General features: G+C 38.2%; 4 protein-coding genes across 4 annotated transcripts; 3 read left to right on the plus strand and 1 right to left on the minus strand.

Annotated features, from left to right (window-relative positions):
• The first annotated feature begins 35208 nt into the window (after positions 1–35208).
• Positions 35209–171894, plus strand: LOC118793670 (phospholipid-transporting ATPase ABCA1-like). The gene is made up of 49 exons (XM_036551898.1): positions 35209–35274; positions 38655–38748; positions 39593–39734; positions 40915–41042; positions 42210–42337; positions 44332–44517; positions 45383–45469; positions 46570–46786; positions 57197–57336; positions 58696–58812; positions 64307–64504; positions 68073–68278; positions 68678–68854; positions 78075–78297; positions 78807–79028; positions 80846–81050; positions 81323–81439; positions 82200–82371; positions 86253–86384; positions 87239–87378; positions 88663–88800; positions 94270–94490; positions 97778–97853; positions 99580–99782; positions 100423–100471; positions 100614–100721; positions 100936–100968; positions 102267–102391; positions 105449–105576; positions 108335–108433; positions 108662–108851; positions 119065–119159; positions 119508–119613; positions 122625–122699; positions 125058–125227; positions 128542–128719; positions 130236–130351; positions 130680–130824; positions 134744–134867; positions 136508–136637; positions 136838–136958; positions 140663–140725; positions 144718–144824; positions 147802–147943; positions 150170–150304; positions 151902–152005; positions 154061–154153; positions 168402–168645; positions 171686–171894. Exons 1-49 carry the CDS (start codon positions 35209–35211, stop codon positions 171815–171817), a joined length of 6747 nt encoding a protein of 2248 aa, XP_036407791.1. The 3' UTR covers positions 171818–171894.
• A 2038-nt stretch (positions 171895–173932) lies between these two features.
• Positions 173933–200309, minus strand: LOC118793599 (trans-2,3-enoyl-CoA reductase-like). Its single transcript, XM_036551826.1, has 12 exons — positions 200145–200309; positions 192838–192889; positions 189183–189227; positions 186072–186175; positions 185631–185740; positions 185110–185215; positions 181688–181760; positions 179874–179917; positions 175984–176041; positions 174457–174539; positions 174146–174191; positions 173933–174063 (listed from the first exon to the last, which is right to left on the minus strand). The coding sequence occupies exons 1-12, from the start codon at positions 200307–200309 to the stop codon at positions 173933–173935; spliced, it is 1017 nt and encodes a 338-aa protein (XP_036407719.1).
• A 4733-nt stretch (positions 200310–205042) lies between these two features.
• LOC118793431 (dynactin subunit 6) lies at positions 205043–208418 on the plus strand. Its single transcript, XM_036551609.1, has 8 exons — positions 205043–205109; positions 205368–205444; positions 206070–206134; positions 206405–206510; positions 206594–206682; positions 206913–206960; positions 207478–207620; positions 208076–208418. The coding sequence occupies exons 1-8, from the start codon at positions 205107–205109 to the stop codon at positions 208172–208174; spliced, it is 630 nt and encodes a 209-aa protein (XP_036407502.1). The 5' UTR covers positions 205043–205106; the 3' UTR covers positions 208175–208418.
• Positions 208419–217597: 9179 nt separating this feature from the next.
• LOC118793365 (RNA-binding protein with multiple splicing-like) lies at positions 217598–240772 on the plus strand. The gene is made up of 9 exons (XM_036551516.1): positions 217598–218065; positions 226603–226680; positions 227386–227424; positions 229185–229247; positions 232287–232437; positions 234237–234364; positions 236402–236471; positions 240171–240276; positions 240695–240772. Exons 1-7 carry the CDS (start codon positions 218003–218005, stop codon positions 236462–236464), a joined length of 585 nt encoding a protein of 194 aa, XP_036407409.1. The 5' UTR covers positions 217598–218002; the 3' UTR covers positions 236465–236471; positions 240171–240276; positions 240695–240772.
• The last annotated feature ends 9385 nt before the right edge of the window (positions 240773–250157 follow it).

Genomic DNA, 250157 nt, shown 5'->3' on the forward strand with positions numbered 1-250157 from the left:
GCATACAGTTCAGCTGCAGTGTGTAAAAGAGCCAAGGCCCTTGGCCATACAGGATTCCTTGTGCATGCCAAGAATACAGGAGAGGATATTGACTTGTTCAAAGTCAGCTGCTTTAATAAATAAAAAAGACTGCTGATGATGTGAAAGTCTACTCTTCAGAAATTGGAGAAATGGTTGAAATCTTATACTGCATTAAAGATTGAGCTGGGCACTAGGGTTCAACCCAGTGAACTTTACATTTTTATTGGGTATGAACTGCAATAAGGGGGAATGCATTGATTAGAAATTTATGGCCAGTATTATTGCCTCTGAAAATGTTTTTGTTTCCAGGCTACATGGCAGAAATATCAGTTCATCTAACCAGTGTTGTATTTGTCACAAGTAATTAATTTTTGCTATAAAAGAGCTCTCGATTGCAATGGGATGGTGGCTTCATTAAGCCTGGCGCAATGGTTTTTCAGGATATTTTACTGTGTAATGATATTTGGTCTCGGCTACCGCAGGCTAAAAATGCACTGAAATGTGACTGTTCACATCAGGATTGCTGCACTATCAGAGGAAAAGTGTGATGAAATAGTAGATGGAAAGAACCGATTACCCCGGATGGTGAGCCTTGAATATCTAAGTGCCTTACTTACCCACACTGTCATTTCTTGCATTCAACAAATACCTCTGTGCCTCTTTTCTGACATGTAGGGATGTCTTCTCTGTTTTCCTCTTCCTCACCTTCCCCCATACTTATCCTCAACTTGGCTATTTGCCTCACTTGGACCAGATCTATTGCTTTTGCAGTTTATTCCAAATTGACATTTCATACACTTTAATCTCTTGGGAACAATGGGCATATTCCATCTCACAGAAAGATATGAAAGCCTGGGCTGCATGAATGAAAAAAATATATGTATTTCTCAGAGTGACCCTGAAAGACTGTAATAGCAGCAGTCCCCGCACATCTTACACTGAGTACTTCAATTGTCAGCCACAATGCCTCCATGAAAATGAAAACTGGCTGCATGATGAAGCATTATTCACAAACCGGGTAGTGTGCTTAAAAGGCTGGCCTCTGGGAATCTGTAGAGATTGACGTATTGAAACAGCACTGAAAGTGAAATTTTCCACCCCTTTGTCCTATCAACCACTTCTTCCATCCATCTTTATGCTCAAATACTTTTTGTGTTTAATTAGTTGTACACACACACACACACACACACACACTCATATGTATGTGTATATATCATCTACAGCTACATCATGTTTAATCCTCTCATTTTTCACTGTCTAAAGTCTTTGAGACTTTGCATCCACCAAAAAGAAAACTGTAACTATGATTGATAAAAAGGTAGAAAGGTATAAAATGGTAGAAATACACATTTCTGTGTCGATTGCATTAAAGAAGCAGTGTTTTTGTGCCAGTGGTGGTATTTGATTATAGATTTATTCATCTTGTTTTCTTGCAATTATTTCAGTCCTCCAACATCAAGAGGTCTGTGTCACGTGTTTAACAATTATCCCATTGCAGTACCTCAGTCATCTCAGAGAATTTAATTACCACAAATTATGTATATAGGCAAGAAGACTGACAGCAGTTTTTTTATGTTATAACATTATGCGTTTGATTCAATCTTATTTTTTTTTAGCAAAGTAGACAATGTGGCAATAACTTCGAATTTTCACCAGGAATGGGTTGATAGAATATTTTTTATTTGTTTGAAGGGGGTGGGAAAATACTGACTTAAGAAAATGAAATGAACAAATAACATACAGCATGTGAATGCCATGTCTGTAGTTCAGTGAAAGAAAGTCCAGTGTTCTAAATTTTTTGGTTAAAATGAATCATTGCCAACTGGTTTACAGTTTTTCTTTCATGGATTGTGAAAGTTTGCCCATACGAGGATACACCTCTCTCAGCATTTATAGAATTGGTAACAACCCACAAATATTGCTTAGCCCTCTGTGCTACACAATATTTTAGGAAATTCCACACACTCAGAATTCATCCAAAGATATTGCATTGCTGTTTCTTTTCCATACAGTTTTGCATTTGTCCAGCTCAGATCTGCAGTCCTCTGCAGTTCTCAAAAGAGAAGGTAAGGTTTCCACATTCAAACTGCAATTTACCAAGGGGTAAAAATCCTGGCAGCCTTAAGAAATGTGTGATAGTGATGACTAAAACTTGGTCTCTTGGTCTCTTCCTCTTCCTCAAGGTTGTAATGTGCTATCACCTTTTCTGCAACCTAACCGAATGCTTTAATATACTGGCGGTTTATTGTTCTGTCTATGCAGCAAACCTGTGGTGCCAGTGTTTGATATTCATTCGCCAACTCCTCAGGTTTATTGGTGGATTCTGACATCATTCCGGCAACAGACCGAGGAGGATGTTATTGTAAGCCTTGAATATGTAGTTTGCAACACAAAGGCAGTCACATTTTCAGAATTTAGATACATTGTATTAGCCAGAATAACTCTCTACTCAGCTATAATTTATTGTTCTTGCAGAATGTTTTTTTTTTTCAGATACAAGTTGTATGAAAAATAAAACACTGGATTGCATTGTTTTGAAAAACAGCTTATCGAATTTGTGTGAGCTGATAAAATATAAATTGTTAACTGTAAAATGGTTTCATTTTAATATCAAAATTGTTTATTGTCTTACAGAGGCTGCCATTCACTGGCATTTTTATGCATTTTTTGAGAGTTAAATAACTACACACTATGACCTCCTCATAACTACCATTTACCATAGAGTAACTAAACAAAAGTTACTGACAAAAGAAAAAAGTCTCCTTACAAAACACAATAATACTGTCTTGATCCTGACTAGTTCTGAGGTGGAAAATGGTACATTAGTTCAAGGAGAAAAAGGGCAGGTGAAATGGTACGAGGATAATATAAAGTAAAACAATCATACTGACATTTGTTACAGAAACAAAAATACACAACAAATAAATAGGACTGAATAGGAAGAAAGAAATAAAACCATACTATAAACTAAGTCTTTAGCTCTGACTATTGGTCTGACACAGTTTTTAGTGTTTTAAGGCTGTAACCCACATTTATGCTTTACTGTGACATACTGTCAAGGGCTGACACTTTACAATGGTACTTACATCAATACTGCATTTTATTATATGATTTCAGAATGGAAACAAGAATTTTATTTCATAGCAGTTAGAGGCTCCCCATTTCATCCGCTGCAGGCATTTGCCACTTGACTCAGGCACTCAACCCATCAAAATGTTTTGGCTATATATCCCTTTTGGATATTTGTTACTTTCCCAACACATTTCTAAGTCTAACAGCTAAATGAAGCAAATCGAATCTGTCTCCAAAGGTGTGCTGTTATATATTCCAAAGGTGTGCTGTTTTACACATATATAATCATAAATTGTTTTAACAGAATGTCAACATGTCCATGTTGAATATAGAAGTACAGTACATGTTTTTATGGAAATACTGTAATAAAAGCAGGGTGGAGTTTAATTTATTTCATTCATTCATTTTCCCTACTATCTCCAATCAGAAGTCAATCACAATTTTTTTTACAATTTTTTAGAATTTTTTTTTCAAAAGGAAACAGAAACCACAGGATTTAACATTTAATAATTCCCCTTGCTCCTGGCACATTGGCTCTGTCTGAGGCCTAACAGATAATAATTATAAACAGACACACTGTCTGCTGTAGGATCTGCTGTTCTTAAGCATTCCTAGTTTCACCCCACACATACTGTAGTAAAAAGCCTCCCGCTTCACCTCCACAGCTATGAGCCCTGTGCACAGCTTGCACTCAGACAGTATGAAGATTCCAGCTGCTAAACTCAATAACAATTCAGTGCCAGATAAATAATTGATGCCTTAAATATGTTTATGTTCTTCCGTATTGTGCAGTGAGCTACCTATAGGAATAATTGTCATCATGCTTTATGAGAAGCATCTCAGACATAAATTTTATACCTGATCTCATGACCTTTGGAAAACCATTGGAGTTCAGGATCCTTTTTTTTTCAAAAATGTAGTGTTGTAATATTTAATGATTTTAATGGCACAGGGAACCAATTGCTTTAATCCCCTTTGTTTGAATTGTTTGTTAGAATTTCTTTCCAAAGATTTGGAAAAGAATTTTCAATACATAATTTTCAGTCAAACTGTGAATAATGGCAAGGTATACTTTGTAAACAAAAACCTCAGTATAACAAACATAATGTATCGCAAATGTAATGCTTTCCTATTACATTTTATATGTTATTGCTGTCATTTATTCAAAAATAGTTTGGGTAGATTACTTTAATTACTGTAGTTACACTACTGCAATGACATATACTGTGGGATGAGAAGGAATTGCAGGAGATTGTGGTGTTTATATTTGCATTTATTCATTTGGCAGATGCTTTTATCCAACACGACTTACAAGTGAGGTAGAGTACAACACAAGGTGAGATGCTTAAGAATGTAATGCATGAATATGAATATAATCAAGAACATAGTGAAAGGAAAAATCAAATTTAAAAATGTTGAATACATTATTCTACGTACCCTGTCGTAACACACTTTAACTCCTGAAATCATTTCTTAATTTTGTTTTCCAGATTACTGCCAGGTGCCGGTTAGATGTTAAAATTTACATTCTATATTCATTTTCTGATCAATTTTGCAGTTTGCTGCAGTTCATCTTGAATTGTATCAGCCAGCCACATTATTAATTTGCAGGTTGCTTAACCAAGATTCAATTTGTATTGTTTGACATTGCTGTAGTGAGGAAAGGTTGGAAAGATGCACTTCTTACACTCTTATGGTAGCTACAGTATCTTGGTATTTGGGATAGAAACAGAAGCAACTCTATTCTATATTGTTTTATATCTGACCTGTGTAGCCAAGCTAGCTAGCTGTGTTTTTGAGCAAAAGAGTAGCAAGTTGTTCACTTGTGATTGGTGTACTGTACTTTTACCCAGATATTTGCAAGGCAGTTGCTAGCCTCCCTTGGCAGACAGTCATATCTTTACCAGTTTTATTTCCTAAATGGGACTGTGTCACTGAAGGTGGTAGTGTAGTATTCATATACATTACATAAAATAATTAGTTAATACAAATGAATAGAAATAATAATAATAGAAGAAGAAGAAGAAGAAGAAAAGGAAATTTGATAGAGGTTCTGGATACCTATCCTTATAGTTGACATCAGATTTAACAGAATGTCATTTTTAATTTACATAATACTTATTCTTTGGCCATCTATGAAGACAAAAATAGGAAAGAGAACAATCAGTTTTAGTACATCCATGCTATTCACAGTGAAAAATCAAATGGTTTATTTGATCAATCGCTATTAATGATAATGTGTACCATGACCTTTCTCAGTATATCAGCTTGTTGCAGCTTGTTCAGTGCCTTGCACCAGATGTTTTGTTGGGGCCCCCAATTCCACAGCACCACACAATTATAAACACATTTATACAATAGATAAAGAAAGAGTTAAGCACTTTTTATTATTATGGAGAAGTTAAACTCTACAACCCTGTAGCTGCAAATTGCAGCCATATAAATGAGCTTATGTCATTTTCTGTAGAAAACTCAATTTTTCTATGAGAAACTTAATTTTGCTGTGGCCAGGAGGCCTGTTACTTTCAATGTGTTGAATGTATCCGTAGATATGTGAGCCAGACCAAGCGCAAGTGACTGCTCATCTTGATTCTACAAGCAGGCTATCAACTTAATGTGACTTAATGTCTCATATTTGTGCCCACATCTGCAGAGTCATAAATGTCAATAAATAAGTATCATTAAAATGTTTCAGAGGTGGTACACAAGAGTATCTGTTCAACATTAGGCCCATTGTAACCCATTTCCAGTTTGCAGGAGCCATCACCATAATCATTTTATTCTGCTGGGTAATGATCAACTGAATAATTCAATGTCTGTGTCTGGAAAGGACATGAATTAGAAAGACAGGATCAGGGACCTTAGTGCAGTGGTAATTGGTGAGGAGACTATTGTGCTCTCTTGCAATACTACCCTGTGTCCAAAATAATTGAAGAATATTAAACATATACTTATTCCTGGCATACATATTGCATGTGATGCCATTAAACTGAGTTAATCACCTTTTACAGGAAACATTTTGCCACCTGCTTCAGGTGCATTTTTAAATGTTTCTTATCATCTGAACCTGGTGTCTCACAGAGAATTTTAAGGTTTTCATGTATGCAGATTTTTGTATGTATGATACCCTCTTTGCATAATGGTAAGCGCATGAGTGAAATAACCTGAGAGATTCAATACTGGTTTCTGAGCTAAAGAGCTGTGGCTGACAATGGTCCATTCATCATCTCTTATCACTGAATGCCTTCCCCTGGGGTTTACAGAAGAGGCAGTGCTTCAGGATGGGGGTAGTGAGCCACTGTTATCTAAATGTATAATGTATTATGTTAAAGTGAAAACTGTCATTCTAAATATTTCCTCTGACATTTCCTGTAGAGTTCTATGCCTGTGTGAAATGGCATTTTCTAACTTGTACTGGGATGTTTTGTTATACTTTTTGCTTTTTTTTTTTTTGGTAGAGTCACTTTACTTTTCTTACAAGGGGGCATTCCTCAGAGGTTTCATACCTCTCTTCTGCATCTCCCCTTTGTCTTGCTTTTGGAGGCCTGAGATTACTACTGTATAGTACAATGATCCTCAGCATAATTTAACTACAGGCTTAAATTTGGCCTCATCAGAGAATAGAAGACAATAAGCTTATGATGATTAATAACTTAATCATAATTGGCAGACCTCCTATATAAACCATGTGAACTATTTACATACAATTAATTTCTGCATAAGGTGTGTGTGTGTGGCCATTTCATTAACAACATGGTAACACATTAATATACTGTTCGCAAAAAGCAGTGGTGGAAAAATCTTACTCAATTACAAAGTACTGTTACTTCAGAAATGATTTACTTGAGCAGCAGCAAAAGTATTCTGATAATATTGAAAAGGTTGCTTATTAAAATATTAAAATACTGAAAATACTTTAGTGTTACATTTTTGTAACTATTCACCTCATGTAAATTACATGTATGTACTCATTTCTGTAATCTTACCTGAGATGTTCTGTACAATGTGCATTCATCAAAAAGGAAGTGCATAAAGGCCTACAGCAACTGACTGCTTAGACTTTATGAATCAGTTACATTTGTAAAATACTTTTTAGTATTATCAAGTATTATCCTGAAATATTTAAAACAGTTAATAAATTGTGTTTGCAAGCTACCTATAGCAGCTATTATCATCATAATATTATCTAACTAGCAAGTGGTATTTAACTATTGTGCCGTCTCTCAAGAAAATATTAATGAAACTGTCCTGATGAGGCAGAGCTAACACTAACAATACTGCTGCACCAATCTGCTGACACTATGACTGCCGGGATTTCTCTGTGTCCTCCATTACTCTATCTGTTAATTAGCTAGCTCTGTCTTTGGCTAGTTTGGCTGATTGTCTCTTTCACTCAGTTTTTGTGGGGTTTGATTTGATTGACCTGCGACGAGATGACAGAGCAGTGGGAGCAGTAATGAGCACAGTGCAAGAGTTATAGTCCATACCACTACCAAGATTTATTTTCCCCAAGAAATACAAGAAAAAAAATGCCGGAAGAAATTCCAAATGAGAAAAAGAAAAAAAAAAAAAAACACTTTGGAAATAAACAAACAACTACTTTGCTTCTCAATTAACACAACCCTATTACATCTCTTCCGATCAAAACGCTTACAATTTTTGGACCAGCTTTGCATATGTTCCACATTTAAGCTCCTCCCAGAACATACCAACTATGGGAAAATCAATTGTCGTCATGAGTTACAATATTTACAAGAATTTTATCATTAATATTACTAATTATTAATATTACGGACATTGCTCCAAGAATACAATCAGCAATTGCACTGTAACATTTCACAGGTCGATATAATATTATCGTTATCCTCCCCCCACATTAGTACGACTTTTGTCATGCTCCCGCAAATCAATTAAGTTTCGCATAAAGAGCCAGTCCAATCTTTACCATCACCTGTTGCTGCTAATGCCACCCCAAACCCGCCAAACAATGTGGTAAGTTATATTATCTTTTCATACTATTCATAAAGTACTTTTAGCTCTGCACATTTCTCCATTATATTCCCATATACATGTAACAATATTTTCACTCACTTGCTTTAGACCCTCCATTAATATTATTGGTAATAATGCACGTAGTTAGCATACTTGCGGAACATAGACCGTGGCGCACCGACTATGAACCTGCATTTTAAACTTCGGTGCTGCTTCTGCCTTTTGCTTCCCTTATGACAGAACTACAGGAGGAGAAACGATATTAGTTCATCGTTTACATTACAGCGAAGTCAAAACCTTTTTCTTCAACTACAGATTGTCGTGTATGTACCATAGCAAACCCAGTACGCAAATTACTGTGTTCAGGAACACTACGACACATGGCCACTGACTTGTCACAGTGATTAGCAAGTTGAGCAACTACTCAATAAAATTGACTGCTGGTCTCGTAATGAGATGGACTGCCCATTAAGTGATTCTATTCATTTTATTTGTCCTATATCCATCTACAATGTATTTATTTTAAAAATTAATTTGATAAGCATTTGGATAATGATAGACTTGATCTCCATATATACTAGGCTAGCATACCCGTGTGGTGCACTCAGATGTGGAGAAGAGTACATACGGTCACATGATGTCAAACCCTCATATGAAACGTGGTAGACATTGTATGGGTTTTTTAGAAGACGAAAAAAAGTGGTAAAATGAGTTTGTCACTAGCCCAGAGCACGGGCAATGGAGGGTGACATATCCAATATCTTGAGACTGGCAGGGCTAAATATTCTTGTCAGGCCAGAGGCTTTATTCCAAAGCAAGGTGAATGAAGGGTTCATTTATTGCAAGATTTGACCATCGCTATTCAGAGGCACAACTGCAGACCCCTCTGAATGAAAGAGTGATCGGTAAACTATCTTTTGTTTTTCTTCATAATCTCAGGAAGACATAGGTGATATTGGGGGAGCGTTTGGGCAAAAAGCAAATCACTGGAAAATGCATCAGCCCTACAGAGGGCATAAGCATTGTATTAGATTTTTATCACACTATTTGTATTCTTTTTATTGTTGCCATTGTCATTATGAAAGCAGAGGTTACAGACAGGCGTCACCTACTGCTCAGTACCCATGCTATTTAAGATTCAAGTAGAACTAACGAAACTACAGACTAGAAATGTCTAATGCAATGATTAGTTGACATTGCATACTGCAACTACGCTGTGCATAAATCAAATGGGCTGTGTAGGAATGTGGTAGGTGATAGAACATAACGCAGTGTCATGGTGAATGACTTTTTTTTTTTTCATAATCATGAATGGTATGTGCAATCCTTTTCATCAGATTGGGTTAGTATTAAATGAACTGATACTTTGTCAAATTGGAGATAAATGTATTTTTTTTTTTTGCTAGATGGTGGGTGAGCTTCACTTTTTGGTCTTGCATGCAAAACAGTGAGTCCTTTCTTTTGTCAGTGTGTTGTCAGACTGTTCAGGATGTTTGCATCATAGATAAAAAATTATTGTACAGCTAGTACACATTAAGTATGCTTCTTCATCACTGTTAATGGAGCACCTGTACTGTGTGAAAAAGGAACTGTTCAGTTTTTAGTTCCATCTCAGTGGAATCAAGTTGGAATTTGTGCGAGCTGCTTGACTTGGGTTGAACATGATTGGTTAACCCAGGGGGTTGCAGTATGAAAAGTTGCCAGTGGATGCAGAGCGGCAATGAGTGTCTCAAGTGTAAAAACCCGTTCATTCCGCCCTGCTCAATCCTTAGCAGGGACAGCAGTGATAATTAAGAACTGCAGTGGTATTCAGCATAAATATGCAAGCCTTTTAGACACAAGATACAGTAAGGCTCAATGTGTGATTTCTGCTTAATTTTGTAGTATTGTCAGTGGTACCATCCTGTGCCTGATCTAAGGTCTAGCCTTTATACGATGAAATACTGCACAAATTGTAAATGAGGCAACAGGGCACCATAATGGTTGGGAGCTAAGCTTGTAACCACAAGGTTAAAACTTCATATCTTTAGCGGTAGTAGTAAATGTAGCCTCTGTAATTTTCCTTGAATAAGTAAAATAATACTTACAGTAGATGTTTTCATTGTAGCTTCCATTGATGAATATGTTTTCCTCAGTGTCTGGATTTGTAGGATGCATATGGGTGTACAGTATATCAGCTTGCTGTAGCTTGTTCAGTGCTTTGCACCAGATGTTTTGTTGGGGGCCCCCAATTCCACAGCACCACACAATTATAAACACATTTATACAATAGATAAAGAAAGAGTTAAGCACTTTTTATTATTATGGAGAAGTTAAACTCTACAACCCTGTAGCTGCAGATTGCAGCCATATAAATGAGCTTATGTCATTTTCTGTAGAAAACTCAATTTTTCTATGAGAAACTTAATTTTGCTGTGGCCAGGAGGCCTGTTACTTTCAATGTGTTGAATGTATCCGTAGGAAACATAGAATTTGCTCTGCAATAGCAGTGCAAAGTCAGAAAAATATGGCAGGACGTATAGAGTGTGAAATCATCATAGAACATGAAATACAATTCATTGAGTGCAATAATTTTCTGTAAACTACATCACTTTTCTTGAGGTAAAGTCATCAATGACGGATGTGACAGATGCGGCCAAGCCACATGACTGATGCTGATTGTCTTTACAGAAATAATGATTTATTTTTATTTTGGCTTACCGTTTGAGTCTCAAGTCAATCAAGTGTCCTTTTTTAGCTATTAATCTGTTTTTACAGAGTAGCATTGTATTTGAATGCCTTAGCAAGATAAAATGAAAGCCAGCACAGTTAGCTACAGTAGCTAGCTACTTATCTCTTATGGTTGTGCTTTTTGATTAATAGCTTTTCTGCAAACATTAACGGTTGTATGATAAATTTAAAGAAAACAAAATGGGCTAGAATAACTTTGTAATTTACCACTGAGTACACATTTTCTCCTTTTTTTCTTTTTTTCAGTGTTGGAAAAATTCAGCCATAGTTCAGTGTCTGTCCCTCTGTCTCAAAGATTGTGCACTGGGTGTCATGCCAGTCTTATCTTTTTTTAATAACTTGTCCACTTTTTAACTGCTTTATTGTAACTGGCTTGCTCACATAATGACGTGGAGTGGCCCTGTGCTCAGATGCTATGGTCAGGCTATGCTATTTTGTAGTGGAAGTAAACAAAAATGTAGCACAGGGGTGTTTTTTATAGCTGACAGTTTGTAACAGTTCAAGTTCAAGCTGGTAATAGGACAGCTGATCTGAGGTTGGTTGTCAATGGCAAAAACTCAAAGCACTTTGTTAGCTTGGGAGGGGTCATTTTTTGAAAAGTAAATAAAGTTTTGCGCTTAATTAGAAAAAAATTGCCATCAAGGATCTTTCTGGCTCTAAATACCCTCTATATGAGCTGAACATGCTATATGCTATTTATTAATATCAGGCTAGCCTTTTTAGTATGTGTAACAAGGCTGGTAACAATGTGGTTTTTATACTTATTTAGCCTTCAGTAACTCAGACTATTTTCTATTTATTTAACAAGAAAACAATGTTGCCTTCATGACCTTTGCTATGAGGAAGCTTATTTCTCTTGTGTATATTTTGTGCATTATTGGATTCAAGATTTGTAGTACATTCATGTCACCATTGCATTAATGGGATAATTTAGAGGAGTGCATTTGCAGCAGATTAACAGGGTGTAAAGGGACCTGACCTCACACATTTTATGAGAGAGGTTATTTGGATATAAAAGCCAGGCTTAAAAGGCTAAGCAAGACTAATTCACAGGAGTGTTAAACTCAACAGAGGAAATGTATCAGAGGTAGCTTCACATTAGGTCAAAGTAATATGTATCCTAGAAGCTGGAGGACCGTGTTCATTAGGGTCCTTCAGTTTGCATTCTACAGGTGGCATCTCAACATGCAAAAATTGCAAAAAGAGCAGTATATTCAGCAATGTATTCCTTTCCTTTCAGCCAGCAAATATGGTAGAAGTACAGTGCAACTTGCTGATCTACTAACACACATCTCAGCAGTTCCAGCTGCTCAGGCAAGCTAGGTCTCCTCTAAACATGTATTTTTAATATTCCAGTTTTCTTCACATAATCCAAAATAATTTTGTAAATATAAAGCATCATGGCATGTGCATACAGCTGTCAGTTTGAGTTGAAATTTTTGTTGAAATGCCTTCATCTATTGAACATCTTAATACCCTCTCTTGTCCAGTTTTTGATGGCCCGTGGAAGTCAGGCTTCCCATTGAAGTTTGTTAGAAAAATTGATTTCCACTGAGGTCATGCTCACATGCTTTGTCTGGCTCTGATTGGATGATATTTTGATGAGATTTTAGTAGTAGTTGTGGGAGTCATTCAAGAATGTTTCATTTTTTTTTTTTTTTAACCTTTTGGATGGTTGTGATACTTAGGCAGTATTTACTTTTGTGGATGCATCATTCGCTTTATTTTATACATTATATGTAATATTTGTTTTCTTGGCAGCAGGCAGTTTGCAGTGAGAGGACACCATGCAGTACAAGAAAGATACAATGGAAAGCAGCGTGAGACAGACCCCGTAACAAGAGTAGGACACAGGGAAGCCCAGAAAGCTGGACTGTCCTCAAATGGTTAACACTTTGAATGCGTATCAAATTCTCAGATTGTTACCTAATAAATGTGAAATTAAGTAATATCCCCCTTACAGAAGTCGCCAAGCCTGACATTTTCTTTTGGAGAGCCGCAAATGAATGTTAAGGCTTACGCAAATATGTTTTTGCAGTGTAACAGTCATTGCGGTGTAACATGCATTATTGATGTACATTTCTGTTTGTGGATGAACTGGACCTTTGTCGATTGGGAAGTGGAATGTGAGCATAGCATCAACATGCCCAGCTGAAAGAACAGAAGAAAAACAAGATAGAAAAACTTTGTGTAGTCAACGTCCATTGACAGAATCCTGCAAATAGCCTGCAATGAATATTTATCATAATGTCCACACAATCTTTTACAATACAAACACATGAATGTAGCAGAGCTTTACTATTGAAAGGTTGAGAGGTGCTGCTTATGTAAGGTGTTTTATTACATAACTATATCAAAAGACTTTTAGTTCTCTTGGCAAGAAGGCTTAATGTTTTGTTCAAACAAATTATCTTTTCAGCATACAAAAATGTCAGGCTACTTGTTTACAAAGCAGTAACTGTCAATAATGCCAATAAAGAGTAAAACATTTGCAAAAATTAGTCTGCCATTATACCTATTGATGAACCTATATTGAAGTTACAGCAGCAAGTTATAAACAATTGGCAACTACAGTATGTGTAGCATTTAAGAGTGAGAAAGTATTAGCAGAAGCTACTTGCAATACTTGAAACCAGTTTTTGACTGGTGAGCACTGGTGTGATTCAAAGACTTATGTCCTGCTATGAGTGTGGACATCTCACACTTTTAATGTTAAGCATAGAGTGGTTTTACAATGTGTATTTGGTCACATGCCTGTTAGCAAATAGGGCCCTGCCTCTTACATTTAGGTTTTGACACAAAATATAATTAGCTGGTTTGTGGTTTTTAACATACAAAGCCAAATTCATAACATGCATCTAATGAGCAATAATATATAGTAGCATGACACTGCATGAGGATGAGTGTGTACCATGGAGCAGTGCAGTCTGAGACAGCTACGCAGTTTTAATATACCAAAATATTTATCAAAAAGAAAAAAAAGTTCCAACATAGAATTGTTGCATGTAAACAGAATTACCACTACAAAAGAGGTAAAAATAAGTAAATGACTGTCACTATCCAACATAAAAAAACTGTATCTGTGGGGATGCTACTCTTTGACTCCAAATCTCCATCACAGTATGTATTATAAGATGTAAGCTGAGTTAGTCACTCTGTCTAAGAGCATATGCTAAGCAGTTGGAATATTGTAATACTGTTTCCTAAATGCAAGTGGCAGCAGTGTAATGTATGGATGCAGGCCTGTAACCCAAAGGTTGCTGATTCAGTTCCCAGCTGGTTCACAGTTGTTGTACCCGTGGGCAAGGTACTTAACCCAAATTGCCTCAGTAAATATTCAGTTGTATAAAATGGATAGCAATATGTAAAAAATGGAAGCTATGGGAGTCACTCTGTGTAAGTTCAGAGGAGTGATTTTGCTAAGCAATGGATTGTACTTAGTTTTTGTCTACTTTTTTGTTTTCGTATTTTTTTTTTTTTAAAGACACATGAACACATTAGCTGTGCAATTGCTTCAGTTTCACAGTAAGATTCGATTACATGTTTAAAAGTTGTGGTTGGATTTGAGTGTGGTCATAAATTCAGAATGACATCTGAGGAGACTGTTATATAGTTCTGTTAACTACTCCTGTAATATTTTATAGGCTTCTGATTTACCGTAATTCTACATGCCAACATGAATATGAAAAATATCTGGAAAATAAAACAGTTGATGAGACCATTGAGTGGAAAATGTGTTCTGTGTGGTTCTCCTGTTGTGAACTACAGTAGTCAATCAAAAAATTATATAAAAATACGGATATTAAGTATGTCCACTTCTTTGCTGGGTTATGTCCCACAAGGACACGAATTTATGAAACCGTAGAAAATAAGGATTTAAAGAATGAATCCATGAACGACACACAGTGGTAAACTTAATTCACATTATTTGTTTCATTATGAATCTGTGTTGATTTATATTTATATGGGACAATTTGTCAAGATTCAATAATGCTTTTGTGAGAAAGAATTAACTGTGATGCCAAATGCAAGTGCAATTGTACAGTTGCATAAATCTAAGAGGACTGATGCTTGTAATATATGAAATTACCTTAGTATTCTAAATGTCAGTCTTCGTTAACAAAGGTACAATACATTGGGTGGGTTGTCTCATATTGTGCGAGCAGAAGACATTAACAGTATATTGAATGTCAGACATTAGCTGCCACAATCTGTCATGTCATATGCATGTTACACAGGGAGAAACGGACAGTTGAGATTGGTATTCAGATACACAGGTAATCTCCCTTGGATATTTAGTTTCATATGGAACGACTCAGAAATGAACCACATCTCAGTTGGCGGGACTTCAACACTAGCACTGCTTGAAAAGAACTGTTAATTATGAAATCCACCTGAATGTGATCATGCTAGGATGGATTTGCCTTTGTGGTGACCTGTGTGAGCAGACGGGTACCACAGACAGGGCCACCACCCATGAACGGGGCATATCATTCATATCATTTTAATTTGTTTAATTTGCGGATAGTTAGATGGACTGGAGGGGTGAAGTAGAAGGGGTGGTTGATTGTAGAAGATCTACACCCATGCAACAATATATGAAAGTGATTTTTAGTGGGGGAGGCACTGTTGGGTGGTGATGCACAAGGGCACTGCGACGTTTTAATCTGGACTTGTGATCGTGAATAACTCCATTCAAACAATATTAAACCAAACTTTCATGTTAATGAAAATTTTTAATCTCCATCAATACTTTTTTTTTTTTTTTTGCATTGAATGGCCATGCGTTTTAAAGTTTATAATTCTTTTGGACCTGGTAGTTGTGGTAGGCTAAAATATGTTCTGTATAATTTCACTTGGAGACACTATGACAGCCTTCTTTGTCTATCTACCAGGAAACCAAGAGAGAAAATGATGAATGCAGTTTGGTAAAGCTGGATGGAAATTGATGTAGTTATAGCAAAATCATGGTATCATGGGATTTCTTTGTATTTGTTCCATAATGAGCTCTTTGTGCTGATGCATATACCTGATAGTTTCATTCATACATCAGTCTCACAACAATATTGCATTATTGTTGTTTTATTTATATATTGTTTTAATATTGAAAATAAATGATAAACAAATGTAAGTACACCACTCATTTGAGAATGCATTCATGCTTCCTTTCATTACCTGAAACAGAATTCCCTACTAAAGAAGAAAGCTGCATGTATGAATAAAAGAAAATATGTTCCTGTTCATGAAAGAATAAGAACAACCCATTTACTAGAATTGCATTTGCAGCAAACTGTTTAATTAATTGTTTGCTTTCAATGCATAGTCTTGCATACAGATTGACATTGGAGGTAAATGTATGTGTGACATACGCATTTATAGATGAATAGTCAGGGCTTTCCTTGCACATATTTTTCTCCTTGAATGCATTTTTTATTCCATATTTTCATGCTTTTTTTCCATTTGTGTCTGCAGCTGGAGGTTAGCGACCTCATGAATAGCCATGGCAGGGAAGGTGAGCTTCTGATAAAGACAAAAAAACAAAAATAAATTTACAGTCCAACTTTGTGAGATGGACAATTACAGTCCTAACATTGTCAAATCGATTACATTAAGCCAGACACCTAACTGGTGAGCTGGATTCCAGTTGGGTAGAAACACAGACAGGGGTTATGCATTTTTTAAATGACACAATCAAATTACGATCTTAAACTATAGAGTACATCCAAAAAGTAGAAAGTCTCCCACATAAAACTAAAACAACACATTGGAATAGACAAATGACATATGTTTCTGTATATTAAATATTGGCAGTGTCAGAGATGTGGGGAGGAATTGAAATTAATTGAAGACAGGGAATGTAGACAGTTCTGAAGCTTAATTATTGGAATGCACTGTACCCTTTCTTTTCCTCTCTATCCCTTTTCCTATTCATGCTCTTTTTTTAATGCAGCTAGAGGTTAGTGACCTAATGAATAGCCAGGGCAGGGATCTCCACAGCCCTGGTTTCAGTGTGTGATAGCAATGAGGAGGAACAGGGTACTCAAGGGATTCAGATGCTGTGTCCAGGAAGTGACAAGGACCAAGACAGGATGCCTTTGACTGAAAGTGAGCTCCTGAGAAAGCTCGGTGTGAGAGAAACATGTATCCCAAAACATTCGCAGGTTTAGATTAGGTTTAGATTAGATTAACTCATGAAAGACGGTGCGTTTTAAAAATGTTTTTGAGTTATGACTACAATGTTTGGGAAACAGCTGTGTGTAAAAACTAGGAACTCATTATGTCTTTAAAGTTTTTTGGCACAAAGTGCTTTGGGGAATGGAGGACTTAGTTGTCCTAAATTCATTTTCATTTAAGGAATCACCTTGGAACAATAATCTTAACATCAAAATTGATTGAACCAAAGGTAAAATAAAGCACAGTTCTCTAATTCAACTGAAACAGAGGACATTGTAAACAATATAATTTGCCCTTAATATAGCATTAATAGCCCAAGGAAATATTAAAAACAAACATGTCGTGATAATAGATTGCTACTCATTGGTGGTGCAGAGCAGAACTTATCAGCACCCAGGGGAAGAGAATGTACTTGAGGTAGGTAGGTACTTGATGCATACATTTTACAGTACAAATGCTGATCTTTATATGATTGACTACACATCCCTCAACCTGGGAAGCTGCCAGCATTCTTTGGATCTGTAGCATTATGCATTGGCTGCAAATCTAAGATATTATTTTCACCGCATTCAATATCCATGCTGTTAAGCCTTTTGAACTATCAAGCATGACAAGCGTCATCAATTAGTTTGGAGAGCGCTGTGAAATGACAACAGAGAAGATCACACATTGAGCTGAGGTAACTCCAGTCACTGCCAGGATGCACACAAGGGGGGCTTAACCACAGTCACGTGATACTTAACAAGAGCGTAAGCCCTCAGAAGGGATGTGCTGCAATGAAACCACAACTGGAAAAGTGTATTGCAGTATTCAGTTTGTAATAATCAAAGCCAGCCCAAGAAGAAGTTTTGTTGTCCTTGGCAAGGTTATCCAACATATTGGATAGACATGTTTAACTTTACCATTTCATGCAGGCATATTTAAAACATTGCTTATCTTGGCTCTAGAAGCACTTCCATGTTTTGGCTCAGCTGTCATAATTAAGCTGCGAGTGCCTTGCGACTGAACTCTGCAATGAGTAAAAGTGGCTGTAATGGAACTCTGAGTGTATGTAACGGCCGTCCCAGGGGAGGTCCGGTTTTCCAGGGTAAAGTACATTTATTCAGGGTGTGCGACTGTGCAGCTTTGTACCTCCCATTTTAAGAAATGTGTGTCTGTGTAAGGTAAACGTGATTACCAAAATACAAAATTTGGTAGTGAAAGTAAAAAAAAAGTTAAAAAAAAAAAATGCTCAGTGTTAAGTCAGCCTCTTAAAGTTCCCTTAAAGCTAAAGTTTTTAGGAGAGAATAGCAGAACTCTCCAGGCATATCTGCAAAATCTCAGATCTTTATAAAAAATCTTATGCTGTATTAACTTTTTAACAAATTCACTATAGTGTGCTCGTAGTCCCATTAATAATCTTGGCATTGATTCAAATGCCAAGTGTTTGAATTGCATCACTATGATCTGAGTGGCCTCTGGATTGTAAATATCTGAAATTGTGTGATTTATTAAATTCCTCCCAAGCATCTGTTATGATCCAGTTTCACTCTTTACCACTCTATCTCTTCTATCTAAATGTGCCCTGTGTCTCTGGTGTGAAATGTTATGTTGGATTCCACTGTTCACAGAATGCTTTCTGTGATCACACAGTCATTGAACTGGTACTCTTAAAATACCATAGACAAACATGCAAAAAATCACATTTTCCTTTAATTTATGGCTTCATTCATTCTGTCATCATTGTAGTACCTTGAGTTCCTTAGCTGATCAATCAGAAGCTTATCATGTAGTAACGTATTAAAATATATTGCCTTTTTAAAGGAAGACGCTGCAGTGGGAAGTGTAAATCTGTGTATAAACTGTAAAATTGTTTTGGTTTTTTTAATAGTTGGTGAATTGTTTGGTAAGCAGCAGATTCTTAATGTCCGTAAGAGAGACATATTTTATACCTGTTGTTTCATCCATGTTTATACTTTTCAAATACTGTATAAAATGAATTTTAATGTTGACAGGAAGACACTCCTCTTTATCCTCCTAATTATATGCTACAACCAGATGTACAATATTTTTAGGTTAGTCATCACATCAAATTAGTCATTCATGCACTGAAAGAAATCATAATCATGTTTTTTTTAATCTACCTTATATTCAGATTTAGAATGTTTTCCATAGGACATAAAATCTGGGCCTCTCTACTTCTAAATCGATATTGAAGACATAATTGAATATTGACCCATTGCAGACGCATTAAAAAGCAAGAGAAAAGGGTGAAAAAGTAAACAATCCATTTGGTTTGCTGTATAGCAGCTGTGGGAGATTTCATTATCTGATTTGATCTTTTAATGTGGAAAAAAAGGTATGGATTAGCGATTTGAAATTCAGCTCTTTCAGTTCGAGTTTTGTCTGTTGCAGCTCCTGCAGAAGTAAGATCACTGAAAGCGGAGTGCCGCTGTCAGCCAATTCAGCCTTCATGGAACGGACTCATTTGAAAAGTCCACACTGCTCCATGAGTGACACTGGCAAAATCGGGCTCTGTCACATCTTATTCGCACCATCTGTCTCTCAGAATCTTTCCTGTCACCCGTAATTTATCAATCCCCCCCCCCTTACCATTGCTGAATGTAGAAGTACAATCTATGTATATCTGTTACCCATTTGCACCTTATTATCTCCATGTATGGGAACTCTTTCCAGTGAGAATATTAGACTCCACAGCATTCATAATATTGCTGATAGTGGTTCCAAGTGAATGGATTAGATGAGTTTTAGACATGTGCTGAATGTGCTGAAAGAACATAAAATTCATGGTTTTTATATTTAATTTTTGCATTTTTTATTTGCTTTGATTGTGATAGAAATGACAGTCTTGGCAAAAAGAGGCAATTGAGAATGTTACTGGTAAGAATAGTAGTGAATTAGGATAGTGGTGTTAATCAGTCTAGATCCATCCATCCTCAGAAGTGAACACTAATGAACACATCTGAACAACATGTACATCAGTATGTTTTGGTCAGAATCTATGTTTATCATGAAATGTAATGTTTTGTGCATCCATGCATCACGTTGTTATACTGTGGTTTTTGCAATAGATTGGTAAAAGTCAAAGAATGCCAGCAAATCAAAATAAGAGAACCACAGTACTTGTCCAATGTTATCGCAGTGCTTTGAAGTAATTTGTTTCATGCTACTGTACTGTATGTGGCTGAATTTCAGGATACAAATGATCACCATTAAGCATGACAGTAATGTGGATTGAAAATGTACCTTACTCATACCGCAGAAGAGACATATAACATTTTGTACTGAAACGTGACCGGCATAGATTTGATGTCATTGAGTGTAATTGCATGCAACAGGCTATTTTGCCTGGACAAAGAGAGGGAACATACAGATGTACAGAATGGTGATTATAATAGCCACTGCTGTTAACACATACGCATCATGAGAATTAATACACCATGCCATGGTGTACTCATTTCACAGGCTCTCATATCTAGAGTGACTTACAAAAATGCATTCAATAAGTGTTATGCAAATAATGAATTCAAACAGTAGCCATACTGATGCTGAATCATTTATGCCATCCTTGAAATGTAGTCCTATTGTGGGAGAACACTGCTGTAATAAACTGCACAACTGTAAACTACTGCCACCATATTCCAGCCCATAAGCTTGTATTGCCAGCAGATTGTATCACCTCATACTGAGCTTTTGCCCCTGTGAAAGCCTGAACTGCCACCATGCTTTTTCCTTTATGCTAGGAGAGTGATGGAGTCAAGATGTTGCCTGAATTGGTGGGTTTTGAGTCTGTGCTGGAAAACGGACAGTAATTCCATTGTCCTGACAGATGTTGGGGCCAAAGTAGAGAAGGGATGTGATCAAAATGAGTGATCCTTCCAGGAAAGGACTAATAGGCAAACAGAGGTAGAAAAGCAGAATGATCTTGGGGAACTGGAACCATAATTTTAAAGCTTTTTTTTCTGATTCATAACAGGTAGCTATTGTAGAGGGATGAGGAGAGGTATGATGTGGCAATATTTTGGTTGTTTGTGGATCAGTCAAGCAGCTGCATTCCCAATCAACTCAAGATGACTGATGGTGCTTTCTGGGAGGACAGCAGTAAGAGAATTGCAGTCTGTGAAATACCTGCACCAAGAATTGTATTGAGTAGTCAGAAATTATCTGATTTTTTCAGATGTTATTCTTCAGGAATCTGTGGCTCCCTGTCACTACTACTGTATTGTCTGTGACAGGCAATTAGATTCAAAGATTGTACCTTATTGAATGAAGCTATTTGGTCACTCGTGCTGTGAACAGATGCAATATTGACTTGTCTGGGTCTTATTCATCGTAGGTAACATGGCAACAGTGTGTACCCATTCTGCACATTCCTGGAGTGTCCCTGGCTACCCAAAATACATTCCATATCTCTCACTAACATTAAACTACATTAAATGCAGGTTTTTACATCCTTACCACCATGACACCTGTATCTATATCCAGGGAACACTTCCTGTAACATTTTTAGGAGAGTTAGGAAAGACTTGCAGTTTGAGGTTGCTCCTCCCTACTCCCCAATATAGTAATCTCAGAATTTGTCTTTTATAGCATTTAAATCACTTTCTATTTAGTTTCTTCAGTTGCTTAAGTCTGCCTTATCCAATCACCACTCAGCACATTAGCCTTTCTGGGCACTGTGTCACAGTGATTACATTGAATTCATTTTGTTCATTTCAGGGCGTTCCAAATCCAGTCTGTGAAGACAAGTTCCAAGAAAGAAAGTAACAGTAACTCAAAGTTAATAAGTGGCAAGTGAATGCAGGGGTAAGTCCACAGATCGACATGCAGTAAAAATAAATATGAAGTTGTCTCCTTAAGTGATAACTCAAGTAATGGATTCACGAGAAATGGACAGCAGAATGGTATTTCCACCATCAACACATTTCCCAAACTTTCAACAAGAGGAAAGCAGAGTGCTTGGATGACAGGCAGTGGAGCTGAAACCTACTGTTCCTGCTTGCGGGAAGTAACATTTAAAGTCCAGCAATCTAAGCACAAAATTATCAGTTTAAATTATGTTTATATGTGTTAATCTGTCATAATATAAGTCTGAATTGTCTTGGCGCATCCGGAATTCATTTCTCCGGACAGCAAGTACAGGTTGGGGATCAGAGCCAGATTTGTTTCATGTCAATATATCTGATTTAGCTATTCCTCCACCAGAGCTCAAGGGCCTTGTTAACAGTCTCTTTGCAAATCTGCTTCGTTTTCTTTCCTTGAGGGTCTTTCTCTTTGAGCTCAGCTTATTGTTCTTGTCAGTGCTCCTCCTGCTACAGATGGTATCAGTCCTAACTTTGGCTCCATTGATGTTCTCAACCACCACAAACAGGGGCGTAGGGGGTGGTTAATGCTCTTATCTTGTCCTCAGCCAGTCTTTTGAGACATCTGTCATTCCTGGCAGTTCTCTTTTCTCTAATAATCCACAGAAATGATAGATTTAGCTTTTTTTTTTTTTTAACTATATGTACTGTAGTTTTAATATTGAATTATTAGCAGTATGTATTAGTGTGTGTGTCTATCTATCTATATATATATATATATATATATATATATATATATATATATATATATATATATAATGAACTGACTATATAAGTATAGCATTAGCATATGTAGCAGTGTAATTGTGATCTCAAGTGAGGAAAGAATCAAGCAATGTGTATGGCCACATGCTGTTCTGAGCAGGTCTGCTTATGCTTATATGGCTTTTATCACTGCGGTAGAACCTTTGTGTGAAGAATCACTATGATCAGTGTTAACATGTTATGAGCAAGGCAGTCATCATTAGCTAAGATAAAGCCACTTTAATTAGCATATTATCAAATTAGCATATTTTCATATGAACATGGGTATGTATGGAAATTAAACAAATGAATTAACTCACTTTGTGAAGTTACAAATCTGATCTTAAGGGGCTTTGATTTGTCACTAGATGCAGGTAAAATGGTGCTCGTAGGTCACAAAATGTAATCACAAAATCCTGTATGTTTTCAGTTCTGTTCATATAATAAAAATTATGTTAGCATTAGGCAATTCTGTTTTGTGATATCAGAAACATCAACACCCTATTTTCAATGAACAGTCATTGGAAAATAAAAGGGGTTTGGTCAATGTTTTTGTTTTTCTTTCCCGTCTTTTTCACTAAAATAACATATTACCAGAAAAGAAGCCAGGGAATTATAAAAGACTGGTGTATATCAATTTATAGCCTGCACAGTGTCCATCACCTGTCTGCCCTTCTCCTTGATAAGTAAGCTAACAAGTACCTCTGTCCATGTTACCCTCTCTAGCAACACTAAAAGAACAGAAATGAATGGGAAGCAACACAAGTCTGACTTCCAGGGTATGTCTCCCTGGTGCTCCTTTTTCAAGCCTCTCTGACTGAAATCAACACTGTCTTTAGACAGATTCAGTGCCTGGCGTTGTTTTATTTTCAGTTTCATAAACTTGGTAATGGAAGTTCTCGATACTGCAGGACTTGTGAACAAGACTCATAATCAAAATATTGCATCAGGATACAAACATTTTGCCTGCCCTGCAAAGACTAATTAAAAAGTTTCTTTCCAGCACATCCAGACAGCAAAAGGAATATGACTCCTTTGAAAAGTAGGGCAGGGAAGTATCATCCCTCTAGTGTTGTGACTGCAGTTACAGAAATTGTACCATGTAAGATTTTCTTTCAGCCACAATGACCTAATTAGTTTGGATCCATGTTTTGATTCTAATAGAGCTTCCAACAAGACCTGTCATTTGTTTTCAGGTTTTGAATTAAGATGGCTGTTGAAAGTTGGATAAGTCACTGGGTAACTTGAATACATTTACTAAAAATTCCCCATGGCCACCTTTTCAGAATCTGCTCACTCTCTGGTTCAATAGTGTATAATTACTATATGTGTGGATTCACTGATATTTACAGTGCTGTATATGGATCAAGTGATCCAAAAAAATCTATCTGTATGTGACAAGACCAAACATCCTGATAAAATGGCATCATATTTAGCAGATTCTAAAACTTTTATAGTATCTATTTGGAAAATTTTAAATATTGTCAGTGGTTGCTTTTCGGGTGCTGACATAATTCTTATGGACATATGTTTCCTTGTAGGGTTACCAGGTATGATAGATTTTTTATGGTTATGAAATATAGTTCACCATGATATTTATCAATAGACATCTTTCAATAAGAAAAAAACACTTTGCATAGTATGCATTACAAGAAACTTTGTGAAAATAAAGCACTAACCATAAAACTTACTTTTTGGTTGAATGTGGTTTTATTCACAGGAAACCACTCTGCAAATATTGTTGCAGTCAAATACAGTTGCAGTTGTAGTCAATAAGGGCAGTTTATCGGAGTTGTCAGATCAACAAGGGTGGAAAAACGAACTTCAGTTTATCTACTTAAAGAAACTGCAGTAGTTGATTCAATGAGCAGTGTCTGTACAGCTAACGCTTAAATAAAGAAAAAATTAGATGCAGACAGCAATTGCAGTTCTCAGACTCCATTTTTTTCTTTTAATAAACCAAGCAATCAGGATGTTTTATGGTGATAGACTATGCCAGAACCTGCTGTTTTGTCCAACAGAGAACCCCACTGTCAACCAGCTTAAAACTTATGAAGAGAAACAAAACCAAGTGAATGGATTTCTTCATAGTCCTTTGACATTAAAGGCCACCCCAGAACCCCCACTGACATACCAACCAACCCCAAGGACACGCGGCAACATGCAGGGTCACGATGTAATGGTTGAGAAACACTGCTGTGGAACAATGTGTGAAAGTCATATCCAAGCCTTGAGTATTGTTATGGGCTAATGAACAGGAGAAAGTCTAGCCCTGATTGCTTTTATATATCTCACATGAGAGTCACAAACATCGCTCACTTAACACATCGGTTAAGAAATGTAGCTCAGTAATGTCACACTTCCTGATACACTTCTTCCTTGGGAAAACGAAGCATTTTGATTTCAGGCAGCAACTTTATTCCAGGTTGTAGGGCACAACCAATCACCGAGCAACACGGTCCTTGTGTTAATTTTGACATCTTGAAACAAACAACTGCTAGCTATTATAGCTAGTAAGTAGCCAACTCAAGATATCTTGGATTTTCAGTTCTGTTGTTTATGATCACTAAGGTAAGTCTTCAAGGACTGTTATGATCATGCCCTCAGCTGTTGAGAAGGCCTATGTCTGTATTTTTTGTTGGTTTTGCAGTCGGCATGCATATGTTGTAATAAAAATAATAACTGAAGCAAAGATTTTAAACCAGCAGATGAACTGAATTCAGAAGAACTTGACACACAAGAAAATGTAAAATACATTAAATTAATGTCAAGTTGTGGACTGTCAAATGAATTCATAATATTTATTATATGTATATAATAAACATGATATATAATTACATAATTAATATAGATTATCATATCATCATATCGTGCAAATTATTATAATTTACATAATATATGTTACATTATCATATGTAATATTCAAAGCGGAAACAGATTTACCAAACATGAATGCCGTATTTACTAATTTCAAGGTAGTTTTCATATGAATCAGCCCGAGATCTTATTCCAGAAACTGGTGAAAAAAGTGCAATTGCAAAAGAAATTATGACACTCTGAGCACGTGTTTATTGTCACGCTTCGGGAGCCTGTTGTGTAATTTACACCACCTGCATGTTACCTGAGTTTATTACCGTGGGCTCTGTCTCCAAGGCAGTCTCTCCAGAGGTCATTTGCATACTTTATAGCATCAGGCGAGGAGGAGAACAGAGAGAAGGGAAGAGTTCACAGGGGGAGGCAGGCTGAGTCATACCGAACAAATGGGCCTGATTCATGAAGAGCAATGAGGGCAAGCTGACGTTAAAGACCCCACAAAGCTTACAGGTAAGTGAATGGAAGCCATTACGTTTCTACCCATTTCATTCTCAGGCCGCTGTTTTAGCTCAGCTTTTGTTTGTCATGTGGCGATAGGGCTTCACCTGACCCAGGAAGCAGTGTGCTTCCTGCCGGGGCTGAGAGAACACATTGCAGGGTTCAGGGACAGGGGAGGAGAGCGGTTACAGCAGGTATGCGTAAACTAGGGGAAAGTTTGTGAAGACGTTTATGCATTATTCACACGTTTTTCCCTCTGAGAACTGCGAGATAAAATACATTCAATACATACATGGATTTCAAAGGCATTTAATGCTTCGTGTTTTGCATAAAAACATTAGGATGGCCACTTTTGTAACTAATAAGAAAATGGACAGGTATTTTAGCTTGCCACATTACACTCTCATGATGGCAAATTAGAAATTATGCAAACAACACAGGATACACATTTTATCATTCTGGGCTGTAATGTATCTACTTTTAGAATGAAAGCAAAAGTGGCAAATGTAAGATCACGTTTAGGTGTAAAAAGTCGTTTCCTCAGATGTTGAATCACCCTACCGACTTTGATGAACATTTGATAATTGTGCTTAAACACATAGTATAGTGCCAAAGTAAATCAATCAATTCATCAATATTCACCAAGAAATACAAATAAAATAAAAATAAAAAATGCTTTAAAACCTTCCTGCTGCACATCTGATAAAACAAATTGTTTCTGAAGTTTTCTGAACGTTTTACAGCTATGTGGAGGGAGATTGGGGAGTCAAGAAAAGTAAATAAATGAAAATGGACCTTGAACTTCAGAACAGAATTGCAGCATCTGTCATTTGGAATGATTTACCTACACTCCCCAAGTTAGTGCTGTCTGAGTACACATACCTGTTAAGATAAGTTATATCACTTTCTATATATTGGTATGTGTGAGTAAATGTACACTGACAGAGCTGGTGAGTTTATGTACTGACGTGTTGTAGTGAATTTTGTGCTCTTGCCTGGTGTCTCTACAAGTCATTAATTTCTGTTTTATATTTCTGCCTCAGTTTGCTGTGATCACTGCTGTCCACCACAAATTACTTTCTCACAGCCTAAAATTAAATCCGTGATGATTTTGCAGAACAAAGAACCTTTACTAAGCTCACACAACAATATAGACTATATGCTTCCAAAATGACTGATTTTTGAGTTGTTTACACTTTTATAAGGTGTCATACAGTGTCACTGCGTGACTGTATGGAATAAGCCTGATCAGATAAATAATTAACTCTCATATTATGAATGCTGATATTGTTTATGTTGAAAAATCAGCCTTTGAAACTCCTGTTAAAAGAATGTAATAATAAGATACAATGAGATGGTCTTGAGATACCCATAAGTTGGTCTGTCTGTCAGTTTTATTATTTAGCACAGTGTGCTGAAATAATGCTCTCGTTAATCTTTGGTAATGTGTGATACATAGTGTAGAGTCGGAGCTCAAAAATGATCAAAAAGTAGTATTGGAATGTCAGAATTTGTGTTTTCTCTGCCATTGTAGGGAAGTGGGGTATGTGGCTGTCCAACATTTCCCATAGACCATACTACTTTGGAAGAAACTCTCAAACAGACCATTGAGTCCACAGGTTAAGAGTGAAACATGACTTATAAATAGAAGATTGACTTTTGCATATTTTATGTTTGACTTCCATCCTGAGATTTTATTTCCGTGTACTGCTCTGCACAATGCTTAATGAAATATTTAAAGTAATGAGAGACTATTACATGGCCTACACAGACACTCAGCGCACAGGTGTCCACAGGCTCCAACGAATGGCCTTTCTGTCCTTATCTAGGTCAGAGATGAAAATGCAGACAGTCTTTGTATGGTGCAAAATAGAGTACTCTTTTAAAGGTGAAATACAGCTTATGACTGACTTGTTTCTCCTTGGCATTGTTGCAGAAAGCAGATTATAGTTTATGGTCTCATTGATTTCTGGGGACAGCAGAGCAGAGTAATCGTTACTTTTGTTGAAAATGGATTTTGAATGTTCTTAGCCATCTGAAATAACTGTCAACAGCTGCTCAGCATGTATGTGTGTGAGAAAAACCAGATCAGTGAAGCGCCTGCATTCTTGTCTGTATTCCAGCAGTCAGAAACTTATGGGAAATGCTTTACTTCATTTAAAAATCAGTTATTTGTACTGCTGACATTTACATTGAGCTTTTCGATGGACTAAAAGTGTATTTTTAAGTTGTCAGTACCTTTCTAGTTCATGACCAACGGGACGCTTTTTACATCTGTGAATCAGCTGATAATTGTCACCTGGTGTTCAGTTCAAAATGTCCGTTAAACATATTTACCAGAACTTGTGTGTCTGGTTAGGAGCCCTGTGGCTCAGGGGGTTAGAGCTTATAGCAATTTCATTGGTGTGAAGCGGCTGATGTACAAGTACACCCCTAGGGGAGGAACCAGTCTGTAGCAGGGCTCTTCATTTTAATGCTGAGTGCCAAGTAGAGAGGTAATGGGTACCATTTTAAATCCTTTAATATGGCCTGGATTGAACTTCTAAAAATCTGTTTACAGAAACAACACTAACCACACAGCTCTTGAGCTGCAGTGGCTGTTTTAGGCCAGTTAGGAAAGTGTGTCTTATTGGTTACAGAACTCAGCTTATAACTAAGCTGATCTTAGCTTAGCTTAGTTTATAAGATTTCACATTCAAATCAGAGGTATGACACTGCTGTTGAGAAAGAAGAAGCAAGCTGAGCAACCTTCAGCACAGTTTTAGGCTCACCCCTCAGTAAACATTAGGCTATATAAATAGATAATATGTAACTTATGTATGTCTTCAAATAAAATAATATGCAAGTCATCTTGCATAAGGGTGTTTGTTAAACAAGTATGAAATGCATTGTCTGCAATTAGCTTTCAGGCCTTGATTTTAAAATATGGGAAGAGTACCCCAAACTATCACAAAGAACAATGTTTCTGCCCAGGGACATACAATAGCCTGAGATTTTGTTTCCTTAAGACATGGCAACGTGCACGTACACACACACATACACACACACATATACACACACACACACACACACACACACACACACACACACACACACACACACACACACACACACACACACACACACACACACACACACACTCCTTTTCTTCTGCATATTCGTACTTGGTGAGATATTGTATATCAGGTAAAGATATTTCAGATACCCATTTGTCAGGCAAATTTTTATTTTAAAAACTAACTTTAACAAGTGTGTGTGTGTGTGTGTGTGTGTGTGTGTGTGTTTTATATGTAAGGAAATAGTCATGATCAGCTATGCTGTTGTATTAAATAAAGCACAATGGGGTTGTGTGATGCTGTCCCAAGTCAGCGCTGAGCACCACAGAGTGCTGTAATTGAAACAACAGCATAGTTTGAAGAGGGTTATTTTGGTTATACCACTGCTACTTGCCAGTTTTTTTTTTCTTCAGGAAAGAAAACCAAACTAACTAGGTAGCTGCTGTAGCTTGTATGTATAATAACACCTTCATCGCTCCTCCGTGGTACAGCCAGGTAGCTAGTAGCAACAAAAAAACAGCACCAGTTTTACACATTTAAAATGTGAGTAACGTTAACCCATGGTGTAAACATGTGTACAATCCTGTGGTGGAAATGTATGTAAAGGAGATAGGTTGACAGCCTCTACTATTTTGCAGATAGCACAGAGTTGTCTTCTGGGATATCTTTCTGCTGCAGGCTGTATTCATTGTCTCTGGCACATGGCGGACAGGTCAGCTGCTGACTCTCCTCTCTTGCACTCTCTCTTATTGTCCTCTTTTTAATTGAAGAATACAGCAGTGTCACCTTCTCTACCAAGAAAAAAAAAACTGGTACTTTACAGGTTACTGAACATTTAATTGTCTTTCAGGTGAAACAGAATTCATGCTTGAAACTTTATTGACTATACATATTAATTTCATTTTATGCACATCCGTGCAGTTGGCCATAGCTCCTGATTCGATGTCTGTGTTGACATCTGTTCCAAGACAGGGAGGAAATAACTTGGAAATGCAAAGGTATATGTGAAAAGGTCTCGTAAAAAGGCATAATACATATATTTGTAGTCTGGACTGAAATGGCAACTGACCACATACAAATACCACTATACATGGAAGAAAAATCATTTTTTATATATAGGGTGTGTGCGTGCATGCATGCGTGTGTATCTGTGTGCGTGCGTGTGTGTACAGATGAGGCAGTGTGTTAAACTTCATTAACCTTTCCTTCTTTATAATTGGCAATGGCATTGGTTGTGACACTTGGGCAGAGAATGGATTTGCATGAATTATATCTGTATATGTTTGTTATGATAATTTCTAGAGTTGAAGGGAGGAAATGAATCAGCCCAACTTTCAATCCTGTCAGCCACATTAATTAGTTATCAAGCCAGCATCAAATCAGTGTAGTTGTATTAATTGTTAATGGGAACACTGAAGTAATGCATCTAGGTCGTCAAGTCAGCCCCTGCCTGCAAGTCAAGGCCCAAAACCTTCAGCAAAACATAGCAATGGGAAATGTGCCTAATCAAATAAAAAAAAAAAAAAGAAAATTAAATCCCTCATTCTAGTTAAACTGTAAACAAGAACATCAAATTCTGTTGCTTGAACAAGTTCCTGCTTTTGATGCACACAATTTTATTATGGATTACAAATACATTGTTATTTTTGCCTACATAACTGATGAACAAACAATATGTGTAAAATTGATTATAAACCTGTCATTGGGTTCCTTGTACAGTATGTTAGATGCTGGTGGAGCACAGAGGCTAGCAGCATGTTATAACAGTAGAGAACTGAACTTACGATCAGTGTCACAGAGGTGAATCCCAGGTGGGTCATATCGGCTGTTTTAATTGATACAGTGTACAGTCTACACTGTAAATCCGTGTGAATAATTTCGTCTGCATATGGAAAGGAGAGCATTGAATAAGATGCGTCACAACTAATACAACCATCCTCAATGGCTGAGGTTTCTGACAGAGAAGCAACTCTATGTATTAAATAAGAAATACACTTTAAGCAAGCATTATTGGTGTTTTTAAGCAAGCTAATTCACCCCAGTTTAGTCAATGTAAGACTTACTCACAGGATGCCAAAAAAACCAATGAGTTAAATGCATCTGTGCTATCCTTCAGGTCAATCTAAAACTTAGCCCAGGTAAGAGCAAGCAATTAAGGATTCATGCAGTATGACCCAGAGAATCACCTTTCCCTAAAGTACCAATTAAAATTTACCATACCATAAGCCATCCCCTTTAACTGCCTTCAAAGACTAAATGATTCCCACATGCCCTTTGCATGAGAGACAGCATCTGGTCTTTGGAAGCTGCTGAGCCATGTTGATGACAATATGTGTTTATCTGTGTGGTGAATTCTGTTTATGTGTAAGCTGTAATAAAACAGCATTGTAATGAAGTACTTGATAGCAGGCATGTCTCAATACTTTCAACAAAGATTCCTATTTTTCTGCACTGTGCGCAGAAGTGTACTTTGGATTAGATGACACCACTGAGACAGATTATGAGTGCAAAGCGACATGACAACATTTTTTCAATTATTCAAAATTTGCAGAACTACATAAGTATCCAAAATGAAGAACAGGGTACCAGGAACATTCTCAGGAGAGCTGATGTGTTCACGCAGCTCTCTTGATGCGATATAACTCTGAGTCCCCATTTCCAGCTCACCCATTTGCTTTTATTTTCAGCTTTGCATTAAAAGACCTACGTGTCTCTGTTGTCCAAAATATTCAGTGACTTATGTGCATTGCTTACTCACTCTCAGAGCTGACATGATTCCTCTATTGATGTATTAAAGGCTATGTTTTTCATACATTTATGTTTTCTTATATGTGAATTTCTCTCAAAAAGGGCTTCAAAGACCTGGGCTTGAAAGCTGTACAGGCAAATGGTGCATGTATTCAATTCTACAAGCACTTGAGATGTAAAGAGCCAGTCACATACTGAAAGTTGTTCTTCCTCCTTCCTTCCTTTTTTGTTCTTATGTCTGAGAAAGTTGTTGCTTGTAAATACAACTCAGGGACATGGTTTGAGGACAAATCTATTAGCTATCAGCTGCTTTCCCAACCTGAATTTGGAGGTCAGGCCAGCACAGGGATTTGATATATTTCTATATTTAAATGTATAGATTTCCCTCCTCCCCCAAAATCTTTTTCCAAACCAAAGACTGAATCTGAACTGGGTTGGGCTTTGATTATCAGTTAGATGGGGACCACCTGTTTTGTTGCTGCTTTCTTTAAAGTGACATGGAATTGCACATTAGAACCAGATTTCAAAATTTAGCTTGTCTATGATGGTTACACAATCCAATACTCTTTAGCAATTTAAAAAGTGGCCTGTACTCTTTGGGTGTACTAGGAAGGATCAGGGTGTATTTTGTCCCTATTGATGAATGAACCATCAGGTCATGTTTTGGATATATACTGCTGAAAGTAAAATAGATAGCAAAACATAGGCCTAGTATTCAAATCTTGATGTCATTAACTTATTCAAATCATGCTTTAGAGACATGTTGCCTAGTTGATATGGCATATGCAAAGATGCAACATGCTTTGATATACAGCACCAGTATAAAACCAGTTTTGTAATTCAAATGAGATTCCACCACACTAACCCACTCTTGCTTGTTGTGCATTGGAATATGAGGTGTATTTTACAAGAAGACCATTTGCTGACACTATACAATTGTTATGTGTGCTAGCTGAGATGTTCGTCAGTGTTAATGCTCAAGTTTTTTTATTCCTGTCCACAAAGTGCCAGCTATTGAAGTCCATGGTTTTTTGAAAGACAGAAGAAAAAAACATGGGATTTAGGAGCTTCCCTAACTGCAGTTATTATGAAACATTCAGAAGCACTGTAAGTCTGTGTTGGTAATGAGGGATGCCACTTTGCTGTAAGACACAGACAGTATTTTTTCTTGCATGTTCTTCCTCATTGGGGAATGCATTGTAGGTACGTTCTGGGAACACCCATCACTTCCACCATCATCAGGGAGTTGTATTTATACAACTCCCTGTCATCTCATTTGTACTGATGAAAGGAGGCATGATTCTGGTGATTAGTTGTTTAGGTGGTTCAGTCTAAATAGTCATATAGCATTATAAAGATGTCCACCATTTTAAAGAGGAAGGCAGAAGAGACACCCCCGCCCACTAAGGGTTATTATAGAGTAATCACACAATAACATAATTTTCCCCATGAGTGAAAACAGATTTAGCAACTACTATAGAAAATTAAAGACCAAACTAGTGTCATTTTTTTCCCAAAGGGAGAGTGCTTATTACCTAATTGGTTATTTAATGTATTAATCATGTGGGCGATGAGGACCAACATTGAATGTGTCTGCATGTAAGCATGTTACTTGTGTCATTCATGATAGATAGAAATCACTAAAATGTACTTATGGTAGCACTTCTAGAAGGTGCATATAATTTACAAATATTCAAACACAATATAGGCTTACACAAAGATAATTGCTGTAAAGTATTTATTAGTCGTATCTGTCCTCCATAGCCTTTTGGAGAGGGAAAACATGTGCTGGGGTACTGGTTAAAAAACTGCCGTCATGTCTCAAACCAAAGAATTCTATTTTGAGTGCTAAACATTTAAAATAACTTGGGAAAGCAGTCATGTCTTTTCTGTTTAAGCCATAAAATATTGATATAGCTGTGCTAAATAATGGAAATACATAAGAGGGAAAGAGAACATTGAAAACCAGTACACGTTTGTCACGGATTACCTCAAAAATGCCCATGTGTTTACTGTTAGTCTAAAAATAAATATAATGTCAAAAAAGCTAAGGTCTGCTTTCAGCCTCACAATCATCAAGAACATCATTACACAAAGAATTAGAGTCACTGACAGATAAAATGTTCAAATGTTCATAGAATTGTGTTCCTCTACCTGTTATAATTCGTATAATTATAGCAGACAACAGACTTAAACAAATGTGATATAGCTTTGCATAAATCTCAATTAGACTGGTGATACAATCATACAGAAAGAAAAACAAACATTTTACTTCGTGGTTTAAATGGTTTTATATGCTCATATTAATATTGACATAATAGAAGATAAAAATGCTGATTGAACATCTTATATGTATGATCACATGATTGATTAAATTTTTAAATTGAATATGAAGTCATCATTATTCATGGTGTTTTTTTAATTTAATTTGGTAGTTGGTAGTAGTGATTTAATTCCGTAACCCACTCATAAAGATGTTTACCTGATACACACAGTTCTCAGACATACAATGCAAAGCATATCATTTCTCATTTCACTCATCAGTAATAGAACTTGATTAGATAACAGCCTGCTTGCGTTATATCTGACAGCGAGTGTTTTTATTTCCTTATCATGATTTTGTCCAGGTGTGGATCACATATGTCTGTCTGTATTCTCAAATTTAGAATATGCTGGGTAGTGGGGAAAAATAAAAAAAAAAGTGCTTGAAAAGCAAAGTAAACACTAAAAACAGAAATGATTAACCTTTGAGTGAACATTTATTGATTTTACAATTAGTGCAAGGTTAACAATGTCTTGTGAAATGGCCATAAAAATACAGTATGCTGGCTTGGCTTCATAAAAGCTAACAGCATAAGCAAATGTTTTGATTTGTGCCAGTCATAACAAGGACAACAATCCTGCATCATGACCATCAGTATTTCATATAAATCATTTTAGAACTTTGATCCTATCCCATTGGAAATACTGTTAAATGAGGTGGAGTTTAGCTAAGGTCCTAAGTAAGGCCTATAGTAATTGATATATGTATATATTATTATGCAAAATTACAACCTTATGTGTGTACTTTATGGTACATATAACACCCTGTGTTGTTAACACAAAAAATAATTTAATGCCAGTTTCTGAAATAGTGTTTAAATATTATTAAATCATGAAAGATGATGTTGTATGTGAAGTCTATGCAAAACTGTCTAATTCTTTCCTATGCTTAAGAAACTCTGAACAAAGTGCAGTTGCAAATGAAGACGTCTCTGTTTAGCACTGCCTTTCATCTCCTGCCAAGCGGAGAGAGAAAACTCTTGTGTGTTTTAGATCACTAATTTACTCTGGTGGTTAACAGATCCTTTGTATTATTTGATTTTTATTATTATTATTATTATTATTATTGTTATAATAATTATTATTATTATTAAATAACTCTTCCCTTGTATTCCCTCCAGGATTTATTAAGACGCAGTTGCCGTAGCAACGTATTGGTAGACGGATAAACTGTAATGGGTCTCCTGGCACAGCTTGGGCTTCTCCTGTGGAAGAACTTCCTTCTCCGAAAGAGACAAAAGGTACTCCCTCACTCCCTCCTCCCTCCCTCCTCTCTCCCTCCCTCGCATTCTAGAAATGAGGGAATATCTGTAATGTTGGCAAAAAAGGCGAAAGTATAAATATATTCTGAGCCTGTATTAGAAGGGAGAGCTGAGTTGTTTGTGAAGGAGAAGGAAAGGGCACCTGACCCGGAGCAGGTTAATACCGGTGCAGCGGCCGTAATTCCGCTGCCTTGAAAGAAGACTCCTTTCTCCTTGACATGTGCTGCAAGGAAATGTCACCTTCAATTTCCAAAGATTTATTACTTTCAAATGTTTTCTTACATGGCTGAATTTAAACTATAACAAACCTAGGCTGGCCTATGGAGAAAGGAAAAAAAATATTTTGAAGGCCAAATGTCTTTGTAAATTGCCTCTTCCCCTTTTTCCAACAACTAAATATCACAGCTGCTCTGAGAGCCAAGGCCCGTGGTAGAATTAAACATGTAACACTTGGGTGAAAGATTCTTAATTGCCTAGTTCCATTGATTGAATCATCGGTATGGACTAGATCCCAAAACATAATGTGAATGTTTCACAGGTGCTGGTACTATACTGTTTGAGGTATCTGATTAAAGGATGTAAATGAGGGAAATTTACAGTACCAGTCAAAAGTTTGGACACACCTTTCCTTCTTTGTATACCATTTTCCACATTTTAGAATAACAGTAAAGACATACAACAAAACAAAACAAATGGAATTATGCACTGACCAAAAAAGTGTTATAGACAATTCAAAACTATCATATATTTTAGATTCTTCAAAATAGCTAAATATTTTTAAATTATTTTTTTATACATACAAGTCATACATAGGTATCAACTTCACGATTTATATTTGTCTAAGAAAAAAATTTAAGCGGAAGGCTTTAGCTCAAAATGTCTTTGAATGCAAATTTCCCATTATCTTAATCAGGTGTGTCCAAACCTTTTACTGGTACTGTAAACATATTGAAAACATGTGCCACCATTTTCCAAAGCAGTCATTTGCACTCAAAGAATTGATCTGGATATGGCTATCATGAAGATATATTACCTGGGTTGCAAGACAAAATGAAGGCTGCACTCACACTTCACTCACACTCTTCAGTATATCGGTGTATATTCAGGTGTCTTATTATTAGCACATTGCAGAACATAATTCCCATGGTTTCACTCGTTAGCTCCTTGACTACCTCTTATTACTAATAATCACCTCTCACTCACTTGCCTATTGCACCCGTTAATGATTGAATTAACGTGTGTGTGTGAGATGTAACCAGCCCCAGGGTGACAAAACTGCAATAATTCAATGATGAGGTGAACAATAGGATTTCAGAGCTTTTTAGAAACATAAGCATTTTCAGTTGTCCACAGACATGTAAATAAAGAAAAGCTGAGAAACTGGTGTGGGGGAGTGATGCCTAAGTAATTTGACTACCAATTTTTTTAGCACAAGGTGAAACATAATAATGAGGTAAGAATTATCTGCGCATAACTATGTTTTTTCTTTATCTCTTCAGTACACCACCAACATTTTTATTGTCATGCTTTTTGAAACAGTTCCTACAGACATTTTACACATTCTGTGTAAAATAACCATTTTATTTGACAGTGTTAAAGGTGGCCTCAACAAAGCACACTGTTAAGAAAAATACATTTAAAATGGAAAATGGGTATTAACGGTGAATGAGTGAATGGCTCACTGAATTTAAAGAAAACTATGCTCCTCCTCCGTTTTCCCGTCATACCATAAAACAAAATTTTCTAAATGGACATCCTCAATATCGTATTATAATTGTGGGGTCAAGAGAGTGTCTGAGAACGTACCGCAGCCATGTCTGGGAATGCATGCTCTGATTTCAGAACTGAATCTTTTCCACTGAGGAGGTGCAGGTAGAAGGTAGAGGGACTGTGAGCATGATCATATAAAGGCTGAGAGGAGATGCAAGGTAAACGGCCAAAAAAATGTCTTTTTTTCCAAGTTGTTGTGGGAAGTGTTACCCGTGTATTTACCAGCTGGTTCAAAAGCTGAAATGCTCAATTGAAACATAGTGAGGTGTCAGTTTGGTGAGGTTTAGAACCATAAGTGAGCACGTAAACATCAGCTACAGAGGGGGAAGTCACCTCCTAGAGACCTTGCATGATGCAGTCCGAGTTGCTCACTTTTCAGGGAAAGAATGTGAATGCCTCTCTTTTGCTGCCGCAGAGCAAAGAATTGCCACAAGTGTTGTTTTCCTAGAGTGGAACGGCGGTACGGAATGACATTTGCTGAAGGGTAGAAAGAAAATGAACCAGGGAAAATGCTCCGTGCAATCAGCTCCATTTAGAAGAGGGTCTGTAAGCCTCTCTGAGGTGTAGCATCTGCCTTCTATCTTGTGTCCAGTTACTCCCTGGGGTAATTTGAAATAAACGATGGAGACTTTCAGTGTGGTGGGGGACCAGAGCTGCGGTATTAAAAGGGGTAGGAGGGCTTGAACGCTCAAGCCGAGCCGATTTATCGGTTAAATGAAAATGACTCAATGACCTGAGTGCCAGCCTTAGAGAGCCCAGGGTAACCGGGAAAGGCAGTGGAGCATGCGGCTTGCTTTGATAAACTCTCCGTAACCCTGCTCGAGGTCGCGCTGACACACACTCGAGATGTTCATTCACCCTCTCTTCCAGCTTCCAGGCATCCACAGCTCCTTGATTAAGGTGGGCTGTGGGCACTTTCCTTTGGACGCGAGTTTGAAAGCAACATCATCTGTTTTGCATTCATAAACAGACCACAATGTTATTTATGCATTTATTGGAAAATTAAGATGCAGTCATTTAAAGAACAACAAACAAAAAATTAAAAATAAATAAATAATAGATGGTGGATTTTTTTTCTGGGTTATTGAACTCATGTAAATGATCGTTTTCATTTTTACATTTGAAATGCTGTAAATTCCCTGAATACTTAATGTTAACAACAATAGACATGTATATGTAGACATTTGTTTTGCATGATGTGCAGTTTCAAGCAAAGAGCGTATGCAGGTTTTGTAATTGAATTCCTTTGCTTGTCTTATAACATTCATTCCTTTCAGCAAAGCAGTTGGTTGTCAAATATTTACTTACTTTGCAGTCTTAGTTTGCCCAGGGTAAGTACAGCAGCAACTATGATCAATATAAATGTATTATTCCTGTAGAACAGCACTGGTTCTTTGAGAATTCATGGGCCTTATTTTCGAACAGTTATCTACAAAAACCTATTGGTTATTTAATTAGAAATGTTAAAATGTCAAGGTTAAATAGTCTCAAAGAATATCGGTCCAGTTTATATAACCAATACAGAGATGTGAAAAAGCATCTGTGGTGAATGAGGTTTTTATTCATAGAGCTCTACATTTATCTTGCAGGTTCGATTGGTTATTGAATTGATATGGCCTCTCTTCCTGTTTTTTATTCTTGTCTGGGTTCGTTCAACAAATCGACCTATCTATCAAGGACAATGTAAGTAAGGAGATATACATTCATTTAGAATATATTTTATCAAAGAACACTTTTAAATATTAGTGGTTTATTAGTTGTGTTTTCTGTACAGCAAAAAAAAATGGAAAATATGTGTGTGCACTGTAATGATAGTCTTGTTTATAACCCATATAACCCATTATTAACATTTACATTGTAGTTCCTACCAAATGAGATACAGCTAATTATAGTGCAAACAGTGGCTCAGGATAAGATAAATAAATGAACTGATCAACTTGGCAAATAATTGATTAAATGAATAAATAAACATGATCTTATGAACTATACATTATCTTGTATTATGTTGTACAGCAGTTATGAAGAAAGGTGTAAGGAAAACAAAAGGCCTGTTTTAATTAAATGGTGTTGTTTATGCTATTCATGATGGAAATTTATGAGATGCATAAATTTGCCTTACAACTGACAAGTGCCCTTGCAGTTTGAGATTCTGCCCTGACACAAAGAGGTTTGGGGTTCAGTTCCCTCCTGACTCATAATAAAAAACTTAAATTAAGAATTGTGTCTGCAATTTGGCTGCTTGGCACTGAGCATTACAAAGAGAGAGTGAGGGTATAGTTTTTGATTTTGACTGGAATCTTCTGTCAGGGGTGCGCTTTTGCATCATGCTGCTACAGCAGTCAGAGTCCTCTCTGGGCTCCCAGTGACACCCCAGTGTCATTTTTTTGCCATATAATTTATATATAACATTGCCAGAGGTGTTACCCACTTGGCTAATGACAGCATCCCACCTGTCTGCACTGCTTATAATTGTCAGATTGTTCTGTGTTGTTTCATTTCCTTTGCTAACTTTCACCTTTTCCCCCAGGTCATTATCCAAACAAGGCTATGCCCTCAGCTGGTGTATTGCCATGGTTACAAGGCATGATGTGCAATATTGACAACCCCTGTGTAAATTACCCAACCCCAGGAGAAACACCTGGACAAGTCAACAATTTCAATTCATCCACGTAAGTGTTCTGGTAGCCTTGCCAAACTCCCTTTTCATCATTTTCAGTTCCAATATTTACGTCCCGGAATTTTCCTTTTAAACCAATATCAGTATAAGGTCATATTACTGCACATAACAAGTATTGATGTAGAAACCAATAGTAAAAATTGCTCTGTTATATATTGCTCACAGTACAACATGTCTGTACACTGTACGCGGTACATACTCAAACAGTACTAGAAAAACTTTTTTCTTGTGAATTGAGAAAACAACTCTAAGTAAAATGGTAAAAAGATGTTTTGGTTTTTTTTTTAACTCCTTGGTAAACAAATCTTAAAGACTTAATAACATTATGACCTGCCAGCTTGGATGTTTTTCGTCTTTTTCAGTGTAATATTTCTGTGTACACATTACTGAGGCTTGTGCTTGTTTTTCATTGCAAGTACTAAGTGAAATAATTTCCCTGACATTATGCAGGGCTGTCATTATTTACGCTGCTAGCTTATACTTAGACTTAAAATAGAATGAAAATTCCTGAAAATGTGCTCTTTCACAAAATATTTGTACACCACAAAAGGAAAAAAAAAAAAACATTTGTTTTACTTGCTCACAGGAAAAGCCATTTCAGGACTGAAACAAACTATTAAAATATTAAAATATTCATTTTAAAGGAAAAGAGAGAGCTTTACATTCCTGCCAGCCCCCACATAATAATAAAAAAACAGTGCAAGATGTTATCCTGTCTGTTTTGGCAGAGCCAGTTGCTGAGACATGGTAGCGTTCTTTGAGTGGGGGTTATATCGCTGAGTGAGGACTGCCATTTTCACTGCACACTTCTGTTTTCTTTGAATCTTCTAGAATGTTGCCCTATTATTAGTAGTAATCCACTTCACAAAGTTATTTAAGAACAAATAAATATTTAACACGTAAGTTACAGCAGAGTAGTTGTTCCAGTGATGCTGAAATTTCAGTGATCTTGGAATTTCTGTCAGGCAGTATGTAAAAGTAGCCTTGTTATTGTACAGAGAATAATCTTTTTTTGGTAATAATCTTTCCATTCAACACTCCAGTTCTTTGTATCGTTCTGTGTCAGCTGTGTTGCCTCCTCAGAGGCAAAGCTTCCACAGTCCCTCACTTGGCAACAAACCGGCTGACATTGACTTCCCCATTTGTCTTTTTTACACTCTTTTTAAATGTAGGATTGCTGGAGTGCTGATTGAACTGCAGTCAGTGATGGCAAACAGATCTGTCCTTAACAAATATACGCAGCTTTCAGATGATGTCAACCAGTTGGCTTTGATGCTGCAGAATTCCAACCCAGAGAATGGTATGTACATATTTCTACTGACATGCAAACACGCACACACCGCTAAACATACAAATACACATGCACCCACACACATATGCACACACAAAGACACAGAACCCACACACAGGCAATCATGTAGTCAGCAGTTGGCTACAAGCATGATAGAGGGTGACTGTCAGGAAAGCTGGTGCTACATAATATTCAACAAACACAACATTTTTGTTTAGATTTTGAGTTCTCCTTCATAAGCAACAACAGTGCCATTGAGGTTGAATATGTGGTGAATGTCTGTTGTTGTTTATGGAACCCTGAAAACAAAAGCACCTGATTATTTATGGCTTCATTTGCATTATGGAGTGGCAGATCGTTTATCTTCATAGTTTGTAGTTCTGCAGAACGCCCATTTAGCATGATGATATTCAAATTTTCATAAGGAACCTAATTTACAAATAGGCAAAAGCATCCTACATTTTTGAAACCTGACAACACTCACTGTGAATTTGCATTTTGAGGTCATTGTGCCTGTAGTTTACAAGATTAAATCCTTCACAATATCTGTGGTAAAGAATAATTAATGAGGGACGTTGTCTCAGCTGTGAGACCCATAAAGGTCATTATGCAAAGGCAATTCATTAGGAGAGAAAAGTACATGATAGGAATAGTTAATTTATTGTTGCAACAGGTAAATAATTACATTTTAAATATTTCATATATATTTTTTATATTTTGTTGTGGAACAACAACCAAGAATGTACAATAAAATATACTTTTCCATATGTTGCATATATACAGCAACCATCTGATTTATATTTAGTCTATATAAGTTGGGAACAGGTCTGAAAAGAACTGCAAATGTGCTAAACAGTGAAACTTCAGAATATTTGCAGGATTAAGGAAAAATGACATTGTAGGAACCCCAAACCTGTAAAGAATTACCCTATGTAGTATCTTTTCTTGTGTGAATGCTTGTGATTGTATGCTTTACTTGAAGCTTCTGGATAAAGTTGTTTTTCATTTGTATGCATTCAGGATGTATGTACATATACAGTATCTACAATTAATTATCAAAAGTTTACCCACAGCTTGAATTTAACTTACCTTGAACAAAGTGTTTCCTGACCAACTGACCAGTGGAAAATTCTTTCTTCTTTCCCATCATCTTCTATTTCCCTTTTATTGTTAAAGGTAAGCCCATTCCTCTAAGAAGAATTTTGAATGACGATGAAACCTTTACCACATATCTGATGGAGAATCTTTCACTCACACCATCTGACGCAGAGAGAGTGATGACTGCAAAAATCCCCCTCAGTAAGGTAGGTCACAGTTGAAGCTATCATTACCATATCGATACAGTGTACAAATATATATCTATTTGTCCAGCCTTTTATGGTGCTTAAGTATACGTATTTAGTAATGACAAAGAATCCCCATACCATTATTTGATATAGTGAGTTCCACATTCCATAAATCAATCACGCACTGTGGCCTGATTTTGAATACTTATATTTTTAATACATCACTCCGAGCACAAAATTCCTAACCCATGATACAGTACATCCTAATTCTAGTTAATTACAAAACATTACTTTTGTCCAGAGAAGTTATCCACATCTTCCTGATGGCTGTACATTATTGTAATCACATTTTATTTAATTCATAATAAAATTACTTGATTCATCTACATAAAGCACACCTGTTACAATGTGATGATGTGGAAATTACTTAGCATCCATACAAAATCAATCTACCGGATTCAGTAATGAGGATGAAATTACTTTAGATGGACAGCCAGAGGATGCTAAGAGTTATTGGATATCCCAATTACATTGAAGCATTCAATAAATTTTTATGTAGATAAAAACATGAAAAATATGTGAAAATTATTGTAATCTCCTGTCTGAAAAATAAACACAACATGTAACATACATACAAGTTGTTTCCCCTCGGGTATATTTTGCATAGGTCTTGCACCTCTACTATTACCAAAAAAAAAAAATTAGCAGTCATCATAATCAGCAGGCTAACCATCCCTCAGATAATTTCCATTGATTCCCAGCCATACTTTCAGTGATATGGGAAAAGTCTGTGGAAAACAATTAAGCACACTAGACACAAGGAAGGGCATTTAAAAGGAATGTTCTATAATTAGAGAGAGAAGAGGACTGCATAACAGCTCTTATAAGCTCATCTGTGAAATATTTTCCCTGCTGGGCTACTTGTCCAAAATGAAAAATGCAATTTTAGAGCTAAACCTACTAACAGGCACACAGTCGAAGTGGGGACGGACTGCTGAGCTCAGGCTTAAGTTGGGAGTTACCTTTTTCTTCTGTGTTGGCTTTTATGTTTAAGACCATACGTCCAAAGTGCTCTCTTGGGCGTACTGCACAATATCCATGTTTCTGTAAACAAAATAGTGGACAAAACCAAATGTAAATTGAGGTGCATTACTATTGTTTGTGGTGAAAGTGAGACACATGGCTATGGGATTATGCTAAAATTATAAAATGGGGGTGCATTATTATTCTGTGGCCTAAAACTAAGACTGAAGCTCCTTTCTGAGGATGTCCTAATATGCCCTCTATGTGGACATCTTTGCTATTCCCTCCACCACCAACTAACATTATAAAATTACCTGTCTGTTTGTGTGCTCAATGCTTCTGAGTGTGTAGAGGGTATCATAAAAGGTTATGTATGGATTTGAAAGAAACTTGCATAAAATTTTTGCCTATGGGAGAGGAAAATGGTAGAGGTTTATGCTCAAATGACTTGCCCTATAATTTCCGTATAAATGTACATCATATGAATGTGACACCATATGAATTTCACACCAATTAAGAAATATTTCTTAATCTATTAATATTTCTTATTATAAGTTATATCTTGAATGCATAGTGTGCTCGTACACAGTGATTATTGTGCAGTGCATCGAACATTATATCATTACTAAGAGGATAGACTGTTTTTTCCTCTTTGAACATGTAATGGAAAGTTGTGATCTTGTAAGCATTTTGATTTAGCAGCTGCACAATAACCTTTCAGAAAATTCAGTAATCACGTAATTGGAGATTGGAGCTATGTAATTGGAGACATAGCTACTAGCTAACAATTTTTGCTCTGCGTAAAATATTTTTTACCTGAGGATATATGATTTATACACACATTTGCTGCAAGCCACCCCCTCTAGCAAAGGCGATCTCAGTACATGGCATGAGAGATGCATTTCTATAGTACATACATCTTTGGAAAATAGACCATTGTAATGAATGGTCTCCTGTTGTTTCATATTTAAATCTCCTTTATTGTCAAGGTAATGAGCCTTCCAAGGGATGATTATCTGAAGACCGTTCTTTGCAATGGGACACTCCTGGAATTTAACTCAGCAGCTGACAAAGAAACCTTTGAAAACATCAGCTGTTCCCTCACACCAGAGGAGCTGAGGAAAACCAGGGAAGTTTTTCAGCAAAACCTGAATGCACAAAAGTTAGCCTCAGAAGTAAGTTTTAACTGCTTATGAAGTAATGTTAACTGCTTCAGTTGAAACTACTGTATGATATACCAAATCAAATGGCTTACAGTTATATTCCTGACTGACAAGAAAATAAGCATAAGCAACACATTGCATGCACTGAACTGGTTGGTATTGGTGTGAAAGACCCTGGTTAGTTTCTGTTAGGATTCATCCACACGTTGCTCTGCTTATTGTATGTTGAAGTTTATATAGCCATTTCAAACAGGGTGATGGAGGATTTGCATGGTGAGAAACCAATGCTTTCTCCATCACGTCCTGTTAAGCTCCTCATGTGTTGATGCCTAGGGTGAGGTTAGACTGGAATTAATGCACCCCGCAGTTAATAAGAGTTGGGCCTTTGCCAAAGTTTCACTTTGACTTTATAAAGGCAGAGGTTTTTATACAGCAGGGGATTCTTTTTTTTCCAAATAACCTGTGTACTACTTTTTGGTCTAAGCAAGGTTAGCGGGGCTTTTAGCACTCTCTCAAAATTTAAACATAAACGTGCAGGAAAATAAATCCATAAATGCTGCACACTCACAATATGATGAGCATTTCAGTGTTCCCTTAAATAAGCAAAAATTGTGATTTTTTTGTATGGTCATATAGCTTACATTTGCACCATCTGTAAAGATTTTTTGAAAGCAGTAAGCAACAGTAAAGACACTGTTTAATGCACTTTTCCACACTTTAGGCATTGTAGTGCATTTGCGCAATACTTATGAAAATTAAACATTGGACATTGAAGAGTACTGTATGCCATCTCCATCATGCTTTTGCCCTGTTACATTTGTCATTCTGGATGGAGTATCAGATGCAGGTTATAGTAACTGACTGTGCCTCTGCTTAGCTTCCTCAGGCTCTGAATCTGAATCCTGTTGAAACATTTGGATTAATGGAAAAAACAGCAGCAGATGCTGTTCCAGTGATTGAACAGGTTGGTTTGGTTATCCTTTTTGTGTACACAAACTGAGGCTTTGCAATAAGGAGCAGTAATGCCTTTCAGAGCATGTTGGGATGGCAGGTATGCCATTCAGTAAGTGATAGGTTGATGTAATTAGACTATTTAAACTCAAAGAGTATGAATACAGATGTGTATGGCTACACAGTAACATCCAAAACTTGGACCATTTTGCACTTCAACTCAGCTGCTTAGTATAATTCTTCCTTTTGTGTGAGGCAATCTACATTTTTGTTGCAACTTGAACCTTCATTTTGACATCAATTATTTTATTGACTAAGCAATGGCCATACTTGGAAAGAATAGAACATTTGTTTTGAATATATGAGTAAGTTTATATATGAGTAAACTTTTTGTTGATCTTACCACAACTGTACCTGCTAGAGACTGAACATAAATCTGATCAACCTCAAGAATTGTATTTGCTGCACCGTGAATGTAAAGATGTTTTAATTAGTGAGCAAACCACTTAATATAACTTGAAATCTGAAATAATGTTACATTACTAAGATGGCATGTTCTCATTAAAAGGAACATAATTACATTTCAAAGGATATAGTGCTGTTATCACAGAACACATCACAGAATGCATTTTATATAAACAAGTACTTTGAGAAAGAGAGCAATGATCGTTGGACAACAGAAATATTTTCCCAACAGTGACATGTAATGTGATCAAGTTGTGCTTCAGCAGAAGGGTATCTTAATGAAATGTCTAATAGTTGTACACACCAGAACATATTGAGAAAGCATTTTTCTCCTGAGAAAATAATGACAACACAATGAGAGAGGGAGAAAAATTCATATGATATGGTAATGTGGCACAGTGGAGTACATTTCCCCTCTGCCCACTCACAGCCACCACAGCTCCATCTTGTTTCGGTAGATCCCAGAACTGATGTTTTTCAAAAAAAAAAAAACAATGTTACATGCAGCTTATGCACACAGTTCACAGCATTATCAGATATTAATAGCTGAAACTGGCACAAGTCTCATAGTGGAAAAGGCCCTCTACACTGATCAGGATGAATGCAAAGAAGTATTCTAACTTGCTGATTTTGTTTGTTTTCCTCCAGATTTCTAAGCTTCAGAATTCAGCACTGTTAAATGCAGCAAGTTCACTTGATTTCAGATCAGATATGATTGGCAGTCTGAACATGTTGCTGTGCGGTGAAGATCCAGCAGCAAATTCTACAAACTCCAGAAATCTAACTTTCACTCGCCCTACCTCTGGAATGCCAATGAACTCCTCAAGGAATGAGACGCAGATGAACTTCATGAACAGCAATTCCAGTAAGTATTTAAAGGGGAATGAAACCTTTTTGCAGGTGAAGTTGTGTAACTTAAATAATCTTTAATTCTAGCCCGTTGCAGTTCATAAATCTGCTGTTACTCTGTTGTTTTTGCTTGATAGATTGATTGATTGATTGCCGGTGCCTGATTCTTTCGCTCTCGGAGTAAATGCATTTGTGCACTATTTGTTCTGAATATCATATAATCGGGTTGGTGTTTGTAGATCTGCTGTAAGATAGACAAGCTACTGGAAGGTGAAGGTTGATTTCAGGATGAAATGATTTGCTTTTCCCAGAGTCAATACAGGGTAGTAATAATGATAACAACAACAACAACTAATAGGCTCCCAAAGTGGCTGATTTAGTAAACGTGCTTGCTTGAAGCACAGGCTGGCTATGCTGTTTGCTGACAATGAGTTGACTATGAGTTACTCAACATCAGGAAGATGCCCTTATCTTCTGATGCTGTTAGCCTACTGGTGCACTGTGGGACTTGTGTGAAAAGTTGTGGTAGGTGTGAAAAGTTGTGGTAGGTGTACATATGTGTCTGATAATAGCGCTTGCCACACTCTCTGTTCTTATATCAAAATAAATCATTCTTGTTGAAGGGTTTGTTTATTTGTTTATTTACTTGATAATCATAAGAATTCATTGAAATTATGACTTTTTTGAGTCATTAATACACATATTCTACATTTTATAATACTCATGTTATTTTAAACATTTCATTTTATTTGGTTAAACTATGAAAAGGTATTATTTCCATTTCTGTTCCCCATGCTTAGAAAAATCATTTTTAAAAATCTTTCTATTGCTCAGATTTGTTTGCCTGCTGGGTTTTGTCAGAGCAACACTCCTCATGTGTACTTTTTTATGGAACAGGCTAATTAAAGGCCATAGTATCCTGCACCGTTAATTGCCTGCTCTTTGAAACTGTGCAGAAGGTTATCAAAAGCAGCCTCCCCCAGAAAAAAGCTATATTCCAGATGATTTACCCTGTGTCAGCATTATAATTCAGTAAAACCATCCACCATCCATGTTGCCTCAGTGGATGTTTTCCTCAGCAAAGGAGAGTTATATTACCAATGTTCTTAATTTGAGTGAAATGTTTCTTTCATTTTCATGATCATACAGGTGCTGAAAGGCACATGGTACAAATATCTCCATTTTAAATGTGCTTTTGCTCCTCTTTCACTTTTGTTACAGTGTCATTAAATAATGTGGCTGTAACTGTCCGTAACTGAAGTTTGATTCAAGAAGTACAAAAAATGAAGAAGTGGAATTTTTTATGCTTTAAGCTGAATGAATTTGTCTTAAATAAAAAAAATCAACTGTTTGCATTGGTTAGGTGGTGATTGTGTTAAAGACAAACAAACATGATCCTACAGTTTATCTTAGGTACAGGGATTTTGCAGTCTTTCTAGCAGTTGAAAGAGAGTGAGAGACAGAGAATGAGAATACAGCTCACACATGTGGTGAAAAAACTTTATTGAACAACTCAGTGGAGTACACAGGATGTAGATTTTTTTCCCCTGTCATATTCTTAATAATACTGACTAAGGCAGCTGGTGATGAGCATTCATTAGCTTGCTGGAAGCATTGGTATAATGCACACTGGAGCTTACATAAGGAGAGAATGATGTTTACAATTACACCTGGAGGAGGAAGTACAGAGCACAGTTTTTATGATTAATGAAGCTTGCATATAATGTACAGTACCAGATGGAGTCCTATGGGACAAATACACTACTGCAGTTTTCATTGCCTTATTGTACTATTAATGATGGATTTCGCTGTTGATGTTTAACCAATCGTATATAGATTTGAATATATATTTTTTATTTAGGAAGGGACTGCAAGCCTAACTGTGTCACACAAGACAAAATCTTGGCAATACTGTAGGGGGAGTGAGACTTTTTCAAGTCGAATATTAATGATGACAGATAAAAGAAGTAACTGAGTGACCCACCAGCCCCACCGTGAGTGTTACACTAGTGAATTGTGAAACATGTCACATTGCACCCTGGAGGTACAGCTCATGGGTTCATATTTTATTTAGCAAGCTAGGATGGGAAAATGCTGGTGAAAATAGAGACATACACAGTGTGCATCATAAATGATGTTGGTGAGTACAAAATATGGAAGGTGAAATCATTATTAAATTAACATACATATTCTGTTAAATTTAGCTGATTTCAAGGCAAAGAAAGCATGAGTTCTCTGGTTATTTTTCCCCTTAAGAATAGATCTAATAATTAGATTGCCGACAACAATCATTTAGGGACGGATTCAGACTTGAGATATGTGCTTGTAAACGCCACGTAAGTGCTCCCCAGGAGAGTTCCCTGGCTCTTTTACATTATGTCAGTTCAGACAAGGGGACTTAAACAGCCCATGCAGAAGAGGACTTTGGGTTGGATTTGTTCAGACGGATGGTGCGCTTTATTTATTACAAAAATGCATGTATTTGTATTCTGTCCTGATACTTCCAGTAAGTCAGATTTTTTTTGTCTCCACAATCCTTACGGTCACAAAAATTTGCAATGAGAGACAAGCACGTAGAACATGGACTGTTTTTAATTGGATGAGATAATTGCATTTAGCAAAGAATAAATAAAAGGAAATGTAGTTTCTATTTGACAAATAATTTTTCCACATTTGGTAATCCTGTACAGTTGTAAATTTTACATGCGTAATTTATTAAACAATACCATATTCTCTCAGAGGTCTGAAATGTGTTGGCACAGACGGCACACAGAATGCATCAGTGAGATGTGCTCCATCACCCCAAAGAATGTACAAAAAGTAACTCAACCAGTGTCCATCTAATCTCAGCCACATCCATTATCTTAACTTCCATAACATTGGTCATATGTGGTATGACACACACACACATGTAAAAGATCAAATAATGTTTCATATGTTGTTCTATAAGAACACCTAATGGTAGTTAGTTAGATAGCTAACCAGCTAGGCTACTTTGAATAAATTTCACAGACCCATTCACAATGAAGATCACTAAAGTACCATTGTATGAATGCGGCTGCAAACAGAAAATTCCTGCTGTTGGATTTGGCATTTTATTAAGACAATAAGTAGTATTTACTTATTTAGATAGTTAAACTTGGAAATTTTTATTTAAGCAACATGTGAGAACCAAATAGAAATTGCATAATGTACTGTATCTATCATCAGTTACTATGGTAACTTTCAGCATTGCTAACATTATGTGTACAGTCTTGGAAATCTAGTTGTATCCAACAGAGTTGGGTTTAGATATGTGAAAGACATCCCATGTGGATCGATGTCAGACATCTTTGACATCCTGGTTATGTGCGTTTTTGTCTGTATCAAAGGTGGATTAAGGGTTGAATGGCAGTGTTGATTTTTGGCCAACCTCAGCTGCTTTCCAGTATTGTTTCTTAGGTGTAGGAAAGTTTGTCTTTTATGGGGTCCTCATCTTGTACACTGTCTTTATATCAAAATTTCTACACAGGCTGTTCAGTTTGCCTTGTCCAGAGTATTATGTCAATGTATCGTTTATCAAAACGACTGAAATATGAGATTTTTTAGTCGGACACTCTGACTTAAAGTATGTAACTGGATAAAAAGATGTATCAAAGGAATCAGTCATATCCTGACGAGGGGACATGATGTGAACAACTCGATGAGATGACAGTTACTCAGTGTGTTGATTTATGGATTTAAGATTTTAGGATGATTGAGGTACTTACAAAACTTGCAAACCTATCTGTTCATCAGGTAAAACCAAACATTGAAATTTACCATTTCCAATCAAATGAATTATCGAAATTTGAATTTGAATGTTATAAAGGATATTTAAGAACAGATTATTAGAAATAATTAAAAATAATTTGGGTTCACTTACCCTCTCCATGATGAGTACAGCATACTGTTTATTTTGCCCCTTCATTTCCAGTTACTTTAAGATATATTATACATGAATTTTTCATATGGTCAAAACAATCCTCTCAGTTAAGTGATATGGAAATCCTATTAATAATTCAAAACAATAAAGAGCATCACAGAGGGAAATAACTGTGCATCTTAGGTGTTAACTGCCCAAAGACATAAATAATTACTACTGTCTTGTGTTTTTAAATATATAACCATAAGCACTGTTCAAAAATGTTCAATATTATATTGTGTGATTATACAGTATGTGCCTGTATGCCTTTTCATCTGCATAACATCTGTTTAATTCATCAATTTAATGTACAGTCTTATGAACATTGAAAATGCTCTGTGGTAAACAGTCAAGAAAATGGCCCTGTGGGTCCTTGTGTGGCAAATAAATTGTGTGTTTTATTTAACGAATTCATTGAACAGAGAAAGCAGAGCTACTTGGCAGTGGTGCAGGCTCACTTTGATGTCATAGGCAATAACAGTACACAATGACAAAGAATCCAGTGAGGACCCTTTAAGTTTCTCAGACAACCTGCTAGGGCTTTTGAGAACAGTTCTGTTTGATGGCTTCAAGGACTGTGACTCCTCCACTTGGATCTATGGTTTGGAACATTTCAGTTGAACCAAGGGTTAACTCTGTTTCCATTACATTACATTACATTCAGCGGAAGCTCTTATCCAGAGCGACTTCCAGTACAAAAGAACAGAAGTGTATCCATTCAAGTTGATAGAGCGATAGTGTCAGGCCAGGCTGACAACACACCAAGACCAGTGATTGTGAGCATAACACTATTCAAGCCCTACCACAAGCTGACTTGTGCAGTGTGACTAGCTAAAGGGAACCAAGTATACTGCCATACACCTCAGTCAGCAGATCACAGAATCCAATCCCCTTGTGGGGAGTTTGTTCTAAGCTGAGTGACCAGTGCAGGCAGGCGCTGTGTCTGAGTGGAGCAACCCTGTCAGGAGGGGACAGTTGGTTACCACCTGGTTGCAGAGTGTAGTGATGTTGGCGGAACATATGGTTTGAAGACCGATTGTAGGTATGAGGGGGCTGTCCCATTCATTGTCATGTATGCCAGCACCAAGGTTCTGAACTTGATGTGAGCGATAACAGAAAACCAATGAAGTGAGGTGATGAGGGGTGTGACTTGACTATGTTTAGTGAGGTTGTATACAAGTCGTGCAGCTGCATTCTGGATTAGTTGCAGGGGTTTGATGGCACCGGCAGGAAGACGAGCAAAGAGCCTGAACTAGGCCCTGGTCCTCACAGCATATTTATTTTGCATCAATGTTGCTGAAGTTTTCAAATTTGATCTGAATGGAGCAACCTGTCCTAATTTAGCCATGTGTTTGTGAAATAGTTGCAATAGTACTTGAAAGGCTGATTCTGATGCCAGACGTGGTTAGGGTATTAAGCAATCCTTACCGATAAATTCTGGCAGCTTACACACATGAAGACTAGGGAAAACCTACCACACTGTTTACATTTCGTTTTCCGTTAGCAAGTATGTACACAGGGGATTGCACTGACGAAGGCAGAAGCCAGACTTTTATTTTGTCCTCGTTTAGCCTCTGTGCTTTTGCACAAGATAAAAAAGAATAATAAAATGAATGCAAATAATAAAAAAAGTCCTTCAAGTGTTTTGACAAGGAATGCAAACCTTTTTCTTTTTGAAGTATATTATACTTAGACAAATTATGCCCCTTCGTTGGGGCAAAAACCCTGTCATGTTTTGCATTTTGATCCAAATAAAACCTTAATTACTTAGTATTCTGCTATTTCCCAATATTACAAGTAAAAAAGGATGTAGCCATGACATAGTTATTGTATGGGGAAGGCTCAGTGTTTGAAATAGGATAATTAATGCTTCAAAGTACTCGGAAGAAATGCTTAAGTACTTCCATTGTGATCACAGGTGCTGTAGAAGGGACATTTTGATTCTAATCAAACTGTTGCCTGTAATTTTTAGTTGGAGCGACACTCCATCTAGAAATTAGTCTAAATGTGTATATTTAGACAGCGTGCGTAGCTTTGATGATTGTAAGCTATGATTGCTTGATCATTTGTCATGCTAGCTTGCTAAAAATATATAATGCCTTATTTATACCACACTTAAATATTTCCCACATTTTCGGTCACCACAGTATCAGAAATGTTTAGAAGCTGCAAGGCCAGACATCTGCAAAAAGACTGGTCTCAAGTCTTAAACAGAACTCTAGCAATATAAGGATAAACTTAAGCCTGCATGAAAATGTATTTGTTACAGCCCATTTTTGCAAGTGAATTGTGTCAGAAGGCAGTGACCAGTGTATTTTTCAGAGGAAACTGAAACACCAGGAAAAAAAGAATATTCTCTGACCATAGGAAAAGGTGGATAAAATACATGTGGAAAATAGCGGGAAATGAAACAGACAACAGAATAGAGAACCTGAAATGTTTCAATAAATGAAAATATTCATCAGCTCGCAGGTACGACTAGAAACTGCTAGGTGGCCTGAGAGATGGCTATTGGTGGGCTCTGGGTAGGGCTCTCTATCTAAATGTGGCCAGGGCAAGAATATCGTATGTTTTCCAGTATCATAATGGCCCAGTCCCCTTATCCAGTAGGGCAGGGTCAGTGCTGATCTTTCTAATGTCTTGGAAGGAGCAGGGTGGTATATGGGAGCACGTGTTGCTTGGATGGCATGAGTGGTAGAAAGAGAGATGAAAGAGAGAAGTGCTGATCAGAAAAGGAGAGCCGGTACAGTAAGCAGTGGGGAAATGCAACACGTTGTAGCCTCAGCTGAGATACAACAGCATACAAAAGGTGTGAGAAGCAAGGTAATGCGTTTTCTCCACAGGGCCATTGAGTGGCCTGTCTTACCCAGGCCGCACAGACTCATTTAGTAAGACAGGTTAGGTGACCATCTATACTGTAAATTGGTGTTCATCTGAAATAGGTCGGCTTTTCATTACATAGCGCTGAGGTTGTTCTTTACTTGCCTTTTCTCCCAGCTGTTTTTGTTCATTCTCACTATGGAATACATCCGATATGTCATGTTTCAGTGTATATATATTAGATGACTTCAAAGAGAGCATTTTATCAATAAGTGGTACAGTCTGCAGTCAGGCCACAGTGAACTGCTTCAACAATGTCAAAAACTGATAAATTCTTTAATTTTCTTTAAATCTCTTCTAAATTGTACTGTAGGGTAACTGGGTAGCTTGTTAGCTGCTTGTTAGTCCCCATTTGGCATTTTCACAGTTGTCATCTGATCGAGAACACATTGTATTGTGTTGTAGCCTATATACTGTATATAACTGTTAGACTGAGACTGACAAATCTATTTATAAACTTAAAGGTTTGGGTATAGGGTCAGGTGTGTGTAGCTATTTTCACAACCAACATTAGTATTGTCATACAATATGGCTAACTGGTAATTCTTCATTATATATTTAAATGAACACATCTATTGGTTGCTTATGCTGCTTCTACCACAGCTAATTGAAGCAGGAATAATTCAGCACTGTTGCTGTTAACTAGTAACTTTTGCTGTTATATTTGGTTTAATTGAATGTTTAATTGAAATAGAAGGTTTAACACGCAGTATATTATTTGGAAAGTGATAAGGCCACTTTATCTGGAACCAAGCATGGTCCATACTGTACCACAATACCGTATTTTATTTTACAGAGATGTGTTATAGTATAAACGTGCATGACATACAGAAAGCCATTCACACTTTCATTATGTCATCACTGACGAGCCCCCTCAGACAGGTTTGTTTGAGGAACTTATTACTGACATTACAGACAGGTTTGGACAGGCTTGAGTCACAATGGACATGCTCACAATTTGTCAGCTTGTTCAGAGGCAACCTATAACCTGGCCAGGGGAGACGAGGCATAACGTGCTGGATATTGAAGTTCTATGAATAAAAGAGAACTTGGTATATGTCAGGAAATTGTGAAATTAAGTCAGAGCATCTCAGATTGTTGAAGTATTATTTTCCCTCTCATTGACAGTGATCAGCACCCAGGTGCCTTTATCCCTCTATTCTGTCATGTCTCAGTGGCTCTTTTATGTGCCTGGTGGGAAAGTAAGCATACTGCAGTCTCTTCACAGTCAACTTGCTACAATTTCCAGTACAAAACAAAAAAGTTCAGCTTCTGAATGTATCAGTAGTTTCCTACAGAGTGATTGAAATGAAGCTCTTGCATGCATGTCCCATGAAATTATTTGCATTTCTGACAGGCTTTGTTATATCAAATATCCGAGCAATGTGAAAGTATAGAATATTTGTGCCAAGATTTGCATGACAAGGTCAAAAGCTGTGTAGGCTGTCATTCCAAAAGGAAAACTGTATAAAAAAGAAGATGATAATTATCAGGGATGAAACTGCAAAAACAGTGCAGTTTTAAATAATTACTTGGTTATGAATACATTTTTATTTAACACTATTTAAATAGCAATGGTAACTATGATACCCTGAAACACAAACCTTTGTCCAGCTGTGGATTTATGAGATTTTGCAAAAATAATAATAATAATAATAATAATAATAATAATAATAATAATAATAGAGGTAATGTCATTCCCATCTTTGGAAAGTCCTATTTCCTTGATCTCTTCTCCAGGGCACAACACACATCATTAAATTCACCTTAACTGAGGGGCTGTATTGGGTCTATATACAATTATTTGTCTAGTATCCAGTTTAAAATAGGAATGGGAGTGGACACCATGTGGCACAACTATATGTTCCAATAGCCAAATCGAAATGTGTAACATTGTCCAGGGGAAATAATACATTTACAAATTGCAAAAAAACACAAATGGAGGAAAAGTGTTGCTATGTTTTTTTTTATTTTTATATTTAATGGAAAAATTGTTTTGGTAGACCATTTGGCAGGCCATTGACTATTACCATTAATTCAGTGGTTTATTCTCTGTGCATGATCACAGGGTTTGGTATCTTTGCCACAGTTAAGAAACAGCTGGCAAAGCCAGTCAATGCATGCATTAAATCAAATTTTGTATGTTGAGGAGCAAAAGAAAATATGTTCCTCCTTTATATATTATAGTACAGTAAAAAATAATGTAAAACAAAAATAGAGATACGTACAATATATATCTTAGGAATTTCATGAAGTCAGTGCAAGGCGGAGAACCTCAATCTCATGTCCTGTGGTAAAACTCCAGGTAGACATGAATAATACATTTCTCCTCTTTGTTGAAAAGGTGCCCTTAACATTTGCTTTTCTTACTGAGTGAACTGTGAACAGAGTATCCCTTAGCTCACCTGGAACTTTGTTCCAGGTGTGGTATTTAACTTGACTGCCATGTGAGCAAGAGGGAGAGACATTAATATTAATACACGTTTGGGAGAGAGAACAAGCTGGTTTGGTCTGCATACCATGTTATCAGAATTAACCTGCCATGTGCAACATGGCATGTTTCCAACATGGAAATAGAAAGTTTTATTGCACACGTATATTTAGGGGAACATCCCCCAAATATGACGTGACTGAGGAAATTGGTTTAAAATAACTAATTGTACTCTTATTTCATGCACACTGTGAAATAGCATTTTATGTAGTTTCTGTGTGTGATATCCTTGGTATAATCTGGCTTTCACATTGCTAATTAACACCTAAACAAATACAGCATTTTTATATAATAAATAACCTCCTTCCTTTAGCTGCTTCCTGGCCTAATAAACAGAGATAACCCAAGTAATGAGTTGTTATTTTACTATTTTTTTAAATGATAACTACTACAACATATGATTATTATGTGATAAATGCTTTACTAAAATGCTTAGTCCATATTGACAGAATCTGTGCAAATGAAGAGCAAATGAAACCAAGGAGAGGAAATGAGAAAGTTTATAATAGAAGCTGGAGATGTGTTCATTTGTTCACTTGTTGGTTATTTAATCGTGAATAATTTGTTGTCTGTCTCAGAGCTTGCATCTTGGCTCTTGATTAACAGTGTATGATCAGCCATTTGACCATCTGAGACTTTTTTGAAAAATCAAAAAAGGGGTGGCATGAGGTTTTCCTACTGAGCTTACAGTATGTAACACTTTTCTTAAATTCCTACTGCCCTTGATGGTGTGACCAGATTTCATCGACTTAAAATATATTTTTGTCACTGGAAAACTTAAAATTAATTTTCAAAAATGCACTAATCTGGCCAGAGAAAATTTTTGTAATTGAGCACGTCCAATGTAAAGTATTTTCTAATGTGTGGCTTATTAAATTGGATTGATCGTGTGAATATACGAAGGGTAATTCACAATGGAGTATTTGAGGAACTAGCAGCAGAAAATGAATTCAGTGAAAAATATGAATCGATCTTGCTCGTCTACAGTCATCACTCATCAACATTATTTATCATGAATTGCTAAGTTTGTTTCTGCTACTAGAATTGGCTTGCAGCATGCTCATTTTGCAACACATATTAAGAGTCATATTATTATTTTTTTCTCCCTGTAGGTGACTTTTGTCAGTCACTTATTGCCACTCTGGAAGGAACACCTGGACTACGTTATGTGTGGAGCACATTTCGCCCACTACTGCAAGGGAAGGTTCTCTACACTCCTGACACTCCAGCCACCAAGCTGATGGTGAAGGAGGTAAACCGAAGCTTTTTTCCATCTGTCCTGAGACCAGGCTCAGTTATAAGTTCACTTTAAAAGTAGTGAAGATAGGTAGCATGTCAAGGAAACTGCAGAAGTGCTAGAGGCATTACTCCCTCTAGCTGCTGAGAAATCAATCAAGCGTGAAGGCTTGGTAAATGTATCCGTTTTAATCCTTGCCCCAGCCAATCATTTGTAGACAAGTCATTCTCTTGCCAAAGTCAGTTGTGTCCATGTTAGGCTTGTGTCGGTATAGATATTTAATCACATTTGGTAGATGATTTTTTTCTTACAAACACAAAGAGACAAAAATGTTCAAAGCAGCTAGGGATAAATATCATCATGTTTTATGAATACTGAAAAACGTGAATGAAAGATTAAAACATACTAGTTAGCATCACAGGAATTCCAATGAATACCAGCACTGTGATGTGTCATGTGTTATAAATATACAGATGTTAAAAAACTGAAAAAAAAACACAGCAGAGATCATATATGATATGAAATCCCATGTAGAGAACACATTGCTGCTGAAGAAGAAACTGTAGAGAGCTGTTGAATGTGAGATATGTATAACTGATACATGTATTTTTCATAAGTCTCACAAAATATTTAGCTCATGTGGGTTACTTGGTAAACAAAATAAACAAGCATTTAACTGTTTGGGGATGAGGGTATTAATATAAACAAGTGAACAAGTATACTCCAGCACAGTGCAGTCTCTAAACATATTAGATAGTGAGCTAAATCTCATCATTATTATTTATAGTAACCCCAACAGAGGCAGGCAAAGTTTCAAGTGATAGAACGTGTTCACAGTCAGTTGACAAGTAATGCAACTGTAAGCACACTGCACATTTTTACCACTTTCAAAATGTGTTGCACTGAAGATTAGACCTTTAGATGTAAGGCTGACAGCTCGAATGTTGAAGTGGTGTGAAATGCATTCCTTGTGTATTATTTTTAATTTAGACTTTATTACTTCTTTGTACAGTTCAGAGCCAGGTCATGATCAGTTAAATCTGGAAGGTCACTTTCTTATCAGAAATGTTGCTACCAAAGACTTGGATGACATGGCATATCTAAGGATGTGTTCCAGGACTTTAGAACATGGGTGTGATTAGCAAAATATTGTTAACTGACAAAAAAGTAACATCAAATGCAGATTGACTGTGAAATATACATGGGTAGTGATCTGACTAAGGTGATCAGTCATATTGATATAACAGGAATGCACATTATGAAAGCTGTACTTTTCTGTGCTCATAGTATTCGTCTGAGCTCCATTTGTTTGATTTTATTGCTGTATGTCAGTGGTAATATTGTTCTCACAGTTCATCTTATTTCTTTTTTAAGGCAAACAATACATTCAGAGCATTAGCTATGCTAAAAGAACTTGGTGATGCCTGGGAAGTTCATGGACCCAAGATCTGGGATTTCATGCAAGACAGCACCCAAATGAACACTCTGCGGGTAAGACTGCACTTGCATTTTTAAATGAAATTCGGTGCACTAAAGTCAGCTTAATATTACCAGGTCATTCCATCTGGAATCTATCACCAGATGGACTCTACAACTTTTGCTTTTGAGAATCTCTCCACGAATGATTATCACAGGAAAGTAAGAAGTCATGGTAAAAGTGCACACAGAGTGACCCATGACACCTTTGAAAGCAGTTACACTGTCAACTTGCCAAATGAGATTCAAGGCAAAACCATGGCTTACATATGAAGGGTCAGGACCTGTTTTGTCCAAAGCATACTTTGCCATGCTTACGTTTTCCCCCCCTTTGGATGATGCATTATCAGCTTCATGTTCAGTTTTCCAACAATTCACTGCCTAAAGAACTTGCTGGGTATCATTAGGAGATAGATCTAGCTTTTTAAAAAAAGTAACAACGCTTACAAATCTAGATACCAAATTTAACTAACTATATATGGCTATCATCATAACTGTGGAGAAAATTAATGATATTATACAACTGACATTACAAATTATGCAAAGTAATATACAAAAACGAGATCATGTAAGATATAAGCTTATATTGTCTTACCTTATCTCTTCAGCTTCCCAAAATTAAGTGGGCAATTTCCCATTGTGATCCAAGAAAATAGTGACAAAAAGAGAGTCTATCACAAATTATATAATTAACATTCAATACAAAGATTTCTTATCCTTGAACGTAATGAGAACCAGACACTAACGAGCTATATAAAAGTAGGCCTGTTCCTGGACCTTTCAATCTCCCTCTGCTCCGCCACTGTCTTGACAGTTCTTACTTGCATATATATACTTGCAGGTTCCGTATTGATACTTCATAGCACAATACAGCACACACAGGTTTCCTCACTATAATATCACATGTGGAGATTTTCAAACAGCACTAGCTATATGCCATTCTACACCTCATTATGAGTACCAATCAGTATACATTCTTTAGAAAAACGGGCACATTTTCACACGTTTGCTCTTCACGCACGATAAGGAGAATGAAAAAAGTAATTACTGCAAAGTGCGGGATAATTTTCACATAGGCAGGCAGGAAAGGATTAGCCCAGAACAGTGGGAGTGCACACCTTTCCCGCAACACTTCCCCTCGACGCTGACATTGTTCCAGTGTCACTTCAAATGAGCTTATTGGCAGCTGGAGGAGAGAGACCTGCATATCCTGAGTATTCATTAGCCCAGCCCTAACCTTTACAAAAATGTGCCAAGCCATTTTATTTTCTCCTTATTCTCTCAGCCAAGATTGCCGGATCCCATCAGTGTATTGTGCATGTATATCGGTGGACAGCGCTCGAGTTTTAAATAGAACAGCGACACAGCTTCGTATCTCTTGTCCAAAAGCGTAGCTACACCCATTGTGACCACCTGGGAAACATGCTAAGTTTGTTGTTTGAAAAAGAGATATCTCAAAAGATGATGTGCTGCTCGATCACTGCTCAGTGTAGGTAAAAGCCCATTGCAGCCTCATTGTGAATTTCACCCCTACACCGACCACAATGCACATACAGTCTCCTCAGTTCATTGTAATAGGGAGTATTCAATGGCAATAGGCCTAACATATCACATTACTCCAATTACAAAACTACTATAGAACACAGGAACAGTATTACTGTTGAAAGGTGCTACAAATACATCCACTACAGATTGCATTATGTTATGTGTGAGGTCAACAAACAGCATCCATGTTTTAATACATGTGGTTGCTAAATTTAGTGACGTTATCCATGTCTATTTATGTAAATATTTATTGAAAACATATTTAAGATTCATGTTTTAAAACTTGTACATATTATTACATTATTATGCATATTATACAATGCTGAAATTGGTCTACTCAGAGTTTGGAAAGATTCTTCGTTTACATTCAAAATAATCCCACAATTTATCAAGATTATTGTCCATTCAGGTTCTGACATATTGTTACACTGGCATCTTGACTGTATCACTGTCATTTTTAGTTCACTGTGACATGACAGCAAAGTGCTGTCTTGTTGAGCTAATACTTTTCTCCAACGTGATATCTCCGCTCCATGAAAAGACAATTGCTTCAATCCCAGTACAGGTACTAGAGTCTTAACAGATTAAGGTAGTCAAATCTTCAATATCCTTTGCGCTCTAGCAAGCCCTCACTGGAGCAGATCCATTGCACGAAGCCATTAACACATCATGCTGCAAGGCCTATTCCTCATGCTCAGAGAGCTTCAGAATTGGCTTTCAGACGTCCTGTCTGTTACACAGGCTGGGTGGCAATACAAAGTAGCCTCCACAGATGCCTTAGGGGCAGGGTTCAGAGAAAACAGAAGGCTTCATGGCTCTATGAAGGTATAAACAGGTTGCTTCATTGCTGATCGGAGGCAATATCAATTGCCAAAAAATAAGTACTTTAGGAAGTTTATTTTCAGTAAATATTTCGACCATGGTAAATCACTTCATCAGATTTTGACAGAAGCTTAATTAAAAGGTAAAAAAAGGTTAAGACCGCTACTGTATTTTGATCACTGATATGTGATGTCAGTCTTGCTTACATAGTACCCATATTTAAATTTAATGTAAGAGCATGTGTGCATATGCATATGAAAGAAAGTGTATGCATATGGCACAAGCACCAGCATAGTTCCAGTATCAAAAGCAGGAGGAGGTGTGCAACAGTTTTTTCTATGGCTTTTATCTTTATAAACATATTTTATTTTGACATCATTCCTTGTATTTCAGTCAAATAACTAAAAAAGACAGATGAAATAAAGGTATTAAGCAAGCATTTTCCCTTACTGCCCTTGGCATCTGTCTGTGATCTAATAACACTAAAAATCATATTTACAATAATAATTAATTAGTGTAACTTACATGATAATGACCTTTCTCCATAACAAACTTTATTAAAATGCTTAATGAACAAGTGAATGAGTTTAATGACCCAACACTAACTTGCTTGCTTTTAGATAACATGGCTAGGCTTTTAGCTATCTAAATGTGATAGCCAGTGAGTTAGTAATCACGTTAGCACAAGGAATCTGATTTAGTTAGACTCTATTGCTTAAAAGTGGTTAATAGTTTATAATGGATTGCATTTATATGCACCTTCCGGATGTGCTTTTACAGCGAAGGAGGTGCTCACTTAACCAATATTAATATGTACCTCCTATGTGGGTGATACACGGCAACCATTTTGTACCACAATGTTCACCACACATCAGCTGAGGTGGAGAGGAGGAGAATGAAATAGCCAGTTAGACTTGGGGCATTATGAGATGACCAGATTGAAAGAGTGTGATTGGGAATTTAGCCAGGACACCAGGGAGCCCTGAAAGTATAGAGAAAAGTGCCATAGAATCGTTAATGACCAGTGAGTCAGGACCTTGGTTTAACGTCTGATCTAAAAGATGGCATCTGCTAGAGTACAGTGTCACTGCACTGGTTTCCTGTAAGGTCCAGAGCTGGCTAGATGCTTTGAACTTCAGTATTTCTTTTCACCTTGTTAACATCCAACCAGAAATAATTTTTCCTACATATTTCATTTGGATTGCACTGCAAAACCTTTTTGTATTGTTAATGGTTGCGCTGTGTCCTTAGACCGACTTAAGACTTATAAAGTACACAACACTAACTAAGGAAGTAGACTGTGGATCACAGCACACTGTGTTCTATAATGCATTATAAAACAGTGGTAGCTTAGTTGTGGGAAAATACTGATTAATCTATTGAAAGTATTATCATCATTTAATTTGCATATCTTCCACTTGATAATGTTCAGAAATTAAGACAATGGGTTCTTAACAGTTGTGTAGATTTATATGTCAATTTGTGTATGATGTCATGTCCAAACTTGCACAAAGGTTCAAATTCAAGAGTAACTTTTGAAAAGAGAAATTAAGTTCATTTAAGCCCTGCCTGGCCTTTACAAACACCTGCATTTTGAGTGTTTAAAGTCACAATTTAAAAATGTGACTTAAGATGTGAGATCACTTGACTTATGGTCAACCCTTTAGAGCTTACCGCATACATGTTCATGAATTATTTATACAGATGTTATATGATGGTAATAAAGGTGTTATACATGCTTCATGGCGGCTTTACGAATGTGTACTCCATGTACAGTATGAACGCGCTAGCTTTTATTCAATACTAAATACAAATGTCATTTGATTAAAAATAGGGAAAGATGACGTTCCCAATGTGCAGGACCTGAGATTCAAGTCATGGGGAGTTTTTCCTCTTTATTCTCTCACCCATTGCCACTTCAGCCCAGCCCATGACAGGCTTTCCTAAAGGCCAAGAAAGTGTGTGTTTCCCAGAATATCCAGTTTTAATGGATTGTCTTCTTTGACATTAGGACCCAGGGTTAAATGAAATATCAGTAACAATCTATTGCAAAATGCCACTGAACACAAAGAGAATGACTGTTGGTTGTCTGTTACAAAACAATACCCCTTAAATGTACTAAATATACAACAGGAAATTCTAAGGTAAAGCACCTATAAATCGTGCACACCTTCATAATTATTGTCAGCATATACATTTGCAAAAGTAACAAATATTTATATATATATGATTGTTGAAAACATGAAAGTGTGGTTCTAAATAGGCAAATAAATGAATCACGCACACATGTATATATTTTAACGGTGTCAGAACACTATTATTTTTTATTACTGCAGTGTATAGACATATATACATATCACAATACTACACTAAAAAAATGAGTGGTAAAAGAAAAATTCCTTTTGGCTAATTAAATTGCACATTAATTCAACACATAGTGAAGAAGGCAACCTCTGTGTGAAGCACAGTTATATAACGCAGCATTTTTCTGAGGGTTTCTCCACATCTCCTCAATGGGATGGGCCTGCGTTCACTTTTGGATAGCCCACAACAGAAGGCTGTAACAGCAAGTGCATTTGCATTTAGATTAACATATCATTTTAGTATTTACATTTATACATATAATTTATGAATACAGCGAGTGTCTGGTTTAACAGCCATGTGCCTTTATGCATATCTGTGACTCTGGCTACAAGTACACATTCAGCCACTGCTTCTGTCCCTGCAGCAAATCGAGGAGGCACATAAAGGAAGAGGGAGAAGGGAGTAAGGATTCACAGTGATGGAATGTTGTGGTGGTGGTGGTGATGGTGGGGGCTGGTGGTAATCGCCCACAAGGCTGTAGTACAACAGTGCCATCTAGCTTGAAGCTTTTAATTGGTTCGATGAGAAAAATATGTTTGCAATGCCAAGAAAAAAAAAAAAAAAAATATATATATATATATATATATATATATATATATATATATATATATATATATATATATATATATATATATTAAGGACACAGTATGGAGGAGATGTGGGAAGACTCTGGTGGTGCAGTTGAAATTTTGTATTCATGCTATCATTTGAGAACATTTTGATTGCTGTCATCCTAATCTGATTGCCTTACCTTTCCGTGTCTCTCTGCTTTGTACAGGCCATGCTGAATAATCCGGTGTTTGCAGCTGTTCTGAATTCGCAGTTAAGACAGACAGGGGGGACAGCCAAGCAACTAGCCAACTTTCTGTACAACGGTCCCCCCGAGGACCGGCCCCCTGGAATGAAGGCGTATGACTGGAGAGATGCCTACAACACCACCAGTGAAATCCTTGGAATGCTATCCAGTTTTATAGGGGTTTGTTCCACTTTTCACTTAATTGCATACTTTCAAAAATTCAAGCAAATTGTGGCGTGTCTTATGCTCCTAATGTCAAGACTTTTATTGTGTAGTACTGAGCACTGCCATCTAGTGCAGGACATGAAAGTACATGATACAAATGTAGAACATTGTCCTAAATTTTTATTGGCCTTTTGTGCAGGTGGATCTAATTAATATATAAAATGACAAATTTGAATAAATATTACCAATACTGACAAAAATTGTATGTTTACATGTTGAGCCCTTTCCTATTTTGTTCAGAATTGCCAAGAATTCCGTCAGTATGTTTGAAATTTAAAGGAAGTGTTAATTGATTAAAGTCAGTTTTAAATGGGTTACCAGATTATAACTGATCATTCGTCAGTGAAATGGACTTGTGAAAAGTCCTGTATGTAGTTATGTACCAGATTGATGAGGAAGTGGGCCCACTCCCTGTGGTATCAGAAACCCTCTACAGTGTGGAAGAAAAGAAAATCTAAAATATACATGCATAAACAACTCCTTCTCTTGACATATGCGTCTGTAAATTAGTATGACAGGAATTAAACTGAGAGTCACCCTGACGTTATAGGCTTTCCTTTGCCGTTATGAATCCAGAACTATGCAGATTTACCTTAGCTAAGTAACAAGGTACAATAAGGGCTGCTGGCTGGGGGTTTAGAGTGGCCAATAAAAACTAACAGACAGTTACGCTTAAAGATTGTAAAATGTGTCCCTCATTGATGCATGATGTGTCATGGCGTCTTGATCTGCTGCCAGAAGCTATGAACACTCTCTTGCCATACAATGCCATTCAGTCTTAATCTGATGCATATCAGTTTTCAGCACATGCATTTTCTCTGTTACCATGCCCAATTTCATTTCACATCATGGACGAAGTAGAAGAGGCTATGGGAACGGCAAGGGTAATATCAAGGAACGGGCCACAGTATTTCACTCCTAATTACATAGCCATCATTGATTTCATTCTCCATTTCAGTATCCATTATTTTTTCTGTCTTGCTATACGTTGGACCTGATAGTTTATATGTAGTGTAATTATATAGCAAACACGTATATGGATTTTTTTTTTTTTCCATTTTGGTGAGGGGTAGCAATATTGCTGAACACCCTGTTCCTCATCTGACCGTGGATCGGATGATTAAAATAAAGATACTTGTTTCAGTGACTGGCACACTGTAGCAAAAGGAAAGTGGTGCCTGTTCTAAAAATGAAATCCTTCATTTTTGTCATCTTAGTAAAGAGTAGGTAACAATATTGATGACACATACTCAACTGGTCATAAAAATAGTTATGTGATGTCTGTGATGGGTATGATGTAGACATGTTCAAAATTTCTGTTTACACAAAAGTTCATTAATTGACATAGCATGAACTGAATCTGTGACTGTATGTACACACATTCTGTTTATTATTATTGTTGTGTATGCACAAATTTAAACATTTGAGAATTTAACAAAGAATTTACCAAATATGAATGTAGTCTTTTCCCCCCTTCTTCCATGCCATGATTTTTCCATTAATAACTGAAGGAGACTGTCCAGTGATTTGTGCTTTCCTTCTGTGGTCTCCCATTTATTTACCAGATCCAAACCTCTTTAGTGTTGGAAGGTAGACTAGACATCAATGTGTTCAGGGTATGATGCCTGTAAATGAGGTCTGTAGTATTCAGCTTCTTTACAGTGTAGTCCAATTTACAAGACTGTTGCAGGGAATAAAAAGGGAATGTATTAAACATGCAATATAACAACTTAGCTTCCTTCAAGTACAAACAGGTCAAAATCCTACTTATAAATTCTACGATCAAGATCTCTGGACAGCAGGGTAATGATTTTTTTGGTTTTTCTGAAATGATTAAAAGCATATAAAGAAAAAAAAATGACTGCCAACAAATTACTTATCAGTCAATTTTAGAGTTTCTGCCAGTGGAAAACAAGTTCACTCTTCATTTTATCTTAATGAATCCACACAATGCTTAAAACAAACGTTTTGCATGCATTAAAAGCACACAGTGGACCCTAACAAAATCACAGTTCTGGCTGATGCTATGGATTAGATTTCGACACATTAAATATCCATCTATAAATGTCATATTCACTCCAGGCCTGACCAGATTTACTGTTGCTCAAAGTTCAGCAGCTGTGTTTGCCAACACACTTATGGATGATAACCTGAAATGAAACATAAAAATGGAGTAGTGATTTTGTGTTAAGGACACAATGTTTCATGGCAAGTCAGTGGATCATGAATGCAGCATGAGGGACATCAAGACAGAATACAAAAGAATATTTCGAGGATCTGGTTGTACTGTGCAGCATGTAAATTTACCATGGTAAAAAAACAGGTTCTGATGCAAATTAGCTTTATAGGTAAACCTGGTGAAATTTGTTTTCCATGGTCCCAGCTAAATAGACTATTAAACTTAAACACAGTTATAAAATATATTATTAATAGTTATTACATTATAAAAGTATACTTGCATCAGCACAACCACTGCAATTTATTTAGCACTCCACTTAGCAAACTTATAATGATGTAAATGTAACACAGTTAATTATAACTGCCTATCTGGTTCGCGATCATACATGGGCTTGAATGCTTAAAAAATGACAACTGGATCTGTTATTATACATCTTATGACATTCTGCATCTAAGTGGTGGTGAAAAAAATAACATGTCATAGGACATGTACAGTTATTTGTTCACTCTTGAATCACAGACCTTAACACATGGAAATTTCATAAACAGTAAAGGAAAGACAGTCATTCAGCAGGAAGTGAGCGTATTCTCCCTCCTAGTCAGCTCAACTGTCTGTTAGACAGCTGTCTAATGTTAGCCAGTTGGCTACCTAGCTAACGCACGGTAGTTTGCAATTTAGCTGTTACATTAAAAAGTTCAACTACGCTAACTACTGCAGCTAATATAAAGGCTAGTAAGTTAGCTACCTGATTGCCTGCTCGTTAAATGCTAGTAATTGAAATGAAAATAGCTTGCTGGTAAAATGTTGGCTAGCTAGTATACTAGCTGCTATAATGTTAGTCATCCAGCCAGCTCTTTTTCAAGAAAACATAATACATATAAATGGATATTGCCTACATTCATTTCTAAAAGTTGTAGCTGAAAGTCTACCTTTGACCTACGTAGTGGTCACCAGTAAGGTATGGGTTTAAATATGAAAATAATCTCAATGTTGGCTTTCCCTGTAGCGCCAACACTTCTTCATTGGCTTGCTGGGTACACTCGTTTTGAAAACCTTTGCAGTATCTGCCTATTATATTATGGTATAGACACAGACAAGTATCTAGCTAAATAGCACACTTGCAAGATCTATTTTGTATGGCAGTTTTAAAAATGAAATGTTTCATGTGACAAATTATTACTAATGCTTAGTTGTATACCATCATCCACATTTACATTGCATGCAGTTTTAATTTGTAATTATTTAAACCTCTCAAGTTCATGGTAAGGTCCAGCTGAATGGAAGAAATGCTGAATTTGTTGTAAGCAGTGAACTTGTTTGACTGGGGTTCTGTATGTGTTATAGTGTCTTGACCTTGATAAGTTTGAAGCTGTCCCCACGGAAGGAAGTCTGGTAGAGAAATCCCGAAGGCTTCTTGAGGAAAACAAGTTCTGGGCTGGAATTGTTTTCCAAGACCTGGACCCCCAAGCTCAGCACCCTCCACCATTTGTGAAATATAAAATCAGGATGGACATTGATGAAGTTGAACGGACAAATAAAGCGAAAGACAGGTAAGAATAGGAACAGGGCGTGGATGCACTGCATTCTGCAGTAGTAGATAATGGTGTCATAAAAATGATTTGATAAATGTAACATACTACTTATTCACCGTAGTTGACATTGCTTCCAAAACTCAGTGAGAAATTACCTTTGCAAGACCTGTGTTCTAAAGATACTATGCATAGCCTTTCTCGCACATTCCATCTCTCTCAAGAAACACTTTGAAAACTAGTGCAACACATCTTTCATCTAGCCATGATTTTTCATTGGACATGTGTTGCTCGTAAGTTGCATACAATTTGTCACTTGTGGGGCAAACAAACGTGCCTTTGTTGTGTAACTTAAAGAACACCTTCCACAGAGTCTAACATTTGCCAGTCTCTGACAGTGAGTTGTGTTTCTTTAATAAGGTCATGGGCTCCAGGGGCTCGCGACAATTCTTATAACGACATGCGCTATGTATGGGGAGGATTCGGCTATCTTCAGGACATGATGGACCATGGCATTATACGAGTGCACACGTCCAAATCTCAGCCTCTCGGAGTATTTGTTCAGCAAATGCCATATCCCTGCTACGTGAATGATGCGTGAGTACAAGGCTTTTATCTGTCTGAGTGGGACACGAAGAGGAAGAAGGTATTATTGCAATAAAAATCTTCTCCATCAAGGAATTGCCACTCAGAAGCACTAGGGACCATAGTAATATTTTTATCACTGGCTTTTTGGGATCAATTTCTTTTTAATCTTTTGTTTTAGTTTAGTTTACCTGTGGTACCTAGTATTGTGACTGCTCAACAGGAAAATAAAAAGGCCTTACGTCATTAAAATAGTCTCACCGCATTAAATTTTTAAGCCCCATTATTTGCGGTTAAAGGACTCTAATTAGGGAAAATACAGGTATGTTAGGGAAAATGTTAGACAAAACTCCTAAAACAAAATATGAAAATAGAGATAAAAACAAAGATTGTGCCAACATTCTTATTGGCCAGTGTTTCATATCCTTAAATTTTAAGATTCATATAATAGAGTATTTTTTTGTCACAGGAGGATGTCATTGGAAACGTATCTCAACTCAACCTGTGGTTCTGTGTGTCCTGCACTACATTTGTTAGTGTTCTACACTTCCAATTTAACTGGATTTTAGGGAAGATTGTTTTTGTGTTTTATTTTTTCCTATTTAAGGCACATGGTTGAATCTTTTGAGTTATACCTAAATGCAGTCTGTTGTGTTCTAAAGCTGAAGTACTTGTGCCTAAATGTTTGTTGCAAATACGGCTTTCTCTGACTAAAACCAAAAGATTAATAAGCACATAAGATGAAAGAGAGCCATAAAAATCTCAATACCTCTGGTCCTTTTGCCATTTGCTCAGTTCCCTACATAGCCATTTGGGCATTGCCGTAAATTATTAACACTTGAAAACTGTTATTTCATTCATAAATAATTGAAAGTGGAATTGGTAGGGAAGATAGCAGAGATGCAGAGAGGCGTGATACAGAAAGCCTTTCTGGTAATTATTTTGATCAAGAGTTGTCTGCACAAACCAGCCAAGAGAAAGCGAATCATTGTGCATTCAGATGTTCAGTTTGTAAACAGTCATGCACATTTGTCAGGTTTGAGAAGACCTAATCTGAATTTAAAATGTAATTTAAGAACCAGGGAATTTTAAATGTTAAATCCTGGCTCATTAACAATTTAAAAACATGCAATTCATTGTGAGAAAGAAAAAAAAAATAGAACAAATGCAACTATTACGTGAAAGCAACAAAATATCATCAACACATTTTCATCGGGATATAAGCATACCTTAACAATGCTCATTTATACTGCTGTGGTAGTAGCAGAAACTAATTTGTTATTATAAACTAATACGTGTGTTAGTCTATGTGTAACAGATAAAATAACATACAGAGAGTATGGTGTACCTTATACATTACACAGTACATATCAAAGTGAAGAAATGCGGATGTTCATTTGTATACCATTCTGCAGCATGTATATATTTCACAGAATGTACCTGGGCATATCTCTCAGAGTTTAGGTTTTGTAGTTTTTTTTTTTTTTGTACACTCAAGCCATGCAATGTGAGGGTGAGTGATCACAAAATCTAGGCTCTATATGGACAAATGCACAGTCCTCGCTACAGACAACTGCAAAAACTGCAAATGTGAATGCAGTCACGTCAGTGCAGCTCTACCAGTCTTTGCAGCCTGAAGCATGATACATGCAGCCAGTGTCAATCAGTGAAAGGGATGAAACTAAAATAAAGGTGTGTATGTCATAGGAAAAGAGATTTGTCTTTGTTTGAGCTTAAAAGATAAAAATATAAAATATTGCTGCCTTATTTGATTATATATAGAATAGCTTCGCTAAATGCTCTGTATGTTTGATTTCTCTTTCATGTGTATCACAGAGGAAGTGTTTGCAAACATTTAATTTTTTACTTGCTTTTTAGCAGTCGTTCCACCCGAAATCATACTTCCTTAGTAAGAGTCTTTATAGTCTTTCTCTCTCAGATAATGCAAATGGGCATCTGGAAAATAATCACAGCTGTGGCCAAATACAAACTCAGACCTATTGATGATAGCTAGGAAGCCTGTGTAAATCTGTAGATCAACAGGAGATATCCCGAAATATCCATCCAAAGTGTTATTGTTTATAGGAATGTTAAAGGATATTTAAAGATATTTTTGTGCTCAAGTAAGAATATGTAAGCTACAAATCTCTGAAGATGCACTGATGCAGGTTGTTACTGAGAACATATTTAAACAGTACATTATGAAGAGCACATTTTTTTTCAACTTAGAAGGTTTGAGATGCTGTTTATTTATCAAGGGCTGTTGGTCAAATACTTTGATTCTAGCATGACTGGCAAAAATCTGCTAATTATTATTCCTTACATGGTTTCTTCCTCAAGTGACCATTTTACTGTAGCTACCCACACAATCAGCAAACCTTCTCTACCAGCCATCTGTACCACAAGATATAATAAAAATGCACATTTGTCTGATTGTTTTTCTCCCTCTGAAAATAGAGGTTGCTTTCTTTTTCCTTCAAGTGGTGATCTTGAAATTACCACCACTGTCCTTTGAGACCAGGCAGTTTTACCTCCAACCAGGATTCTCCTGTTTCAGAACAATAAACCAGCCATTACTAATGGATCCCTCTGTGCCTAACACGTCTGACTGCACAGAGAGGGTATTTCATAGGTTATCGTTTGGATGTGGTCCTGGTCCCTACAGACATTATGGGAAATCTCTCTCCAATATTGGTAAATCAGCTTGGGGGCGACCCATCGGCTGACCTCCACATCTTCTACGAAGCAGAGCCTGCTAGCAGTATGCTTCCTGCTGCCTCTCACTTTCATGTCTTCCTCAGATTGTTTTTACTCTATCTGTATGGTGTAATTAACAGCTACAGATTACTCTTAGAAATGATCTTGCAGTGAAGAATAGACTCTGGCATTTGCAGCTCAACAAACCAGACTATCATCTTGTGGGTGTTCACCTATTCAATGAATATGAGCCAAGAAAGGCTCCATTGATCTGGTTTTATCTTCTGATTATTCTTTAAAAAAAAAACAACTGGTACACACACTATGGCTTTTACATCCAACAGAGCTCTCTTAATCGCCTTATGCCACATGTTTACCATAATTCTAGGAGAAATTTGTTGATCGCATGCTGAAATTGTACCTCATCTTAACACCAAAGATTGTGTTGTCAGGTCCTGAGTGTGACGATAATTGCTGTTCTGTGCACATTTATGAACTGGAAGTGAAAATGAAGCAGTCTTGTTATTTTTGTTTATTTCAGTTCACAGCAGTGTTTGTGCATGAGCCGTGACTGCCAACAGCCAATGAAAAACAACCCTTCATATGCTAAAAAAAGATGTTTTCTTTAAACTGTTAGTGTTTGCAGAAAAAAATGTAATGAACGGGACATGAAATAAGCAAGATATAATGCAAGAGGTATTGCCAAGCCAAAAATATACACAGAAGATGAGGAATTCATTAGAGCAACTCTAAACTGCAGGACAAATATGCTTAGCTGTTCTTTAGCTTTATATTTAGTGGGGTTCCAAGTAGACATAACATCTCCCATAGCTGAGACCTTCCCATGTCATTTCTAAACTTGATTATATTTTACATGATTGCATTTCTCCTCCCCATTGGAATAAAGACAAATGAGTACATTTCCCTTACACAAAATTTGCTTTACATGGATTCAGCAGTTACGCACACGTTTCTCCAAATAATCGGGAGAAACACTTGCAAAGATTTAACTCCCACTAAACTGATTAATTCTAAAATAAAGGCAAGGTTCACTTATTTCAAAGTGAACCTACCCAAGGTTCCCTAAATTCTCTACTGACTTAGAGAATGGCATTTAATATGTGGTGACTCTCTTCAATGTGGAGGCCTGGCTCTTTAATACATTAATAAAGTCGTATCCTGACCTTTATTAATGAAATGGGCATCTCTGTGCAGTATAACTACACAACCCAATATCCTACAGCTAGCAAGCTAGCTACCTGGTAGAAAACTAAATGAGATAACATGCTTGCTGGCAACTTAATTCATATTATTATTATTATTATTATTATTATAAAAAAAAAACTGTAAGAAATGTTAAAAGGCACAAGACTTAGTGCCACAGCTCATGACAGGTGATTTTGTATCCTTCCATTGAGCATGCTCTGTAAGGCTGTTGACCAAAGCAATATTACCATATGCACATCCAACAAAGCTGGATGTGTGGATTAACCAACAGCAATGTAGCTCCATTTGAGTTGAGTACAGCTGGTCAATTTGAAAAATAGCATCAAACTGTATGAATATGAACCTGCATTGGCTTTAGTACTTTAGTATTACTGGGGGATCCATGATAACAGTATGGCCATTTTAACTGGATGATCATAGAGAGGCAACAGTAATTTCACTGAATTGCAATTATAAAAAGGTGGTCATAACTTTGAAAACATTATGCATGACACAGTAGTAGAATGTCATGTCCTAAGCAAAGTAACAATCAAGGAAATTTGCATGCATTTAAAGTCCTGTGGAGCAAGAGCAAAGAGCAAGCCAGAAAATGGCTCCAAACTGAGCGAGGTGTGTGGTATGAAAAAATGGAAGCACACAACAATGTGAGCATGAAAAAGAGCTGGCCTTTCAATCCACAAACACCTGGTCAAGACGTTTCCCACAGAGTTGCGAAATGAAAGTCGCTCATGCAAGGAGCAGTGGGAAGAAAAGGGCTACTTGCTTGTAATCCCTGCATCCACCTACTGAAAGCTCTAGGGAGGAGCAAGCAGAAACCAGAAAGAGTGAAAGAGAGATTCTAGTGTCCTGTTCCTCACACATGTCCCAAGTGGGAAGCAGTGGAAGTGTGCTCTCACCCACAAACCAACAGAAGAGGTATCTTAATTTATATGACCAATCAGTAAATAAAGGACAGAGGAGAGTCAGTCTCCTAGTCTCCCTAACAGTGGTGGAAGCATTAGAGGTTGGCATCATGAAGGGCTGCAGGGGAAGCTTAGCACCAGTCTGATGAAACTGATTGAGGTTGTGTTATATAACAGTTATTTGTCACAAATCATCATATTCATTTTCATTTGAACCATGATATGTCCATACAATGTACATAGTGACTGTACAGTTCTACCACAGAGAACATGTGTAACCTCACAGAGTAATTGCTCAGTGCACTAATTTTGTAAAACTTTACAGTATTTAAGAGTTCCTTAAAGGTAAAATGCATAATCTCATGCATGCTGGCAATAAGGTTTATAGCTGTAGTGTTTTTGTTGCTTATAATACATACTGTCGATCCCTAAATTATTGATGTGCACAGGTCCTGCTGGTGTTCAGTTTCCCAACCAAAGGAGAAACCCCCCACGGCAGCAAATGTGTGCAAACCTGATCTGTCTGCTGCCTGTGAGACATTGTCACACGGCCACTGCAATCTCATTTTCACAGTGACCAAAAAAGTGGAGTTTCTGTGGGCACTGAAGCCAGAAATGTAGAATCCTGTCAGAGAGTTATATTCTGACCCCGAGCGACAAGCTGCCACAGTAATCCCAATCTGTCCAGTTTGTGAGCAGCTTTTCCTCGTCTGTGAAGGGATGCAAATGCCATGCTGCTTCTCTGTGGCAACCTGTCAGCGAAGCCCACAGCTGAAGTTGTTAATCCTCTGTCAACAGCGAGCTGCGAGAGCCTTTTGTGCATATAGTGGGTCTTCTTAACTCTGGAAAGTGCAGCATTGTCTGTAAATTGATTCAGGCATGCTTCACCTTGACTGAGTATAGTTCAGCAAGTGTTTGGCCTTTCTGAATGCGACATTATTTTTTTTTTTCCACTTTCTTCACTTTTTTTTCTTTCCATTAAAGTAAACATAACATGTCACCATGCTTATGCAGTAAGCAGATGGAACTTTTCTCTATTAAATGGCAAGCGCGTATGATCTTGGCGTGAGATGGCACCTGTAAAGACAAGGACTGTGGTGGGTCAGTTCAGATCCAGTTGTTAATTTCCTAGGGTTTGGTGGACTTTGAGACAATGATGTGAGACAGTAGTACTGTTATAAAAATGACAGAAAATGTAATGCAAATGTAATGTAACTCAGGTTTTAAAAAAGGCACTCAGAACAGTGTGAAGAGAACATCGGATGCATCTTCCTTTTTTCCAAATTATAAGAGGAGGCATTTTTCCTGATATTCATTTCCAAAAATCCATATTTCCGAAAATCCAATACACAGGAGGGCTATGTGTATGGACACAGCAGGATATAGAAAATATTTTGATGCATAATATATTAGCTCTCCTCTGATAGTTCTCCCTGCCAGAGTCTTGGTTGTCAATATCTGGGCCAGCTGTTTCCTGACCTCTTCGATTGCCTCCTGTAACAGCTTCATCCAGAGTATCGGGAGCATCCTGCCCATGTTCCTGGTGCTGGCGTTCATGTATTCCGTCTGCCTGACCATAAAGGGGCTAGTGCTGGAGAAGGAGCTTCGGCTCAAGGAGGTCTTGAGGGCAGTGGGCGTGGGCAACGGAGCTCTCTGGTTTGCATGGTTCATCGAAAACTTCGTCCTGCTCGCTGTCCCGTGTGCACTCATAAGCGTGATGGTGAAGGTCAGTGCTGACCCGATAATGTGGTCCAGCAATCTGCTTGCTCTTCAGATCACTAAGCACTGCAATCATTTGTCCAATCATTGCCATTTTATTAGAAGGACCGTCCACTGGGATTGTAGAAGGACTCAGTCTCTGATTTGCCGAAATGGGATTACATTATTGCTATGTGAGTGCTGTTCAAACTTTGTAGAAAAGGTCATAGATTGTGGATTCAATGATAAGAGAATCAAATTTTGCAAACTGTATCCTTGGTTGGAAGCGAAGCTACAGTTTCCTCAGAACTGTACTTCCGCTCATTATCGGTTTGAACCAGAACAAGTAATTGAACTGAAGGTGAGTGGCCACATATTAAAAAAGAGACTGATTCTTTATGATATGATGATCTTGCTTTCAATAATCACAGCCATCAGTACTGAAGTAATCTCAAATTCAAATAAACTCACAGTCATGGGAAAAATCATAATCAGAAATTGATTGCATTTCAAATTGTGCTGATTTAATGTTGAATGACAATTTGAGTAATATTTTATGTGCATTTATTAATCTCTTATGTGCAGTGTGACTGAAAATATCTGTTGACTTTCACCAGGAGAGTTATTAATCTTTATTTGTTTGAGGCTGCATTTGTAAGAAGTGTCACTTGGAAGTTTTTGATGTCACTTTTTTAAAAGAGAATAATTCAGCAGAAGACTTCAATCTTCAGTTGTGGTTGCATTCAGTCCTCTGAGTGTTATGATGAAAATGGAGCTATGGTTTCAAAAATAAGGGTAGATGTCTACACCTAAGGGATTGTGGTGTTCCATGATCCATAGTGACAGTAATTTTTTGTCTCATTTTTGATTGTCATTCCCATAGAATCTGGCCCTCTAGGTTATGGTTATGGCATGACTGAAGAACAGTCGGAAAGAAGGACTACAAGCAGGCACTTGTTAATTTGAGTTTGCAGCTGTGGCAGTCCAGTGTCAATGCTCTGTGTATCATGGAATTCAGAGTGTGTCAAAAGTTGGGCTGTGGTAGAAAGGTCCAGGAGTAAATTGTTAGACCATGCTGATCTTTTATTTGCTGTAAATTTATCCATCATCTAGTTTCAGTTAAATAAATTAATCCAAGACATAGGGTGTTACCGATGGCAACCACAGTCTCTTTGTATCTGTAGTAGCAAGGCACTGATGTTACAAATTTCAGTGACCCACTTTTTTTTTTTTTTTTTCCAACAAAGCAGCAGAGAGTTCACAGTAGCTTTCTCAGAAGAGTCCCTGCTCCATTGTATTTTAAACTCCACACTCAAAACACCCTTGTGAAGGTTTAACTGCCATACAACCATTCATCACTCTCAGGTTAATACCAATGCACAAGAGCACTCCCATAAACCTGTTTAATCATATATTTTCGTATGTATGCGCTATAATAAAAAAAATGTTCCATAGAAATTCTGAACCCATTTTAACATGAAGGAAAGAAAGATATGTCTAATCAGCTGATTAGCCTCATAATCATTGGACACCCAGGCAAAATAACAATAACACCAAGCAATAATCAGTGTTTTTTACAATTGGTTAGCTGCAATACATTTACTTCGTCATTTTCCACTTGCACTATAATATTAATTTTCCATATTAGAGCTGTCTCCTGGTTCATGCTCATCACCATCAATCATGACACACAGAGCCATAGCATTAGTATTACCTAAAAAATAAGAAAAAAATCCCACTCCTACCAAAACAATCATTCACAGTCCATGGAATGAGAAGCATTATTAAGATCAGCAAATTAATTTCATATGTAGTCAGATATACATCCAGATAAATAACTTTGTATTGGTTAGATGTGTACAGACTAATTAAATTCAGACTAATTAAATTTAGTTAGGTGGAGTCCTCAAAGGAGGACAGGGCATGATTTGTACTGAGGGTGCAAACACATTCTAAATGATAATGTTATGTAGTTTTTTTTTTAACACATTAAGAATGCTGCAAAGCAAAAGGTAATTATAACTCATAAATGGATTAGGTCTAATGGATATACATTAAGGGCTATTCTGTATTTATTTGGGTGAATCATTAGCAATGCAGTACATATGCATCAGTGTCATTCTAAATTTCCTATTTCAGCTTGGGTGGAAAAAGATATAAGGCTTATTGTATTATCTTGAGATGAATTTTAATTTATTGTCTGTTGATCAGTTATTCTTAGTCACGCTTTTTTTGTAGTGTGTCAAACAATATATAATATATAATATAATATAAAATAGTATATACTATTGTTAACTATATTTTATTTTCAGTATTCAATCCTTTATAAATTTTGAAGTGGATAAGATCAACCTTCTGCATTTGAGCTAGTAAAAGCTACTGTTTAAGAAAGTATGTATTCTTTATTCATTGTGACTTTTTGCCTTTTCAAGATAACACTAGCCAGAAATAATTTTGCCGACTTGCATTCATCTAGCCTACTAAGTAGGCAAAGTTAAGGTGAATATGCATCGGCATTGTCGTGAACCAAAGCAATTGTATTCTGAGCATGTCATTGGCAGAAACACATCAGAAATGAATTCTGGTTTGAGACAAGAAGAACAAAATCAAGTACAGGCAAGGGAGGACGATGGCTTCTGTCAATAGTAATTTGTTATAATATAATCGTGCTCTCTCTGTGCATTGCCTGTTCTTGTTCTGGGTCTCAGGTTCCTCCGTTCCCTGTCACGCTCCCTGCCACTTTACATGACCCTGGCCTGGATCTACTCCGTGGCCATGATCGTGAAAGGCATTGTGCAGGAGAAGGAGGCCCGCCTTAAGGAGACGGTGAGGATGATGGGTCTTAAACACGGCACCTACTGGCTCAGCTGGCTTATCAGCAGCGTGGTCCCACTGAGCGTCAGTGCCTTCCTCCTGACCCTCATCCTCAAGGTGATTCCATTTTTAATTAACGCTAATCCCTCACAGCAGCGGCCTTACGGTGGGGGATTTGTTCCATGCTATGAGATATTACACAAACACATGCTCGGCTATCATCTGAAGTGCTGGTTTCTTTAAAATGCAGATCTTCACGTTCCGTTTTCTAAATTCAGGCATCCAGTGTACACAGTGTTGAGTAGCTGCAGGCAACAGTGTATATAAACACAGTAAAAGCACAGAATATTTTCAGTCGTTGCGTAAGGCATGCATTGTGATTATCAGGAGGGAGCTGCAATGAACAGTTGCCTCTGCTGAATCATCCACTGAGCATAAAAATCAATGCTGCTTGTAATAATTTCTTGTGTATTGTAAAAGTGGGTCAATCAATGCATATTCCTGATTACACAAATGCCTGATTGTGAGATTCAATCAATCTTTAATTTTTCATTGATTGTTGTTGAAAATGATCATTTTTGAGTGAATGATGTTTTATGTAATGTCTTTATCTTGTTTTTGCACAGTATGGGAAAGTCCTGCGGTACAGTGACCCCTCGGTCATCTTTGTCTTTCTCCTAATCTTCTGTATTTCGACGATCATGGAGTGCTTCTTCATCAGTGTCTTCTTCTCCAAAGCCAACCTTGCCGCGGCCTGTGGCGGCCTAATCTATTTCGTTCTGTACCTGCCCCACATCCTGTGCTACGCCTGGCGTGATGTCATGACCTTCAGAGCAAAGATAGCTGTGGTGCGTCTTGCAAGGCCTTGCAACAAACACACCTGTTTCTGTGGCACAAACAACTTAACATGGAAGTCTAGTTGACAGCAGCAGGCTCCAGAAGCAACCTGCAGAAGAGAATAATAAGAGTTACAGTTCACATATGTGAAATGCAATATGTATGGGCTTCTTCAGACTCCCGTTCTGACCATGTGAATGTTCTTTTTGTGAGGATGTACACCATTTTAGAATATTTAGACATTTCACTGTGGAAAAAAAGACATTCTTGGCAACCTGTTATCTACCCATTATATACTATACCTACTAGGTATGTCTCTTTCTCTCTCTATACACAAATCTATCTATCGAGATATAGACATATCTCGAAACACATATACACACACACACACACACACACACACACACGTCTTGTAATGTCCGACACTCGTACTTTGTGCCACACAAAGTACCTTTGCTGAACATCCTGCCCTTGACATTCAGACTGTACCGTTTCATGCAGATGGATGGGCTCGTGTCCTCATTTGCATGAGCAATGTGCCTCTAACCAAAATGACATCTAGTTTATCATCTATGTATGAATTTATTAGGAATGCGTATGCATTGTTGGAAAATTTACACTCCATAATATTTACCAAAATAATTGTGCAATTTTTTTAGCACAGCATTCATAAAGAAGGATTATGAATTATAAAGACTCATTACATAAGATTTATAAAGTCATATGTATGTTATGTGATATAAGTTTTTGATCACATTTTGATCACAAAGGCTTCTGACACCTGTTCCTTCTCCCCACCACACATCTGCCACCTCAGTCTTTTTTGTTTTCCTCATTTCTATTGAAATCCTAGTTCAGGGTCTTGTTTTCTTTACCTTTTCAAAGCCCTCATGATCAGACATCTCATCCTCAGAATTTGTGGTTGACATACTAGTTGTAGCCCTTCTCAATGTCAGGATGGCCAGCACAACACTGCTCAGTGCCCCTGTCACACAGAGGTCACAGAGTGGCCAGAGGACGAGGCACGGCCCCACTGACTCCTGCATTGTGGTTGGCTGAGGGGCATTTGGCAGATAACCGTAGGGAGTTTGGCACAGCTCAATGATGCTTGTGGGAGACCTCAGTTTGATAGACAGACAATGTGTGGGTCAGGGCTGTGGTACGCCAGCAGGCGATTAATGCCTTTAAATAGTGTGTGTCATTGCTCCTCACCTTCATTAAAGTGGTACTAAACCGAAAAAAGTAAAAGGAGAATCCTTAAACCCATCGACTTACATTGTGTGATTCCTGTGAGATTTGTTTTCATGAATTTCATGCTTTATTTTGTAACCATATCCAAACTCTGTTTCATCTTTTTTGTTTGGGGTAAATTTATATGTCTGACCTCAGCAGAAATATTCATGAAAGTATATCAGTAAGCCAGTGCAATGGTAGAATTCTGACCTGTTTTTCTCATAGTTCAGTTAAGTGGCAACAATACAGTGATGACATTGTTATCATATCATGGTAAGTTTGATTTGAGCGGAATTAATCTTGCAAGAAAAGCAGATTGAAATGTCAAAAAGAATCAAAAAGAGCGTTTAGAATATTTACCCTGGTGGGACAGTAATCTGTCATTTAAAATGATTTTACAAACAAAAAGGAGAAACTCCATAGTTTGGATATCTTTTTACATTTGAGATGTTTAATTTTCAGTTAAAATACAACCCCCCACCATTTAGTTTCTATTTGAATTCCACTATGAATGAATTTTCACAAACCTTTTAATTTTCACTGTTGCTTTCAAACTTGATTAAGGGAAAAAAAAACTCTCAATTGCTTGTACCAGAGTTTCCTGTCCAGTGTGGCTTTTGGTTATGGCTGCGAGAACTTCTCTCGTTATGAAGAGCAAGGTCTGGGAATTCAGTGGAGCAACATTGGGAAGAGTCCAGAGGAGGGGGATCGCTACAGCTTTGTGGTTTCCATCATCATGATGCTTATCGACTCCTTTATCTACTGGCTGCTCACCTGGTACATCGAGAATGTATTTCCAGGTACTTACCATAAGTCAAGTTTCATGTATGAGGACAGAATTCAGTGACGGGTAGCCAAGCAGCATACAAATGGCAATGAAAATTGTGCTTACAGAGTTCAGGCAAGTATGCGGTTTTGCTAAAAACCCATAAAACACTGCGGTAATTCAGTTCAATCTTGTTCAGATCAGGCTACATGTGATCTCAGTTGAATTTCAGGATACAACCTCTCACAGAAGTAGAGTTTCTTGCTTTACTAATGTGTGTCTGATGTCACTTATTCTTCACCGCAGGCCAGTATGGGATAGCCAAACCCTGGTACTTTCCGTTCACTGCAACTTATTGGTGTGGGACGTCAGCAGCTCCTCACGCTGACCCAGATTTGCTGAAGGGCTCAACAGATAAGAATTGTAAGTGATTTCTTTAAATTCTTAGCAATGACCATCATGTGTGCATGGTTAATTGGTCACATTTTCATAGGTTAATTGCATCGCTTAGGAAACAAAACCTGTACCTTGGGTTAATATCTGGAGCACTCTGCAGATCTGCTAGGAACAAGAATACTTTGGTTAACATTGATTTCTCATTCTGTGCTTCCTTTTGTACTGATCATCTGTTTATCTAGCTATGTATCTATTGAGCTATCTTGGATAGATGGATGGATGGATGGATGGATAGATAGAAAATCAGCTCAAAAGGAAGCATAGAGCGGGAGAGACTTCATTCCCAGTCACACTAGAAGTTAATGGCGTGCAGCACAGGGAATCTGGAACACTATAAAAAATACTGAAGAGAAGACAGCTCCATTTTGCTGATGAGAGCATGGAAACAATGCAGAGAGAGAAGTGAAAAGCTGCACTGACTCTGAGTAATTGCACTAACCTGCCACTAAATCAAGTTGTTTTCCATGAAAGGAGACCAAACTTCTTGCCTTATTAAGGATGTGTTTAATAAAATTACATGCAAACCTGAGATGTGAGACAGAAAGTCAAGCCTACGAAAGTTGTAACCGGTACCTAGGGTATTCCTGTGAACAAAAAAAAAAAAATCGTACTGCTGTGCCTTAAATATATATGGTGTGCCAACCAGACACATTTATAACAATTTTTCTACATATGTCTGTACGTGTGTAGTACATGTGTATATATTTGTGAAACTGCTTTGATTTAGGTTACATGGAACCACCACCACCTAATATGAAAGCAGGAGTTTCCATCAGGAATCTTGTGAAAATCTATAAGACTGGAAAGAAGGTGGCAGTAGATGGACTGAGTGTCGACTTCTACGAAGACCAGATAACATCTTTTCTTGGTCATAATGGAGCAGGGAAAACAACTACAATGTAAGTTATACCAGTATCATTGAAAATATTCTGTATCATACTTTAAATACTCATTAGTCCATGGATTATATTAGGACCATTGAGCCCAACAGGTCTGATCGCTCTTCTGTTCCAAGAAAACACACCTAAGATGTATTATATGATGTAGTATTGTGAATAAATGATTAATTGATACCTTATTGGAGAGGACTTATGCAGACTTTGTAAATAGTTAACAAATGCATGGTAATGAATACTGTGCACTTTATGCCAAATGTTCCAAAACTAGGTTGATGCTTTACACCATTACACTGCATTAGAAGCTTTCATGGCTCATTAATTAGACGCTGATGTGAATTAGACGTTAATTATACACACAGGTGTGTCTTGTTGCCACTCTACTACAGATGCACAAAGAGGATGAATTCACGATGAAGCACCATGAGTTAGTGCTTAACAACTGTCATCATTCGTTATTTAGTTGTTGGTAAAGGTGTGAATGACACTACATTAGTTAACATGAACTGATACATTAGTCCTTGTTTATGTATGTAACCTTAATTTCATACAGAGAACTAGAGTGTTGCATGTGGTCTGTGTATGGCAAAACAAAACAAAGAAACAGTATTAGAAATCAGCAGACGAGAGGATTGAATATGACATGGTATCACAGATTGCACAGAAGAGTCACTTTCTGCATCATATATTTTTCTGATGTTTAATGCATGGCATTGGCTTTTTGAAATTATCAGAAAGTATGGTATGAATCATCTGGTATCTGGTTGTCATACATTTTGCTGCAGGAATCGGCCTGAGCATTGTAGCTTTGAGTAAAACGTCCACTGTGCCAGAGAATCGGAAAGCAAGAATATTGAAAAGATTTACAAATTGAAATTCACTAGCATTCCCTTTTCACAGGGGAGTTATTTCCAACAACGGCATGTATGAAAAATTCTTTTCTCTTTATGCTTTCTAGTTGCATTCTATTGTACTGATATGAGTGTGCTGTCCAAAAAATCTCTTTCACTGCTGACTACCTTCAGTCCTGAAAGGTATATTGCACACACTGTTACTGTAAATTATTGTAAGGTTTGATTATATGCTTTACTTTGTAAATTATGTTTTGCAACCACAGTGTAGTAAATATGTACCATACAGCAAACATGTATTAACCCCAAATGTTTTATTCAGGAATGTTAAATGGCTATTTGTAAAGGATTGCTGTAGGGAAAGGTCTTTTTTCGCTATCTGTATCCATTCAGACAATGAGTGCAGCACCCCTGCTGTTCGGATCAGATAAAAAGTTGTTTACTTCTGCAAGTCACTGCTTGCATGACCCTGCAAGTGATTTTCCAGTGTCCTCAGGGTTCTAATGCTCTGTAGGTTCATTGTCCACCCATGTCTCCAGGAGCCCACCTCCTCCTGAGAATACAGAGCTGGGTAGCCACTCTTTATCACTGCTCCATCTTTGCTTCAAAGACAGCTGGTATGCTGTATGTAATTATCATAATCATGAGTTTTGTTCTTTTTCATGTTCTTGCAGTTAAATGTTAAAATGAAACATTGTGCAGGAGGGAAAATATTTTACAAACATGTTCCTATGAACTCAATGTTGTTTATTCAGGTTTTGTGCTAAAATTGCTGGATTGTTGATGTTATACAATTTCCCATTTAATTGGATAGGTGAATGGGTGAGAATAATGTAGACCTGGTAAGGTTAGAGTAATTTCAGTAAATTTAGTGTGAAAAGTATAGGCATCCATTTTGGCCAGATGAGAAGGATTTGTGCCATGTGTCTCTAGTTAGACGATTTTTTTGGTGGTGCTAATTATATTTCACTCTGCAGATACCAGAGCTATATTGTACTCACTGTAAAAACCTGTTGAGAGCACAGTTCCAGACTGATAATGAGGAAAGAGTTGAAAATGTTGTAGGAAAAATGTGATAAGAGACTAGACAATATTTTTAGCTCACTCATTCACATGTAGACACATGTATGAACACAATATCACAGTCAGATTTTGTTTTTAGTTTTGGTGGTGTTGTGGAAGGAAATATTTAAAGTGGGGCAACATTAACAGCAGATCCTTGTAATAATTTTTTCCCCATTTCTAAGTTAAATATATTTATTTTATCAAATTATTCTTTTTATTTTTCACATGCCACTGGATAGCTCCTATTTTTTTGTACACATAAAATGCACATTTTGATCAATATTAAAATACTTTATTTCTAAATAACATACATGAAAACAAACTAGGAATGCAGGAACACCCTTAATTGAGAGAGACTGACAAGTACCAGTCTCTGGTTGGTCAAGCATACAACTTCAGTTAGGGAGCATTCTTGCTAATATATACAACATTGTAGTACATGGAGAATGACGGAGAGAGTAAATGATACCAATTTTCCACCTTCCCATTGGAGTTGCGCTGTGCCAGGGTGATTTTGGGACTTTTTCCACTGGCTCCAGCTTGGATTGAGTCATGGTGAGGGGAGGAGAAGCAGCCTGACTTCATTGCTCATGCTTGGTCATGACAATATCTGTACATCATCCACGTTTTGCTTTGTTTTTCTCACTCCACCATCTTTAAACCTCAGAAATAAACAGAAATGCTTTGCAGCAGTGCATAGCATTTGTTTTGTGACAAAACCACAAGGAACGACAGCAAAGTGGTGCTTTGGTCTTGTAATGAATTTCAGGCTATAAAATGACATTCAGGCTCTCTTATATACAGTATTTGGGCTGAAGCTGCCATGGAGGAACAGCTGCTGTCTTCACAGTGGAATGAGCGACTGTTTGCCTGCAATAGCTCTGAGCTGGCTAAGGCTGGCTACATGACAGCTGCACTGCAGTGTTGGGAGGAAATTAAACAAAAAAAAGAAGATACAGCACATATCTTGCATGTCTTGCAAAAGCACACCTATTTCTCCGGCAGCTTGATTTTCAGTGGAGTTTTCTTGGTGACAGGGTCAAATGTCAGCTACACAGGTGTCTACTCCTTGACTGAGCTGCCATTTTTCTGACAAAGAACATGTGACCAAAAACAGAGGGAGAAAATGAAGTACAGTCAGTTATATTCCTGTAGAAGCTCATGTTGCAAATAGCAACAGTTTTATACAAAGAAACTGTAGTGGTTAATAGTAATAGTGGTTCAGTGGTGTAGTGGTCTGAACTTCAGGGTTAAAACCCCGCAAAGACAGTTTCATTTGGCACTTGGTTTCTTTCCTCGTCTATGCCCCTCTCACTACATCTTGTTGATTTGGATCCAAAATGTTTTACCAGCACATGTCACAGTCAAATGGTAAATTTTCCATTTCGCTGTTGACAGCCTTCCCAAAACCTTAGCTTGTGAAGCCACCATGTGTTTATACAAACTATTAGAGATAAAGTCCTTTCCACATAGTGGTTTTGTATTGCTGCATTGTTTAATATGGTCATGAAACTGAAGTGTAACAGTTTCCATGTGGAAATTGAACTGCCATGACATATTGAATCAAGCCACTCAGGAACATTTTAGGCAGAGTTGACAGTAAAGTCAAGTGATCCATATGGCAAAAGGAAGTGAGGAGGTCTGGAAGGATTATATAACAGCAGAGAAAGGACACTACAGCGGGACGAAAGAATTCAGTCACAGAAGAGATGTTTCAGCTGAGTCACCTGAATGAAAGCCATATGGAGTGAATGAATGAAGCTGAAAGTCATGGAGGCTTGAAAAATACTCAATTTTGTGTGTACCTCCAGTTATGTGTGCGTTTGTGTCTATGATTTAGTTTTGATTATTTAGTCTTTGCTGTCATATCATGTGGGTATTTGTAGAAATGAAGGTCAGCATTAAGAGCTGAGGTTCCAAATTAATGTTTTAATAATGATTTTTATTTTAACATTTGATTGCTTTTAGGTCAATTCTGACAGGACTTTTTGCACCAACTTCAGGAACAGCTTTTATCAATGGGAAAGATATCCGCACAGATATGGATGCCATCAGGAAGGATTTGGGAATGTGCCCCCAACACAACGTTTTATTTAATGAGTAAATATAAATTCACCTTATCTGAATTTCATTATTTTGCTCATACGTTAGTGTCAGAGTGAGTGCATTAGCTTAGCATTTTCTGATGCTTAATATGTTTGTAATGATATTTTATTGTGTGTCTGTGTTGCATAGATTAGAGTGAGTGTATTATAAGACTAATGTCCTCATTATGCAACCCAGATTTCTCCTACAAGTTACAGTGGAAACGAAAGAAAATAAAGCATTTTGTCATTTATCATCTGTGCACTTAATCCATATATGTAATGGATAATGCGGTCCAGTTTCCAGCCTCCATTATGAGATAATATCTCTTTTGATGCATGTATTTTCTTTGACTATGTGGCTGTCACTGACTTTATCTCCTCTGCATCCATTGTACAACATTCATAATATTTATCATTAATAATATCTATGTACATCATAACAAAGTGGAAGACTGTCCCATTGTGCTATTGTGCACATGCAATGACATACTGTATATGCTGTGATCTTATTGTATCACCAGTATAAACTAATAATGTACACTGTTATAGTAGTGTTCCTGGCTCATGCTATGTAGAATGTACAGAATATTCGGTTTTGTGTATACACACTGTAGTGCTTTGGTGTGAGTCACTTGGTACCACAGCATATGGTAAACCCTCTTATCTGCTTGGATTTAGCTGTTGTCTGCTGCTTTCATGCTACATCTATAAGCACTGCTTTTACCATTGGCTTATATTTGTGCTGCCACAATGGATTAGACCAACTATGTCTAGCATCTTAGAATTTCTCTGTATTAAGCTTTATGGTTTGGTAATAATGATTATATTTTATGTGTTATCATTGTTATTAATCTTACTTTATTTAAGCCTGACAGTGGAGGAGCACATATACTTCTATGCACGTTTAAAAGGGAGAAGCTCAAAAGAAGTGAAAGTTGAGATGGACCAAATGATTAAAGATGTTGGATTGCCGCACAAACGGAAAGACCTCTCCAAAAATCTGTCAGGTGTGTTCCGTGTATGTTTGGCTGCTTTCACATAGCATTTAATGAAGCCTTTATCTTGTCTTATGATGACAGTCTCCTCTCAAGTGTTAACCTTTATGCAACAAGCAACCCCCACTGTGTGTGTAATCATTTGCAAGAAAAATGTGTCTGATGAAGTGGCATCTATCCAATTCACTGGATTTGAACAATAATAATCTGTGAAATTTGACTTTTAAGGTCTGGTTGTGTTATGGGTGAGCTAATATGACATTTACACCGCATTAACGGTACAAAGTGCATGTGCACTTTCAAAGTTTGGCGTGTGCAGTCAGTCAGGACCACATGATTTGTTCTGTATTCCAATCTATTTGGGTCTGTTTTGGGTATTAAATGCCATGAATCGCATAGAATAGTTTCCAAGATGCTGTTATTTTGTCATAATGCAAATTAAATATGCTGTTTGTAAAATGTTTTTTTCTCCCTCAGATAGTGTTTCTTTATATGCACACATGGATAATGTTATTTATATAGATGCGTTTGCAGCTGTTGTATGATTGTTTTATATGAAACTATTATGTCCTTGGTTTGACATTGCACGCTGTCTTAGCAGTTGATCTTAGAAGTCAGTCAGGGGCTCCTAATCTAGAGCAGCGTTTCCCAGATCTCTCCTGGAGGACCCCTGGAGGTTTTAGATCAGCTGATTCAAGTGATCAGTTTGTTATTAAGCAGCTTCAGGAGTTCATAATGAGATTATCATTTGAATCAGCTGTGTTTGTGCAGGGAGTGATCTAAAACATGCAGGACAAGAGGTCCTCCAGGAGAGGTTTGGGAAACGCTAGTCTACAGCATTTGCTCATGAAAGCGCCTACAAGCTGCAAATCAATATCCACCAAGTCTGAACTGTTAACAGAATCACATCATGTTAGGTTGAGGATTCTGTTGGCCTCTAGGGAGAACATGATGGTTGGTTCCATGCATAGACATGAGGAGAGACCTAGCTAACTCTAACTACTAAAATAGTAGCGCAGCATATGCTAATAAACAGGTTATGGATTGACAGAGTTGGTGACTGGGTGATTTTGTATGTTACCAAGGTATGTTTTGTACTTGAAAACCTCTGAACAAGCTAGCAAAAATATCAGCAGGTAACAAGCATAGTACTAGTTTCTGAGGTATTTGTTAGAAACTAATTCGCAGAGTTTTATTTTTTTTTTCTCTGCAATAAAGGAACAGTAGTTTGGGTGAAATGTCATATTGCTATCAAAATATCACACATGATAAAAAATGGAATGTTTTTGTTGATAGGCGGAATGCAGAGAAAACTGTCTGTGGCCATAGCGTTCGTGGGAGGGTCAAAAACGGTCATCCTGGATGAGCCCACTGCAGGTGTGGATCCATATGCCAGAAGAGGAATATGGGAACTCCTGTTAAAATACAAACAAGGTATGTCATGATCGTACAATGGAAGGTAGGTTTATTGCAATTATGCGGGTTAATGAGCAGAAAAGACGATACACAGGCAAAACATGGATCCATTTTTATGATTTGTTATCAAGAAACCTGTCCAGGCTTTTAACATGACTTGTAAATTCTCAAAGTGAGTGCTTATTTGGTTGATATGCTTTTTTTTTCTGTTGTGGAGAAACATTTCATCTCCTAATACTCCATCTAGCACTTTTTTTATTCTTTTTTTTTTACCTTGATTCAATTGCATTCCTTTCAGCACATTTCTGCTGTGTTTAAAGGCAGTTTTTCATCAATGTAAAGTCTCGCGTAGTGTAACATCACAAGAATACCATGGGGAACCCTTTGTAATACGCCTGTTCAGAGCAAAATGCCTGTGGTTTAGATGTCAGATATAATAATGTGTCTTCACGTTTCATTTCAAAATACATTTACCACGTTGGTGTTTTTCAGCCATTCAGCTGCTTGACACTTTAAGGTTTGATTTGTTTATGTGAATTGTGATGAATTAACATGGGCCATTATATGAATTTATTTTCCAAAGATGTCTCTATGGGTAGTTTTAATTAAGTGACATTTTATCTCCATTTGCCATTAGTTTTGCCCTCAATGATTAAGTGCCTTCCGTCCTCTCTCAAGCTTGAGATAATTGTCCTATCATGTGCTCCTACATCCCTACAAATGAAGTGAATATAAGCATGTAAGTGATGTTTTGACACCTCCATTGATGTCCAGTTTCCAGATTATCTTCAAAAGACTTCAATGGGAATTACATGGTGAACATTTTTGTTCCGTTTCTAAGTATTCTTTGCTCTGCTTGGATCATTGAAGGTATTGCTATTTTAGGTTGAAATGTATGTATAGTTCTCCTCTTGCTGGCACATTGCTTGGATTGGTTGAAGTTTGTTTGACATTAAGGTTCAACAACAGAGAGTCTGTCAGTAAGTTTTTTTTTTTTTCTTTTTTTACTTATCCTCCTATTTTATTGATAGAAGTTGATCTAGGGAATAATTGCATATTTAATTCAAAAGAAAGCATGTAAAGTGGTATGTGTGTTTTGTCCTCTAAAAAATGGAAATCTCAAAATATTGTGCAGTATCTGTCAGGGGTCAGCTAAAAGCGTAACCTGAGCATTATCCACAACCTGTTATTACAGCTTTAATTACTTTCAGTAAATAGAAAAAACTAATAAATGGATGTCCTAATTTGAGCCTAGTAATTGCATCCACAAATTGGGTGTGGTATTTGATTTGATTCTGTGTGGCAATCATGACACAAACTGTAAGCCTAAAAGACCACAGTGCTGAAATAGGGAACTCAGTGTGATGAATGAAACTTTGGTAAAAGTGCTTTGAGATTCTTCTGCTTATCATTAGTCCATAAGAGATAATAATGAGCTGTTAAGAGGAAGGGAAAATGGTGTTAATTCAATCAAATTGAAACACTGTTAAGAAAGCAATCTGCAGTGTATTGGGGAAAAAAGTCAATGAGTGCTAATTAGGATTTTTTTTTAGCAATACCGAGAGCAATACATTCACAAGCTCGTTTTCCCACTATCTAGTCAGAAAATTGGCCACCACAACGTGGTTGCCATCATCCGTCCCTCTGGCCAACTTTCCTGCTCCTCTCCTCTTTCCTTCTCAGGAAATCCAGTTACTAATTGCAGTGCCTTATCTGAGGGGTTCACATCAGCATGGCTTATGTGATTATATCAGGAAATGTGTTTGCAGCTTGCATGGAATGGGAAGCTTCACTTGTAGCTTTTGAAGAAGGGGACTGCCAACTGGCAAGATATTCTGCAGTACGCTGACCTACCCTGGAAGACAGCCACCATGCAGGGCATGAAGGGATCAAGTACCTGCTTTGCTGTACTTTACTGAGACGACAGTCTTTTCATTGTAATGCCCATGTGTATGATGGTCTGAAGATCTGATATATTAAACGCAAGCTTAGATCCAAAGGCTTTGAATGCAGGGAAGATATTTTAGATTCATTATAAAAATTCTCAAGATTTTTTTTTTTTCCCCCCCTTTCTACTCATCTGATACCAAGTGCACATTAGTAAACCTACCAGCACAATAATAACTAGATTGAAAGTACTGTCCACTTTGATTTGAGGTTCACTGCCTATTCTGAGTGCTGCAGACTATTTTTTTAAACAGATCAATGCATTATTTACATAACTGCAGCTTCATGAGATATTCAGTTACACGCAGTGTAAACGTACCACATGGGGTTTATTTTAGAAATCTGAACATGTAAAAGGCTTCAAGTAAAATCTTCAACATAGGTGATTTCCAGTGCCTTCAACATGTGCAGGCAACATTGGTAGTTATAATAAATAAATAAATAAAAGCCTAATGAGAAGTGGAAAATGAATTCTGTACCCCAGTGACCTGACCTTTCGGAGTGGAAAAAAAGGAAAGCACGCTGTGATTAATCTTCAGGTTCATAACATCATCTCCAATCACTCAACCGTTACATTCCTCACTCTGTACTTTACCCTTAGTGTTTCCTTTCTGTTTCATTATTTATAAAGCTGCTCCTTCCAATGCATTTTTTTCGCTAAATGGCTTGCATTCAGGTATATGTTTCACAACCGTTCTTAGCATCTTTTCACAAAGTTATTAAAAACTCTTTTTTCAGTTTTAAGAAATAAAAAAACTCCACGCAGTGGTACTATATCACCACAATGATTCCCTTTGAAACCTCCCAAAAAACTAGCCCAAAGATGTGTGGTTTCAGGTTCATAGCATGACAGATATGACCTTACAGTTCCAAACATACCTTCATCAAGTTTTTAATGAAAGTAAAGCTGTTGCTGTTATCCATATAATAAAAATGTAAAATTAAAAGATGTGAGGTACTGTATGTCAGTGATTAAGAGCAAATTATGTGTTAAGGACAACAATGATACATCACTAAATTTGAGCTACATTCTTTGACAACTTCCTTGTCAAAGTCTTGTCAATTTACAGTTTGTTTCAAGAAATAATAATGTTGCCAGATTTACCTCTGCTTATGCTTGTTAGTTAGCTTTGGTGAAGTGGCAGGTAAACAGTACAATTTAACTGATGTGTACTTAAAATTGTTAGGCTGCAGTGTGGTATGAAGAGACTTAACACTTGACATAATGTCATACTGTAACCATTTCTGAATGATATTGGTGGGCTGGAATAGACTGGTTGTGTATTGTTTATGAATGCGTCAGTGTTGTATTGGACATTTCCTGGCAATGTTTTTAATATTTCTGAAACATATTCACCTGGAAAGTATGGGTATTGCTAGATTGTTTGTGTATGCTTAGGAACTTACTGACTTCAGCAGGAATTCATTTTGGTGAGACTTCAATAATGTGTTGAATATTCTTGCTAGTCCTCTACTTTTAAAGAACAATTCACCAGTTATCCATTGAGATGTGAGCAGATTCAGGTCCTTAAACCATATTCAGTGTGTTCAAAAGCAGAGCACTACAATAGTGGCTCAACAGGAGTACATTTAGCTGTCGAAGAGGGTTAAGGGGTACGAAGGAAAAAGGTTTAGCTTTCCAAATTGAAGAGCAGAGCACTGTGTGAAACACGCGCTAATGACCTCTTTGCGTGTCCTTATCCAGCCAATATTGTGACCTAAGGGGGTGTGAGACTTACTAGCTCTCAGAGAAAACCACACTTCTCAACAAAGCCTGAGCTCTTTTCAAAATAATGGTCCCGTTTTGAACAAAAGTCCACATGGTTAGTGGTTTTGGCAGAAGTTCTTCCAAAGATGCACGTGAAACACCCATCTTGATAGGGGCTGTCATGTCTGTTTCATGTCTCTGCATTTGCATGATCAATGTACTGTATGTACGTAATTATGCTCTGTCTCTCTTACAACACCAGTCCCATCAAGATCACTATATACTTGTTGGAATGCATTTTTCAAATGATGTCTCTACAGCTCGCATTACTAATACTGTAAGTCAATGCAGTTCATTTTAACATTTAAAAATATGGACCATGCTTGCTTTGCAGGATTACAGCCCCATTTGGGATCTTGTGCTTTGGTGAGCCTTTGCAAAGCTATAAAGCACTGCATCAAGGGAAAGCTCAAGGTGATAAACTGCTTGAGTCATAATTAGCTCATTAAAATGTAGTCAGCTTGAGGGGGGTAAAAATGCACTTTATTGTATTCATTGGAAATTCAGTTTTAACAGTATGGCTGTCAAGTTCTGAGTTACTGTTTGAGGACAGACTTTGCTGGGTTTTGCAGCATTGTCAAGATCAATGAAATGCTTACTAGTGCCTTCCACCTGCTGCTGCCATAGAACAGGACAAGACAGCACACAATGACAAGAGAACATCAGCAACTCATTTAGAGTTGTAATGCAAAACTAAGGTTTTTCACCTGTACTGTAATTAGCTTAGGGTACCAAAAGTATGGTCACAGTAGCAATCCTAATTTTTCTTTGAATTTGTTTCAGATTTTTTCAACCTGAAACAAGATTGAAAAGTTACATTTATCTCACAACTCAAATACAAAGTCCCATAGAATGGAAAGATCAACATCAAAACATTAAATTGAATGCAAAATAATTCTATAGCCTGTGAAGGGAATGCTGAGAGCAAATATGACTGTCTATGGACATTAACACTTAAAGCTCCACCACCTGAACATGTTTCCTTATTACTCCAGTCTATCTAAAGATAGAGGAGAAATTTCTTTAAGACTTCTCAAATTGGTTATCAAATATCAAACTCTGACATGAGTTAAATCGGAGCCATGTAGAACTTCCGTTGACGCGACTCTGTCTACATGGCTCTGAGTTAAATGAGTTATCTCCAAATATAAAATACTATCATAGGAAGGTTTTTTTTTTGATAAACCTCAATCTAGTCTAAATCTATGCTCAGCAACAGTCATAAAATAATCATGGTGGTCAAGATTTTTTCAGAATCTCACAACATTAGTTAATATAGGGCTATAAACTGTTTTTTTTTTTCTTTACTTTCCTCTTATTTTTTCCTCTAAAACAACAATTGTTCATTATTCACTGTGTGTTAGAGGTTCTTGTCAGCTGAGCTTATAAGCTTTGACACTGAATATGATACTGGCAGAGACTGACTGGCAAAAAGAAACTATAACCCATCACCACTGGAAATGTAGTTGTTTACAGTAGTGCTGTTTTCTTATGATTTACTTCCAAAGAATGGCTGTTGACCGAACTTTCTAAACCTTTTGATCCATTTTTATCAATAAAGTTGAAATACTGAGAATTTGTCCTCTGTTCTTGCCAGCTGATATGCTCTCTCTCTTCTTTACAGAATTGGAGCTTACAAAAACACAATGTATCAGTGTGCTAATGGAATAACATCAAAGCACAGCACCAGACATCATGGTGCTTTGATATGAAGGATATGAGATACATTGGTGTTTACAATGAATCGTTCCTGTATTATCTCATTTTGGTAGGTCGCACCATCATACTCTCCACTCATCACATGGATGAAGCTGATATCCTTGGGGATCGCATTGCCATCATTTCCCATGGGAAGATGTGCTGCAGCGGCTCCTCCCTCTTCCTAAAGAAGTGTTTTGGGAGTGGATATTACCTCACTCTGGTCAAAGGGGGAGCTGAGAAAATGTCCACACAACGGAGTGGCATTGCAAAGACCCAGGCTGTGGAGGTAAAAGTTTACTCTCTGTGTACTACTCTAAGGAATGGAAAAACAAGATTTAATATTGCTTGTATAAGTAGCTTGTATATATGTACAGACAGACAGACACACACACAAACACATACACATAAAACAATGCTGTTGCTGAACCAACCTAAATCATTTGGGTTCTAGCTAATAATTTGGTTCTTGCTAGTAATGACAGCTGGCTCAGTGTGACCACACTCATTTCGCTTAGTATGATGAACCCACCTCTCCTTATTGTTATCTGTTGAGATGCTACTGTGCCATAATTTTGATTTTTTTTATGTTGCTAATCGATTATCTAGCTTTCAAATAACGCAGAGATGAGCTACAATGGTAAGCTCATGCTTAGTTGTTACCTATGAAAAATTTTTTGCGCAGATGATACCTCAAAGGTATCTACTGTAGCTAGCTATGGCCAACTATGAAAACAGAGTACATATATTTTACTTGAGATGAGACAGGTAAGCAGCTAAATGTGTCCGGCTAATATTAACAACAATGTTACAATTCCCAAATCAAGTGTTGTTTTGGGTTGCTATGTTGTTTCAGAACAAATGTGTCACTGCAGAATAAATTAAAATGAAATTTCATTGAGCTGTTTGATGTAAGCTGTATGTAATTATCCAGTTAACATTATTTAGACAGTAAATTTCAAAGGGTTAAGCCCTCCAACTGTTAGAGCCTTGGCCAAATGTATCCATATGTTGTGTGCATATACTATCCCAATAATTTTTACTAAGGACCTGTTTTTAAATGTCTGCATGTTCCAATATATTTGCTAAGTTGGATATACAGTATGTCATTTCCCATGAAGAAGGCGATGAAAAACATATTTTTGTCTTTTTGTCTAACAATACTGACTCTCACTTAACGGATAGCTTGTTGGAATGCTTTTAAAAGATTGCAAAAAACAGAACAAAATCCATCATGATCACTGAATTCAGAATGTCACGCAGAACAGCAAGGGGGTTATCATTGCCATGAGATGGCAAGGTATAGCATCCCATAGGACTGCCTAAAAACATGTCCTCTAACATCACAGTGAATGGTTATTTCATCAAATGTGAATGCATACAAATTATCATAATATATGGTGGTTTAATTTTAAACTTTGTAGGTTTTAATTTTAAAAATTGCAGGTTGAAATGGTAAGAATCTCCTTTTCCAATAAATATAGTTCTTTTTGTCAGAAAATTCAATTAAGTATAAAAAATTTCATCAGTCTTAGTTTTCCATTTTGTTGAAAGGGAGGTTTTTCATGAATGCAAGAACACATTTAATCTAGATGGACCTCATTCAGCCGCAGACAGATTTGTTTAATTTGAATATTCTGTAATTGTTTCTATATTTGATATGCGCAGTGGCGCTCCGCTCTCACATGATTGTTTCTGTTTAGTGGGCGTCCTTCCCAGCATGATAACTGTCTGAAACCATTTTTCTGCATGACTCTAATAGTTATGACGAAAATACTCAAGCCAATTACTTGCAAAGCTTTACACGCCTAATTTTAATCAGTTACAGCAAATGAATGTACTGCATAGAAGTCAGCAGGGCTGCAGCAATTGCCCATTAATTTAATGCTGTTTTTGGGTGTTATTTGTTCATATAAAACAGTCATTTAGCAGCAAAACTTTGCATGCTACCAGTCCAGCTGTGACCAGTTCTCATGGCTCTCCATATACAGGTAAAGTGTGCAGAAACATTTTGTAGTCCATCAGTTTAAGATCTAGACAGGCTTTGTTTAACTGATGATTGAACTGGATTGATATGACGGGCAACCATTTAAGATTGATGTTGACATTGCTCTTATTCTGAATAAACGCCAAAATTGGGCAAAGAAACACCGCATTAAATGTGGCATGGTGAGTTTATTATAATTTGCTAATACATGTCATGATTCAGCCTTAAGGCTAGATTATGTAAGTGTCAGATGATCAGTAACTTTATGGATTAGTTGGCAACAGATTATGCATCATAACTGAAATGCCTGGCGTCATTAAAGCTCATGATAAGGGATTAATGAATATTAAGAGAGGATCCAGTGGTATCAAGGGCATGTTTCGGCTGCCTGTGAAGGGCACTTTTGGGACAATGGTGAGATCAGCCAACCAAATCCTTTTCTGATGAAATGTTAAATAAATAAAAGAATCATCATTCAAGAATGTAACAATCAGACAGCAGCTGGATTGATTTTTGTAATACCTTACAAAGAATTAATATAACCTCACTCCCAAATGCGGAGACTGTTGGACAGTCCCACATCATGCAAGTGAAAGTACCAGGGGCTCCTTGGGAGCAAAGTGAGCATGCAGAACCAGGGGCCAGTCAGTTCAAATCAGCTCCCAGAGTACTTCAAATGCCCATAGCTCATAAAGATGTACTACTACCACTACTACTGCAACCACTGCTGATACTATCATTTTAATAAAGTCTATTTTTTTAGTCAGAATCTGAAATAATAAATCATGTCATTTTTCATCGTATTGCATCAATTCCCATAGTACATCATATGCCCATAGCTCATGTAGATGCTGTAGTACCCTTACTACTACTGGTAGTAATGTAATTTTAATAATATCAGATTTTTTTTAAATGTCAAAATCTTACACAATAAACTATCTCATTTTTCAACTTGAACTTTTCCTGTCAATGTTTTAAAAGTACAGAAGTTTAAAATATTTGATTTAAATAATAAAAGAATTAGAGGGATGGAATAAAGAACAGTGCACACCCTGTCTCTCCTTGAGTCTGATATCATAAGCACTGAATCCAAATCAACTCTTGAATATCGAGAACCCCTTGGGGTTCTTTTTATGTCTTGAAATTGATCCAGTGAAATAAAGCAGTAATTCCTGGTCTGCCTGCCTTTAAGGAGTACCTTCCAAAAATCCAAGAGATATTTTTGTGAGACAGAAGGCAATGAATAATACACTGCCTAAATAGCATCTTCAAACAAATGGTTATCAGGCTGAAAACAGAAGTTAAAGATTAGGTATATCAAATGAGTGATGTACTAATCATTGTCGAATGCATTGTGTGTGGGTGTGTGCTTGTGTAAATTTGAAGGGGAGAGGTCAGTTGTTTTTAACCATTTTAAACAATTATCCAAATCAAACCTTTCTCATGTCATTCAATCATTGGTAGGTGCAGTAACAGCTGCGGTTTGATTACACTGAAAACAAATGAAAAGGACAATGGTGTGAGTTGTATGTTGTGTATCATCACTTGGTATGAGCTGTCATGATATTACTTCCTTTTACCTCTCGAATAAACAGAGGGAGGACTCATCTCAGAGATCCAGTCCAGATGAAGGCATTGGAAGCCGGTGTGGGAGTGACCCAGACCTCTCAGGTATGAAGATTTTGTATCCAGGAGAAGAGTGTTCGATATTTTGAAACCTGGAACCCTTCCCGGCTAACGCCAAGCATTAGCAAGGAGACACATATTACCTCATATTACTCAAGTACATTAGTGTCCATTCCTTGTTTAATGACTGCAATTACCTATTATAGACTAAAATCAATAGTCTGGGATGTATTCTTCTGAACAGCAGCCTGATAGATTAAAAGCAAAAGGCTGCTCGATTTGGGATTATCTTATATATATTTACTGATCTCAGGGGACACAGTTAGTATAAATCAGATTAACAGTTTACTGCCCAGTTATTACTTCACTCTGAAAATGATTTTTTTTTCACTGGCACTGGTTATACTATAGTAGATAATCCGGTCATTTTTACCACAGTTTACTTCGTGTGAAGAAACTGGATATAGATTGTTGAACATAATGTGCATTATTGGTCACAATATATGTTTAGGTGTAACTTAATAAGACCTCTGTAAAGCGTACATAACACCTTCAAGGGCATGGTATAAGCATTTAGTTGCAATTAAGTATTCATCAACTGCAGTGCTTCAAGATGTAAATAATAGGTCATGACCAGCTCTGCTGTCATATTAAAATAATGCACAACGGTCCCAAGGCACAAATGGCACCACTGCAGTGTGCTGTATTTTAATACAACAGCTTCCAGTGGGTTATTTGGTTTAGACCATGGCTAATTTCCATCTGAATAAATACTCACACATTAGATAGAGACGTTGTATTTCTGTTTGCATTGCCATTTGCTTGATAACTTAAACTTCACTTTCCTGTTGCTGTAAAAATTTCACATTGGAAAAAACCCAAAAAACTTCTCAGTTCAGCAAATTTAAAAAAAATGTTGATAAAGTAAAATTATGGTAGGAATACAGGTACTATTAGCTAGATAATTAGGTAAGAGGACCACACTTTTACATCTTCTACAGCATGATAGCTTGCATGAGTCCCATATTAACACCAATGTTATGCCTCCTTGTTGTAACTAGCTAGCAGCATCTCGAAACACCGCCTAATTCTACAGTTATAGGTGCGGTATAGCTAGGCATTAAAGTGTTTCAGCTGTCCCATTGTTGGAAATTAATATAGAACCTCTTAATCAGTGACAACCTTTTCTTTGTCTGAGCTGAGGTATAAAATTATTTAGTACACACTATTAAAAAAAAGCATTGAAATGAATGTGTTATATCACCACACCATGCTTATTAAAGTGTTATGTATGTTTCATCAACTCCTTGAAGTAAGACTTTGAAAGCATGACCGAATATATATGCCTAGTGTTGTAGTGCAGAATGAAATTAATGTAGTTGAACATTTTGTTTCGTTGGCTTCACAGAAAGAGGCTTTGTGTCATGTTTGTCTTTGTTATTTGCTGTTTGCTCCTTTTTATTGGGTAAATCTTTATTTTCATTTGCACACTCTAGGCAACAATTTCTACTTTTGTTTGCTAATGATAGCTGGTAGTTTTGTAAAATGGACAGCTAGTTTGGCCAAATACTGGCAAGCATAGAAAAATTAAACTGATTTTCTGTGGAAGTGCAAACTTTCTAGTGCATGTATTCACTGTAATAGGTAACAATGCGCAATGCTACAGCACAGCTATATTTTATCCTACTATATTCTCCTTCATTCTTCTACTGTATAGCTTTCAAAAATTCACATAACCTTTTCCCACCCTATAATCTTGCTCTCCCATCAGGCATAAAAGCTGTCAGTGTTCTTCTGTGGAGGCATGTGCCTGAGGCTGTTTTCCTAGAGAGCATTGGCCAAGAAATCACCTACATCCTGCCCTACATAGGAGCCCAGGATGGCACATTTGCCCAGCTCTTCAAGGAGCTGGACTTGGAAATGTCAAATTTAGGCATAACAAGCTATGGGATTTCAGACACCACTCTGGAGGAGGTAACAGATGGTCAAGTTTTGTTTCTTAAATGCGTATTCATAAAACATTTACCACCGCTGTGAGTCTACAAGTAATGTGGGTACAGCTAAATGAAAATTGTAAAACTAATAAAAATGTCTGGTTTTTAAGTGAAGAATTATTGCTTGCTTTAACTTTTTGGTTGCTTGACATTCAATGGCAAAGGCAACTTTTTAAATTGTATTTTAAGTTACAGTATGGACAGCGTGATGAAAGCTGGTGTTGTAAAGGAATGTGAAATGGGATTTTGAATTTATTTCTGGCAGGCATACAAATATCTTTTTTTAAAGATCTATAGTTACTTGTGCTGAACAGTTGCTGCTGTGAGCAGTTTGTGCTATTTGAATGTGTGTGTCGTTATATTTCTATACATATTTTTTATTGTGTTGGTAGCTTTGTTTGATAACGTTTCACATGTTGAATTCTTTCATAAATAACATTTTGAAAGAGAAAATTCAAAAAGGTCTCCATTTACTTGCAGACTTTTTATCACTGTTAATTTACAAGTCAATTTAAATGTAAATATGTCAATATATTCTGTTGTTGATATATCATTTTGACAGAAAGTATGTTTAATATATAATTTGTAACAGTAACAAATCTACCATTTTATTTCAACAGATTTTTCTGAAAGTGGCAGAAGACACAGGTGTAGATGTGGAAATATCAGGTAATATAATATGAAAGTTAATCCCAGGATGTTAATCTTGTTCTTGCTCTTAGTCTTTTTTTTACATTTTTATTTTATAGCCTCTTTGCTGGTATACTAAAGTGATAATACACTGAAACGATTTCATTTGTCTTCTATTCAGATCAAAAGGACACATTATTAAGAGACTGGAAGAGAAGTTCAAGAGAATTCAAACGTCACAGTATAGCCAATATTGGTTCGAGTTCTGAGAACTTAATCTCTGGAAGTGGTATGTACTTTTCATTGCTTGTTGTCTCTGTAGAAATGGACTTTGTACAGAAGAAAAAAATCTCCTTTTGCAAGCCTTCTTAAGTAAATTGACACATTGACTCTCTCCTGCTCATGTCTTAAGTATCTTGGTGTGGCGCAGCACAAACTATTCTGAACTAAGCCATGGTGTATTTTTTTCTTGTGTGTCCTTTTGCATATGCCATTGGGATTAGAAGCAAAAGGGAAGTTTGCAAATCGTGTTGAAGGTATGTGTCTTGAAACATAGTCTGTCGTTTTCAATGAGCTGCCCCAGCATCCAGGAAATTGCTGTGTTTCCTGAAGCTATTGATCTTCCTGTTGGTTGTTTCATGTTGTTTCATAGTAATACGTCACCCTGTAAGCCCTGTAAAGGTCAGTCACCAGCTCCTTTCACATCAAGATTCATCAAACACACTGGTGATTTGCTATTGTTAAAAACCTGGCTTTACTGTTAGCTGACTATTCACACAAGACACAAGACAGACATTGCCAAACCACTGGAGTATTGCTAGTGCAGAACAATTTGCATTGCATTCGGCAAAGCTTCTTTTAACCAAATGTGACATTTTATATGTGCTGTATCATTCTATTTCAAAATAGTGGCCGGTAATGGTGACTGACACTTTCTCTTCTTTTATGTAAGTTTTCTGTGCATTTATCATGCTGCAGCAGTAACAGTTGATATTATTTTTCAGAATATGCAGATATTGCTTGTGAGACTTCATGCGTATGGGTATGATGTAATAGGAGAGAGAATGCCGTAGCAGTTTCAATGACTGTAAATAAGTGTGTTTTCAACTAAATGTTAACAGGGTAGCTAAGTATGAAGGGACAATTTTCTGCGGGTCAGTGATTTGTTAAGCTCAGCACAGTTATAATTGTGATGTATGGTTGCCAACCCAACAACACAATAATCACTATCTGTATTTACACTGCTTGAAGCTGGCTTCAGAACCACCTCAAGGTCATGCAGCCACTATTTGTTTGAAGCCAACCTTGGTGCAGGTGGACTCCTTTCACACCAAAATGAAGGTGTCCACTGTTCAACAATTGAAATATGCCAATACATTGGCTAGTTTACCATCACATTTGTTTTTCATTTTAGCATAACATTTTACATTTTGAAGAGAACCTCTTAAATCTCCATTAATAATGAAAATATTATTTTTGGTCCTTCACATTACAGCAATCAGAGTTCAGACTCTACCACAACCTTCTAATTACGTATTCCAATTTTAAGTTGTCATGATTTGTGAGCTGTTCTCTCTTCTCTGTTCTCTCTCTTCTCTGAATAATGACAGTATTTTCAATTAACCATTCTACCACCCTATTTTTTTTTTGTTTTGTTTGGTTTGTTTGTGGGGGGTGGAAGGATATACAGAAAGAAAAATCAGTTGTATTTCAGAACAAGCACTGTACAGTAAATGTCCACTTGTCTAAAAACATATACCAAACTCTAGAAAACAAAATTTCCAAATGTTGTAACTTCTCATAATGCCGTATATTGTAGATGTAGAGTGCGCAGATAAAACGAATGGAAAGGGCTCCAGAGTAATCACAGGATGGGAGCTGATCAGAAGGCAGTTCCTGGCTCTCTTCATTAAAAGATTCCACCATGCTCGCCGAAGCCGCAAAGGACTAATTGCGCAGGTACTGTACAGACAGACCAGCAACGAACAATTTTCACTTCGACATACACTCTGTGACTGCTCTTAATTAAACATATCACTTTAAAATGGTTTCTTTATCACTCAAGGGTTAGTTTGCTTCACCCTTTTAAGGGCGGTTAGGAGGCGAGTTTACAGGGTATGCATGTTGGGATTTGTTCTTCTGCTGTTTATGTAGTCAACAACACTGAACTCTTTTGTGCATTCATGTGTGAATTTAATACTGTTACAACATGGTAAATTCATGGTAAATACTAAGCAGAGGCTCACACATTTAGACTTTGGGGAAATGTATATTGAACCAGAAAAATCTGTCTGTTGAAATCCACCTTCAGCAGCTATTGGAAGACTGCTGTCTGAGATTTTTATAGGGCTATAAAAACACCAGAGAGCTAACGCTTGAGATTTGATGGCTTTTGGTAGGTTGTTCATTGCATGGACTTTGTCACATGAAATGGATTCATAAAACTTTGTTCTGAAAACTTAACCATAATATTCTTCATTTGTAGGAGAAAACCTCAGCCCCAGTATCATGTTTCCTGTCTGCATGCTGCATGTTTAGAATGAATTATCAGGACCTCAACTGTGCTGAATGTTTTATCTCATCATAAGCTTTAGCAGCCCCTAGTTGCCAAGGAGACAGTAATCGGTGTAAATTCTCGAAAAGCTGCACAAACTTCAGCAGCGCCAGTCTCCTTATCACTGGCTAGCCTCCTCATTCACCGCGGTGTATGAGCCAAAGGCATGCAAGTGAAATAGATAAGGTTCTAGTGATCATGAAAAGCAGCTCAGTGAACCTATTAGGCTTTATTGCTTACAATGAGTACCCTCAAAGCACAGGTGATGTTACCAGAATCAACACTATTTCGATGGGCATTCAGCTCAGACTCAAGGAGTGTTAACCTCTCTTTATCACACTTGTTTTTTAACATACCATTAAGGTTTCGTTACACTTTAGACTTCTGTAGTAGATTACGTTTGCTATTTATTATATGGAGCTGAAGTATCAGGGAATAGGTCATTCATGATATGTTTCAGAAGCAGTCAGAAGTTCTTAAATGGACAGGTACAAATACACATAAAAATCGTACTGAAAATCATATAATTCTGATGTCATACTGGATAGCATCCTACCAGTGGAAACACATATGCTTGTTAAATCATAGTGTATGAATTCATTTTTTCTAAAAAAAAAAAAAAAAAGGAATATTTCTTCTTGCCTTCAACATTAGTGAACTGAAATCTGAGTAAATGCTCCCTCTACATGGTGTACTGTACATGTGTCACGCTGTGGTGCCGTTTCTTTGTTAACTCAAAACTATAGTAATTACTCAATGTCAGTTCTATGCTTCCTTGATATTGTTTTAATGGGGAAAAATACTGGTGTTTCTCATCTTCTTCCCCCACTATATTCAAGCCACCACTGTTGGGCTGACAAAGGACTTTAACATCATGTAAACAGCCCACATTGTCAGCAGATATGATTGTGGTAACATAATCTCTTCAAACAGAGCTATGGGGAACACAAAACAGATTATGGCACCTAAATTGGAAGCACTGATTTATGGGGAAAAGTTGGAATTGCCAAGGATGTCTACTTCCAGACAACACAGCTCTGTGATTGTCGTCGTTTTGTTCTCAAGCGAAATGAGCTTTGGCACCTGCAGTTTGGTGTGTGGGCCTGGGATTGGAGGCACTGCTTTCTCAGCAGGGTTCCAGGTGCCACTTACATGAAACATTATTTCACTATAACTGTTGGATTTCAAAGAGTGTTGCCTGCTCTGAAGGTGGCCTCATTTTCCCGCAAGATCTGTGTGCTCAACCCTTTGCCAGAACATACCCATTTGATCCCACAAACAATAGGAACGCAAAGTCTCAAACGTCTTCTTTCACTGTAATGGTGCAGCTGGTGAAATTGGACAGAATTGGACAAAAAAAATCAATGTATTCTCCCTTTGAGAACTGTTTTGTGGAATGCATTGAAGCACTGTTATGGGCTGTTGTTATTGATGCAGTTACTGTAGGTTCCAGTATGAAAGTATTGGTAGAGCAGAGCGGCTTTCTTTACACAGTGCCAGTATCCAGTCTCAGATAATTACAGAAAAGACTACAGCATGAATATCTGAGGTACACAGTGAAAATTTGCCCCTTTTCTGTACTTTATTCTCCGGGACTGGTAATCTTGACACAACTGAATAGGAATCATGTGATTTTGTGATTGTATGAGGAAGAGGACATACATACAGGACATACTGCAAAAACTTAAAGCAAAACTTCAAAATTTCCTTGGCAATGATTGATCTTCACTTATCCCTGTTTTCTTCCACATATTTACAGTTATTGTTAATATTATAACAATATCATTTGTCACACAAAGCATGCATTCCTAGAGGCATTAAAGTGCTATTTACGTATGTGAACAAGGGATGTGACGACTTGAGTTTGACTCTGTAAATAAAATTCATTTGCACATATTCTCATTAATATCTGTAAAGATATTATGCTTTGCTTATGCATTCTTCATTAATTATGTTTTTGTTTTCCATTTCTGCTACATGTAACCGCAATCAAGCAAAAATGTTGGAAAATTGTTATTATGATATTATGATGTATACCATTAGGAATAGAACTATTGATATGAAATATTTAAATTTCATCTTCTTTTACAACTAAAATAATGAAAAGAATGTTTTTTAAAAAATGCAAAAAAGTATATTAGTGATGCAGTATAGCACATTTTCAGTTGCTAAGATATCATCTTCCCCACCTTGATTTTTGTAGTTAAAAAATTAAATTGTAAATAGCTCAGCTCTATCCCACAATCAAGGACATATTTTTTCAGCACTGTTGTCTTGTAACTTTGTTCACTCTGATCTTTTATATTTTGCTGAGTTTTAGAGTGGTTATTTCATAAACCTATATATAAATGTGTATTCATGTATTTTTGTTTTTCATGTTTAATCAAATTCAAGAAACTTTGGCATTTCCAAAATGGTCTAAAAGAGGTACACATTTTGTTTTACTTTCTCCAACATACCAGGTGGTGTTGCCCGCTGTGTTTGTGTGCTTGTCTCTCATCTTCTCACTGATTGTTCCACCATTTATGGAGTATCCCAGTCTGGAGCTACAGCCATGGATGTACGGGACCCCACAATACACATTCTACAGGTAAGTGCCAGAAATTAAGAAGCACACCCGATATAATATAGTTGCAAGGCAAACTAACGCATTTTCATAGATTTGTTCACATTTAGCCGTGCCACATCAATGAATCAAGCACTAGCCTGATGTTTTTGCAGGTCATCTTTCTATAGTGCTCTCAAACAATTGTCTTGATACTACTGTTCTCATATGTTCTTTATATTGATAACGCCTCTCAAGAGCCCCAGTGTTGTCCTTTGTGAGTGTTACTAGAGCTACAGTATAACGCAGGGCAAACTTTCAGGATGTGAGCTCTCCCTCTAAGTATCAAGTATCAGTGGTGTAGCCTTTGCAGGCCCCGAGTTATGCTTCCACATCATTTGTACTCATTAGGATGATAATTATAAACCTGCCATATCACATTGTGTAATCCTAAATGTATTTTCCAATAATATATTTATTTCACCATTCATAACACTGCCTCATGTTTATTAGCATGTCGCAACATTGTAAATAATAGATAAGATGATTTATGTGGGATGCACATGGTTCTGATGCTGCAGGACTTCAGAATAAAGCCACAAGTGGAGGGCCTTTTTGCAGGCAGTTTCTTAAGCCCTTGAAAGTGTCATATCTGATATCACTCCACATTGAATGTTTTGTTCAAGTTGTATGATCATTTGATGCCTGATCACTGACATTTATAAAAGTATTATTAAAAAAAGTAATTCTTGCATGCATTTACTGATCAAAGTCAAGGACACAGCACAAAGCACAATAACAGGATGGAATATCCCCGGTCTGTCTCCATAGAATTGACAGATCTCTAAAGCACAATCTCTATCCGATATATGTGATATTGTGCACAGCAGGATGCTTAGGATTAAATATTCATCAAGGATTTCACTGCCAATAAACTGCCTTTGCATGACATCTGTGTACCTCTCTTCAGTATCATTCGTCTCGTTTAGTACGTTTCTGCTGGTCTGACCTTTTGGATGGGGTTTACGATTCTACAGGTGCATACCCTAACTGGCCCAGCTTTTTGAAACTTAATCTCAACAGTCAGAATAGTGAAATTTTATTATACTTTTTTTTGAAAAATAAGTGCTCTCTCATTGGTGTATTCATTTATTTTTTGTACACTGTCTCATTCAAAAGCTGTCATAATTAAGCATCCCATATGCCTGCCAGCTAAGCAGCATGTGATATCACAGAGGCAAGAGGTTTCCTTATTGAGCTTAGTGATGAGTGTAATGCCTCTACTTTTTAAACATTGGAATCAAATTCCCACAAGTCATACAGCTAAACTCAAACTGTAGCTGGTTACAGTGATCTGTGATATCAGAGCATGTGTGCATTTTTACGGACATAAGCTTTTCCTCACACCTTCTGTCAATTAGACACCTGCTGATATGCAAGAGAAGGTCATGTATTGAGAATGAGCTTTAAAATCTTTAAAGCTTAAATTGTTTTTTCATAGCTCTTTTCTGAGGCATTTTGTCAGTTGGTCTTTGCGGTGCATCTTACAGTTTCTCACATCCTTAGGTATGAGTTGTCATATCTCCCACAGGATGCGTACTGCCACTCATGAGCAGAAAACTGAGACTGATACTGAACCAGTCTAATATTATAAAGAGTCAGAATAGCAAATGGTTACTCTTCAGATAAGTAATGTAGATTGAGCCTGTTTTACTAAACATGAGCTTTTTTAAACAAAACTAGTACTACTGCAAGTGTGTTGTGATAACATTAAGTCTTGCCAATGGTTACAATTGACCACTTGAAGTGTGCAGAAGCTCCTGATAACTTCACATGTGAAATTATGGCCTGGCCTTTATGAAGGGGTCTCTAAATTGATGTCATAAGTGAGAAATTTTTGCCAGTGCCTCAGTGACCAGTGTCAGGATGAATGTGCTCTTCTGATTAAATACAATGTCATGGCAGAGTTGAATGAATTTGCAGAACATTGTTTTGAGAGGGAAACTGGAGATTTGGGGTGGTAATCAAGAGTATAAATTGATCATAAGATGCAGATGTGAAGGGAAGGGTACAGAGAGTAATTTCACCAAGATGGAGAAGGTAGCTAAGGATGAAAAGTAAAAGTAAACCATTATATGGAGGAAGCCACAGTTGTCCTGACATCAAATATTTGAGTGATTTCACCTAGTCTAATGATTTTGTGAAGGTTGTAACATTTTTTTCTTATATGTTTTCATTCAAAAAGACATTGATAGAAGGCAATCTGAATATATCCATACTTAGAATAAAAGAAAGCACACTGGCCAATGTGATTAAACTGGAAGTAGCAACATAATAAAAAGGTTACACAATATTTTATCCCTAAACTTTAATAAAGGCCTAAAATCAATAGTAGAAAAGGTGTTCCTTCACCTATTATTTTGTTGCATAGTATATATTATATTAAAAGCAGCAGAGGGAATTATAATTATATATAATTATAATATTTTCATAAACAATGATCTATACATTTTGACACTTTGAACATTAATTTAAACTTTCAAAGTTTAAAGCATGAGGACCAGACTCTTGGGATGGCAGTTTGCCTCTTTAATCTATTTACTGTTCTCTGGGACATTTGCCTTCAGTTGGGCTAAATCTCCCAATGCCCTGAGTATTTGAACAATCTGGTATGCTTCTTGGATGCTTGTTGGTCTTAGATAGCCTGTAATTAAAAGATTAGAGTATTGAATTGGATTATGGACGTGATTAGACCTCCTAAATAAATAACGTTGATCTACAACAAGGCCATATCTCATTACAGCAATGATGCTCCTGATAACGTGGAAGTGTCTCGTGTGGTGGACTCCTTGGTGAACAACCCAGGATTTGGCACACGGTGCATGGCAAATAACCCCATACCGTAAGTATGACAGGCTGTTTGCATTCGGCTACACATACCATATTTGTTGTCATCTACAAATGAATTGTGGTATTGAAGATGTATGTAATTTAGTTTAACTTGTTCGATCAATTCAAAAGATGTTTTTTTTTTTTTCGTTTTTATTGCATTTGGTGCTTACATAGGAAGGTTCATTTGTTCAAGAAAGATGTAGGCCGTTTGAAGTATAACATCACAAAAATTTTACAGAAAACTTCCCTGTGCCTCCAATGGGTCGGACTGGGTCACTCCCTCTGTGCCTCCCTCGATTTCCGACATCTTCACCAATGGTAACTGGACAATGGCCAACCCATCTCCTTCCTGTCAGTGCAGTACTCCACATAGGACCATCATGCTCCCAGATTGTCTCCCTGGGGCTGGAGGCCTGCCTCCCCCTCAGGTAAGTGTTGTCTTGAAATGGCAGTCTTTATTTGGACTTAACGTATTAAAATTCAACAAGTGGTGGGCTTCTGCCCCTGCATTACACAGTAAAACTGGGATGGACAAAAGAAATTCAGGGCAAATCTCCTGTGCAGTGTTTTTGTTATTAATTTGTGTGTGTGTGTGTGTGTGTGTGGGGGGGGGGGGTGGATGTTTTTCTGAGTGTGTCTCAGCGCTGAACTATTGTTGATGGTGAGTGTCATTCTCCTGTTTTTCATAATGTAAAAAGTCGTACAGACACATAAATTAAAAAAAAATCAGTTCTAGTCTAATTCAAAGCTTTGAGATGGATGTGTTACATTAGCGTTAAGGTGCTAGTTACTTGACATTCCAAGTTCTCCATTACAGGGAAGAGCATATGGATCAAAACTTAAGGTCAGCAGATAAGCAGTTATCCCTCTATTATGCTACTCCAAGTCTGAAGTCTTGTTTTGTCTAGTATTTGTAATGTGGGTCTCTTTGGTGCCTTGTTGGATACTTAGAGAAACAAGGTCAATTTATAAAGTTGAAGTTAAACAAATGTATCCAATTGGTGGATTTTCCCTTGTGTCAGAATTTTATTTTCCTTTATAAATAAAATACAGCATTTTTCCCCTTTTGTTGGTACAACCAAGCATAGCATATATGTGGCATAATTTAAAAATGTCCAAATTAAATTTAGGATTTGGAATATTACCAGCTTCACAGTTTATGATGTGTGTTCGTATGTAGAACTTCATTGAAAACAGGACTATAAAATCTGGTCAGAATCAACCATTAGCGCACAGGTTTGGCCTTTTAGTAGGAAACTATAATCTATCCCTGGATAGAATCAAGTGAGATCGTATTTTGACCTTAGGTAATGCCTTTGATTAGATGGGTAGAATGGTTCATGAATGCATACAGAATGGTGCTGAGACGGATGTCATGGATGAATTTCTCTGTAGTGAATCAAGGAGGATGTTTCATAATCCATTACAGTAACAACATACATGTGTGAAGCACTGAAAGTGCTTCAGTGTTGCAGGCGCCAGAGTCTTTGTCACCACAATGAATGAAATAGTGGCCTTTGGACACAAGGGCAAATTGTTGAAATTCAGTGTCAGTGCAGGACATGCTAATATTGAAAAGATAAGGTTAAGTAAATATTACATTAGCATGTCTCTTTTTTGTTGGTGATGCTTATTCATTCATAAATTGATTTTGTGATCATTAATATAATACCCAGAAGGAAGCCTTGCCAAGCATATTGCACAACCTAAGAAACATTTGGGTCATTTTTAGCCTTACAGTAAAAAGGCTACCATTCTCTCTATCTCTCTCTCTTGCTCTCTCTCTCTCTCACACACACACACACACACACACACACACTAATTAATATATAACTAATATAACTAATAATTAACATTAATAAAACACCCACGTACTTGCCCCCATTTTGTCAAAGGTATTCTTTAGAGTCTTATTTTAAATTATTTTGTTAGGTGACTGGCACAAATAATTTGAATTTAATATGTTGGTTGTAAACAAATTTTAAAACGATAGTGTACTTATCACTTTTGTCAACCTTCTCTCGGGGCTGAGAGATTTTATGGTGATCCTCACCTTTGTAGTGGTGACATACTGTAAAAACATTCTGTTGTACAAAGGAATTCTATTGTAATATTGTTCCATTAATACAAAAGGGGAACAATATAACTAATGCAGAGAAACTTGAGTCAGAATAGCTCCAGGGTAGGAGTGCTTTTTGATGACAGGTTCCTACAATGTACCATAATTAGGTCCTTCTCAGGGCTTTTGACAGCAATAACCTAAATGACCCAAAGGTACCAATCCTTATGTACATTTTTAGCTCAAACACACACTACCTAACTTCATTGTACAGATGTCGACTAACACTTTATAGCTGTTTTTTTTTCTTTTTTCTTTGCTTCCAATGCTAAGAACTCAGCTCAAGGTGTGATATATTGAGCATAACCAGGTAGCTGGTCAACAACAGTAAAGAATTATCAACATCAGACAGCTGACATTGGAGTCCCACAGTGACCTTTTAAGGGGGTTATATTTTATAGGTTGAATATGTCATGGTTAAATACTTAAATGAAGAAAAGTGAATTCAAACTAAAAAGTTCAGTTAAACTAAAAAAAGGAAAAAATCTGTTGAAGCTCCAAGAACTGCAAAGTGTTATTGAATGTGTTGCCTTGCATCTTTCTTACCACTGTTATGGGATGAAACCTCATATAATTCATGAGCTAGGCAGTTTATTGAGCCAAATAGTATACCAGCAATAGCATTGAAATAGGATAAAGAAACAATAATGGCATGCATTTCATCCAGATTCTCTTGTTTCCTTGATTTTGGTTTGTTGATTGGTTGATAGTTGATTGATTGAATCTTTATTGGTTGTCTAAGGTCAGCTTTATTCCAGGTGACAGTCTTTGTAATGGACTGTGAATACATTTCTAGTTGTAAGTTTTAATGACAGAAAAAGGCAATTTCAGGCAAAGCTGTCATTCCAATGTTTTTTTCTGTACTACTTGCCTTTTTTTTGATAGAACTGCTGTCTACAACTGTGGATATCAAATTCCTTCTCAACAAGCAGCCCAAACAATTTTTGAGCACCACAGCCTGAAGATGATTATTTATTTATTTTATTTCCCCAGTACAATTGACAGATGGTGTTTCATGTCTGTTCGCTTTTATTTTTTGAGGAGAAGGATGTGGTCTTGCATATCATTGCTATCTGGCTACCCCAGAGAGGGGAAGCGCAGGGCCATATAGGAGTCTCTGTGGGTTTGTTTGAGAGGTAGTCTGTGAATTTGTAAGGTGTTAAATGGATTTGTTACCAGCTTCTACCATCTGATACATGATATGTGAGAATGTTGACAGCTGCTACAACCGTTAAACTGCATCAAACAAAAATTGTTTTACTTTCCATATCTGATGCGCAGTCCTATATGGTAGATACTTTTGTCGGTATGTACATTAATTGCAATGTTTGCTCCGCGAGTAGTATTACATCATCAGTCCAAATGCTTGTTAAGCCATAACAGATGAACAACATTCCTTGAAAATAAATAAAATTAATATTGTCACGTTCTTTCACTTCTTTGTAGTACATTTTTATTTATTTATATAAATCATCAAATTCTGCACGTAGAATGATCACATTTTTCATTTGCTTTGCTGTGGCTCTGACTCTGTCTCTATTTCATTACAACCTGCCACTCACATTCTACAAAATCCCCATGTAATCATTTTTTAATTCCTTTTTTTTCCATTTTGACAGGCCAGAAATGCAGCTATTAAGTTTGTACACCTGCCAAAGTGTTGTTGTATCAGTACAATATGTCATCTCTGTTGGTATTTAAACATTGATACATTGCTTTTGTTTTATGACAAGCAATTATGAAATTCCTTTGTTACTCGTGATCATTATTACCATCTTGTAATCTTTCAGGATTTTTTGTTTATTTGTTTATTTATTTGATCATTTTATGTCTCTAGGTTTCCAAAGGAAAGAGGTGAAATTGTACAGTAACATAAATTTGATTGATTGATAGGAACCCATATTATTGCAAAATGCAATGTCTTGTACTAACATGTTAGCACAAGTCACATTCACCCAATTTAAAAAAAAAAAAGTTTAAAAGAACAAGAATAAGTCTTGTGAGCAGATATAAAGCTGGCCCAGTTTGCAAACACTAACTGTAACAGTTGGACAGTGACTTTGCTTCTATGAAGCAAGAGGAGGATTTTTATTTTTATTTTTTTTTTTTTTTTTTCCCTGAGCTCTTGATACTGAACTGTATTTCTCCTCAAAAAGTTTACTCCATGAAGCTTTTGAATATTCATTTAAAATCAGTAATTGGGGCACATCACCAAACTTGGAAACTCAAACATCTTGATACAGAGAAAAACAGCATGTATACAACCAGATTGGAAGTATACAGCAACTAGTTTCAGCTGCAGTATATTCCTATTTATAAGTTTATTAACAACGCAGAGGAAAGTATATCTACTGAATGTAAAATGAGATGAATGTCTGCCATAATGAGGGAGGGAATTGTAAATTATCTCTTATCAGCTCTGACATCAGCTCACCCCAGTCTTAAAGCATTGTGCTTTCTGGTGCACACGTTGGGGAGTGGTGGGAACTGTGAAGGTGCTTGAGGCCAGAGGACAGGAGCTCATCATTGTAAAAGGAGTGCACCAGTAACTCAATGGTGAAGGGAAATGTAAGAGAGTTTGATTCTCTCTGGTTTAAACAGGGCAGGGGAGGAACAGAACAGAACAGAAATCAAACGGATAAGGAGGCGTGAAAGAAATGATAGCAGTTTTCATTCTTGTCCACAGATATGCCTCCAACATTTCCTGTTCTCAAAGAGCACCTCTGCATAAGGGACGTATCACATACCAAGTGATTGTGAGGCTTGTGTGGGCTCATTGAGAATGTAAAAGCTTTGCTGTGTGCTCCATCTAGTGACAAGTACACAAAGGGGGGAAAAAATCACTGCAGGGTGGTTGTCAAGGTGACCTGACAAAAGAAAGTGCCCTTTACAACGCCTGTGCTGAGACGCAATCTTCCCCCTCAATGACATTGTCAAAATGTCTTATCTGTGCCAGTATTCAAGAGCAAGTGTTTCCTTGTACAAGTATGCTATCTGTCCTCTTGCCTGGCATGCACCTAAATGCTCTTTCCAGTGCCGGTGGATGACAACCAGATTCTCTCTGCATTTTTTCACCTTTTCACCCTAGTGCCCCCACCTCCCCGCTCCTGTTCGAGTCACTTGCTGTTCGAGGGAATTATCTAGTACTATTTTAATTTTCATGTAATTTTTTCCCCCAGTGGAGTAGTATCTTACAATTATTACGGCTGTTTTTATTCAAAGTGTTAGGTCACAGAAACCAATTACAATTCTAATTTCTTTAGTATAGGACTCTCAGGTGGAATTCTAAACTGTCACTTTGTGGCTGTGTTGACAGATGGTGATCTTGTCTGGTCATTAACACACATCAGAAAGATTTTATCACTTTTATCTTGTTTAAATTAGTGCTTTTAATGTTTTTTTAATTTTTTTTTTCCAATAAGTGTTTAAATAATGCAGTGATTTAGTTGTGTGATAGAATCATATAATGCTGAAAGACCGTTAAGTGCCATACAGTCAATCCACTGCCCCAGCAGACAGCCATGGCTTTATTCGTAAATGAACATTATTACATGATGATATATATATGATTATACTTTTGTAATGAACAACCTAGGACTTTAGCACTTTGTCAATAATGCATGTTTATGTAACTATACAGGATTGAATGACGTTTTATTAATTATTCCTCCGTTGAGTTGCATCTGCATCTGAGCAGTTGATTTCAATGATGGCCTAACTCCCATAACCATTACACACTGATCTATGATTATTGTGTGCCCATGTTAAATTCCCTACCTTTCCTTTCATTGTAGAGAGGGGCTTTCAGTCACCTGACCGATGACAGACAGCATCACCCTGTAGTGATGTGACATACAGTTTATACATAGTATTGCTCGATGTGTAAAATTTTTAGTCTAGCAAACATAAAGGTAAATGGCGTCACTGTGAAGCTGAGGATCATATTGAAAAGGCCTTATCTTTGAGATGCGAACCATAGCATCCATTTGTCAAGTGATGAACAGGTGATATGTAACATGTGTGACATGCCCTTGCATTTGGCTTCAAAACTGATGTAAGGCAGACCACCTATGAGTGCCTTCCAAGAATTTTTGTTTGACCTCAAAAGGGTCAGTATTTAATAAACCATGGCATTGCATGGCAGCACTGGGGAAGATTCTTTTATCTTTTATCCTTGATTTCCTGCAATGTGCCCTTCAAACCATTGAAAAGGGGGAAAAAAAATAAAGGGATGCAAAGAGAACTTGCTTCACAGATGAGCAAAAACATTGTTTCCATGGAAACTGCATGCATCATTACTCCTATTATCAAATCTTTAATATTGACCGTTTCAATTATCTCTTGATATTTAACCTTCATAGCTGAATAGCTTTTTATTATTTATACAAAAGCATGGATAAGCCATTGCTTTCTCTATTAGGACTGATTACTTTTGCCAGTGTAGACCATGCATGAAAACCTCTGTATACCGTGCATGACGTACAGCTCTTGTGTAATGCTATTTCTCAGGTGAGTCATGGTGAGCAGTGATTTTGTATTGATTATATATGTGATGGAAGGGAAGAGCAAACAGGAACATGTTTAAAACATGTTTAAAAACATGTTTAAGAACATGTTTAAAAAGTATCACCTTGATTTTGATTTATATATGATATACTGTGGTACCAGATGACTATGAAAAACTAAACCAAGCAGTGTATGATTGGAGAGGTTTCCCTCATTTCACACAAATAAGGGACACATACAGTGGCAAATTTGGGTGCTGTCTGTCACATAAAAAGACAATGTGTTATGCAGTCAAACTTTCAAATATGGAGCTTTATGAACCCCACCCCAAGGACACACAGAAAGATCACAACCACTAAGGTGGTATTGCAGACGCATTTATAGGTATGTGTGCTGTGATTAAAAACTCATCTGCATGTACAGTTTCAGAAAGCAGTGCATAATGTACTTCCCAGTGTTTATATTGTTTGAGTGATAATGTTTGTTTCTAATCTATGTTTCTAAGGCAAACCAATTTGTACTATGTATTTTAAGGATTACCTTCATTTATACAAATTTCCATGGCAGGAACCATCTTGTTTTAGGGATTATGCATAATCTCAGATTTCATTTTGCTTCAGTTATGCTCCTACAAATGTCTAGACATAGCATGAAACTTGTAGAGAGAATCATTAAGGATTATTTTCATTTTAATTACCACCACACTTGATGTCTTGCAATTTTCCTAATTAATGTTCTTGTTGAGGACAAAAAAAAGATGCGCCAGCCACAAAAGTAAACTAAAGAAAGAGAATTTACATGTTGATTCTAAATGGAATATTGCAAATTAAGTGAAGTACTCACCCAGTCTTCACGTCGTAATTTCCAGAAATTAACACAGAATTATAATTATATTAATTGCTTATTATTCATTATGGATGTCCATTGTTGCATTTTCCCATTCAGGGTGAGGATTATCAAGTTCAACAACTTTGTATATTGATCCTTTTGCAATATGCGTATGAGTGATAATGTTGTCCAAAGGAATAACGGCAACTCCTGCAAGCCTCAGGCCATAACCAGAAATAACATACTTACCCTCTTCAGAAAAAGAAAACTTGTCAGTTTAATTTCAAAATGACTTGTCTTGTGCTATTATGTCCTTGGTGGTGGTATGATTATAAAAATATATAAATAAATTGATATTTGATGAGGTGATATCAGGCCATGGTTGCTAAATGACAAAATTAATGTGTTTTGTTTGATATAGCAAACATAACAGCTGGGGCCTTGCTTATAATATTCAAAACAAATTAAACAAGTTTGACATCGCAATATATGACACAGTCACGGGACATCTAGAATTAGCATGACTGTCATATTAACCAGGTAAACACATAACAGGGCCAAATGTGTCAACGTCACTTTCACTTTGTGTGTGTGTGATTACTTTAATTGTTTTGAGTACATACTTGTTAATTTGTTGCTATATTGGGATGTCTCATTTTTCTTGTTTTTACCTGGATTCTGATATGATCTGTTGAATTTATGTTTTATATTGAACAGAATTTATATAAGGAAGGGTAGTCTTCCTCCCATATTGTGGTTGTTTGTACAGGAAGGAAGGATGTAAACAGCTGAAAATACGAGAGGAAAGTGGAGACTTTTACCTTCCAAATATTAAAATCTCATATGTGAAATATGAAATTATGAAATATGACATATGTTTATTGCTTCTCTGCAAAAAATAATGGGGTGTACTTGTCCTGAGGCTAGTAGTGTGCTACCAGGGCTGAAGAAAAAGCACAAATTAATTGGTAATCTGAATATAGTTTTTTTTTTTTTTTTTTCCAACAAGTACATGTCTTTTCGGCTTTTAGCTTTTTCAATTTGTATATTTACTGCATTTATTTTGATAATGCAGTTTTTAAATGCATGCCCACGGTAAATGTGCACATGTGAATCATGTGAAATCAGTGGTACAGAAAGTGCCACTATCCACTTTACCCTCTTTGCATGTGCAATTGCTATAATAAGAGCGTCAGAGAATACCTGTGTAATGTGTGTGTGTGTGTGTGTGTGTGTGTGTGTGTGTGTGTGTGTGTGTGTGTATGTATGGGGCTATGTCTTCCACAACCGCACGCTGAACTGTGAGGGTCAAGCCCTTCCTTCGTGGTAAATCAATGATTCAAAGCACTATTATTCTGTTGCCCTGTTCCCTAAAATAATTATATGTAATACCTGTAAATGCCACATGAACATGCTCTGCATGCTAATAGTCTCACCAAGGGATGAATTTAATGAAACCTATCTTGATTTAAGCTTGGGTCATAATGATAATTTAATGGCAGTGTGCCGTTTGTCAGCATAATAGAAGAAAACATCCTGCCAGGCCTAAAGGTGAATCTAATTTAACCCCTAGGCAACTGTTGAATGCAACACAGTCGTACATTACACATCAGTATACAAGCATCAGCATCAGCATCTTCAGAAAGTCAGAAAAGTTGGATCGAGTGAGACACCCTCTTCTTCCTTACTTTTTAAACTCACGGTCTAATATGGGCAAAAGGGTGTACTTGGAACATTTTAAAGCATCTCCTCCTTGTATAAATTGTCAGTAGTGAAGTACTGACACATCAAGGGAGTGCACACTGTAACCTTAAACCAACTCAAGATTTGCATAACATCTAGTCCTGTGAAAACAGTGGCATCTTTGAGAAAGTCATGCTATTTTTGAAATTACATGCATGCTTTATGATTTTACACCATTATATTTGCGTGCAATTAATTGGGTGGAAAAACATGGAATACAGCCAATGTAATTAAACACATACTGACTTGTGATTTAGAACACAGAATAATCATGCATAGAAATAAATAATAATTCATCTGTGGCACATTAGCTTTGTAAACTCCAGAATGATTCCAGTTTCAGCTGTGAAGGAGTACTTCCCTTTTCTTCAATGTGCTATCTTGATTTAAGGTTTTGAATACTGAAACTACCTAGATGATATGGTTATCATATGGATCATGTTAGGAGCCAATGTGGCATTTTGTAAAGAAAAAAAATGTAAGCACTGTGTATATCCATGTCATTGTATAATGACAAAAATGGAATGTTTTCAGACATAGTTAAGCATCTTCCAAACATTTACCTCAGGTCCCTGCATTGGCATAAAACAACTTCAGTAATCCAGACAATCCAGACTGGAAAAGAGACAGCTAGGATTAATAAATAGATTTCATTATGTTAGCTGAAACTTAATTTTAATCATCTTTATGTATCCTCAGTATGGATCAGACTGGGGTGTTGCATTTAAATTGGCCTGTCACGTCAATGTTGTGTTTCGTAATTATGTGTCTGAATGTGTCTAGTTGTGCATATCATGCTCAATTAAAGGTCTTTGACACCATGGCCTTATTCAGGATGGTACATAAAGTTTTCAACTAACAGAAATCTAATTGACAATTATGATGAGACCAGAGTTGCATATGATGACAAGAAATTAGTGGCCAATTTGTAGCGCCTTAAATGTGTATTGTATTTTCTGTTGTCTGTGCAATTTTAAGATGCACACAGTGTGGGTTAGAAATATGTTTAGATTTCTCACATTGCCTCTGTGCTGGTAAATTACCAACATGGCTGCTATATGCCAAGGTGTGAGAATCACATGATATTTAGCAGCAGTTTTGGAAAAACCTCAAATTGGTGTCTTAATGTGGATAATCTTCCTCCAGTGCTTTATTATTCCACACTTGGCCATCTGACACTCTCACATGCGAAGCTGGAACGATAAGTCTATTTTAGTCACTGTTTGAATCAGGAAAGAGAAACTCAGAATTGCAGTCTGGAATTGAATAATGAAACGCAGCATTAACGTTGAAAATGTGTTAAAATTAGATTTTATAGTGTACATTAGTGTTCAGCATGGTGTCGCAATGTCAGCAATAATATCCCAATCCATCTATACATTGCTGTGAGTCAGTGGCTACCATTTTATATTGTTTCACTAACTGATTTTTTTTTTTTCCTCCAGAGGATACAGAACACAACAGATACTCTCCAGGACCTAACTGGGAGGAATATGACTGACTTTCTGTTGAAGACATATGAGAAACAGGGAAAAACAAGGTACTTGGATCACTATAATGAAGTGTTGATGCAGAATTATGAGAAAGAAACATTGCACATATGTGTATGCTCTTAGCAGATACTGTAGAGGACCATCTAGTTTAAAACTATTATAAATAGCATAAACTATAGTATAAACTATTTATTAACTTACTTGCTCTGCATAGAGTATACTTCTGTAGGTCACCATGTTATGTCACTTCTCACTGACATTTTCATGTGAAGAGAAACATTAAAGATGAATTTTTGTAACCTTGAATTTGTGTTCAGTGATTAGTTTTGTTTTTGTTGTTCCACCCTGTCTTGTGTTTCACTCCTGTGGACATGCCCTCTCCTCATCTCTTGAAGGTACGGAGGGATATCTGTTGGAGGAGTCAACTCTCAAGTCAAAATGAATGAAAGTGAAATTACAGCGATTCTCGGGGAGTTGAAAAATCTATTCAGTTCCTTCCAGGTATGGTTTTGAAAACATGACATGGGAACCGTTTGGCACTGTAATGTGGCTTGACATTTGAAGTAAATGCATTGCATTCAGTACAAATAGAATGATCTATGTTTGCTGAGGCAAAAGATGAGAAGAGTTCATAGAGCCTAATAATGTATCCACGACATAATTTATGTATCTTGATGTATGCAATTACATCAGCCTCTTTCTATTAATAAAATTGTCCAATCTCCTTTTTAAAAAAATAATCCAAACTTTATATATTAGGTGTTCATTGAACTGGCTATAATTTTTGAAGACCACAAAACAACTAAATATTTCATATTTAGTTATGTGATCTGTTAGAACACAGACCGCATGTGAGTAGTCACTAACCAGTAGGCACTTTGAAAAAGTTTGCTTGCACACAATGTGTTTTGGTTTGACTTAAATCCTCAGAGCAATGGTGATGTAACACTAATAGTTGGGTATTTGTCATTCAGTCTCTCAAGCCTGCTCATTAAAGTGGCAAATTTTCCATGGGACCTGTCTCTCTCAGCTTGGATTGCCTCTGAAGAGCATATACATGACATGGCAGAGAAGCATGCCTTTGACTTCAGATTAGATTGCTTTTCATCTACTTCAGAACCATAGTTTTGCTTACAAAATGAATCAGACAGTCATACTCCCACAAAGGGGAACATCAGGGGAATGTGAAAATTCAGAACCAAGGCCAGCGCCATCTCCTTTTTTAAAGATCAGAAACCTCATTAAGATGGCCCAAAGTTACCTTGTGTCCATGCTGCAAATGGCTTCTCAGAACTAATGTCCAGTTCATTCATGTTAATATAAACTCAGCTCAACAGCACTCTTGTTTGAATATAAATTCTCGTTCATGGTCATCAGCTTAAAGGTTATTTCATATAGGAGCAATCCCCACGGCATGTTCCAGTTGTATCTTTAATCATGCAATTGATTTCATATTTTATGATGTCGTACATATTCTTGTGAGCTTTATGTTAAAAGGAATTTCTTCAGCATTAATTGTTGTAGCTGGCATATCAAAAAGCAGAGAATTGTAAGGAGAAACAGAAATAATCTTGCAAGTTCTAATCGACAAGCATGCTTTGTTATCTGAAGGCTTCCATCCAGTTTTGCCCTTAACTTTCCCTTAACATTTAAGATATTTAAGCAAATGTTTCTTTTTTCTGAACTTTAACATAAGTTGCTGAAATATGTGAAAAAACCCTGATATAAATGAAAGGCTCTTAACACGTCTCTGAATATATTACACACTGATAAGGAAATCACATTTCAGGTTAGACTGTCCTTGTCTGCTTTGTTGTAGTGATAAAAACAACCCTTATTTGATGAGCTGACTTCAAAAGGCAGGGTTTGCAGTTGGTGGGCATAAGAGATGTCCATATACAATGTCCCTGGATCTCTCAAATCACTCTGTTCACTGGACATTTGAGAGAAGACCATTATCTTTGAGGGAGAGAATACCTTGAGGAATGTATTAGCTTGTGTAACAGCTCTCTTTATTTCCTGTACTTGCTCGTAACAGCATGTTTAGCTCAGGAATGCATCCAGTTTTAAAGTTAATCCTAAGGTAGCCTGGCTGCCAGGATGCTAACGTCAATTCCAAGCTGTGGCAAGCTTTGTTTTATTCCTGCCATAAATAGAAGAAATGACACAAATCACAACATGAAAAAAAATAAAACAAAACTATGTTTTCTGAAATTCTAGAAAAATTACACGAAAACGTCTGATGGCAAGAGTGGACGTGGGCTGATTGGTGAACTTTCCTCATAAATATTGAAATAAAGATGACTTGGCCATTATTTAACACACATTCATCTTATATTATTCATGCATTCTTGAAGCTCACGGTAATAAGAAGCTTTTGCTAATGTACTCTAAGACAAGAGCATAATCAAGTCTCATTAACATTAAGTCTGAGGTTAGGCAGGAGTTGAACAGAATGTGTAATCTGCAACCTCACTTTTCATTAAAATCAGCAATGACTGCACAAAGATTAAAGCAAATATTCTAAAGTAATTTCCCTGTGCCCTACTTTTGTAGGGCTATTCAATGTGAAATAAGTTGTCTGAGATGTCCTTAAGACAAACTGATGCATCCGTAGCGTTTCTTACCTTTCAAAGCTGGCCCTAGAATTGATCTAAGCTCAGTTTTAAATGCAATCCAATTTAATTTTTTCTGATGGGCATCTTGGAAGAAAAATGTTCATCTCACAATGAGGTATGAAATAAAGATAATGTTTTTAATTATTTTTACCTAAACAAAATGCAATTATGATGATATAGTGAGTCACTAACACATTTCCTGCTGCACCTGTAATAGTCAGTTATCTTAACCTGTCAGTCCTGCTTCCATTTACACCCTCTTGCTTGGTGACATAAGGTGGTGGATTTGAGTGACCTCATTGTCTCTTGGCAGACTCCACTGCCACCTGCCCCTGCCCTGTGGGTCTTGCTGGGTCCTCCAGTATTCATTTCTTTCCCACGTACAACGAATACTTATGGAAGCGGGATCTGAAGTATTTGCATTTATATCACCTGTGAGGTCTGAAGCATTATGTGGCAGGATGATGGCTAGCACATTGCAAATCACAAGAAATAGTGCTTTCGGCAATACTCATCTCAAGCTCCATTTCTTGTAAAACTTTGCAGCTATAACAGAACTATGGGTAACAAGAACTGGATTTGAATTTACCTCGTGGCTTCACCAGAACCTCCCATCTTGACTGAACCATTCCAGAGTGTACTGCAATGCCATGGGCTGTTTATTTCCTGTGGAGTAATTTCTGAGAATGCACAAATAAGTTATGGTATTGTATGGCCAGGATAACAGGGAACATACTTCTGAAAGACATGAAAGACCAGACTCTCAGCAGCACAGAAATAACAGAGATTTTTCCTGCCATTATCCTTGTTTTGCTTTTCAAGGAGCAGCTGTGTTTTCCCAAGTGTGGCCAATTAAAATGTTTCTTTTCTTTCTTTCTTCTTTCTTTCTTTTAGGGAAACGAATCAGATCAGATATCGCAGAATGCGAAAACATTCATGACAGAACTTGGGACAAGGGATAATGTCAAGGTATTAAACAATTAAACTTATACACTCTGCTTGGATTTATCCGAGTTCCCTTGGACATCTTTGTTGTTAATAGCTTGCACAATTACTGCACTTGCCTTTCTACTCTTTCAGGATTTTATCTTGCTATTGCCTTATACCTCTTGATCTCATTCTTAGTACAGGGCTTTACCTGCCCTTTATAATTGGTGGCCTACCTGCTGTAGGAGTTATTTCTCAGTGCCTGCTGGAAAAATAGCCAAAAGGCCACCTATAACCCATAATTATTATGTAAATCATATGCAGTTTATACATTCTTACACCACCTTACCTTGTATTTCTCACGTATGTGTGTCTGAACAGAAAGGACAGTGTGTGCAAGAGCTTAAGGTTGAAAAGAACTTGGAGTGACAGATAGTGTCCGTGACAGGACTCCTATTTGCAGGATGACAGTCCCATTACAGTCCAGCTCCTTTCCATTTGAAACTGAACCTAAGTAGACAATGGGAATAATAATAAAAAACAGAATAAACATAAAAACAGAAACTTCTTTTCTTACTAGTTTACCAAGATAGTCTGGTTTGCTTACGATCAATATTCAGACAATGGTGCTTAATGGCTAAATGTCTCGTTACACACCATCGGTTAGGATCAAGGTCATTAATGCAATTGTGTTTCTCTAAGTGAGGTAAACAAATCTCTTAACTAACTGCTGATGAAATATAGGCTGTTTTGAGTGATTGTAAACAAGTATATCTTTCGAATACTGACGTTTTAACAAGCTTGTAGCCACATCTTTGGATATATTTGAATAGCTCTGAGAAACAGTTGTTTATCTGTTGTATGTTCATAATCTGTGTTCTTTTTTTTCTTTTTTCTTTGAGCATGGTTCACTGTCTTTCTGTTTATAACAGCAGGATAGAAATTCTGTTTTGCACCCTCACACTAAGTACTAAGCATTAGTGGCAGCTGGTGGGCTATAAACCTGTGGAAGCGGTCGGCGGGGGTGGCAGGATTGTGGGGTATATGGAGGGGGTGGTGTCCATAAGAAAATTTTTGGCCAAATAATTCCTTAAAATGGGTAGTCTTTGTGACTTCTGGCAGAAGGATATTACTTCATTCTGCAATCAGACAACAAATTCAATATAATACAAGCACATTGCATACAATTCAAATAAAATTTAAATACTTTGCATAAACATTTTCCAATGCATTATGAAATGCTTAACATCCATGCAAGCCAGACTATGGTGACAGGTGAAGGTTCTGATACATTCAGAACATTCAATACAGCATTGAATATGAGCATATAGTATCAGTGGTAGATATTTTATTTCAATATTTGCTAAGGGATATATCATTTAAAGTCTGTATCTACCAGATACCCCTCCCCTATGACTACAGTGTATCTTGTATCTTGTGTAACAATCCTAAACATTTCAAAAATGTTTTTATTCCATGTTAGAATATTTGGAACTCTGCTTTAAGGAATCATCTGTATGCAAGAATCAAATCATCTTGGAGAGATATGATTCTTATAAGTGAAGTGATCTGTGTATGGTAGACATAGATCCTCACTGGTAAATGCCCTGTCTTCTGAAACTATGATTGATTGACAGTTTCAGAGCTACCGGCTGATTTATATTAATGCTCATGACTATAGAAATGTGTTTATATATTTTCTGCCTGCTTTCTTCACTCTTAAATTACAGTGTCTATGTGAAGTTTAACATAAAAAAGCAGAAAAAATGTCTCATACCAGCAGATGGCCTGGCTTTCCCATGGGAAGCAAAAAGACATTTAACAAACAGTTGACATATTATTACCCTTTAAGATTTGCGGCTTTGGAGAATCTGTGGGTCTACTCTTTGTGTACACACTGACAGTTTTACTCAATATGCCATATACCCTCATTGCCGATTGTGCCAGGTCCCCTTTAGTGTGAGTTTTAATCTGTGCAGTGTTTTATGCTTTTTGGTATAATTTGAATGCTGTAAATTCTGTATGTAAGAAAAAAACAAGGCTGATATTAGTTGAAAAGCTGACAAGCTTATATTCAATATGGAAGCAATTTTAAGAACCACTTCTGAACACACTTAATCAGTGGCATTTTAATGGCACAGCTCCATTTTCTAATTATTTATGTTGATGATTTTAAAGTCAAACACGTATCTTTGAGAGGGTATGATTCAGAGCAGTGTTGGTACAAATGTAGCTCAAGCTGAAACAAGATCTAATTCTAATTAGAACTACTGTGGCAGCAGGGGAGCCTTCTTTCCAGAACATTTCTCTGTTGTACCGTGGGAATTAAAGACGTTTCTCTTCCTGCTCACCGCACAAAAATGAGGTCTCTCTCAGTATGCCATCCTGCCTTTCTTGTAGGTGTGGTTCTACAACATGGGGTGGCACGCCATGGTGTCTTTCATCAATGTGGCCAATAATGCTATTCTGCGGGGGAACCTGCCTGCCGAGAGCGATCTGAGGCAGTACGGCATCTCTACAGCCAACCACCCTCTAAACCTCACCAAGGAGCAGCTGTCTTACATAGCTCTGTAAGTAAACCTCACATGCTGTTTTGGAGGGAAAACACGTGTACAGGAGGAGAATTGGCAGGTACCACAGGCTTAACGGCAAATGCATTCACAGTTCAACGCTTGATGAACACTGTCAGCTTCAAGCCCCGTCATGAACACTTTGTTGATTGCCTGGACCTGGATGAGTGGTTCTATGCTTGTGTTCAAGACTAGACATCATATTTAAGTTTGAGGACTGCTATATACCTGATGAATGTTTATGATTTTTACTGCATGATAGTTACTTTAAAATTAAAATTATGTTTAAACTGGAAAGCCACAAAAGACAGGTGGTGTACTACCCTGCTTTGGGTGTATGGCACACACCTGTTTTGATTGAGAGTAAATTTATTAGATTATCAGAAAGTCACTTAAGGTAACCTCAACGCATTGTTATGTGGTGGCATCCCCTATGCCATTTGAAGCACATTGCAGGACAGTGCCCCTTGCATAAGTAAGGTATTTATGCGGCGATTTAGGGAGAGTGACAGCAATAAGTTAGGGAGAAGGCAGAGGAGAACATCCTGAAGATAATGAATGCGCTGCTCTTTCCATATATTCAGACTAAGCCCTTTTCCTCCTGTGGTCCAACAGGCCGCTGCCGATTTATTAACCATGATCTAAGGATTAAGGTGCAATACTCCTGCCATGTGAAATTAATGTCAGATGTAAAAAAGAAAAAGAAGGTGCGAAAGCATGAGGCAGTCAATTTGTCTCCTGTGCTTGTGTTATTTCGTCATACCTCCCTTTTAAGGGCTGTGCTAGCCTGGCTATGGTGGGAATCCAGTGAGATGTGTGGCCCGATTTGCCTCCAGTCTGCCATTTTTATAAGAGAATAAATAAAAGAGGAAGTCAGTAATATGGGCTCACAGCCATAATACAGCTGTCAGACTGAGCCTACAGAGTAAAGGCTGTCATCGCCTTTGGAGAGTTTCATAAACTCTTTGCCGTCGTGCCTCACTGTTCTTAAATGAAGCCTGACTTTTGATTTTCTTAATCTGTACTTCAGGTATCCAGAGTGTAGCAAACTGACAAGCTACTTAGGTCTGCCCACACTCTCCCTGTCTCTCCAGGGAGAAAAAAAAATTGCTTGCAATAGAATCAGTTACACCAAGCAAGGACTCAGTGTTTTAATGGATCATATTTGACCACTGATGACCTAACTGGTGTCTGCAGAAAATAAATCAGGGGAAATGTCATGGAGATCAGGTGAATCACCTTAAATTTATTCCTGCATCCTTTGTGTGTTTATTGTTCACCATGACCATTATTACTTTCCCTGTGGGGGAGCTCTACATTTCCCAGTAATTTCCCGATTTCCTGTGTTCAAGGTTATCTTATTAGTAATTTAGTTGTCTCAAATATGCGTTCGTCCTGGTGAGGCAGTTTAAATAAATCTGTTGGAATCTGGAGCTGCACACTGTGTAAGTGATTTAATATTTATATGCTCTAATTGCATCCAGCTTGCACTGATACACACAGTACCATGCCCATGTTGGTAACTTATTTAATATGTTAATTACTCCGCAGGTAATCTGGAGAAACAGTGGAGGGGTACCTCTGCCACGAGCAGAATGCCGATTTATTCATGGCTAATTAAGTACACTCAGCAAGGACATTTTCCAGCAACATGTCTAGGATTATGTTTGATGATTTGAAATCTGAGTTCAGTTTCTGATAAACAGATAAACAAATGGAAGGGGGTTGGGATTTGCAGGTGTTTCAGGAGATAATTTGGCCTCTGCTCTGAGCTCCCACCATGAGCCAAATAAATTGCGCATCAACCTCTGTCTAAAAATTACACAGCAGCATGAGTATGTTCTCTCAGTCCCCTGTGACATGACCTTCCAAATCAACCGAAACATTGACTCTGTGGAGGTTACCTTGGAAAATATTTAGGTCCCTAGATTATTGTTAAAGTCTAAATTCAATCAAGATAAACTTTGTCACAGATTTAGAGGGAAAGAAACATGTTTTCTTGATTTTAGTTTTGTGGAACAGAAAGAAAGAAAATTCAGGGAAAGAGGCTACTGTAACAGATTCTGGGCCTGTAATTCTTCTTCTTAATGTGGCTACAGTGCAGTGAAAACTGTGAGCGGCATCAATCACAGTGCTTTACTGAGAACATCAAATAAATAAATAAATAGCTGTGCCCCCTCCAACCAAACTCCTCTAAGCTTTCTAGTTCTATATGGTGTGCATTTTTTTTTTTTTTTGGGAACTTGAGAACTTCCTGAACCCAGCTATGTTGGACACTAGAGAGTAAAAGAAAGTAATTTCTATCAAAACAGACCACAAGCAGCTTGGAACTGACAGAATATTAAAGCGGAAATGGCAAGACAACCCAGTATGACTGCAGCTTGGTTGTTGATCTGCAGAGTTTCTTTCCTGCAAACATTTTTGAAATGTATGTGTGTGTGTGTGCGTGCATGTGTGTGCAAGCGTGCGTGTGTGTGTTTCTCAACATCATCTGTTATCAGTGAGGATATTCATTTGAGAACTAATATTACTAAAATGTCATAATATTAGGAAACAATTGTCAATACAACAATAATTTTATATTTTGTTAGTTAAGCTGTAGTAAGTGGGAGGACTGCAGCAATATGATGATGAACTTTTGAATATGTGAGTAGATTGACAGTGGTGCTGTCAGGAGGACTGAAATATGTTTCAACATTCACGCAGCTTCAGAAGAAGAGGAAGGAAATAATGAAAAAACTCATTTTGTGATTAAGTTGATACCAGTAAATGGTTTGCTCTAAGCCAATAAGGTCAATAATTGATTTAGCCTCCAGTTATTCTTATATCATTTTAGGTGTTCATGTGCAAGATAATAAACCATATCATTAGAATACTGTCTAGCAAATCTTGTTTTTGATGTGACATATTCATGGTACAATTTCAAATCAAAATTTGAGCTCATTGTTCGTTATAATGGGCTTGGAAGGACCTTCAATCTGCTTTAACCTTGAATCAATGTCACATTTTGAAACCATCCCATGAGACAAATAATAAATAGCAATATTAATTGCATGGAGGACATAAATGTTTGATGACCCTGGCTTTAAAGAGATTATGTGAAACTAGTTTCATGTACACTCCCCTTACTCTCAAACTGTGTTGGCGACAAGCTTGCCAGCCAAGACTTCAACTTTAATATCAAAGTCGACAAAATATATATTTTTTTTCTTCCCAAGGAATGAGCCAGTTTGGTCTTTTTTGACTTAACTCTGACTTTTTTTTTTTTTTTTATAAAATGTTGATTAAACTACACGTGTTGTTCTCTTTTGCAGGGCCACCACCTCTACAGATGTTGTGGTCTCAATATGTGTGATATTTGCCATGTCCTTCATACCTGCCAGCTTTGTGCTCTTTCTGATCCAGGAGAGGGTCAGCAAAGCCAAGCACCTGCAGTTTGTCAGTGGGGTAAACCCAGCAGTGTACTGGGTAGCCAACTTTGCCTGGGATATGGTAGGAACTTAAATGTCAACTCTTTCCCGAAACTGACCTCTAGAGACTTTGAGTCAAAGAGACATGTGAATGAACTAAATAAAATATATAATATACCAAATGTTGAGTTGAACCTTTCAACTCTGCAGACAGACTTTTATCAAAAGCTTCCAAATATTCTTAACAATCCTTCTGTTTCAAAGTTTGTCTGAACATATCCCCAGCTCTGGATTGAATGTTTTGGCAAATTGGATGTGCTATGCATATATGATATAGTTTATTTTCTCTTTATTATGTGCTTAATACTGACGGACATGGGTCTGTGTAATCCTACCATGGCATCTCCAATGGGCGCAGAGCTTGCATCCTTTTCTGAGAGATATGAGAAACTTACAGGTTGTAAGCTTACTGAAGAAACATAGCCTTGGCTGTTACCAATTTATCAGCTTATAAACGCTTAGTTTAGGTACTGAGTGTTGGAGACATCATTAATTTGGCTCTATATTATATTATATTATATTATATGTATAATCACAATGCACAGACATTCAGGTGACTTATGAAATGAGAAGATAGTTTTATTTCCTGTGGTGATTGATAAATGGCCACATATTGACAAGCCTGTTACAAGTAGTGAAATTGCCAAGGCAAGAAACTATCTGCATATCACCCAAGCAAGAACCTATTTGTGTATCGTCTAAGATCTATTTGCATATTGTTCACATCAATGTTATTTTTTAGCATCTTCAATCAGTTGAATTGCTGATATGGAGTTTTGTGAATGGGATGGAGAGCTTTATGATCAGATATGATTGGTGGACAGTGCTTGCAATTTCTCTCCCTATTTTGCAACTAATTTCTATTGTGTTTTTCTTGGCTGGAACAGAGATGTTTCACATAAAAAATATTTGGCCATGTTTTTGGTATTTTCACTACTTTTTATAGCTTTGCATGCCATGGCATGGAGGACTGGATGAGATATTTAGAATGGAGTGCTCATTATTTCTTCTTTCCTATTGCTCTTATGACTTTTCCACTAGCATCCTAAATTTTCCAGAATAAAACAGTGAAAATAATTTTTAAAAATGTTTGAAGGTGATGACCACATAATCCAGGAATATGGAAAATTGATGACATAAAAATGAAATATTAAAAATAGTTCACTATAAAATGGTTTCCAGCCTTGATGACTAAGTTGTTTTAAATTGTTGTCAGTTAATTAAATTATCCTTTTTTTCCAATACCACTTCTGATAAAGCCCCTCCATATCCATAAATTAACTGAAATTAATTTGTATGTAATAAATGAGAAATTAAAAAAGCAGCTTATACATCTAATTACAATTCCATTAATACATTTCCGATGTCGATTTGGAATGTTCATCTCCTTGTATTAAGTGTCATACTTTTGCCCTGAGACTGAACCCCTAAAGATTGTTAGAGAAGAACAACATATGTGGCAAATTCTTGTATATAGTGAATGTGCATGACATGTGAAAATGCTAACATTTGTTTTTACAATATGCATTCTATTCCAGTGTAACTACATAGTCCCATGTGTGATAGTGATCATCATCTTCCTGTGTTTCCAACAAAAAGCCTACGTCTCCCCACCTAACTTACCAGCCTTGATCCTCCTATTAGTACTTTATGGGTGAGCTGCACATCTACAGTTCACGTTTTCTGACTCTGTATACTGCTCAATTGCTCTAAAACTCTAAAACTAACTTTATATTAACTGTACAACAGCAAAATCTGTTGAGCAATGTAAAATTAAAGCTATTAATGATGTTATAAAGACAGCATTTAATCTCAAATAGATTTTTTTTTATCAGACCTAAATGATGAATTTTGTCGTGCACTGGGTAAATGAGTCTCAATAGAAGACAAAGCATTTACTGTGGGTGTGGTAGTATAACATAACACATTGTACTGCTTCACATTGCTATTGATTTTCTTCTTTTCTTGTGTACTTTTATCAGATGGTCAATCACTCCAATGATGTACCCAGCATCATTTTTATTCAGTGTGCCCAGTACTGCCTATGTAGTGCTGACCTGCATCAACCTCTTCATTGGAATAAATGGCAGTGTGGCCACCTTTGTCATGGAGCTTTTTGATGATGAGGTATGAGAGCTACATCTTGTCTGTATTATGTTAAAGATAGAGTGGTGGTTTAGTGGAAAGGGTTGTTTCTCATCCAGTTGTGAAAATAGAATATTTACATCTAATGGTATCTTTAAGGGACTCATATCTTAAAAACATCTGTCATTGATCCTTTTTCCTTTCTTGATAAAGGAACTTTTTTTCTTTTTCATTCACAATTTTTTCTTTTACATTCAGTGATAACAATATGCGTATCTACATCTACATAATGCCTGGAAAAGAAAAAAATATGATGACTAGATTAAAGATGTAATTTTTCCAAAAGGGAGCAATACGGTTTCATTTGTGAATCAGTTCAACCCCTTGTTTTTACAGAAGGATAGTTTTCTTGATTTCCCTTGGCTGGCACTCTAAATTACTTTATACCTGCCTCTTACAGTCACTGTAGGGACACTTGCAGAGCTAAACTAGCTGACACTAGATCTATTTCCATCAAGGGTTGGTTACATTTCACTTTGTACTGAAATCCTTCTTTCAAAGGTGAATCTATGCTAAGCACAGCTTCCCGTCTCAGAGTTGCAGGAACGTCCTGTACTTTATCCTTGCATACACTTCTGACTCCAGCACGCTCCGATTTTCACCACAGGCATCACTCATATATCCACTTACCTGTGCTCAAATAATGGATGGCTCCTCTGTTTTATTGATGCAGTACTTCATATAAATTATACATTTCCCTTCAAAAAAACCTCTGGAGATTAGGTTCCAGCATGGAACATTTGCCATCAGCTCTTAACAATTAAAAATGAAACTTGATAGTTCATTTTCACACAGGTTTCATTCATTCATAATGGTTTAAATTATTATTTTTATTCGTATCAGTGTTATTTATTGCAAGTAATCCTCTAATTTGTACTGCTTGCAGAGAACTGTGGCATGTCAGGGAAAGGCTTTCAAAATACCACTACTTTGTGTGGCCCTCATTTTGTCAGGTGCATCATTGACATATTACTGACTGTTAAAAGCTCTGTTTAGATGTAAGTCCAGGTTTCAATAAAATAGAGTGGGATCATAATCAGTTTAACCATTTTCACTGATGACAGCATCCATGCAATTTAGAATGTTATTAGCTTCATTGCATTACACCAATTGAGTGTCCATTATGACATAACAAGAGTCGTGCCACTTTATAGGTAATACTACATGTCACAGGTATACTGACATGTCACAGACTAATTTTCCAGGTTTGTTTTGAACTTGTTTTATGAAATTGAAGTGTGCTTAAAATCTGTCACAGCTGTGCATCCTCACAGCTGACGATAGTTTCATTTTTCTATGAATATTATTAGACATTTGTATTCTTTTTTTTTTCCTTTCACAATATGTAGCCACACATAAATAAATAACTGCTGCACAGGAAGTTGATCAGCAGCCAAAGAGCACCAAGAAAATGGGATGGCAAAAATGGCAGAAAATGCATTGCTGCTGAATGTCCTGGTTTTATCTCAAAGCACGCAGGTTCTGGCATTGCTTTCCTCCCTCCCCGTTGATTCTTTCAAACAGAACTCAGCTTGTATGCATGAGGCTGTGTTGCAGTCAATTTGTCCTTCGTTGAGCACATGCTCACACAACCTGTGGATAACTGCAAATCAACAAGTCCTAAGATTTTGTCAATGCATCTGTTGAATTGAATTGTTCAGTGTTTTGGGAATGAGAAGATGCTCAGTCTACTGATTTCCTCAAGCATTGATTCACGCACGTTAGCCTACCTCAACAGTGAATGGTGTTTTGATATGAAATACCACTAAAAATAAATGGTACTGATGAAAAATACTATGGAAGCAGAAATAATAGTGATACACTTGTCTGTGTATGAAATTTGTATGTGGATTGCAGAGATTTTAACATATGTTATTTTCACATATACACAGCGATGCAGAATCAGTTCAGTGCTTCTACTAATATTATACAGAAGCATTTTGTTGCTGCTGGTGGTGCTTCTTTTTTTTTCTTCTCATTCTACAAATGCAACAGATCTAGATGAAAATTGATGCATTAGACATTTGAAGATTAGGGGCATGAGTCACGTGAAGGCCTAAGAGAGTTTCCCTCAATGATCATTTGAGTGATTCATGGACATATTATATGCACCAAGAAGTAATTATGAAGTAGTTTTTCTTCCTCTTACAAGTTCTTAGATCTCCTTGAAGAGAGCCCGATCAAAATTAGTTCCAGACTAAGACATATAAGTTATTTAATGGATTGATTTTAAATTATATCTGTTTTTTCTCTTACCTTGACAAATGGGTCTTCACTGAGAATGTAATTGGTTTTGTTTAGTTCTAAGGCCTGCACCATTAGCCAGGGCCCTTCATGTTTTTTTTTTTTTTCCCTTTCTTTTTTCCCCCTCTGGTTGCCTTGTTAGACATTCACTTAGACTGTCATAAATGCAATTCATACTTACCCCCAAAAGGTGAAAGTTGTCTCAAACGTATGCATGTAGACTGTTTGTCACATGGCTTTAGTGCAACACAATGTTTGAGGTTCTCCTAGAAAATAATGTCCCATATGTTTTCCCTGAGCCAAAACATATACTGAAGCAACGATGACTGGTAAAATTAACAGATTCATTGGTGAAATGTGCGCTGTAGCTGTGTATGTAGGGATTTTAGGTTAGCTAATTGCTTCCAAGGTGATGTTGCGTGTATCTTGCATATGAGGAACAGCTCTTCTCGTTTTACTTGTGATTGAATTCAATAGTAACTGCATGCTTTCAGTAAAAATAAATAATATCCTGATTGCTAGGAAGAAAGCCCTCTGTGCTGCAGAGAAACTATGCGTCCTTTTAAATCTAAGACAAGATTTTTGCTGGCAGTTGTCATCCGCTACAGTTTTTGAAGTTTTGTGACTGCCTTCGAAAGGCTGCTTTGACTGTTCGTTTCAGATGAGAATATGCAGTTATATGATCAGATCCAGATCAATTTTTCTTTCCACTTACATTTTTAACAATATGTAATATATTGCATTCCAATGTTTTAAGCTGATTTGCCCAATAGTAACCGACAAATAAACATCACAGAGAAATACCCAGAATCTTGTATTACAGAGCCTGAGGTAATGCATTTTACTTTTACCCAAAGTCCATAAACAGGACTATAGATTTTTTTGGTTTCTGAATGTTCAAATTCTTTGAAGACTTTTCCAAAATGGAATATATGTATAATGCATGACTTAGCTTAAAATGATGCTGGGGCAGAAGTCAAGGTTTTTTTTTCTCCCATAATGAAAGCAGTGTCAAAATCGAGTTAGCGGCTTAGAGTCACAGGCTGCCTTTCAGTTCCACTTAATTTAATTAATTATGGCATGTGTGCTCTACAACGCAGCATCATTCATTCATAGCTACAGGGGGTGAAGAATTTTAGGAATATGGTATAATCATGAAAGCTTTGGTGAGAACAGTTCGACATTCATGCTAACCTGGTAATCCAGGGTGCCTGAACAAGGGGGCATTCATTTCTCATGGAAATTAATCTGTGTCTTGGTATTTGAGTGAAACAGGCATCGTGGGCTGGACTTATCTTTAATGAAAAGTCAGAAGATGGAAGTAATAATCAGATAATGCACTCTGGAACCACAGTAATGTTGATTCTGTGATGTCCCCCTCTATAATTATCAGGCTTGTATCACAGTGACACGGAGGCATCTTATCAGTGTTTAGCTCATCCCATGGCTTCCCTGAGGCTGTGCTGCAACTTTGCATATTAGCAGGGTTCATGCTACAGTACTCGGTGTAGGTTTGAGAGTGATTTAGCACTTTGCACTTTTGTAAGTCGCTTTGGATAAAAGCGTCTGCTAAATAAATGTAAATGTAAAATTTAGTACTGTATATTATGTGATAATGTACATACACATGCAACAATCTGGCCCCTCTCTTTGGCAGAGCGTTACCCGCATCAATAACATTGTGAAGCAAGTATTGCTGATTTTCCCACATTTCTGTCTTGGAAGAGGCCTGATAGACATGGCCAAAAACCAAGCCATGGCTACCCTGTTCAGCGGTTTTGGTGAGTTTCTGACAGATTGTTACTCTGGCTATTCAAATTATATAATTACCCTGTTATTCTTGTGGAAGGACACACAGAACTCTGTTTTCCCTGATTCAAAGGTTTTAACACAAATACTGATTAGTTCTTGAAGGTTGGTGTTGTTCACTGGGTGGTTAGAGCTCACTTATTGTTGATTTGGCCAATGAGCTGTTTGTAGCCAGCTAGTCCATGAAATGGAGGCAAACATATCTCTACTGTTAGAACATTGCAGGACCATAAAAAAGGAATCATTTTCAGAACTAAGCATACAAGGGAAGCAATCACAACTTAAAAGGCTTGTCTTGAGAGTGTCTATTTACTAGAGAATGAGAACAAAATTAATTCATCTTTTCTCCTCTGTGAGCAAGAAGACAATTGATGCCAAGGAGAAGAGAGATTTAGATCTGTAGAATAAAATCTGACATCAGCTTCTTGTCTATAGGGAAGCTTCTTGTATCATTGTAACGCATAACTCCCTGAAACAGAAGACATGAAAAGGCCGTATAATAGCTATACCAAGAAATAACAGTACTAACACTTTCATGTTATTTCTACATAAGAGCCAAACTCCCACAATAATTAATCATAGAACACATTTATCACCCCTTCTCAAATGTTGCATTTGTATTTTAAAAAAGGGAAGTTTAGAATATTAGTATTACTTAATGTATTACAAAGAAACCTGTATTGTAAGTAATAAAATGTCATATGTTAAAATGGAGTTTATATCATGCAAGATGCATACAGGTAACTGCCAAAATAAAGGAAACCAATATAACGTCTCTTAATAGGGCATTCGGCCACCACAAGGCCCCAGAACAGCTTCAGGGCACATTAGCATAGATTCCACAAGTATCTGGAACTAAATAAAGTATATTAATAAATACATTTATAATAATATTCTTTGTACCACTTTAATTGCACACATGCATTTTAGGTGTAATAAGGGGTTTATGCGCTGCTGCCCACCCATAGTATCCCTCCCTGAAAAGTTCTCGACTGATTGTTCTTGAGGAAACTGCCTGCTCACGCCCTAGACGGACATATGCAGTCTACGGATTCAAAGTTACTTGTCTGTTTTCACTTGAATCTTAAGTCAATACACAGATACCACAGTCAACCTTAGCTGATAGTGTCTTTCCATCAGACACCCATGCCAACATCACCTTAGCCATTGTTCCTCCCGAAACACCAGTAAGTTCAGCACTCTTCATTGGTGATGCTCCTGCCAAACGTGCCCCAACAATCACCCCTCTGTTAAAGTCAGTGAGATCTCCTTCTCTAACCATGCTAGCCAAAATTATGGGTGACTGGGCCTGCCCCAGATTTTTATACATGACCCTAAGCATGATGGGATGTTAATTGCTTAATTAACTCGTGAACCACGTCTGTGTGGAAGCACCTGCCTTCAATATACTTTGCATCCCTCATTTACTCAAGTGTGTACTTTATTTTGGCAATCACCTGTATGTTCATACAGCAGTACTTTGGCATAAAAACAGCCATGGAATGTGTGTGTGTGTGTGCGTTTGTGTTTGTGTATGTATGTATATAAAAATTAGATCTTTGCATAACACCACCAGATGTTGGTCCTTTAACTCATTTGTCTCTACTTCTAGGCGAGGATCGTTTCAAGAACCCCCTGAATTGGGACATGGTAGGAAAGAATCTTTGTGCCATGTCCATTGAGGGTGTCCTGATGTTTGCCCTCACTCTGCTCATTCAATACAAGTTCTTCTTCAAACCCAGGCAAGAACTGTCTCATCTTTCTCAGAACTGTGACTAGAATATTTGCATTTTAGCAGCTGCACAAGAATTTTAGGTCATCACTATTACCATATTGTTAACGTACCCATTATTGTAAAGTTACCTTAGGTCTTTTTTGTTTAAAACGCATGCATTATACTTCTCTGTTCATATGTTCCCATGACTTTGGATTCATTTGCTAGAACGGTGAATGTGGCTCCACGGGCTGAGGGTGAGGAAGATGAAGATGTGGCTCGTGAACGTGTCCGTGTGACTCAGGGAGGAGCCCAGCATGACCTCCTGAGAATCTGTGATCTGACAAAGGTAGCTATCACACATGTTAATAAAGGATTTATTATTTTGTCTTGAATGATTCAATTGACATTTGACACACATAACTTATTTGAACAGCAGGGATTATTCCTTTCAAAAAGACTGCCACGCTTTTGAGTAGATGATTAATTTTCTGAGTTGTTTATCATAAATATTGCTGCCCATTTCCTGTTTTTAACAGCATGCATAAAGACTAGTTGATGTCCATGCACAAGTGCTAGTTCCGGAAATTGGAAAAAAATAAATAAACGGGCAACTTTGAGTTCTTGTAATCAGTGCATAGCTGGAAGTGGAAGTGATGACATTCTGTAGATGACTTGCAATTCACACTGGAGTTAGATGTGACTTGTTTTCTGTATGACCAATGAACTTAATGAGCAAAAAAAAGTTGATTTTTCTTAATTAGCTCATTTATGTTAATACATAAATTAAGGGAGATAGTTTGCTCTCGCAGAAAACCTCATCAAGATATGAACATGGTGTTCAAAATATTGTCATTTTTGTTGCAACAATGTTTCTTTATAGCTTATCACAGCAGTGTGGACATTATATGATGACTATTACTGTTTATTGTCTGCATGCAGTGAGGATGTTTCATTTTATGCTAAAATGAAACATCCTCAGTCCCAATTGTTGACATTTTTTCTAATTTTCTAATTTAGACAGAATCTAATTTTCTGCAATTAACACAGATACAGTTATAACTAATTTCAGTTCCTTATACATTACTAATCCCATTGAAATACACAAATGTCACGGTGGCTTGCTTGAGTGATTTTTGTTTGAAGGTAACAATATTCTTGTCTTGTTTAAAAAAAAAAGAACAACTGAAAACAAAAAATGACAACAAACAATGACCCAAAAAAGCGATAAAGAGAATTCACTTGAAACCAGACGGCAGATCCGTTTCAGAGTAGGCATACCCAGTTTCATTCAGTCGTTCTGTGTCAGCCTTCACACTTGCCCTTGAGGAGTGGATGCTGTAGATGTTCTGTAGGAATTCAGAGCCTCCAGTGCACCTCCAGTAGGGTTGTGCAGGTCCTTGGCAGAGCTGAAAGTGAGCACACAGGAGCCGGGCCTCTGGCAAGCGCAGGCGAGATGCTAATCATCTCTGAGATTAACAACCAGCAGAGTGCAGATGTTCTGCCCCCGAGCAACCGCCAGCAGGAAGTGTCGCCACCACTGGCACATACATCTGCACAAACTTCCTCTAACTTTTCCGTTTTTCCTCCTGTAATTATGTGCGAGGAGCAGGATCAAACGGCAGGAAATAGCAATGGAGAACTTCACAGAGAAGCGAGGCAGACATTCCGACATTCATTGTTCTTCGATAACTTGTACATACAGGAAGTACAGGCAGACATGACCCGTACGGTTCCTATTTTAGATGATCAAAATTTGTTTTAACGTTTGTCTTGACAACAAAAGAAAAGGTTTCTGCAGACAGGACTGCTACATTGATGTGCGACATTGAGGTTTATCGCAGCCACATACTATGCCCATGAATGTCAATGACAGGTGAATCAATCAGCACACCAATGCAGACAAAAAGCCACAGCCCTGTCAAAAATATTTTTTAAGATTCATTGCATGTTTCTGTGGATCAAGCGCAAGTCATTAATTCAAGGTAAAAAAAAAAACTTTCCTTTTACTCCCTTTGTCAGACAATATGGATCAAGCTTTTCATGTTGGACATAACGCAGGGCATTTTCTGCAGGGCATAAAGAGCAATCAAGAGTGTTGAATGCATTGCAGTCTACCTTGTATTCCGGGGCTCTCCAAAGGGGAGGCTTTATTCTCTCTTTAAGAGGGCTCCCATCAGTTCAGACCAGATCTGACCGTCTGAATGCAGATGAGTCCCGCTCTGTAATCTCTGAGCTCCATGTGGTCCACGAGTTGGAGCAGAGACTCACCAGATTTTCTCAGCTGTCTCATCCAATTAGCAGCCACCCTTTGGCTTGACAAAAGTTAAAGTGCTTGGGTCGTGAGAGAATTATCTTTTAATTGCCTTTTTTAAGTTGAGAACATTACAATACCATCTTCTATGTTTGATCACGGTGGCACAGTCTGGTACCCTCCAAGCTGCATGCAAAATCTGCTTTATCTTGTCTAAGGGGTGGGCATAACAGTTCAGGACAGGATAGCAATGAGCAGAGGGAGAAGCCTGCCTCTGTGATGTGGTGGCGATGTGTGACAGGATCTCACAGCGGTGAAAGCAACCCATCACACATCAGAGATAAGCAGTTGTGACATGCCTCATTTGCTCCTTTGAATGTGCGTTTCGACATCACCACATCGAAAAAGCCAAGCGTTGGATGCAGATCCATTTACTTAATGGTACCATGCTCCAATAAGAGATGTGCTGTTCAACAATAGATGCACAACAGAGCCGTATCATTTCTTTTCATTCCTAATGTCCCATACTCCATTTCCTCTCTGACTCTGTCTAGTCAGGAGTCTAATGCATTGACAGAGATCTCATACCTGCTTTAACTTTGAGATACTGTTAACCTGAAAACAAGGCAGAGATGTCTTTATCTTTTTTACACTGGAAAAAAAAATAATTTGGGGGAATAATGGCTCATGCTGTCAGAATTTAACTTCAGTTACACCATTTTCAGAGGATGTAGATATTTTCCTTTCTTTAAAGTTGCAGACATGATTTGCATGTCCAGTTGCAAGTAATATGCCTTGCCTTGTCTTATTTTAAGTTGAGAAATGTCTTTCATCAGAGATTTTTTATTTCTTTGTTTCATAGTTACTTACTCTTAGAACTGCTTGTTCTAAGCTCAGTTGTGATTACGCTTTCTAAATTGTCTTTAAAAAAGTCTGGCTCAAGGCAAGGCCTCAGAGGTTTTTTGTTTGCTTACCTCTTCGGCTGTTAATATTTACAGGGGAGCCACTAAAATAATGTAAGACTTTGTTGTGGTTGCATTGAAATGCAAAGCTTGCATGCAATTTTTCAGAAGGGGCCTCTAAGCAACAAAAGTGGTTTGAAATTCTGGTTTGTTCATGACTGGGAGATAGTTTGCTGGGGCTGGCAATGAAACCCAAGCCACGTTCTTATCTGTGATATTAAACAAACCCTCAGCAGGAGTCTGAGGTGTATGCAGAATACAAAGTCTCTCCAATTCCCGCTCTGCTCCCTGAGAGAAGGTGAACAGAGATAGTTTGCATGTTCATACACACCTTGCATATATCTCACTAATGGCATGCTATATCTACATTTTTGTTTTGTCCTATGTCTTTTTGCTGTAGAACCACCAAATGTGTAATGCATCATGGCTGTACTGGGTTTTGTTAAGAATAAAAATTTTAAAAGACCCAATATATCTTACTTCTTAGTAGTTTGTTTGTCTTTAAAAAAAATCCCTGCTTAACCTTTAGTTTGAAGGAAGTGGTTGGACAAAAAAAAAAAACAGATAAACCTGGCACATTTGAAAACAGGTACTTTTTCTAGCGGTTGGGGCAGGAAAGTTGGTCTAGTAAGCCTCTCTGCACCCCTCTTCCTAAGGTAAGGTGAAATCCAGCTTCGCCTCTTGTCCCTGTGCTCTAGGGGGATATCAAAGAAGGTGCACTGCATCAAATCCTCAAATAGAATGAAGGCTGCAGAGATCATGTGTGTGATGTAATTACCAGCATGGTTCTGAGAGGATGAGCTGTCTGTGATGAATGCCTGTGCTTGTCCTGTGCAGGTGTACCGGGGGAAGAAGGCTCCTGCTGTGGACAGAGTCTGTGTGGGAGTCCCTGCCGCAGAGGTGAGTTGGGCAGGGGTCAACCTCCAGAGATTCAGTTTGTGTCAGAGTCCCTGACGCTACATTCGTACAAAATGAAAGTTTCTTTTTTTTGGGGGAACGTTGACATGTTATGACATATTTAAATACTGTATTTTACATCTGTTAGTATCCAATGGATGCTGAGGCTCATTCTTAAATCTTAGCTGAGTGATTGCCTAGTTAGGTTACAACGTGTTTCTGCCAGCTGGTTCCACTGGATCCCCCCTGTTCCTCTTGGTAGTTCCTGATATCACAGGAAGGGAGAAGGATATTGGACACAACATATAACAGTCTTGGACACCTAAAATATTCACAAACAATAAAACACAGTTTCATGATCTTTTTAACTCTTTCTCCAGATATAAACACTCTTTTGCTGGCACTATAGCCAATGTCTAATAGTTTCATTCATTTTTAAATTCATTATTTTCTAATGGAAATATGGTGCTTTGAATTATATGTACAGGTGTGACATGAAGATTAGCTTCTCACTATGTTCCTTGAATTATTCAGTAGCCAACTGACACTCTTGGCTCAGATTCATCAGCCTTTTGCGGGAATGTTAACACGAACAAGATCTTTATAAATAAATAAGCACAGTGAATGGATAACAAGAACAGATAAATGAATGAAATTTACCCAAATAGTTACAGATTATTTTTCTTTAATGTGAAAAGATTTAATGAGTCAATACCAAAAATAGCAGGCTGGTTCTATGTGCTCTGCACCAGTGTTTATCACCGTAAAAGAGATGAATGAAGGTGATGAAGTTAGCGTGAACATATAATGAGCATATAATGGACACATCGGTAAACGGTGCAGCTTGAATTTGTTGTATTAACTCTTGTGTATGTGGAAGATGTATTAGAATATTGTGCTAAAACATTTTTAATATATACAGTAGAATAGTAAGTGCTGCATGATAAATATGATTAATTAACATTGATTTGTCCTACCTACAGTAGCAGTTCCAAGCCTTAATTATTGTCTTTTTATGAACAAGTGTATAGTCCTTGTTACACACATGGTTTGATGTTATCATGTTGTCCATAGAAAAGTTGGACAAATCCATCCTGAAGTTTTTCATGACAGTAGCCATGTTCATGACATAATCAATTTGAGTTAAAACAGTTTGTGTTTTTTTAGGTACTTACATTTCAGTGCAATTTAAAGAACTTTAAAGACTGTACTGTTAAATGAGGCAGGGTTCTGAAATTTCCATTGAAAAGTACTAGTGTGTATGCCAATTTTTATTCCACTGTTGAGCTGAGGGACAGAGCCTTTTGAATGTAGATGTGAATAACTGATAGACACTGCTGAATAGGTGTTGCAGTTAGAAAAAAGATATGAAACGCTTAGTTTGCTGTGCCGGTGGATTCCCTGTGGAGAAGAAGAGCTAAACGAAGTGCAACCTTACTTGTTTCATACCGTCATACTCTCAATACCTAAAAATGATCTGCGAGAGCAAGTCTACACTCCATCAGACCTCAGTCATACTTTAGAGTGATGAGGTACAGGGAACCAGGTATACAGCAGGACATGGCCAGGTTATGGACGCCAGGGTGAAGCCTGGACACGCATTTAGGCCTGGACAGGCATTTAGGTGGAAGCTGATGAGTGATTCTTTTTAAACAGAGAGCTCATGTGGGGGTGTAAGGACAGGTAATGGATTGCTTATATAGAAGGGCTTTAACCTTGAATGACTTGGTAGACTAGCACCTGTTTCTTGAATTTCTAACAAGACCAGTTAATGGTCAGTGTAGTGAGGTGAGGGTCAGTATATGGAGCGGCAGATTGTTGGAGGTAAAACATCAGTTAGGTCTTCATGTTCATATTCTGAATGTCTTGAAATGGTCTCATGGACAAGCAGGGAGGCCTGATAGCATGAAGCCACAACATTCAAGATGAGAAAGCTCAGGGTCAAGAGCTGGAGCTGAGTTGAGGAAGTGGTGAGAAGTGACTGGATTTTTCCGTTGTTAAGGAAGACTCTGCAGTACTGAATGGATCACTGATATGTTATTCTGTGTGACAGGGTGGTAGATTTGAGCAGCTGAAGGGGTTAGGAAAGATGACTTGAAAGAGGGTAGTGGGGATAAAGTCCAGAGGGCACATGGTTGGTTTGTGAGACAGCATGAGCCAGGGGACTTCAGGATCAGTGAGAGAGGGACTCAGGGCATAGCAGCGGTGTGGTAAAGCTGCTAGGATGTGCAGCTGAGGACATAAAGAGCACATTAGAAATCCACAACTTTATCATCCGTGAGGGATGGGTAGAGAAGGGAAGAAAATGTTGAGAACAGTTTGTGGGGGTTAGTAGCTGCAGATTTTTTTTTTTTTTTTTTTTTTCCAGGATGAAGCATGTTTTTACAGAAGTGATGCAGGATGACAACCTAGAGAGGATAGACTGATTGTTTAATCTTCCGTCCAAGGAGTCAGGAAAATATTGTAACCTGAAGTTTTTCAAATGTAATCAGCATGAATACTTGCACGGTTAATTCAGCAATGTAAGAAAAGATACTATAATTAAAACCAGGATACAAAGAACCCAGCTGGACTTGTTTCTAATTGAAATGCGGAAATAGATCATTTTGATCAGAGAGTATAAATGTGTACCTTTTTAATTAATGCAAACCAGGTTACTCCTATTTCAGGGCACCTACTGTGTGAAATCTTTCTGCATCAAACAGAACATATTGAGGGGAGTGAAGCTCTAAATTTCCCTTTTTAAATCTTTCTACTTAGTCAGTGCCCTAAATCCCAGAAATTATGATGTTAACTTATTTGCTTGAAAATGTTAGGTGTATCAGATCCAACAGGATTATTGTTATGTTTATCATCAAATGTATCTTACATTAAACAAGCAAACAATATTGGAAGACAGTAAGTAGCTTACCTCTATAAATCCATCTTGATTGGAGACTGATTTTAAATTAGCTAAGTCCCCCTATATATATTCAACAGCAATTTGTCAAGTCAGCCACAGATGCAAGCAACAATACAACATAATTTACCAGACATCACTTGTCTAATGACATTCATCAGTCATTGAGGGGAAAATTTACAAATTTGGACCTGTGTCACAATTTTTATGCAGCACAAAGCTGAACTTTAACATTGTTTAATCAAGGGTATTTAGCCAGCCTGCATTGTAATATTCTAAAAATCATGGTTTCAGAGAAAAAACTCATTGGCAGATGTGACTGCCAATGCTCTATTTCACATACTAAATCTAAAACCAGACTTTCCCCACTTCTCAGTATGCTTCCATTCTGCCCATTTCTTGATCAGTTAAAGGATGAGTCCTTAGATAATCTTGAGAAGTTGAGCCTAGGCCATACCTCACTTAGACATGGAGTAAGCAAAGTATGGCACCCTAAAAGCAATGCTGTGGTAGAGTCTATTGACTGCAGATTTAGTAAAATCTGTAATGGGGGGGGGGTTATTAAATGATAATATCATAGCAGTGCCTCACTCGCTGTTGTAAAAGATGCAAAAGATAACATGTTTAATTATCATTGATAAATTTTGAATGGAGTAACTTCTGTCAGGGTTTGCCTTCTCTCATGCAGTTTTGTGTCGTTGTGCTTGATTAAATACATGCATGGGTGCGTAAAAAAAAAAAAAGCAGAAATTTAATTAACTCCAGAAGACACTGAAAAAGAAGCAGAATGATACATGGAGCCGAATGATAGATTATTCCTATGATTACGATTATGAAAGACTGAGAACAAGTTAGAAAAGTCCATGAAGTACTCTTTTTGTCTAGATTAAGATAAGAAAACATAAATGAGATTTAAAAATTCTAGTAGATCTGTCAGGGAATAGGAGAAAGAAGTTCTATGGCCGATGAATATTTCAGCTTTCAGAAGAACATATTATATGTTGCATGACAAATGCTTATCTTGTCTCTGACCCACGTGTGTGTAGTTGATATTTACTTCATTTTGTTCATTCACATTTGTAACTCTTGTTGGCAGTGCTTTGGTCTGCTGGGAATAAATGGTGCAGGGAAAACAACAACCTTCAAGATGCTTACTGGGGACATCGCAGTCTCCAGCGGAGAAGCATTCCTAAACGGATACAGGTGGGAAGCCCTGGCTGTTATCACAAAAACCCATTCATCTTAATTTACCACCCAAGATGTATTCTCAGAAGAGCTTGATTCATGTACTGACAGAGCAAAATCCCTCTCTCTCTCTCTCTCTCTCTCTCTCTCTCTCTCTCTCTCTCTCTCTCTCTCTCTCATACATGCACACCCACACATAAGCATGTACACATGTGAAGAAAAAAATGATGTTGGCCTCTGACACGCCCAATTCATTAGCATATGGACGGCCCTACTTTCGTGCCAGCCCAAGTGAGCGCTATTGCAAAGCACAAGCAGCTTTCTAAATTCATGCAGTGAAAAATTGGCACTGTTCAATAAATGCCTCACTTGTGTCAACTTGGTAATTCTCTTGACCGAAATCATAGCCTTTGCACTATGTGGGAGGGAAGGGAGCATTCAAAACAAATGAGGATGCTGTCCGGTGATCAGTGACATTGTTGTTCCAGTCTAGTGTTTAGGGCAGGGATGGGCACCCCCAAATGACAGGAAGAGCCCGTCTTTCAAAATTTCACAATAGCACAACATTCTGAGAGCCACAATAAAAGTTCACCGTTAAGAACCTGAAAAAAAAATTACTAGATGAAAAAGTCAGCTTCCAACAGCTCCTTGCCAGGTTCCCTCCCATGACGTGTATATAACTTGTGGTCATTTCAATCACTTATAACTGGTGGGCTGTCAGCAAGCTGAAGAAGATGAGATACTATAAAAGTGAGATAACAGCTTAAGTTGTTGTTTGTGATTATACAGCTCATTTACCAGTTTGCTACCAAAAAATGATGAAAATAGATAAGTTAGCCAAAATGTTACTGTTGTTTGTGATATGTCATTGAGTAGTTGTAAGCTAGCTAACATCGTGCTGGCTTGCTAGCTGACTAGCTAGCATATATATAGTTTTACCTGACATGAAAGACTTCTGTGTTACTTCTACTTGAACCTCCAGACCCAACCTCATAACTCACAAAGATTTTTGTACACCACAACATGTAATTAGGTAGTCATACAACATTATCAGTGCAACTTTTCATGCAACAATAATATATGCATATTGTAAGTCCCTCTGGATTAAAGTGTTATAGTGTTAAAGTGTTAAAGTATAATATAATGTAATGACTTTAGTTTGCTGGTTTATACTGAAGATGACATTTGGTACTGCCTTTTTGCAGCTGTGATTTACTGTTGATCTGTTTAGCTAGTTAGCAATCATAATCAAAATTCTGTTATTCTGTAGGTGGATATACAGAACTGCTTAAGATCTCTTTTGTCATCCTTAGTTGTATGGTATGAAGGTATGAATGCAGGGTATTGCCCAACACATTTTTTCTTAAAAACAGTAAAAGTATCAGACATTTTGTGGTATATACATTTACGGTGTATGAACTATTGTAAAACCTGACAGTATCAGCATATTTTTAAAAAATGCTACTAACGATCTGACATTGCATTGTTAACATTTTTTGCCATTGTTAGTAGCAAATCACAGAGCAGGGGATGTGCTGAAATTCTAGTGATACCCCTGATTGACAACACACTGCCCCTCCACCTGCAACTGAGGGACACAGTCCTGTATAACAGAAAAGATAGCATGTCCCTGCCGACAATCCAAATTAAAATCTCATTGCCATAAGTGTATGAGGGATATGTAGCCAAATTTGATTCTATTCCTGTTATTGTTGTTCTATTAATTTAGTGGTTCAAGTGTGAGTTCAGTGTGTTTAAAATGTCTGATAATAGGCAATTTTGTGAGAATGCTAATTGCTCATTTTTATAGATTGCTTCTGAGCCGCAGGTTGCAACCCTGGGCTTAGGCCATAACGTCCTCAACAATCACCTCTTTCCACAAGTAAAAGACATTTCAGTGCCAAAAATGATAGCATGCAGAACCTTTGTGAAATTAATACTAACACATTGTAATTCTAGTCAGAGAGCACACGCACTTGCAATATCATGTGGTTTATATTCCATCTCCCAATAGAGTAAAACAATGAACAATGTCCTCAGTCATGTACTGTTATAAATTAGGGCTTATTACAGACGTATATCGTATGAGCACACATCAGGGCCCATTATCCTGAATAAGAGGGCATATAAATCAATTTTTGCTTTTATCAAAATATCTTGTAAGATAACTGTTCAGTATCTGTTTCTATGTGTTGTATGTATTCCAAGTGAAACTAGGGACTCGGAATTTACCAACTAAATCCTGTTTCCTTGACGTGAGGCAGAATTAAATGACATTTATCCCATCTGTCACCTCATCGCAGTAGATTTGGATGCTGGTGCTCAAGGTCCCTGTGTTCTCCCTATCAAAGTAAAATTCGTATCTGTCCTTCTCCCTGGTTCTCCTTCAACCATTTGGCCTGGGGGGGTAAAGGAAAGGAGCCATGGAAGGAACATCCAAGAATGTCCACAACAAGGAGCATATTTTTGAGCAAAAGACTAAAACAGTATCCACTGTTATTAGGCAGCCTGCCTCAAATATTCTGCATGACTAACTGATGATTGCCACTCATTTAGCAGATTTTGTAAGCTTATCATTTGTCATTTTCAAAGCAGATTTTGTGAGCCAGGGCATTTTACCTTGGTCAGTTCAGTAAGAGCAAATAGCTTTCAGTAAAGCTATCAAGGATAGGTACATGGGTTTGAACAGGAAAATCAATGATTTGCTAAACATGCTTCTTCATATAGTTTTCTACATCAAGGTGATTTTTCTGAGCACACTTGGAATGAATCCTGCAATGAAACAAGTTCATTTAAATAAAGGTGAACTAGGATGCTGTAAGCATATAATGGTCTCATTGTTTATTCACACATCTGATTAAAAAGAAACAAAAAATGATGTAACAGAAATAAGCATGGATACTTTTTCTGCTTAAAATTTTAAAAAGGAAGACAGTAATTCAGCACAATATTCCAGCTGTTTTCTAAGTTTGTAATTCTTCACTATTGTCAACAGCATACGCACACAGATGAGGGATGTTCATCAGAACATGGGATACTGTCCCCAGTTTGACGCCATTGATGATCTGCTGACTGGACGAGAGCACCTGGAATTATATGCACGTCTTCGTGGGGTACCAGAGAAGGAGGTTAAGATGGTGAGTCGATAGTTGTGTTACATAAGTGTTTGTCTCAGGACACCATTCATCTAAAAAATGGTGACAGTTGACAGTGGACTGACAGTATCTGAAGAATCTGCCCCTTTCTCACCCTTTTTCAACAAAACTCGGTCTGAGCCCTGGGTGTCTCCTGCCTGAACTACTGCAGCTCCCTCGTTAACTGCTTTCCCCGTATGTGCAATCAAACCCCCTGCAGTTCATCCCGCAGGAATGCTGCTGCCTGGCTGCTCCACAAGGTTCCCAAATTCTGCAGTGTCTCACCCACGCTGATCTCCTCTACCGGCTACTGGTTATGGCTTGCATCCCTTTTAAAACATTGGTGTCAGCTGAGAGCTTGCACACCAGCCAGGCTACAGCACTCAGCTTCTGCACTCCTGTAACTGCGCATCTCGGTCTTGTCTTTTTTTTATCTTTGTAACCCTTTTTTGGAGTCTCCAATTGTATGTTACACTCAGCACACAGTGACAATGACTTCATTCACTCCAGAGTGCTAAGGTGAGACAAGTGCTGTCTTCCGATACACTTGTATACAGCCAATGGCTGTTTTTCATACTAGAAGTCACACAGCACACTACAGCGGAATGGGTGCTCATTGGAGGCCAGGTCTGCTGACATCATCTGAGCAACTTGCAGGCGTCTGACAAATCGCAGGGTGCCTGAGAGTGGTGAGACAAGGAAGCGCTGGCTGACCCCTCTAACCCTATCCCAGGTGGAACAAAGCCAATTTGTTCCACTGCATTGGGTTCCCCGCTAGTGTCAGGAAATGACACAGCTGGGATACAGCCTCAGCCGTAGAGCTTAGCTTGCATTCAAAGAGAACATCTTTAACATCTGAGCTACTCAGGAGCCCCCTAACCCAAGCATGATTATTCATTCCCCTTTTATATGTGTACATACATTTGTATGTCTATTTTTAAATGTGGTAGTAATGGTAGTTTTGCTACCGGTTATATCTTGGCTTTCTTACTGGAGGGTATGTTGCCTTGCACTTACAGGTTGAACCTAGTATGTACCTATATCTCATCTGTATTTGGCAGTGACACATGTTCAGATATGGTTCACAGTGCCCTATTTACACATCTCCTCATGTCACTTTTTAAATGCACAAAATGTAATATAAATATACAAAAATGTGTTTTACAACATACTGTAGACCACAAATGATACAGATCTTTTGGGATGAGATATTTCAAAATGTATGGTATATAATAATTTTTTAATGTTGGACCTATCATATTAGGTGGAACTCCTGCAAAAGGCATCCAGATTATTCTGCATTACCATATAATTATCCCATGATCTGTACAGTGCCCATCATTCCAATGTTGGTAATGAATACAAATGAGATATTTGTTACTTAAGGTTAAGGACAAGTTGCAAAGTGGGAGGATTGGGGAATACTTGCACTAACACAGCTGCAGCATAGCAGTCCCAACAGATTTAATTAATTCTATTATCAATACCTTTTTAATGCCATGGGGAGATTGTTTATTTTTATATGGCCTAGAACATAGAAAGACTGTGCAACCACAGTGTTACCAAACAGTTGAGCCCTTTCATTTATTGTAATTTAAAGAACATCACTCACCACTGAATACCTACAACAGAACAAACTGGTATTCAACAATACATTTGGTGAGCAGGATGTGCTCAGATTAATGTTACTTTTGCCCACATGTCTTGATTTCTCACATCAAAACAAATATCGTTGTGGGAAAATTATTCTCAGAGGTGTAGCTGGAAGGTTAAAAGGGCATAGACATGGAAAAAAGTTACAGCATACTGTGTTTTTTTTCTGTTGGGGACTCATTAGGAGTTACCTTGGTGCACAGCTGGTGGGAGCAGTGGACACTGAAGCCCTGTTTATATTATTCTCTGTGCCCAGCAGTCTGGGCTCTCTGTTTCTCTGAGTCCCTTCAGGAGCAATAAGATCAAAAGAAGAGAGCCCATGGCTTCCAGCCCATAGCCTCTGACTTAGTGTGCGTGCTACTGTTTGATCTCATTCCACAGCAGGATAAAGGCTTTTGTCAGTTCCAGTCGCTGGTCAGGCAAGTCCTTCCCTCTGCCTCTGAAAACATACACCACCCAATGTCCTTCTTCATAGTCATATTTCTATAACCCCAGCACTGGCCCTCAGATTAATTACAAAGGGGCACAGCAGTTGTTTGCCAGTATGAAATAAGAGTTTTTTTTTTTTTTTCACAGGTGGCAGAGTGGGGCATTCAGAAGCTGGGCTTGGTGAAATACTCCAACAAGTCAGCTGGCACCTATAGTGGTGGGAACAAGCGCAAGCTCTCTACAGCTATGGCACTGATAGGCTGTCCTCCAGTGGTCTTTTTGGTAAGATGCCTCATACGAATATGTCGTTCATAATAAAAATGTCATAAAAATATAACATCTGATCTTTAAATGCATAATGCTTGTAGGAATTAAACCGAGGATTCACCAGGGTTTTCTTTGGCATATTCTCCCCTTTTTCCCCTAATTTTGGTAATCGCCAAATGTTCTATTTAACCTCAGTTCACCGTGACAGCCTCTGCAACACTCCAGTACACCTGCATGCCTGTACAGCAATTCTTCCCTCTACAAGTCACATAGTGCACTACAATGAATTGAGCACTTATTGGAGAATAGGTACTGACCCTCCGCTGTCACCTGGGCAACTCGTATGTGCCCAACAAGTCACAAGGTACTAAGACAGCAGTGTCATGAGGGAATTATGACCGATTTACCAGCTCCTTTCTGCCATCGTGATCTGTGGTCTTTGTGGGCGGGTGACATGGCTTGTTTAAAACCTGGTGATGCAGGGCTTAGCTTCCCTTGCTGACTGAGCCATTTTGGAACCTTTGGGGTTTTGGACTAACAGGTATTACACACTCTTACATTGGTGTCTGAGTTGGTTAGTACACATTCCTGGCACAGAAAATCTCACTAAAGAGTACCCCTTGAGAACTTGGATTCCCTTATTGATTTTTCCAGAGGGCTTATGAAGAATTTCAATCACCAATTGGAAATGAGTTTTAAAGGTCACCGTTTGGTAGAGTTTTGATTTAATTTCAGAGATGACACAATCTACAATTTAAATTTGAAGTATTCAAGTGAGCAAGTTGAAAAATCCTATTAAAATGAGCCACAGGAATGAGTGATCAAGTTTAACCTTAATTGTGACCATGCAGCAATCAGAGGGTTGTTTAATGCAACCTGCACATGCCCTTGTGTTGTTAAATATGGCCATGGTTAAATTTATGAGTGCTTTTACAACCACTGTGCAGCATGGTTTCAAATGAAAAAACCCAACTGATAACTTCTATAATGTTACCTGAATCTGCATGATGGGTAATTTAGTCATTTCACATTAAACTGTTCTGCTCTATAGTTAGGATGATGACAGTAGGACGAGAAGAGATGTCCCTGAATCTGTAATTATTTCCTCAAGGCATCAACAGGCTTGCCCTCCACTGTAGCACAGACTACACTGTAATGCAAATCCTCTGACAAGCTTTGCCCGGTGTGCCTTGACAGGGGCTTCTAAGACTGTAAGAATGAGTCTGGAAAGGAGGTAGAGCACTACAAGTCCTCTCCTGTAATCGTGCCTGGACAGAATGCCCTGTGAATAGCATGTGTGCCTTTCCTCTGTGAATTCATTTGACCTGCTCCGAGGAGGCCCTGCTCGCTTTATTTTTGAAACCAGGGTGTGAGGCATTCGAAAGTGGTGCAGCCGGAATCCTTGTAAATGAAAAGAGCTCCAGACGGCTGAACAAAGCAGTGGAACATTTTCAAAGAAGTTGCCTCTGATGTGAATCCCATAGTCCCAAAGTCTGCATCCACGGTCTTATTTAATTGCCGAGTACGGGGAATTAACTTGGGGGGAATGATGAGAAAGCGGCACTCATTTTCCAGCTATGCTCAGCAGAGGTAACAGGAAGTGTTTCCACAGGATGAACCCACGACTGGAATGGACCCCAAAGCCCGCCGCTTCCTGTGGGACTGTATACTAAGCGTGATCAAGGAGGGGCGCTCTGTCATATTAACGTCTCACAGGTTGGTCCTCATCAGTGCCTGAAAAACAACAGCATGTGCATGCTTATCATTTTGTTATTATTCTCTTAATGTAATCATGATGACATCTTTTGCCTCAGGGTGACAGGTGATCGGCAGTGCACATGTATAATTAAGTAGCATGTTATTCACAAATGCCTTGCGTGTATATACGTCTGTCATACATCTGTTCATTTTTGTATAATAGTACTTAAATTTTAAATGAAGATTGATAATTATGCAACATACATAAGTTGGATGTGTAAATTTTTAAAAATCAGGCCAAGCCAAGAGCTCAAGGTAGAATGAGACACTTGGCACTTTCCTTCTGTAGAGATAAATTCACATTTATTGGGGGGAAATAGTGAAAATGATGATATGGTCAGCACTAAACATGTAAGCTGACACTACATCATCAAATCACATAGCAAGGTCTGAAACTATAGAACAACTAGCCAGCATGCTGCTACTGTTGTAACAACAAGGGCAAAAGAAAATAGTGTCAGATGCGTTTTGTCCATTTTATAGTGCTGCAGAATGAAAATAATTTATTACAGGTCTCAAGCACTTCCAGTCCTGTTCCAGAGGAAAGGAAAGGCTTTATTTCATGGTAGTGGTTTATATATTCAGTCTCATGGCTGTCAGAAAGTTAGAGAAGAAAAACACAAAGGACCACACCTTAGTAAACAAAAATAATGATGGTTTATTAGTGTGAGGTACATGACTTTATGGTCCCAGCAATGGTTATTTGGCAGATCTTGTTGCTGTGCTTACAGGTGAGAACAACATTGGGAAAACAAATACTCCCTTCTTTTTGCGGTACAGCATTTCACAACCACATGACCAGAAAGTCATCTTCAGGCAAGAATGGGTCTTCCAAGTAACCATACATGGTACACAGATGCTAATAGCATCTGTGTGGACCAGATACACTAATAAATCAATAATAAATTATGTTTTCTGTAGGTTGTTAGCTCCAATGGCATTTTTGAACACTGCAGTCTTCCCTATTACCGTTGTACTTTGGCTTTAGAAAGTCACTGAGTTACTGGATAGTCAGCTGCCAGCATCAGTATTAAAAAAAACAACACATTTTTTCATAAATGCAGACTTAGTGAGAGATTGATGTGGTTACATTTAATGCAGACAAATATTCTTCTAATGCATACAGCCACCACTGTAAGCACTAGATGTTTGGGCGGGCGAGTCAAAACTCAGAATTACTTTCAGCCTTAATTTGTAGGCTGTGAAATGAGTTGTGTTTTTTGATTATTAATATGGTGGGAACATCTCAGTGGCTGGTGGTTTGGTATCTCATCCAGGCACACTAGTACATTTTTTAAACAGTGCAATATTGATTGGGCCGCTCTTCAGTGAAACCACAAAGCCTACATTCCATGAACCCATAGTTTGTAAAACTGTAAGTACCACTAAAACATACATTATAAACAACGAACAAAGTGCTGCCCGCTACCTCTTTTAGTCGAGGTAATATCAACCTTTTCACACCCTACCAGGATCATTTTAAGCGTGAATTAGTATAAGGAGCACATTCTCCTTATCTATGACCGTCTATAAGAACTCTCTACACCCTCAGTTATTCTGCTCAGACAGCAGATAGTCCTCAGTGCTTTGATTGTCTCCGCTCTGACTCACAGAATTTGCATACACTTGTCTCTGGACTCTCTCACCCTCACCACAAAGCTGCTCTGCTGCATCTGGCTGTGTGCACTGTAATCATCTCCAGCTTTGTGGTGCGATGATACAGTCTGATATTTTCAGCATCTGCTCCGACTGCTGTCCTGCACGCCAGGTGAGCGGGTTCAGTCCCACTGAATCTCAGCCGTATGGGAGCTTCCCAGGTGACGCAGCCATGACGGTAGCGGGGATGAAACCTAGACTGCAGGTCACCCTACCTGACCTAAACACACTACCTGGAGCTCTAGCTGCATGAATTACACCTGATTTTACCCCGGAGGAACACTTCTGCAAAGAATATCACATCTATTGCTGAGGTATCACCATGTGGTTTAACCACTCTGTCTTTCTCCTCTACAGCATGGAGGAGTGTGAGGCCTTATGCACAAGGATGGCCATCATGGTGAACGGACAGTTTAAGTGTCTAGGAAGCATCCAGCATTTGAAGAGCAGGTAAGGCCCCCATGGTTGGTGCTCCATCACACCTTTTTTGGTTGGCCGTTCTCTCTAGTTTGCACCTTCGTCCACAGGAAATCTTAGGAAAACAAACTAAACATTGTACAGTCAGTGATTGTGGATGGACACTCAGCAGAAGCTGAAAAAAGATCAGCTAATTCATACCAATGAAAAGGTATTCACTGAGCCTTGTTGTGTGATATATCTGTAACCATAACATAATCTACCCTTGAATATGGCTATTTGATTTCCCAATGTCATATTGATAATATCGTTTTAGAATGCAGATTGAGGAATCGATGTGCATTGTACTAAAAACAAAAGTATTTTCTGAACTGTATGTGTGTAAAGTGTTACTTCTCTGCTTTTTTCTTTGGGGGGGGGGGGGTGTAAAAGGTATGTGTAAGGGTGTTTTTGTTTTATTTTGTTTTTTGCTTAAAAAAGCAAAGGCACTGCAGTTTTCAGCAGGAGAAATATTTTGCAAGGTGCAAAACATGTCAGGGAGAAACGGCTCATACTTCTCCAGTCAAGTATGACTGTGGGTCACAGTATTATTACATTTGTAATTACCTGATTTAAATTATGGACAATTCACTGGAGACAAGAAATCCTGTCCTCAGATGAACTTCCACTCACATGCATTTTTTCAATAATTAAATTCCATTCCCACCAGTTCGACAGTGTTCTGTCTAATGAATCTCAAAATGAAATTCAGCAGTGTAATCCATTACAAACAGAGTTCTGGGTCTCTCAGAGAATGCTTGTTAAACCTTATTTTCATTTAGTGATGAGGAAAATTAGAAAATATTGTGGAGATTAGAAAAGATGTGTGGAGAGAAAATGTTGTAATCCTTTTTTAACACAACCATAAACAGATTAATGAGGACCATACTTTGTGAATATCAGATACATATTTGATTAGACGATGATTACAGCATATCTGTATAGCTAGCTAACAGATGGGTCCGTAAATATCTGGATTTAGAAAGTTTATATGAGAGAGATTCAGACAGCCCAATGTGTAGGTTTCTACATATCCCTAATGACATTACACGATGTAAGGCTGTATATGAAAGCCATAGTGCGAGGAGAGTGAAACAAGATTGGACACAAAGTCAATTGATGTCTGTTTGGCTGAATTTTGAGGACTCGTACTTAAGTGAGGTTGATTCCATACTTGCTATGCAATCTTCAAAGAGATTTTGTGTCAATTTTGCATATGATCTTGCCGGATGGGGAGAAGGTTGAGGGAGGGGCTATATTTTTGCCAATTGTGGGCAGCAGTTTACCTAAATAAAAAGAGGATTTATAATGGATAGATTTTCTACAGATGTTCTGGGAAATGTCCTATTAACATGTTGTTGTGAAGGGGTAATGAGTTCAATGCTCGAGTCCTCCATAAAGTATTCATTCTGTAATAGTCAGGCTGGCCTTGATCAGGCTTATTCAAGTGACCCACTTCCCATACAATTATATATATATAAAAAAAAAATCCTAAATATGTTTCAGCTAAAGGTATTACAAAGTATGTGTTGAACAAAGTTCAATTTGAACATATTTCAGCATTATAGTTTTCTTTAAAAAGTTTGGTTGTTTTATGGGAACTTTCTTTTCCTTTGATATTTCTTTTGATCCAGTCTCACAGATATCAAGTGATGACTGTTCAAGTGCAGTAAGCTTTAAATAGCTCAGTGCATCAATACATCAATGCACATACACATGCATTTTGTTTTTCAGTTTTTACATTTTTAACTTGTAGGAGTGTATCCAAAATATCAAAATTGTTGCTGAGCTTAAATTGCAAGCTTAGTTATTCCCTCAATGCTCTGGTAAATTATGGGCCATCCTCAGACATGGTGTAATAGAATGCACTGCAATACAGACAGGGGTGAAAATTTCCATCATTATGAATTTTTGTTCATTTTCATCATTTTCATAGGTTAGGAATTCAGTGTTTCATTATGATCACATTTATCTTCACCAGATGATGATACAGATATATTTTACAAACCCCTGGCAATTCCACCAAATTGACATGTTTTACAATAAACTTTGCAGTTAAGGCTTTGGCCTTAACATTCATTGAATGTTGCAATCCATTCCGTGAGCAAAAGCATGCACAGCAGTACAGCTCTGAAATGCATAAAACAATAAGTTAACAACAATAACAATAACAATAAATGAATTCAGCACTTGTATATTGAGACATTAATAAGAAATACTAAGGAAAGCCTAAGAAATGACATCATTTGTGCTGTTGTGCATGATAGCAGTCATCTTAACAAATGTTATCTGCTATGCAATGTTTAATGAATTGAAACTATCACATGACCTTTGACATAGAATCACGCAGGGCTGTTGTGACACGATAAAGCCATTTTTCTCGATACTTCTGCACATTTTTCGTAACCTGATGGTGTCTGTTGTGGACTGGTCATAATAATGATAGACATTGTTAAATGTAGGTGCAAGTCTTTGATTTTAGCCATAAGCATTGATGCATCCATGGCAGCAAATGCTGTTCTATAAACTGTAAATGGCTGCTGTGACATAAAAAACAAAAGGGTGAACTTGAATACGGGACTAGTATGAAACCTTTTAAGGGGTGGAGCAGTGCAGATAGTGCTCTCCATAAATCACATGTTAAGTGTTTCTTGTCTGTCAAAATGGCAAGTGCGATTAAATATTTTCCAACAAAGTTTTAAAAACTTGCCAAATGAGGGTTTGGTTAGTGGAAACCATGGGGAATATTTGCACGAGGGTCGTCAAATGATAGTAGATACTGTTGCACTGTTCTTCACTCAAAGATATGCTCTTTGTTGTGGACTGATGTTCCACCCATAGCTCCCTATCTTTCTTCGTCCCCCTTGGCCAATTTTTTTTTTAATAACATCACAAGTAGACCCCGATTTTATAATCAGTAACTGTCTGTGGAAATTGTTTTAACGCTCCTGATAACTGAGTGCCTACAGCAACCCCTGGTAGATAATGGTTGACATACAGGTTTTAATCCCTGTCCGCCATGTGGTCAAGAAAAACTGAGGCTCCTAGATATGACTAATTAATCAGCCCTCTAAGTTAATAAAGACAAAAGCCACACTGCGCTTACCATGCACTTTGGTAATGTTGATGTGGCGCTCACCATCATGTCTTCAGCTGCACATGTAAAACTAGGGTAGTGCTCTGGAAGTAAATAGCAACAAGTGGACTGATACACTTTTGTAGTGTGCTCTGTGGGCACTCCCAGGGTTTTAGGCCAATCGTGTTGTTACTTGGAAGGGATTCCAAGTTATCTGTGTGCTACTACTCTGCCCCCATGTGTACCCCATATGTCATTTTGACATTTTTAATTTGAATTAGGAAGGTGAATGCATTTGTGAGGTTGAATGCAATTGAGAAGTTGAATATATCTTTCAATTTAATTCAATCTCAAACATAAAATCCAATAAAAAACAATATCAAGCTGTGACATTCAGTCATGATGCTGAAATTCAATTCAGTCATTAATTTAAGGAATACAAACTCAAACCAATTCACTACTCCAAAGACAGTTTTACATATGTGATCAGTCTCTTAATTTATGAATATCTAATTAGCTGGAGGGTGTGAATATGTAGTTACAAAAAACAGAATAATGCGGAAAGTGATAATTCCAAATAAAAACCTCAAAATGAAATCTTTCCAGTAAGTAAAGATTTAGTGTAATTTCGCCTCTACATTGTGCAAATACCCTGAAACTTTTGTTTGTGTTGGAAAGTGGAGCAGAAAAGCAGACATTTTGAACAGGGCTCCAATAGTGTTAATGCAAAAACACACAAGACCGTAATGCAACATAAATCCATGTCAACCAACACATGCTTTTGAAGAGCAATAGAGAACACCAGTGGAAGTGGAAACAGCAAGGCAGTGCTCTCACTTGATTAGATTTTACAGCATGAAAGACATTTATGGAACAGTGACAGTGACACATCGGAAATCAGAAGTTGCCTTTCAGCTCAGTTGACAATAATTATATCCAATCACTAGCCAAGACTATAAATCTGGAGGCTAACTCTGTCCTTTTTTACTGTGTAGATCAGCAATTTGCACAAAAAACAAGTACCGTTATGTTTTTGTTTTTGTTTTTTTTTTACCATTTTTTTTTAAATTTTGGGTTATTACATCGTATTAACTAGACAGTCATTCCAGAACATAAAACTCCTCTCTCTTTCTATAGGAGTAGTAGCAGCAGCAGTTGTGTTTCCTGCTCTTGACAAAAAAAAAAAAAAAAAAACCTTACAGTGCTCTCAAAAATTGCACCTAAATATTCACATGACATTTTGTAGACCATATAACCATATAACCTAACCTATGTCTAGTGTTGGCCATCCATTCTTCGAGGGCTGACATTATGAAAGCACTATTGTATGATCTCCGATATGAACATATATGTGACCTGGGATTTAAATGAGCTTAAAAAGACCAATACACATGCATTCTAATGACAAATTCTCCTTCCTGATGTGTGTGTTAAGATATGAATGGGTAAGTGGTCAGATATGACAAGGTAGAACAAAGGTGTCAAGGTTATTTCACATCGGGAGCACTGTTGCCTCATAATCTCCTGGCTATTAAATCAAAAACAAGACAGATGCAATGCCATAACCTGTCCCTTGCAGCTGTTTCATTAATTGACTTATTCCATGTGTCAATTAGATTTTGTCTTTGAGAGAGACTTCCTCTATGAATAATTGATAGACAATATTATACATGCTAAGAAGGTGTTGATGTTAACCCTTTTGAGTACCAAACAGTCAAACGCAATTGTTCAGCTCTTCACAATGAGATGAACCTTGATTATTGATGCTGTCTGTCTTATACAATCATTTGTGATTTGTGTTTGTCACAAAGAATAATGGCTCATTTAACATTAGAATTTATTTTTTTCATTTTTGTATTTACTGTTTCATGTGTTTTTAGTCTTTTGTTAAATGAAAAGCTGTGAAAGGGAGTCTCCATAAAACGTGTGATGGAGTAAGGACACAAAGGTGAACAGCAAATGAGCTGAACAGCTGTATCAGCATTTCACAGAATTAAATTTATTCGGCCCATATTTACCAAGAAACGAGGATTTAATTTAGATCCTTAACTATGCAAATAGCTCTGATGAGACACAGAAAGACATTGATTATCTGCAGTGTTGGCTGTCACAGCTCTGTAACCAGAAAAATCACAACCATGGATAACTATGGCAAAAGCAGGTGGTTCACAAATGTTGTTAGGGTTTGACTCAAAATGCAACAATATTTCACTTCTCCCTCTTTCCATCAGCAGAGATGTACCAGACCACCACAGGGTGATACATTAGGTGTTATGCCTCCGCTAAGGCTCAGGCAGCAATTACCTGTCTCAATGCAGTTTTTTATGGGCTTTATTAGAATATCAACATGCATAGCAAAAACTATAGCCAATACTTAAAGTGGGGAAATGTCTTTAAATGGTTGGAAACCGGACACAGTTTATAGGAGTGCTTGATTATGAGGGTGATGATTATATTTTGTTTTAAGAGGGCAGATGTACCCGCTCAGTAAGTTTTTAGTCAATCATTTCATTTATTTATGGAACTCAGCAAAATTCGTCACAATAAATTGTCTTTTACAATGGAGCAGGAGGCTCCCAGGTGTTTCATTTACTGAAATGAAGTGGTGTGCAATAAAGCCCAAAGCCCATAAGTCTGTCAGGAAATATATAGCATTCTGTTGAATGACATCATTCATGTATTAGGAGATGGTGGTTTATGAAGACGAGGCACTTGCCATAGCCAGTTTTTTGCTCAAGGGGACAGATAAAAGCAGTAAATTGGTTTAATGCATTAATCTAATAATGCGATGGTGAGCGCCACTTTATGAGCGTTTTAACTTTGAATCACACACCTGACTTGGGAAAAGTTCTCTACCTGAACATCAAAAATGCATACAGTATTTATTGTAATGTATGCTTACCATAAAAAGTACAATGTGCCATTAGTCTCTCTAACATTACCCCTTGAACATTATGGAGACTTTACTGTGTGCTAAAAAGGTGTCTGTGTCAAACCCACTAAACACAGAAAAGATCCTGTGTTGAAAAACACAACGAAGAGTAAATAATATATGGGCATCTGGCCGCTCAATATTCTATGGTCTGAAGCAGTGTGGGGAGTTTCAATAATAATGGGCTTCTGGGAGCCTCTGGATTTGATCTGGAAGACTTCCCGCCTGATCAAAGATGCACATCGCTGATTGAGGGTGAGCCGGCGAAAGATTCAAAACCGAAATCCACCTCCCCTCAGGAGACAAATAGGTGGTTTTGTTTGACCTTTTCAATGTCTAGCCAGAGAAATCCATACCACAGAGTTCCTGTGCTATGCTCTATCAAAGGTTTGCTTTTATTTGTTTAAATCGCACCAAGGCCTTCAAAAGAGTTTGTGGAGTGCATCTGTAAATAAGAGCAACATCTTCCTCTTTTCCAGAGATGGCAGCTCTGAGTGGTTTAAGAACATGGCCTGTGAAACAGAAGAATTGCCTAGCTACAGATATGTTGAATTTGCATTCTTTCTGTGCGGCTCTGGTGTGAGCTCTGAGCATTATTCATGGAAGCTCAAAGATGTCAGCTAATTGATCAGCATCATATTCTCAGTCTGACAAGGGTATTTGATTACACATGCATGCCTGAAACCTTTCTGAAATCTCCTCGCTGACTATTGGATTTTTCTGCTGAACTGTGCAGTTATGAAGCCCCGTACTGCCAAGTTTCCCAAGCATTCTCGATTCTCCCAGATAAAGATGTGTCGTCTGTTTCCTGATTGGATTATGAATTGCGCCTAATGAGTGAATCTTAAAATGAATGAAACACAATGCTTCCACTCAAAACTGTCTGTGCCTTCTGCCATGATTGATACAAATGCATGTCTTCAAGGGGCAGAGGCTTTTACTGAATAAGACATTAAGAAAGGTGTAATTGCAGCAATAGCTACTCATCTGATTTTCACAAAAACTTATCTGAAAAGTTGTAAATTACAGCATGCACAAGAAAGACATTTTTTCTAGTTGCAATAAATGATAATATGTATCAGCTTTGTTATTCAGATCAAGTAAGCTACTTTGTTGAAGTTTTATGCATTTTATTGCCAGGATTTAGGAGTAACGACATATGCAGTGCAATGTCATAAGGTATTTAGAATACCAAAATATGGTAACTATGCCACCATAGTAATGTTTGTAAAATCAGTATTCAGATCATATTTGAATGTGCCAGACATGCTGTTGCTCTTTCATTGCAGAACACTCTCTGAGCATGGCTGGGGATAGATTTTAATGATAATAGAGAAATTACATTACATTACTGGCATTTAGCAGATGTTATCCATTTATACATCTGGATACTTACTGAGGCAATTCTGGGTCAAGTACCTTTCCCAAGGGTACAGCAGCAGTGCTCCAGCAGGGAATTGAACCAAAAACCTTCCAGTTACAAGACCTGCTCCTTACCACTATGCTACTCTGCCATCCCTGCAACATTTTTTTTATCTGTCTTTTACAGGAAGAGATGTTTATGCATTGCTAAACAAGAGTGTCTGTTTTTGTTGGGTTTTGCATCCTGATAAACCTATATGCTTAAACCCCATTGAGTATTCAATAGTGGACATGTAGTGTGCCACTGATACAATCAATATTATTTTTAGTCTGTTCCAGTGTGAATTTCTGCATTTTTGTTGATATTTGTTGACTTGTGGGCTTCAATATTAAGCTGTACCAGCAACACCCCTTTTTTATGAAAATGCGTGTCATTTGTAATGTCATTTGAGCTTCCATGGTTACAAGTTAAAGTCATAGGAAAGCAATGTTAAATTTGGAGGTTATAGTTGAAGAAATTAAGGATGTTTGTAGGAGGGGAGAGTACGACATTAACCCCCCACCATGTTCTTGTCTCACCACATGCCGCGTCTCATCGTTCCCAGCGTGGTGACGGCTTGTCTTTGATCGGTACCCTGGTTTCAGTCTTTCCAGTGCAAATTTACTTTTGTTCAATGTAACGCATTCAAAGACAACTATCTTGTCAGACCTCCTGAATAAGTATCACACCTCTGCACAGCTGTCAGTCTCCATCTTGAGGAGGCTGTTGGTGCTCCATCCGTATCTGTTTTATCCAAACAGGCTATGAATTTTGTGAAAGTCACATACATTAATTTGTTTAGGCCTGTTTGAGGTACGCCCACTCAAAGAAAACTGTGTAGTACAAAATGCATATTTTTTTTACATATCAATATGTATGTATCACAGAAGACTCTAAGACACTAAAATTATGTGTTTTGTGGCTGTGCTTACTTTTCTGGCTCTACCAGAAAATTAAGATCAGAAGCAAAAATACTGTGGCGTGGCGATAAGAATTGCAATAATCCAAGGAATGAGGTAAAGTCAGCTGTCGTGCTAGTCATCTTACATTAGATAGCTAGGGTTCTCTAATTCCATAGGCATGATCCTATAGCTATATAATAAAATGACTTTTATATTGCTGGACAGGCTAGCTAGTTGGGCTGATGTTGCAATATTGAAAATATATTTTTGTTTGATTTTACCTTGCTAAGTATACTTGACTTGGTCAACTTGATCTCAGATTTCTACCCCCATAATGAAATCACAATTTTTGACATTTGACCAGTTAGCAAACTTACTAACAACAGCTAAAAATAAACCTAACTTTAAGCTATGTTGTGTTATGTGAGTTCATATTATTACCTATGATCATTGAGACAATGCTTCAAACCAAGTGAAAGAGGAAAAAGAAAATTCACACCAGATGACCTTTGCTAACTGGTATGGTACTGAGCATGGATTCATTCACTACTGGGCTGGCCAGTGGTTTGCTGTGGACTCAACATGGTCTCACAGGACTTTGTGAGCTTTGCTGCTTGGATAAAGGCTTTTTTGTAATATTTCTCTAACTGGTCAGTCACCTCAGTCAACAGCTCAAGTAATTTAACACAAAACTTCAGTTTTATAATAAATGTGGTTATTGTATTTCTGTTACAGATAAATATGTGTGAACATATTTATCAGTGTAAATACAGATTAGTGATAAAAGTACTGGCTTGAAAAATAAGATTAATCTTGTTGCGGTTTAGGCAAGGCCCCACAGTCCTCAAACATCTCAGACTAGGAAATAGCTCCTAAGTACTCAAAAATTGAGTGTGGCCTCAATTTGGTCCGTACTCCAAAGTTGTTCATCAGGATTTTTAGACATCAGAGGTCTCCAAAATCAGCAGGTATTTAGGAGACCTTGTGAGCTGTCCTAACCTGTTAGCAGTTGTCCACAGGTGGTTAATCAAAGAGGAGCTGTTAAAAACATATCAGTCAGATTAGGAGGGTATTTTATGTGTCATTGACCTTGACAGAGAAGTTGTCACTCAGTTCTCACTTCTTTGAGAAGAATGTCACCATGTACTGCTTTAATAGAAGTAATTTAAACTTTGTTTCATATTCAGTGGGAAAGTTTTTTTTTTTTTTTTTTCTTTTCTGAAAACAATTTTCACCTGCTAGAATGTCACCTACTCAGTGATGGCGGATACTCCCAAAAACTATAGCTGATGACTCCATTTCCATGACCACTTACAGATCCACAGCTCAAGTGCCACAGCTAACTACACTTCAAACATTTCTGTTGCATGTTAGTATTTATAGCAATATATAGCAGTTTGTGAAACCCATAAATGACTTGAACAGTATTTCACATATCAGGACCAGCTTTCCAAGAACTGTTTCATAAGATCATGCATTGCATCGTAGAAATGGGGATTAGGCAGTTGGAAAAGATTTCAGATTCTCCAGGAATAAATTTGTCAACAAAAAAGCAGACTGTGTAATAACAGCTTGTGAAATTCTTATCCTTGAGGATGTCAAGAAATAAGGCATTGTTAACTATAATGAAAAAAATAGAATGATGTCTTCACAAACCTTTTATTATTGTAATTATTAACAAAAGAAATTATTTATTTTCAGGCTGGCTTCGAATGGAAACCATCCGTGCTAATTTGCTGACATTAGTCACATTTAAGAGAAGTTGGATCATGTTCTCAAATTGCTGCACTATTACAACACTACTACTTTCAGCAAACACATTCATTGGGCATTTTCTCAGCATATGGTATGAGCTGTGAAACATGTCATCACTACTGTTTGTTTGCAGCACTTGTAAATGTTGTAAAAATAAACTGAGATCTACTCACAGAAAATGGTCTTACTCCTAGCCAAGAGTAGGAGTATGAAGCTTCATAATTAACTCCCAGTTCATACTCTGAGGTAGGACCTTTTTTACTTCTAGAAGTGCTTTTAGCAGTACCCTCGAGTAATTCTCAGATGCTTGATAAATATGGGCCCAGCTGTAGAAAAATTGACTCTGACACCAAGCATTAATAGAAGCATTATAGCTTAAAATTAAATTCTTCAGGGAAGCAGTAGGTGAATGATGTCACTCTTTTATGTTATTCATAAATTCTTGGGCTCATATCTTAATGGGAATAATTACCTGGCCATGGGAAGGGTGTGATAAGAGCAGTCACTATGGAATCCTGTAACAATAAATGGCAAGTGGAGCAACAAGGAGGATTATCTCACCCAAGAGATACAGTATTTCACCTTTCACTGTAGTGGGACACTTGGATTTCACATGGGTTTTCAGCAAAGAAGAGCAAGTGGTGTACTTATTAAAAAATTGAATTGTTGTTACGTTGCCTGGCTGTCTTGTATACAGCATTCAGTGCCCAAGATAGTCACTTACATGTGTAAATAAAACATCCAGATTTAATTTTGCATAAAACAATGGGTCATAAGAAGTCTAACAACAAAATAACAAGGGGAATTGTCATATTTTGCTGCACGGTAGACTTACTTCGTATCAGCTGTATTATGCAAATTGCTAATTAAAGCTCATTCCAGCACCCATGAAGCGCTCAGCCTTTACAGTAAAATTGTGTGGGTTTTTATGACTGTGTGCATTCATGAAGCCTTTGTGAGTACAGCTTTATTAAATGCAGTAGATGTGTAATGACATGTCATCTCTTATAATGAAAATGAAAACTACAATACATTGGTTGGAGAGTGATGCAATACAGTTGTTTCAGTGGCTCATCAGGTTCAAGCTGCTGTATGTACAGACATGGACGCACTTAACTGACTGCATACAGTAGAATAATTGCTGTTACAGTGCTCACCCACGATGACTTTTTATAAATAGTTGATCATTAAAAGTTGAATTGCCAATGGATTAAATATAGGTTTTCGTTATTGTTGTATTGAGAAACAAACTTTAGCTAAACACAGAGTGAAACAAATTTCATTGTACAGTATTTTATACAATCTTTCATGATTAACATGAAAGTAGTATGACACTTCAATTATCCTGGAGTGCTAGTGATGTGGAGCGACAGGGATATGGCAGAGTCAGTGGACTTGGCTTTTTTTTTCCTCAAACTTTTTCAAATTTGACTTAATGAAAGTTATAGATGATAGATATAATGATTTGAACAATGTTGTTCAAATGTTCAAATGTTGCTGAAAATGTTTTTGTTGCTGCTCCCTAAAAAGGAATGCATTGTGGTTCTTAATGAAGAGTGGGGCATTTGCTCAGTTTATCATAAGAGTTTATCTAAATGCTTCTTAATTATGTAGCTTATGCCACATACTGGATAATAAACTGCTCTACCTTCTGTGACCATAAATGTAGTAATAGCCATTAGAGTACATGCATGCTTACCCACAAAATTACTTAACATGCCAGTTAGGGGGTTGATGTGACTTGTGTTATTTTGGAATGTGATTGATGTTTTAAAGTTTTTAAAAAATTTATACCAAATGAGCATGCATAAATAGGACACAGGGGTTTTACTTAGTATCTCAGGATGAAACCCAAGTTTTACACTTAACTCTGAAATGTAGTTTATGAGGAGATTTGGGATTAGAAGGCCATGATGAACCTGCATAAAACATATTAAATTCCGCATACATTGAAATTTCAGAAGGCATTGGAAATTCTGTTCACTTACATGTCTTGTTTTTCAAAGCTCAGAGTGCATACTGCTCTGCTTTCTCCTCATGGTGAACCTTTCAAAATAGAAACACAGCACCATAATTAAGAGTCAAACTTATTCAACAGATAGGTGGAAGAGATCCCTCCAAAGGCATTTAACCAATTAATCATTATAATATGTTCGTCCATCTTGGGTTTCATTGTGTTTTGGTGTGCTTAAAGTATGCTTTTTAAGTATCATCCTCTTTTGTTTGAAATTTGGTCACATTTGGTTTCCATCAAAATGCAGGGGAGTTGGCAAGCACAGTTGATTCAGTTTTTAATTTGACTTGAATTCAGTCAGACACAACATCAACAGTGCCAGGACTGAAGTTTTCATCCCAATGGCACAAATGTTTTGCCCAGTGTAGGAGACTGATGGGCATACTTGTGAATATTCAAGACTCAGTAGCATTTTGGGCACCCAACAGTCGGCATTTTTGCCATTGCATTTATACCACATGAGGGCTGGTTGAAAGCCAGGGCACAATGTCTACCCCAGACATTTGACAGGGGGTGTTTGATTAAAATTAGTGGTAAACTGTAAGAGATGGGAAAGGCATCTGCTAATGAACACCAACATTTAACAAGTAATGTTGAGAATGTCAGTGGGAGCAGTGGTTGTTCAGAAAATGCCATTTTAAAATCAAATTAGTCAATATTAAGCAGAAGGAAATATGGTTGTGCTGCATTTGTTATTACATTGTCAATTTTTTTTTTTTTTACAGCAGACTAGCACATAGTCTAAATTGGTCAAATATTGATGAATAAACACAATATGAATATTGAGTATAGTTCAGGCAGTCTGAACTCATAACTGAAAGGGGGAGAGAGAGAAAGAGAGAGAGAGAGAGAATAAAGGAAGGAATAAAGAAAGCAACAGCTATCCAAGAAGTGGCTGCAATAGGCTCAAGTGTGACTTATAGAATATCTAATAATCGTATCATTTTTTAATTGTTTCTCACACAAGTAACCACTTACTGTTTTTGTAACAATGGAGTGCTTGCTTTTCAGTGTGAGTGTTCGTGAACATGATGACACAGTGGAGAAAGGTTTGATTTCCTCTGGATTTCAAAGGATTAACAGGAGCAGCCCCAGTGGCTGATACCTGCTGTTTAATCAATGTTTAACGTGTTCTCCTTTCTCTTACCCCCACCTGCTGCTGTAAGGTGACATAGCTGCTTTCTCTGTCTGTCCCACCAGGTTCTTCTTTGCAGCAAACTGTGGAGCATTTCTGTATCAGCTGTCAGCTTTGCTCTAGATGAGGTCACATCAACTACATCAAGTGGCAGATGCACATACCAATGCCCATCAGTGTTATTTACTGTATGCCAGCTGTTAGGGGGTCCATTCAGTCAAAGTCCAGTCAGATCCAAGCTTTCCTCAATCGGCTCATGACTCCTTCATCCTTGCATGACACAGTGACAATGAATTTTGAGAAGTTAAATTGTGTAATTGTGTAATTTAAGGAATATTTGAAAAGCTGAAAATGCATTACTTTCTCTTGACTTTCCAGTAGCTCCTCTGCTTGCTAATAAATAACATCAAATAGTGAACAAAATAGCTACGTACATATTTAAAGGTGGCCAGTACATGATCACACCTTTCAAATGTTTTTCAGATTTTCAAATGAATGCTACTATTAATGCCATATTTTATGCATTGTCAAAGTACAATTATTGTACTGGCCCCAACTCTTTCAACCTTTCAACTCTTCCATCCTCATTGGATAACTGTGTGTAGACCATGAAATCCTGTGTCTTGCCTCTCTTAGATATTGCTAAGACAATAAGATTGTTGGAAAAAAAATGCTTTTAATTTTTCTAAAGTCATGATTTCTGATGTCTGTCTGGCGTCCAAGTACTTATTTCTGCAAATAGTAATTTCAAAAAAGAAATGTCTTTCCTGGGATTTTGTAGATGCCAAAATAAAGTCAAAATTAGTAGTACTGTCAATTAGGATCACATGAGTACTGTTAAAACAAAACATGGTGCCAAATCTGTGTAATTAACTTGCTTAGACAGGCATATTATCATTTAACAGTTGTTTGGCAACAACTGTTACTGTCAGGTTTCCTTTGTAATATGACATGATTTCTGATGTACGGTTGGCTCTATCAGTTTGTGTTTTTGCCTTAGCAGTTTATTTCTCCATGTGCCTCTAGATTTGGAGAGGGCTACACGGTGATTGTGAGAGTGGGTGGGTCCCCTCCTGCCCTGGCACCTGTGGAGAACTTCATGCAAGAAACATTCCCAGGATGCATGCTGAAGGAGAAGCACCACAACACCATGCAATACCAAGTACCTTGCAGTGAGGGTGCTCTTGCCACTATTTTCAGCCAGTTCACAAAACACCGGGAGAGGCTGGGTATCGAGGATTACTCTGTGTCCCAGACAACTCTCGACCAGGTACTACCTTTCCTCTCACAAAACCACACATGTTCATCTCTGTCTCATTCCTTTTCAATGTCCTGTGTCCTTTAAACAGTGGATGAGTTTATACTGTATGTATAATTGCACAATGCTTTCACCAGAAATCAGCTATTCATATGATGCACGATTCCATTTGTGCTTAAGTAAACCATTTGAAATGACTTTCTGTGTGCCAGGAGCCTCAGTGCATGTATTAATTTCTTGTCCCCCCTCACTGCTCCTCATAATATTAACGGAATAAACTCCTCAAACTCTGACTCAAAACCTCATAGCTTAAAGCGTGAAGAAGTCTGGGAAAGACTGGGAAAGAAACAGGAATCACCCACTTCTCAATGCACCATTTGTAGAGGCCGGAAAGGTCAGCTGTCCACTCATCTGTAAGGGAAAAGGTTTGCACAGATGAAAAAGATACCGCAAACCCAAGCACTTTTCACATCACACAGCGAAGGCAGTCTCTGTCCTTCAAGAAAACATGCACTCCATCATTCCAGCAGATGAAAAGTCACTGAAAATATGAACTAAATAATTTATATAGTACATGCAGTACTCATGCAAAACATGTTTAAAACTGCAAAAACATATTATGTTAGATCCGAACTGATGAAAGGTTGTAACTTGAATCAGTAAAGCAGGGTGATTCATATAAATACTATTTCAAACAGAAAGTGATCTTTACTTTTTGTTGGATGTGAAACATGACATATTTAAAGTGAAAACACAAAAATATAGATTCCGATGTTTAAATTTACATTTAGACATATAATAATATATATCCAGACTAGCATACAAGTCTGGGCTGTGTCATTAGCCTAAACTTACTGGGAGTCAGTTACCATTCCACAGCTGTGAAACTTAATTGGCTCCATTCCACTGGGGAAGGGTTTTGTTTACATCAGCCAGGGGCTGCTTATTGCACCACTCAATACCACCCTCTAGTGGCTTGAAAGGTACCTAAAAGTTGTTCTGATGATGTCCCGGGGGGATGATTCTCTTCCCTTTTCAATATTTGCTGTGCTCCGGTGCACTGTGGGACTTGTAGTATGACACAAGTATTGACTGCATGTAGGTGTGTAGGAGGATTGCATTCTGCGTACTTTGGTGTTCGTACATGAGTATAGAGAATTTTGAAGAGAAGTGAGCTTATTGAGTAAAACTGGCTATTTCAAAGACATGATAGGGGGCGTAATATTAGACAGTACAAAGTACACAGCCAAAATTCCAGCTGCTAAAACTCAACATTTCAGCTGGAGGATGAATTCTGTTTTTTGTATAACAGAAACCTCACAATTACCCTCCTAATACCTAGCCACCCTCTGTTTATTTGAAAACAAAACATAACCTTATTTTAACCACTAAAATGCTGATTTTCTACCAGATCTGATGTTGGTTGATTTTGTTTTTGTTTTTTTGTTTTTTTGTTTTTTTGCACATATTGATATCACTACCTTTGTCTGGATTCATTAGGTCTGGAACCACCTTTTAGTCTGTCTGGTGCTAATGTATCCTTGGTTCAGTCACATCTTGGAGAATACAAAACTTTTGTTTATTGCAGTCATTCGCGTGTAATGTTTAATTAATCAGGAATCCTGCAGGGCTCTGTGCTTAGTCCCACTTTCTCTTTCTTTTCTGTTCACATGCTGCCCCCTGGTGACATTGTAGCCATCTATCCGGTCAAAAATGGAATGTCCATTCAGTACCTTAAAAATATCACAAGAATTCTGACAAATTGTTTTCTTTCCTGTTATATTACATTCATATCATATATGAAAACCTGCAGGTAAATGTACATCCTCATCTCAAATGTATTTAATGATTAGCAGCATTCAGTGGAAGCATAACTTAGCTATAAACGTAATCTATGTTAGAGACTGACAAATGAAAAATGCTGTGTGATACTATTTACTTCAGTTTCATTCTTCAGTCTTACTTGCATTGTTACTCTTACCGATGCAAGCACCAACCTGAATTTAAACTTGATAAAACCAGTTAAAGACATTAGAACTATAGGTACTCTTCAAAGGATTGTAGGAACATGCCATATTTTCAGACACAATAGATGTCTTGTAGTTTAGAACATTTTGAAAAATGCCACAGTCTTGCAAGAAAGAGGGGATACTTTCATGTATAACTGTTTGATATAGACAGCCCAGCCTGTAACAGCATGAACACCGAGTGTGGTTCTGAACACTACTGTACTATTCTTCTATGAAGTCATAAAAAATGGATTTGACACCTATGGTTCTCATTCAAAAGGTATCGGATACTTACAATCCCATCATCGCTTCTGAGTTGAGAAGATTTTTTTATTTCTAATTACCATGGCGAACATAATCTGAGACAAGGATGGGTCTGCCAATTGGCAGAACATTTTCATTCTTCAGAAATGAAATGACACACATGAAAAAGATTTTAATCTTCAGCATTCATTTAGTGGAGTAGATTTTCTCCAAGCATGGGTCTGAAGACAGTGGTTGCTGTGTGGGAGGAAAGTGAAAAAAAAAGAGTAGGTGCAGCTGCCAAGGCAGAGTTATTATTCTGCCTGATGTTCTGAAAAAAATAGAATTACAGCTCAGAAACAGATTCTTTGTTCCAAATTCTGTATTTTTCTTGAGATGAATGAAATAAACAAACATTGTCATGAGTCACAGTCAGAAAAAGAGAGCTAGACACATTTAGCTCACTCCACATAAGTGATTTAAAACATTAACTACTTAACCATGAATAACACAACAATAAAAACAAAAAAATCATGCTTGAACCTTTCATACAGTTAGTTCATATTCAGCTGTGAACATATTTTGTCAACTATCTTAAAATTTAGCATGGGTAAATGGAACAAGGATTGACTTGGCCTTCATCCTCATGGATTTCGTCCATGTTGGCGTCAGTGTTGACTTGACCTTTTAACATTTGGACAAACAAGCATGATGAATTAATATGTGACCCGTCTTTTATGGCTAAAGTTCAGTGCAGTCCCTTCCAGTGTTTGTAAACCAGCTCCTTTCTGTATTTGCAGGTCTTTGTCAATTTTGCCAGGCACCAGCATGAGGAGGAAGACTCCCAGGGGTATGTGAATCCGGTGGACGTGTTGACAGACGAGGTGCCCATGCAGCCTCTGAAGGGTTCGTCTCCTGCAGCGAAGGCTTAAGGCACAGTGCTTTGTCCAGTAGGAGGAAAGTTTCTCTTCCGCCTCTTGGATAATTACAGTTTAATAGGATCCGTCTTTTATCACAGTTAGAGATTACCTTTTTATTTTATTTTTGTTAGCTTTTACAAAAATGATACACTCTGAGGTTATGAAATAAGAGATGAACACTTTTTTCATATTCTAAATTTTTATGTAAATTTATGATGAAAGCAGACATGCAGGACATATTTAAAAAACCAAAACCAAAAAAAAACACATCTTTGCCAAATGCCATAGCTTCAAGCAAGCCCAGGACTTGTGAGCTTATTGCTCCAGGACACTGTGTCTGTGCTGCCTTTAGACATTTGATCTACAGGCAGTGTCTACATGAACAAGGAATTCAAATGACTCATTTGTGGAATTACATTTTTCTATAATTTATCCCTGTCTTTCAATTGTCTATGTCAGTGTGACTGAGCCATTAAAAAGAAGATTAAGTTTACTAAAAGTAAACTTAAAAATAAAACTACTAAATGTGCTACAAGTATGTAGCAGCAATGCCATTGATTGTGAAAAGGCTCAAGAAAGAAGCATAAAAATAGGTCTTAAGGTAATGACTACTACCATGGCAGCCCCACCCATGTTCTGTTCTACTGTGTGTGCATCCATAAAGAACATAGCCTCCTGTAGTTCAGATAGGGCGATATAATCCATATAATCATTCATGAGCTGGGTCTTGACATCAAGAGAGAAATCCTATGCACTTGAACACTATTGAAAAGAATGTGTAAGGGAAAAATGTGTCTTGTGTCACTTATAAATGTGAGGCTTCAATGCAAGTTTTTCCTGTTGTTTGAAAAGGTTTTGCACCTGAAATAGACTGTTTTTACTCAGGGCATCATGTACTGTACTAGTAAGATTATTTTTGGATTTTAGATTAAAATTATTTTGTGATATATACATATATATTGGTAAAGGTATGGTAATGGTAAAGGTAGTCATAAATGATTTTATGTTTACATTGGATTTATGTCCCATTTGCAACAACCTTTAAACCTCACATAAAACTTTGGTAGTTGGTAAGCGATGTCTTGCACTAAGCACTTTTCTGGTGGAAATAGCGCTTCCTGTTGTGTATGAGGTTTAAGCTATTTGGTTTATTTTACGATTTCAATGTGATTAGTATGCTGCCTAATGTTTCTGCTTTACAAACTTGTTTGCAGCAAAGAATTATGAATCATATTTGTACTGAATATTGCTTCATGCAGCGACAGATGATTAAACATTTGCACACATTGTCATACGAGTTTGAGTTTAATTTGGAAATCCTCTTCTCTATTTGTCCTCTGATTTATCTGGGCTATTTAAAAATAGCGTTTTGAACAACTTGAGGTTTATGCAGCTGCACTCAAGTTCTGTTTTAACTCTATAAAGCCCCCACAAATGTTTTTGTCTCTGTGATTACAAATGACGCTTTGTTGTGTCATTCACATGTGCAGTACTTCAGTGTCAGCACCTTGTTTTCAGATTGCGTATTGTTCCAAACTCATTGATTCAAGCAAAGCTTACATACATCAGTGTATGTGGCTCATTATATTGAGCAGAAATAAAGTTTCACCAAGTTATGTGATGTGACTGTCTAGCTTCCCTTGACCTATATGCACATACAGTGATTTACCCTTTACGTTTTAAAAGTAATCCAAAATTCATGCAAAATTGAATGATCCAAAATACATTAAAACATTAATGTGCGTTTTAAAATCAAACTCTTACAAGAGATGTAGTCATCCTCTCAAAACAAAAAATTTCCATGAGTCAAAAATGATAGAACGATCATGAATTTTGCATGGCAGTTCTGGACCCGGACAAGCTTTGACCCGCCGTCCTCCCTCTCACCTGCCTGTGGCCTCATGCTGCTGTCTCCCTCCACCCTCACCGGCACCTGTCAGCGGAACCTCTGATCGTAAAACCTGCATAACGCCATGGTTTGCTTGCACTCTGCGCCTTTTATCTGTATTAAAGCACATTATTAGGATTCAATAAATGTTGAAATACAGCACATCTTGCTTGTGAATTCAGCTTGCTCATGCATTATTTCCCATTCCGGCGGGCAGCACTTTGGCCCGGCACCAGTGTCTACAGTATGAAAGGAATAACGGCGGCCCTCCGGTAGCCGCTGCTGCTCCTCCTCTGCCTCAGGTATTTATGATGTCTTTTCTTTGCCCACAGCAACATCTGAATCGATATCAGCATTGCGAAAACTGCAACTGAAAAAGAAAGTTTCAGTGTTTATTTCGTTCATCTGTACTTTTTTCATGCAAGAACGTTCATTATCTGAGTGTGACTTACCAGGGAGAGTTTGTGTCATGACAGCTAAACTTAACCAGGCTCCAATCTAGACAAGGCAAAAAAGGGATCCTTAAAGAATTATTGATCAAATGGGATTTTACATTAAAGGGACAAAAAAAATTATGGGACAATTAAAGGGACAATAAATTATGTTTTTATAGAGACATCTGCCGTTTGTATGGAACGGCTCAGATGTCCTCTGCTTGTTTTACAAAACACTTGATCCTTAGCTTGATATGAGTACAACTTTGCAGGTCCCTGTTTGTGTTGCTATTCAGAGAAGATCATGTGAAAGGTCAGGTTAGCCTTACCTCATATGTGTACTGTGGACAATGCACAAGCTTGAAAAGCCAGGTGAAGGGATTGTAGGTTGGTCGAGGATATGATGCTTTAACTGTGGACAGTATATAAAAGAACATTAACAAGGGAATATAGTCCATAATGGTTCATATTGTTGATAGACCTTCCAGATCCAGGCCCACAACTGACCGAAAACTATTTTTAGTTTTTATTTTACTGTCATCTGGATTACAGGGTTGTGAAAGAAAGACTTTTATAATTAGTTTTATAGAGACAATTAGATGAAGGCATGTCAGACATGCACATATTATGCAATAGAATCAAATAAATGTCATTACACCTGTTTGATGAGTTCAGAATGTATTGTTAGAATTTTACACATCCTTTGCTAAAGTAATAGCTCAGGGAATTGATAAAAGATTCTCAGAAACAGCCTTTAGAATATTATGAAAGGTGTAAATGGTGCTCATGTAGTTTATTTATTTTGCTTCAAATGTGGAGATTAAAATAAGCAAATGAGAAGTAGGGTATTGGGGAAAAAAAATCTGTATTTTTAGAATATGATGCCTCCTTTGCTTAAAGGTCATTCTTCAGGCTTTGGTTTTGTGAAACAATAAATACCATCCTTGACAGCATTTTCCCATAGTGAAAAAACTTTTTGGCATCGATCTTGAACAGAATTATATTGCAGTTTCCTGTCTTGGAAGTATGAATTATGTTGCTATTGCATACAGTGCCATAATTATAACTATGCAAGAATATCACAAGGTGCGACCAATTGCCCTCTTTACCAGTGTTTTCTCACTAACAGTGCCTGGTAGTCTTGTGAATGACTAACAATGAAACTATCCTCCCTGAGATATACATTTAACTGCTAATTTGCAAGTGGGACATACTTATCCACCACTCGGTGTTTAAAGTTTGCTATTATTAATTAGTAATGAGCACTCTAAGGTGGCTTCTGCAAATTGTTCTAGCTTCGGATTGTTTTTTCCTTCAGTTGTGTATGTATTACTGTCACTATAATGGTACATGGTGTATATCAGCAATATTAAGTAAGTGTTATTACTTTCAGTAGATGTTTTCCAAATTGACTGAAAAATTACATCATAATATTGGTTGTGTGCATCTTCCATTTTTATATATATTCAAATGTCTTTGTGACACTGATGTATGACTCACAAAACACAGAGTAACTTTGATCTTATCTCTCCCCTGAATATTATATCAGAATAATATGCTGTTTTGGACATCAAATTCTCTTTTTTTAGTTAGTTTGTTTTTCAACTCCTAAAATCCTAAGGCACAAACAATATAAATCTCTTGTGTAAGTTTGTATTGATAATATTTGAAGTTGCCCACAGAAGCAGAATATGCAGTGTTTATGATTGCGATGTCATAAAATAAATGCAGGATGTTTAATCTCTCCAACATTTAAAATATTTTTACCTTGCTCATGCAGCACACCAACCAATCAGTAGGTTGTAGGAAGGTTATACACAACTGATTGCGCATACACACAGATTGAACCCACTTACCTGTCTGATTGTGTCGAGCTAAAGCAATGTTGATACAGAAATTGCCAGCTTCACAAACCTGTTAAATAAAATAAAAACACTAATTAAGTTCTATTCATCTACTACATGTTGTGCAAATTTTATTTTGAATGGCTGTTGCTGAAACCGTACTACAGCATATAATGTATGTTTTTCATCAGATGGTTCTTCTAGATCAAGACTAACAGAATTTATTTCCCCTGATGTCTCATTAATTTCAGATTATTTGTTTGGCTAGACATCTTATTTTGAGTTTGCCTGGTGTCAACAAAGATCTAGCCACTTCTGTGTATCACGGCTGTGAGATGGACATGGTAAAACCAAACTAATCTCTAGAACACTATGTGCTTTGAGCCCACCATTTCATTGTGAGATGTGTACTGCATATTGATGTGTACTGTGGCTGCATATCGAATTACCTCGCTAATGGTTAGCGCAAATGTATTTCTTTCTGCCTTTCCACTGCACATCTACACGTACAGAGGGTAGACCAAGTAATGGAAACGCCAAACTAACAAAACAGCTTCAGCCCCTCTTGAAATGCTGTTGTACAAGTTTTGAACTGTTTCAGTGGGATATTGGACCATTTTTAAGAAGGAAAAAAAAGTGAATATTGCACTTCTGTGTTTTAGAACTTCCCATGAAGTTTCAACCATGTTTAGATGTGATGATTGGGGAGGCCAGGGAAGGTGTTTGACAATATCCTGGTGTTTATGCAACCACTCTTGAATCTGCTTAGCAGTATGTATGGAGGTGTTGCTGTCTTGGAATATGGGAACATCTTGAGGAAACACTGTATGCACAATAGGGCACACCTAATTACCTAAAATGGCTTTGTATTCCTTGGCCATAATTCTACCATGCAGAGTAATCATCAGACCCAGTGACTTCCATGAGATGGTTGCCCACACTATAACTGACCCACCACCATTTCTAACAACTTGAAACAGGTAATGTGGGTTTTGTTTGCCTTTCACCAAACAATAAACCCATGTAGGAGAAAGAATAAAATGACTTTCTTTGACTGCTCAGAAGCCCATGTTTTGTGCTCATTATACCATTATGGTGCCTTGGCCATGGTTACATGCAGTTTTCAACAAGCAGCCCTACAGTTTTTATTGAGACTGAGTCATGGAGGACGTTTAAGGACGTTGTTCTGTGTTTTTTAGCCACTATCCTGTTAATAATCTCTCCTATACCTGTCAGTGACTTCAACTTGTGACCACTGTTCCTCTTTCCTGACGCGGGTCTCCCTTGTTTGACGCACGGTGTCATGATTTTCAACACTGATCCCCTTGACACATTAAATAATTTTGCCGTTTTTGTGACTGACATACTTGCAGCTCTGTTATATCTCTCATGTTGCCTTAGAAATTTATATATTAAAGCCTTGATTTTGGTAATTAGTGTTTTGGTAATTAGTATTGACAATAATATGAACATTGTACATTGTAGTTATTTTGAAGTACAAATTCATTTGTTTCCATTTTTTGTCTACCCCTGTGTTTGTGTGTGTGTGTGATAGATACATATATATTACGAGATCATTTGCCCTATAGCCTAGTCTAAGCTCCAGCAGAGCTGACTGACATATTTACTCTGCTCTCTGCTCATATGTGTCCTTTCCATCCATAATTGTGACCGCCTGGTGTATGGCTCACAGCAAGTAAACCATGACTATGATCCCAAGGTAAACTGTGTGAACTTTAGAATGGGAAGGGGTCTGCTGTAGTCTTAAAGCCTCCTGGCCATTAATGAAACTCATAGCTCGTTCCTGTTAGGTCATTTCATGCAGAGGGCCGATGGTAGTTTAAGCTTGCCTTGTCGGAGCGTTTTCTTTGATTTGTATTAATTTAGAATCTCCTGCAGGGAAAGTGTTGCCTCAGTGCTAAGATTGTCAGAGGGACATTTTTCACTGCTTTCAGCAGCAATGGAGTCAAGGCTCAAGAGGAAGTAACCATGCTGTTTCTCTTTATGGAGAGATGTGGGTGTCCTCAATCAGTTTAGTCTAATAACGTGATTTGCTGGCATGGTCAGTGATTATGTACATTTGAATAATTTAGCATGCTTAAGTCACCTTACTAGTTGCACTTAAATGAGTTCTTCCAAATTCATTACTTCCCTTTCATGTACTTTCTTGACTCACACAAAAGATAATTGTCTTTTCAGAACAATTCAGAATTTATTCATATTTTTTAATGAGAAGGGTGTGAGATGAATTATTTCCATATTGATTGAAAAGTAATGTTATTAAGTAGGTTTGCCGGAGGATGAGTGCACTTTCTCTGCTACGTACTCATGCCCACTTTACTGATGTGCATTCAAAAGATCTTCATCTCTACCTGTATATGTTTGAGCCTGTTCTTGGTGATTGCTACCAGTTTTTCCCAAGTCTCCTTTTTTTCGGTATACTAAAAATGTACACCTAAAGGTATTTTGAATTTTGGGAAGAGAATAGCTGGAGATGTTTTTTGTTTTAGCAGCTTTTTATGCCTCTTCACACTTCACAATATAAGAATGTAAAGCGCAGAATGTGACAGCAGTTTCAGAAAAGCTGTTAATAATAGATATTATGTTTTTTCAGCCTATTTTATGTGACCTCAAAAGTTCATGAATAGAGTAGCTTTTGAATTTTTAGTCCTGAAAGCAATAATCTTGGAATAAGGTATCCAATGGCCTTATCAGGAGGTCAGGGATCACAGACAATTTGAAATTTTACAAAGCATAGGTTCACAGTTACAGACTCTTGCAGATTTAATGCCAGACGGGATGCAGCACCCCATATACAGATCCCTCTACGGTATTTTTGAATCCAAGTGTGTTAATTGACTCCAGATGAACTACTGTACATGAAAGTGCAATCAGTCATCAGTCAGAGTGATGGTACTCCCCCTGGGGGATACTCCACACAAAGGGCTTGTGTGAGATGAATCGGGAGGCAGGATAATGCTCAGCTGCTTACAGAGGGAAGGACTGGCAAAGGTCTTAAGGTCAAATGAACTAACTGCATTTTTTGGGCTTTGTGTCTGTAAACTACAGCCACGTAATATAAAACATGCGGTTGTTAAAAAGCATCCTGTTTTTTTCTCTATCAGCATATATTAGCTACCTGTGGTTTTAACTTTAGCCATGGTAGAGGTGATAGACATCAGTACCAAGAGGATTTGGTCTAGGACAAGTCCTAGGAGTTAAAATGTCCACATCAGTGGTAATAGGGGTTCACTGATATGGCACTCATGTAATGATTACCTGATGCTGTCTTTGCAGTCAGTGAGGAGCTGAGCCTCTCCTCTACTTCCAAATATTGTCTCCATTCATAACATAGGATGGATCATGCACTTGTAAACAGTTTATTTCTTGGCTGCCTAGGGCCCACACTGAAATTCACTGAAGTGACAAAAGTTAACTTTCTGATATATTGTTTGAAGTACTGTTGACCATTACAATATATACAGCAGTAATGTGCAGTCATTTCTATAATCTTTTATGGCAATTTCAACAACATTATTTACCTCTAATAAAAATGCTTCAGGACAACTGGGGCTATTGTGTACACTGCCATTAACAGGAGAGAGCAGCCTGGTACATCTTTCCAAACAACGCATTAATGATGATGTATTATCCGCCACTGTTGTGGCAGTCAGAACAGATGTCCTCCTGTACTTGCAGAATATCATATAAACCTGACAGGCATGGTTTTGCTACTTCCAAACGGTCATTTTTGCCCATGTGGTACCTGCTGCAATGACGACTTACAAAAGCCATTATATTTATTACCTTCTATTTTCACAAATGTTGTAACACATTATTGTAACACAGATAACACAGGTAATCATAATGCATATGATGATGTTGATGATAATGCAACTTACCAAAAACCATACAAGCGATGGAATAACTTGTTTGTTCTCAAAATCTAAAAAAAAGAATAAATATTATTTTTACATATGGAAACTAATTTCTGTTTATTATAGGAGTACTGTGTGAAATGTCTTCATTATTTCATGTTAAATATACAAAACAATGCTGCTGCCTTTACCGGGAAAGGCAGTGATTACATATTTTCTGCCATGTGTTTGACAGCTTTTTTCACCTCAGTGAGTTTGTAGAGTCGTACTGGAAATGATCATTACTTCTGTGAAAGCAAACCGATTGCATGCTATTGCACCACCAGAACATTTTGTTCCCCTTATATGAATATTTTGTTTTCAGACCCATCTATAAATAGACATAAAATATTGAACGAGTGGTTTGTGCATGGGACTTGGAATCTGAAGCATAAACCAAGATCTAAAATTCATTTTGTGGTTTGTTTTCTATTGCATTAAGGGCAACACGGTAGTTGAATAGCGTGTGCATTTACCAAAATGCCAACAGGTATGTACTGCAAGGCAAATGTAGGATTTTCAGAACAACAGACCATTCTTTCAAGGGGCAGTTCTCTTGTTGCACAGGACATTAAATAAAATGATCACTTGAACTCAATCTAATTTTTGGAACTATTTTAGAAAAATCTAGACTTCCCATGAATTAGAGATGATGAAAAATGTAATTTATTCATGATTTTTCAAGCAAGTTGCTCAGTTAATTTGAGATCTGTTTGAAGTGAGACATCACAGCATATCTGGGACATTTTGACATCTGAAAAATGCTTCCTATGAGCTTGTTTATGCAGAAACCCAATGCCATTTTCTGATAACATTTTTTTTTCAGGCTGAAAATATACTTCAAAATCGTTAGACCCAGCTATAGTCCCATGTAATATATGGAACTAGCAGAATTAAAGTTTTAAAAAGCTGCCTGAAAGAAGTGAAGAGAATGAACCCAGACAAATCTGCCACCTTTGGTTTACACTGGATGCGGCAATTTAGAAACCTTGAACCCAAAGCATTGCTTCTAATGGACCTCATGCTTACCCTATGCCTATTTTCTATCACGAAAATATTTCTTCATCTTCATTTCTCGTTATTTCATTTAGTGGCATACCAGCCATAAAAGGAATCAGTAATATTCAGCCCTGCCTGTGCCCTTCATTGTATGTGAAAAGAGGAATATTTCTGGAAATGGTGCATGTGTGATCTCTCTGACAATAGCTGGGAAATAATGAGCAAATGGCGAAGCTCTGAACTTCAAATCACCCCACTAACAGGAGCCCCGAACAAAGCGGGGAGGCAGGCGGCGGAGACAATGGAGAGGAGTGGAAAAACTGAAGGAGAGTTCAAGGCTCCATGGCTCTCCTCCAGTCCTGCCTTTGTCTCCCCTCCCGCCTCCCAGAGCTTCCCAATCTGCCCCGTGCACTCGCTCTGTTTATCTGACATCAGGTGGGGGTCCCAGCTCACCAAACCACTGATGGAACCTGTCAGAAGGCCCACTGATTCAACAGATTAAAAAACGCAGCCTTGGCTCGGCGGCCTCGCGGGCCCGGCGCGCCCACCCCCGGTGTGTCACCTCCAGGCTCAGCGGAGGGCCCCCCCCTTACCCTCGCCACTGAGTCTCTCTCATTTTTCACTTTGATGGGACCGCCTGGCTGAACGGCAGGCCCTGGCTTGCGAGACGGTGGCAGGTGCGGAGGTGCAATCGGCCGCTGTTATGGTGGATGTGAGAAAGAGCTTAAGCTCTCTGTAGAAAGGGGTCAGGGCGGTGCCCGACGTTCATTGGGAACCCGGGGGGGGACTGCGGAACTCACATGGAGGAGTGTAGAGGGGGTGGTTGATGTAGTATCCCAGCCAGGCTGTGAAGCCCCAGTAGAAGGCACAACCCTGTGGGAAAGACAGTGGATTTTATTTGGTGGAGGTTTTTTTTTTTTTTTTTTAGCTGTTTTCCCCTGTGTCTGAGAAAAAAGGTTCATTAATGCATCTCAGCTCAGCCAGCTACAGTATGCTAATCTATAAGCTTGATTGAGCGCAGAATTATTCACAGGAGGTCCTTACAGACTGAGTGATATGGCAGGGTGAGTGAATGCACTGTATACCTATAGACTGAGTGAGTGGCCTGTGCCTAACCCCTCTAGACATGAGGTTCCTTGAATTATTGTGTCCCTCACTATACACAGCACGGACTATTTGAAACTCTACTCTCTAACTTCAGCAAATTTGGATTTACAGTTTAGGAATTTATGTCTTTTTCAATGAAGTTCTCTTAGTTCTTGTCCATGATTCTGCTACTCTGGAATGACTGGAATACAATTCCAGATGTGACATCACCACTGTAGTTTATAAACCTGTTCTGCTCTTTGACACATAGATCATGAATCTGTCCACAGTATGCTCCGTTCTTTGTTTTGAATATATTCATGCATACTTTGAACACCAAGTGTTCATGGTTTGTTTTATTCCTTTCAAAACACTTCCCTCGCTCATGTCACCACAGTAGCTCAGCGATTAAGGTGCTCACCCCGACTGCAAGATATGATTTGGTTCAATCCCAGCCACGCCATCTGCTGACAATGATCAGGAGCCCGCTGTGACAGAACATGTCACGCTCATTTAGCTGGGGATGGGGTGGTGATTTCAGCCAGGGTCTTTTTTTTGTCTCACCACTCCCAGGCATCCTGCAATTTGTCATGCGTCTACAAGTTTCCCAACAACGTCAGTTAAGATGCATCTATCCTAGAATCAGGGCCACTTCACTGTGGTGCACTGTGGGACATGTAGAGTGAAAAATAGCCATTGGCTCAGTGTATTGGAGGATTGCATTCATTTTGCTTCAGTGCGCCTGCGCAACTCTTAATGTACAATTGGCAATGCCAAAGCAGGGTTGCATAAAGGAGAAAAAGCAAAATATGTACTGTCCCGTCACTGTAAACATTATATTAAAAGTTTTTTTTCCCCCCCCCCAACCAAGAGAAGTCTGAACCGTTGATATCACTGGTAATTGTACTGGTATGCCTCCACTGTCATAAGAGTCTATGCAAAGTAACATACTGTAAATTAACAATTTTTTCTTAGAAATATGTCATTCTAAAATGACTTTGCCTTTTATAAACCCTTGTGTCTTATTCAGCAGCAAGAAAGGTACTCATCCATGTAGTAAGGTGGCTTTATATACATTATGCGAACTTAAGAATTTCTTTATTTCCTTGGCTTCATTGTAGTTATTGTTTTAGAGAAAATGTTACGCGGGAATATTCCTCAGTGTTGCTGGGTATTTAATATGGATGAATTTGATATTTCTCATGTTGCTTTAAAATGCAAATGTGCCCTTTTGACATTTAGCAGGACACAGAGGGATGCTTGGGGGTGGGGGCTCACAGACAAGAATGCCATTATCAGTGGTGTCTTTCATTTGGCTGAGCCATCTCCAAATGAAGTCAGATTTGGACTTATGCAGCGCGTCCCCCCTGTGTGCCTGCCCATCTTTTGCAAAAGCACTCTGGACCTCGCTCTCTACAAAGCCGGCGGTGAATGGAGGCCTGCTGCTCTGCATAAGGATCATGGAAATGAACTGCGGGCAGAGATTAATGACCATTCACTAATAATTATACAGAAAAAAATGTTTGCATTGTAAGCATATAAAAAGATGGATGCCACATGAATAAAGTATATATATATCTAAAATTATAATGTATGAGAGAGAGAAAGAGATGTAGACATATAAAGGGCTAGACAAAACAATGGAAATAGCAAATAATATATGCATTCCTTATTAACTAATAAGGAGTTGGGCCTTTGCCTTCAGAATAGCATCGGTCCTTAGAATACTATTATGCAAGTTTTGAATTTAAGGAAAGCCTCCAGTTCTTTGACTCTGTGTTCCAGAATTTCCCGTAAAGGTTTGATGATGTTTAGATCCAGGTGATTGGGGAGGCCGTGGAAGGTCTTGAATCCATTTAGAAGTGTGTATTGGGGTGTTATCGTTTTTGAATATGGGAACATGGGATGCACTCGGTTGCCTAAAATGGCTTTGAATTTCAGATCCGTTCAGTCCTCTCAAAATCTGTTATATTTCTCATTTTGCTTTAGAAATTCATATTAGGGTGTTGATTTAAAAACATCTTTCACAACAGAAACATATTGGTAATTAATATTGATATTAATATGAAAAATGTGTAGACTACTTTTTTGATTTGATTTGGCTACTTCAGAATAACTTTTTCATTTGGTGTTTCCATTATTTTGTCTGACCCCTGTGTATACATACATGCATACGTAGATACATATTTGTCAGTGGTGATTTTATTGTGCTAAAGAACACATTGCACATACTGCAATCACAATAGCAAAACATCTTAGTCTGCATGGTTTAAACAAACCGTTGATGTTATAAAATTTCTACCTGTTGATGGCTATGCTAATTGAGGTCCTGACCCTGTAACTAAATGGATGCGTGTTAATTATCAATGAATGGATGCTCTGGCTGGTATTTATAGCTATTGGATGTCATGGATTCGAAGTTGCTGTAAAAGAGCACGTAGGGGTCAAGCTGTGGGCTGGCTGTCGTCTGCACTCAGCACTCTCCAGAGGGCCCTCGGCCTGCTGGCCTCATCCAACACAGCGCTGCCAATATCTGGTGGCAAAGGGCAGGGATGTAATGAGTGCAGAAGAGGCTTTGTGTTATCACTAAAGGTTCTGAGAGAACATTTTCTGTTTGATTTTCCTTTTTTCTTAAAGGGATGTAATTTTTTTTTTTTCATCAAAGGGATATGATTATATGGTTGAAATATTTCTGTAACTTTTTGCATTTGACATTCAAATTTTAATCACAATTAAAGGGTTGGTAGTGAGTTACAACCAGTCTCTGATCTCTGTCTTATACTCAAAACAACTGAATACAATGTGTTACAGCCGTAACCCTGTTGAACATGAGATGCACGAAGGTAGTGTCTCCACATTGGATTCTTTGATTCAGTGAAGTGAAAACAGAATCAAGCAGATGGATAATGCTTACTGAAAAGAACTCACATTTTAATCATGCAAAGCTATCAAAAACAGGTTCAGAACAATTCTTTACCTGATGATTTGTCTAGCTTTTGCTATAGTGCTTCAAGCTCTCATGCATCTTTGGTTAAGGTATGGTTTTTAGCATCCACTAGCTTCGCTGAAGACATGCTATGAACATCAGTTGTTCTCTTTTTTGGTTATCATTAAAATGGAGTTCTTTCTTCAGTACCTTTAGCAGGTTCCGCAGTGGGGTGTATCCATCAGACAGCCTATGAACAAACAGAGTCTCCAGCACATGTTTGATGTAGTGAAGAGAATGGCAGAAACAGGCCAAGCTTTTGAAACAAAGAGAAGCAAAGCATGCTTAGCACAATATATCGGCATTTGACATAACCGGCCAATGCTAGTTTACGAAGACGATGGTGTGCTCAGTCTTGACAAGTGTGTGGGCCTCCAGTTTTCAATGAGCCAGGGGGCAGATCACAATGCACTCCAGTCTTATGCTTGTTACCTTAGAACAGTCAGCTGCATTGACATTGAATCAAAACTCCAACAGGAAAACATTTCAAATCCCAAAAAAACTGCTGAGTGTAAAATCATTTTCAGAGATATAAAGAAAAATATCAACCTGTAATCCTAAAACTTGGGATTTGAAATCAGTCAACTGAATTGACTATACTGACTGCTGTGCAGTGTCTATTATTTCCTGTAATGTTTGAGAAGGTTTACACAAGAATTGCTGGTACTTACTGTACTACTGGAGGACGCTGGCTTTTCACAGTGTCATCATACACATTTGACAAACGTAAATAAAACATCAGGTAAATTAAAATGGGTCCAACATATTGGGTCAGAAACACCTGTGAATGCAATGAAGACAGATATTTTAAGTGGCAAAAATCATGACGAAATTTTCTCAAGCTGCAGCAAACCATCACCTCCCCTGCCTTTTTTTGTTTTGATTTCTTTATCATTACTATATATGGGAGAGAGCAGTGATAGTCTCAAAATAGCATAGTGTCCTTACAAACATCATGAAGTGCCATAGAATTAGACCCATGTACCATGGAGGAGAGCTGAAGAGGTCCCATCTTGCCTGATATGAGAATTTATCAAGTGCAGTCTGTTAAATCCTCCATGTGTATGGGATCGATTACACAGAACCTGAGCAGCTGTACTTCAATGACTTACTGCACTCCAGCCGACCTGGCGGCCCAGATCTGTAGAGTACACCGAGACCAGGGAGGAGGTGGCGATGGTCTGCATCACGCAGGTGTCTGGCAGGAATGGCCCATCTGCAGGGTCAAGGACAATGACACAGTCTGTCTGTAGTTACATACCCAGCATGCTCTGCTTTGACGGAGATATATGAATGGAGCGTTCAGACAGTCTGCTTCTCCAATATTGCACAATGAGATGCCAGATATCTTGCAGGATACTGCAAAAAAGAGGTTGATGTACCAGAGTGCAGTGGCTTATAGCTTTCCATAATAAGCTGAACCAAGTAGCGAAATGACAGCCAATGCAACATTTATGTCAAAAATTTAATTTATTTGATTTCTAATCTAGGTGGAAGTGCTTGGCCAACAGTGTGAATGTTCACAGTCATCAGTCATTTTGTGGCCATCGTCTGGAGATGCAAACAGATGGAGCTTCAAAATGGATTTTTTCTCCCTTTAGAAAGATCAAACCTCAGGGCAGCAGAATGGTGTAGCAAACTGTGTTCTCCAAGCAACGCTTTTGTTTTCTTTCAAATGACTTTCATTCATGTTATATTCTGGTAGAGTAATCTATTTTTGACGATGTTGGTTTACTTTTATACAAAAGGATCAACTCTTCAGTCTACTAAAAACAAAAGCTTTTGTTAATTGGTCATTTAATACTCATACATTTGTATAGTATTTTGTAGAGTTTTTTTGAAAGAGACAGTGGATTTCAAGTTGTGTGGAATCTTTTTAGAGTTTATCTTAATCCCTGGCAGTCTTGATGGAAACTTCACAACAATCAGTCAAAAGATTTCAGAGAAAGGGCATTGTCGCCACCAGTTTGGAGTGAACTCCCACCAAAATCTCCTTATAATGATGTTATAAGGAGATTTTAGAGAGTTACATCAAAAGCAGAGTTACATTAAAAGCAAACTAACTCTGGATCATGCGTAGAAACAACTTCCTTGGCAAAATAATAGATGGACTAATCATTTAATAGAGATTAGCAAAAAAGATTCTGCAATCATAATAGATCATGCTTAAAAGTATTTAACATTGACAGTCAGGCTACCTATTAGTACCAAATGGGTGCAACTTTATGAATGAAAAAATTAATTGTTACCAAAGCAGTAATTAGCAAAAAAAAATCATTTAATCTTGTTGTGATATGCAGGCACTCTGAAATACAACCCTAATACACGAAGCCTTGTGCCATCAAGTACCACACATGTTAACGATCCATATTTCTCTCTTTTGAACCCTTTTCCCTTTTCCCAGTAGGCCATTGTTCCAAGCTTCCTCCTTTCGTCACCGCCTGTGATTGTTGGACAGGGACATCTGTGGGCCTGTTGCAAACAGCTGTGAGAGGCGCATTATGAATGCCCCCAGCACCACTGACCATATTTCTTGTACCTGTGAAAGTGTGGCTAGGGGGTTGCTGGGCCTTGCCATCCACCTGTCTCCGGAGAGCAGTCTGCTTCAGTGCCCCCACCATATGGATGCCAGGCTTAATGAGGGGCATTCAGGCAGCCGGAGTGATTGACAGGAGACAGGTGCACTGAGACACGCGAGGTTTTGTCAGGATGGAAATGATGGAGTCACCAGAGCAGGCGCAGAGGTGGCAGATGTTGGGTTGCATTGCAGAGGAAAGTTATGAAATACTTGACCCAGCGTAACCTGCTCTCTCAGAGTGTTCCTGCAAAAATTGCTAATAAAGACCGGAATGAGATCCCTATGAAAAAAACTTTCCACTGTGCTCTTTATTCACTGCCTCACCATTTTTCCTATTTGCCTGCATAAAGAAAGGCTTTCTCAGGCTCGCTTTCTTGTTATGATTTTTCTTTTCTATATCTTCTTTTTTTTGTCAGAACTTATTCCAATTTATTTTGTGTACCACAGCAAATTTAATGAATGCTTAAAATATACCTTCAGCAAAGGTCTGCAAATCTTCTCAAATTCAGTCTGCATAACATCACGGCTCCCTAAACTGTATCATTACGTTAGTCACAGATAAAGTTTCAGTGCTTTCCAGGAGATTTGTGAGGTGCCATTGATTCATTATTCATTAAAGGCATACGATCCTCTTGCTTTTCCTGATCAGAATGGTATGATTGCTGTTTTAAACTATGAGATTAGCATTTTCAGGTTTTTCCTTCACAATTAAAAGTGACAGAGAATGTAGTGCTCAACCCAGACATGTCCCTTTCTGCAAAAAAAGCCTTCTCACAAACCTACAGTAATTGCGGGGAGCTAGATGATTACAAAATAATTTATTCATATTTGCCCAAATAATTTGAGACTTCTCTGAAGCATGAATTCACAGTGTGTAAAATCATTACACATTATGAAATCTGAAGCATATTTTCTGTGTGCTTGTCAATTTTTGTTGACGTAAAGAAAAGTAATCTCATTTTGTTTCACAGGATTCAAGATAGATAGATATATAGTGCTCTTGTGTAATGTACATTTTGTTTTCTAATAGCATGCTTTTTTGTCCGTAATTAAGCATGGATATGAATAAATATGGCACACACACATTTGAAAAACAATATGAAAATATGCAAAGCAAGTTAAATATATGTGTTCCTATATGGTACATTTTTGGTATGTGTTTATGGGTCTGAATGATCCCACAGTGTTCTCACAATGTCGTGACATGACACTTTTCCCAGCAAAGACGAACACAGTGGTTTCCTCTGCATATTGTTTTACAAAGGCTGGACCAAAATGTAGAAACTCTAACCTTTCAATGGATTTCCACATAGCCTTGCTTTTATCGTCCCTCAGCGTATGCACTTTAAAGTCTGCTGTGAAGACGCCTCTATTATTTAACTGCAGGAAAGACAGATTGTTCGGCAATTGAAATCTGCAAGGGTTTTTGTTTTTTAATTCGAAACTCTAAAGCCTATATAACCTCCAAGAGAAATCTCAGCTGTGAACAAAAGTTTGATTGTCGGTCACAATGAATGGCTCGTCTTGTTGCATTCCTATTGGTTTGTGATGCTGAGGTGTTCTCGCCAATAGGGCTCAGTAAGAGCCAAATGTCACTATCTGCCAGGTTTTGTTTTTTTCAGGTGAATGTACAGTATATACTTACTGGGGACAGTCCTGAGGCCAGTGCGTGATGGATACCAGCCAGGACCTGTTTGACATGGAAAGAAACATGAGCTGGGCTTCCTCATTCCATTTCCATTTGTGATAGTAACAGGATATCTACAGTCACTAGTATGATGGTGTAAGTGAATTTCTACAGAGAGGAAAGAAATAATATTGTCATTGAGAAGACATTCTTTGAGAAGAACTGTGTTTCATCTTAAGAATTACTGTATGGTATATTCTGTAGACATATGGTATTCATTATGATTTTTGAGATGAAATGTCATCCAGCTTTAATTTTTATGAGCTGTAAACATCAATAATGAATAAACCCTGAACAAGCTTCATCTTTTTCCCATGTTTGGTGAAAACCCTTTAGGCTAAGCAAATCTGGGGGTGGAATAGCAATATGTTTGTGTTGTATGTTGATTTTTGTATGGGTCTATAATTATTATTATTTATTTTATTTTTTTTTTTTACTTCTTTTTAGGTTTGTCTTAAATTGTGGGTCCACAGCAGCAATGAGGAAGTATAGGTAAGGTAAGCAAATTCATTCAACAAATATAGCTTGAGTTTCAAAACAAAAGCAACAACAAAAAAAAACTAGTAGTGTCTTTTCAGGTGATGCTTTCTACCAGCAGTATGCAGCAACATGAATATTGTATCATTTTACATGGCTAAACACTGGTAGACTACAGCACAGACCTGTTCCTATTAAACTGGAATCCTGGAGATAAGGGGCCCAAAAATCAATATCACCAGCTGTGCAAAATGTTGTATGTTATCTAAGAGTGAGGCCAGATTAATGCAAACAGTTCTCTAGTTTCACAGGATTCCTGTCTGCATCACTCTTTCAGCCAGGGTTCTGTGCACCATAATATGTGTTGTTTTTGTTTATCAATTGTGTGATTTAATTATTCTAATCAGTGAAGCTCCACTGATTCAAATCAATGGAACTGATGGTTTCCTCTTTAATTCTTGCAATTTTTTTGTTAATTAATTAATCTCACCCTTTTATGAGACTGTTGTTATTAGCTTTGCCACATTTTTGCTCCTGTCTCTGAGGCATTTAACTCGAACGAGTAATCTTTGATTACCTCACACTACATCTATAAAAGAACAATCAATAAACAAGCCAGTCATTATGTAGATTTCAAATACAGCTCACTGTGTTAACACTGTGTGTGGCATCTTTCATGGATCAGAATTGCCAGGGCCTCAATTTCATCTGAAAAAAGATTATTAAAAGCATGCATGACCTGTACTACTGTGCATAAAACACTAGTGCACAGTTTGCCTGTGCGGTACCTTGACAGTGATTAACGACAGCTTTATGAGGGTGTCCGAAAAAAAAAAAACAAAAAAAAAAACTCCAAGAACTCCTATCCTGGTTCCAAAGTGAGAAGTGTCTATTTCAGGCCTCATTGGAGGCCAGCAGGCCTTGCAGGTTATCAAGTGTAATTCACCTTGGGAGGCATCAACTCAGTGACATTTCCAAAGGGCGCTGAAGCAGCGGTCGGTGTCTAAAACCTGGGATTTCCAGGAGAGAGAATGGCCTCCTAGAAAGCCAGTCAACGGTGCGCTTTGCATGTTCAACCTGGATTAAGAGGCTCTCCTGCCGCTTTTCTACGTCAACAGCATGGCTTTCACCGGGCCCTGGGACCCCACCATACTTCTGCATGTGTCATACTTTTAAATATAGGGACAGAGGAAGGCATTTGTATAGGCACAAAATGCCTTCCTCTACATTACACACAATACATTCAGCAGCTACTAAGCTTTGTGTAAATGACTTCTTTGTGAACAGAGAAGCTGCTTTTAGCATACGCTACATTTAAGCACACATTTTTGGATTGAATAGATTTTTTATTTATTTATTTATTTATTTATTTTAATCTGCTAGCTGCCAAAGTCAGTGCCTTTCGCCAGTGCTTATCTTACTTATTGTTAAGCTTCAAGGCTGTTGCATTCTACACTTCACACAGCAGCAGAGTGCTCCGGCGTTTGCGACATGTGTTCCATTAGTTGGGTTTGACGGAAGGAGATGAGCGCGGTGCCGCAGCTCCACAGTTCTCCTCCCTAAACCGTGCTTCCACAGTCAGAGCTGCATTTAAATCATCTCTATGAATCACCGTATGCACCTCTCACCCGGCAGCAGCATACTAATAATGTGGGTACATACACTGTACCGTACCGGTGATGGAAAATAGGCTCGCTAGCCGTATTCCTCATTCCATGACACAGTCAGGGAGACAATTAGAACGAAGCAAACAGCAGACTGCGCCCTCATCAATCTGGACCCTTATTCTAACTTCGCAGACAGTCCGCGGGGAAATTAACTGACGAGTTCATACAAGCTTCATGTTTCCATAGAAACATTAGATGCAGACTTTAGCTCTCCTGTCATGAAAAAAATTGTGCTTGGCATTCGCTCCGCAATTGCTGGGAGTGGCGTCATTTGTGCCACCAACATTCCACCCCCACATAGTTACCTTTCAACACTCCCTGCTCATTTGAGGAGATTTTGTGTGAAGCGGAAAGCACCAGCAACTTGCTAACATAAGTCTGTGTTAAACATGAACTTAATATTACAAGGAAACAACAGCCTTTGTTGCTATTTCTCGTAACGCATAGTGGCACAAGGTAAAATGTGGCACTGGTTTATGTTAATTCATATATGCATGCCATCTCTGATGTTCTAATTACACCCCAGTTACTTCACAAAGTATTTAAAAGCCTTTATTCATTACCCTACATGGGTCACACTACGAAGATTAATTTGGCATCCCGCTTAGAATTTGATCAGTGAAAAATTAACACTTGTCTATGTGATTATACTGCCAATTTAGGTGAGAGAGAAAGTTTTACTTTCCTAACGGGATTCTCAAGAAGTCATAACAGGTGAAAACCCTGTCCAATCAAGCAATCCTATGTTTAGTATTTTACTGTCCCCTGGTGGATGCTGTTAACCACACCTCTGACATATTGGACGAACAAATTTGCATTAGCGTTCACTGAAGTTCATGTGAAAGGGTGTAATTCCCAACATGACAACAAATGTGTGGGCATCATGACACTGTGCCTCTATTGAGTTTATATGCTAGATATTTAAAACCATTTGAAGTGGATCCTTTAGATCACATGCACCTTAATTCTATAGGTCTATAGGTGTACAGATGTAGGAACAGCTGTTCAGTTTCTGGACTTGTGAACATGTTTAGAGGGAAAAATAATCTCTATTTCTTCACAGGGACATAACCATCAACTGGTGACTAAAGCAAACACTTTTTTTTCCATTTGTAATAGTTCACAGGTATCAGATTACGTGAAGCTCAGTCCTGTATGTGATCAAGGGAATAGAAGAAATAGTCTGGTTAGTCTGAAACAGTCTGGTTCTTAAATACAAAACCAGTTAGTGTAAATCGATGGCACATGCGGATATGTACAGCATTGCACACTTCCTAGGAACTTAAACTCCTCCAGGCAGTGACATATCATCTCTCAGATTTGCCAGGCATGAATCAGTCTGTCCAGTTACCACTTAAGCTCTTCTACTGTTTAGAGACAGATCATTTCATTCTTTTGAATCCTCAACAAGTAGTGTTTACTGAAAAAAGGGAATAAAAAAAAGACATTCCATGAAGGACCATACTTACATGCTTTATGGAAGCGATTTTTCAGGTCAAGAACAGTTGACAGAGGGTGCACCTGCGGAATGAAATTAAGTGCGATTAAGTGGCGACCTTCAATTACTTCTGTGAAATAAGGCTGAAGTGATTTATGGCTGTCAAGCCTGTCCTAATTTTATTCAGAGTGACACATCCAGCAATCTTTCCTCTCGCTGTAGGCACCAGCAGCAGAGCTCCTTCTCCCCATTCCTCTCTCCAGCTGTCAAATGGCAGAATCGAAGACTGTCATTCAGTTGACTCACAGATCTCTATTGAACACCAATGCCCTCTAGAAACTGTTCCCAGGAAATCATCCTTTTGATATTTTTTCCTGATGATCAAAACCATTTTTTCCCCTTACAAGTTTTCTCTCTGTGTTCTATATTTTTAGTTACCGTTTTAAATGAAAAATGTATATGGTGTGAACTTATACTGTCCACAGGCTAATTTGGAGGGAAAGTTGAACTTGAACTACTCCTCGGGTGACCGAGGAGTACTGGGACACAGTGGGCATTCTCTGATCTCTTGCCTCCAGACAGATGGCTCTTCCCAACCCTTGGATGTAATAATGAGCTGGCATTGCCAAGCAGCTTAGACCGCAAAGGCGGAGGTCGTGTCATTCAATCAATACCAGTGACTGTGGTGTCAAAAGGGTGAGCCAACCCAAGCTGGCGAATTGGCCAGTGTGTCATTTTTGATGGGTTTGAAGCCAAGACTGTGACACCCTGTGACTCTTGAGCCATCACCCAGTGGCGCTGCACCTGAGGATAACGGCTGAGGCTCCGTCCCCACTGCACTGGCTATGATAACACTCTCTCTACTGTTTCTAGGCCAACCTATCGCATCATCTCAGGCTGTCTGTAACATCAAGCAGCTTCATCACATTGTGACATCACAGCTATGCTGGAAGAATGTTCTGGAACAGTCTGGCTGCTTATACATTTTCATTTTTGTTATCGAGAACTCGAGAACTGCTCTCATTCCTCTCAGCTGTACCAGTCTTATCATTATGATCCCATTCTGTCCCCGAGCACAGGTATCTTAAATGTTTAGGATTCATGCCGAGACGCACGCGGCTTCATGAGTCATGGATCAGAGCAATTACTTAGCTCCTTGGGAGTGATTTGAACCGCATTGTGTTCTCCTCAGCTGTTTACAGAGCCACTTTCCTTGGAAGGATGGTAGCTAATAATCTGGAGTCAGATCATTTCGGCTATCAATTCCACCCAGACTGTTCCCGCATCCACTCCCATTCAGACTGCATTGAAAAAAACATCAGACATTGGCAGAGTTCAGACAAGGCGTGTGCTCAGGGACTTCACCTGTTTGAAGTGTTCAAGAGAGAGGAAGTACGAAAGGCTGTGAAAATAAATAAATAAGTGGTTTGCATGTGCCTGTATGAATGCTAGTGTCAGTGTGCAAGATATTGGTATTTTCTCTTCCTTAAAGAGCAAGATGCAGCCCTACAACAGAAAGATTTGTGTGTAGACGGACGTCTGGTAGAAAATATCTATTTCCAGATGTTCAATGTGCTGAGAAAGGACACATTTATTTGTGCAAATCCAGCTGTGACATTAAGCAGTTAAATAAATATTTGCATCTGATTCAGTCTTAACAAGACAAATCTCAGTGTAATGTGCATGTATTTCTGTATGTTGATTCACATTACAAAGAAAAAAACAGGTTGAAACATTTCACAAAGCAGGCAGTGAAATGTAAAAGTCAGACAATGCAACTTCACAACACCCAGAATAAACTTAGGAGAGAGAAACAAAGGGCATCTCAAGGAATACAGACGGTCACAAATAATGCTCCCTCAATCAGTGACCGATCCTGTATTAGAGGGCAGTGTTGATTATTGTTCCCAAATTGGTAGTAATAATTGGTAGTAATGCATTTAGTAACCCATTTTGTCGTCGTACTCAGTGTGCTTTTTGGATGTGTAGGACCAGATAGACACTCACCTCAAACAAACACACACCTTCACTGAGTGTAGTGGTTTGTCCATGATGATGCTGCTGTCATAAAAAACAGGTCTTTCTCTGTGTTCCTTTATGAAACAGCTCCATCTATAGGCAGGCAGTTGCTAACTCTGGTGTGCCAGTCTCCGTGGTGAGCAGATTTGTTCTCCGGACAACATGTGAATCTTTGACAAAACACCTTTTTAGTAAGTCCAATTATGTATCTGTATCTTTGTTTTCAGATTATATGGCTACTATTTTAAAATTTTAAAAGAGAGATTTGATAACCTTTTTTTCTTGGTGTGTGACACTATACATACTGTATGTACATATACATAAATGCGTACCAGGGAGCAATAAATCTAAGTCTAAGTCTGAGTCTAAACAGGGCTCATGCTTGTTCCCAGCTTGAAAATTTTTGATCAATGACAGCCTCAGCACTGAAAATTGTGTGCATTTCAAGCCAAATGCCTCATAGCTTTAAACATGTATATAATGGGACTTTATAAAATAATCATCACCACAAAGCAAAAACATTTTGAAAGGATTCCTCCTTGATGAATTCCCCTAGATGCTGCAGATTCAGCTGCAGTCTGTATTTATCATGAATTAAAAAAAAGTAAACATTTTTTCCATAATTGGATAAATGAGTGGACTGGGGAAGAAATATGTCTACAGCACACAGATACAGCAAAATATAAAAATCCATCTGAAAGCTCCAGTTTGATTTGTTTCCTGCGGTTGCTGTTGTGGTTGAGGCAAAGCTGTTGGACTGTATTGCTCAAGATGAGGGTACTGTATACAAATGCATTACAAGAGGATTGCAGTGTTGACAGAGGCTCACCAAGGAGCCAAGATTGTCTACCAGATTAGCAGAGAATCAAACAGTCCTAGTTTGCTTTCTTAGCTGGTGCTCATTGTTTTCAATAGGATAACAATTCAATAATGCATTCCAACAATATATGTAAGAATGTTTCTTCTTATTTGATAACTCTGAGACTCCGATAGCCCAGGAAAAAAATAAATAACACACAGGGAAAATGATTCCCCATAATAAACAGTTTATTTGAAACATTGCACTTTATATCTGAGTGAATAAAAGACAAAGCAAGGAAGGCTAAAATACAAGGTTACTACCTGAGGGTAGTAAGAGGCTAGATGGCATATTTAGTCACCTGCAGGATCCTCAAGCAGCTCTAGAGGCATTGCTTTTCACAGCTTTTGTTAAGTGAGCTACACATCACCACATACTTCACAAAACACCCCATGGAGAAATTTAAGATATGATTTGGCAACCCCAGTCCTTTACGGGTGGAAGGCTGCTGTCTCTCATCTACCTTCACTGATTCAGTCAAATGGAAGGAAAGGCAAATCTCACATTACTGTAGCTCTGCACCTGCTGGCGATTGACATGTGACCCATGTCAGACCTGAAGAAACCTGGCCTGAGAGGATTGGAGGTGAAACAGAGATTGTTTCACTGTTCCACCCAGCTGACACATTACCGCAGAATCTGTCTTTTTTCCACTGATGATACTCTTGCAGGAGCTTCTGCTTTCTTGGAACCGCTGCTGTAAGAGCATTATATGTCTGTTATTTGCTTAATGTATAGTTCACATCAAGCCCCAGCAGCCGAGCAGCTACGACTTAAATGTTCTAAATCCTACCAAGGAGAAAGTAGCCTTGATGCTGCAGTTGTTTGCTGAACAATTTTTATGCATATAGTCTGGCACAAGCTTGGCCCAGAAGAAAGCTCAGGATGACAGACTGAATATCTATGTGACATTAAACAAACTGGCACCACTTTACTTAAGTTATGAAATATACAGGCAGTAAAAATAGTTTTATTTTATCATGCTGTGCATATGCCAGATGTGGAAATTCAGCTGATGATTTCTGTTGGGGAAAAAATTTTGAAATCCCAGGAGAGAAGGCATAATGAAAATTCTGTCCCAGTGGAGTAATGTCACACATGCATGCTGAAGAGGAATTCAGCAGGAAAGGAACATGAAAGGGTTCCTTTAAAACCTACAAAGAGAGTCAAGCTCTTATGTTATTGAAGCCTCACTTTCCTGTTCAAGTTTGTCAACAAGAAGTGTAATAAGGGCCCAAAATAACCCTGCTGGTACATTAGATTGACTCTCTAGAGTTGAGAACAAAGCATGTGCATTCCTAAGACTAAAATCTGGAAACCTTGTTCTGTTGCCACTATGTCTGCCTAGGATCTCACAGTAATGAGTATTCAGAATCCTTTTTGAGGTTGGAAACACTGTTGCTGTGTCCATACAAATTGCAATTAATTGCACTCAATTTTTTGAAGCAGGTCTCATGTCTTACTGAAACCCCTATCTACATTAATTAATGATTAATTAATTAATGATAGACAGCAATAGGTATTGTGTGATTCCTGTTAAAGATGTGATTTCTGTCAAGTGTTACAGCATAGCATGGTCATCACTCCTTACAATATGGTGCAAAGCCAGTAATATAACAACTTAATTATAATTGTTTACTTTTCCTCACATTATGTTTTCTTGCATATGAGTTAAAAATATGAGAAAATAAAAGTGAAGCAATTCTTTGCTTAATCCCCAATGCATTGATGCTAAATCGCTTTGGTTATGTCAATAATTCATACAGTGGAACATCTCTCAGAATGATCCATGCATCTTGCATCACGCTCTTAAATTTTAGCTAAAGTTTAAAAAGTGTGCTCCATGCATGGTAGCAGTTATTCATGATTTATTCATCAAAAATTAGGTTGGAACATTTTCAATCATTTATGTAAACTTGAGCGTTTCCTTTGTTGGCATGGTAAATAATTCATGGTGAAAAAAGACCCGAGTTAATTTTGTCTCTGATCCTGAGCTCCGGACGTGTGAAGGAGACAGTTCAGCGTGATGATTGAGGCTTGAAAGGAATGTGTGCAAAGGATCAAACCACAGCCTAGGCCTTAATGTGAAAACCAAAGAATACTCATCACAATCTGTTTTTATTGTTATTTATTTTTTGCTTATTTTTTTCTCCTTAAACAGAAGGAATTTTAGAAAGTAATAATTATGCAGAGTGAAAATGTAGGTAAGTAATGCAGCTCTGACAGTCATTGAGTGATGTTCTTTGTAATAGGTCAGTTCTAAAGGTCTCGGTAAAAGAAAAACTTAGCAAAAAATGAATTGTATTTGGTATACAATGATTTACTGTGACAATTACAGTAAAAATGACTTAATTATCGGTTGGCTGTATTGTACATTTTAACATGAATTTCTATGCTTAGCCTGTTGTCTCTATCAGCAGAAGAATGGTTAGGCTTCTCCTTATAGGCACAGAGGAAATACAATGGACATCTGAATATCTGAATATATCAATCTGAATATGTCATATAACACGTGTGTATGTTTAAAACCATATGTGCCATCTTTACTTTCTGATGGCATTTTTATTGTTTTCTGGATTCCAGTGTTTACCAGTCCACGCTTTACCTTTAATATGTTTAACTGAAATGCATTCAAGAAGCAACTTCATGTGTTTGTCGTATTTGGATAGAGCTTGATTTTATCGTAGATTTCAACTGCTTTGTGTCTGATGGTCCTTAAATCCTGCGCCTCCCCCACCCAGCTAACCCTGCTTGTCCTACCACAAGATTCAGCATGTCCCTTTGGGAGGTTTTCACTGCCCAACACATAGTTCACTTCCACCCAAGCCAAACATCCTGTGTCTCCATTCTGCTACCCACTTCTTCTTTATGGCCAACATTCATCTTTTTACACAAAATCATTAATGTCAAGTTAACAATGTTTGGCCCCTGTGCTAATTTGCGAGTTTACACCCCGGGCTCAGTCGCGCTGTTGTATGGAGTATATGGTGGGTAATTTTGCATATCCTGCATCACCACACCTTTGCGTAATATGCTGGAACAGCGTGCTTGATAAATCACCATGCCCCTGGAGTGGCCCGCGCGACAGATGAACATTAATTATCGGCACAGCCCTGACTTCGCCCCGGCTCCCATTCGCCGTCTTATCACCTCCCCTGCTTATGTTTCTAATAGGCTGCTGCTCATATCAGGTATTTTTTCCCCACAACTGTGGATGATTTATTCTTCAGTTAAGGAGAAATTAAAGCCGCTGAGTGAATGTAGCCTGTGATCCAGCCTCAGTTCAAGTACAAAAACGTCACTATGTAAAGTGATAGCTTTGGCAGCGTTGATATGCTTGCCAGGTTGACGTAAATGTAACGGCCTTGCATTGTGTTTTAACCCATGGCTGGACCGTCTGTAGTATGGCCAGTGTTACAGCATGGCAAACTTGGATAAATCACACCTACTGGAGTAGAGTGGGAGTCCTAGTTCAGCAGAGAGAGCAGACAGTTGATGGTTCACCTTCTGTATTCCCATATTGATGTTACCATGAATCAGGCCACAAAGTCCTCATTAGAGGAGGAATTTCTGCTTAAATCCACAGGTATCCTCATGCTGTTCCACAACATTTGCTCTAAAATTACTGCTGAAAGTTTCAGTCTTGCCACATTGTTCAAATTGCCTGACACAAAGAGAAATTTCCTGCAGTTTGTGGCTTGTTTTAACATCAAGATCGATTCTGTGAGAAGCAGCTTTTCTGCAAGCACCTTTAGACATCAGATACTAGTTCACACGCTAAGCTGATTCCACCCACCAAGCTAAGGATACTAAAGGACACATATATATAAGGACAGTCTGTAAAGAAATATGAGTCAGTGGAAAACAACTGTAAAGCAGTGAATCATTAGTAAGGACATAAACATAAACCCATGGGGACTTACAGCTGAGCCCTGCAATAACAGACATGGCGACTATATAAGACCTATTTAATCCAGTCCTGAGAGCTACTAATACCAGACTTACAGTAGAATTTACCTGTCCAAATCCCTCAAAAATAACCTATTTCATCCAGCAGTCCGTTGGAGGGAAGGCATAGCGCCTTCTTAAAGCAGCAAGACATCCGTTGCTGAGTCCATTGCAATAAAAACATAAGACAGATCACAAGGCAGCTGATACACAGCCTGAGCAGAAGTCTCGCACACTGGCACTGAACCACCCTTCTAACTGGGGAGTGTCACACGGAGACGCTGACGGACAGCTTATTATTGCAGCTGTCCCTGCTGAGCTTGTTCTATCAGCAGACCAAGCTATTCCTTTTTTCTGTGCTATCTCTACAGCTTTGCTATCTGAAGGACTGATATTACACTAACTACATATTTTAGCAGACTCTAAAAAGGGGTTATTTGTGAATAGAGTGCCAGCTTCACCATAACAAAAGCCTTACAGGTGACAATTTTGCGCCGAAACCCGTCACTGTACCTTGTCTATGATGGAGACAGGCCTTCCTGTTTGATGATCCAGGATCTCCACTTCTATGTAGCTGACCTTGGCGCGGTTGACTTGCAAGCCCAGGGCTCCGCTGTTCAAAATGAGCTGGGAGAAGGAGAAAAATGTCTGCGACGGATCCCGCCGGGCGGGGGACATCTTGCGGCTCCGTCCTGATAAGCGAGAGAGATCCTCTGGCTACTTTCAGCGATTATGTGTTTGCATGGGAACTCGCCTGGCCAAAAAGTGAGGAGGCAATCTCTTAAATAGCTTCCCTGGGCCAAACGCATTCAGTTATGTGAAGCAGCGTGCCATATTAAGTGCATAATCTTAGATGCCAAGGCTGGAAACAATGACTATCTAATCACTTACTATATTTAACCCGTGACAGAATGTCTCGTTTTCTTTCCAGAGCTCAGAATTTCACCCCACTTGTGGGTGGATGTCAGCTAATCTTGTCTTTGCCCCTCAGTGAAAGCTTTCTCAAATAGGGATTGATGGACTCCTGTCAATGTGGGATGGGCCGTATATGATCACTGACTGGAGTTAGAGCGCAGGTCCAGACAGTGGAGGAGAAGTGCCTTTAATCATGGACTTTGAGTTAAAAGGCTCAAAGAGGTAAAGTATTCTTTTGCCATTGAACCAGCTGGGAAGCCCATCACGCACACTTGAATGTAATTTTAGCCACAGGCCAGTATTGATCAGGAAGCCCTGGCAAGACCAGCAGATTACACTTCAAACCCACAGTTGTTCCGGGATCCGTATCTCAGAGCTGTGCAATCTCTCTCAGCTAGGCATTTAGATGCATTGGAGGCCGAATTTCTGACAGCTTCCAATGGTTTTATGGTATATTAGTGATTACTTATTTTTAAGCTTTTCAGGCATTTTCAGCAGGGCAAAATGTTGTGTCACATACAGCAATTTGCTGTTATTCATAATAGTGGTGTTCACTGGTAGAGGCTGTACATCACAGCGCAATAATAAGTTTACTCTTCACCTTGTGGAAGAGGGTATGAGGTTTTAGTTTGCTCAAATAATAATTTTTCATGACAATGTTTTCATGTTTCCATTTTAATACAAAGGCCTCATGGTTTCACATTTCCATGCATGTCAATTTGTGTGATATACATAACATAGGAATCTGTGAATACATGCATGCATACTGCATCTCAATTTTCTTTGACCAATTAAGGTCAGAAGAAATACTAAATGCATATGTACACCATGTTTTTGCATGTATACAGTAATATAGGGTAACTTACAAAAATATTGTAAGAATAACAGCTTAACATGTCCGCTGGTCTACAGATGAGAGTACAATGCTGAGCCGTTTAAAAGCAGCTGGTAGGCAAGAGAAATAAATAGAATGAGTTTTAACATCAGGGCAAAGTGAGTGGAGGGCCAGCAGGGTGTTTGAGAGTGCCGCTGTTGGCTCAAGATAATGCCGCTCTTTGAAATGGTACCATTGTGCACAGAGCTGTACAGTCAGCTAGATTAACTGTACATTTTAGAATGCACAGCCGTGTGCGCTTTTCATCTAGATACCTCATCTTTTATCTTTATTCAAACAAGTCTTCAGTTTAGTCATCATTTTTCAAATACCATACAAAACTTCTACAACAATGCACAGTGCAGGATATGTAGGATGTATGATCTGGTGTATTATTCGTTCACTGGCTTCTCAGATTGGCATGGAAATGCTCTTTTTAGAGGCAGAAGTAGAATAGTCAGGTTCAGATATAATTATGTGTGAAACATCATGAATCTGAATTTGGAGCAGGACTGTGATGTAATACATTAATGCCAAGGAGAATACCCCATGCAGCTGATTTCGAAGGGACAACCCATATAAAGTGGGAGCATTGCAAGCAGAGAGACATATTACTCTATATGAGACTTGGGATACTTATTATCAATGGCATGGTTCAGTGGCAATAAATCGATACTCTATGGCTGTTTTAAATAACAGGAGTATGACAAGTTCCCATTTTAAGATGTTGTCATAGTATATGTCACCCATAATGTGTGAAAATCACAAATTGTAAATGACTACTCAGCCAGAATAAAAAAGTGGGAGCATTGCAAGCAAGCATATTAAAGTCACACATTTTTAACCATACCTAGGCAAAGTGCACAATCAGTGTGTTGTTAAGTCAATATAAACTACATAACAAAAGCAGGATGTTGTTACAGAACTATTTGACTTTGCCATGGAGAGAAGGTAGTGTGTGGCTTGGGCTATTTAATCTGGTCAGAATAAGGGACAGTGAGGAAAGCTCCATCTATTGCTTATTGCTGTTTCTTATACCTCTGACAGAAAACTGATCCTGTGACTCACTTCTGTCTCTACTGTCTCCACTCTAACCCAGCAGTATTACTTAACGTCATCATGTTTACATGTTGGTAGCATTTGCATTGAACCCCTGTTTGGCATTAAGGATTCAGTTGCTTTCAAAGCACTGAAAGGTGAAAATTAGGGCAAAGAATGTTGAATTTTCCTTAACTTCACTTTTCTCAAAAGCTCAAAAGCATTGATGTAAATATTAGTTTCACAAAAACAGGTATGCCAAGAGAGATCATAGTTATATGCCCTAGGTTGTGTTGAATTGATCATGCTCACATGTAAGGCAGGTTTTGGTCCAAAAGAGCTCCCAAAAGTTGTTTAAATTGCTTGATACGATACTCCTCTAGAAAGAAAGGGGAGAAGAGCTGGCAGTTTTGTGTGCTGCTGAACAAATCGTCTTCTCTCCACACTCACAGAAATTCTATGGGTAAATGAGTCACTCCAGGAAGCAGATGGAGCTGTTTGGACAGTGGGAGGAAACAACTGAAAGCATAACTTTGGAAGATTTATGAGCCATTCAACCTAGAGATCAAGAGGCCCTCTTGAATTATGGCCATTCTGAACACACTGAAGTCACTGCACTGTGAAGGAATTTCAAAGTGTAAATAAAGGTCCAAAAGAGGGGTCATTACAGTTTCCAGCCTGCTTCTGTCATTAATTATACCAGGGATGTACTGAGGTGTCCAAGTACTTGATTTAGATTAAACAGACTGGTAGCCTAACAAAAACACAACATTACTCTTTTTTCCTGAAAGTAATTTGTTTAACATCCATAATAAATCAGCAAGGACAAGCTTATTCTCAGCTAAACATAGTTTTTTTTTTCTTCTAACAAACTCTTCAGATTTGACAGGTCCCTCCTCTTTATTCTCACCAACTGCTGTTCAGAATTTTCATCTTGGAAACTACAAAAAAATGGGCATTCTCTCTTGCACTATCCATGTACCAAAACATGGCCATACTGAGAAAGCGTGACGCTGCCTTAACGAGACAATATTCAGAAACACAGGGGCAGATGTTGCAAAGAAAACGCAGCGTGACATGATTGTGATAGATGTGTGGCACCCTGCAAACCGCATAAATAATTTGGCGGATTGCGTCAGGATAACAACCTGCATAACCAGCTGACAGCTGTTGCTACCACATCCTAGTAATTGGCATCTAATATTTTCCTCGCTTGTTTCAAATAGAGGCGGGACAATCAATTACAGTGATTTACAGCTGGTGGCACAACCACCTTGAAGTCTCACCTCATAGGATTCCTGCAGCCACGCTGTATCAGGCATGCCCTACTAGGTATTTGGAGAGATGGCAAAATATATTATGCTTTTCAGAGGTATTGAAAGTGGCAAACCTGTGAAAAACAACAATTTCTCTACACCCCCCCCCATTAAATATTATTCCATATCAGACATGGCATAGTTCAGTGGCAACAAATCACTACTCTATGGCAGAGTATTTTTGATTTTTTAATGACTTAGATCCCATTTTAAGATGTTGTGACAGTATATCACCGATAATGTGCGAAAATCACAAATTGTTTATGTATAAATGACTACTCAGCTAGAATAAAAAAAGTATATAGGACTGGTTCATTATTTTCACAAAACCCGCATTTTATTTGTCCAGCCTTACTGCATCATAAAAATATATTCCACTAATTACATTGAGTTTGTCCATTATGTTTGTTAGTTTATTTATTTATTTATTTAGGCCTAAATCAGTGCAAGTATAACACTATGAATGAGTCCATTTTGATACATAAGGGCTGTATCCGTTTATTGTCATTTGCCATTTATGCACACAGATATGCCTGAATTTGACTTTTTTTCCCAGTATCATTGAGAACCACATTAAAAGACTTCAAGCAATTAAAATAACAGATGTAAATAAATCACTAAGAAAGCCCAAATGTCCTTGAATGATATTTCTGTTGAGGAAACTAGTCTTAAATGAATTTGCATTCATATGCAAGACACCCATCAAGACCATTTGCGGCTGTTTGAGAAGAGGACAGCCATAGTTTACACCAATGCAATGCAAAACGTGCTGCTAGATTAATTATCCGACAATTCAATGTCCTGTGCATTTGAAAAGTTAGTGAAATAATGAGTTATCGGTCTACGCCGGCATCACTCAAAACGACCTGATAACTACATACTGTAGGCTATATATATATATATATATATATAGCTAACTAGTTTCAGCTACCTAACTATAAAGTTATATAACTTGTACCTAACCAGTTCTCAACTATCTGGACCACTGGTGGAAATAAGAATGGATTCGCATAATACGTTGCAGAATGTTCACATTCGTTTTATGTGTTAATCCTTTTGGCTGTCAACAAACATCAGCTTGCAGTAGGCTAATGAATAAAGAAAATAATAATAATAATAATAATAAAACTTGCCAAGACTATACAGCAGGTGGCAGCAAAACAAAGTTGATTGGATTCACCTTTTACAGACATGTGCAATCAAACATCGATGCGTTATTTGTGTGTTTGTCGGGGATGTCGTTACCAAATTTCTTGAAATTCCCAATAGGCTATGTTACGAGCAAGTTGGAAAATAATGTAATGGGGAAATTGGATAGAGACAGATTTTCATATGGTAGGTATACAGACAAATGGGATAGGAGAATACAATGGAGAATTTTCCCATTGAATGGGAAAACAGATTTGCTCTTAGAAGCAAAACTAGTCAACTAAATATATTTTAAAATACTTTCTTCTAAGGCATATTCTATGTACTAACTAATTAGTTAGCTCCTTTATGTTCCTCTTCTTCTTCTTCTTCTTCTTATTATTATTATTATTATCATTACAAATAATAATGGGGAATACCTTCCAACTGGCAACCCTTTTCCAGGCTTTTCAATCAATCGTCGGTCCAAGAATAACTATCAACATGGCGGATGTTAGCGCAAAACAAATGGCCCAGAAAAGGTAAAATAAGCAGATTTTTATATATTTTTTTCCTTCAGTTATTACAGTTTTTTATGCAGAAACGGACTAAAACAATGCTGTTGCACTTACTTTAGACATGACTTTGATCTTGTAGAATGTTATGTGGGTTTTGTTTGCGCATTAAATGTAAAATAGCTGTTAACTGACTTGCGCTAATTTTGTGCAAATCAAGCAAAATGTCACCCCAGCCAGTTGCTCGATGCCTGTTTACAAGCTTTAGAACACGGGCATCGACAATATCTAATATTTTGAGATTAGGGAGCTAGCTAGCTACTTGTACGAGCTGTTGGATTACTTAATGATCAGTAACCAGCTAGCTTTAATCAAGCATGCTTCCTTTGCCTTAATTAGGTTAGTGTTATACGTAACATAATGCGCTAGGTAACTAGGTAGTAGAGCGGCAAAGCTAGCTGCCTTGCCAACTAAATAGCTACTTGGCTGCAGAGCTGCCAAATTTACTACATTTAGGCCCAGTTATCGTGCCAGCATTACGACTATTACTGAAAGGCAGCTGGCTAGCGGCTACTTGCTTATGATTTACAAATTGGCAAAGTTAATGTTAGTTGGATGCCTATTGATTTTGTCCCCCTTTGTCTTCATTTAGTGCGAAAATTGCAGCTGGAGCAGTGGTCTGTGTTGAAAGTGAAATACGAGGAGATGTGACCATAGGTGATACTTTTGCTTTTTTCTTCTGTAAATCTGTGTCCATTAAGCTAAGGTTCGCCAGGTAGATATAGGTACTTATAACTGGATGGACACAAATGTTGCTGATTAGTTTAGGAATACAAAGTTGAGCAGGATCGGGCGATTGCTTACCTTGCCTTTACATTTTTAAAATGGAATATTCAGCCAGTGGTTTGTGCCTGCTAAGGGTTACACATAATTAGATTTATTTGTTATTTTGTGACAAAATGTGCTAAAATCTATTCTCTGTGGCAGGTCCCAGAACAGTGGTCCACCCCAAGGCTCGCATTATAGCTGAGGCAGGGCCCATTGTAATTGGGGAGGGAAATCTCATAGAGGAGCAGGCCCTCATCATTAATAGGTAAGGCATTCTCTGTGAGTGGAGTAAGGTGTTTCAGACACCCTCTCATTGTTAATAATGTCATGTCTTGAATCTTTTGTCAGTTATCCTGAAAACATCATGCCTGATACAGAAGGAGTAGAGCCCAAGACCATGACAATAGGAACCAACAATGTGTTTGAAGTTGGATGTGGTATCCTTCAGTTACACACTATGATGTTAGTGTGTTTTTTTTTTTTGCATTCTTTTGATTGAATGCTGAACTTAGAATCCTACCAGGGGACCACAGCGTGTCAGATGCCATCATAATTTACAGCCTGTCATGTGAGCTGTCACAAACTTAGGTTATGTATTATAATGTCAAAAAGTGTCTTGCGCAGCTTCATTTCTGAGAAATTATATCCTTTGACTGAATTTCATCAGTGTCCCAAGCCTTGAAAATTGGAGATAACAACGTAATTGAATCTAAAGGTAAGATAATGCCGTTTATAACTAACCAGACTTGCTCCCCAATAGCTCCACAACCAGCTATTGCTCTGGTGGGGGCACTGGAAAAATTGAACCATGATACTTAAGAATACATACATAAGAGAACATAGATAAGGTCATTCCATGTTTGTTGATGTTGGTTTGTTCATAAAGTTGTTTGTGTAGAACACAGATCTGTTTTAAATGAAATGTTGTAAGCTCCAAATATATTGGTATGGTTGTGATTTATAATAGAATAAGAGTGCATAGTTAATGTGTGAGTCACAGTTTTGAGCATCTGTTCCTCCCTACTTGAAGTGTCAGACAAATGATAAGGTATCCCATCCACAGTACTGCATTCCAATGATATAAGGGAAGGCTGTCCCACTGCAGTTGGCTTAGTTCAGCAAACAAATCATTGTTTTTGCCATTTAAATTCTGGCAAATTCTGAAAGAGAATGTTGCAAGGCCAGTGTGGAAGTCATTTTGTCCCATAATGAATTGCACTGTCTTCCCTCAGCTGACGTGGGCCGCAACGTCATCCTCACAAGCGGCTGCATTATAGGAGCCTGTTGCCAAGTGAACACGTGTGAGGTCATCCCTGAGAATACGGTCATCTGCGGTTCAGGCTGCATGCGCCGTGTCCAGACAGAGAGACCGCAGGTATGCCCCAGGCCTTTAAAGCTGATAGATGTTTAATATCCATCAGGGCCAGTGAAATTTCAGGAAGTGTGTGCATTTTTAAAAAAAGGCTCTTGACATAGTGTTATGTTATAAGGATGCCATCACGACAAGAAATGTAAAAAATGCTTTGGAACCTCAGATAAAAGTAGGACAAGTAAGCAGACTAGTATATGTTTTACATTACCATTTAAGATCTTCCGATAAAAATCGGTCAACAGAGAGAACCTGTAATGCATGTTGTCGGACCTGACTTGGGTAATGAAATGTTGACTGATTAGAAAGGCCCAGTCAGATAAAGTGTGTATTGTCTGTTTGGTACATAAGCATTGTTGTGATGGCTCACTGATGCTTGCAGACTCTCTCTGTTGGTTGATGTTGGATAGGTTGTTGTTTGAACCACAGACAGACTCTGTCAGTGTTCATACTCTTTGCAGCCACAGACACTCCAGCTAGATTTCCTAATGAAGATTCTTCCTAATTACCATCATCTGAAGAAGACTGTCAAAGGAAACTCTACTCCTGCCAAAAACTGATATTGGATTGGACTGATTTCTCTCCCAGCATCTGCCCTAAACAGAAAGACCCAAGTAAGCAAGAAAGCACCCTGCCAGCTGGACTGTAACACAAAACCACCCAACAAAGCAGCTTTTATTTATTTGTGTCTTGGTTTTGTTATGCATTGCTCTTTTATGTGCAAGTAATATTTATAGTCCAGGCTGAAAATGATAACTTCAAAATCACAAATTTAAAAAAAAACCCCTCAAATTCCCTTTCAGTCCTAGATGTATGTTTATTCATTCCAATTTATGCATTAATTTATTTATCATTGTGCAAAAATGTTCTGTTCTAATTATGACTGCTGTTAAATCATTGAATAAAGAGTAAAAGATTAGTTTGCATTTGTGTCAGAGGTGTGCTGAAAGTGAGCTAATTAAAGTGCATAGTCTGTACAGTGTCCAAATCAAAATCACTTGCTTTAGATTTTTCCTCTTTAAAATAAAATGAAGTGAATTTGTTTCTGCAGATTAAGTGTCTTTTGCCACACAAAACATAATGGTTATATGTTTGGGAGGGGAAAAAGTACTGTGAGGAATTATTCACTGTAGTTTTGGCATGGTCCACTTGGTGGTGCTATTGATAGTGTTAGGTTTGTATCTACACTGAACTTTCTAGTGTCACATCCCTCTCTGGTCGATCAAATATTGATTCCTGCTGGCTGATTGAACTTGAATTTAATATTAGGAACCGAGGGCCTGACATTTAAAGCTTGACTGCACGTTGTTTTTGTTTTTCAGTGGCATGAACAGACAGTCCATGCCACTGAATTAAACACATCTTTTATCCTTTTGAAAAGAGTGTTGCTGCTTTCCAGGGCTAGAAATTTTAAAAGGCAACTCAAAGAAGTGAATATCTCTTGCACTAAATATATGAACGATACAGTAGCCTGTCTTTTATATTGTGTCTTCCTTTTAATCCTTGACAGCTATCAACTTGTACACTACATGCTTTTCATGAAGGTAAAACGATGTCATTATATTTATATTAAGTTTACTCAGCTGATTTTTTTATCTGGATGGACTGAGCTTACAATTTTAATATTATCTGTTTACACAGCTGAATGTTTACTGAGGCAACTGGGTTAAGTACTGTCCTCACAGTACAAGAACAGAATCCCACCTGGGAACCAAAACAGCTTATGAACCTGCTCTTTACCACTGTGCCACACTGCTGCCCGATGTGTTCAGACTTGTTCTTTGTTTGATAAAAGAGATGCCTTATAAACCTTAGTTTTATTGTGATGCCACAAATTGCACTTACTTCATGTTTGCCATGTGCACCATTTGCCGTGTAGTGACAGTGCATGACAGAGACGGGGCTGTACAGTACAAAGATGATCCCCAGCCCCCACCCCCCCCCACCCCCAGGGAAGCAAGCGTGGAGGGGTCCATTATGGACCGGCCAGGTGGGGTGCCGCACATGACACGTCCCCTCTGGTGCAGGTTGGGACCGCGGCTGCTTCCTGGCTCACAGCAGGACCGGGCCGGCTGAGGCAGGCCCCCGGGGTGACGTCCTGGGCCTGGTGCACCACGGTGCCTCCATCTGCCCTGCCCCCCCCATCCTCACCCCAATCCCCCCCCCCCTGCCGTTTGTGTCAGGGGAGCACGGAGGGGGCACCCCTCTGCCATCCCAGCTGCCCTGCATGAGCCCCTTCCCCCTCCCCCTCCCTCCCTCCCTCCCTCTCTCCAGGGGACCCATCCCGGTCTCTCCACTACCTCGTTTGTGTAGATTTGGCTGCAGTTATTATGAGCTATCGTCCTCTGCTTTCTCACAGCAGGGTCCGCCCACTTGTGTGTGTGTCTTTGTTGCCTGCAGGACCGTGACGAAAAGCCAAAGAGTGCACCTGATATCACTGTCTGTTGGGCCAATTAAAATAAGGAGGCCCATCTTACACAGCTTTTGCTGAGATCCTTTTTGTGTTTTTGTACATATTCAGTAAAGTGGGCCTTGTCAGACTGGGCAGTCGTTTCCCTCATTCAGTTTTGAAGTGCAATTGCTAGGAAGTCACGCAGTGATTAAAATCTTTGAGGAAATGAAGGCGTTATGGGTGGGACATGAATTTGTTTCAAGTGCATTCTGAGAGAACTTAGATTGACTGGAATCCTTTTTAACATGTTACAGTCGAGTCTCCCCTTTTAATAGTGGTGACTGCTCTGGTGGAAATATTTTGATGTGTTTGTACCCCAGACTGTTTTGTAACTAAGGCCCACTACATAGTACTGCCTAAAGGGCAAAGCCATTGATTGTTGTGTGTCAGGAGCCTTGCATGCAGACATGTACTTTGGTAGTGCCTGGGTAGCACAGCTGTTGTCTCAGAATTGGAGAAAGCAGTTATGCGCATCACAGTAAAATCCCTAAAGGATTCTCGTCGCCAAGAAACTAGATGATGGGCTAATTATTTCAACGGAGGACAGCAGGAGGGACGAGAGGCTGCATTTACACGTTTTAAAATTTGATTTTGGTGTGAAACCAAATCATCAGTCAAAGTGACAAGCAGGGCAGATACTCAGTGGAGCAGTGTGGCAGAGATGAGTGACAGGTTTAAGAATGCAGATTGGCCACAGTTTATTTCTTGTTGCTGTCAGAGAGCAGAGGTGTTTTCGTATAGCAGTTTTTCTGCTTAGATCCTTAATATGCAGATATGTTAGAAAGGTAACATATCTGAGGTTGGATTTCTCTTCAAGTTCAGCAAGTATGGTCTTAGCTGTATATGGTAGTCTGTTTCTTTGTATTAATTTTGCTAGAGAAAATGTGCTAGAGAAAACTTAAACCATTTCATTTTTATTACTAGATAGCCCATGGAGTGAAATTTACTAGACTATACTAAAAACAAGCTATATTATTGATGAATACTAACAAACTAAACTAGTACAATCTTCAATCATGTAATCTCTGTGTTTGCGTTTTTCCTAGGCTATGCCATCACACAGTCTCTTACCAATGGATTCACATTTAAAGATTGATCTTGCTTATTTATTGGAAATTGTTGATGAATATGCAGAATTATGTTCTGTGTCGTACAACATTCTCAGGCAAGAACTCATCCATCTCATTGTAAAGACCCCCCTCTGTCCCTCTGCCCCTGTACCATGCTGGACATCCCCGTGTCATGTTTCAAAGGCCACCAGGTAGCTGGAAAAAGATAAAGTTTTTCTGGCAGCTGGCCTTTCCGTCCAGCTTTGCTCTCCAATTGGGTTGTGAAATGTGACCTATTGGATACTGTGGCACCCGTTGCATTTGAGCAGGAATATTTAATTTCATCGCCGCATGAGTTCAGACCAAAGGTCTTTAGGAACATTTTTTTTTTCCTGTCTTACGCATTTTGCTCTTTACTAAATAGCTTAACATATATCTAGTTTGTTTTCATTCCACAAATCAAAATTGAAAGGCTTTGTTTGCAACATGATTATGTATTCTTATGGGTACCACTGGTGATTTTTTGTCTACGCCAAATCATGTCCTATGAGCATAACTGATTTACTCATGATCTCAATGTGTTTGCATAGTTGTAAACGGGCATAAATATGCTTGTGGCCATATATGTCAATTTACATAACGCAGTATGAAAAGACTGAAATGTCAGAGTCACACAACATATAAACAATGTGTGTTCTGTGCCTGCGTGTTTGTTCATTTACATTACATTTAGCAGTTTGGCAGGTTCTCTTATCCAGCGTGACTTTTAGAGTATAATGCCTACAATAAGGTAGATGAACTAGGTAAAAACAGCATAGATACAACACAGCTGAACATGGTGCTACAATCAACACACTGTTATATACTAGTGCCATAGAGATGAGGATGACATGAAGTTAGCTAAATGTGTGAGAATTATAGTAACAATCACAGAGGCAACAGTAGTCATGAAACTGGCTTCGGCTTGCTTGCATTCATGAGGCTGCCTATGTATGATAAGCTAGCTCTTATTTCATTACTGAGATTGGATATATTTTTTAACCATAATACTATTAATAAAATGTTACAGTAGTCATGAACTGGTTCTCAATTAATCTTGCATATTATTTTGAGATCCATGTATAATGAGTGAAAAAGACAATACAAGGATGGAATCAGTGAATTTCAGCAAAGTATTTTGCCATTGCTCTTCTCATGTCTTCCAGGCATCTGGTCCTGGAGGGCGAAAGCCCGGCATATCCTCCTGCTCTCTCATTAAGTAAGCAGCCAGCTCAGCTGGGAGGAGTGCTTAAGCTGCTTCCAGCTAAAGCTGTGATTAGCTGAATCAGGTTCAGTGTCCTGGGATGGAAAGGAAACCTACTAGACATTGGCCTTCCAGGAACACCCATGATTTATAATGTGACTGCACCTATATACACAAATATCTTAGAGGATAATATTCAAGCATAAAATGTATGATATCCCGAGTCTCTCTAACCCACCTCTGTGTGTAGCAACTGTAAACAGAGGAAGAATGACCTTATAACCGGTGTGTCAGTGCCTGTTGCGTGGGCTGATAAAGTTGAGAACTGTAATGATTCAGAAATGTATAACAACACCATCTGCCTTTCAAGAGTGCTGAAAAGAGGGAACTATAGTCCATTATTTAAAAGGCATATTGACAGTTTGCAATTCCTTGTTGATAAAGGTCAATTCGGTCAGTTTTCTCTGCTTAACCCCTCCTATAGGGTTTTTGCTGAACCCTTGTTTAAATGTGAGAGCAATGATTCTGTTCCTTACATTTTATCTTCAAAGACTTAACAGCTGGAGTTACATGACAGGTATTCTGACAGGGGTCTGGAAAAGCTGGATGTGATTTTTTTTTCCCCCGTGTTTTTCCACCCTTTGTCTCGTCAAATTTGAAACGTACTTACACAGATGACCTCGTTGCCTCAAAGGGTAAAATTCACTCTCTACCTCATTGTTCAGCAATGCAACCTGCTCAATCGTGTAAGAGCACTCATTGACCAGGTTTTCTGGCAGATACGATAATCATGCTGGTGGAGTGTTGGGGGGGTGGGGGGCGGGGGGGGGGGGGGGGGGTTGGACAGGGATGGGAGTTACTCCTGTGCCAGAAACAATCAGTAGGCCTGTGGTTTTCTGTGCTGGCGATCAGCAGTAACAGCGCCATATCAAAATGTTACATTCTGTACCAATGGACGGGACTGTGTGGGAATGTGGAGCATTACGATATGAGGAATGGAATGACCTGGCATTCAGCCACCAAGGGCCTGCTTATACTAAATCACTCAGCAGGCCAGTGTGTTGACTGTAAAATTAGCCACCACAGGTGGCTCTGATGTCATATTAACATTCAGCAAATATTTGTATGGATGACTAGGGAACATCACATTTTGTTAAATAAAGGTATTCCAACGGAACATTCTCACAACTGCATACAGAAGCAAAAGTCGAGAGAGAGGCTGGCAGGTGAAATACAAAAATACAGAGAAATTACATACAGCATGTGCTGTACATACATGTGTGCATGTGCTGTTTCTACTCAGATCCTCAGTCATTTTCCACAAAGGTTTATTATTAGAACAAAAAAGGCCAGACTGTTGTGGCTGTGCTGGTGATTTTGGGCCAGAGTTTGTTGCTCTGTTTCATGGTACCAGTTCCCATGGAGAGCCAGGCGTATGCTTTTACAGAACTTCTGTCTGTGCTGGACCAGAGAGTATAGTTGTGTTTCTGTTACTGTCAAGAGCAGCTGTGACATCTCCTCTCAGCCCCGCCCCCCTTCCTGGGCCGTCTTGTAGGCGCAGCTCTGATAAGGGTTTTGGAATACACTAGAGAATAACAGACCCAGTCCATTTTTATCTCCATACGAGGCCCAGTACACTGCAAACTAGTGCTGTTTTATCAATTGTCCAAGGAAGGGGGAGGAGGGAAGCTTATTTGAGAAGGACAGAAATGCGCAGAACTAAGCTTAAAGCCCTTCTTCTGTCAGTCACTCTGCCATTATGAAGATCCTTAAAATGAGAGCATTAAAGAAGCACAAAGAGCTTGAGAAAAAGCTTGTGAGGACTGGCGACTTGATTTTGCTTAATTTTCTGAATAAGGCACATTTCACAATGCTGCACCAGTAACGCCCCAGTGTGCCCCTGTGAACCCATCACTTCCACCCAAGCACTGTGGATTTCTCAAAAGACCCTACAGTTTAGCCTCTTTGTTGAATGTATCTGCGCCAGTATCTCTGTGGTTGATCTCTGTGAACTGACCCATGTGTTCAACCTCAGCCATGTAGCAGATGTACCGTAATGTCACTCATCTGATAAGCTTTTATGAATTCAGTAGACAGACAGCTGTAGCTGAATGTTGTGTGAGGCAGGTGAGGCTGAAAAAGCCTGCGAGGAAATGACAGAGCTTACCGTGCTGGTACCAAGTGTGGCAGGAATGACTAGCATGTAGTCCACTTCTATATATAAATGCTTGGGTACTTTGCTGTTCTGCCACCGAGCCAGGGCCCTGCCAGCTCCTAGGATACGGGATGCAAGCAGAGGGTCGGCTATCACCTACCTGACAAGCCTGTACGTCTCCCAGTGACTAGCGTATTACTGAAGCCTTTGCACTGCTTTTCATCCCTTTACCCTTAGAAGACATTGCTTAATGTTTCACAATAGTGTTTGAATCATTGAATATAAAATGGCCAGCAAGCTAATATCAGAAAGGGGGGAGAGAGGCTGGTGCTTTGTGTGATGTGTTGCAGCCCTGGGAGCCTCTCACTGAGTGGCAGTATGACTCCCTCACCCCTGCTGGTTGGGACAAAGCCATATGCAGCAGAGCTACTGCGGGGCACTCTCTGTGCGGGTTTCCTCCCAGCAAACGCTCCATGAAATATTAATGAATCCCACCATGTCTCCAACTGTTCCAGTGACACAAACGTACGCACAGCCCCCGCCTCTCCGTGAGGCGATAGCAAAAATAAAAGCGTCTGTCGGGCAGCGGTGCTATACGTGCAGCTTCAGTGCCTTTGTGAGCCTGATTGACTTCAACATAGCGGCAGATTTCTGCCTCTCTCTCTTGAATGAGGCCACCTCCCGTCGCCATATGACTGAGGCCGGCTGTGGCAGACTCCAAGCAGAGAGCCATGGGACCGTCATTAAGATGGGTTGTCTTGTCTCCCTTCCACGACATGTCAGGGAGGAAGGCTATTCTTTTATGCCACAGAGATGTAATCAGCACTAGCATGGCAACATTTCAGCCTCACTTTTTATAGAACGCAAGAAATCCTTGAAGTGACTCAACCAAGATTTATACTGTCACCAAACCAAGGGATTCAGGCTTGAAATTCATATTTCACAGTGTGTTCTAATCTGGTGATTTAATTTCTGTTTATAATGAAGTAGAAGCATGTGTAGGATATCCTTCGCTGAATATAAAATTTAAAATTGCTGAAGCATTGAAACATCAGAACATGTTTTGCCCTGACTGTGGCTCCTGAGTGGCTCAGACAATGAAGGTGTGAGTTCAAAGCGCAGGCTTGCATTCAAACCCAACCATGTTGCCAATATCCAGGAGACAGTGGTGGAACAAACTGGCTTTGTTCCACTGAGTTAGGGGTTAGTAGGTCAGAAGTGTCCCCTTGTTTCAGCCCCTTGCACCTCATTTTGGCATCCTCATATACAGTAGCATCGGGAAGATCTTCGGTATTGGGCACTGTGGGAGCTACTTTTCCTTTCTAATGAGTTAGACACACCAGCTAAATAAGAAGGGGGGAAGGGAGGACTCTTATAAGGGAGCAATCACAGCTGAAAAATCTGTTATGAAATCAGAGTAGTAGATTGGTTTTTTATGCTGATGAAATATTTTTGAAATCCGTTTGATTAATTCAACATTCATGACTGACTGTAATTTGCTTGAGCAACTTTGTTGCTTCAGCACCACATTGCCTCATTAGACAGGGGGATGACTGGGCACAGGTTATGAAGTGATTTGACATTCTGAAGGCCGTATCTAGTAAAAATCAAGAAAGAAGAAAACAGAAAGGAACGAGTCTGTCCTGCTTATGAAAAGAGCAAGACAGCTCAGACTTGATCATTGGTATTTGTAAGATTTAATCTGAAATATAAACAGTAATGTCAGTACACATTTACATGAAAATATAGAAGCCAGGAAGTTGTCTAACAGAAGTGTCAAATGTGACAGCTAGTGATAGGCAGGCCTTTGAAACAGTTTCAACAATGTTCTCCCAAATTCTCAATTCTTTTTGTACATCAATATGAAAGAATATGAAAGATATGTCCAACAGATACCTTCACATGCAGCATGTATGGTTTTCAAGTTTGCATTCGCTTGAAACCATCTGAATTGTTGAGTAAAGTTGCCTTAGAAAACAGCACCAATCTACGTTTATCATCCTTAATTATTTGCATACTTGATTGATACCTGTAAGCATCATTGTTAGGCTGCAAATTGTTGTATGTGTATATGGAGCACAGTGTAAAAACGTCAGTGAAAATAAACATTGTTTTCCCTCCTGCTGGCAATGTTAAATCTATTTTCCATTTAAATGTTGCTTCAAGTTACAGAGACTGGCCAATTGTCTCACTAGTGAATAACCTGTCAATACCCCCCACTCCCTGACTACCAAATGATGTAGGTCATACCATAGCACACAAAATGTAAACCTACAGAACAGCTCTCGTTGACAAAGGTTGTGTGGCCAATTCTACTGTGCCCTCTGTTCTTTGGCCTCAGGCCAGCTCAGTATGAATGCCGATCCACTCTGCCAGGTTCAGTTGCACTAAGTCCAGTACTTAGCTAGTTATTTACTTGACTTTGGTGTTCCAGCACTGCAGCAAGTTCATCATTTGAACCTGAACACTTAAAAGCAGACAACTGATTCTTTGCAAAACACAGATTACCCTAGCCTTCACTGCAAATTCTCATGGGAAGAAAGGGATTAAGACGAATATACATGGGTCATGTACTTTGCTTTTTTAAAGCTTAATCATGTACCTTAATCATGTACCGATGGCTCAAACAATAAGCAGCCAAACTAGTCATTGACTTAAAGAGAAACAGTAGTCCCCTGTAACATCTCAAAAGCGTTCCCAAGGATCAGATTGTTATGAGGTATAGAGCTTTCTGTGGCAACTAGATTTAATTAAAATTACATTACAAAAAATGAAAATCAGTATGGCATAATGATATCACCATCATATCCGTCATCATCATTATGTGAATAATGTACATATCAATTGACAGTTTACGTTGGTACACATGTGTACATCATACCTGCAGACCTACTATGAACGTAGCCTTGCGCAACTCCCTTTAAATGCCCACGGGCCTGCTCAATACAGCTTGAAAAGTCTGAAGACGCCTCTCACTTCTCACTAGCATTGCAAAGGAGTTATTTTGTTAGTCTCGCTGCCAATACGCAATACTGAAATAACACTGAAACAGTTCAAGTACAGCGGTGCCTCCGACCCCCGCCCCACATCCAGCCCCCCAATGAGAGAGATGGGAAAGCTTAGTTCTTCAGGGTCCGTCTGACGTGAATGTAGCAACTAATGAGAAATGATAACATTTCTTTCCCTAGCATTCGAAGTGGAGCAGTTGGGAGACCCTGGAAAAGGAGATCTTACGCGACTTCGGGATAATATTGTAAATCAGAACAGCTGGCTGGCGGATTCGGACACGGTTGTTCTCCAGTATAGATTTGATCTTGTAGTTGTCTTTTTAACGTTGCTAGTTTAATTAATCTTCACAAACTAAGGAAAGTAATCCGTTTCTGCGCTGTGTTTGGATCAACAACTTCCTGGTTACAATCGACTTTCAGAACAGCTGGATCAAAAACGCTACACAGATAGAGTAACGTTAAAAGCTATTCGTCTTTTAAAATGAATAACAATAAAATTGAAAAAGAGAGCGAATCAAGTGAATTCACCAACCACGAAGAAGAGGTATGTACAAAATTTATCTGAAACATTTGCTGTGCCTCCTCCTAACATGGATCATTATATATCTTATAGGTAGACGGATACCTTGCTAAATAAAGGGACAATAGTCAGTTTAGTCACTTCAGCTTTACATCACAAATCATGTCTCCGCTGCTATGGCAAATGCGGCGGACTCGTCTGACCATTTAAAGCATACTCCCAGCTACCACTGTACTGAACTTTTTGTCACGCCGCGATGCCGTATTATCCGATATGAATGAAAAGAGAAAATGCGGTAATTTAAACCAACAGAAGCGCGAATTCTGATTAGATGGATTGGTTTTTTTGATAGCCAGGAATGTGTGTTGTACGTACGCATTTTACTTGTTTATAGTGTTACAATCATGTAAAGCCTTGCTGTTATTATTATTATTATTATTATTATTATTATCAGTAGTAGTAGTAGTAGTGGTAGTAGTACTAGTAGTAGTGTTATTGTATTGGTAGATTACAGTATTGTATTAATTTATTCGACTGTTGTAACAGTTTCTTTAAAAACAATACAGAGAAACTGTGACATGACTATCGAGTCTACTTATTTCCATATTGCCATTTTGTAGAGTAAGTGTACAGATTTTTAAAATATCATAATTATAATGATTTTGTTTTCAGCTGTGTTTATTTCGTTAGTTCTTTCATCACGTCAAAGACATTCTGATTAGAACATAGGCCTTAGAGCTGAAAAATTACATCACTTGCTACTGTTAAATAGCTTAGGTTATAATGAAAGTACTGATTATCTGTTTATTTTAGGATATTTCATTGTTTAAATAACTAAGGTTGGTCGGATCAAAACCCCACTTTTTGGCAATAAGGGATAGGCATTCCAAAGAGAAGGTTCCTATTGGCTGGAAGCAAAGAAACAGACATCATCTGTAGTTCAAGTGTCACGGTTACAAAGGGAAATCTGTCCTTATCAACGATAGACATGTTTGCATGGGAGCAATCCTAATCATATCTTTTATTAGTTCTTTTGCTTTTTAATTTCAGACTGATAGTGATTAATCCACCACAGTTTCAACAGGTAGTAAGGGCACATCCATCAGGACTTGAAATGAAATTGTCAGGACTTTTTTGGAATGATGATCCCGGTTTTGTGTTTCTTGCCAGATCCTGTGTGAGGTTGCACAATCGGGGTGTCTGATTTCCTATTCCTCCTACTAAGAAAATAGGTTCTGAGCTATGTCATTCCATTGAAGTCATACATTTTGGCTGTACTATCTCAGTCCTTTGATAGTAAATTGGCTCTTTATTTATTCCCAGAAGCCAAGTGATGAACTTTAAATTCATATCAAAACATTACTGACTCATTAATGCTGTATTATTATGGATTACTGGTACAGCATTGTATTCATGGTGTCTCTACTCCTAACTCCTGCACAGCTATCCACGGACTCCATACATATTACAGCCTCCAGTTACAGCTAATGTGTAATCTGTATGACATTGCGGTTTGTCGATCAAACAACAAAGGAGCGTGGTGAATTTTGTGGTAACCTACAGTAAATGGAGGTGGTCCTCATGGAAACTATGATTATGTCAGTCACCGGTGCTTAAACATTCCTGGTTTGACATAAACGCTCTGCAGGAACAAGAAAAAACAGACAGGACAGACACTTTTATCTGGCTGATGTCTCACAGATCCAATATTTACTGAAGGCTGAGGTGAAGGATTATCCTGACTGCATTATCTTAGTTACACACACGATACACACACGAAGTTAATGGTTGTGGTGATGGGACTGAGATTAACCAGGCTGTGCAAATGTATCAGATTCCCAAGTTTTATGGAGGGAAAGCTGAAACTCTGGTCTTGTGTTTCTAGATGCTTATCTCGGCCCTTGCGAGTGCTCTCACCTGTCTGTGTTCGGATTTAATGGGCATTGAGGTTGAACATACTCATCCCCAAGATTTCATGTCTTTGTACAGCAAAAAACATTTTGAACTAATCTGTAGGGAAGTGAACTAACACAACACCAATACAGACTCACTCCCACATGGGTACACATGTACACACACACACACACACACACACACACACTATACAGAGTTTTGACAGTCTCTTTGTGTTGTACAGTACCACATTTTGGGTCAGTGTTCATTCTTACATTGATCTCTGTCTATGCATTGATGTCAAAGGTTTGGGGAAGTATCAGGAAATCATGAGATTTCAGGCTCTTAAACTGAAGCAACAGATGCATTGGGTTCCCCTTGTGTTGCATGATGAATTATAGTGTATGCAGTAGGCCCATTGTGGAGTTTGTACTTTCTACAGCAGGTCATATGGTCATGCTGACCTTTTAAAAGATGTCTTCAAAGGGGGTTATTTAGGAGCAGCCAAGAAAATGAAGATGAAGTTGAATGAAACCACAAGGGATATGATAGCAGTTGGTGTTTACCCACCACAGTGTGGCTGGGGAATGTAGATACATTAACTAGAAATGACGGTTAGCGAATGGGGGGGGGGGGGGGGCTTCCTAGAATGGCAGCACAGAAAGGAAGCACAGGAAACATGGCTGCAGTCATGATGTAGACATGATTGAGCATCCCCCCCCCCCCCCCAGTCACCACCCACCCACCCACACACATACAGGCACAGTTGGATTTATTTATAAAGCCGCTGGGGGAATTGTCATCTTATCTTGGCCATTTGTTGGCCTTAAGACAAGAGGCCTTTGAAAGACAACAAGGCTGTACATGAATAACCACCCATGTGATGAGGCCGTTTCAAACTGGAAATTATTGATGTCTAAAAAAAAGGTGCAAAGCTACAGTATAGCTTTAGAACATGTCAGAGAGAAGATCCTGTACAGCAAACGTTAGCAAACATCTCACCAATCCAGCATTCCAAGTTCTCAGCAGTGTACGTTATTATAATTGGTGCTCTCTCTTTCTCTCTCTGTGTTTTTATGGAATATACTTACCTGTCTTAAGTAATGCATCCCCAGAAGTGGGTACGTGCAAAACTTTTATCAGCTTCACCACAACCATCTCATACTTGGCTCAGATCAAACTGTGATCGTGTTGTGGGGTTTAACAGCAAGCCAAATATTTATACATTTCTCTTTCTCCTTTGTGTATGTACAGTAAGATCAAAAGGCATATTGGAAGCCAGTTCACTGACGTCATACCCTTGCACGGTTCAGCACTTCATGTTCAGCCATATTGGGTACTATTGCACTGTACTCAGAGAAGTAGTAACACAAGTTAAAAGACTAAGCTGTATTAGTAAGGCTGATTACAGGAGTAATCTAACCATGGTCAGATGTGATTGTGAATGTGGACAATGGACAATGAGGCAGAAAGGTGTGAAAATGAAGCTTTGACCCAAATTGGATCTGTAAGTGTGCACAGTGCCTTATGGTTTTGGAAACCAAACATGACAGATGTGAATATAAAGAGGCTGGTGACTTCTGAGCTGAGCCCCTAGCAAGGAACAGTTGAGCCCAACTCATGTCCCTCGAAGAATTGGGCCAGGCCCCTAATCCATCACTTATTCTACCCCTGAACAAGCCAGGCCCGTGACACACAGCAAATGGTAACTAGGCGAGGCCAGGAAAGTAAGAAGGAAAGAAAGAGATAAGAAAGTCACACAGAAAGCAGAAAGCCAAGCCATGCCTTGTGGTAGTGGAGTTAGTCTTTTATTTAAGATGCAAAGCCAGTCACTCATACGTCTTCCAGCAGGGTATTGTAAACAACCCCATTCTATGCATGTGGGTGCAGTTTTAATAGAAGAGGATAACTCAGACATTTAACATGACTCCTGTCACCTTGTTAGGAGTCTGCAGATGGAGGTTATCCATTAGCCATAAGATGAAACATCAGTTTCAGAAAAAGAAAGAACAATTCCCCTGAGGACATGCATGAGTTTCTGTTTGGTTTGGTGATGGGAGAATAACACTAACCTGAAACTGATCTTCATTTGCATTGAGATCATTTGTTTTCATATCAGGGTTTTTAAGGTCTTACTCTGCTGTGATCATTGACAGAAAGACTTTCAGGCTATTAATTGTTAGTCTAAATGATTTGTGGACGTGGGAACAGTGTTGTGAGAGATCTGTGCTCCAGCTCATGAAAGGTGGTCCTTGGATTCATTCAAGGGCTTTTTTTGTTCCTCTTTTAAGTTGTTTTGGGCTGGCCTAGTGATTTATGTATTGAGCCTCAATTGGAACCTTCCCTATACCTGACTCCCAACTACAGTCCATAACTCAAAATGACCTGTAGATTGACCTGAACTCTACAGTTAAAATCTTCTTAAATTCCACTTCAAAACCTTGATGCTCAGGAGCAACTACTTTTGTTGATACTGTTATGCTTTTTGCTGCATTTGAAAAAAAAAATACTGTACTTGTAAAGGGACCAAAAATACAACGTACGACATGTAATGAATAAAGATGCATGTTTTGTTCTATATTTGTGCTGTATTAGTGCAGTTTCATTATGATGTTGAAAGTGGTTATGTGTTTTTCTTGCTCATGGTGTGTGCTTGATCAGGAAGTGCTGTTGTCTAATTTTGTTCCATTGTGCTGGTGAGGTGCAGGTCTGTGTATCTGTGGCTGTGCAGACTTGTGCATACCGGGGGCTAAGCGTTGACAGACAGTCTGAGGAGGTGGAATGATGACAGACAGATATCCCCACCCCCTTTTTCCTCTCTGTATGAGCTGTTCATTCCACTGACCGCAGAGACACCAGACCCTTTCCGTGACCCCCGCCTGGGAGAGACACTGACTGACAAGCCTCTGTCTGCCTGCCTGCCATTCACGTCCACTAAACCCTTCCTTGTCCCAAGGCTGCTTCAGTCAAGTTCAGCATTATGTGAAGAATTTACACTGCTGTGGTCTAGATGGTTGAGTAAATGTAACCTGAAAAAGCAACAACACCTATATAAAGTCCTAAGCTGGCAGTGTTACATGTACATGGTTGTATATGGTAGTACGGTTTAAGCACATCTCCATGGAGGAACATTTTGATATTGTACAGTGCAGTAGGCTTGATTGGAGAGTTATTATATGTGTGGACACTGACATTGAAAGAAAGTGAGGTAGTCTGACACAGTGTAGGTGACTGATTTTGTATTTGTGTTTAAATGAGATGCCAAGATACAGTATTTTAGTGTCATTATGAAGTTACCTTACACAGCACAGCAAGTAATGATTTATTGTAAGTCATCGCAATTTAAGAGTACTGTACATGTTTTTAAATAAACATGTTATGTTCTGCTTGACAGTACAGGCATCCAGTTTATGAAGATGTTTGTGTACAACAATCGTAAACATGTCACTATTAATTGTTTCACAACATAAAATCCAGATTTATGGCAAGAGAGAAGCAAGGATTTAAAAACTATAGCCATGCTGAAGAACTTCAGCAAAGGTTTTTTACCAGACAGGACCTGTGTTTAAGTTTGTTCTTTTGTTGCGTTTTAGTTTGCTTTTCATTGTCTCCCTCAGTGAACATGTGAAGGGGAGCTGAAGAAGATTATTTCACCCCTTGAATACATGCATCGTATACCTTGTCCTGCCTCTCAATGAACACGAGTCCAAAAAATGTGATTTGCGTGTTGCTGTTCTCCTTGTCCTCTTGTTTGTGAGCCGCCATGCAGTGCATGTCAAAATAATGGATATTTATATCATACTTCACGATTCATGAATCACGAATAAAGATAATTAAATCTTAAATATTTACCCAGTGTTACTATATTAATTTTTTTTACATAATCCCATATTTTTACATCTTTTTGTAATTTCTAGTACATATTCAGGATTGGAACCCTTGATTATATTGTTTGTTTTTTTGGGAAAAAAAAATTACTTCTCAATGTTCCAGTTTGCGACCTGGTTTCCAGGGACACACATTGTGATAAAAGAGGGGATCACCCACACCTACACCTCTTTTGTGGCAGTTTCCTTGCTTAACATGTATTGATATATCTAAATACAACTGTTACCCATGTCCCAACAGAAGGAATTACTTTTCTTTACCTTCAGTGAGTTGTATTTGAAAACAGGGAATTCAGTATATGGGGAATATGCTGTCTGAGACACGGATTGCTGATTACATGCCTGCATTCACAGGTAGTGGCCTCATACAGTATATACATAATTAAATCTGTATGCAGCCTGAGGGGAATACAGAGAAGTTTTCCTTAATAGGATCTGATGCTTCTTGCTTGGGGCACTGAAAGTTTGCAAACTGTTGCCAGGTAACCACACTGTGATTCTTGAAGTCTTCGGCTGGCTGGTGGTCTGCCTCCTGTTATTGTTCCAAGTGCTCTACTGTGTGTGTAAAAGCTGAGCTCCATAAATGGTAAATGATTTATTGGCACAAAGAGTCATTTAGCAGTATAGAGAAACATATATGCAGCAAGCTCTCAGCACCTTTATGAAGTGAGATTAAATAAACCACAGATGAAGATTTATCTCAAAATTAATTATCTTTAAAAAACCCTGTACTCCCTATAGCAATGTTAATCCTGCTTCAGCACAAAACATGAGTGACTTTGTTCCAGAATATACTAACCTGCCAAACCGCAACTTGGCAAAAGGCATGCCTGCCATCCCAGTAAACTATTGCTTCACTATGCTGTAAAATTTTTCCATACTGCCACATATGAAATGGCAAATATTTTAGTATATAACATTTTTCATTCATCAAAGTGTCTTTTAAAATTTAGGTGGTTATGGGACCAATTTGAAACTTTTAGGTTTTGATTGAAATATTGTGTGTTGTATAATTAAGTTTAAATGAATCAGCACATCAGACTACTAAATCCATATACAAAGACTACCTCTTCCCAGCACATTTGATCAAGAATGATTGTACCCTGCAAAATGTGGACCATCCCATTATTCTAAAAGCAAAGTGAATTTAGGCATGTTGTGGCTTTGTTTTAACTTGCTCTGAACGTACAAACTCCAAGAATATCTCCAAACCTCAGTGATATCACCAATAAAAAGGTGACTCAGTTGTAAAAATTTCTGATAGCTTGACTCTAAGACAAAAGACCCATAGACAAAAGCCCTTTTTTTTTCTCACTACCTGGTAATGAGTGTACTTTGGCTGGCTCCAGACTGTTTCAGAGAGCCTTTGTTCTAGCGCCGTACTGCTGCTCTATATGTGTGTGAAAGAGAGCAGTGCTTTGTGTAGTCCCTCTGTTTGCAAGAGGCAGCTCAAACTGATATCTGCTGTGTTTGGATTGATAAGATAAGGGGCGGAGGTGAGAAGGTCAGAGCCGACCCGTCCAACAGCAGAATGAATTGGGCTGAACGGCCTGTTTGTGAATCTCTAGGACATTCTCACCCTCTTTGAGTTCTACCACAGTTTAAATGTTGGGCAAGACTCTAATTTAGGGCATTGCCCATTTTCTCACATTTTATATATATATATGTGTGTGTGTGTGTGTGTGTGTGAGAGAGAGAGAGAGAGAGAGAGAGAGAGAGAGTGCACTTTCAAGTGAGTACTACTTTTTTTTCCCCCCACACTTGTTTAGTCAATGGTGGCAACCATTGGTGGTTTTTAAATATTTAGAAAGTGTAACCTACTAAAATTCATAACTCGGAGTTAAGGACAAAAAGCGTTATGTGCTTTTATTGTGGTTCAGATGAATCTGGGCCTCTGTTTATTTTTTGAGAGCTAGAGTTGTGATGTCATTTGCAGATAAAGACAAGGAACCAGTCACTTACTCGTTCTTCTTGCAATCTGGCCATGATTAATGAATGTTCAGTATTAGATTTCCTTTTGAGGATGTGAAGGAGACAGTAGGTACTATAGCATGCGTTAATGAATGCTGTTGTTAAGCAAACAGCATTCTTTCCTGTATGAATTTAGGCCTTTCTCTTGAAGTGGAAAATGATGACCGTTGGTATGTGAATGTGATTCATTGTGTTGCTCCATGTAAAATTTATGGTCTGTGGTCATAAAAGTAGATCTATTGTGGAAGTGTTCTACCTCTGTAGTTTTATCTCTGTTCAGCTCAGGATCTTGCATTTTTATCTTGATGGTCTATATTTACCAACCCACTTTTCATTGCATGTCAGTCTTGAAATGTTACTGACACAGTTGTGACAGAAGTTGTTTTTATTAGCATCTAGATGATCCAAAACAATCACTTGTTATAACAGATTGTAAACCCAAAAGAGGTGTAAGTCAAATGGTGCATGTGGAACCTGAATTAACACAGTGCACTTTTTAAAGGGACAAGTAGCTGTTTAAGTATGAGGGGAGATGTTTCTAAATGCTACTTGTGCATGTATTGCATTTTAGCTCTATAGTTTATTTATTTATCTTTTTATAGTTACAGTAGTCAGTAACTCTTCAGAACTGACTTTGCATATAGGTCCCCTTCCAGGGTGTTATGATGTGGTAACATTACATCACTGCAATTACCAAAGCTGTTCTCTATTTAAAATGTACTTACTGGTTTAATACCATAATCTGGAGATTTCAGGATATTTAAAAACCTAAAGCAACAGCCTTACCTTTCTGTTTTTCCTCCCCTGTAGGTCCGGACCCTGTTTGTTAGTGGTTTGCCACTTGATATCAAACCCAGAGAGCTTTATCTCTTATTCAGACCATTTAAGGTAAGCTGTGCATTTTTTGGAGCCAAGACATTTCACTTTTTTCTGTCACACCAAATGTTGTTCATAACTACCATGTGTTTCTGTAACAATGTGCATAGTGTTATTTGACCAGAAGATTGCATTAGTGCAAGATTTTTGTAGGGAATATACTGTATGTTTGTTCAGAGTTTAGTGTTCACTTATGTATTTTGTTAGTATTGACATGAAATATCACATTACTCCATGCATGAGTGTACTGTGTTAACAAATTGTTAAAATGCATTTGATCAATATCCAAGTGTCCTTCTAAGCATGACTACTGACAGTTACTTTTTTACAAGTCAACCTGAGGAACTTGTGACCAAGAGAGAATAAACACTCCACCTGGTCTCAAGTGGCAAAACTCCAGAGATCTCATTTCATGTAGAATCATGTCTCACCTGAAAAACAAAATCTCAGTCTCAAATTACTTCAAAAACCGAATGTGGAAAAAACAAGTCAGAGTTAATCACTGAATAGCATTACATTTGTCCTGTTTGAAAATCCCTGTCTGAAAAGTGATATGGCAAACAGCTGTTCTTTTGTAATTAGTTAAAATGATTAAAATGGATTTCATGCCTGTTTACATCAGATATGAATCTGATCTGAGCATTTCACTTTGTTTAATGCAGTTAATATTTAATAGAGCATTCCATAACTATGTTTAGTATTGCTTTGCTTTTCCAGGGCTATGAAGGCTCTCTAATTAAACTCACCTCCAAACAGGTAAGCACTCCAACTTTGGCAAAATAGTGATGTGAGGTGCATGTAAAAGAGGGAAATACCCTGTATCTCTGAGTTTTGCAAACCCCCATATGCTGTTTCATTATGAATTGTGGCCCTTTCCTCAGCACCTTTGTGATGTCAAGAGGTGCTTTGTTTGATACTTTGATAGAGCTGTAGTTTGACCAGATGTTACAGGAGACCTGATCATTCCTTGTTTTTCTAATGAGGTGAGGTCGTTTTGACCCTGGCTTCATTTTGTTTTGCTGGTCTGGATGCCATGCAGTCTATAATCTAGAGGACTAACTCGCAGGTTGGCAATTAGGCATTAATTTGGTTGGCATAATTTAAATTCAGCATGATTCTTTGCCATATTGGCATAAGCAATTCTCCTGATTTGGTATTTTTTGCTCATGTTATATTCACTATATTATATACTGCACATGTTATTATTAATAATATATATAATATATAATAATATATATAACATATAATATAATATATGTCGTTCTAAACAAGGCTTTCCCTCTGACAGAATGCCTTCGGTTTGCATTTCACAGCTTGTACTGTAATTGGGAAATTTGCCATGTCATAAAAAGATATTTAAAGGATTTAAACTGAAAGGCATGGATGACTTTGTAAAGAATCACATCTCAATTATAAAAACTTACCTATGTAATGAGGTATGTTTTGTTCACAGTGGGAGGAAACTTATACCTTCAAATTAACACAGGCTGTCAGAGGGAATTCTGTAGTGAGACCCTCCCTCAGCAGTGAAATGGGGTCAGTCAGGGGTAATGAGATTTGTATGAAAGCTGAGGTGGTTCCACAGTGTTTCTCTCGCTGTGATCTGGAAGAATTCCACCTGACTTCATTCCAGTAAAGATGTGATAAAAAATGTAACTCTTTTAAAATGAAAAACTTTTCCTGGAGAGAGAAAATGGATGTCTTTGAGCCATCATAATTTAGAGCTAGTTAAGAGTAAGCAGAATCCATCATGATTTATCTTAAATGGCAAAACATTGAGGAGAAAAACTGAAGTCAGATCTTTTCTTTTGACTCCCACAACCTTGCTGCATTCCTGTCATATCATTCTGATTCACAGTATTAATCTTGACTAATGTAAAGGGAGACAATAATGTAAAACAATCGATTCCAGCTCTCAGCGCAGGAGTGCAACCATCTCCATATATAGCTACAGATCTCCAGGCTTCTATTTATATTCCTGTTATGCTTCCTGGATTTTTTTTCTCTTTTTTTCTTCACCCGGTTAAAACTCTCCGGTCCCTTAAAGCCATCCCCTTCCCTGTCCAGATCACACAGCACAGCTTGGTCTCTGGGGAACAGGCAGCTTAGGGCTTTGTCTCTTGTGTACTGGAATTCTTCAGAATGGAATATCTGCTGTCCGGCAGGCCAGTATTTTCCACTGCTAGGTGACAGTCCCACTGGAGAGAGCTTCAGCTGGAGGCCTTGCCTGCTTGTTGCTTCACTGTTGCCTTTATTTGGGCAGTGGTAGGCAATGGTCTGCCTCACGATGGTTGTAGTTTTCTCCCAGAGGGCTTCCAGAATGTTGAAATCTCACTGCAATACTGAGGAAATGTACTGATCTTTCACGTTTCATGCCCCTGTCTGTTTGCTTTCTGCTTGGTAACATTTTAATGCACAGAACCCAGTGTACATTTAAGTAAACTGAAGGCAGTAATTGTAGTGAAGCTAAGGAGGCCTAATTCCTCATTTCTTCTTTTTGTCCTTTTGTTTTATAGCCAGTAGGATTTGTCAGTTTTGACAGCCGATCAGAGGCGGAAGCTGCAAAGAATGCTCTGAATGTAAGTACTTGAGCTTGCTGCTCCTGCCACTGTCTCTCTACAAGCTGAAAGTTTCGCTGCTTGTGAGTATGGTGGTGAATTTGCCAGTCACCTTTCCTCCCGCAGACCAGAGCATATTAAGAGACATGTTTGCACAGGGTGTCATTTGTTATGAAACCATCCCCGCTTCCTGTTTCATACCATATCAGAATTGTTACATTGAGCAAACAGAAATACTAGGAGTTCTTGTGCCTGAGTGATGTTACCGCTACTGATTTTGAAGAATGTTAGAAACTCAAACCTCCATTTGATTTGCGGTGCTGCAAAGAGAGAAGCAATGCTGGTGATAGACACTGGGTTTTGGAGTGAGCCTAATGATCTGAAATTCTCACAAGATAAGCAGGCCCTGTTGTCTCTCTGGAGTTTGCAAGGTCAATTGTATCAGAATGCATGAGAATGAGAACTTTTTTTCTGGGCTGAAATCAAAGCCATTAATCTAGGCTCTTCTTTAATCTGAGTTAATTCGAGCAGGAGCATTTGCATGACTCTTGAGGAAATCCTAGGGAGAACAGGTGAATTCTTTAGAGCTGTTAAACAGTGTTGAACAGAGGAATGCCCAAGAATATTTTCAAAAAATAATTCCAACTGCATTTTAAAACTTGTTTTTAGTTTTCAAAAGAAGCCATCACCACTTAATAAAAAAAATATGTAAAACATATACATATCATAATGTAAATATAAATATCAGTTCTGTTACTTTCACCTTTTCCTTAACATATACAGTATATGAAAGCACCTTGGGACCGCAGAGTTCATAGCAGAGGCTATGCAGGGGATAATATTGAGGCCGTCAGGAAGTGTTGAAGAAAGAAAAAACTGCAGACTTGTTCTGCACATTAGAATGTTTAGTTTAGCAGGCTGCAGAATTATGGAGGCATGCTGTCTTTCATTTTCATCATTACTTCTAGTGTGTAAATGGAAAAAAAGAAACACCAGTGCAAGATGTAAACAATAAGTGAGAGACAGCATGAGAATATGAAATCAGTTAATTATCTTTACTGATACAGTTATGCCAACCAATTCTGGACATTCAGGATGCACTAACTGCAATTAGACTTCGTCACCCTCTTTTCATCTTCTTCTGAAACACCCTCCAAACAACTCAGTGTACCTGTTATTATATTGTCGACTTGCTATCCCACTGTAGTTAAGCTCCCTTCAGGAGCACTGTGAGTGCCTTCAGGTTCTACCATAGTGCATGGCATGCCCTCTGGGACACCTTTGTGCTCAGGTTGAAAAGCAACTCTCGCTCTGCATGAATCCTGCTGGCTGTGTTTTTGAAGACAATAAAAGCACTCTTATTGGGTTGATACGGGGGTGAGTAGCCACTGGCATCTCTGTTGATTTCCAGCTCAGCAAACAAACACAGCCTTTGTTCCAGATGAAGAGGACTTTGTTTATGCGGTGACATATTTTTAGATCTACTTGGAGGAGAACCTAATTGAGTATGAAAAGTTTTGAGGTGGAAGAGTTGGTTTTCATATTGATCACATAAAAGAAGTAACCTCAGGAGTGCTGAACTGAGTCAAAATTTGTTGTCTTTCTCCACCCCCACCAACACACACACGCACTCACACACACACACACACACAGACGCACACACACACAATACGCATGAGAATCTGGAGAATTCATGTGTGATTGAACCCTTATCCATTGGTGCTTGCACTGTAAATTGCTTGGGGTTGTAGTGCTGGAAAACACTAAGAGTTCATGAGGACAAGTCAGTACAGGATGGCCACCTTGGGGTTCCATGACACACTTGACATTCTGCTGGTACACACACACACACACACATCCACATCCCACAGAGTGTCTACCTTACAGGCCCAAAGACCAAGAGCAAACTGTGGCGTAGTCACTGATGGAATTAAAGGACACAGGATGACGCTCAGACAGCTTTGTTCCAGTCTGTGGTCCATGTGGAACTCATTAAAAAATGTTGATTCGACATTATGTCTCATCTGAGCAATTATTTTACAATTTTCAGAAATAAAAAAAACCCAGAAACCTCACTTTTATATGGTATTTCTGGTGTGATCTCATAAGCAAAGACTAAACTAAACAAATAGCCATTTTTGATTGTGATGCAAATATTGAAAAATATTGTAAGTAAGTATTTAAATTGCGATTATGATTTGTGCATCAACAGCCTCTGCTTTCACATCCTTGCAATAATGGGAGATTGAATCTGTAGAGTATTGTTAACTGCCATCTTTGAAAATACAGAATTCTTAAGGCAATAACATATCGGGGCAAAAAGGCACATGGAGAGACAATCTGTCCTCAGAAAACATGGAATATAATTAGGAAATATAGCTGCAAGCAGTGATTAAACAAGGCCTGGTGGAAGCACATGCACCATTAGGAATAAAACAGGACGGCATTTCGGAATTTCACAGCATAGAAAAAATACATACAGAAATGTTTTAGTGATTGGGCCTGCAGTTAATCCACAATAGCCATTTAGGCATTACACACAAACATCAAAATGGTATTCAAATGATCCTCCCATTTATAGTCATCATTGGGGAGGGAGCCATGTTGTTTGCCATGTAAAGCATGAATTAAAACTTTAAGTCATGTGTATTTGCGTTCCCAGTTCATGAGGTTTAAAGCTTTAAGGGATGTAATGTAGGTCTAAAAATTGTGTGCTGATTTATTACTTCAAATTTATAGCAGTTATATGATGAGAAGAGAAGAACAACAGCACAACACCAGTTCTCACATTTGGAATCACTCAGTCAGCAGTGAAATTGTGTAATGAAAGAGTGTAATTATTCCACCATATCTGATGAATTAGAACCATGTATTAAAAATTCACTTGGTATGATAATGACTGAAAGACCATGTTCTACTTCCTTTTCCCAGAGGGAATGAATGTTGTTACACATGCTTCAAATAAGTTATGAGTCAATACTTTATTTATTTATGAAAGGAACTTCTGTCCACTCTTGCTACCACTTAGTCGCTCTCTACATGTGTCTCATTTGACTATAGGGTGTGCGTTTTGACCCAGAGATTCCCCAGACCCTGCGGCTGGAGTTTGCCAAGGCCAACACCAAGATGGCCAAAAACAAGCTGGTGGGCACTCCCAACCCCCCTCCATCCCAGCAGAGCCCTGGGCCTCAATTCATCAGTAGAGACCCCTGTGAGTATGCCTGTCATTGTGACAGGATCTTCCTCACTACAGTGGGAGTGAATCGGCATTTCCTAGGTAAAATCCTGAAGTTTGTGGCCATGTAAATATTACATTCTAAGATCCGGCCATTTTAAGTGTTGTTCTCACTCAGAATGTGGTGACATACATTTGATATTCATGTTTCATTCTGTTTGATAAATGTGTTATTCTGCATGTAATTCATATGCAGCCCAGAGTTACTGAATATATAGGTTGTTTCAATACAGTCATTTAGAAGGCCTCTTAGTCTGGGGTTTGTTCAAAGGTAGTTTTAGACAAGTTTACACATGTATACACTCACGTATACACAGACACACACACACACACACACACACAGCAGACAACAGCAGGAACTTGATTTCAAAGAGTGATTTATAGCCTGAGAGTTATGCATGCACAAGTCCGATAAGGCATGCTGTGTGACAAAGTATATGTACTTGACTGTTTCCCAGATCACTCTTTGATTTGCAGACGTGACCAACAAAGCAATATGTTCATTCATTAAACATACCAAATAGGCCAGGCCCACGTCTTACTCTGTACATACTGTAGGCTCCCATATTGTACACATACATTATATTCTTTATTTAAAGCCTCTTTCTCACTCACATAGTTCAAGCTGTGCTACGTGAATTTCTGTAGAGTATAGTCAGCGCAGTGTTTACGTTCTGGAGAAATACTTTGTTAAGTGTTAAGCAAACACTGTGATGCTGGCATTGACAGCTGTACGTAAGCTGGCTGTGGACACGCACTGTTGTGCATTCCTACCAAATGACTGAGCTATTACTGGGAGTATTACATGAAGTCAGGGAACATTCCCCTGTGGTCCACTGCAGAAATATGGAAGGAAACAATTAACTGAAACACTGATGTAATGGTCAACCAATCATGTAAACCAGCTGCAATTTTCTGATGGTGGGTTCGTTTTCAATTCAGCTAAACTACTCTGATAAGAACAGTTTACAAGATACACAGTCTTAGTCTCTGTTCCGTCTCAATATAGAATATAAGAACGCGTTTAGTGTTACCACACGTTTCAACTGACTGAACCACGTGGCCATTTGTATTTGATTCTGTCTGACCTTTATCATGTATGTTTGTATGCATGTAAGTGTTACAATGAGCCTAATAACTATCACCTGCAGGTCAGACCCCATGATTCATGGGTTTATTTAGGGAATAGAAGAGTTTCGAAAAGGCAGCATTGTGTGTCTAGGCTTGTCTGCTCCTTACTTGTGCATAACATGAAGCCCTGAGTGCCATTTTATGTCTCTTGAGGGGAATCATGTTCGCCTTTGACACAAAAGGAGATCCATTAATTGGGAAATGTGTTGGCTCGTTATTAAAATTATTAGCTTTTACGTACTTAAGGAACAATTAAGCAGTGTTCTGTGCTGCATAAAATGAGAAGGCCTTTGGGCATCATGCTGCCTTTCAGTATTCTGTGAGTGTTTACTTAGAAAGGCTCTTGTCCCAATGATTATTAATCTCTTCATTTCTCTGTTGGGAAGATCATTATTCCTCGCTGGCTATAAACAGGAACCGGTCTGTGTGTTTGTGTGACATTTTGAATGCAAATCAGTCAGCACTAGTTTTGCATTTCCTCGACATTGTCTCTGATTTCTGGTGATGAAAAAAGTCCCCTGTTGTTTGGTCCAGTGATTCTTCTCTCACAGTCTCTTTTTCATCTCATTCCTTACCCACTCTCCTCTGTCCTGTCATGTGTCACATGGGCACTCTCACCCTCTCCCTCCTTCTTGTTTTCGCAGATGAGCTCACAGTCCCCGCACTTTACCCCAGTAGCCCCGACGTCTGGGCCCCATACCCCCTGTACCCGGCGGAGTTGTCTCCTGCTCTGCCTCCCGCTTTCACCTACCCCTCTTCGCTGCACGCTCAGGTAATCCTCCTGAGTGCCACTCTGCCTCACAGAGCCCCTCCCACCCACCACGCATCCACCCACACAGCTGCAACACACACCCCCTTAGTCTACTAATCCCAACCCCCCCCCCCCCCCCCCCCCCCCCCCCCCCCCCCCCGCCCCACACACACCCTGCAGCTGCCCGACTGTCTTGTCGCTATGGTGATTACTTCTTCCACTCAACCCACCCTCCTGAGAGACCCACCAGGGCTACACCCTCACAATCTGACTGCATTAGCAGCCCTCCAGCAATCTAGCATAAACAAGCAAGATACTAGAAAATAAGACATTTAATGATGTGACCAGGCCTTTCAGCTCACACAAGCTTCTCATTTAACCCATAAGTTAGTGTGTCTAGCATTATGTCTAGCCTAGTCTTGAACGCTGTTAACATTCTTTGTGTTCACAATGAATCCTTGTGAACAATTCCATGTATTATTAATTCTCTGCTTGGAGATAAATATTGTTCTTTGACAAATTTCCAACTAACTCCTCTTCTTCAACTGAAAGAACTTTATATAGCTCCTGTGGTCCATTTGTATCAAACCCTTGATAAATTTTAAAAAGCTCATATCTGAGTATATTTTTTTTTCTGAGAAGAGCTCAAGTTTCATAATTCTCTCTTCCTAAGTTATGTGTATTAAAGGAGACTTGTCTTGTTGCCCTTCTCTACACTTTTTTGAGAGCCCACATATCCTTCTTATAGTGGAGAGCCCAAAAATTGTCACAGTGCTCTAAATATCAATATAATATTATTAATACCACAACTTATTGATTCCCTAGAGGTGTTCTTCAGTGGAATAGACTGATTTCTCATGTTGTGTTTGTGATGTTTCATTTCAAAGAAATCCTTTTCCTTTTTTATTTCATTTTTCTATTTACAAATAGCTCCCAAGTGGATTGAATAGTAATTGTTTAGTACAGTGCTGAGCCATCAGCACCAGGTTTTAAGCACATTATATGCTCTTCCAGCCTTACCACACCACACAGCTGCCCTGTACCCACCCACCTTTGTGACCCCTTTATACTGACACCTGGTTATACTGAGATGCAGCTAAAGCCTTTATCAGAGATACAAGAGCAGCATACAACACACCATTAGTGCTGCTCCTATCTGTTCACCTGTATTCCCAGGCCCAACTCTGCAGGCAGTGTAAGCTGTATGGGCTCAGCCAGCAGCCTGTCTCCCATTGATTAGAGCAGCATGCAGCCATGACCTATTTTATCTGTCAGCAGAGGGCCCTTTTCACCATTAATCTCACTACTTTTCTTTGAGTTCAAACTGATCGCTGTTTGAACAATTCTCATTAATTTCTACGCCGAGGAACCTGGTAATGAATCAATGCCTGACATGAGAAAGTAGGAGCAGCCGTTTCGCTCGGTGCACACTGTACATTCACAGCAAGATACCCAGGGTACTTTTCTGAGAGAACTCTAAAACCACTCAAGCTTCCAAATTACTTTAGTGTTCTCTGCATGGGCCAGCACGTCAGGCTGACAGCTGCATTGCCAGCTTCTGAGCCTGTGGTTTCAGAACAAGCTACGAAACTTGCTTTTCGGTTCATTCTGCAGTTTGTCTGATTTGATAAGGGTATTGATCATTCATACACACAAACAAATGTTTTTACCTAGATACCCACATATATCTTCATTGATTTCCTCCTATCCTACCATTTTTTTTTTTTTATGAGTAAGCAGTATGTCCTTCGGATAGAGGTTATGGAGGGAAAGTCTCTTGGTGGAGGTGAGTTGATGACGCATTGTCCCTCTCTGATTGGGGAGTCAGGTGTTGGCTGCTAGTGAGGGTTTAGATTGACACCAGAGGGGGTGGGTGCTGGGGGGGAGGGGGAGGGGGCGGTGTGGTGCACCTCAGCTGAACTCAGGGTGTTGAGTGAGCGCGCCCATGTGCAGTGGCGTACACACACAGCTGGGCTGCCTCCTGCGGGTGGGGGAGGGTTCAGGAGGTGAGCTGGTCCCCAGCCAGGTGAATCAGCCGCTGTTTTTGTCTGTGCGCAGATTCGCTGGATCCCTCCTGCCGACAGCACTCCTCAGGGATGGAAGTCCAGGCAGTTCTGCTGAAACCACTGTGAGTGTGACACGCCGACAAGCACAAGCTGTGCAGGGGCTTGACGCAGGTGCCAGATACGGCCCTCTCCCTCTCTAAATGAGAAATCACCATCTGCATCTTCTCATGTAAATACTGCACCCTTTCTCAGGGAATCTCAAAGAACAGAGCTGTCTGATTGTTCCATCTTAGGATGAAATCACACTGTGCAGTCACATGATTAGTGCTGCACACACACCAAGCAAAGCATATTCCACTATCTAAAGACCTTGTTCTTGTCAAACTCAAAGTGATGCTAAAGTGATCCAATAAACAGGAGAATAATACAAATAGAAAATGTAATTATACAGAAATAATATAAAATATGTCTAATAACAATTGTGTGTGTGCCCAGAGCAATGCATGAAGATATGTAGAACTTCTTTGTGCTCATATTACAGTTGGGAGTTATACAGTTACAGCATTGCAGTCACAGGCTCCAGTATATTCAAGGAGGATTTCAGTTTTTTTTTTTTTGTCCAGTTGTTGTTTGGCTGGGTACTCAATTGATGTCATGTGCTTTCTTTGATATGGGGCATCAAAGGCAATGAATCAAACAGAATTCTGAACCAAGTCTGAGGCTATAATTTAAGGCCTGAAGATCTGAATGAACTGCAGCTGAACCGCAGAAGGATACCTGCTGTTGAAATGCCCACCAAAGCTACCTTTCACCCCTCACAATGCGCCACAGGGACTGTATATGGGTGTACGTTCATGCCTATAGCACTATATGAAGTATCCCATCAATAGACCTCTTTGTCACTCACTAACGCTGCTCTTCCTGCTTATGTCAAAACAGCAGCAGCATCACTTCGGGCTGTCTGTGTGTGTAGAGGAGAGCAGCTTGCACCTGTATTCTTTTTGACCAGCCATAGATGTTATTCACAGTTGATGCCGCTTTTCTCAGTAAGGCATCAGTCTTTCCAGGGTCCCACTGGGCTAGTAGAGAGGGTACAGGAAGAGGCATGCTCTTTGGGCTCCCTGGGGTGGACAAGACAAGGGCGTGGGTGACTGCCAGGAGGCGGTGTTGATTGGCGTGATTTCTTTGTGCCTCCAGCTAAGGCACAGGCCATTCTCAGCGGGGAGAAGGGAGGCAAACGAAAATTGAGGGTAAACAAAAGCCAGGCCTCCTTATCTTCCCTCATGAAATTTCCTCTGGAGGGGGGGGTACGAATAAGACCTCTCAGATGGGAGGGGAACGCAGCAGATGCGCAATCAAATAATTACATTTCTTTAAAGAAAAGTGACAGCCATTCCTGTGGTCATCCCTCTTCAGGAGCTCATATCTTTTTAATCAAAAGCAGTTTATATTAGCTTCAGCTGGGAACTATGTTAACATTAAATTCATTTTCATCGTATCTTCTACCCTGGAATTATTTTCAGTCTCGTTAACTATTTAACCCTTTCGAGCTAAATTCCTGTATTTGGCTAAGGTATATTAGTGTAAACTAAAATACACAGAACAGCATGCTTAATATCTTTCTGATTGGTAGTGCTTCAAGTGCAGAAGTTTGCAGCTGTTTCATTTGGTTTAATCTCCATGGTAACAAATAAAGCTTGCTGTATCTGCTGTGTCACTTCCCATCTCATGTTTCATTCTGGACTTCAAATGAAAACAAATCCTCATAGAGGTACAGTATTCAAAGGTTTTTATGCCGGACCTTTTTTACTGAAGCAACATGTAGACACACAGTTGCAATAAACTCTCATTACTCCTGACCTTTTCATGTTGGCTGTGATAAATGGACTTAGTGATTTGCCATTTATGATTTTCAAGCGCATAATGTAATCAAGTCTACAGTACTATTATGTGCATACTTCATCATTCACTTGAATCAATAAGCAGGCAAATGCAACTTACATGATCTGTTATCTATCAATTCAACGTTAAGACAGTAATAATAACAATAATAATAATGATGTGTATAACATGTATTCTTCTGTATCTTGCATATTATCAGTGCATATTTTCTATTTTTGTAAGACACGCTTATCTGTGGCAACAGAAAATAGAGTGTTTAGTATAGAAATGGGATTACAACATTGACCTTGAATTTCTGCTAAAGATCAACTGCAATACATATAATAAGACGGAGGTCCAATATATGATGACACGTCATGGTCCAGCTGTGGTCTCTGACCAGACATGGCAGCTCAGGCTGTGGACCTGAGGGCTCAATATGGCTACAGCAGGAAGCACGGTCCTGGGAGACTGCATGTCAGAGCAGTAAACAGCTGAAATATGATATTTCACAGAGAGTCTCACAGCTTCACTTATTAATCACCTGGCCACAGGCCTGTTAATGTCGTTTTCTCAATGAAACTCCAAGGCTTAATAGCAGGCGCCTGTAGATCTGATTCCAGGGAATGTCATATGGGACAAGACTTCAAGTGTGGTTTCATATGCTTTTGCTGGAACTTTGTGAACATGTGAATTACTTCTGGCCACTCTTCTTAAAATGTTTATTCCAATTTGTGAAAATCTCATTCCACATTCATGATTTCATTTCTCAAATTGAAGAGACAATGAAAGCTCAATGGAAAAGGATCCATCTTCACTGTCCAAATTGAGCTGAGATGTTTGCATACAGATAACAGTGCATCACAGCTACTCAGCAGGGGACATGTTACATGATGGCCCAGATAGGCCAGCCATTCCTGTCCAGTTTATAAATAATTCCCACTTGAGAGATGGGGCTATGAGCTCCTTCTGAGGTCTATGAGCTTTCTTTTAATAAAGAAGTATGATTATCCACCAAAGTCCTGGTGTAGCAGCTTGTTGAGAAGCCAAATATGAATTACCAAAAACTTCACTCCAAAGCCTGAAATATGCCTCACATTATATGAGCCCTGTCAGGGTTCAAACTATGTGCTGGTCTGTTAGAACCACAATACAACTCAAAAGGTTCTGTTTGTGATCCTTTCATATTAAAGTAATGCAGGTACAGCTCTAACATGTAGGACAAGCAACAAGGCAAAGGATGGAATTTATATTTGGGCTACAGCGATGGCTCTGAATTGGGTATAGCATAGTTCCACTGAAAGCAAACTTTGGGCAGTACCACATCAGTCACCTGTAAATTAAAGGCTATATTTGTTTAAAAATACAGAAAAAGAGGAACATAAGGTTACTGTAATTTTTTAAAAAATATTCACAGTTGTACACTAAACTCATTTGATGAACCACGAGTCACATAAACAATTACAATTTACTTCACACTAACGATTTCCTGTGTAAAGATGTATAACATACAAACTGAAGCTTTGTCATACTTTTTTTAAGAAGCTGCCCCCTGAATCACCCCTAATTACAACCATTGCCAAAGACATCTATTTTTATCCAGGCATCTGTGCTGACCTCTCCCACTGTTGTGTCAGTGGGGTTTCAGCCATTATTGAGGGGAGGGGGTTATTAAATAGAAAGTCTTTTCTAACATGAGGCAGGAAATAACAAACTTCCTCTTGTCTTTCTCAGGATACAAACTCACTGGTTCATATAGTAGTAGTACATTCAGTTTTGTTCATGTTATGATGAATATGCACAGTGATGTGGTAAAATCAATGCAAAATCTAGATATAACCCCCTGGTCATTATACATATGGTGAATAGACAATAGATGCATTGGAGCCAATGCGAGTGTTTTCGAGGTTGTGAAAGAGAGCTGTTTTCTGGCTCCGCAGGTATCTGATGTGTGATGGTGGCCACGTTTGGTCTTGATTGTTGATCTAACTTCTGAAGTCCAACCAGGAGGATTCCCAGCCCAGTTGACTAAACTGTGGACTGCTGGTGAGTGTTCATCCCATCCAGAGTGTGAGAGCCATGGGCTTCTCCTATTCAAAGGAAGATAACAGTCCTGAGGATCTCACATGATGTTTTCATGTGATGACATCTAATGTGCTTTCAGAAGCTTTGGACAAACCAACATATAAAAATAACCATCACGTGGACCCTTATTATTCACCCTCAGATTTTAAAGGACACTTTCACAAAGACCATTCGTGCTTGTACATCAGCATAGATCATATCTCCTCAGCTCAGGTGTACTGCCTTAATAATTTGAGTTTCCCCCATAAGCCACTAAGTATCTACAAAGTGAACAGGATTCTCCCAGTATGTGGCAGCCCTGCGTGTTTTGATTAGCCAAGATGAGGCTGAAGTAGCGTGTCCATGGTAACATCTCTCTCTCTCTCTCTGGTTCTTCCAGGCGACAACACCTCTGTGGGCCTCAGGACCTTCAAGACCTCAGCCTCGATCACACATCTTCCCATCGCAGCAACTCTCTCCCTCTCCTTTTTTATACTGTTACTTACTAAAGATTTCTTTTTATTATCATTGTTATTATTAATATTATTATTGTTGTTTCTATGATCATTATTATTATTATTATACAAGTTAAAGCATGACTTGCCAAAATGATGCTGTACATTTTTAGATATTTTGAGGAAAAATACAAGTATTTTTATATTAAGCAAAAGTTCTAAATTGTTGTGTTTGTTATGTTGTGTTGGTCCATGTTAAGAAGGAATGCCCTCATATGGTGCTGCAGTCAATAGGTCACAAAAAATGTAACCGAATGAGGGACGTGAAGCGCAGTATATGATAATAATAATCCAATGGATCCAAAATTATTTAGAGGTGTTTTGTTTTCCATATTGCTTGGGCTTCCTCAGATCAAGTCCTTTGTAGTTTTATCCTTTCAAAAATGTATGTGTTAATTGCGAACTAGACAACGGAACATGCAACGGAAAAGGCCAATTTTTTTTTTAATATACCACAAGCGCAGTGTACCAGAGCAAGCTTGCCTTACTGTTTAAGCTTTCTGTTTTGATACCAGCTTGGTTTAACTTGAGAACTCAGACTTCTGTGTGGAACAAAGCAATGCTCTCACTCAGAAATAGGAGAATGGGTCATTTTTCTAAGGGTTTGTTTTTTGGCGTGGATTTGCTGCAGGTTTCTTAGCTCACAGAGCAATCACTACTTTGTCAAAGTTAGGGCTTCTCTGTGTGAGTCTATGGAGATGGCGCAACATTGTCCCCACCCATCCTGAAAATGTGAAATGATTATCAGTAACTGTGACCTTAAAGAACAAATATTAAAACAGAAGATTGATTACTATTATAACATCTAAAAAAATAAACCCAGTGCCGCCATAGAAAGAACTGACACCATCCAGGGTACACAGGGCAATATATTTTTGTGACAGGTGGGTATTGACAAACCAAAGCCATACTGATACAACACAGCAAGACTAACTGGGATAATGGAATCCACAGCTCTTCAAGCTTTGTAAAGATGATCATTTTAATAGGTTTGCAAAATGTGGCTGTTTTCTGTTGGTTTTTCAAGTTACCTCTCAATATAGCATTCTGTGTACTGTTAAAATAGTGTCTCGCTGGATCTTATTGTCTGTTTTTAGTAAAAAAGGTTTTGCTCTCCAAGTGGTGAGTTATCCGTACCGGAGGACTTGAAACAAAAAAGTAGCCTCAGAAGTGTGGATTCTAAACATTAAAAATAAAATGAAAACTGAGGCAATAACACAGCCCCTTAGCTGTCAAAACACATATCTAGCCTATGAGAACAGCAACAGCCTCTGTCAGTTATTTGTGGATTGGATTTGATGATCTAAAAGCAATTTGGCATCCATGTCAATTAAATTTGCATTTCATAATGACTCAGAGAAACAGTTCATTTTTTAAAACTCTGCCAGTAATAATCAGGCTGAACAGAAGGAGACTGGGGTCCCTCAGTCTGTGACAAGAAGATCCACAAAAGAAAACAATAGACTAACATTAGCATCAGAGATGCGTGATATAATAATATACAAATATATACACGTTCCTCAGTGCACTGAGCCTCACTCAATATAATGTGCCTGAGCAGACAATAAAAACACAGCTGACAGTCCACTTAAAAACCAGCTACATTTCAGGTGCATGCAACACAAGCTGCCATTAACAGCAGTCAGTAATGCCCACCTTTGAAGGACTATAAAACAGAGGAATTGTGAGTACTGGATTAGAAAACAAAACCAGATTATTGAACGTATTTTGTGTTTTTTTTTTTTTTTTTTTGCAAAACAAAGGTTCTCATTATTTGGTTTGCTGGAGCAATAATGGAGTGATTAGAGTAGTGATATTAACCTATGAATGGACAGAATAAATAATATGTATACATAGGAATTTAACCTTTGAGTCCAGTCTCCTATACCTGACACATAATTTTACCAATATTCCACAATTACATTTTAAATGATGAAAACCTGTATGCCCTATTTGCTGTTAATAATGATTGGTTGACTGAGTGTATTGTGTATGTTCATAGCATGTTTTATTGTTTATTTGTTTTTGGTGTTCTCTAATATTTGTATGTATTTGTCCACTGTAAGGAGAAACAGTATTTCAATGAATTACAGTGGTCATGTTAGGACCTTCTTTTGTGAAGAATATAGACTAAAAGAAAAGTTTTTATCAAAATTAAAAAGACAAATAAAGAGAACTTGCATAAGCCATTGAAATATATTGTTACTGTTCCCTGTCATATCTCAGCTTGCTATTCAACTTTAACTCTAGTGACCCCTGGTCCTTAAACCACACTTACAAATAAATGCCAGTGTTCCTTTTTTCCAAAACAAACAAGAACTTGGAGATCAGTGAACTTGCTGAGCTTTGTGAGTAATATTTGATTTTAAAGTTATGCTTGATTTAACTGTGACTCAGAGGGACAGATGTTGATTGGATTTAGAAGAGAGACTGAGAAACAGGAAATAGGGTTATGATTAGGAAATGATTTGAGAATGGAGAGTCAAGTGAAGGGACAGGATAGAGAGAGATGGGAGGAGAAGAAGGAGTAGAAACAGTGAATCGAAGACAGAATGGAGAGGGATGGGAGGAGAAGATGAAAAACTGGGGTAAAAATGAAAGGATAGAAAGAAGGATGAGAGGGGAAGACATAGAAAGGGATGACAGTAGAGAATGAGTGAGATAAAAGAGAGATGATATTTTGACATGTGACAGGTCTGATTTGAAACCTGATCCCCAGAGAGGGGCCTGAAAACATCTCAGGGAGTCTAATCTACTGGCCTTTCCAAGGTTTCTCTTTTTTCTATTTTTAGACTGAAAGGTGTCATATTGGACAGCACCCCCCGGCCCTACTCTCCCTTCACACGGGCAGCCCGCCCACGGCAGTGCTGCAGGTGATAGGCTTTGGGAGGTCGCATTCCTCAACCTGCCCTCTTTAGTAATAGCCTGTCCTCTCCTGGGACCCATCCTCACCAGGGATGTGGACCTGATCCTACCAATCTTTTCTACCTCACCCCCAGGAGCACAGTGGCCACTGTCCTCATTTTGCTGGAACCCCTATAAATTTGATGAAGTCACCCCTATATAGTGTTAAGAGGGCACTGAGGCTTTTAATTGCATTGCATTGTGGGGAATGTGGACTTCAGTTTACCTGCTCTGAGTTGTTATGTTGTCATCACAATATCATCTGATCCCCAATGTGCCTTACCTCACTACACTGAGATAAGCTCTAAACATGTCTCGGGCAGAACTGTGTTCCATTAATAACGTCTTTGTTTGGGATTTGCGAATGCATTACTGGACCTCTCAAGAATGGCAGTGTTTTTGCTAAAGTGAAATTGGATTATAAATCTTAAAGTTCCGCTGAGGATTACCTCATTAGGGAAATATCACCGCTAATGCTTTGATTTCCTTCTTGCTATTGTGTCTTTTGTTTGTTTTTCTACGCTCCGCAGCTCAATGCTTCGTGATGAAGGACAGCACGTATATCAGATCCTGGTAACATGACAAGTTGCTTGCTTGCCATGGTTTTCTTTGTCATTTCATCCCTTGGCAGTGACGTACAGAAAATGACCCTATGTATACAGAAGAAGGAAATACTTCTTCTTGTCAGAGATAATGTTGTGCACTGTGACCTAAAATGGTAAAATTGGAGCCCATGGTGTGAGGAACTAAATTAAAACTATCTACAATATCATGTACATATCATTCTGTTCATGCTCCAAAGCACAACTGAGCAAATAAACTGTGAGAGTGGAGTAGTTAAGACTAATTTAGCCATTCTGGACTTTTTTGGTTGACTTGAGACAAAATCCACAGTGCTTAATTTATTGTGGCTTTAAATAAGATGGAAATTCTGCCTTAGTGAGTATGGGAGTTTAACAAGTGAGGTGAATGAAATGGTAATTGTTTTCTCTTGCTCACAGTGTGTTCCTGAAGCTCTGAGCTGTCTTCAGATATTGGTGCAAGTCAATGACAACACACAGATTCAGAAGCATACTGTGATAAGGGAGAGGAATCACAATGTCTTTATTTACCTGCTTGTTTAACTTCCCAGCCTGTGTGTGAGTGTGTGAGTTGAGTTGAGTTGAGTTGAGTTGAGTGTGTGTGAGCCCCACTGAGAACGGGAGTTGAACAAGCAGGTAAATTAAGCTATTGCGATTCTTCTCTCATGTTCACAGCATGTTCTTGAAGCTCTTTGTTGTCACTAACTTAAATAATAGCAAAAATAATTGATGACAGCTCGCAGTGGTGCCCCCCAAAATGACATTCTACAGGTTATGCTGCATAGCTTCCTGTATTAGCGCATTTTCCACCAATATTTGAAAGGCACCCTGTAAGACATTACTGCTCCAGTACAATTAAACGTAAATGAAAAGAGCACAGGTCCCTAAGTGAAATATTCCTCATCAGTGTGTCCACACCTTCTTTCATCAGACACATCCCCCCAGAGGGAGAGCCCGGCGCCCTCCATCTCATAGCAACCGCCACAGAGGAATTTCTCCGCCTTTCGCCTCCTTTTCTTTTTTTTTTTTTTGAGCCGCAAGCCACAAAACTGGAAGTAATCAGATGTCAGCGGCACAGGCCTGCTCCCTGTCATCGGCAGGTATGGAGAGCACTTGAGCCAGCCTCGGCCGCCCCACGCACAGGAACCATCTGCCTGCACTTATGTGGAGTGACAGAAACAGGCCTGGCTCACCGAAAGATCACCACTCCCCCATCCCCCTCTCCCTGTCACCCCCCTCCCCCCGCCCCTCCACTCTGGTCCCTTTGGCACGCTCATCACCAAGCATGATGCAGTCTTAAAAGCTCAGAGCAGGATGAATTATATACATATCAGGGCTGCATTCTGACCCCAAGCTCCATTAAGAGCCACAGGTCTCTGCTTCACTGTCTCAGAGTAATCAGAACTGCTGGGAGGTCTCTGAAAACCATCTCACTGTTTAGGGGCCAGGGCTGAGAACAGAATTCACATCAGATTTAGGCCCTTGTTATTTAAAGTCTGAGCTTCTTTATTCATTAGCTTCTCTCAGCAGAAAACATGTATGCTATGTGTTCAGTTTTCTCTGAATTTGATTTTTGAACAGTTTGGCGGTTATCATAGCACCTCGAGATGTGACTTTTTCTTATAAGTCTCTCTTTCAGTATCTTGTATAATGTCTTTTTTATTGTAGTGTGAAAGGAACAAAATGTTTTAAGAAATATTACAGAATTTTACACTTCTGATCAAAGCTTTGAATGCAATTAATACAAAATACGGCTGGTTTAAACAGGCTCCTGAGTCAAGCTAATATAGAATCTTCTCTCAGCTTCCTCAGTGAGATCCACATCTTCTTCTGCTGGTCTGTTAAGGCACTGCATGTTCACTCCTTCACTGCATGTGGTCTTTTTGGCTACAGAAATATGCATGTGTAAAGCAATTATCGATGGAAACACACACACTTAATGCAATTCTTATGACAGTTATAAATATTTTTATTATTATTTGATACAGTCTTTAAAAAAATTTTACCACTGAAATTTATATGCATTGATGGTCTCATTTACCTTATTATCTTTCCCCTGTTTTGAAACATCTTGTTTAGTGAAATCTGACAAACTGGCCATATAAATTTCTTGTCAGTCATCAAGGCATTTTCAGCTCTGTCACTCCAGATTGTTAACCGACACCAGTAAATGCTCCTGATTCTCTGCTCTTCATCTTCAATTCAGGCAATGAAATTAACACATTCACTAACACAAAGTAGAACTATTTGCCCAGATTAGGAACAAATACTCTGCAGCAATTCATAACTGCCATTAGTTTAACAGACTTCAGCCCGTCCAGTTGCCAGTGAGCTACTCGCAGCAGACTATAAAACAGACCCATACAGGAAACTCACTGCCTGAGCAGTTAGGTGCCAGCAAACAGAATATCAGTATAATCTTCTGAACAAGCTGCAATGGAATCAGTCCTATGGCACATAGAAAATGACAGGGATCCTGGGTGACTGATAAAGCTTTCACTGTTAAATGTCATGTCTTTATATAGCTGGATAGTTATTGAAGCAGTTACTGAAGCAAGTACTTCATGTAAAGTTACAACAGTGTTGATCGACCTTGGAATCAAATCATCTGCACCTTTTTTAACCTTACTATTATTGCTTTAACCAGATTAAAAGTTCTTTTAAACCACTGTACCATATGCAGTGATTGCAGACTAAAGCTGTGCTGTTGAATCTTCCTTCCCCCTGTAACTTTGGGCCCATGAATGCAGTCCAGATCCAGGAAGTTTTGTTTTTCTTCAGTTATGTAGAGTAACAGACATTCCCTTGCCGTATTAGTCTTTCATAGTTTGAGGGCTCAAAAGCATACCTCCCTTCATGCACCTTGATCTTGGGATTGCTGGTCAGGGCCTGCAGGGGACGGTGTGAGAGAGAGTAAGAAACCAGGCAACGGCCCACACAAGCAGCTTCGAGCACTGGAGATTTTCAACTGAATGCAGAGGGACCATCGATTTATCAAGACAAAGTCTAAGCTAGTTTACCTTGACCCATGCATACTTTCCTGTCAAAATACAGTCTCTCCCCACTGTCAAAACAGAAGAGATAACAACAATAACAAACAAAAAAATCAAACTCTTGCTGTATGGCTACAGAATGTAGCACCTGACAGTTAATGGATTAGACGTAATTCTGCAAACCTATGGCTCCCTCTTGTGGTGTTGATGAAGAAAATTCTGGGAGTGCAGTGGCATGAATTTTAGCCTCATCGTCTGACTACATGTGATCACAAGTTAGTAATTTGTTGTCTACAGTTAATTTTCTTCATAGTTTTTTTTCTTCTGTTTTCTTCTTCTTTTTGATGTCCAATTCTGTGATCTGTGCATGTCAATTCTTGGTAACCGTGTAAAATTTTAATATTGTTTATTGTCAGTAAGAGATCAAAGGGATATTTTCCATTTTTTCCTCCCAAATGTACGAGAGCTTTTTATTCCTTTCAAGAGAAGAGTGAGCACACAAAAACTATGTAACTGTACTATTCCATTTCCACATGTCTCTGTGCACAGATTGGCACAAATTGAAAAAGTATTGCTGTCCTTCCTTTCATATAAAATCTACTTTAACTCACATTGTTGCCATGCAACGATTCCTGTGAAAACATCTCTGACAGCTCCTTCAGTTGGCTGTGGACAGTTGATTAAACAAGACATGACGATTCAAAGTTTCCACAGAAATATTCACTCTCCATTACCATCTGCTCAAAAACATAGACTGGAATGTCACGTAATATTCACCCCTGGATTTTCAGGCAAATGATGGTACAATAGAGCTAGACATGAAAAGGCTTGCCCTGTAATCTGATGCTGCACCTCACTCATTATTCATTGTTCCTGCTTCAAATCAATTACGCAGCAACTCTGGTGACAGGCATCTCCTTACATGTAGGTATGTCGTGTATCTTTGGTATAGAGGCAAGAGGTAGATGCCTCCTTACATGGTGTGGGGCATGCTTTTAATAATAATGTGTTAACTTTTGAATTAAATAGACAAAAATGCTGGAATATACAAACAGCATCTGCCTTAAAAGATTCATGAGTAACACATTTCAACTGTCTGTCCAGTGTGGAAAACAAAACACAATTCTTATGACAGTTAACACAAAAAACCCCCACAATCCATTCACAAATTGCTGGCTATATCAGGCCAATTAGGTTAAGTTAAATGAGCAAATAATAAAATTTGAATAGAGTAAGAGGTCAGAAGTTGTATTTAAAACTCAAATAACACATTGATATACACAGTGCTTGATAACACACTATTTCACTATCACCTCTGTTTGCAAAGTGAAAATGATATTATATGTGTAATTACAGCAGGTGTAATCCCCACGCAATTTTGGCTCTGGCAAAAGGTCTGTACTTTTAATAAGAAAGACTCCCATACACTGCACTTTCATAGCTCCACTGTTGATTATAGAAAAATGGTAACAGTCTACATAACCTTCATCAGAGCATACATGTCTATACTTTGTGTCTTTCAAAATTACTTTTCAAAGTATATATGCATGTGAATATGTCTATATGTGTGTATATGTCTATATGTGAGTGTTGTGGCAAGCACATTTCTCTGCAGCTAATCTGCTCTGTGCATGCTGGGTGTGCTATTACTTAAAAGCCTTAGATCAGCTTTTAAAACTGCAGGTAGTGGTCAAGGTGGGTCATTGGTGGCAACAACATAGTATAAAGCAGTAAACAAAATCTACGGTATTATGATTTTCAAGAACATTTTCAATAGATACGTTACAGTCTTAATCACACACTGGTGTTTCAAATTTGATGACACTGTAATACGTCTATCCATTAACACAGGTACAGTATGTAGGCAGTGATTGCAGCCACAATGGCTCCTCCATCTGGTCTGCTCCTTTAACAAGGTTGGAGGGGGAGGGCGGCTCCAGAGAGCAGACTGCGCCGTTGCCTGGGTTATCACTCACAGACAGTCTGCAATACAGGGCCCACAGCTGAATATGTCTGGCTTTCTGTCTGCCTGCAGGATCCCACACAGGTCATCCCACTATTCCCCTCCAGGATCCAGTGGGTTCTGTGCTACCTCCCATTAACCTATCACTGCAGTACAGGTTCTAGCTTCTGTGAGTAACCATTTCAAGCTCATTTACAGAGATGAAACGTATACGCACAAGACACAAGGGGAAACTTCACATTCTGCTCCATGCTCAAGTAAACCTAGCCCAACCCAGGTCCATTTAAATGAAAATCTGCAGGATGGCCAACCTCCTTTCTCTGCAGCAAGAACCCCACCCAGAACAGACTGAGCACATGACATCTCCATGGAAACCAAGTCAAGCGGCTGTGCCCCCCCCCCCACCCCCCCACCCACCACCTTACCTCGGAGCAGGACGACTCCCTATGAGAAGCAGGGCATTAGTCACAGTCATGAATGATTCAGTCCTTAGGAGGGAGCAGTATGCTAACATGCTGACGATATGCTGCTCTCTTTGTGTATGTAGCTGGCCAATCGCTGCGCTGCACTATCCCAGAGCTGTGTGCTCTGCCTGTGCCATCCCAGCCACAAGGAACAGGGGGGAGAGAGACTGGCTTTTCCCAGCATCCCATCCAACAGGCACACAGGTATGTCTGAAATGTCTGCATGCTCCTTCCTTTTGGTGCCTTGAACCCACCAATCCACTCTCTGTTGGAGAGGTTGGCCCGTCCTTATAGATTGCAACAAATAGCCTAAATGTGCAATTACATGCCGACAGCTCACAGCCTACATGCTTTTCTGTGGGTACAGTATACATGTTGTATTTTCCCATCCACCCAATTGTTTCACGGTTATTGAACCATTTTATTTTGATCTAGCAGAAATC

Source organism: Megalops cyprinoides, chromosome 18 (genome assembly GCF_013368585.1).
Source record: "Megalops cyprinoides isolate fMegCyp1 chromosome 18, fMegCyp1.pri, whole genome shotgun sequence".
NCBI classification, from domain to species: Eukaryota; Metazoa; Chordata; class Actinopteri; order Elopiformes; family Megalopidae; genus Megalops; species Megalops cyprinoides.

What these genes read in the sequence shown, in the direction of transcription:
- LOC118793670 (XM_036551898.1), top strand. Translation starts at nt 35,209, where the DNA reads ATGGGTCTCCTGGCACAGCTTGGGCTTCTCCTGTGGAAGAACTTCCTT. An exon ending in TCAGAGCAAAGATAGCTGTG is followed by an intron (nt 79,029 to 80,845) that starts GTGCGTCTTGCA and finishes TGCTTGTACCAG; the next exon opens with AGTTTCCTGTCCAGTGTGGC. An exon ending in TGGAGCTTTTTGATGATGAG is followed by an intron (nt 130,825 to 134,743) that starts GTATGAGAGCTA and finishes TCTCTTTGGCAG; the next exon opens with AGCGTTACCCGCATCAATAA.
- LOC118793599 (XM_036551826.1), bottom strand. Translation starts at nt 200,309, where the DNA reads ATGTCCCCCGCCCGGCGGGATCCGTCGCAGACATTTTTCTCCTTCTCC. An exon ending in CTGTCTCCATCATAGACAAG is followed by an intron (nt 192,890 to 200,144) that starts GTACAGTGACGG and finishes TTCATTCCGCAG; the next exon opens with GTGCACCCTCTGTCAACTGT. An exon ending in CCCCCTCTACACTCCTCCAT is followed by an intron (nt 179,918 to 181,687) that starts GTGAGTTCCGCA and finishes TCTTTTTTTTAG; the next exon opens with ATTTTGAGAACAAACAAGTT.
- LOC118793431 (XM_036551609.1), top strand. An exon ending in AAACAAATGGCCCAGAAAAG is followed by an intron (nt 205,445 to 206,069) that starts GTAAAATAAGCA and finishes GTCTTCATTTAG; the next exon opens with TGCGAAAATTGCAGCTGGAG. An exon ending in CAGGCCCTCATCATTAATAG is followed by an intron (nt 206,511 to 206,593) that starts GTAAGGCATTCT and finishes ATCTTTTGTCAG; the next exon opens with TTATCCTGAAAACATCATGC.
- LOC118793365 (XM_036551516.1), top strand. Translation starts at nt 218,003, where the DNA reads ATGAATAACAATAAAATTGAAAAAGAGAGCGAATCAAGTGAATTCACC. An exon ending in TCTTATTCAGACCATTTAAG is followed by an intron (nt 226,681 to 227,385) that starts GTAAGCTGTGCA and finishes TTGCTTTTCCAG; the next exon opens with GGCTATGAAGGCTCTCTAAT. An exon ending in CTGCAAAGAATGCTCTGAAT is followed by an intron (nt 229,248 to 232,286) that starts GTAAGTACTTGA and finishes ATTTGACTATAG; the next exon opens with GGTGTGCGTTTTGACCCAGA.